Below are 288,358 nucleotides of genomic sequence, written 5' to 3'. Positions count from 1 at the left end.
GTCTGAGAAGATCTTCCATGTTCCCCTTGCAAGCTGCTTCACTAGAAACACAGTGCAAAAAAGTTCAGAAAAAATCCACACCCTCCTCCTCTCAGAATCATAACACAGATATCTAGAAATAGTCATCTGTTACATACACAAACAGTTCACAAGATTTCTTGTAAAGCCTTAACAGACCAACATATAGCCTAGGATGATTTTGCTGTGTGATTCACCTGACTACTTTGCAGACTGTGGATCTGCCATAGTTGACATTATTAAAATGCAGCAAGTGTCATTACAGGGAAATCTGAGTAAAGATGATAGAAAGGAGCTGAATCAGGATGAATTGCATTCCAACAGCAGGTTCCATGCTGTGGAAGCAGAAGGGTATCAGATAAGTTCAGTCTGTAGGGATATGGCAAATTACACTTTAGCTTGGTCAGGTTCCAGAAAGGTTGTATACATGTTTGCATCTGTCCTTTCTGATACACTTTTGTTAAGATGGTAATCTCAGAAGTGAAAGAAGCAATTTCCTGTAATGCTCTATTAATACTACTATAAATTGCTTCTTTTCATCTTACAAAATGATGTTTCTAAATATGTATGTTTGTGCTATGTAACACAATGGAGTCCCACCCTCCATAAATGTTAGTGCAGTATGAACACAAATACCAGTAAGTATATGGATGAAAAAAAAAAAAATCTTTCTTTAATACAGTCTACTTAGTCAACAATTATAGTAATTTATACCTACAGTTCTTAGCACTATTTTTTTCATGTCCTTCAAAAACCCAGAATAAAAAGAACATCCATCTGATAAGAACAGTGTCAGTCCCAGTAGAATGTACCAAAAACAATTCTAGACAAATGTTCTTATCATTCATCAAATTGAAAACGTTTCACTGAGAGTATTCAAATTCAATAAGCTCTAAGGAGTTGCTGACATAGATTTTTCAGTCTTCAAATTCCCTAGCCAATGTTTAGACTTTCATTTCAGAAGCTATATTGAAAGGAGAGTAATTCTTCCCCTTCCACTAGAATGAAGGTTTTTGAGAAACAAAAGTCCTCTTCTCCCTTCCTTTAAAATAAAAAGCTTCTGACTTGGTGAGTTTTGAAAACCCTATTTTGGGGAAAATGAAGAAGTAATACAGGTCAAAAGCCTCCTGTGGTATGTGAGAATCCTGTTTTTCATTTTTCATTCTAAGTTACCTGGCCACTTGTTCTTTTAAAGAAAAGCCTCAAACTTCGGGTAAGAATGCAGCATATTACTCAAGTAGCATGAAACAGTAGCTCTGAGAAACAATGTACACTGTGCCTGTTCTGGGGCGCTTCACCTTTCCAGGTTCTTTGTCCTGGATTAGGCAGTGCTTCATGAGACTAGATATCCCAGGGGTGGGCAGATAAGCCCAAGTGACTGGTTTATTTATTTAGTTTTCTAGTTTCTATAGTTACCTGTCATCCTGACAGCTGAGTGCTCTGATTATGGAAAATTAAAACACAAAATGAGAACCAAGCAAAGCCATTTAATCAAATGCTAAAGAAAATAAATGGGTCTTGCCTACTGCCCTGAATTCATTCAAATTAATCATTGATTAAAGCTATAACAAAGCATAAACTATTCTATTCCATTGCCACCTACTTGCCAGTTAATAAGGCAATCCTTAGTAATTTTAAATATTTAAGTTCCCATACCTAAGCACGAGTTGCTGTTGGCAACAAAAACCAATTTAGATAGCACCGTTATCTCTCTTAAAACAAATTTATTAAAGATAATTTTGAGTAGCTTCTTATTTTCCCTTTCTTTTTTATTCAGGCTTCCAAAGAGAGTGATGTTTATGTGACGAGGAGAAGCCAGCGTTTCAGGGGAAGAGGGGGGAAGTTGACGCAACTTTGAGTATGCCAACTATTGAACCTGACAGTATCCAAACAAACTCAACAGAAGCTTCATATTGGGAATTACACTGAGAAACATCTAGTGAAATAGGCAGCCATGCTCAGAAAACCCGTCTCCTCTGCTTGCTCTGAGGGAGATGTTACTGTGGAAATTCTCATGTTGTTGAACAGCTCAGTGAGTTCACACAGAGAGATCTTACAGATGGCCCAGCCATAAGAAAGTCCAAAAACCAAATGAAAAATTTGTAGGAATTTTAATTTAATTTTTTCTCACTTTCATAAGGGCACTTATGTGACATGTTGCTGCCCACCAGGCGCAGGGAGGAACAAGCAGGTCGTGTTGCTGACCTTGTTGCTGGTGTCCCAGACTGCTGACCAACATGGTCACCTCCAGAAAGAGAGCTTGCAGTAAGAAGACTGTAGCAACTCAGGCAGAGACCCTGTCCCAAACCGTGGCTGTTCAGGTCTCTGGATGCAGGGAGTGCCAGAGCCTGCTGCTGCCGGGGGAGGGAGGACAGCATTCCACCTGCGGGAGGTGTGAGCAGGTAGAAGATCTGCTTAGCCTGGTGGCAAGACTTAAGGAGGAGGTTGAGACGCTGAGGACCATCAGGGAGTGTGAAAGGGAGATCGACTGGTGGAGTAACTCCCTGGCGGGCCAGTCAGAACGTTTCCAGGGAGATACCCCCCAAAAGGGGAAGGACCCCCTGCCTTCTCACACAGAGGGGGATGGCCCGAGGTAGCCCCTGCCCTGTAGCTGTTGTGCAGAGGTAGGGGACCAAAAAGACGACGAGGGTTGGAAGCAAGTTCCAGTTTGGCATCGTGGGCAACCCTCCTCCCTTCCTGCCCTGCTTCCCCAGGTGTCCCTCCGTAATAGGTTCGAGGCCCTGGATCTTGAAGGAGAGGTAGGTGAGAATGTGGGGCAAGGCCAGCCTACAAGGCCACATAGGAAAAGGGGGTCGACTTTGCACCTCAAGACTGCCTCTGATAAGAAAGAAAGAAGGGTCATTGTAGTAGGCAATTCCCTTCTGAGAGGAACAGTGGGCCCGATATGCAGAGTTGACTCTCATCATAGGGACATGTGTAGTCTGCCTGGAGCCCGGATCAGGGATATCACCAGGGTGCTCCCCAGCCTGGTGCACCCGACAGACTACTACCTGCTGCTGATCTTCCAGACAGGTGATGGGGAAACTGCTTCCCACAGTCTGAGGGGAATGAAGAAAGACTACAGGGCCTTGGGGCGGATGGTGAAAGAGTCTGGGGCTCAAGTGATCTTCTCCTCACACCTTCCATCTTCCACTGATGATGTGGGAAGGAATGGAAAGATTCAGTTCATGAACAATTGGCTTCGAGACTGGTGCTGCAGGCAGGGCTTTGGATTCTTTGATAACAGCTGGTTTTATAGGGCACCAGTCTGGACAATGACAAGTGGGAAAGGTTTATCTCACAGAGGCAAAAGGATGCTGGGGCACGAATTAGCAGGGCTCATTTGGAGAGCTTTAAACTAGATTCGAAGGGGGATGGGGTTGTAGCTGGGCTTGCCCCAGTGGGGCAGCACTCCAGAATTGATGAAGACTGGGAGGCCTCCTATAATCCTAGGGTGAAATCGGTGTGCTCAGCTCGCTCCCTGGAATGTCTGTACACCAATGCGCACGGCATGGGAAATAAGCAGGAGGAGTTGGAAACCGGTGTTAAGTCAGGAGACTCTGATCTGGTGGCAATTACAGAGACGTGGTGGGACAGCTCAAATGACTGGAATATAGTCATGGAGGGCTATGTCCTTTTCAGGAAAGACAGGCCAGGCAGGCGGGGTGGTGGGGTTGCTCTTTATGTGCGAGAGCAGCTACAATGCACTGAGTTCTGTCCAGGGACAGATGACGGGGTAATGGGTACAAACTGGAACACAAGAGGTCCCACTTAAACTTGAGAAGAAAGTGAGGGTGACAGAACACTGGAGCGGGCTGCCCAGGGAGATTGTGGAGTCTCCTTCTCTGGAGACATTCAAAACTCGTCTGGATACATTCCTGTGTAACCTTATCTAGGTGTTCCTGCTCCGGCAGGGGGATTGGACTAGATGATCTTTTGAGGTCCCTTCCAATCTCTAGCATACTGTGATACTGTGATACTTACACATTAATGTTCTGGTATTTCAAAGGCTCAGTGAATGGTGCAGGACATCTGGAGGTCATCAAATCTCTCAACATGAGACAAAAGCTGCTGTCGGTGGATAACCTCCAGAGGAAACTGGACTGTGATACACTGGACTTTGTAGGAGTCTTATAAGCTAGTTTTGTAAAAGGTGCCATGGAGAAGGCAGGGGTCTGCTTTTGTAGTATTTAAAACTGACTCTATGGTGAAGAGCATGCTGAGGAATTTTGATAAATATAAAAGGAAGAAACCAAACTGGCATTGAAATTTAGTTGAAGTTTATTATGAAAACACCGTTCCATGCGTGACAAGCAGAAATGAGAAAGTTCAGGTTTAGCATGCTGCAATTTGTAAGTGACTGTTTCTACAGGAGTCTGAAAGACTTTTCAAGTATATTTGTGTGATTATTTATTATACTGATGAGGTAATCTGCATTGAACATAAATTCATTGCATGCTAACTACTCTAACCATCATTAAAACACCATTAAAATATAAAGTATCTGCAGTGCATTTTTGTCAATAGAACAAGCAGCAAAAAGTATGTCTTATGCAGTTTTGCAGTTGTGAAGTGCTAATGAGCAATACGTTATAAACTACTAAATTCAGAGATGGCAGTAAAAATACTTTTAACATAAGCAACTTCTGACCACTGGAACACTGGTCATATTAAATCTTTTTACTAGACAAAAAAATAATACATAAATATCAACAGATAAGGTAAATGCTAAATTTGGTTTTACTAACTTTTAAAGTGGAACTGTTTAAAGATGAACACAAATGTAGAAAATCTCCAACACTGCAATCCTATCTACTATTAAAACGATCTTTTGTACTGAGACATCACTGCTGACTGTATCTTCATCACCTGAACGCATTAACACGCCTGAGACTTTATAACTTTAGCCTACCGTGGTCAGAATTGTTTTTCCCTTAAAGTATAAAAGAACACTTTTTTTTTTTCCTTCCAATTGTTAGTATAACTTTAGTCTTCAGACTTTTTGTCTTTGGAGTTTATCATGTAATCTGGAAAAGATTTGGTTGGTAAATGAAATAAATTTAAGTGAGTGTAGTTAAGCAGAAAGAAATATCAACATTTCAGCCTGTAAATACTACATTAAGAACCCGCAGGCAATAAGGACTCTACAGATTATATTTGTCCTCAAATGCACTGAGATTTGTCCCCAAATACACTGAGATATTTTGTTTTCTACTCATACATTTAGACTCTGTAATAGAAAGTACGCCCATATGACCCTGTTTTATTTGATGTAGTTGCACAAGTGAGAATGAGAGAAGAATTTAAAGATAATGGGGCTCAACAGCTCATCTGTAACTTAGATTGAACCATGATCCTGTAATAATATTAGAGTTTATGACAGAGTTTTTATTTCTTTTTGTTTAAACCAACTAAGAACTAGGTCTTGAAAATAAACTTATTTAAAATACCACTTGTCTGTTTTATTTTTGTGGTTTTTCTTTCTTCACTTCATTGATTCCTCAGGTGTGCTGCTGTCTGAAAGTAAGACCCATCTGTGAAAACATGCCATTACACAATAGCCATATAGGAAAGTGTATTTTGCAACCCTGGAGATTTCTAGCACTCGCAGTTTCTTTATGCTGTTGCTCACACAAGAGCATGGTCCTCTCATGAGTATAATCTAATGTCATTTTTGATTGAAGTTTTAATGTTTTCAATAGCACTTTCACTCTTTCTCTCCTTCACTTCTCTTCCAGCTGATGTAAAAGGCTCAGGCAGGAAGGGGAACTTGAGACATTTTACAGTAGTTGGGAGTATGCTCTTTAAGGTTATTGTGGACTCTAATGCTTTCAAAATACTTATTATCTTTAAAAACCTACATTTTTCATTCTTAAAACAAACAAAAGGCCTAAAAAACACAGTCATTCAATGTGCATACTTAAGGGAAAGGGGGAGTAAGTTGTTGATGGTAGATTTTTCACTTTTTGCTTAGATAATCTTAACACAGTGACATCATATGATCTTTGGGCAGATATTCATGGTGTGTTATTCAAGAGCTAAAGCTGGAGTGCTTAAAAATTTCTGGACAGTCATAGCTGCTTATAGCACTGAAATTATCTGTCCAAATCCCACTGCTTGCACATGACATGGAGAAACTTGACTTGGTGAACTGATGAACAGGGTAGAGCTGCAGCTCTAAGAGCTGCAGTTCTAACCTTGGAAAGGGAACGTGGCACACGGGCAGATGAAATGGGATAGAAATCAGATAATTAAGTCTGCAAGTGGCTGTGCAAAAGTCCTGGTATGTCTTCACATCCAGAGACCAAAACTGGTGATTAAGATGAGATTTTCCACAGACACTGTCTAAACAGTTTAGCAAGTGTCTTACAACTAGCCTTAAGGACCACAGGAGCACAACAGATAAGTGCTGCTTGCTTGCAGTAATAAGAGGCATTTCTTGCATTGCAGTCTTCAGTATTTCTGTTGTATATGTGCTTGCCTGTACTTTAAGTTGGTTTGCATGTCATAGCTAATATGACTTACAAGAAAATAATTCATACTGGTAAGTCATTTTGCACTAGACAGTACACTTAGTCTGGGTGTTAAAAAAGAAAATGCCAATAAACACATTGCTATTGAAAAAAGTTAATCATAGCAACCTTAAATTATAAATCACTTCAGGAGGTGAATGCAAATAATTTCTAGCCAATCATATGCTACCTATATTTCAATACAGAGGGTGACACCCTCTCCTGTCTCCTGAGTCTGTGGCTCCTGAGGAGCCTGTATCCTTCAAAGTGCCTGCACAAAGTTTTAAAATCTTCATAAAGCTCAGAAAAGAGTTTGTGATTTTTTATTTAGTTAGGAACACAGGGCTGGGGTGTGCCATCCTAAGCCAGTGACTGTAGTATTCTGTGATCCCTGACCACAGGTTGCTAGGGTGAGTGCTTTGCACACCTTGGGCCAGGGAGCTCCTCTGCTCTTGTAGTAAACAAAAGTCCTACCACAAAAGAGCAGAAGGCAAAGCCAAAATGTGGCTTGAAAAAGAGAATAAGAGAGTCTGAAGATCATCTGCTTCACAGCCAGGTCCCCAGATCATTCTAGAAAATGTATCACTTAAAAAAAGTCAGGCTTCAAAAAAATAATCCCTGCAGGCTTTGTCAGTCTGATCTGAGAGAAACATCTGCTCTCTGCCTCACATCTGGAGAATGGATAAGCAACTGGCAAAGATTATCTTGAAGTGAGATAGTATTTAATCATGCTTAATTAATTCTTATCTATTTTTTTTTCAGTGAAGGACAAGGATAGATCTTAAAAGTTGAGAAAAGAAATGTCGTTTCACCAGCTGCCTCTTTTAGGTAGTGACACTTCATCAGTGTAACGGTATTCTAAATGGTGGTTGGAGACATGGCATTAGCATTCAAAGTCTGTGTCACATAGGGTTGGACTACTTCTTAACAATCTTATGTCTGGAAATCTTCTTATATTTAAAATCAGAGATTTCATGAATGCTTCAGGGGTAGTGGTCAGATTTCTAAAAGCAGACATCAGCTTTCCAATACTAAGTTCAAACTATTAAATAAGAGATTACTTTTAGCAGGCTGTTTCATGCTTCAAGTTGAAATGCAGTGATCTCAGCCTGCTTTCTAGTGGCCCAAATTTCCACATCAGAAAATGAATAAAACATAAAAGAAAATACTATAACAGTTTGCACTTGTTAACAACTTGGTTGGCTTTCTCAGTAGGAAAGGAAAAGACGACAGAATGGGACTGAAGAACAATTTGTTATCTCCCTTCACCTCATCATCTGAGCAAATCATGGCAGTAGGTCAGATTTCAGAATTTTATTTCCATTTATTACTTATAAGGTTTTATAATAAAAAACAAAAAAAAAGGAAGTCCATATGTTCCAATCTGGCTGCTTTCACAGGGAGTGTAATTTACTTTAAAAACATATAGTAAAAATAAGACTCCATGAGCAATTTAGATTTCCATAAAAATGGCACAGCAAGAGGTCTCAGAAAATTACCAAGGACAGTGGCAATGTTAAATTATCTGTGCCACAGAACTGCACGAGTTATTTCTACCCTTAAGCTCCTAGGGTTTCTACCCTTTAAGCTCAACATAAAGTTGCTGCTTAAAGAATTCTTGAATGAGACAGTCAAGCAGCTCGATGTGTTTTCTAACACGGAGATTTACACTGCTCTAAAACATAAATAATAAATCTATACTTTATTTTGTCATGCCAAACATGTAAGAGAGGCTAAGAGGAAGAAAACGTTTTTACATGAGTCTTTAGGGAAAGTTAATGAACTGCCAGAGTTTAAATCATGTTTTCTGTTTGCATACTTGTCCTGGGTTTAGCAGTAGCAGTCAATTTTTCTCCTTCTTGGTAGCTGGTGCAGCGCTATGTTTTGATTTTCAGCCTGGGAACACTGCTGATAACACTGATGTTTTTAGTTGTTGCTAAGTAATGTTTACCTTGACCAAGGACTTTGTGAGGCTCATGCTCTGCCAGGAAGGAGGGGAAGCTGGGAGGAAGCAGAGACAGGACACCTGACTCAAGCTAGCCAAAGAGGTATTCCATACCACATGCCCTGTGGGGGTAACTGGGAGTTACCCAGAAGGACACGGGGTCTTCTGGGTCTGACTCATTTTCCGACAGGTGGTATTGTATTCTCTTCCCCTGTTATTTTCTCTTATCATTGTTGTTGTTGGTAGTAGCGGTGGTGATTTGTGTTGTACTCTGGTTGCTGGACTGTTCTTATCTCAACAGTTACATTCTTTCGATTCCCCTCCCCATCCCTCCTTGAGCGGGGAAGGGGGGTGGGGGGGGGGGGAAGAAAAGAAAGAGGGAGGAAAAAGGTGGGGAGTGAGTGAACGAGCTGTCTGGCTGGGTTTAAACCACGACAGTACTGAATCAAACTAAACCCCAAACCATTTATTGACTTCTCTGACAGTTCCCTAAAAAAATCTTCTGTTACAGAACCCAAAGCAGAATGCCTCAAAGGAGGGGAATGAATCTTCATTTATCCATATGATAGGCACACAGGCACACACACATGTATAGCCACATACTTACATATGCTGTGAGCAGGGCAAGGTTTTGAATTTCCTAAGTATTTTCATCTTATCAGAAATTCTTCAGCCCATGCATCAGTGTTCTGTAAAGATTCAGTACAAAGATGCCTGAACCAGCATTTTTTTTCTCTTGACAGAGAAAAGTGAGAGAAGTTGTTGCTGGTTGTTCTGAGTACCAGCTTACAAGTTTTATGAATCATTGATTTCTCTTTATTGGACCTGGGAAACTTAATATAGTGTTGGTATATACAAGGAATACATGGAATCTTGAGGAATAATTCATGTATGTTTAATTTTTACCAGTCCTCAGGGGTGCCTTGCAACTGTGTTCCATTACTGTTCATAAAATTCAACTTTTCCTTTGCAAGATTAATATTAATGAAAGGTCATTGGAATATATTCTGATAGCTATAATGACAGTGCAAAGACAGTTTTACTGTAAAGATATAGCCAACTTGTTTCCAATCCAAAAGCTAATTTAACAGAATAAAAGTTATATAAGGCTATCTTTTAGGTCTTACCAGGCTAAACTTGCAAACCAAAACTCCTTTTGGAAGTCACAGACTCAGAATCTCTTTGCTCATAAAGCTTTCTGTGGCAGGCTAAACCTATAAAGCTGAAAATGTTGCGAAGCAAAGGGTATGTGCTAAATCCTAAATCAATCAACAATATAATTGTTATATTATAAAGAGATCTTTATTCTCTGCAACATATTGTAATATTATAATACTATCAACAATTTGCAATTTTATTTAAATTGCAATATCAGCTGTTTTATCTTACTGATATTTTTTGAGATGTAGTTTGTGAATTGTCATGAGACTAGGAAAAAATTCTCAATGCAAATCATAACACAGGAAGGGAAAAGTCAGGTAACATGGTAATTCAATAGGTTGCTTAAACAGCAAAGCAAAGCTGAGCATAGAGATATTGAATGTATTTCAATATTAACATATTGAATCTTTGTGTAATTCTGAAAGGACTTGAAACTGTGTTTTAACTTGGATTCTCGTAAGCACCAGAGATAATCAAATAACTAACACGGTGAAGTGGGCACTGCATATTACTGGGGTTAGAAGAGAGCTAGAAGTAGTGATCTCCAGGAACTGCTCTCAAGATTTGTTTGCATACAGTGACATCACAACAATGTTAAAGTGAGACAGAGCGGGAGAGCCCAAACACTTGCCCTACCTATCTTGAAAAGGAACACTGTAGTCATATGCTATCACTGAGCTGTCCTTGCTTGAAAGAAATGTCCCAGAGAAATTTTAGGTAAGAGTTGAGAGAGATTTGGTTCAGGTATGTTGCATGCCACTTAGGTGCTTGTTTTGTAACAGTCTTTCTAATCTTGCCATCAGGAAGTTAACTGTTTTCTTAGATTTGTTTCCATATTGAGCTTTCCTCATGTTTAAGATTTATGCAGAGATATTTAAGAGGATATGCATTACTTCTTATTTCTTTGCATAAGGAAATCTGTGTCAAGCCATGCTGATAGAAAGATCTTGCTACCGAGAGTTTCAAAGGTTAATATATTTCTTGGGCTCCCTAATTTCATAAAAGAACAATGACAAGTAACACTTTCAAGAGAACAGGTTGACTTCTATGAAAAAAAGTAAGCAATATTGGCAACACTCTTGCAGTTTTTCTTTTCTTGTTTGCTATTTAAAAAACTTTAACAAAGTTAATGAAAAATGGGTACAGTTAAGTAGCTGGTAAATTAGAAGCAGAACATTAAATGTTGGCAATGTAATTATATCTTCCTGATCTTACACCAGTGAACAAAAATAAAAACTTAAAGTAGCAAAGGAATTTTCATCTCAATTTAGCAGCAGCAGGCTGAATAATGTCAGACTTGAACTAAAATTGGTTATAAGAAGTTATGGGAAGCTAGAGGCAACTTTTTTAAAATATATAGATTATGGCAATAAAGATCTTTGACACCTATTTTCTTAGATCACTTGAGTGAAAAACTAGAACCTGTACCTTATGGGCAGCCAATATGAATTACTCTGAAGGACTTTTTTTTTTTTTCCTCCTAATGCATATGGAAGAGTAGCAAAGGTCCTGAGGTCTGCTGGCAGATGATAAAGCACATATTTCATTTGCTGGGTAGGATACACTTGGTAAGAGTTGCCAGTTTCTTACAGCTGACAGCCAAAAGGATGTAAACTAAATGGAACTGCTCCTGATGCTAGATGATTTTTTCAAGGGAGGAAGAGAGGGTAAAAATGCAGTTTTAACCTGTGGTGCAATATAATAACCATCAGCTAGCCACTGGCAGCAAGGAAGACTCTGAATTATAGCAACTTCTGAATGGTGCTACATTTTCAAATTACAACACTTCGAGCTTTAAATCTGTGTGTCTGGCTGTCAAAGAAAAAAAACCCTTTTATCTTTTTTGTTGTATTAATTGTATCACATTGAATTGTATTGTTGTATTGAAGAGTTTGATTTTGGATTCAACATCTAATGACAGGATTTGAGTGGATGACAAATGGAATAACTATTCTGTCTGTGGGAATGCAAGCAATCATTTGTCCAAAAATAACTACACCCGTATAGATGTAGTTTTCTCTGTTCTTATTATTTTATATTTTTAATTTTCTCAAAATATACTGTAATTATTACCCTTTTTCTTTAATAACATACTATGGCAGAAAGTCAGCTATGGGAATAAACAGCAATGTCTGGGTTTTATGATGCGTATTTTGTTTTGCAGGAAAGTAATCTAAGCCATAATAGTATTTTCTTCTGTTGAGTACATTAGCTATCAGATTTGGAGAGTGCCTGGCACTTAAGAAGGCAAAAGTATCTAATAATAGAAGGAGGGGGGTGGAGGCCAGCTGCCAAAATAAAGGTGGAATAGATGGCAGCTGTGATGGATGACCTAGTAACAAAGATGAAGAAGTCTTAGCAGGAGTGCACAGATAGAGAATAAAACATATGGTAAAAGAAGAAGAGACAAAAGGAAGAAAATGGATCTGAAGTGGCAAAAGACATTGTTTAAAGGAATAACTGAAAAAAAGTATCACTTTATTTGCCACAAATCAAAGGAAGGGAGAGAAAACTTGTCTTAGGAAAATTGTTTTATTATTATTTTTCATTGGAAAAGAAAATTAAGACAGTAATTACAGAATTTAAATTAACAACCCAACAAAATCCATTAATGAGAAATAAAATCAGTCTAGTTCACAAATCACAGACTGTGTCTGACAGGTACACTGTTCTTTTGAGAGTCTTAAAAGGACAGAAGGTGTGCACCAATTATATGCAATTTAGCAGAATACTGCATCTAACTCTGCTATGTGACTACACACACAAAAAAAAGGCTGGATTCTACCATTCTCATGGAAACAAAAATGAAGTAAAACCCAGGAAGCTGTGACTGATAACGAGCTGTACTTTCAAGGAGTAGGAAGTACTGTATTAAAACATTATCCTTAAGAATTTCTATAGATGAGAATTTTTCTTATCTTTACAAATAATAGAGGATGGATTAACTAGGAATGCTTTCAAACTAAGATAGTTTTATATATATAGGCATATACGTATACGTATACATATACGTATACATACACTCAGCCATTATGGGAAAAAAAAAGACTAGTTGAAGGAAACACCCCCACCCTCCAAAAAAAACCCTAACCAAACAGTTATTTATGCAATACAATGATGTTTAGTAATATCCAATGTAATACAAAAGAAGTGGTAAAGTTTTAATAAATGAGCATTTTGCCCCATGCTACTTCCACTCAGGAAGAGGCTTTCATATACAGTACTGAATGAAAGAAGCAAAAGAATTTCAGCCTCTGGCCTCCCACTGCTTCCCCACTGTTCAATGCATCACACAGATTTGTGGTGCAAATTTGTGATACAGATTTGTGTCACTGTACTGGTTTAAACCCAGTCAGGCAACTCGTTCACTCACTTCCCCCCTTCTTTCCCTCTCCCTACTCCTGGAGGGACGGAGAGGAGAATCAAAAAGAATGCAATTCCCACGGGTTGAGATAAGAACAGTTTAGTAACTAAGGTATAACACAAATCACTACTGCCACCACCAATAATAATAATGATAAAGGAAATAACAAGGGAAGAGAATACAACACCTCAGCACCAGCCGACCGATAACTTGCCTCCACCCCCAGCTCAACCAAGCACCGACCGATACCTCCTCCAACCCTGCAGTCTCACACCCTTCCGGGTAACTCCCAGTTACATCCTGGGCATGACGTGCTGTGGTATGGAATAGCTCTTTGGTCAGTTTGGGTCAGGTGTCCTGTCTCTGCTTCCTCCCGGCTTCCCCTCCTCCCTGGCAGAGCATGAGGCTCACGAAGTCCTTGGCCAAACCAAAACATCCTTGTTATCAGCTCTGTTCCCAGGCCGAAAGTCAAAACACTGCACTGCACCAGCTACCAAGAAGGAGAAAAATGACTGCTACTGCTGAACCCAGGAAAATCACATTGTCCTGCTTGGTCATGTGCCTGCTTATCCCTGCATATGAGGATGGAGTCCACTGCTGAGGCACCTTTATACAGTTTACTATCATGATCACTCATTTTCTTCTATAGGTTTGTGTAACATTAGTTTGTTCTCTCTTCCTTTCTGTTACTTTTGACAACCTAAAATATACGTTCTTCAGAATGATACCAACAAAAGTGCATAAAAGTCTATTAAGTGATGAGAATTCCCTCACATTAGTATCTGAAGCCTTCACAAACCCTAAATTGTCTTCCTACCTTGAGAAGTAGACTCAAATTACTCTCTCCACTATCTAGAGGAACCTAAAGGTAGTGACTTGACCAAGACCACGTAAAAAATTTGGTGTAAGAAGGCGCTGAAATCAAGGCCCATGAACCTTAGGCCACTGACTAATACTGCAGCATGTAATTTCCATCAGCAGATGAAAAATAAGCAACAGAAATAAATTTGTGAGTGGAGAGATGTGAGCTGGCTTTTTATACATATCATAATAACTGAGTCCTTGGGTTGTTTTACAAAATGCTTGTTTAGTCCAGGCAGATGGATGCTTATACTATGCAGTTACGATAGTGCTTGCTCTAGTGCTAAATCCTGATGCAGAGGGTAAACATACAGTAAACATACAGCAGGTATGTTTACTAAGGCTCAGCCATGCAGTAACGCATCCACACCACTTCCAGTCAACTCAGAGTTTAAGTAGGTAGGACTGGCTCCTATGCACCTGCAAAAGCCTGCCTAAAAACACAGAAAGATAAATGATGATCTTCTTGAGGCAGCTCACAGGAGTTGTATGAACCTTTTCCACAAGGGCTATTCTCAGCTCTTTTCTCAGTCCTGAAGAGATGCAATCAGCCATTTGGCCTGTAAACTCCAAAGGCCGAGAACAAAGATGCTAAAAAACCTACAGGCAACAGTTACCATATCTAAACATAATTATTTCTCTACTCCAGAAGTAAAATGATTGCCACATTTATCAAGAGGAAAATTGATGAATTGGAGCCAACAACAAACATTTGAATGTGCAGGCTATGAGATTTACTGAAGGGAGAACTAAAACAAGGGGTGTCCCAGTCCTGAGGACTGCAGTTGAGCAAGTGTGATGTAACCCTCAGACAGTGAATTTTGTTACAGCACAGCTGCCAAATACAAATTAAAAATTCAAGACATCTTCCACAGATTGATAGTGAGGTGTCTTTTTAAAATCCAGGTTTTGGGGTCATTTTGATGAAGGCTAAACTCTCTCTTTTAGATAAATGTTAAGATTCTCACAAGGCCGTTGGTCAAGGTTTAAGAAGCATGCCTGAGTTTGAAGAAATTCATAGCAAAATGTGAATAACTAACAGGACTGTAACAGATGGATGTTCTAAAGTCCTGGTGAGTTTTATAGTGTTAGGTGCCATCTTTTATTGGACTAGCTGATATGCCTAGAAGAATTGGCAAGCTTTTAAACTCTGTATCTTTCTATCAAGTGTCACAAAAAGCTAAATTTGAAACATACAATGTTACTCTTATTAAATTCCAGTTTTGCTTATACACATTTATTATATTCATTGATTGAGTTTATAAGCCTCAGTGAAACTGAAAAATTTATTAGGACTTTTGTCATGGGAAGGTATCATCAGGAAATTGTAATGGGCTGTAAGAAAATACATCTATTATGTATCTGATATTCATATTCATTAGAGTTATGTATTTTAGTTGATAGGCTCACCTTTAAGAATTATTGCAGGTACAAAAAATCTGAAGCAGAATGTTTTTTTCTAATGGTAAATGTTTCTGCATTTCATTGCATGAATTCATTCTTGTGCATACTGATTATTTTGTTCCAGTCAGCCTTCTTCTGTTTCAAAATCTTCATGAGAACATTTAAGAAAGGGAAAAACATACAGCTTCTTCCACAATTAATCCACCTCAGAATCCTTCTACAGGATGGTCACAATCAATAAGCAGAGAAACTTTGGCAGACCCATTGCATCTAAACCCGGAATCTTCCTCAATAGGTATCAGAATTGATGTGATGACAGGAACACCCTCAGAAGCCTCATTGCTTGCAGTATGTCTTCTTTTGAAACACAACAAACATTTCCTGGAAAAAACAGACACTGAACAACTTACCTTCTTACACTATGGGCATCACTGTGGGATTTACTAGCATATAGACCAGCATCTGATTCATTCCCTGGCACCTTTATTGGCACTCTTTGTTAACATGTAGCTGAATGCAGCATTGCTCAGGAACCTGTGGTTTCCTTCTTCCTGGCCCAGGAGAAATGAACCGGGTTACTTGCAGACCCAGAGGTCTTGCCCATGCCAGTTTGAAGTGTGCTGTTCCACTCCCCTTTGCAGGTCCCATCTGATGCTGAAGATGAACTCCAGGAGGTGGATACACACAGCATACAATACTCGGAGGACACTAATACAGCCAGCTACACAGACTAGCACAGGTGCCTTTCCTGACGCTGCACAAAACCCTACATCATTCCCAAAACCACAGAAAGCCCAGTCTTGGTCCTTCTCTCTGGCTGAGGTTCACCACTGACATATGCACATATCTGTATTCTCTAAGACTCACAGGTTCATGGGGCCCATACATATCAGTTCACTCTCCATGAGCTCACTCATGGAGATCCATCAGATCTCCATGCCTGGATCCTGGCCCCCTCTCCTAGTCACTGATTCTTACCTTTGCCATTCCTGATGAGGCCCTCACTGGTTAGTCCAGCCTGAAATTCACTACTGGGCTGGCACGAATGCCCACACCCAAAGGACTGGGTTTCAGGAGACCAGAGAGCCCTACCCCCCTGTTATTGGCACCCAGATCTACAGGCTGCTGCAATACTCTCTCAACACCAGGGCTGAAATCCTGGGCTTTCTCAAGGACTTATGCAGCCTGAGCATGATCAGGTATAAACCTTGTTCTGAGATTCCTCTGCTTTATCTCTGAAATAAAAATGGGCTTTTCCTCTGGCCAGTAATTTAACGAGAGACTCTCTTAGAACAAAAGGAAAAAACTCATGGCTATGTTTATGCGTGCTCTGCTGTGAACAGTAACTTTGTACAAGGAAGCAAGAAAAGAGTGACTGTATTACTAGCTGAAGTATTTTATGCATGCTTACATTTGTCTCCATCTGTTCTTAAAGTCAGATACCTTTGTCTTAATATAGCCTGGGATGAGACTATGCAATGAGACCTGTGGCGAGAACTGTTTCTCTCTGGGATCATATAGGCTCAGAGGAATTAATTATTTATCTCTTTGCAATGCAAGATTTATTTCTTTTTTTCTATGGGATATTTGCCCTAGTTTGCCAGGACTTCATTATCTGACTTTCCTTTTACTCCCTGCTATCCTTACCTTTCATATCATATTGCTTTTCTTATCCTTCTATGCACTGTATTTTTGCCTGGTGAGATCAAGCTTTCAGACAGTGCTCATTGTTTGGACAAAAGTGTGAAAGCTTTTGGCAAATAAGATTTATGGGGCTCTGTGGGAGACAAGTATGTGTTGAACATAACATATTATTTAGATGTCACATTCTTAGATACGTCATAAAATCACAGGATCTTGTCTCATCAGTTCTGTAACAGAAGACTGTACATATCTATCAGTTTTTGAAAAATAGGGTTAAATCTTCAGGGATTTAACCAAGGCATTTAAGTTAGAAACCAACTTCTCCAATCTGCCTAAGTAACAGAGAGTTAGTAACAGAGACTATAGAAACCTGTAAAAGGTGATTCATATTTCCTAAATTCTGTGCCTGAAAGTGGGTATCAACTTGATTACATCTGTGTTTTTCCATCTTGTTTTTAAGAAAACTAAGAAATGTTGTTTATCCATATAAAGTATAGCGAAGTATTTTTCAGCCCTCGCCCTCTTAAAATGTCAAGATATTACAATCTGTTAAAATATAAAAGAATTGAAGTATTCCTTACATGGTCTTCCTTGACATGATCTCATACAATTTTTCCATTTATTTTTCATTTTCCTTCATTGGATTCAAAGACTAGATCTCCTGTGATAAAAAGTCAGCATTATGTGGTAAAGAAGGCTGTTGATTGCAGATTCTTGCTTGTTGCTGAATTTAGAAAGCGTACTGGGTGACTAATGTGATTTCTAGCAATGAGAAAAGGTCTCATTAGTCGAAGCAAATGAATGATTCTATGGAAAATTCCTATGTCAAGTCAGTAATTCTGTCTCTTCACAGATGGCTACTATTATGCATTTCTTATTTTCTGAATGCTCAGCTTGATGACCTGATATCTAATTGATGGACATGCTACTCAGTCAGTTATAGACAGCAATGAGGGGAAACTGCTTTGGACATAAGAAGTGCCATTCAGTGCTAAGTGTTCTGCAAATAACAGATACTAGAACTGTCAAATTAGGAACCTGATCTTGCAGAACATTTTCACACTTATCGTACCTGGTTTTGTCTTCCAGTGGCAAAATGGAACATCTTTATTGACAGAAAAGTTACGGTAATGCACTAAAAAAGATTTTTATTCTCAAATCCAGTAGTGATGGATGGTGCAGGAAAATCCAGTAGAAAATTCTTATTAAGATTACCATAGAGTAAGGGATGGAAACATAGTTGAATATAGAGGATGGAAAATAAAGACATGCTGTTCTAAATATATCATATGATCATGTTAATACAACCTTTTCACAGTGCATGAGCATCCTTATATAGGCATTACCTGGCTTTTATTTTCTTATCTCAGTGGTTTTAAACAGTGGAATCTAAGCATGAGGGACAGATTTCAGCATACAACTCATTTTGTTCTAAAAGAGACAATTTTTAAAAATTTACTTTACATAAAATGCTTTACAAATACTTTACATAAAATGCTACTTAGATTCTTACATACTTGGTGTGAAGAGCCAGCATTTTTTACTACTTTGTGTGTAATGAACATTTCTTGAAAACTAAAGCTCGTTCTTAAGATCCTAAACATGAATTTTCTGTCCTAACTTCAAGATCTTGTTATATCAGATCTTAACTGTTGCAGATAAAGATGCAAACCACAAAATGCAGTTATACATACAAGCATATTAAAACTGTATAAAACCATTTGATTATTTTTAAAAAAGCATTTTTATGATGAATATGACACAAAACATTCCCACATGTGCTTTCAGAATGCACATCTACATTTGCATCTCATTTTCACAATAACTTTCTGCAAACATTTGAGTACAATTACATCTTATGTTCAAATACTCAAGTTCTTTCCTCAGAAGTGATATGTTTTTCCCTGAATCAGACAGCTAGAGTAAGGTAAAAGGGTCTTTAATTTTCCTTACCCTCACCTTCTCACAAAAGAATTCACTGAAGTAGACAGTGATCATAGATCGAATAACAATGGTTTGGGTTGGAAGGGATCTTAAATGTAACCTAGTTCCAACCTCGCTGTCATTGGCAGGGACACCTTCCACTGCTCAAAGCCCCTTCCAACCTAGTCTTTAACACACTTCTAGGGAACTTGTCTGGGCAACCTGTTCTAGTGCCTCACCACCCCACCTGGAATACTGCATTCAGTTCTGGGGTCCTTCGCACAAGAAAGTCATGGACCTGCTAATGCGAGTCCAGAGGAAAGCCAGAAAAATTATCAGGGGGCTGCAACACCTCTACTCTGAAGGAAGGCTGAGAAAGTTTGGGTTGTTTGTGTTGTCTGGGTTGAAGACAAAGCTCCAGGGGTGGCTTTCAAAAGGCAGATATAAGGAAGATACAGATTTTTTAAAAGGGCCTGTAGTGACAGGACAAGGGGCAACAGTTTTAAACTGAAAGAGGGTAGGTTTAGGTTGGATGCAAGAAAAAAGTTTTTTACAATGAGGGTGGTGAAACACTGGCACAGGCTGTCCAGAGAAGTCTTGGGTGCCCCATCCCTGGAAGTCTTCAAGGCCAGATTGGATGGGGCCTTTGAACAATCTGATCTATTGAAAGACGTTGCTGCGCATGTCATAGTAACTGGACTAGACGATCTTTGAAGGTCTCTTGAATCCAAACCATTCAATGATTCTATGATTTTGTGAAATAGACTTACTAAGATATTTTAAACAGCAGGACATCTAGGACACCATAAAGGACAGAGTTTAAAAGGGGTGCCAATTAATGTGATGTTGAAACACAGAGCAGCAATTGTACTGTGAAGCGTCTTCGCAAAATGTATAAAAAACTGCATCATTAGAATGGCTCCTGACAGGAAAAAAAAAAAAAAGAAAAAAAAAAAGAGTGAGACAGTTAACTATAGCCATTGTTACTGTTTATTCACAGAATCTTCCTAATAAGTGCTTTTATGCCTCTCAGCTTTGCTTATGAAAAGTTCACACAACAGGTTTAGAATTATGAGAATTATCCTCCCTGATTTAGTTCCCCATTAGGCATTTTAGGTCCAAAAAATTATGCATAGATCTATTTTAACTTGAGGGCTGACATCACCACGAATCTTTCATGAGGATGGTCAGCAGGACTTACCTACACCCATTAAGCAGTCTTCATTCTGGGTCTGCTGCCAACAGAGATCATTAACTGAACAATGTATCTAATCTCATAAACAATTTGCTAATGTTAACTTACTAGAAATTGTTATAATATCTCCTGGGTTAAGGAAGTCCTGTCCTATTACCTCTAATTGTGAAAGAATGTACAGATGAGCAATAGAAGTGTGAGACCACAAACAGGAACCTTTGAATTTCCCTTGACAGATAAATGCCTTAATTGTTAGTCTAGTCAATCTTGCACATGCTTTTAGTCTCTGACACATTCAACATTTTGGCTTTTTTGCAGAGTGGAATGCCTTCAAAGAAAGGGCATAGTATTAACAGCATCCCTTGACTCTGGCTCCAGCTTCTGATTTTTTGATATTATCCAGAGAAGGGAAAGCTGAGATCTGGGCAAAAGAGGGAATGTTTTTGAATGTTTTATTTGTTTTATTTGAATACATGTTTTTCCTGTATTCAAATCTAGTGCTTCAGACCTAGAGGTATTTAATAATAAAATGTAGGACATTTCTAGGCTTCAGCAGTCTCCAGTCTTCAAAGAAAGCTTTAGGAAATTCCAGGCTATAAACCATCAGTATAAAGAACCCTTTCTGAGGCTCAATAAAGTGCTGAGATGAAAGGGAGTATTATCCCACAGTATTTTCAGTTGGTTACCTTACCAGACTTTAGTTCATGTAACTGAGACTAATTTTTATGAGAGTTACTGAAGATGCCCAGGTCTCAAAGCTTTTTAACTTGGGGTTGGATCTGTCTTCACTGGGAGACATTCGCTTAAATGTGTTTACATGAGTTTGCGTTGCAGTTGTGATTTATGGATAAGTTTTTCAAATTTGTCACATTTGGTTTGGTGACTACTCAAAAGCATGCAGTTTAGGGGTTGAGGCTGCTTCAAAAAAATCTCATCTTACCTTAATACAGTTTACTTTCTGGAAATCTTGGTCACATTCCTGTCAAAAGGATGTTTGCCATTGACTTCACTGAAGCCACTTCTTCCATCCAGACAATTTTTCCTTTAAGGAAATAAACCATGACCACTGAGCAGAGGAGAGCTTTGGTGTATTCTCCTAATTATATTTCACATGTTTATTTTGCAAGACGCAAGACGCTGATATTTTAAAAAATAATACAATGAGGTTTTGAAGCTACAAAAGTCTTTTCTGTTTTAATACACCTAACAAATGCAAACTTTGTCTTATGAAGGTAAAAGTTCTATACAGACAACAGATGATGCATATTATGAAAAGATATATTTTAAAATGTATATGCACACAGAAGAAGCTATTTAGACTTAGAAATATTAAGGATATGTATAACAGAGATCTTTTTAATAAATTATGATTTAAAGTGTTTTAAGTAGATACCCATCTGGCCTTCTGACCCTAAAATTAGGATTGAAGTAAAATCCAATTTACCAGCCTAATTGGCAGCTAAGACCTAAGTAGCTTTAAATATTAGTTCTTATTTTAGCTCCCATTTTTAATGCACTCCAAATTTGCAGTTCAAAACAAAATTTTGTATGACTGTTTACTGAGTCTTTCCAATCAAAAGTTATTTCTCAACAAAACTACCTCACACTTAAATCTGAGCACATTTATAATCACATAGAATTTTATTAGCCCAGCTAGCGCTGTTTCAGTTTCAAGAACTTTGCTGCTTTCTCAGTATATTTTTCCAAGACTGTCCAGTTTTATTTAACTAAGTAGTACTTTGACCAGTTAAAGCAATGCATTCTGTCATTCAAGTCTTTTTCTGCAATGTATTCCTAACTCTATCCTGGTTTATTGGAGATTTTCAATGGCTGACTCATATAATTACTACAAGAAAAGAAAATAAAGTGAATTTTAAGTTACTTTATCCTCAAAAAATGTTGGTTGTAGTTCAGTTGTATCCAGGTCCCTATAAAAGGCGGGGTTTCAACAGGCCAAATTTATGTTTGACAGCTTAATTATGACCAGTTTTTTACCTTCATATGACTTTCAATCCCACAGCCTAATTCCAACAACAAACATCAAAACTTGTCTAATGAGGTTTTTCTTTGCTTGAACAAGGCTACCCATCTACACTTTCAAAATTAATCTACGTCATGCTTGTAGTGTGCAGTGAAGTATAAAACATCTGAGTTCGACTAGAGGTGTTCTGGAGCTGCATGTGGAACTCCTTTCTATTCAGAATCATAAGGACATAACCTCTTGATTAGGGGTAGGCTTGTTCTAACTTGAGCTTCTTCTCTTTGCAGAGTATGGGCATGTCAGAGGCCTCACTTTCAGGGTATTTTACTAGAGTGCTAGTAATTCGGTTTCACATGCATATGTGTATTTTCACTTTTCTCTTTCAACTGATAGTCTTATGTGTAGTCTTGGATTTTTTGACCTTTTAACTTAATTAAGTCTGTAAAATACTTTTTCTTCTGTAGGATGTAAAGCTCTTGCAGTAATTGAACAAGTTTTTTAATCAGGTTTCTTCCAGTTTTTAGACAGGCCTCTAAGTTATTGTTCAAGATGGCAAACAACATAAAATTGGCTTATAAATGTGCATAAAAAGTGATATATGTTAAATATTTTAAATACATCATTTTTTTATCTTCTTAAACATATTATTTTTTTTACCTTCTATAAAATGCTTGGTTCCCCTTCAATCTTATTTTTAGTAATTTTTGAATAGTCTTTTATTAAAATAAATTAAAATCATGAAAATGGAGGATAATTTTTAATTGTAATTTTTTGCAGGAATCTAATCTACTAACCATATCTAAATATACCTGGGCCAATTGGCCATGTACCTTCAAGTAATAAACTTCAGCACTGAGGTTCAGTGGTGAAAACTTAGAAAGTAACCAAGACTCTTGTCTGTTTGTGCTTCATTTATCAAACCCAGAATCTTTTATTTGGCAGCAAGATGCATTTTGTTTTGAGAAGAATACACATTTTCTCAGATTAAAGATAATTTGTGTCTCTTTTGGGCTAACTAGAATGGTTATCATGAAGGAGCAGAATAAGGAACAGCTAGAGGAACAGCATGACTGAAGTTAGCATAAGGAACTGTAAGCAGAAGTAACTCATACCATAACAGCAGTGTGGTTCAAACTGGGCTTTGCTACCCAGTATCCAGGAAGAACTGACAGTCCTAAACTTCATATGAAATGTTATAAATTCATAATTACATGAAGAATTAGGTATTGTGAGTTATCCTGTTTATCTTGTGCATTTTTCTCCCATTAAATAATATTTTGGCTTTAAAGCTAATTGAATAATTTCTAAAGAGGGCAGAAAGCTGCTCAGTGAATGTTGGAAAGTTGAGGTTAATTTTTTTGGATTTCTGCCCTGAGTTGTTAGTAGTAACACCTTCAGATCTGAACCTGGCTTTCATTGCTGCAAGTCATATCCTTGGGAAAAAATTTATTATCTTAGTAAAGCCTTTCTGGGATATATATCCTACTGTTATAACAGTAAATAATATTATTCCTACCTCTTTTGTAGACTGCCTCTGTCAGCCTGCTCCATATTTGGCAGTAATGTGTCTTCTAAAAGGAAATGTCAGCTTCAAAATTCTGATCCTCGGATAACTAATTGAAGCACCTATGCTTGAAACCCAGCCAAAGCTGGTTTCTCCTTGCAGCCGACAGTGATACTTGGGAATCTTCACAAAGAATTTCAGATCCTATGCACTTACAGTTCACTGTCTATACAACAGACCTAAAAATAAATGGTAAGGTGTGCTTTCCAAGCTGTGTATGATTGCAGCAACAGATTGCAGTGGTTTTCATCAGGTCCATGGAATTGAAATACACTGGTATTAAAAAGTACATAGACTATATGTGGCATGGATGAAAATCAGTGAGTATTGATCAAGTATTGGGAAAAAAAAAAAAATCATAGAATCATAGAATAGTTAGGGTTGAAAAGGACCTTAAGATCATCAAGTTCCAACCCCCCTGCCATGGGCAGGGACACCTCACACTAAACCATATCACCCAAGACCTGGGCAACCCATTCCAGTGCCTCACCACCCTAACAGGAAAGAATTTCCTCCTTATATCCAATCTAAACTTCCCCTGTTTAAGTTTTAACCCGTTACCCCTTGTCCTATCACTACAGTCCCTAATGAAGAGTCCATTCCCAGCCTCCCTATAGGCCCCCTTCAGATACTGGAAGGCTGCTATGAGGTCTCCAAGCAGCCTTCTCTTCTCCAGGCTGAACAGCCCCAACTTCCTCAGCCTGTCTCCATATGGGAGGTGCTCCAGACCCCTGATCATCCTCGTGGCCCTTCTCTGGACTTGTTCCAACAGTTCCACGTCCTTTTTATGTTGAGGACACCAGAACTGCACACAATACTCCAAGTGAGGTCTCACGAGAGCAGAGGAGAGGGGCAGGATCACCTCCTTCAACCTTCTGGTCACGCTCCTTTTGATGCAGCCCAGGATATGGTTGGCTTTCTGGGCTGCAAGCGCACACTGAAGCTGGCTCATGTTCATTTTCTCATCAACCAACACCCCCAAGTCCTTCTCTGCAGGGCTGCTCTGAATCTCTTCTCTGCCCAACCTGTAGCTGTGCCTGGGATAGCTCCGACCCAGCTGTAGGACCTTGCACTTGGCATGGTTAAACTTCATGAGGTTGGCATCAGCCCACCTCACAAGCGTGTCGAGGTCCCTCTGGATGACAGTCCTTCCCTCCATAGCATCAACCAAACCACACAGCTTGGTGTCATCAGCAAACTTGCTGAGGGCGCACTCAATCCCACTGTCCATGTCAGCGACAAAGATGTTAAAACAAGACCGGTCCCAACACCGATCCCTGAGGGACACCACTCGTTACTGGTCTCCAGCCGGACATTGAGCCATTGATGACAACTCTTTGCTTGCGGCCATCCAGCCAGTTCTTTATCCACTGAGCGGTCCATCCATCAAATTGATGTCTCTCCACTTTAGAGACAAGGATGTCGTGTGGGACAGTGTCAAACGCTTTGCACAAGTCCAGGTAGATGACATCAACTGCTCTACCCCTGTCCATCAGTTCTGTGGCCCCATCATAGAAGGCCACCAAAATGGTCAGGCAGGATTTCCCCTTAGTGAAGCCATGCTGGCTGTCACCAAGCACCTTGTTGTTTTTCATGTGCCTTAGCATGCCTTCCAGGAGAACCTGCTCCAAGATTTTGCCAGGCACAGAGGTGAGACTGACTGGTCTGTAATTCCCTGGGTCATCCATTTTCCCCTTCTTAAAAATGGGGGTTATATTTCCCTTTTTCCAGTCATTGGGAGCTTCACCTGACTGCCATGATTTTTCAAATATGATGGCCAGAGGCTTAGCAACTTCATTTCCCAGCTCCTTCAGGACCCGCAGATGGATTTCATCAGGTCCCATGGACTTGTGCACGTTCAGATTTTTAAGATGGCCTTGAACCAGATCCTCTCCTACAGTGGGCACAAGGTCTTCATTCTCAAAGTCCCTGCATCTGCCTTCCAAGACTTGGGTGGTGCAGTCAGAGCCTTTGCCAGTGAAGACTGAGGCAAAGAAGTCATTTAGAACCTCAGCCTTCTCCAAATCCTGTGTAGCCAGTTCTCCTGAGAGCTTCCTGAGGGGGCCTGTTCTCCCTTGTCTGTTTTTTATTTGCTATGTACCTGTAGAATCCCTTCCTGTTATCCTTAATATCCCTAGCCAAGTTTAATTCTAACTGGGCCTTAGCTTTCCTAACCTGGTCCCTAGTTTCCCAGACAACATCCCTGTACTCTTCCCATGACACCTGTCCTTGCTTCCACATTTTATAAGCCTCTTTTTTCATTTGAATTTTCCTCAGGAGCTCCTTACTCATCCAAGGAGGTCCCCTGGCCCTCCTGCTGCACTTCCTTCTAGTTGGGATGCAGGTGATCCTTGAATAGCAACCAACAGTCTTGGGCCCCCCTGCCCCCTAGGGCTGTATCCTATATAACCTCACTAAGCAGGTTCCTGAAGAGGCCAAAGTCTGTTCCTTTGAAGTCCAGGGCAGTGAGCTTGCTGCACGCTCTTCTCACTGTCCTGAGGATCTCAAATTTGACCATCTCATGATCGCTGCATCCAAGGCTGCCCTGGAGCGTCACATTTCCAACTAGCCCACAAATCACAAATTATTACTCTGTTCTTACACTTTTCCTTCAAAATCAGCTTTTGGCCACTGTTAAGGAGAGGATACCAGGCCAAAGGGACTGTTGGTCTGACCCAGCACACCTGCATTCTTTTATCTCAGGAAGGAGTATGGCATGGGACATTTGGGGTCTTTGGCAAAAGATCTGCACTGGAGACTTTTTGATACAGTACCACCACATATTATGATATTATGTGCAGATTCCTGTGTGAGAAATTTCTCTTCCAGGATCAAAGCCTAGTTTAATGGTTATGCTGATGAAGGTATGTTTCACCACACTCTAAATTACCTTCCTTTACTGCTTTTCCTTCCTTCAGGGTACTCAGAACTTAAATAGATCTTGTGCAGCTTACCATTTTTTTCCAGTGGCAGCCAAGGGCAGAAACATTTATAACAGCAGTGAAGCTCAAAAATGACATATCTTCCGTAAGCATTCACCAGTAATTGTGAAAAAAAGGCCTAAACGATGAAAAGAAATATTTTTGTTCTGAAAAAGAGTAGCTACTCTCCTCATCTGGGTTCATTGAGACAAGAATGATTGTGAATGCTCCATCCCTGGCAGTGTTCAAGGCCAGGTTGGACGAGGCCTTGGGTGATATGATTTAGCGTAAGGTGTCCCTGCCCATGGCAGGGGGGTTGGAACTAGATGATTTTAAGGTCCTTTCCAACCCTAATGATTCTATGATTCTATGATTCTAAGAATGGGAAACAATACCTAGATGCATTGAACAAATGAGATAGTGATAGGATCTTGGGAATCTTCAAGGCCACTCAATGCATGTTTTTATTTCTGTCTACATGTGTAAAAGGTTAATGTGAAATACTGCCTGGGAAACAATACGGGACTGACATTAAGAGGGACAAAAAAGCCACTGACCAAGGCAAGTTTATATAGAAAAGCAAGTAATGAGAAAACTGCAAGTTAAAAAATATATCTAGGATTTGGAATTTCCATCCTTAAGCAAGGTCTGAAATTCTACAGAAGAAATATATCTTCCACATATCCTTTTAAAATCAACCAATTTCAGTGGAGATTTACACAGACCCCCCCCCAAAAAAAAAAAAAGATTTTTGATGCTCTAGGAAGTTGTGAGTCCTGTAAACTGAAGCGGAACAAAGACAGACCGCCACAGTGTTTAGGAGTGGAAGCTCAGATGTTCCAGATTTTAATTTAAAGAATGCATTGAACTGCATTGTAATAATAAAGTACTGAAAATATTGCATGGAAAATCCTGGCCAAAAGTATTATTCCTGTTAAACTTAGGATTTTTTTTTTTTTTTTTTTGTCTATGCATCATGTTACCTCTCCTGTGGTTTCTCTGTCTTTTAACTAATAAGAATTATCTACTATTTCATTTTTGCATCCATAATAAGACATATTAAAAGAAAAAAAACAAAAAGCCAAAAAAAACCCAGCAAACAAAACAAACCTTGATAAACAAACAGACAAACAAACAAGCAAGCAGGCAAGAAAAATCCTTTTCTGGGCTTAAACCATGACACCTGGCAAGGATACCTGCCAAAAAATGGTAATCCTTTACTTTCCTTTGCAAAACAAGTAGGCATGTTTGCTTGTCTCATATCAATTGGCACTGGCATTCAGACAGAGAAAGACTTAGAGAATGTGTAGTTTTTACCATTGAGAAATAACTACAAAAATATTATGGCAAAAAGCGCCATCTCTCTAGAGAGATTTAACTTGAGCTGAAATCTCTTGCTGGATTCACCTTGTCCTATAAGTGAGAATTACATGTTTTCTGAAATTCTGGATGTTTTGGATAAATGTAGATTGTGGATAGCTGATGACTCAGTCAGAGTTTTGACATCAAAGCAATATATGTATATTTCCAAAAGCCCAAGAGGAAAGCTTGTTGTAGCTGTCTTCCTTTGGGAATCTGATAAGGTTAAGCATTAAGTTTTTATTTCAAGATTAGATAATGCATTATAAAATATGAAATCTCAAGAGCTCAAAAATTTACACAAAATGAAAGTGAATTAAAGGAGCAGTTATGTGCATTATTTAGCAGCTAACAGTGGTAAAACAAAAATGACTTTTTTTTTTCCAAATAAATCAATCTCCAGAAACCTAAATGATACAGAAAGCTTTCAGTAGCATTTTTTCTTCTTGCCTTTGTTTCAGTCAAAGTATAATTTTTACATAGCTTTTAAGAGTACTTCTTTTGATGGTGATTTTTTTTAGCTACATCTATAACAAATAATGCTGACCAATACTTGTCTATGATTAGCATGAAGTGTGATCTATAGCAATGTTGCTGGGACAGTCTTTTCACCTAAAGAAACAAACAAAAATTGGCCTTTCACTTTTCAAGACAGACTTTATGAAATGGTAGACAAAGCACAAGATTTTTTGAAAGCTTTAAGGCAGAGTCTGCTTCTCAAGGCTTGTATACATTTGTGATCAACTGAATAACTCTGAAGCTACGATTATCTATGATTAACTCCATGAGTCTGCTCTTGTTTAAGAGAAACTCTTAGCATGTCAATATCTATCCAGGGGGCTGTGTTTGTTTTTTCTTGCATGCAAATAGGGTTGATTTTTTGTAACCTGAAACCATTGGTCCCTACTCATTCAGAATGAGAAACTGGAACAAACCAAGGTATTTTATCTGAATCTCCTGTTTGGGGAGGACACTGTTCAGATTCTAAACTCCTAAATCCAAAATTACTACAGAGTAAAACATGATCCTTATTTTTCCTAAGATCTGTAAGATATTACACAGAACCATAGTTCTCTATTTTTGAGGATATTATTAACTTTTGATTGCTATTATTGAAAAATGAAATAAATGGGAAGTTTTTTTGCATAATGATTAAGAAGGAAATAGCTGAATGACAGGTAGATAGGCATACTCATCCATAAATAAACTAATAAACGTGTTTCTCAAGTACTATACAATAGACATAAAGTATAATGTGACCTCATTGTTCAAAATTATTACTCTCAAAAAATGAAAAAAGGGGTAGATATAAGAAAAATATATGGGTTATTATTTGATATTTCACATTAAGTTTCTGGATTCTCTGAGGTTTTTAGAGAAAATATGCACTTCTGATTTTTATGCAGTATATTGTTTTTGTATTGTAGAATGCAATTCATTACAAAAAAAAAATAACAATGAAGTCCACGTTATTATTTTGTTTAGTTGTCAGGTTACATTTTTTTTGCTAAACCAGAGTTGATGAGAACAACATTTAAGTTTAATAAGCAAACATTCAGTTACCTGGAAAAAAAAACAAATCTGCATTATACTTAACTATAAATATATAAAACATCATAATGTTACTAAAACATACTTTTTTTTCCCCCCTTAGAATTTAAGGCATTTAAAAGTTGCCTGCAATTGCATTACAGCAACATATAAGAATGAAGACCTGTCTCAAGGTCAAAAAACTCTTCAAAGATCTAAATTGTGCAAACTGTATATCTTGCGTGGGGATTTGAAAGCACTCAAATTATGAGAAAAAAACCAAGATTCCTAGGAAATCAAGTAGTTTAGATGTAAGGTCTCCATTTGATGTCAGAGTAAATATAGGGATTGTGAATAGATGCTTGGAATGGTAGCTAGTCACAGCAGGAAAAAAAAAAAACAAAACAAAACACAGCACAATGTTTTATTGTTTTCAAACTCAAACAGAAATGCTTATTTTGAGTGAAAATCAAAGTATAAGCTGCTACTATGGTAGGAACAGTGGAGGATCCTGTAACTTCAGCTATCTTTTGTCAGAATTTCTAAACATTTAAGATATTACCATAAATACTGTATACATGACGAAAAAACTTCAACAAGCAAACCTGGAAGTTCTATCAGAATGACACACAGTTCCAACAGCTGTATGCTCTTTGCTATGAACTGGTGAAAGTCCGCTACCATGCAGTATTTTTTCTGGGAATGCAATTACGTTTACCCTAGCAGTCAGAGAACATTTTGTAATACACAGGAAAAAAATACCTGTATTTTGACCTGCAGAACCAAATGGATGATTAGAGGCAAAAGCTTTTATGCAAATTTACTATTTTATTGGCCTCTCCCTTTTCCAGCCACTTGTCAATCATGTACGAAAGAATCCACACTAGACCTGAAATGAATGAAATTCAGAGGTGGTTCCCATAATAGGTTTGAAAACCAAATATCAAAGAGAAAAATTGGATTTATAGAGTTTGCCAGGTGCAAAATGACACCACAAAACTTTGTGCTTTAACCAGGAGATTTCCTTAATTTTTTTCTAAGCATATGAACCTGGATAACCACAAACACTACAGTTTGGTGCCAGTCTGGGCTATTTCAAGCTCAGTATACAGATTTATTATGGCTTTGTTGGAAGTAACTGTAATTAATTGAAGAAAGCTGCTTTGGACAGTCCCCTCTAACTGCATTTTCCTACATCCATATTGGCATGCTATGGGATAAACTGTGTCAAAGAAACCAGGGGGGCAGTTTACAGGACTGCTTAAACAAGGCCAGCATATAATTGCAACACGATTTCAAAAGCAGTACAGAAATGGACCAGCCAAAGCTCAGAATGTTCAGCTGCTCTTACCATACTGTTGAAAAGAATAAGGAGATTTTGGTCACTCATGCAAATCAATGAGTCTTTTCCAGGCAGCTAGAAGGCAGTATTTAGTATTGCTCATTTACTAATTTATATCCCCTACATATGAATATTGATGTGGTAAATATCTTCCTTCATTGCCTTCCAATTGAGGATAAGAAAAGCCATGTCATTACATGCAAATTTTTTTTATGTATGTTGTTTGAAGAATGCATTTTCATTTTAAGGCTTCATTTTTGTCGAAGGCAGAGCCAACATGACAGTGTATTTCAACAGCATTCCCAGCATAGTTTAGGTTAACTGGTACAATCTGATGGAGGTTTTTTTAAGATTTAGTTGTTATTTTTCTCTGCTACCATTTCTAACTCAGAGAAGTCCATAACATAAAAGGGCAGATCTAAAAGTTTAAACACATTAAAAAATCTATTGAAATCAAAAAGAAAAATGTAAATTCTGCTGAATCAGGCTGCTGGATAAGTCCAGAAATAAGATCTAGGGCTGAGAAAAGAACTGAAATCCAAGTCCAGATATTTTAGCTTTGTTGCTGATTGTGAGCATTGGTTCTTTATGGTATAGGAAAATTTGTTTCACCACAGTAAGATGACTGCATTCAGCCACAAAAAAAAAAAAAAAAGGAGTATCACAAAACTCCATTTAGGTGGAATTTAGAGACTTCATATTAACCATCTCAAGAAAATATCAGCTGGTTGCAGCATGTGAAGTTTCAGATAATATCTACAACTGTACTGCATGGCATGCTCATCAACCCCTCTGCTTGTGGCTGAGCTAAGTCAAGGGCCAAAACCTGTGTGACACAGAAAGGAGTTTTTCCTTTTTTATTTTTCCTATGCCTGCTAAATCACCCATTTTTTTAGGTTTACTTAGATATCCAACTTATTTAGAGTGCTTTGAACAGTCACTCTATATTTTTAATAATAAATTAAAAAAAAAAAAAAAGAGGTTTCCAGTGAGGTGCATCCTTGCTAGCTATGACATGAAGTGAGATGTTACATGAAATTGTCCCAAGTAGTCTCAGTTAATAGATTAGATTAAATCTAAGCAGTTTCACGCAAGGCCAGGTGGAGTATTTCTTCCCTTTGGACCAATGACTAATTGTGTAGACAAAGGAGTGTCTCAGGACAGGGTTATACAGATCCCAACATGGTGACGCAGTTCTGCCAAGAATGAACAAGAAAATAGATGGCGAATGATGGCAGGTGGTAGCAGTGGAAACAATGTTACAGTCAGATAGAAAGGGTGAAGAGGCAACAGAGAGACAAAAAACAAAAAAATGTCAGCAGAAGAGCTGAAGTGGAGGAGAGTGGATGCAAAAAGGATACGTGCAAGCCAGGTGATGGGAGAAAGGTCAAAAAGGCAGCAGCAGTAGATTGAGGGACTGTGCAAAGCAATTAGTGTAGAATTCTAAGTCCTGAAACCTGTCTCCAGGTATGCCCGAGTGAATAGCTCCTGAATATTCACATAAAATGTGTACAATATGTGATGGTTTTCCAGTACTATATACCTTGTTTCCTAAATATATTAGTAATGCTTTTTGATATGGCTTTTTTTTTTTATATTCTGCCTTCTTTGTAACTGATTTCATTATATTTAAAGCTATAGATGTTCTTAGAACAAAGCTATCCAGAGATAGAAATGACATGCAGCTTCCAGAATAACACTTCCTGCAGGATAACCATTCTTTTGATACAATCCTAGTCCATTATATTTTATCTCTTTTTAGGTTGGATCATTTTTGCATTTGTGTGAAAATGTAGCAGTACAATCTAGAGCTATCCTTTATTTTAAGCACAAAGCAGCAAACACAAAAGCCAATTGCCAGCTATTCCTGGAGCAGACTTTTATACTCCTTCCATCATGTTGTTTTTTCAACAAGATATGTTGTGTTTTGTCTAAGATGTGAAGCATCCTAAATTTAACATTGTCACTACTTAGAAGAAAATTTACCATTCAAGGTTCCCCAATAAAAACTACTTGAAAAGAGTTCTAGGTAATAACAACTGTGTACAACCTCACATTGAAACTTCTCATAGTCTTTCTGTTGAAACTAGTTTTTGTCAGTCAAGAGCTGGAGTTCATTTTATCCTCTTCCTTATATTCATCAGTCTGAAGTGTGAATGCTGGTTTGATAGGTTGATGTATACTAGCACTAAGACAAAGTGGCATCTGTATTTTCATTTTTTTTCAATTGTTACTCTCATGATGACTAACAGTATGCAATGATGCTTGGCTACTGCCACAAAGGAAAAAAGTCTGGTCTCCTCTACATTCCACTTCTCCCTTCTTGGAGGATTTTGTCATTGCTACATTAAGAGTAAGTCCATTAGCTTAGGCATTTACAAAATAGACCTCTACATGTCAGAAACACATCTAAATCATCAGATTAGATAGTCAGATGAGGTTAGGATGAAATTATCTGATCTTTTTTTTTTTTTATGTTCTGCATCACAGTGGAATGAATAAATCTTTGGAGGCCACAGATGTCATTGAGTAGGTCTCGACAAAATGTAATGAAGGTTTAGGTACTCTAGCTTAAATATTACACCTGTCCTTGAGTCATCTTAAGGTAAGTTAAGTGATACCACTCTGAATATCACAAACAAAATTTCAATGTAAAAAGATTTCAGCTCTTTGTAGATATGCTAGTTCAGTGGGTTAGCAGTTATTATCTTTATTCATTAGTTGTGTGTATTTAACTATTCATTCTGACATTTCTGTACAATAAGATTCCATAGTATTTAGTGAAACTAATCAATTTTTTAACATGTTTATTTTGAAATAAATTATTTATAATTTTGTTTTGTACTGGACTGAGAAGTATTTGTCAGGCATGTAATTTTAAACTATTCAAAGTTCTTAATTGTTACTGTGCCATGTTTTTAAAAATCTATTTTGAAGGTAATAAACTATTTTTCATTTATGGGTTGAAATTATGCCTTTTGTTAGTTTCTTGCATGATGCTGCAAGAAAGTATAGCATGCCCTATGAAGAAAGGGTGAAAGAGTTGAGCTTGTTCAGCCTTGAGAAGAGAAAGCTCCGGGGAGACCTTGTAAGTCTTATAGTACCTAAACAGGGCCTACAAGACATCTGGAGAGGAAATTTTTACAACGGAATGTAGTGATAGACAAGGGGGAATTGCTTTAAACTGAAACAGGGTAGATTTAGATGAGATTTCAGAGAGAGTCTTCACTGTGAGGGTGTTGAGACACTGGAACAACTTGCTCAGAGAAGCTGTGGCTGCCTCACCCCACAAAGTATTCAAGGCCAGGTTGGACAGGGCTTCAAGCAACCTGGTCTAGCAGAACATGTCCCTGCCTATGGTTCCAACTATGTACCAACTATGTTCCAACTAGTTCCACCTATGGCAGGGAGGCTGAAACGAATGATCTATAAGGTCTCTTCCAACCCAAGCCATTCTATGATCCTATGATTCTATGATCTTCACTTGTTAAATTGAAAGAGTTAACAGGAAGAGCAGACATAGTTTCAGTCCCTGAGAAAGAGAATTCTTGCCAAATCTTGTTTGATGTCATTCATACAAAATGTTTTATGTTAATAGGACTAAATTACATTTCCACTTACAGCATTTACAGTAGCACAAAAATTTACAAAATGCGTAATTCTAATTCTGCATTTTCTAATAACATTGCTCTTCATGGTACTGATGAAGAGTGTATGGAGCGTATGGTTAAAAGTTGACCTGATTTATTCATTCATACATATACAGAGCTGTAAAAGAATAACAATTAACGGTTTTGTAGAATAAAGAATTTGAACGATTTGGACTTAATTATGCATGTGTGTATGTGTGCATACAGAATTTTAAAGATTTACGGAAAAGCAAAATATTTTTTCTTTTTTATTGTATCACTTAGAACATGACTATCCACTGAGCTGATGAGAATTTTTTTTTTTTTAATATTTAAACATACAAAATGTCAACAACATAAATAACCAGTGTCTAACATATTTCTGTCCTACAAGGCTATGTGTTGTCTTATTTGTCCTGTTCATTCCACATTCTAAAGTATATAAATGCTACCCATGATTGCAGTTTATAGTCTAGGATTTCAGGGTTGACACTTGTGCTCTCAAGTTTGTCATGAAACGAACTAAGATGCTTATGTAATGTGTTCCATTTTTGCTGTTATAACCTTGACATAAGTGCATATTGTAAATTTTATAGCAAAGACTTCGTCAAATGGCAGCTCATTCTTTTTATTCATTTTCACATATCTTCCTGCATTGACCTTGCTTTGAAAAAGGAAACTTTTATGGAAAACAATAATTAGTTTTCAGACATATTTTTCAAGGACTTTGCTCCCTAACATCTACTTAATCAGAGCTGACTGTCAAGAATCAGGTTTCTGTTAATATCTTAAATTAAGTTCTTCTATTTTTCAGTCTAATGCAGAATTTTTTTTCCGGTTTATGTAAAAGCATGGAAATGTGTCTCTTCCTAGTTCTAAGTACCTTCTTAAAGACTTTCTACGCTAAAAATATTTCACTGTCATATAATTTTGAAATTTCATTGTCAGCCATGTGTTTTTGAGTTCCTTCAGTGAAAGCATGATGTTGTCACCTTCATGTGGTATTTTACTGAGTGTCACACTCTAATCTCAGTGAAAGAATCTACAGGGTCTGCATCATTTCCAATCCACTGAGAGGGCCATTGGAAAGGCAGAAGAGTCAGAACACATGGAAATTTGCTTTTTGTATCTTTTTCTATCCCCAGGCCATAAGGTTCTACTTAGTGAAAACAGGAGCAGATCTTACTGACAGAAGGGTCATTGTCCCTGAACTATTGCTGGATCAGCAACACCAGGGATGGCAGGTTTTGGAGCTTGTGTATTACTATGGGGGGGATACCACCCTGTCTTCTACACTGCAGGAGGGTAATCTTTTTCTTGCATTATCTCCCTTTCTATAGCAGTTTCACACATGCAATTCTATAAAAGGGTTGTCTGTCCTGCAGGTGTGATAGCAAGTAGTACCCAAATAAGTAAGTTCACCACAATGCCGTAGAGAAAGAAGGGGTTCCGAAAGCCCTTTTGTCAATGTAATCCCATCTTTCAGTGTGCCTTACCATGTTTCTAGTATGAGTTAGTCAACTTCCTGTGGACTTCTATTCATGCTGTTTTGATTACATGAAGTTGATAGGCTTTTTCTCTGTTTTATGGTATTTGGCTATAAACATTTCTGTATATTGCCTATATCGTCTATTTTTTCAGTTAGCAGATTTTTAAAACTTGTTCATACCATGAAATACAATTGATTAAATATAATCTACTGAGTCTCATAGTAGCATCATACTTTGAATTTGTAATTGCAACACACTGAAAACAGTTTTGTTGTGACTGCTTCCTAATCCCAGTGTCTGTTTCTCTGTCCTGATCAGAGCTGCAGAAGAATCCAGTCAGGGATATAGACCTTGGGAAACAAATTTTCTTGGTTGTTTTATAAATGAACTTCCAGATCATGTTGTAAATTTTTGCCATAAGGCAACAAACTTAACATATTCAGTTGGCTTTGGGTTTGGTTTCTTCTTCTTTGAAAATGAAGTCAGAAATTTTGTCAGTCATATGTCATGAGGCTCTCTGGTGTCTTTGGTTAATATTCCAGTGATGCCAAAAAGACTAAGGCATACTTTTTACTAACTTCTTTCCATAAGGTTTCATAACATATTTGTTTGGTTGCTTTGAGGTTTTCTTTTTTTAAGCAGGACATCTTAATCCTGTTACAGTTGATAACAAATCTGTTGATCTAACTGGCACAAGTGTTTCAACTATAATTTGATTTATGTTCCCCTTGTTGTCCTGGGTTCAGCAGTAGCAGTCATTTTTCTCCGTCTTTGTAGCTGGTGCAGTGCTGTAGTTTTGACTTTCAGCCTGGGAACAGTGCTGATAACACTAATGTTTTTAGTTGCTGCTCATTAATGTTTACTCCGACCAAGGACTTTCTGACTCTCATGCTCTGCCAGGGAGGAGGGGAAGCCAGGAGGAAGCAGAGACAGGGCACCTGACCCAAACTAACCAAAGAGGTATTCCATACCACAGCATGTCATGCCCAGTATATAAACTGGGAACAGTTACCCGGAAGGGTTAGATCACTGCCCATTCAGACTGGGTATCGTTTGGCAGGTGGTGAGAGATTGTATTCTCTTCCCTTGTTATTTCCCTTATCATTATTATTATTGGTGGTAGCAGTAGTGGTTTATGTTATACCTTAGTTACTAAACTGTTCTTATCTCAACCTGTGGGAGTTACATTCTTTTGATTCTCCTCCCCATCCCTCCAGGAGCAGGGGGAGGAAGGGGTAGGGGTGGGTGGGGGGAGTGAGTGAGCAGCTGTGTGATTTCTGAGTGACAGGCTGGGTTTAAACCACGACAGTCCTTTTGGGCACCCCACATGGGGCACGAAGGTTTAAGATAATGACAGACCTGACCAGAGTGTGTCTAATCATATTTGTGATAAGCATTCATTGTTTCGGATTAATAGTCACTCATCACAACGCTGATTTATTGGCTCTCAAAGTTGTTGCTCTAGATCTCACAGTTTCAGCATGTCGTACCTTACTTACAGCTGGTATTTGCTGTGTTAGTGTTTATCGGCTGGGGGTCTTGGGCTAATGTTTTTGTTTCATTGTAATTTATGGTAATGACTTGTAGTACAACAGATTCATTGATCATGAAACTGATGTGGCTTGCGTCCCCAGTGTGGTCACCACCTTTATTCTTTGGGCCACCACACTTACGTATCTACAGAAAACCTGCTTAATCTTGGTTACACATGCTTAATTCTCACTGGCTACTCCTTTGTATATGGGATAGCCTCATGTTTACAAGACAGCTAAATATTCACTGGGAATGGTGCTCAACACCAACAGTGTCTGTTTTACCCTTTTGCGGGATCATTTTTAAATGGCTGACCTTTTCATTTCTTTGCATGACAGAAGCTCAGTGTTTTCAAGTGAGGACTTGAGAGAACTTGTTTATTATTCAGCAGTGCTTTTATCTCGAAACCTATGGATGATGGCAATCTAATTCACAGATTTCTCCCAGCTTTACTTCTGTAGCAACAAATACTTATAGAAGAAATACAACTTTAACCTCTATGAGGTTAGCTGCAGGAAGTTACAAAAATGGTCAGAAGTGAGGATAAATACACTAAACTTCAGATTCTGTGGTTTTGCTTGAAACAATGTGATTTCATAAAAAATACCAATTTTTATTAAAAGGTAATTTTTCACTAATGTGCATAAATGCTCTCATTCATTTCTCTTCACTTACCTGTTATCATCTTCAAACTCAGAAGAAACTAAATTTTCTTCTTCTTTACCCCCAAAGAAGTTCACCAGGCCCAAGCTCAGTACTATTTCCTAAATAGGCAAATGTCTTCTCACACTTTGCCTCAGAGCAGGGAATCCCTTTTTGCAAGTTGAAATAACTCCTGGATAATTTCCACTGGAGTGGATGGCACATGTCTGTTTTCCGTTGTTATCCATTACTCTCACAGACTGTCTGCCAGTAGCAGCAAACACAAATTTTTTGGTAGCTTGCACGCTCTATCCCACGGAGAGCAGCAGCAGTCACCTGGGGATAACAGGAGCAGGAGTAATACATGACATTTAAGGCTGGGCCTGATACTTGTATCCAAGTCTGCCATTACTCACAGAGGTAGATTTTATGATGCTGCCATTTTATATTTTTCTGGTTTAAGAACTCGATATTGTAGATGTTGTTTCCTTTTTTAGTAGCCCCTGGAGTGTCTCAGATATTACTTTATGTTATTGATAGCAGACATGGCCATAGTCTCTGTGGTATATGGGACATTTCTGGTGAAACTGCAATCATTTACTGTTAAATCTAATTTGAGAAAAGAAACTGAATGCATTGCACAATGTGTACGTATTAGAAAAATAAAGGAACAAAATACCAACAACTCAAAGTAATGGAAGCAGTGGGTTTCCTTCTGTGAAATCACAAACTGCTCAATTGCAATCCCTCTAAATTGTGTCCAAGCTCTCCAGACACCAGGGGTCTTCAAGAGGTCCCACTGTGAATTTTTCTGCTGTGAAACACAATAATGTTCTAAAACCCAATGAAAACACTCTATTTTGAAATTTTTAATGTAGTAATAAAAATACATTTCATTTCCTTTATGTCTTAAGCATAGCTGTCACTGCAAAATAGAGACTCAGTTTGAAAGTCCATAGCCAGTCTTATGTTGTACTAGGGAAGTTTCTGCACCAAATCATATAAATTATTGACAGTAGGTGAGTACAAACTTTTTGACTTTGAATTCATTCCTTGTATCCCTTCAGTCTATGAAAAGGCATCACAAGTGTCTACTTCTTGTGTCACTTTTCCATGAAGATGATCCTGACAAAAAACAGCAAAGTTATTAATTATTGCCTTTACCCAAGAGAAATATTATCTTGATGATGAAAATTAGATATAAACCAGTCCAAATCTAAGTGTCCCACAACACCACTTGAGTTTCATCTGTGATTAGACCAGAAATTAGACCAAACCTTTAATGAAGTTCTGAAATATTCAGATAACATTTTATTTTTATGCATGCAAATTTTCCTTCTGGGTTCCAGATGGAATGGCAAATGATAAAACACCAACAGGGTTTGTTGCAGTATTTCAGAACCAAAATGAGAACGCCTCTAAATTTCCTAAGAAAATCCCTTCTCGTAGGATCTCCAGATTTGTTCTAAAACTGAAGCTATTCAGAGTTCAGCTGAACTCTGTCTACTCATCAAAATTTACTATATTTAGATGAACCTAAACAAAGAACATTTATAATTGTACCTGCTTTAATGAGGTAGCAATGTCAAATGTGTTTTCAGTGGCAACCAAGATGAAAAGGGGAAAAATGAGACATGGAAGACATGGAAAAGCGTGTGTGGAAAAGGGAGGATACTGAAACTTAGTTTTAATGATAATGTTCTGGCAGATATACGAACAAAAAATGCTCTGTGTTTTGTGGTGGTTTAAATCCATCTAAAAATTATTAAGACTTTTAGTGCTTTGATAGGTGCTGGACCATGTTTTCAGTGAATAGGAAGAAATAGAGATATGGAAAAGTACTGTTATCTGCCTTGGAATCAGCTATCACTGAACAAGAGTATTTAAGATCCAAAAATGCACCAATGCAAAAATTTGCCAAAACTAGCCAATCAGTTTGGCCCTTTAACCCTTTAACTTCTCATCCTAAGTGATGATTACTGAAAGTACTTAAACTTGAAAACCCCATTAATGGTGTGCTTTATTACATGATATGAGAATGAAGAACTTTATGAAAGTATGTGAAAAATTCCCCACTTCTTTTTTAGTCAAGGAACTGAAAATGCCAGGAAAAAATAAGTCTATCATCAGGGGTTGGTTGCTGTTGAATGGTACATCAACCGACTTACTCAGAGGCAAAGTATGTGTGAATATAAATAAAACAGAGTTAATTTGGTGCATGCAACCTTGTTAACCATTTAAAAAATGTGATAAAGCATTTCACCCTGCGAATGAATCACGAAATGTATGTACGCCTTTAAAAATATAGGAATAGTAAATTCCCACAAAAACTTTAATAGAGCATGAGTGTGTAATTTGCTCTTTCTAAGTCCTGATTCTCTTCCTGTTTTCTCTAAAAACCGGACTACCTTCCATTTGCTCTTTGTAACTTGGAGTAATTAAAAATCCATTATACTTCCCTCTCTCCAATGACAGTACATAAATTAAGTTTCAGCAGTGTTGAAACACATGCAAAAAGTGATGTGACCCTTTCAAAGTGTCTCTTATCTGCAATGCAAATTTCTCTGGGCGATGAGAAATTCAGCAAATATTTTTCACTTAGAACTCAATCTTTTACAGCTAAGTGGTGTTCATTTGTTGATTCACAGTTCAGAAGTTACTGGGGTGTTTATTTTTGTTAATCAAATATGCACTTCTCTAGTTATTTTTATACTCCAGAACTCATGGTAGTCAGCCTTTGGAATGCCTCAGTGCCTCTCAGCACTGAGACCTGCAGTAATATACAGGCAGGCTTTTGCTTTTTAACATGTCCATTTTCAGTAACTCAACAAGCCAATTCTGCTAAAGTGTATATAGCATTTATCTTTACATATCTCTATTTTAGGTGTGGGAAATTAAAATTAACCTAACCCAGTGCTTCTCAGACCTCTTTAACCCAAACCTAGTATCAGCTGATTGAATTAAACTTTGTGGAGTTTCATGAATCCTGGGTTCCCAAAAAGGAAGAAGTACTTCTAGTTAGCCCAGATCAGATGTACGTGTATAATTTTTTGCAGTCACCTTGTAATATCTCTTTTTCTTGATTGCTGCTTTTCATTTTCAGTTTTATCCTGTGAAAAAATTTGTCCTTCTAAGCTTTTCTGAAGATACTACATGAGATTTCCACTTCTCATTCTCAAACCTTGACAAGTGCTATAAGGTGTGTACTGAAAATAATCATAGAAATGTTGGCCAGAAGCAACCTCTAGAACTCATGTAGTCAAACCTCTTGTTCAAAATGCAACCAGGTCATACAGGCCTTTACCCTGGTGTCAGGAAAGGGAAGGCACGGCTGGTGCTGAACTGGGCAAGGGGCATGAAGGGGTTTTATAGGTGTGCCGGGCAGAAAATGAAGGTCAAAGGCAGTGTACTCCTCCTAACCAATGAGCACAACTAGCCAACTGGTAACAGCAGATGAGGAGAAAGCTGAGGTACTCAACAGCTTTCTTGCTTCAGTCTAGCAGCCTCACTTCCCAAGGGACTGGGGAAGCAAAGTCCCTCACACTGTAAGAGATCAGGTTCATGACCACCTGAGGAACCTGAACATACATAAACCTATGGGACATGAAAAAATGTATCTCATAGTCTTGAGGGAACTGGCTGATGTAGTTGCCAAGCCACTCTCTATGATATTTGAAAAGTCATGACAGTGAGGTGGAGTCCCTGGTGACTAGAAAAAGGGAAACATTACACCCATTTATAAAAAGCATAGAAAGGAGGACTCTGGGAACTATCAAACAGTGTGCCTGGGAATTTCCTGGAACAGGTCTTCCTAGAAGCTATGCTAAAGCATATTGAGGACAGGGAGGTGATATGAGACATCCAGCAGGGCATCACCAAGGGAATGTCTTGCCTGACCAACCTAGTGGCCTTCTGCGATAGAGTGACTGCATCTGTGGACAGGGGAAGAGCTGGGGGCTGCATGGCTGAGAGTAGCCCTGCAGAGAAGGACCTGGGGATACTGGCAGACAAGAAACTGGACAGGAGACGACAATGTATGCTTGAAGCCCAGAAAGTCAAACATACCCTGGGCTGCATCAAAAGAAGCCATGTCAGCAGATGAAGGGAGATGATTATTCTCCTCTATTCCGCTCTGGTGAGACCCCATCTGGAGTATTGTGTCCAGCTCTGGAGTTCTCCACACAGAAAAGACATGGACCTGTTTGAGAGGGTCCTGAGAAGGACCAAAAAAAATTATCAGAGGGATGTAACACCTCTCCTATGAGGAAAGGCTAAGAGAGTTGGTGTACTTCAGCCTGGAGAACAAAAGACTCCAGGAACATCTTATGGAGGCCTTTCAATACTTAAAGATGGGGACAAACAAGGCCTGTAGTGATAGGACAAGGGGATGTGCCATCTCTAGAAACTTTCAAGGTCACTTGGATGGTGCTCTGCACAGCCTGATGTAGTTGAAGATGCTCCTCCTCATGAAAGCACGGGTTGGACTAGATGACTTTTAAGGGTCGCTTCCAACTTAAACCATTCCATGATTCCATGATTCCATGAAGATCCCACAATTTCTTTATGTAACCTGTTCCCATGCCCTGCCCTCCAACTGTATTGGCAGTTACATGAATACTAGATTTTCTGAATTTTTTGCCTGCTTTCTACAAGGTTTTTTTTCATTTTATCTCTATCAGTTACTCACAGAGATTGCATTATCATATTAAAAGAGAGAAAATCAAGATGATGCCAGCCAGGATCTCTTGCAGCAATGTTGCCTACTCAGCTGGCTATGTTGAATCAGTGAAAAATTGGTGGTTTATGTGTCAGGGACCTGTTTGCACCATTCCCAAAACCCCAGGGCACACCTGGCTGCCCAGGCTCTGAACCAGACCTTCAGGCTGGCTCCTGACTGGCCCTCTGTCATTCCCATCACTCTGGTCTTGTCAGGAAGTTGTGGGCTTTGAACTGGCATCAGTCACTGTGCCAAACCCAACTCCCTCAGTGGGTGCTGTGGGATGAGGCTCATCTTAAGAGACCATGTCCTTGCTGCCCCAATGGTCACAGTTGTCTTCTCCCTTGGGGGCAACCAGCCCTCACAGAGTCCTGATGGTCAGGTCCAGTCCGTCTATAAGATCTTACTGCATTTTTGTGAACTAGAGAGCAGGTTGCATCTTTGAAGACCTCATTGGCTTTCAAAGAATGTAGTCCTTTTTCTGATTTCTGGTGCTTTACCAGAAAAGCATGAGCAAAATTCAAACATTCATTCCTTTATCTCTAACATCTACTTTTCTGTTCTTCTCATCTGGTTTAAAGTCTACTGATTTTTGTTTTCATGCATTGTCCAGCTCTCTATGAGATCATGAGACCTTTACCAGACTTCTTAGTATGGCAGCTGTCTTCTTCAGTGAATCATACTTTCAACAACTCAATTAAAAGGAAAATATTGAAAATTTACTAAATTTATGCTAAAAAGGAAAGACTTTGAATGCTTGAGTTCAAGACTGACAACTATTACTTTCTCTTAGCTTTGCTTCATGCTCTTGCAAAAATGTGAGCAAATTTATCTTAGCATGAAATGGCAACTTACAAGCAAGTTTTTTCCTTATTTATTTCAGTCATTAGCTTGAATCTTCCCCAAGGGGTGACTTGATTGAAGTCTTCATTATTTTCTGATGGCTTGAACTCCTTGTGGTACTGCTGCACAGTGAGATGAGTAGAGGTCAAGGGTAATTCAGAGGGGGTAGGCATTCACTTCAGAAGCACATACATCATTGCTGTGTCTCTGAAAACATTTATATCTGGAAAATTTCCTCCACATTTATTACAACAGCTAGAAGCCTTTTAGGTTAGTTTAGTTCAGTTTTTAATGAAACCCTAGGTTCTTTAAAAAGAGTTAATTATTGCATTTATTGTATGAGTCATAAATATTTTCATTCACCTTTTCACCTTTTAATACATCTACTCTCCTATCTCTCATAATACCTATTGTCTTGAGGTATTTGTAAAGAACCCTTGGGAAGCTTTAATTTATGCTCTTTTTTCTTTTTTCTCCTTTTCACTTCTTTTCTTTTTTTTTTCTTACTTGAACTAATTGTGAGATACCAGATTAATCTTTAGTGTTTGAACAGCTACTACTATGTTATTGGCTGATTCTGAGCACCATAGGTAAGACTAGAATTCAGAAGTATTTCACAAATAATTTATGTAATGCAAAACAATATACATATGTTTTCTTTTTTTTGTTCTTTGATGTTTTGATACTTCCCTTGGCTCATAAGCAAACCATATATCCTTATGCAATGAGATCTGAGCTGTACTCACAGATGAGCTCATGCACTGACCCTCTGGAGTAAGAGTAAAGTCATTTTACTCCCATCCATATTCCTATAAATGCCCTGTTTTTCCTTCCGGCAGTGTATGAGGAAATCTCATTGTTCAGTCTTAAGGAGGCCAAATGCTTGCACTTCTCTTTAGAGGGTGCTGCACAGCTTTCTATAACCTTTATCAGGGAGCTTTCACAGTGGCCAGCATTATGTCTTTTCTATGCTTGTCCCCATAATGATTACTGAGACACACCTTTTGTATAGTACCACCCAGGCAAAACAACCCCCATATGCAATTGAAAGTATTGTTTCATCTTCAGTTTCATTCTTTGCCATGGGCCATGAGAGGTTATTAGGAACAGGTGGCAGTAGCCAAAGTCCTAGATTTTGCTTTATTATTTGTGTGCATTTACAGCCTTCCTATGTGACAGTCTCATTTAGTCGGTGCTACAGGCAATCTCTCTCTGTACCTAAAAATATCCTTAACAGCTGCACATAGGGAACAATCACAAGGGGAAGGAAAAGAAGCATACAAAAGCAAAAGGTAACTTAGAAAGGAATTGGAGCCAAAGGAATTCAAGACTGGGGTTCTTATCTAAAAGGACACTTATTTTGAGGAGCATGCGGAGTTTGCTTTTACTGATTCTATTTTTCTTGATATTTTATTCGTTGCCATTGTTTGCTTAAAATAATTTCTCAGGAGATACCTGGTCGCTGCAGGCAGCAATTCTTAGCAAAGTAGCTCTGAAAGTGAAAAATAGGTTTATTCTTTACAGAAGACAACTACTTTATACAAGCACAAAGAAATATCTGTGAATCTTGGCATTATATATTGGGATGTGTGACAAGTTCCTATAAAATCACAGACACAACTGAGAAATAGTGTGAAGAAAATATTTTTCTCTTTCTTCAAACTTTCATCTGGAAAGACTGGAGGGGTAATATCTTTTATGTGTTTTTCTGGTACACACTGGAAAAATCACATTTAAAAGTTGTTTTCTGTCTTTTCTTTGCAAAGTCTTTGTAGCATTTATTATCTCACAAACTTGCCTTATCCCATTCCTGCCACCCTGTCATCACCTTAAATATTGTTAAGCTGTGGCTGAGAATAATCATTCTTTCTTTGTAATTCCAAAACGGAGACCTTAAAATGGCAAGCAGAAAAGAATTTATAAAGCCTTTATGAACTATCCCTCCTTTTCCTTCCTTTTCCTTAGCTTTTCTGCTTCCTTATAAGTGTTCTGGCTGTGTGATTAGACAGAACATAGAGTATAGGCCAGTTTGTCATTGGACAACCCATCAGGGCTGCTTGATGCACTGGGTCAGCCTGCCTGCTTCAGATACTAGTCTAAATCCTAATTCATTTCTTTCTTCTGCCCCACCCCCCACCCCACAGCCTTGAGATCATAATAGGAACAGGTTTCAGGATGTCCTAGTTTCCTGGGAGATAAATTAAGTATTTTCCTCATCCCAGAACAGTGTAAAATGATTCATGTTGTCTCCACTTACAAGATGTTTTTATATGCTCAACATCCTGGCTCCCTGAGGAACTTTAATTGGAAGTGTGTTAGAAAGAAAGACCTACTCATGGATGTGGAAGATGAAGTGGTGTTCCTCGTATGCAGTATAAGAAAAAATATTTCATAGTACCCAATGTACAAACAGATGACCACCATTTTCATCTTTTTAGTCTCATGTTACAAGGGAAGAGTAGCAGAGATCTGTACAGTGTGCCCCTGATACCAGTGCAGGAAACCTGACACATGCCCAAACATCTTTCTCATCTTTTCTTTATGTATCTTATCTGAATTATAGGGGTCTTTTGCTTTCTTTGTCCCTCAATTTATTCTGGACAAATGTTTGTCTACCCTGTCATAAAATCCTCCAGTGACTAGGATTCTGCAACACATCTATGTACTCTTTTCTGGTGCTCCACTAAATATCCTGAACTCAAATAATTTCCCCCTAATTCCAAACAGAATAAAAAAATAAAACACTCACCCAGGCTCCATTGCTTCCAAGTCATTTTTATTTAAATCATCTCTGGCAACATTCTCCTAACCTACATTTACATAATGTCACATTGTTGGTCAGCCCTTACAGGGCCCCTTTTTCTTACCAGCCAGTTGCTGCTCTGCCCCACTGGCCATTATCAGCTCTACCAGGAAATTTCAGCAGGTTTGCCCTTTTCAGGTAATACCACATGCAGATGGTTTTCCACTGTCCACCGAAGTTTGGTCCAGAGTTCACATCTACTTCTATCTCCTTAAGGGAACGCATTGGTTTGACCAGCTTATTATTGCCTTTCTCAGATAAATTTCTTTATCTGGGGGGCAGTTATGGGTGTTAATAAACCTCTACATAACACTGTGGTCAAACAGCACAAAATTGGATCTCCTTGGTCAGCAGTCCAGTATAAAGAATCAAAACTACAATTCCTCTTCAAACAACTAAGCAGTTCCTCATGGAGTATGCTATTCATTTCCCTTTGGTTGTCATCTTCCTACATGCATTTTCGAATGAGTCACTTATGTTATTTGTATGCTGAGTATGTGCAAAAGCAGCAGTAGCATTCTATTCAGTACAGATTAGGTATTTTTAATGACACATTTGAACATTTTCTTTCATAAAGCATTGTAAGAGTCTTGTGTAGAGCTTTGTTAGCCCGTAGACAAACTATAACAACTTGCTCATTAGACTGCTCTCCACCTATTTGATAGTCACATTTTCAAAATACTAAGCTGTCATATTTTTCAGACCTCAGCACTTTGGATTAGCACAGTTATTGAATGAGGGTAACAGCCCATTATTATTCAGAGACTGCCCTTTTCAGAAATGGCTGAATGAGGACTGCAGCAGTATCTGAAACATACTCATATGCCATGTTTCAGCTCTTACGTCTTGACATGCCCTAAGTTGAAATACTGTACACTGATACCAGAAAACTCTTGTTTCATTAAGCTTCCTCCCTGGCAAGACTTCAATTGAAAGAAGTATAGCTATGTCCAAAACTGCAAAGGTGAGCCTGAACACACCAGCAAGCTATGGGTTATCACAGATGAACAGCTGTCCAGCTCCAGATGTGTGTCTCCTGAGGGACAGCACATCTCTGTGTTAGAATTCCAGTGGGCAACAGCATGACCAAAGGTGTCTGAAACCTGTCCTTGTTACAACAGAGGCCTATCCTGTCAGGTGCCTTTCAGAGTGATGCTGAGCTCCTGCACTGTGGGAAAAAGGGTAAAGAAAGTACACTTCCTAAACCCATAAATTCATAGCACAAAAAAGAGCTGTCACTCATAGCTGATTGAGCACCTCTTAAGACTCTCTGTTTTCTGACATGCTTTGATGAACAATGAAATAGTTAACAGTCTTGACATTTATAGATTCTCAAGAACAAATACAGTTGTTAAAGCATTCTGCCTCATGGTGGACCAAGCTTTCACTGTCAGATTCTCTTTACAAGTTTATAATGTGTTGACATAGGAAGATTTTTATCAAATTAAAGAGAATATATGATAATTTTAAATGCTTCTGGCAGAAACATTTTATACTTGTAAATGTATAAGCAGAGGTTTTCTGTTATATAAAGACAGGTAATGTGGTTTTTGTTCTTTATATCTTTCCCAGATACGAATTCTCTTCCATCAGAACTCTTCTGTAATCACATGAAAATATAACACATTAAGATTCTGTGAACTCATCTGAAAAGAAGATCAAATTCCCATGGTTCATAACCTTAAGCATCTGCTGGGGCAAAAGCAAAACAAACAGCAATATGAAATAGAAATAATTGGTACCTAAATTGGGAATGTGTATATGTGTATGTGAGCAAAAGAGAGACAGAAATCTTTAACGAACACACATCTACTCATTCCTCACCCAACAGTTAATTCTGCCCCTAAATCTCAAAATCAATATTGTTCTTTCCAGCGTGAGCCTAGTAATTCTGTTCCTCCTTTAAATCTGTTTCTCAAGTAGTGTCTGGGATTCTTTAATATCATTCCTAAGGCTGGGATGTTATGCATCTCAGTCCTCTGCTTTTGCAGAGTCTCTGTATATGACCAGTTATTAGAGGCCTGGGTACATAACAATCTCTCCTGTTGCTTTCAGACAGTTAGATGATGGAGAAATGAGTGGCATAGCCCTGGCTTCTGCTTTAGTTTTTCCCTTTTCATGTAATGGAAGAAGGAAAGGGAGTTATAAAATTAAATCCTTTTTTTTTTTTTAATTATTTTTCACAATGTCTCAGATTGGTTGTTCTTTTCCAGAGGTGTGGTTTAAAAAAAAAAATTGATCTTGTCAGACCAGAGGGAAAGACGGTGGCTTCTTCAGATTACACTAAATGTATGCATAATCTCCAGAAAGAAGGAACACAATATAAGATTGAGTTCTTTTGTCCGTGGCTCATAAGCACTAAAAATAATCAGCGCATTCCTCTGCAGGTTCAGGTAGTTATCCACTAACTTAGACCTCTGTTTTCAGGGCTCTAATATCAGAGCTTTTGTAAAAGATACTAATTTTCAAGCAAGGTAATTCAAGCAAGCTATTGTGGGCTTGCTGATTTTTTAAAATAATCTGGGTTGATAATTTAATCCTCTGTAACAACAGGGTTTGTGGTGATACTGACTATTAATGTCTGGAAAAATGGACTTCTGATAACATAACCTACTTGTGGAAGAGAAATAAAGTGGGTCAACCATTGGAGTGAAATCAGTGTTCACCTAACCAGACACTGACACAGATTAGAGCTGATGGTTAAGTAGATATCCATTCTCCAGGCTCCTCCTAAAACCTTCATGAGAGCTCAGTAGTCTGTGTCCCTTTTTCCATACATAGTATTAGAATAAACCTAACATAATTTAGAAACATGGAAGAAATAAATCAGAGACTGTTAGGTTTGTCTTGTACACACTGTAAGAGATAGACAGGAAAACACTTGGAATATGCCAGCTGGGTATTAAATATACAGATCAGGTCAATAAGACTGTGTTTAATTTACATTAGAACATTCATGAGGCCATGTGAAACATTCAAACAGAAAACAGCTTACAATTTTTAACTATGTTTTCAGGGAAGATGTTGGAAGAAAACTGAAAATCTGAAGTGAGAATGACTGAGTCAAGTTTATCCATGTAATATGAGATGCATGAAAAAAAAATGTCCTCCCCCTAGCTATGTGTGTAGAAAAACTCACAAATTTCTAGCAAGCCAGAAGCTTTCTTGATACCCCTAGAGCTATCTTCTAAAACTGATGTTGTTTTCGACCAATTCCATCTGTAGACTGGACAAGACCATCAATGTCACTTAGCAGCTACGAGGGGCTCCCCAATCCAGTGCTCCTAGCTAGGAGTGCCTGTAACCCCAATGAGTGAGTCTCCTTTACAGGAGTAAAACTAGAGAAAGTTCTCTAAATTCAAGACCTTTTTGTCTTCATTTTTAACATTTTGTGCAATTAACAGTAAATTGCACACTTTTCTGAAACTATTTTTATGAGAATTTAGATGTTTACTCTGCAATGATTTACAGGCTGATTTGGCAGCTGGGAAGAGGGAGGAGGTGAGGACATGCCTGTTGTAAGGAAGGTAATCCAGCAGGAAAAAAGAGAAAACATCTGATAGGAAAAGTAAGTAGATGCAAATAATTAAGGGAGTAGAAAAAGTATATTAAAAAAAAAGTAGCACTATAGTATGATATAGTGCCTACTGAAAAGAAAAGCTTTTTTTAAAAAAAAATCCAACAAAGTTGGGAGCATGATTTGATTATTACTCATAACTATGAAACTCCAATTAATAACTTCATGTGTCTCAAGTGCTAGGTAAACTAGCTAATATTCTAGTTAGCTGTTCTAAGATGTGTTGCAATATAAATACAAAATTTTATTTAAATTACCATGTAACCGCATTGCAAGTAAATGTACAAATAAACCTTTAAACATTGCATAAAACCTCTTCTAATCAATCATTTTGATAAGCTCCCACTGAAGTCTGTGAAAGTTTAGGCCACAGTTAAAAAACTCCTTGCCCTTATTCATTAAATATTCCCAGTGATGTAGCACTGCAGGGGATAAACCATATGACACTAGTTTCGAATGCTTCAAAATTGTATTGCAAAATCTGTCCATTAACTGTTAGTCAGCATAGACTAATGTAGATAGCCTTTAGTCATAAACAAAAATGTCTAGTAGTTCATATTTATTTTGAAAAGTCGTGAGGATTTTCAGCTGAGCCTTAAAAGTGAAATATGAACTGCATTTTGAGTCTTGTGTTTTGAAAGCACCTTGTCTATTAATATTTAATTTTAATATAACAGTTTTAAAATCTGTATTTATATAAAGCAGTAAGTTCTTACAGTGTAATAGAGAACTTTGACATATTTGTAATATAGGCTATTTTTACACATGAAGTTGTGGGTACACTTAAGGAATCCCAATGCATAGAGATTTTCATGCCTTCAAAAGATGAACAGAGTTTTGTCTAAAAGGGACATAAAAGTATATATAGACCATTGCCTGCAATTCTGAAAATATATTCATACATTTCTGAACTTATATTTCACCACAACAATTTGCACAGGAAAGTACAGGAATTAATTCAGATTGTATTATCAGTGAAAAAGGAAAATAAACATACTAAAGGATAAGTGAGTGGGAAACTAAAATTGGTTTTGTGTTTAATTCAATTATTGCACCACAGAATCTTTCTATTGCATTAGACAGATTTTTTCCTTTGCATTCAATATTCCTTGTGGTTACAAATATTAAATACAGGGTATATCAATTACAGGTGCTAAGCTATATATGAAATGCCATTTATTACATAAACATTTGCTTGACTTTGTTGTCAGCAATGTTAATTTCATTAACTGAAATTTCCTTAACTGTTAACTCCATAATATTAAAGCATTTAAAGAATGAAAGGTGAATTTCAGTAATGTAGAAAATATTTTTTTCCTAAATTTCTTTTCTTAAGACTCCTACAGACCATTTCCCTTCAAATAAGATTTTTAAATAAAAAGCTCATGTATTTTCTGCAGCTGAAATCTGAATGAAGTCTATACACTAAAATCAGCATGTTCAGAAGGAAAGAATAGGTTTTGATATTTTTTTTCCAACTTTTAAAAAATGTTAGAGGAAATCTTCAGATAGTTTACAAGTAGGAGAAGGAGCTGATGATCTTCTGAGCTCATTTCTAGTTCTGTATTTATAAAGATCTAGAAAGTTGTGTTTTTTTTTTTTTAGCAGCTGCAACACAAAAAAAGTCATGATAAATTGAAGGGGCTGAACTACAGCCTATATGTGAGAAGATACCTAAAATCTGACCTGTCCCTTCTGTCTATAGCAAGAATAAGACAGTGGGTGATGACATTTTTTCTTTCTCCTCCAGAGAAGTGCACTGGAAGTGAGGAGATGAAATCTTGGCAGAGCAGCTGTGGATGAATTGTTGTACTTGAACGCAGATTATATGTTAAGACCATCTGGGTATTCTGCATCATCTTGGAGTATTTTCCTCCAAATTTCAGTGGGGGAAAGGTCAATACAGAAGGAAAAGTGATTAGTGCAGTAAGCCAGTAGTAAAATAATTAGGGATATAGTGTGTAGTGGATGTTTCACCTTCCAGCATCAAGAAATGTTTGACCTTACTAGCCTTTTTCATATCTGAGTGATCTTATCAGGAAACCTGTCTAAGCAAGGAGGAATCTCTTCACTAAGCACATATCCAAAGGACACCCTGAAACTGCACTGCAGTGAACCCCTGCTCTGCGTGACCACAGAGAACATCGGCTGATTTTCTTGTCAGCTGGAGTTTGTGCACTGTGATCTTGCTCACCCACAGAGAGAACCTTGCCCTTTTAGACCATCATCATGAATCTCAAATTAGGGTTGGAGCACTTGCCAAGAGTCAGCCTAAAGCCCTGAAAACAAGAAAAATAGACTGCCCACTGTACCAAGTAGTTAACACTACATTTTCTTAACAAATAAGTGTCTTTTCATAAGATGTAGTATTCTCTGTGTGTTTCTAAGATATATCATTTTACATCTACAAAGGATTCCTTGAAAATCAATTTTTCTATAAAAGCGTTTGAAATTGCAATGTATCATTTTATGTTGGCAGGGTAAGGTTTGTTGGGGTTTTGTTGGCTTTTCTGTCAGGGATTTTAGAAATGATTCAGAGATTATAAAGCAACATAAAACACCAGTTTTGAAAGATAGGATAAACTGCTCACTATGAGTTGTATGAACTAATCTCTACTGCTTCTTTGTGAAAAAACATCAACTGAAGGTTATAGTCCATTGCATAAATTAGCAATGATTACTTATTAATCTTATAACCTTTTCTAATTAACAGAGTAAATTCTAAAATGAATATAAATTGAATGGATCCAAGGGTAATATATATTCAGCTATGAAATGTGCCCTTACATTTGCTGAAATATATATGAAGTAAGTGGCGTGTCACAGAAATAATCTGTTTCATTTCTTTTTCATTCACTTATAGTCAACAAGAAGTGCCAGCAGCTGGCACTTTGCAAATAACACATCTGTGTCAATCGTATGTATTATTATAGGCATGGCTAGTAAAATTGCATTGCTGCTGCTGCTGTTGCCATTGCAGCTGTTGCTCTTTACTATGTACTACAGTTCTTTCTTCTAAATGCATGACCAATGAAAAACAGAAGAGAAATCTGAAGGGCAAATTTAGAACAAGCATCTTAAAGTCATAAAGTGCAATATATGAATGAATCCTTAGGATGAGTGATACTTATGAAAAAGATGTAAGTATAAACTCCATAATGTGTGAACAGTATGGAAATTTAGCTGCAAATATTTTAGCCAACAGTTTGTTCCATAAAAGCCAGTATGGACAAAAGCCCATGCAGGAACCATTACAACAGATACAAGCACCTATAGAGAGCCAAATATGGCAAGATGTGGAAAATACAGCTATGGTTATTTCCTAGCAGGAATCAAACTGTTATAGTTACATGAATGAGAAGCGAAACATACAGAGATTGGATCTAGTGGTAAACTAAATTTTACAGTTTTAGTATCTAAAGGAAGGGAAAGTATCTATGTGCAGTCTTTTAGAGGCACCTGACTCTCATTCCACTATCTATACAGAGAATACAGAAGCTGCATTAAACAGCTGAGCTTGAATTGTTCTTTCTTATCCAGGAACCAAACAGAAGTGCTAGAGTAGAAGTGATGCATTACTTCAGCTGACACCTATTTAGGCAAACTGAACTCTAGAATAGTAGTATATTTCTTTTTCATTTGAGGGAAAACAACTTAGACTCCAGGGCACATCTGCAGAACCAGATTAATATTATACAGCAAAAAATTTCTACAGGAAATGAGAAACATGAAGCATATAAGAATAAAATGGGAGCTGGTTTTCATTTTTGCTTGACATAACAAAACCTCTATCATAACCAGTTAAGACAATAACACTGACACACCAAATGTGAGAACAATAATTTTGGGTATGTATGAGTCTTTAAATGTGCATTTATGTGGGTAAGAATATATGTGTATAGGAGTGTAGGAGCTATGCTCATTTCAGTGGTGCCCAGTGACAGAACCTGGGGCAAAAGGCAGAGACTGATGCACAAGAGGCTCTGAGCGCCAGAAAACAGAAAACTCTGAGCATGACTGAGCACTGGCACAGGTTACGCAAAGAGGCTGTAGAGTCTCCCTCAGCAGAGACACTCAAAGTCCGTCTGGACACAGTCCTGGGCAACCAACTCTAAGTGGCTCCTTTTTGAGCAGGGGGTTGGACCAAATCATCTCTGGAGATTCCTTCCAACCTCATCCATTCTGTGATTCTGTAATAGCATTAATAAATCATATATGATCAAAATAAAAAACTATGACCTTATAAAGTTTTTTGTTTAATTAAGATAAGCAGCTTCCATAGTAATGCCATAAAGGAAAATTAGGACTCCTTTGTAGTAGAGTAAGTTTATTCCAGATAGATTTTATAGATGTTAATCTGTGTGGATGAATGTAGATATTAAATATGTTGAATCTCTTTGACCCACATACGCAAAGGCATTTAGACATTAAATTTCTAAGGGCTGAAATTGATGAAATTATGATTAAATTGAAATTAACTGAATTTCCAGTGCCTAAATCCCTCTGAAGTATTTTGTTGTCTCTCTTTAACAGGAAAACATGTCAAACAGTAAAAGCCTATCACTGTATAGTTGCCTTGGCACAGCTCTTGTTTCTTGAGTGGCATGACTGACTCTGTGTTCTGTAAAATTACCAGTACTAAAACTGATTTTTAATGGAATTTTCTCTTCTTGCTACCCCTCCAAAACGTATACCAATATTATGAAAATAATACTAACTCAAAATTAAAGTAATGCTGTTAATGTATACAGTTTTATATTCAGGTTTTTTTCAAATAAGACATTTCCTTATAATTTTCTGTCAATGCTGTAAAGACAAAACTAGCTGCTATACTAGAAAAAAATATGAGATATGAACAGAAAACAAGAAAGACTAGTGAAAAGTGAGAGCTAAAAATGTAGTGCAACAATTTTTCTTGAATTTTTGCTACGTCTGCCTCCCAAAGGCCACTTTGGATTCTGGACACATTTTTTGCCTTGTAAAAGACTAAATAATATGTGCTCTCATATTACCATATCAGATGAGCATATCCATACATACCAGCATTAATATATATTAAACAGTTCATAAGAAAGATATAATTGGTGTTTTAAAAATTTTTGCACATATTTGCCGTTCATATTCATTCATCAGAAGCATTCTTTGAGGTTTTCTTTTAAGTCAGCATACTACAGTCTACCACTTAGTTTGGGAATATTGGATGTATCCGACATAATTAAAGGCAGATTCTCACATCAAGGTTATGTGAGTTATGTACATCTATTAAAGAATTAAGTATTTGCTATGTGAGGTAAACAAGAAGACAACTTTGGATAGTATGGATAAGCTGTCAGACATGTCAAAATATAAGCTTTTTAATTTGCAATCCAAGCATGCAGACAAAAATTATATTCACTGCAGATGGGTGCTCCCTTGACTGAAAAACCAGCAACGGCAAATAAACATGCCCCCAGAAAAAAAAACACATTTTCCATACAGAATAGAAAATCTGCTGGAGGGAAATCAAAATATGTTATTGTTTTATTTTGAGCAATACTAAACTCATTTTTTTGTCATTTACTCTTTTTACTAATAAAGTGATAGGCAGACATGGAGCCATCAGGGCATTAATGCAGTCATTCTCCTGATGTCAGATCATCTTCTTTCCAGTGAGAACTATGACAGGCAAGACCACATGGTAATAGTGTTTTTTTTTTTCTTTTTCGTATCATTCAAATAGGTCTTTGATATTAGAAAGATCTGTTCTCATTTGGAGATACTTACAAGGATTTTTGTAAAAAAACGACTGATTTTGCAGTGAGAAGGAAATGCAGCAATGCAGAAAAGCCATGTCTCTGCAGGGACCTCTGGTTAGCTTCAGCTCCAAAGGCAGCAGGATCTGGTAGGCTGCAGTCCCTGACTGATATTCGTTTGCTTGCTAACTGGCAGTATCATTTCAGATGTATGTGAGTAAATACAGTTAATCATTCTCTGAATATAATCAAGCTCTAGCTCAGGCTCATCTTACATTTCATGAGTTTTGCATCCACTAGAAATCTGAACTGCAACATCACAGGCATCTCTTATTGTTCAGCAAACAGATGACACAGGTGTTTAAATAGGACAAAAGTATTGGAAACGCTAACAACATCCAAGCATTCTGTTTCAGCCTACTCTCCCATCTGCAGTCTGCCATCCATTTCTAGGCTGCCATTCAAGAGTCTGTTTTTTTAAACTCTTCTCACTTTGATCTGATTTTATATTCAAACTAGCACTTTGTGCATACAAATTCCTAGTAGCTCTTGTGCACTCATTTGTTTAGCTTGAGCACTTACAGTGAGAAACCATGTAACTGAAAGATAAAGCTCCATGCCTCCATTTATTTGAAACAAGATGCCTAAATATTCTGTATATTTTAAAACCTCTTTCTTGCTGCTTCCTCAATTTCTCATGCAAGTACATTGCTTCCACTGAGATTGAATTTACAATAAAATTTACATTCAATGGGTAACGGTCTCCCCTTAGATGGATGGAAAAGGATTCTTCTCTGGCATCCTTTATCGAAAAATTCAGTTTCTTCCCAGTGTTAATCTTACCACCAGCACAATGGACTGTCACAACACAGTTGTCCAGTGTAATAGGTTAAGTGTATACCACTGAAATAAGAAACAACTAGTAATTAAAGTTCTTATTCTCACAGGCTTCATTCTACACTGTCCTTTCAAGAAAAGGGGAGTTAAAAGATAACCCCTAGTTGCTGTATATGGCTCCTGATCCATCACAGGCTTGGGATTGTCTCCCTTACTCTCTGAATTCATTTTATTACTTTGAGAAGAAATTACAGCTGGTATTTTAAACTTTTATGTTTCAGGAAGCATTTGCTGGCTTCCTCAGCAAGTACTCTTTCTTTATTCCCTCTTGGTTATATTTAAATAACTTCCTACTTTCCTTGTCCTCATTTTCAGGTTTATTTCATACTTTGATTAATGTGGTTGATATTCCCTACAAACATAGGACCATAGTTTTATAAAGCAGCATAAATGCCATGTCTGCTTGGTACAGTATGGCACTTCAGAGTCATCAGTTCTTGGGATGAGACTACAAGGAATAATGCAATTTTGCTACCTTCTGCCAGCCTGCTTCTTGTGATAAGAAAGCTCCAACCTCCAATAATTTAAGACCCTGTCAGTAAAAAATACTTTCCTCTCCTTCCAGCCAATGAAAGATCTTTTCCCAAGTATTCCGCCTCTACTGAGGATGTGGCAGAGAGGCATGGGCATGGGACTGGGTCTGAGGCATCAACCAACACCTTTTGCAAACAGTTGGTAGGGCAAAACAGAAAAATCATGTTACCTTCAAAGCCACCTTCTCCTTCCCTTTTCTCCCTCCCATTCCTCTGCTCTGTCACGTGTGGTGCCATTTGAAACATGTGAAGGTGTCCTGGGTTCAGCAGTAGCAGTCATGTTTCTCCTTTGTGTTAGCTGATGCAGTGCTGTGTTTCGACTTCCAGCCTGGGAACAGTGCTGGTGAAGCTGATGTTTTCAGTTGTTGCTAAGTGATGTTTACCCTGACCACGGACTTTGTGAGCCTCATGCTCTGCCAGGGAGGAGGGGAAGCTGTGAGGAAGCAGAGACGGGGCACCTGACCCAGGCTAGCCAAGGAGGTATTCCATACCACAGCACGTCATGCCCAGGGTGGGGGTAACTGGGAGTTACCCGGAAGGACACGGGCTTCTGGGTCAGACTCGTTTCTTGGCTGGTGGTATTGTATTCTCTTCCCTTGTTATTTTCTCTTATCATTGTTGTTGTTGGTAGTAGCGGTGGTGATTTGTGTTGTACATTGGTTGCTGGACTGTTCTTGTCTCAACCCGTAGGAGTTGCACTCTTTCAATCCTCCTCCCCGTTCCTCTGGGAGCGGGGAAGGGGAGAGCCCTGGGGGGGGGGGGGGGGGGGGGGGGGGAGGTGGGCCCTCGATTGCTCTCAGCCCGGCACCACTGACTGGGTTTAAATCACGACAGAAGGGAAGCACAGATAAAGTCAAAAGCTTGGGAAGAGAATAGGCCAGAGATCCTTAGAGATGCCTGCTTCAGTACTGAGGCAGCAGGGAGACAGCAAAGCCCCCCCAGAAATGCAGCTCTGTTGGGAAATGTGTTCAAAACTGACCCAGTCGGGGGGAAAAAAAAAAACAACAAACAAACCCGAGGAAGAGCAGGGGAAGTTTGTGCTGGTTGAAAGGGCTGGAGCCACAGGATTGACTTAGGCTGAAATAAATGTCCCTACCTCAAACTGCTGATCACCCACAACAGAGGTGTCAGTTCCAGTCGTCCCAGATAGAACAGGCCTGGCAGGCTTTTTATTATAAAAGCAAAACAAAAAAACCAACCAAACAAAAAAAAAAAACATAGAGAGACCCCCCCCCCCCAAACCTACAGCTTTACCCTGTGTATTTTTTTAAGACTTTATAGCTGGATTGAGAGGGGAAATGCAGGCATTGTGGTTGGCAGTTCCAGAGTTCCCACTGCTTCACTTAGAAGATGATCCTGTGCATCACGTCTGAATTAATGAAAAAATTAAAGTGGTATGTCATGGTGGCTTAATTGATGGCAAAAAAGCAAGATTAATGCTATGTGTATCAGTATTGATGTGAGCACAAGATTACGCATAATAAACTGTTTAAAATAGCAATAATTAAAAGGAAAATAACAATGAAACAGATTCAAGAAACTCGCACTGACTGATAAATAACTAAATTTCAAAAGTTCTTTACAAGATCAGATGTATCATATTAACAAGAATAGTTACAGTTTAATTAGGAGCTTAATCATTGTTGCTTCAGTACTAGAGCCAAAAGTCTTGTATTCCAACACAGGAAAAAAATGTCAGAAAACCAAGAAAAAACTTCCACTACAGTCCCTTCTTTCTGATCATTAGGAATCAGTCTCTGATGAACTTCTCTGGGATGAAGAATATGGTTGTTTGTTATCCTGTATCTTTCATGTGAAAGGCCCTTGCACACCCTATAAATTCAAAGATATGGATGGGGTAAAAGTACTACATATGATAGAGAGTAATTTCTTAGCTGTATGTTTTTGCTCTGCTTCTGTAATCTCACTCAAGAATCTGTTATATAACACTAAGCTGATGGGACCTCTCTGTTCTCTGGCTTTAACAGAATGCCCTTCTGAAACACTGACTGAAATGATAACATCTCTTGATCACTGAAATAATATAAGCTTCAAAGACTTTTAAAAAAGATCAAGCTTCACAGGGCAGAGGGCAGGGAATACTCACAGAACAGTAATAAATATCACAAACCCCCCTCTCTGTCTACTTGAGACTTTGCATTCCTTGGAGAAGAAAAAATTTGTATTCTTTGGAGAAAAGAAATCTAAACTGGCTGAGAAATGCCCATTTAAGTAATGTTGCATCACAACAAAATGTTTTATCTGGTAGCAAAACATACAGTATCTAGCTGTCAGAGTTAAGTCACAGATAGCTGAGAACACTTAGTATTTGAAATGTGATCCCATTCTAATTCTGAGTTGATATATGGATTTATATCCTTGATTGTTGGCATCAGGCATACATCCTTCCTTTTAACTTGCAAAAATGCTTTCAGGGCATACACAAGAGCAGTGCCTTACAGAAAAGAGAGGAATGACAACACTGAATTGCCAGCAAAATTATTCTTATATTTTCCACTAACAGAAGATAACTTTTTGTCAAAAATTAAAGCTTTCAATAAAAATATGCTCATTTGTCTCAAAAAAAGGAAAGGGAATGGGAAAAAACTAAAAATTTGCATAATCTTAAAACAAGTATCTCAATAAAATACACTGAGGAGAAGGGAAAAGGGGAAAAAGGGGAAACGGATAGCTCAAGAAAGAAAAATAATGTGAAAAGACTTCACTTAAGACTAAAAAAAGAATAAATAAAAATATCCAACTAGTTTCATTTCATCCTGGTTTTCTCTACAATTACACAACCAAATGTTTCACAATAAAAACAAAATTCACCAAGTCAACATGACCCCCTAGTACCGAATATATCTTGCCCACCTTCAGATGAATATTCTTTTTTGCTACAGATAGTTCTTTGAAAACATTGCTGTAAAATGTTTGTCACTGTGACTACATATCTCACAGTTTGAATCTAAACTAGTATGGAAAACATTTGAAAAATAATTTAAGATGTATATTCTATAACGAGTAATCATGACTTTAGAAGTACCACATGACTTCACAAAGCTTTCAAGTACCACATGACATCACAAAGCTTTCAATCACCTCCTGCAGCTCCATCCTTTCATAGAAAAGTATTTTTCTGCTGCAATTTAAATTCTTTTTTTTTTTTTTTTTTTGGGAAGGAGAACTGTTTACGTTAACAATCCATTTATTTTCCTAGATTCCCAACACGTAACATGTATTTTTATTTCATGTTGTATGTTTTTGATATTTCAAAGAGCATTCAGTGTGAGAAAGGTCTACATTTTACCATTCTTAGCTCTTATGTGAAGATATGTTTTTAGGGGATTGTAATTATCGATGAGGACTTATTAGAATAATTTTTGCCTATCAATGCTATGGGTAAAATGAAGAGCATATTGTCAATGTCACCTGTTCTGGCACTTTGCAGGAAGCAACTTAACAGCAACTGTGGAAAATGAGATCATAAAGGTTAACAGAGTAAAGATCATAACAATCATTTTAATGGAGTTTTAGAAGTTCAAATTATATTATTTTCCTTTTTTTTTTCTCCTCCAAAGGGTATTCTGAAGGTTTATAAAGGAAACTTAATGATGTGCGTGCTTGCGCATGAAGAGTTTGTGTATCAATATTCTGGAACTGAAAACACAACCAAGGAGACCTCTTTGCAATATGCTATTTGTTGGTGTGCCTTTAGGGTAAAATAGTTGCATCATTTTGTCTGAGAGCCATGGCAACATAGGGGGTGCGAAATCAAGTCAAGATTGAGTTCAAAGGACCAGGTTGTCAAGCAACATTTTAAAAGAAGTCAGGTCTGGCATGGATCTCCAGATATATCTAAGCAAGTCAAACCAAGGCTTTTTAACTGTCAGCATTATTTAATCTTACTGATACAAGGACACTGAGAAAAAGATGAGACCAGACAATGTTGTTGAACGGGCAGCATCACACAATGGCTTCAGAACCTGTTTTCAAAGGGATCCTAATAATAAATTAGTTTAAGTAAATCAGACAATTCCTACTGTATTGAAAGCTCAAAAGCCTTTCCTCCAAAATGTTTAGTGTTTAGTGGCTCTCACTGAATGCAGTCATCATGAAGCACTATATATTTTCATCATATACACTTGAATGACAAGAAGCCTATTGTAGCCAGGGAAACCATGTAGGCCAAGTCTATTTACAAAAAGTGGCATTCAAAGGACTGATAGAAATGTTCACTTTACATTTTAGGGCTGAGTTTGCTTTCTGCTTTGGTGAAAAGAGTGTCTTTGTTGATACTACAGCTTAGTTTCTCTGGTGTATTTGTTATTTTGTTCTGGTGCTTTGATCATGCATCCATGTCTTTCTTCTTCTAGGTCTTCTCACTCAGCTTATGTGGAGAAAAGGAGAGGAGAGAATGAGAATTGTCCACCAGTCATAGGAACCTAGCTGCAGATTCACTTAATTGCACAGGTGTATCTTTTGAAGCAGTGATTGAAACTTACTCCTAAATCTCATTACCTCATTTCCTTAAATTTCCACCCTGTATATCTCCCACTAATCATTTCTTAAAGTTGGTAACACTGTTTATCACTTTTTCAGAAAATGCTGCTTCTTCTTGATGATGAAAGTGGGCAAAATCTCAATGGCATAAGAAGGACATAAACGTGATGGACAAAAATAGAAGAAAAATATAGACAGACTTCTATGAAACTGAAATCAATCTTTCTGACTTCTTAGCTATTTGATACACATTTGTTCCAATTAATTTCAATAACACAAACCCAAAAGTAAATAAACATTGAAACATGGATAAAGGAACCATACTTGTTGGTAATATCTAGGCATGATTTTCACCTAAGGTGAATAGTGGAACTTGTAGACAGTCCACTAAAATTGCAAATTATCTCTCTGAAGCAATCAGTTATATTGGGTAGGCTTCATAATATGATAGTCTTTAAATAAATTAAGATGATTTGTTTTTTCTAATGAATGTTGACACGTACATGTTACTTTTGTCAAGGCAGCTAATAATGCATAAGAATGGAGAGTCTGCTGGTTCAATTCTCAATATTTTTTTATGTTTTCACTATTTTGTGTTCCAGAAAGGTTCACACAATATAATATTTAGAAATATCTTGTCTTCTTGTTTTCTGCAGGATCGCTTTCTAGGTTCTGTATTGTGCTCTTCTGTGAACTAGGAATCGCTAAACACAGGAGCAAGCAATTTGGATCACAGTTCATTTAGACAGTTGCCTGTCTTTTCCATCAGAGGGAATATGCATCACCTTTTGGATACATTGTTTCTTTGATATATTGTATCTTGATCCGTTGTCTTTTCTCTATAGTAATGACAATGCTGACAATTCATAAAAATGTGTGGGGAAATGTATGCTTGTATACATGTAAAAATGAAGGAAAAGCATGCACTCTAGTGTATGCTGAGTCAAGTATTTTGCTAACTTCAAATCACATCAGGTTTGGTTATGTGACTGTACTTCAGATTTCCATGCAGCTAATGTAGATGGAATGAGCTTTTTCTTTTTTTTTTTTTTTTTTTCTGAGTTTACACAACTGCTGGTTTGCCCCAAAATTTATTTGGTTTATTATAACATTGACCAAAATAGTCTGGTGAAATCACACTTAAATCTTTTTTTCATTTTGTTCAGGGAGGAAGAAAAGACATACCGTAAGCACTGTTGATGATGCTGGAGAATATCCTCTGTCCCAGATTTCAGGTTCCAAGCCCACTACTTCTGGATTGCTTCTTCCTCTAAAATTAGCTTTGAGAACTTCTGTTTCAGCACATCTGGAGGAGGAACCTATGTGTGTTATTTCATTGCTTAGAATTAATTTGCATAAATTAGACTTTCCTCTAGAAACCTTCAAAGGCATCTACATTTCCGCTCTAAATATGTATGTATAAAAAGTAGGCTTTTAGAGGGACCTCCTCCATTGTGCAGCAATAATAGTGCTTCATAGATGTCTAAGTTAAACGGATCTTTTCCCATCCAAGACTATAGGATAAGCCAGGTGCCTGGTTTTCCCTACTCATCCCAGTGAGAAATGTTTATGTCTAACACACCACTCGCAACAAAAATTGTAAACATGTTTTCTTATTCTGGTCTAAATTTTTTAATTATTTCATGTTTTCGTCTCTCTTCTGCTTATGAAGGTCAGTGGAGCTGGTGTTTATTTTTTAATTTTTTTTTTTATATTTTTATCTGGTTACTTGACAAATTCATATACTCCATGCTTACATCAGTTTTTATATCTTTCAGTTTATTTCCTGTCCTGCCAACAGCTATTATTATTTCTATAAAGCCATAAGCCAATATGATAGTAGTTAATGCTGGGCTTAGCTTTTTCTAACACTGTGTGAAAAATGTTTCTTTCATCTCTCATTTAAATATTTTTTGTCCTCTGTTTTTAACAGTGGAATCTAACAGATTCAGTGTTGCTTCTTGTGACCCATGTGAAAAGGTACATTTTACAGCTGGATAGTAGTTGACCCCTCAGTGCCTTTTTATTTATCCCCTCTGAAAGCTTTTCATTGTTCTGTTAGGTTTTTACTATCTTTTTTAGCCAGTACATTTTACATTATGATCTTTACGGTAAACAGTATCCTAGTAACAGAAGCATTGAACTCAGAGAAAAATATTAGCTTGCATTGTATTTCCAACAAAAGGCAAGGGTGGAAGCAAGCTTACAAATATCTGATGGGCACAGCCTGAGCTTATGGAATGGGAAAGGATGAAAACACCCTTTAAAACTTACACAAGATTTTTGGTTTAGAATAAATTAAAGATATCGACAGTAAGAATAAAATATTATAAAATACTCAGTCTGCGTATCTTCTGTTGGTGAAGGGTCTCACTCCGCAAAGTTCCTGAATATAGCGGTATGGTGAAGACTGCTATCTTGCAAGCATGTGTTCAAATGCCTGGCTGGACTAGGATCTCTCTGCTCATATTCTTTCTTATTAGATATATACTTGGTCATGTAATAATACAGACTATTAAGAAAAAAATCCATTAAGGTACTACAACTAGTTTTATACCTAATATAATGCAAGCTAAACATTTTTATCATCAGAAAAATTCTACAAAAAATGCATAGCAGATGGAGCCCTAAAATAATGTTTCATGCATAATTCAGAGCAGTTTATTTGTTTGCTTGGCTAAGAAGTATTTCTGAAGAGATGAAGATACAAGAAGATAGAAAATGTACAGTATTCATATAACTATGTAAGCTTTTTAACACAGCAGGTAAATATTCTTTATAGTAGAGATTGACAGTTGAGATTTTTTTTCCAGAAGTTCAGCACTATTCTTCAAGTTAAGTTCTTTCAACACAATCATAATTGGTTGTAACAGAAAATGTAAATTGGAAAAGATCTTAATTTATTGTTGGCAGAATTCTATTCTAATTGAAATATCTTACCCTAGTAAAATAATTAAAATTTTGGCATACAAAATTATTATTATGACCTTAAAACCAAATTGCTTGGCTTGTATAATGATGATAACTTTTAAATATTTTCAATAGGATATTTCTTCACTGATTTGCAGGGCATGATAGAGACAAAAAGAACTGAAGATCAGTGTCAAAAAAACAAGTAAACAAAAAATTTTACTTTTAAAAAATTGCTTTAAGTGAAACTTAAGCATTTAGTTCTAAAATTCTGATTGTGAAAATCACCATTTAGGTTGAAAGCCTTTAAATTTCATATATGCCTCACTTTTTAAAAAAAGATTTTAAGAAGTCCAGGAGGCAGAAATGGGATTCAGCTCCCTAAACACAGATGTCTTGAGATTTATGCTGTTTATACTGGTTATTCTGTATCTTTTTTTTAATCTATGCAAAACCAAGAAAAGAATATTCGTAGGCATGACTGATTTAATCCTCACAAAGCTGTACAATCTAGGCTAGACATATCTTCTTTTTCTCTCCCCTAGAGAGAAATGGAGAAGACCTCAGCTCTAGATACCTTCACTGTAAGTGCATAAACTTATATAAGATAAATCTCAGACCTACATGTACACTTCTATCTACAGTGATTTCTACATCCTTCTGAAGCCAGGGAATACATCCTCCTTGTGACATCTAAGGACTCTGATCCTACTTTCTGAGCGCTCCTGGCAATGCAAGAATGAGGTTCTTCCTGCACAAGCACAGTTTTCTTTCAAAACCCCAAAGAAGACAGAAGATCTTTTTGAGCCTTTCCTCCTCATCTTGTTTCTAGATGGGTCATGTAGTTTAAACAAAGCATCCCTAGAGCAGCTTACTGGGTGTGAGAAAAGGGTGGGAAAGGAGAAACACAGTGCACTTTCTGCCCTTCCCACAAAAGCTTTGCGGCTTTGCAGGAAAGACTCCTAGATTCATGGGGTCAGGAAGCAAGTTAATGGTGACAGAAAGTGACTTCATAGACATAAGGTATGTCCCTCTATGCTCTAGAGGCAATCTATTCCTTATGTTATTAAAAATACTTAATCAATCTTGAAGTTTCATAGGAAAGCTGTCATTACAACCTATGTGAGTGCCTTTACTGCTAGGGAATATTACCCTCTTCCTGATTTCCTGGATTTAAAAGTGTTTACTACTGAGTGGCACAGTGTCAACCAGAAGATGAAGAGTGGTTGTTTTTTTTTTCATTCCCAGCCTGTACACTTCCCTAGATCTTACTTTCATCTCTCAACTCACTAGTACTACTACTACTGCTACTACTACCACTATGCCTAACACTTTTGTCCTCTAAACTGGCTTGTAGATGTGTGCTCTGATAAACTTCACAATCTTCTTTTAAAAAAAGAAAATTGAAAAAATTAGGCACCATGTGGTGTTGCCCATGTCCATTTGGTCCACAGACTCTGTACCTTCTCCCCTAGCAGAACAAGGCCAGCCAGTGCAGAATGAGATCATGGCTGGGGCCCATAGCTGGTGGGAAGAGATGAAAAGCATGCCCTAGGCTTCGGTCTGTAAACACAGAAAAGCTTCCTTATTCTACCCCTTTCCTGACTATGTATTTCTTTGTCAATCTAATATACTTCACAAGATTCTTTCAGGAAAGCTCAAGGTTCAGCACCCTGAGAATCAATTGGATAAAAGTTTGTGCCACAGCTTCTGTTAAAGGGCTGGTGCATTATGAGTCTCTAATTAGCAGGGATCTACTGGTAGCAACATTTCAGTGAAAAGAAAATATTCTTCTCCAGTTTGCATTGCCTTCAAGTCATAAAAGGAACTTTGGTTTAATCAGACACAATTCCTCAAGAAGCTCCTATGACATTGCTGCCTTTCTATGGCTTTCCCTAAGACAGCTTTACGGATGTAAAATGTTATGCTGTTAGATCAAGGTGATCATCCATTAAGATCTTGACCATGGTTTTAATCTGTGAAAGTCAGAGTCTGGATCTCAATAGATGATCACCTTGATTCATTTTATGGGGTAAAACCCTTTCATGCTGTCCTGATTTTGGCTGGGATAAAGTTTATTTTCTTCCTGGTAGCTGGTACAGTGCTGTGTTTTGGCTTTAGTATAAGAACAACATTGATAACAGACTGATGCTTTTAGTTGTTGCTCAGTAGCGCTTACCCCCATCAAGAACGTTTCAGTCTCATGCTCTGCCAGTGAGGAGGGGACAAGAAGCTGGAGGAAGAGAGGGGATAGCAGAGACAGGACACCTGAACCAAAGGGGTATTCCATACCACAGCACATCATGCTTTGTGTATAAACTGAAGGGAGTTATCCAGAAGCAGCTGATTACTGCTCAGGGACAGGCCTCTCGTGACTGAGTTTTTTTGAAAGATAATCAAAGAGGGTTGTGATTCAGTAGCATTAAGCTTAGTATCAGAGATCTTTTCCCTTTATTTTTTAGTCAGTATGATAGGGGGGAAAGATGGAGCATGAAGCAGCTCCTTTTGTGAATAATATGCTTTTTAAAAGCCTGGTGAATGATGACATGTCACTGATGACTGTGCTTTTCATGTGTATCAGACAGAGAGGTGTTAAGACCTAAAATTCCTGTTCTAACAGTCTTCCTGGAATTTAAGCAGTAATTCGGACAGCAGCATTCATCAGTTGCTTCCCAATGCATTAAATATGACAGTGTAAGGCTGACAGTTACAAACCAATTAGCAGATTTTCCTAAACCTGAATATTTTGTCAGTTTGGTAGGGAAATGGATAACATTAGAGATAAAAATGAAAGAAATGCCCACACATGATACAAACTTCTAGTAATATTTTTATCACTTTCAGCACTGGGAAACCACTTCTAAAGTTAGGGAGCGGATGTCTTCATAGCTTGGTTTTCCATTTGTGAGCAATGAAGACCATATTAAAACAACCTTATTCTCTTGCAGTCCAACTTTAGTCCATAAGGCTTTTAAGATGCTTTGTATCTAAACTTTTGCAATAAATATTCCTACCTAAAGCAACTTTATATCAAGTTCTCTTAAAATGTCACAATAAAGAGTTCTGCTGTGCAATTTCCACCATTTCACAATATTTTTCACATGAATCAGGTACAATAAAATATTATCTGCATAAAAAGGCTTTATATACTTTATAACTGTAGAATAAATAACATTGCAGGTATTTTTGTAAGAGAGCTGACCAAACACAAACCTGTTTCCTTCAAATAAATAGCTTTCTTTCTCAAGGAAAACATCTGTGGAAACATTCTGTCATAGGGAAGACTAGCATTAACCTACAAAGGGAATCTATCATGTTTATATTAAAGGAATGTTCTCTAAGTATTTAGGAGATGCTGTATAAGCATTGAAAATATATATATAATCCCCATTCTGAAAGGTCTGCAATGTTTCATAACATTGACAATACAATTAGAGATGTGAGGATAATCAAGCTGGTTTTATTCTTACTAGCCAGCATAATGCAAGGTACAGCAGAAGTCAGGAATTCATCATCCTTCCATATGCATAAGAAACCTTCCATTGCTGAACCTTTTGTTGGCACAAGCTCACTGCTTTCAGTACTCAACTAGTGGGTTAAAGCTGCTGTGGGCAGTCTTAAAAAAAAAAATTGCAACATCCTTTGTTTGCTGTACAGATGAAGTTTTAGGCAGAATCTTCTTGGTTTTGATGCAAATAAAACTAAAAACTTTTTGGCGTTTCCCAGAACACAAAAATATTCTGGAAAATCTGCATGTTCTATCAGGGTGTTTCCAGAACTCCAGGAGATATTTGCAGATTCAGCAGCCTGTAAAACTGGGAGTCCCTAGAGCCTGGCTCTGTTCTTCAGTCTTGCAGGGAACAAAATGTGTGACTGTTGCTGTCTTAGACCCAGAGCTTCAGAGCAAGATCTGTCACCTCCTGAATGGTGATTCGGGAGCAGCCACCTTGCTATGTTTACTCAGAGACAAGGGATCTATCACCCTGTGGTCGTCCAGCAAATTTTGAGCAGACAGTCTGAAACTGAAAGGTACTATTGCAGAACACACTGCAGTCTAGCTGCTGCAGAGGTGACCTCATTCCTCCTGGTCACCTGCAGTCCCTGCTAGACCCAGAGGAACCACAAATTCGTAAGTCTCTGTCCTCAGGTTGGAGATAAGTCCCTGAAACCATCTGCACTGTTTCCAGTGCAGAGCGTTGCTCTCTGGCAACCGTTCTCCCTGCTCACATGGACAGCCACACTGCTTTCACTGCACTCAGGCAGGGTGGACTCCTCTTGAAAGTGAGCTCCTTACAGCATATTTCAGATGCTGCACAGGCAACGCTAGAGGAAAGAGAAATGACAGAGAAGATAAAAAGTTCTGGCTTATGCACAGAACCATCATGTCCTAATGTAAGTAAGTCAAAACCCACTATGTTTTAAAATCAGAACTTAGGATTTTTGTAGCTATGCCTGTCCTATTTTTCTTTCTTTTTCCATTTTTTCCTATATCAGGTGACGTCTTATGTGAAATTTTCTATAAATTGCCCACACATTTGAACACCCAGATCTCACGTTACTACAATGTGAAATAAACTATGGCTGGCAAGTGATGATTCTCACTGAACTGTGAAGGATACTGACCATATTCACTTAATTCTCTGCAAACTTTCAGTTGGATTTCAGTGAGCTGACTCCCATTTCCAAAGGCTCAATATTTCCTTTTCATGTTTCTTTTTTTGGACACAGTAATTTGAGGCGAGTCAGGACATCTTTATTTTTAAGAGCCAGGAACCTGTGACATCCAGTCCCTGAGGGGGAAATATTATTTAAATAATTCCATGTAGTCTCCTCTGTCTGGTAAAAGAGAATAAATATAATTAGAAAAATGTGACTAATTTCTCTGAATCCTCAGCATGCATCTCTTTTAGCCATCTATTCTCTCTCCTCCAGGCCCCAATTCCATGTGCTAAACAGTAAGCACAGAACCTATCTATAAACCTGAAGCTAAGGGTATCTTATACCTCCTAATATAGGGGGATCTTCTAAACCTGAGTTTTCAAGCTCTTAAGCTGTGCATTCTGTAGAGAAGGTGCCTTACTGACTAGAAAATGCATCTTCACCAGCTTACCCCTTTCAGCATTTTTTGTTCTTTCAGTATCCCCAATAGTTAGAGAAGTACTATTATCTGTTGGGCACAGAGGAGGAACTGAGAAACAGTTAAATGACTTGCCCTGAGCCATAAAGGGATCCTGTGCAAACTAGGATGTGATGCTGTTAAATAATGCTGTAGAGAAAAACACTTCCCTCTGAAGTTTAACTCCCAGTTTAAACCGACATTTTCTACAAACAGGCACCATGTTACAATACCAATGCTAGTTAAATGGTGGATTGAAAATCAGTCTCAAAGTACCAGAGCAGTACATTCTCCTTGTGCCTTTCTTGTTCATAAATTGTAAATCACATATATCCCATCAATAGTGTGTTGTGGAAAACCAAGATTTTCCTTGTTAGATCAGGCAGTACCATTACAAAAATGATATATTGCGCTTCTCATTTTATTTTGCAGATAAACAAATACTACTTTAATTACCATGATCTAACATGCCATCTCCAGAACAGAACGTACGGTACTGAAAGGTATAATACATTTGCAATACAGGGAAGGTTTACTTTAGGCATTAAATGAAATGACATTGAGTATGAAAAATACTGCCCTATTCTTAATAGAATCTTTCTTGAAGGAACAGTTGTAAAAATGGATTTCATATTTTACTGCCTGTCAAAATATTAAATGTTGCACTAAATTATATTTTTGGAAATAGGAAGCTTTTACCACAAACAAGAAATAACTTCTATTTTATTCAGGGTGTCCTGTGTGTGTTTCAATTTCTTGGATTTCATAATGCAGAGTTAATCCTTACTAGACATCAAATAGGAGGTTAGCAGTGTCACGAAGCTCTAAAAGTCAAATCTTTTCATTAAAACCACTATTTTCTGATTCATTAGGGCAAAATATCCATCATCAGTATGATAAGCAAACAGGAGGACTGAGTGGCAAAGAAATATGTAGAAAAGCGAGGGTTGTGGGGCTTTTTAGGAAAGATTAGAGAGATGGCACCAAAAGACAAGAAGGATATGAAAGGAAGGCTATATTCAGGCAAGAAGAAATTACAGCAGTAGAAAAATTACGATTTTTGATACCTCACTCAGGCAGCACAGAACAGCTGTGGTGCCTAACGGAACAAACAGTTCCTGCACCTGCAGAAAGAAAGGAAATAATAGCAACATAGCTTCTTCCCAATGAAAAGAAGTAGATGTGAATGTGCTTGAGAACATAAATTGAGATCCCTGTCAAGGTCACAGCCCAACAACCGTGGGAACAATACAGATCCAATGGCACCAAACACCTTGTCTGGGTTACTGTTGTATACATAACACACAACATATTTTTTCACATATGCTTCAGCAGGAATATTTGTTCAAAATTTTGTATAACCTGTGTCAGAGGTGCAGGAGCTGGAGAGAGCATCCCACCATGCCGGGGTGCTAAGTACAGGAGCAGCCGGCACCCTGGCTGCCCACTGCAAGGATAAGCATGCAGGCATTGGTGCTGTGCCCCAAGGGGGTCTTGGACCACATGCTGAGCACCAATCCTGCCATGATGCTAAGAGGCAGTCACTATCACTGCAGTAGAATACTTCTATTCAAACTGCAGGCATCTTTCTTCCTAAGTTCATGTAGAATATTAAGTGGTTAATTAAAGCAAAGAGGGAATTATGCCACATGACTGGCCATCCGACAGATTTCCAGGTACAATATAAACTGTCCTGAATAGTTATCAGACAAATACCTGAACAGTCTAACTTTATCAGCATACACAGGACTTTGCTACCTACAGAGAGCTTGCAAAGCACATATTTAAGATATGAAGACAAGGCAAAACATCAAAACTAGGACTTCAAGGATAGAGTACAACATTTCCCAGGACAGACATCTGGATATTGTAGAGAAATTTTGAATGGAACTGCAGCAGAAAAATCAAATAAAGCCCAGGTTTTACAGACAGAGAAATATACCATATATCACAATATACTTTTACAAGACAGGCTTCAATAGCTCCCAAGAACTAGGTCACAACCTTAATGTTGGCTGACTGAAGCTACTGCATTATTATCAGCACTGAGCACTTTTGCATCAAACAGATTTTAATACATTATTCTATTGGAATTAACCAGTGTCTTGTGATAAGGAGCAAGCCACCTTTCATTGTCAGGCATCAAATCATTTTAGTATTTTGCTGATATGTTATCCTCTGCTACAATGTGCTAAAGAAAATAGTTTGCCTGCATGTAGAGTGGAAAAAAAAAATTGCCTGAATAAGATGTAGATAAAAATGGATACAAAAATTAGTCCTGAAGTACTGTATATTTCCCAAGGCTAAGAACTCAGAGACAGTTATATTTAGCTTTAAATGTTCAAGCCCAAGTTTCTTCTCAGAAAATGATAGATCCTATTCAGAGAGTTTAAACTATAGCAAAGATATTTAAAGGAAGATCACATTTTATTTGCGATCACACTACATTCATCAATAAAAGAATAGGTATGTCATAGACAATGAAAGACATCTGTGTAGTATCATGTGAATTTGGAACTCAGATATCAAGTATGGACCAAATCTGTCACTTTTTAGCAACTGGGCTATGACCATAAGGGTGTATCCGCATCAGGGATTGAAGGATTTGGGTGGTTTCAGGGGTTATGAATTTGGCTTGCAGATATATATACATATGGAGACTTATGGCACACACTCAGGCATACTTGAAATAGTTTCCTTTTGAAACAAAGGCTGTCGCCATACAGTAAGACACTAGCTAGGAAGCACTATTTTAATGTGGACACAAGATCTTTGCTACCTACATAGCTCTCTACATTATTATGGCACAAGCAATGTTAGATTTTTGGCAAGCTATTATAATTTCATATCCATAATACCTGATAGAGATGCTGTTGCAGGTGTCCTCTTTACCTATCAGTTACTAAATTATAGTAACAGGTGGACCTCTGCATTATTATCTCTGTATTTTTAACTGCTCTCTAATGTCCTACTAATACCGGGTAGCACTTAGCAAAAAGGACTGGAAAGTGTGTATTTAGTGATTGTAATTGACATAAACTATAGGCAAATTTCTTGCTGTGAAAGACGAAAGCTGAAGCTGAAGATATCTAGATAATTATCTCATCTAGCAAGTGTCTACAGCCTGCCTATTGGAAGATAAGGATGACAGCACGTGCTTCATATTGATTCTTGCATTATAAAGATAGAAAAGGTGTGTCTTGCCCTCCTTCTCTTGGAACATTTTCTTGACAGAAATCCTCTTCTGCAATGATGCATTTGCTGAGGTGAGTAGATTAAGAGAGGACGCCTGCAACACCGGAGTGGAGCGGGGAGAGATCAGCGTCCAAGAGCCTCAACTCAGAGCCACAAAAGCCTCAAGTCCAGGAGCCGGCAGCTCAGCTCTGGCGAGCAGCTGACTCACCGGGGGTGGAGCCAGCAGGCTCGGCGGCAGCTGTGAGCGGTTAAAAACCTGCGCAGGGAGAGCGGCGAGGCAGTTTGCGCGGGCAGGCGAGTGGGGTGACCGCCTGATCAAGAGGGCTCGACTGGAGCGCAGGAGGAGGAAGGACTGCTTGCTTGTGCAGAGAGACGTAGACGGACCGATCAACCAGAGAGATCATGGTCACCACTCGATCAAAACCTGTAGTGAGGAATAATAGTGGGTACCCGGACTGAGCCTTCCTGCAGACATGCGGCCCTGCAGGTCTCTGGTTGCAGTGAATGCCTGAGCCTGGCACTTGTATCGGAGAGAGCCAATGACACCGCTTGTGTGCTGTGTCAGTGAATAGATGACCTGCTCAGGCAGGTGGCTGAACTGAGGGAGGACGTTGAAAGGTTGAGAGCTATCAGAGAGTGTGAAAGTGAAATAGATTGGTGGAGCCACACCCTAAGGCAAGGGCAGAGGGAAGTGGTTGAACAAGTGATAGATGCCCTTCCCTCCTACCATCATATAGAAGGAGTAAACTTAAGGAAGTATGGAGGGAGGTCCCTGCTCGGAGAGGTAAGCGAAAACCCTCACAATCCCTTCCTTCCTCCCAGTTGTCCTTGAGTAACAGGTATGAGGTCTTGGAACTACAGGGCCAGGTAAATGGAGATGGAGGGGTTGATCCATCTAGTAAGTCACCTAGGGCTTGTCACTCACCCCCATGCCTTAGAACTTCCTCAACCAAGAAGAAGAGTAATTGTGGTGAGTGACTCCCTTCTGAGGGGAACAGAAGGGCCCATTTGTCAACCTGATCAATCCCACAGGGAAGTCTGCTGCCTGCCTAGGGCTCGGATTGGAGATGTTAAAAGGAAACTCTCTGATCTGGTACAGCCCTCTGACTACTATCTGCTGCTGGTTTTTCAAGTTGGCAGTGATAAAATTATTACAAGCAGGGCAAGGGCAATGAAGAGAGACTTCAGGGCCCTGGGACAGCTGGTTAGAGGGTCTGGAGCACAAGTGGTGTTTGCCTCCATACCTGTTACAAGCAAAGGTGAAGAGATAAATAGGAAGAGACTGCAGATCAATATATGGCTACAGGACTGGTGCCAAAGGCAGGGGTTTGGGTTTTTCAATCATGGGTTGCTATATGAGACACCTGGTTTGCTGGTGGCAGGTGGGATACATCAGTCCCAGAGGGGGAGAAGGGTTTCTGGGGCAGGAGTAAGCAGGGCTCATTGACAGGGCTTTAAACTAGGTAGGAAGGGGGAAGGGGAGATAACTGGGCCTGTTGGGGACAAGCCCAAGAGAAACATGCTAGGGCTTGAAGGATGGCTGACTAGGGAGGACTCTCAATCTATTGTTTCATTTGAGGGAAAGGATAGTTGTTTAGACCCTGTCCTGCAGGGGAAAAAGGGTACATGGGTGAGAGTTAGTAGAGTTCACTCACAGAGCTCTAGGTTAGATTCGAAGTGTAAGGGGGTTGTAGCTGGGTTTGAACTAGTGGGGCAATGTTCTAGTATGAATGAAGACGAGAAGGCCTCCCGCCTTCCAAGGGTGCCACTAGTGTGCTCTGCTCGCTCCCTGAAACGTCTGTACGCCAGTGCACGCAGCATGGGGAATAAACATGGGGAGTTAGAAATCTGTGTGTGGTCTAAAGGTTGTGATCTGGTGGCAATTACAGAGACATGGTGGGACAGCTCACATGACTGGAATGTGGTCATGGATGGCTATGTCCTTTTTAGGAAAGACAGATCAGCAAAGTGAGGTGGTGTAGTCGCTCTTTATGTGAAAGAGCGACTAGAATGTATTGAATTCTGTCCAGGAACAGATGAGGACCAAGTGGAAAGTCTGTGGGTGTGAATCAAGGGACAGGCTGGTACGGGTGGCACAGTTGTGGGGGTCTATTATAGATCTCCTGATCAGGACGAAGGAGTTGATGAGGCTTTCTACAGGCAATTGAAAGCAGCCTCACAACTACATGCCTTGGTCCTTATGGGGGATTTTAACTACCCCGACATTTGCTGGAAGACTTACACAGCCAATCATTCACAGTCTAGGAGGTTCCTCCAGTGCATTGATGATAACTTCTTAATGCAAATGGTGGACAAACCAACTAGGAGAGGAGTGCTGCTGGATCTGGTACTCACCAACAAGGAGGATCTGGTTGAAGCGGTGATGGTCAATGGCACCCTGGGCTGCAGTGACCATGAGATGGTGGAGTTTAGGATCTTGTGTGGGAGGAATAGAATAACTAGCAAGGCCATATTTCTGGACTTCCAAAGGGCAAACTTTGGCCTCTTCAATCAATTGCTAAGGGAAGTATCATGGCAAAGGGTACCAGGTGGTAAAGGGGCTCAAGATAGTTGGTCAGCATTCAAGAACCACTTCTTCCAAGCTCAGGATCAGAGTGTCCCAATGGGTAGGAAGTCAATTAAGGGAGCCAGGAGACCAGCATGGTTAAACAAGGAACTGCTGGGCGAACTCGTACGGAAAAAGAGAATCTATGGATTATGGAAGGAGGGGCTGGCCACTTGGGAGGAATATAGGACAGCTGTTAGAGGATGTAGGGAAGCAATTAGGACAGCTAAGGCCTCCTTGGAACTTAATCTGGCAAGTCAGGTCAAGGACAATAGAAAGGGCTTCTTCAAATACATAGCGGATAAAACTAACACAAGAAGCAATATAGGCCCACTGCTGAACGAGGTGGGTGTCCTGGAGACAGAGGATATAAAGACGGCAGAGGTGGTGAATGCCTTCTTTGCCTCTGTCTTTACTCCTGCAGACTCTCCCCGGGGGACCCAGATTCCTATAGCCCCGGAAGGAGTCGGGATAAAGGAGGAGTTTGCTTTGGTAGATGAGGATTGTGTTGGGGATCAGTTAAGTAATCTGGACGTCTATAAATCAATGGGTCTGGATAGAATACACCTGTGGGTGCTGAGGGAGCTGGCCGAGGTCATTGCTGAGCCACTCTCCATCATCTCTGGTAAGCTGTGGGAAACAGGAGAGGTGCCTGAGGATTGGAGGATGGCAAATGTCATGCCAGTCTATAAGAAGGGCAAGAAGGAGGACCCGGGTAATTATAGGCCGGTCAGCCTTACCTCCATCCCTGGAAAGGTGATGGAACAACTTATTCTTGACACCATCTCTAGGCATATCAAGGATGAGGGGGTCATTAAGAGCAGCCAACATGGCTTTACCAAGGGGAAGACATGTTTGACCAACCTTATAGCCTTCTATGAGCAAGTAACTAGGTGGATGGATGATGGTAGAGCGGTAGATGTGTTTTTTCTTGATTTCAGTACGGCATTTGATACTGTCTCCCACAGCATCCTCATAGATAAGCTAAGGAAGTGTGGGCTTGATGATCAGGTAGTGAGGTGGATCAAGAACTGGTTGGAAGGAAGAAGGCAGAGAGTTGTGGTCAATGGGGCAGAATCTAGCTGGAGGTCTGTGACTAGTGGAGTCCCTCAGGGGTCGGTGCTGGGACCAGTGAATGTACCCTCAGCAAGTTTGCTGATGATACTAAACTGGGAGGAGTGGCTGACACACCAGAGGGCTGTGTTGCCATTCAGTGAGACCTGGACAGGCTGGAGAGTTGGGCAGAGAGGAACTTGATGAAATTCAACAAGGGCAAGTGTAGAGTCTTGCATCTGGGGAAGAACAACCCCATGTACCAGTACAGGTTGGGGGCTGACCTGCTGGACAGTAGTGTAGGGGAAAGGGACCTGGGGGTCCTGGTGGATAGGAGGATGACCGTGAGCCAGCAATGTGCCCTTGTGGCCAAGAAGGCCAATGGCATTCTGGGGTGCATTAGAAAGGGTGTGGTTAGTAGGTCAAGAGAGGTTCCCCTCCCCTCTACTCTGCCTTGGTGAGGCCGCATCTGGAATATTGTGTCCAGTTCTGGGCCCCACAGTTCAAGAAGGACAGGGACCTGCTGGAGAGAGTCCAGCACAGAGCTACAAAGATGATTAAGGGAATGGAACATCTCTCTTATGAGGAGAGGCTGAGGGAGCTGTGACTCTTTAGCTTGGAGGAGACTGAGGGGTGACCTCATCAATGTTTACAAATATGTAAAGGGTGAGTGTCAGGATGATGGAGCTAGGTTTTTTTCAGTGATGTCCAGTGACAGGACAAGGGGCAATGGGTGTAAACTGGAGCATAGGAGGTTTCATGTGAACATCAGGAAAAATTTCTTTACTGTGAGAGTGACAGATCACTGGAACAGGTTGCCCAAGGGGGGTTGTGGAGTCTCCTACATTGGAGATATTCAAGGCCCGCCTGGACAAGTTCCTGTGTGATGTACTCTAGGTTACCCTGCTCTTGCAGGAGGGTTGGACTAGATGATCTTTTGAGGTCCCTTCCAACCCTTGGGATTCTGTGATTCTGTGATTTGAAGACAGGTGCTCCTACATAACAAAACATTCTGAAGTTTGGTACCACGGTGGTTCAAGTCAGTTACCCACACTCTCTTGTTCCAGCTTCTGAAAGGGAATTGCAACTTATTTATCCTGAATTGACTTCCAGCAGGCTCCTTTATGAGTCATGATCACAGTAGCAAGACTGAAGGAGAGAGGAGCAGCACAGCTGTAGCCATGGTTTCCAGAGAAGGTTGTCCCATGACAGCTGGTTAGGGACAGCATGCAAGGATCTGGTGTGGTTTTCTATTGCTAGGTGTATGACACTGAGGATTTCATAGAAACGTCTCTCTGTTTTTGGAGTCAGTGGGACTTTCTCTTCAGGGTCCGTGGAGAGATCAAAGAGCAGTGGGGGATCATGCCATGTGATGAATCTTCCATGGCAGAAGCAAACATGAGAATCATAGCAACCATTGGAGTCTTCTGGACTGAAGTTTGGAGTGAAGAAGAAGACTTTCCAGACAGATTCACCTGCAATTTACAGATACAAAACAGCTGGTGATAAAATGAAAAACTGAAAGTCCCCTAGTCTTATGAACCTCTAATTTACACCACAGGAAATCAGTCTTTTAGTACAACCTTCCTCTGTAGAGGAACTGCAGTATACTGAAAGAATAAAACAAAATTGAGCAAAACAAAAATAAGCAAAACACACTGATTTTCAGGCAACACACATTTATGAAATAATTATGATTATTTCATTCCCTTGGATGGATTCTGATTAACTAAACCATAGAATACTTAAAAGAACTTTGTATTTTTACATAAATAGTGCCAAGAAGATTTGGATAAATATTTACTAAGCCATTGTACTGTCTTCTTCAGGACTTATTAAAATGTACCTCTGCCCCTTGACCATATCCAGACATTTCTGGGTCATGTCTGCTTTTCATTTTACTAATGAAAACAAATTCCTTTTTACCTTTTTCTTTCTTCCTCTCTTTTGTGTATTAAACTATTGCCCCCTGCCACATGCTTTCATTGCAAGCACCTGGAGACATTTTCTTACATTATTAAATGTGATGACATGAATAGGTATAATGGATGCTAAATCGCTCTCCTGGGCCTCTAGATTATTTTTTTCCAAAAATAAGTAATTGTTACAGTGGTACAATTTTTAGGTGATGTTCTGCTTTGTAAAATGGGAAGCAAAGGTCTTCATTTGCAGTTTGGTCATTCTCTTTCGGCTTAATTTGCTGTGTACAGAAACTGAACTTGCGTAACTTCAGTTAGATTTTTCACTGTTTAAAAATACTAGTCATTTCCTGGATTAAGAATAAACAGATATCAATTGGCTCCTTCAAGAAGCGCTCTTGAACAGAAGGTATGCTGGAGAATCTGAAAATATTTAACAAGAAAGGAGTAAACAAACAAAAAAAAAAGGCTACTATTTTCCTCAAGTATCACAGAACGGACAGGAGAGGCAGGCAGGGACAGGTACTTCCAGGGAAACACAAAGTCCTCCCACAGCCAGGGAAGCATACTGTTCTCCAGAAATCGACCAGAGAATCACTAAATAGATAAAAACCCCTACTTCATTCTTAATAAAAGTAGGACACTAATCATCAGTAATTTACATTCCTCAGCACCCTACTGCAAAAAAACATTTATGTATCACCTCTTTTTTTTCAGTAATGAGGGAAAAACTCTTTTTGGTATTCTGGTGAATAGTTTGTCAATGTAGCAACAAATAGCCACAGATTTATGTGCACTACAGTGGTTAATATTCATTAATCAATTCATCAGTTCAACAGAATGGAAAACACTAGAATGTGTGGGAAGGGCAGAGATGAATTGGTATATGCCAAGATGCAGCTATATCATACTCAATTTTTAAATGTAAAACCAGGTTTAAAGAAATGTTTCAGTGGACTAAAGACGCACAGGCTTCAGTGTTAGTCTATAGGATGAATTTAAAGGACAGTATGTGACCTTCAGATTCTTTACAGCTTCCTCTATCCCACAGCATTTTTCACATTACAGGAGATTTTACCTTTTGGAACCAATTCAGTGACAGAGCCTGGAGACTTCCAGTTCACTTCATCTGCACTTAAATCAGGGTCGGAGGGGTGATGGTTATTACACACATTAGACTGGGAGAACACTCTGAATGTTGCCTGGAAGCCAGCAAAGGGGAAGGAGCTTTAAAGGCTGAGAGTGACTTGCAGGCACAGACAATAGGACGTGGCAAGCTTTAAAAGGCTCTGGTTGTGACAGCCGCAATGGCACAGTCTTAGTGGAAAAAACAGAAGAGAAAGGGAAGGGAAGGCAAGGCAAGGCAGCATTCCTTCATCTACTTTTTGAATAAGATTTTGAAAAGTTGGTTTGATACTTGAATTCTTTGCCGTTTTCTCAGAATTGAAATAAACAAACAAAACAACACTTCTCCTAAAATTTCTTTGAACTTATGCATGGAACACTTCCAGGAGCAGATATACGTCTCTTATTTACTGAGATTTAGAATTTACATTCTGGGAAGGTATGTAATTCCATTCTAAATATTCCTTCAGGCCCTTTAAAAGTGTTTAGTTGGCAAGATGGACAACGAATAACAGAAAAAGCCAAAGGGCTTTATTAATCAGTGCACCGTGCACCTTTGTAGAGTACACAACATTTGCCCTGCCTGAGACTTTGATTCAGGGCACTATAACACCTTGATAGAAAAGAAAAATTATATAGCTATTAAAATGTCAATTAATAGAATTCCAGTAAGGCCATGCACATGAGAACTTTGTGGTCAGGGTGTCTTACCACTCATCTATCTTTGGTGCTACAGTTGTGCTGAATGACATTGAAAGGAAATTTTCAACCAATGTTTTTGATGTTAGGCACTGTATCACCAGGCAATTTAAGGGCTTATAAACAGCAATATAAAGTTGGGGATTTTGAATTAATGAAAGTCAGTACAAACAGCTCATGTAGGTAAGACATAGGGAAAAGGAAGAAATAAGGCAGTTGTACCTTCCCCCCCCCCCCCCCCCCCCCCCCCAATAAAGAATTGTTCAGGTTTTGCTCTACACAGAGCAGACAGCATGTTGTAGAATCAGGTGTGGGGTTGAGGAGAGCATATGTGACATCACATCATGTCTGAATCAGACTGCTAGTGTTTTGAAGAGCTAGTGCTAATTTGTTAGCTATGCATCTATATAATGTCATGATCATACTGCACAAAACACTGAGCTCTGCAGAGCAAAGTCTGTTATTGTGTAATGTTCATCTGTTGCACTGCAGCGATGTTTCAGCAAGGATCTGGGACTTCATGTGGTGCTGGAGGAACAGCAGCACAGACTTTAACTGCCAATTTCCTAAGCATTATAAAACTAATGCATATCTATCAGTGTCTGTTGCTGTGAAGCAGCCAGTGTAATATACTAGGAGACATAAAGAGTTGTCAGACTTCTAATCTGTAAAGCTGATGAACTGTATAAGACTTGATACTAAAAAATAAGAGCTCTCTCCCAGTCTCTCTCAGCTGATATAAAATCTCATTTTGTCAGAAAGTTAACTACAAGGATCAAATTAATCTCTCAGTAATTAACGATACCTTTGTTCTGCAAAGCATCTGGATAGTAAACTCTTTATACAGAAAGATAACTATATGTCTCCTCCTCAGTGAAGTTAGTAGTAAAATTGTCAGGGCTCCCCTGCAGTCAAGTATATCAGGTCCCTTCCAAAACAGAAGGCAGCTCTAACTCTGTAGCACTCTTAAAGATACTATCCCAGTGCTTCACGGCTACTTTATTTAGCATCCATTTTTCCTACAACTCTCCAGCTCTCTGAATAGTCCAGCAATTTCAACTATTCAACTCTCAGAACACCTCTTCCCTTCACACATTAAGAAAAACAGAAACTACAGAAGCTGTACATCTAAATAGTCTCACATTAAAATCGGTTGTAATTAGTTCAAGCAAATCTGCTATGAACATAATTGTTCAGAGTTCTCCGTAACAGACTCCTGTTTTAGTATCCTTTACTCACCTATTTATTCTCTCATACTTGGACAGATAGCTCCAAAAGACAGTCAGCAGTCATGAGATCAAATAAAAGTCTCTCAGTAAGTTATAGTATATTTCCAAGATGAAGTAACACACTGGATAGGGATGTAATCTCTGTTATAATATCACTGTTCTTAATCACTGATGGCTAAATAGTGTTTTTTGATAAGCAGTTCTTGAAGTGAATAGAAGCTATTGATGTGTTATTGTCTGGACCTCATTTTTACTGAATTTAGTCTATGACTTATAAAGCTTAGTACCTTTATAAGTTAAATGCAACTTATCTCCTTTGTTCACATTTTGCTGTTTATTCTTTCTGTAGAAGAAAAAATGGGTCTGTTCTTCACTGTAAATTGCAGTGCTGGTCTCGACATCAGATGCCTTTGAGCATAACCCTGTGGGCATAGCTTATTAATGTAAATTGCCTACAGGCTTTTCCTGTATCTCAAGTGTGCTCAATAGCCATTGTCAGCTCCTACACTCCTAGATCAAGCTCTTCAACATTTCTACAGAGTAGCTTGAAAATTGCATTCTTAAGATAACTCCTGCTATTAGATTGAATCCTTTCTTCCCACTTCCTGTATCTTTAGAATCATTTACTGTTAGGTTCTCTGCTAATCTTATCTAAAGTAGATATCACATGTGCATATATTCAGATCTTCAACAATTTAGCAATTTAGAAAAGGCTTCAGTTGTGAAATCCTTGTAGAGCTATATGTAGCTCCTAGAGAACACTATCTGGTTGCTATAAAAAAAAATACAGGCATTATTTTAATGACTATGTGAATTCCTCAAACAGCTAATAAAAATCTGCTATTTGAGTTTAAAAATTTGTAACTTCATTATTCTTTCAGTGTTTTATTTTTTTTTTTTAGGTACTTAAGTATCTGGGTATCTTACAATGTTATATTGTCACATCAGTCAAAAGACAGTACATTATGTCCTGTAGTAGTAGGTGGAGAATGAGTGATATTCAAAACCATAATGCTATTTTATGAGAATCAGTTGTTGCTAGAAGAGGCTTGCATAAAGAATTCTGCAGAACATACAGTATTTGAGGTAAAACCATGAAAAATACCAGTAGTAGCAGTGATTTTGAAATCTTATAGATAGAAACTGCAGCGTTAAGTATCCTCTAAACTGGAAAGGATTGCACATTCATGAATATATAATAATCATACTAAACAACTGCTGGAGTAAAAGACAGTGAAATCATGCTCAGGCTGCTGAAGTCAAGACAAATTTCATGACTGAGCTCATTATCTAGATTAAGTGATGTAGTATGAAAAGCTTCTACTGAATTCTGCTGAATGGTAGCAGCTGACAAAGAAATATTTTCCTGAATTCTTAATCATCTTCAAAAATACTTGATTAATCATTTACAGTGTTTTCTTGTCGAAGAAACTCCCAAATGGGAAGAATCTGCGGGTACAGAAACTATGCTGCTATAATTCAATGATATGCCTCTTATTTGGAAGTCTTACTTAACAGCAACATGGAAGAACACATGTTGCCCTGGAAAATAAATAAATAAATAAATCTACCCATAATAATTTGTGCATGTAATCCAGACACTTGCTAAAGATTTTTTTGAAACATCTGTTTACTTGCTGAATGATGCATGTAATTTTCAGTTCATGCAAGCAACAGTTGACGGGATGCTGAAAATAGAATATAATGGTGGAACAAAATCAAAAAAAAACCAAAAAACCCAGACTGGTTATTTCTAACCTTTATTCAAAAGTCCTTGAAAAAAGAAAAGCCTTATTTTATTGCTTGTGGGAGAAATAATATCAATCTGCATGTACTGGTTTTCCACTGGAGTCACTAAGAGATACAGTTAAGAACTGAGACAACACTACACTGAAGAATATAACAAAGATAGCCGCTTTGACAAAGATGGCAAATACCAAAGAGAAAACTATCCAGAACTGTGTTTTGCCTTTTGTTCTTTCTGCCCTTTAAACACACATTTTATTACAAGAAAATAAATTGAGGACAATCATTACTCCCTTACATAATGTGGATGCAATTATTCTGAGTGAAATGAACAGATCTGCAAGATTCAGAGAGCAATTTTCCTGATACTGAGCAATCATACAAGACAAAGATGCAAGGAAAATCCTAAGCAAATTCTGCAGAAATTTTCAAACAAGCTTGAACCAGCCAAAACCAAAACTATTCCCATGAATTTGCATATAATTTATTTTATCCATTTTTTCAAAAATTGGATGACAAGAAAACCCTTGACACATAGAATGCTAATAAAAGTATCCCAAATTATTAATCTGAAAACTGATAGTGTGTTTAACCTTTAAGTAGTAAGAGGTACATCTCAGAACAAAGACATAATTATGCAAATGTAATTCAAAAATTAAAAGTATAAACTTTGTTATGCTGTTGCCTAGAATTTTGTGCACTGCCAAAGAACACTGAATATTCTTTTATTTTAAAAACTTGGGTACATTATGCTTCCTTATAGGTGTCTTAGTTTAATATTTAGTTGTTTCGTTTGTTGGTTGGTTTTTTTTTTTACTGCTAAAAAGCTACTAGGATAATTAGGAAATCTTCTGAAAAAATGGGTTTATCTTGAAAATTGAATCAGTTAAGCACAAATGACAACATAGCAAAGGGGTTCCTTTTGTCAGAGTGAAAAAAAAAAATGAATTAAGGAAACCGACCACTTCTATGCAATATGGTACAAAAATCTCAGTACCAGGCTGTCCTAAATATTAAAGAAGTAAATCTGAAAGACTGAATCTTCTTTTTACTGTAAAGATTATAGTATGTGTAGTTTAGCATCTGAAATAAATGAGAACAGTTTTTGTCTCAGTGTTAGAAAATGCATCTCTTTGCCAGAATCTGAAACTAGTAAAAGATTATAAATGGCTTTGGAGGAATAGCTGAAAGAAAATTGAAACCTGTTTGTATTTATTACAAAGAAAAGTTGAGAAGATTGTGCGGGTACCAAGTCAAGTAGAACTAGATAGCTTGGAATAGCACCTAATACCTTGGGGGTATACAAATATCGGAATTCCAGGTGGAAATTGAGCTTTGAAATGTGTAGGAAAGTTTATATCTAGTTCATTAGGGTTCCTATGAACCTATCATCTGTAACCAATACATTTCAAGAATTGGAAAGCAGAAGTTTACTGAAGGTCTGTGATACAGAATAATGTGATTAATAAGAGTATGTTCAAACAATGCAAAAATCCCTCAAAATCATGAATTAAAAATAAACATCAAAAGGAGATAACACAAGATGTTCTCGTAGAGATGATCAGGGACTCATATACATTTATTATATATAATATATATTATATATAATATTATGTATATATTATATATAAGGAAGAAATTCTTTCCTGTTAGGGTGGTGAGGCACTGGAATGTGTTCCCCAGGGAGGTTGTGAATGCTCCATCCCTGGTGGTGTTCAAGGCCAGGCTGGATGAAGCCTTGGGTGAGATGATTTAGTGTGAGGTGTCCCTGCCCATGGCAGGGGGGTTGGAACCAGATGATCTTAAGTTCCGTTCCAGCCCTAACTATTCTATGATTCTATGATTCTATTCCTAAGAAAATTTCTGGAAGTCTATTTTCTGTTTTCACCTGTTCAAGGTTCAGGTATTTGAGCAGTCTGCCAGTTTGGACCTCTATACAAAAAACAAGTTTAATTAATTTCACAGTTCTCCAGCCAACATGAATGTTTGAGTTTGAAGAGTTTTAGGAAAGCAATGGGAAAGAGTTTTAGCAAAGCAATTTTTTTTTCTTGGTGGTATACAAGATGGATACAGACATATTCAGCTATTCTCCAGATAACAGAAAGTGGTGGGAAAGGGAAAAAATCTTGACTCTCTCCTAATTTGCAGCTTAAGGAATGCATGTATGCAGCACAGTGAAAAACAGGCTTTACCTTTTGAAGAGCTAAAATCTCCTTCATATTAAAAACAAGAACAGAGAAGGGTCTCCTAGGGCTGCAGATGGGATGAATACATTTCAGCAGTTCTTTATACAGATTCCAATGCTGCAGCCATTCCTGCCCCTTAGTTTTCAATCTAAACCATGAGAAAGGGAAGTGCAAAGACAGGAAAACAAACAAACCAAACCAAACCAAAACATAAAAGAAACACTGAAAAGAAAAAACAAAACAAAACAAAACAAAAAAAACACAAAACAAAACAAGAACAAGAAAAGAAGAAGAAGGTCTCTATTTCACTTCAATCAACTGGATTAGGAAATTGGGTTTCTGTTCTTACAATGATTAGCAATAGAGTAAATATTTTTTTTTTAAAGAAGCAAGGATTTAATTTCTTTTTTTTCTAGAGCACTGCAAGTCCCAGTGTATAAATAGCTCTGCCTGAGCCTAACAATAACTCTGCTGCCACTGTCACAGAGCAGAGTAGAGGCAAGAAAATACTGTAACAGTATTTGTCATGCTTGTCAGGGGAAACACTTTCCTGCCTAAAACATCGTTAGAAATGTGTATCAGTTGATCAGGTCAATTTTCTTGAGCTGGATATAAACAGTTTTGTGGTGTCTGTTCAACCTAGAAGTACTCTTCTCTCCTTTAGCAGCTACATTATTTCACACTTACCAAATAATATGCCCATGCTGTGTCACCCAAATTTAGCTGCAGTTGCTCTGATATATGGATCAAGATAGCAAATTAAAATACTTAGTGAGATAGCTTAGTTAAATGACACTTAATGCTTGCTCTGCTTCCTCCAGCTGTTGCAGTTGAAATGCTGAACATTAATGAGGGATTTGGAAGATGATTTGGAACTTATGGAGGCTTTTCTTGATTGTGGTGCCCCCGCAAAATGGGCAAGATCAGGTAGAGAGAGGAAAAAAAACAACAAACGAGGGGGCAAACAAAGATCGAAGATGATACCCACAAAGCAAGTTAGGAATGATGAAACAAAATATCTTCAGTAATCAAGAAGATGAAAAGATTGTCATGGACCTCAGCACAAAATAGTAGTAAATGGTTCAGATGTTTCATGCAGGGCAAAAATGTATGTCTTCTTGATATCAACAACAATAGGAGCAAAGAGGGAAGCCAAAAAGGTCTTAAAAAACACACACGCACCCCCAAAAAAAACAACAAACCAAAGCAAACCCTACTTCTAAGATGGAAGACTTATCTAAAGAGAAAAGTGAAAGTGAAGGAGCCTGTGAGACAAAAAAAAAAAAAAACAAAAAAAACCAGAAAAGATAACTGACAGAAAAACCCTCATGAAGGTCAAAATTCATTACAGAAGGGAAGACACACACAGATTTGGTCAACTAGAAGAATCAAAAGGAGTTTCACTATCCATGAGACTAGAAGCTCAAAAATGGGGATGGAAAGGGGAATAAACAGGTGGGAAAAGGGTGAAAACAGGGTAGAAGGACACATTTCAGAGGGGAGAGACTGCTCTTTGTCCAGCAAAAATGTGGTCTGAAGACCACAAGTTATTACTGAAGAAAAAATGAATTTACTGCAATGACCTACATATTGTGAATTATACTATTTAAGTCTTTCATGGAATTGTGCAGCTGAACCAGTGGAGAGCAGACATAAATCCACACCACGCTGACACTTCAGCGTCCTCACACATGTAACCCTCAAAACCAGAAAAGTGGTCTGCTGTTCTTGCCTTCTACTGTTCAGGAAACCTCAAGAAAAAAATCTTTGCTACAGAGTATAACATGCAAATGTGTAAATATCAGTAAAAGATGAGTATGTATCTATAGAAACTTGTTACTTATTGTTACAGTTGCTACTATTTCTGAGATAGATTACTTAGTCACTGTGTTGCTGTTAAGACAAAGGCTGGTAAAAAGGTATGAGGTTTAATGAGACTTAACAAAGTTTATAAAGTCATTTTGGGGGAGGACACCTATGCCTCCACATTAAAAGCTGCCCCAATCACCAACATCACCTGTAAGAAAGAATAAAAACATTTTCAGAGAGCTGATAGTGAACAGAGAAGGCAAATGACCATTCTGGTTGTGTGTTAAAAGGAAAATTGAACAAGCAAAGCAAGTGGCACCTTCTCAATTAGATTTGAAAGGTCTTTATGCCACTGTAACTCAAATCAGGATCTGTATCTCATCCATGTTTTTCTTTTCTGACCATTCTTGTCAGTTCTTTCATGACACTGATTCATGGATGAAAATGTCACTCTGTACTACAAAACCAAATCAGTATGTATTGTACTACACAGTCTAACTGGTAATCTTATTGACTGCACATTTCTAGACAGGCCCTTATTTGAACTTTCACTGATTTAAAAGAAAAATAACACTAATTAAATTACATGATCTTAAAATTCCCAGTCAACTTCAAAAGACTCCCATAGTGTCATTCCTGACACTTACCAAATAATATTTTTCACATTGTGAAAAAGGTGACAAGGCATTTCTAATTTTAAATTCAAGGTACTGAGTAGGATTTATTGCTCATTGCTATGCTGCTACTTAGCATGCAATTTGAAAATCTGGTGACCTCTCCTAATTTTGGATCCCTGCAATGTGGAGGTCTTTATGTAAGCTAGCTACGAGCACATACTGATCTGCTACTTACCTTTGCTAGAAGTCTGCCTTAGGTTGAAAAGAATTCTGTTTGCTTCTCTTTCGATAAAACCAACTAGCTTAGGTTAACTGAGAGCTAGATGTTTACACTGCCGACTTCTACATGCTGTAATCACTATTCTGAGAATTTGCTAAAATCTGAGATGTCAAGAGCTTTGAGGGTACCAAAGAACCTCACTGGCCCTGCCCTAGGGTAGATGCTTATCCATGCGCCCTGCCAATGGACCAGGATTCCCATTTCAGCTCATCCCAATGTCATCAGTTCCTGCCCAAGTGGACAGTTCTGTCTGTGCTCTCATCTCCTGCTGCTGACTGGACTCCCTGGATGGACCTTGAACCTGAATCATCACTTTACCTAGTCAGGAACCACTGGTGAATCCTGTTAGCAACATCCAGCTCTGCTTGGGTGGTAGAAGACCTTTTTCCATCAGTAAAAGCACTGCCGGTGCTGGGGGCACTTGCAGTTCTGCCGAAGTGAAGCATCACCCCAAGTTAGAGAGTTGAAAATGTTGTCTCTCCAGCATTCCTAGTCCATCCTTAATTTTGCTTTCTGTGGTCAAATATCTATCTATATGGTGCTGCTACTTAAGAAAAATCCCACAGTGTTCTCAGATAGTGGGATAAACATCTTTCAAGTACAGGGAAAACCTACATATTTAATTGACATGGCCAGAAAACACAGGGGTTTGCCTTCCTTGTTCATATGTTAAACATATATTTTTTTATCAAAGTAATTCTATATACTTTTAAAATTAGTCTTATTCATCCTTAATGATCATTCAATGACCTTTGAAATATAGTCAAATATGCAGCAAATCTGCATTGACTGCTTATGTGATGCATGCAGCTTTCTCATATTAATGCATGCAGTTTCCTCTGTTCCTGTTGTAGCACATAAGAACAAAAGCTCATTTCAGATATTTCAAATGAATTTTCTTTTTGTCATCTAATTCATCCCCCTGCCACTGCACAATTGTTCCCTACAATGTATTTTTTAAGAGCTCTCTTGATGGATGTTGTCTTCTATTGTAACTTTTGTGCTACTATCATTCATTTCCTTTATTGCAGAAGACAAAGTCATTTCATTGGCACACTCTTTTCACGAGGTGTTTTATCTACTAACTTTTTTAATACAAATCCTTCACAAACTTTTGCTGAAGTTTAAACAAAGATTTTGGTGCAGGTGATTGCTCGGAGTTTGTTTGGGTTGTCCCATCCCTCGATAACCTGTGGCATTGTCTAGTCCAAATTTGATTTTTACGCCTTTTGTAGAGTTGTAGACTGAATTGAATGTTAAAATCCCTGTGAATTTACTGAGAGGTTGGTTTCATCTTGTTTGCCTTCTGTTCAGCAAAGTATTTGGCCTAACTTAGGAATACTAATAATAACCGCATGCTTAAATTTAGAAAACTACAATATAATCTGTGACTGAAGATGCTGAGGGCTAAACTAATCGTTCAGGCAAGGATCTACATATGCTCCTCATCTCCCATCAAATCTCCTACTTCAAACCATTTGGAAAAAAAGAAAAGTAAATTATTTTCTTGGCAATCTGTGCTGTTTCTTACTAAAAGAGTTAATAAAAATGTTTTATTAGTTATACTGACACTGATGGATATGCTCTGAGTGATTTATTTAACGTTTTCTTAAAATCTATAGGAAGAAGAAACCTTTCAATCAATTTTTACCAAGTTTAAGACAAGTGTCCCGTTCACTGGACAGCTCTACCTTGTACAGTAACCAGTGTTCAGCATTCAGATCTTACCTCCCTGAAGACTAAACTGATGTCTGCTTAGCAACAACTTCTAACACCAAACAAATTCTTCAGTTACTCAGCACCCCATTGGTAAAACCTTGTTGCATTTTCTTCTTCTGGCAGGTACATGGATATGTATACACGACATACTACTTAGTATATCCAGGTAAATCCCGGTGGTTTTGAACTATGTAGTGCGTGGACCTGAGTGCCCTTCCACACAAGGAACAAAGCCCTTCCCTTGGTCCTGCTGGAGAGATTTAGCTGTGTAAAATAGTCCTACACAATGCCCAGAGAGCTGAGATGTAATCAGCCACTGAATGAGTTCATCTCAAACTAGAAGAAAGCAACAAAGGAGCTGGGAAACTCCAGACATTGTCAGTCATTCTCTGGGTTAAATCTTACAGTTTTACATATAAAAAACCAAAATTGCTAGCCCTTAAGGTAGTGTTAGATTTTTCTCACAAAAAATGAGTATAATCCAGATTCTAACTTAAAACTTCTAATCAATCATTTTCATGGGACATGAAGGGTGGGTTTTGTCAATTTTTTTCCCCATGATACATGGGTGGAAGAATGAATTTAGTCTTTTTTTATCCCTCCAATTTCTGAATCACAGTTAAAGGATTGTAAGTAGACCACTGCTGCAAATCAGTTGTTTGCTCTCTTTGGCTTCCTGATCTCCTACTTTTAATTAATTCTATAATTCAATGTAATAATTCTAGCATTCCTCAAAGTATATTTGAAGAGGGCACTTATGACAAAAAACTTAATCCAACATTTGTTGCTATGTATTGTGGCACTACGAGGTCCAGGCTCTGTTACACAAGAGAGTTAAACAAAGAAAGCACATCCTTGAGCATGAAAGCCTACATCTTTTTTACTGGTCTAAGTGTATGTCCCCATAGACGTTTACTTTAATGGCTTTAACCCGTTATTTTAGGAAACAATATAAATAAATAGAATATAAACAAGCTTGCAGTCTAAAGTCATTCAGTTACACATTGTACTTCCTCAAAATTATTGAAAGTGCTTTTGGCATTACATGACAAGATATAAATTTTATATATATGTTCTGCTCCTCACTGAAGTTAAGAGTGATGACAGCACTCAATGGATACTGTGAAATACAAACATCTGCATAAGGGTAGCGTTTTTTTTTTTGGCTTTTGAAGCTTACATTCAATTTTTAATTTACAGTTCTGTAAACTCAGTCTCCATCTCTCAATTTTAGCTTGCTTCTTTGTCAAAATCCCAGGTGTTACTCAGCATCTGAGATAATAGTAACAGGAACAGGAAACACCAGGAAATGTTTTTCTATTGTATTCACTACCATGGCTCCTACTTCTATACATTTTTATGCTAATCTGTCCAAGACAAGTAACCAGGCACACATTCCCCCCTTCCTCATCTGTTGAAATGGAAAAGAAAATGGATTACATAAATTATTTTCAGCTGTAAAACAGGTTTGTTTCAGCACTGAGCAGTGATTTGCAGTGATCAATTCTGCTTCATACTATAGTGCATTGCATGCTGACATTTACCACAACCTCAGTCTAGTGATTAATTAAAACATGCTAATTCAGACAATGTTTACATGGTTGCTTAACTTTCTCTTACCCTTCTAAAGGTGGAAGTCTAGCTAGCTGGCTGTTTCTCTACTAATACTCTGTTTCTTTACTAGTACTGAATCAGTATTGCTAACTGAGATCCTGGCACTTAAACAGTGTAGACATAAAAAGGTACCTGAAAAGGGGTCTTCCATGCTACAGCGATAACATGGATTTATCAAGCCTGACAACATGAAAAAAATACTTAGTGGGGAATACTCAGGCCATTGTGTGTGTAGACACTGTCCTTGTTAGTTGTAATCATCTGCCAGCATCTTAAGTTTGAGGAGTACCCACTAATGGAATAATCTTTACAGCACTCAAATAATTTATACTTAATTTTCTCACTTGATTACAAGATAAAAATTTATGTACTTTTTCACATTTAAGCTGTGTTAAAAAGACACAGTAATATGTTGACCTTTACATAATTTTTCTGTCTTCAAAATATGAACACTCCTCATGGTTACTTATAATTGGATTAAATACTTTGAGAGATAGGCACTAAAAAATATTCTGTGAAATATGAATAATACATTTACTTTCTTTTGTTCAACCTGCTAATTGACGAACATTCAAATATGCTTCTCAGAACTTAGGGGTTTTTGTTTTGTTTGTTTTGTTGGTGGTTGTTTTGTTTTTTTTTATTTCCCCCCCAAATCAGTATGCTGTAACTGTTTAATAGCATTGGCTGAAAGTAAACCACTTCCTAAGTGAAGATGTGAAATATTTGGGCATATAAAAGGGAGAAGAAACGGGACTTTGATGATGCTCAGGAGCTACAGGCATCTATTTAGTATCAAGTTTCAAAATCCAGTTAAAGCATTTCTCAGCACCTTGATTATCACAGCCTCACTGTGAACACCAGCAGGGTTTTCTAAGCAAGCCTTTCATTGTTGCTACACGGTCCTGGTATTTGGACCTACTTGGTATTCTTGACATCAACAGAACTTCTAAATGACTTAGCAGCCCTGTTAGGATAGAGCTGAATGAACTGAAGCAGATAAACGAACAACCTCTATTCTTGTGCAATTTTTTGCAATTGCCAGTTGCTTTTCTATCCACTGAATAATTTGTTTACATTGACTATGAAACTATACCAAGACATTTGTTTTCAATACTTTTTTTTTTTTTTGTGCTAAAATAAGCCTATTATTGCACCTTACAAGATTTTTGGAGGGATAAAAGTGCAAACTGTCAATGTATGATATTCGATAGGATAATTTCAGTTGTAAAAAAAGCTGTAAATGTTGCTCATTTTGATAAACCCAAATGTCATAATCCAATCTACATACTGTAGGCAAGAACTGCATTTTTCCTTAATACAACTTAAACATGTCTAGGACAAAAAAAGTAACAGCTCACTAAAGGCAAAGAGCTTTGCTGGCTAAGTGGTTTTGTTATCAAGGGTATGAACTGATTCTAAGGTATCTATAATGCTTTCAGGACTGAGATTAAATTTCCACTTATCACTGAACAGGTCCATATGGATGGTTCAGAACTATGGACTGAAAACCTACCTGTACAACATCCTATCACATTGAAGAGAGACAAGATAATATAATTAATTTAATCTTGAACACTTTACTGAATCTTGAAGACTATTCTCACTGAGCAAGTGAGATGATTGAGAAGCTGACTTCTGTGATATAATACCATTTAAAATTAACGTACAATACACAGGTAACAGGGTGTAAACAAAAAATTAGGACCGTGGGGTAATAACAAATTTATCTTATGGTTGATTAACATTTTCTAACACTAAAAGGGTTAGCCTTCCTTTATTACACTAGAACTAATTCTGAGTACTAAACTATCAGGATCTTTATGGAGTTTTTACAGTCTTGTTGACTTTTAATGTGTGATTCCACCATGATTTCTAACTTTCTGCTCCTACTATGAACTGTAGGCAACCTGATTTTCTCTAAAATGCCAGTGTTGAAGAGGAGTGAGTGAGTGTGTCTCACAAATATTTCATTAGAGTTCCAGATCTGTGAGACCATAGGGTCTTTAAAAATAAATGCATTATATTTACTATTCCAATTATTATGATTGAACTGCAGCTGAAGTATGATTTTCAAAAAAAATTGGGGTAAATCTTTGAATAAATTTGAAAAATGTCACAACATTTTTTGTTTCATTGGAGGAGCTTGCTCTATACTACTTCATGGACTTCTCATTTCTACTAAGAGGTCGTTGAAAGAACTATGACAAGAAACTGCTAGTGAAATCCAGTCTTTTCCAGTTCCAAAAAAATTTTACATAAATCCCTCTACAAAACTGCCCTACTAACAACAACAAAACAAGAAACATTGGGAGGGGTTATCTTCTTTTTAGTTTCAGGAAACTCTGGATGTCTTAATAAAAGATACTTGAAAAAATGTAATGCATTTTGTGTCATCTAATAGTTTGAGACCACATAAAAAGCTCTGAGATGAACAGAAAGGTTACTGTTTGTACAGCAATGTGAGCTTTTCTGAGGCTGAAGACATTTACAGATTGTCGTGGTTTAAAACCAGTCAGGTAATTCGTTCGCTCACTTTCCACCCCTTTCTTGCCCTCCCCCTGCTCTCGGAGGGACGGAGAGGAGAATCGAAAAGAATGCAACTCCCACGGGTTGAGATAAGAACAGTTTAGTAACTAAGGTATAACAGAGATCACTACTGCTACCACCAATGATAATAATGATAAAGGAAATAACAAGGGAACAGAATACAACACCTCACCACCCGCTGACCGATAACTTGCCCCCCAAGCCCGACCAAGCTCCGACCGATACCTCCTCCAACCCTGCAGTCTCCCAGCCCTTCCGGCTAACTCCCAGTTACATCCTGGGCATGACGTGCTGTGGTATGGAATACCTCTTTGGTCAGTTTGGGTCAGGTGTCCTGTCTCTGCTTCCTCCTGGCTTCACCTCCTCCCTGGCAGAGCATGAGGCTCACAAAGTCCTTGGCCAAACCAAAACATCCTTGTTATCAGCTCTGTTCCCGAGCTGAAAATCAAAACACTGCACTGCACCAGCTCCCAAGGAGAAAAAATGACTGCTACTGCTGAACCCAGGACACAGATTATTGAATCTTTCTGGTTGTGTTGTCTTTCCAAAGTACTGTCCAGGATTTACATTCAGAAGCAACTACACAGTTCATAGTGTACATCATCCACAGACACAGACTGGTCTCCAGAGTAATATCATCCAAGTGCACCCATCATCTGAGCATCCACTGTTCTCTTTTATTATATTTTCTGCCTTTAATGGCATGGTCTTTTATGGCACACTGAGAAGCCACTTTGCTCTTGACAGTCAGGTTTCCAGGGAATTTCTCTAATACACAAATACTTTGCTTCATTTTCTAGGAGTAATAGGATGTAAGAGACTGTGGCACACAGAATACACTATGTGGGTTGTGCATGCTATAACTACTTTCCTTGAAGAACACTACCTAAGACAACATAATGTCATTTGAATGCGATTTTTAAATTAGGATGAATCAGCACTATGTTCTGAATGTAACATGCAGAATGCTGCAGGCTCAAATCCAACACTGAAGATATTTTTGGAAGTGTAATGCTCCAGAAATTCTTAAAGACCTACTTTTTATGTTACTTGGTAAGCTGAAATTAATTTTTGAAAGTTGCAGGGCATTTTTATCTCTCTATTTTGTAGTTGTTATTTATATTTGCTTTGATTACTGTTAACATTATAAATAGATAAAAAATTACCAGACAGTAGCTCTAACTCAGATTTTTTTTTTTCTATTTGTGTTAGCTGTGGAGTACATAGAAAAAAAAAAAATCCATAGAGATTTTTCTTTCGTCCTGTCACAAGTGCATGACACAATATCTGACAGCAAGCCACTCAAGCTGAAGTTTAAATAATAGTGAATTAGCTACTTTAAATGCCTTTGCCTTTATATGATCACTGAAATCTGTCAACCTTTCTCTGTTCACTCAGAACATTACTAATTTAGGTCAGGATATCTTGGATTCAATACAGCAGTATGTTATGGTTGCTATTTTTATATGAAGAAAAAGAACTATGATATGATCACTGAAAGTCTGTGTGTATAATGTCAGTGTCAAAGGACATTTACCATGGTCTTTCACTGGGGAAATGGCTCTGAGACAAAAGTGTTCCTACACTGATTTTACTATGACTAAAGAAGTCTTTACTTTCTAGCTAGAAAGCAGAAATTTTTGTGTTAATGGGAATATCTTACTCATTCAAATGTTTATTTTTAGTTTCTTATCCCTTCCCATCTGTTCTTTTCTGAGAAAATATATGAGGTTAGTACCATAAGACTTGATTAAAGAAAAGATATTTCCTTATAAGAAAACAAAATGTGTCTTTGACAGCAGTTATAGTCACATGGTAGTATTAGCTTTCTCTTTGAAGATGCTGTTCAAAAGAAGAAAGTTCTGGATGAAATGTCTTTTAAATTTACCTTCCTTTGTATTGTTAAGCAAAAAAAGGAACTATAACTGCTGGCATTCTCAGGGGCAATGTAAATCCTTACTAATGTGTAACAGCATCCTCTAAGACCTTTGTTCACCACAGAGAAGGCAAAGAAACAATAAATGGAAAAAATCTCCTCAGGGAAGCAAGCAAAAGAATAGGAAAAAGCTAGGCAAGGTTATGGGTTCTGCCAATGAGTCTACTGGGTATGACAAGCACATCCCACAGTTTACATACAAAGCTACCATTGGCATTTCTTGTTTGTATTAAGAAAGTAGAAGCAATATTAAGACATATCTTTAAAATACCAAATATTGACAGATAACTGATACTGTCTACTTCAGAGAAAACAGAACTGTTAATTTACTTTGTGGATGTCTGAAAGGTTATGGTTTTCAAATGCTCTACAAAAGCTGAATAAGAAAGGTCTGGCATTTTCAAATAGAAGTATATTACCATCGCTTCCAGTCCAAAATATCTCTCACATACAAATTAATGCATCTCCATTTGCTAGTGACAGCCACTAGCCTCACCTACCCTCACACTGAGAACTTGACTGTAGAAAAAACATTTTAAGGTGGTATTATAGAACTTCATAGATGCTTCCCAGTTTTTGCTACCTGTCTAGACTCCATCTGCTGCACTCAGGACAATACTGTGTTCACAAGTTAGCATTCTTTAAGCATATGAATCCAGTTTACACTTTTTAACTGTTAAGACATATTTTACTTCCATTTCACAAGAAAGGTTGCACCTGTCCAAATCAGAAGTTGTTACAAAACAGCCCTCCTGAGCAGACCTTTTCCTGCTTTGTCCTCTTTATGACTCCAATGTTTTTAGATGAACCAAACCTGGGACAATCTCTTTAAAAAATCCCACTATTCTGTAAATATATGCTAAGTACACAGTCTGAAAACTGTAAACCAGAAAATATTCCTCTCCATTCTCTTTTTATTTGTTTTTAATCTGTAACAGCTGAAACTGCAGAAAAGACTAAATGAATGACTGAGAAGAGCCCGTCATCCCTAGCCAAAGAACAAAATATGTCTCATGAAATACTGTAGACAACTGGATGCCGGAGGACACTGCAACAACTAGGAATGAAAATAGCAATGAACTCTGTGATAATACAGAAAGGATCCCTGGTTGGTGAATTTGACAACATACAAGAAACTCAAAATAAACAGTAATTGAAATATATCCTGTTTGTTAAGTGAGGCAAAGTAGAAAATGTCTATGTAAAGTTTTTCAATGAACTTCTGTCTTTAAAAATCATTATATTTGCATGATCAGCTAGTTTCATTCTATTGTCTAGCATACTTCAATTTAGATTGCCATAGCAAGTCTTTTTCTTTTGTTTACTGAATGACATTTTCCACTGAATAATGAAATCCATTTTGAAATAGAAAAGGTGAAGTGCTGTTAGTAAAGTCACTCCAGCACTTACCAGAAACATTAGTGTATTTTTATTAGTACCAGAATACGGCGAAGATTATTATTTCTTTATAATACAGACTGTATTGCATTACTTTTCTCAGTTTTTGTTACACAGGATTACAATATATTTCCTCCTTATTAAATGAATATTCTGCACGCAATCAGAGGAGTCTGAAAGAGGCAGTAGTTCCATTCAACTGTAGATTTGCTCTGTATCTGATGAATTCTCTCCTTATAATTAAGTTGTCATAGCAATGCATTTTTAATAGTACTGATTCATATGCCAATAATGTTGTGGAGACAGAGCTCTTGCTAGTTTTTTAGTACTCAGTTATGCTAAATTATAATTTTAGCAAATATACAAGTACTCGTCTACTTGCCCTAGCATAAGAGCATGTGCTCAGACTTAAAATAGGCCAAAGCATAATCTGATGTACATAACTGAAAGCTAACTACAAGTTTGGGTGGCTCAGCTCAAGAAAGTAAAAGCAGATCCTTCAGCTGCTTTGTTTTAAATGTAAATGTTTAATGAATAAAACTCCCTAAATTATTACACCTTACTAGGCAGAAAGAAGTTTGCGGTTTTTTCCAGAGGTGTTGCTTTTTTATATTGGTACGCAAATGGTACACGGAGCATATAAGCAGCCACGGAGAATAAGCACTGATAATGGGCGATCACAGTACTTTGCTGACACTGTTTTAGCATGTCTTGCTCTCTATTTTTAACAAAGCAATTAAATTAAATATGTTTATAGGGTTTCAAAATTACAGAAAATCATCCTCTAAGGCTTAGGACTGTGTGCCTTGGCTGTTTCTAAGGCACTGATACTGAGTGTCAGCAGGCACAAGTCTGAGAGCAAGACATGAATCACAAGCAAAGAAAACTGCCTGATAACTCATTCCTTCTTTAATTCAGAATGTGAAGAATAATGAGTATTATATTTTTTATATCATGCAAAAAATGTAAGGGAAGCAGAAAAAAAATGGTGTATCTTATTTTCTGTGGCTGATGAAGAAGTGGAAAGTAGAAGAAAAAAATTCTTCTCCTTATGTCTCTCTAGAAAAGATAAGGCTTAAATTTTGACAGGTTACTTGAAAAGAGCATTGCATAGCACATATCCTTTAAATGCTCCTTCCAATGGCTGATGAAAGGGAAAGTTTATTGTGAATGCAATAAGTGACCTAAATAATATGTCTAATGAAGATATGTGTTGATGTGATTATGAGAAATGCTTAGCCTCTAAATATATAAATTTAAAATGGTAATTGTTCACTATGAGATACCAACCTTCCCTGAATGAATCACCCCTCTTAAGTCAGACTCTAGAAGCTTGTAAGCAGGGGAAAGGTATGGAAGTACCATGAATTTAATGCATGCTATGCGTTCTTATATATGTAGCCTAAGAGTCAAAAAATTAAACCCAAAAAAGCCTTTTGGACTGAAACACGGTGGTAATCTAGCAATGGCAAAGACAAAGTTACTAAAAGAACTCTGAAGTGCTGGAGTCAACAAGGGACCAAATGGCTAAGCAGTACTTTTTCTTCCCTCTCACCCCCTGGTACATACATTTTTCCTTAGGGTCAAAATCCTGTCTAAGAAAAAAGTGGAATATGGAAACTGAAGCTGACACACAAACTAAGACTTCCCATAAAATAAATATAGCAAGAAATATGAGAATATATGCATTAATAAGTGCACTTATCCAATATATGCATCTTTACCCTTTATTTAGAACGGATTGTACTTTAGTTAAATAAGCACATAAACGCATATTTTTTTCCTTAACAATTGGAAGCCTTTTCTTCTATGAATTTCTGTTGATTGCTGCTTTTTTCTTCAAAAGGTGCAACTTTAAATTTATAAAATGTAGTCTCAGACTAGTTGGACAATTGGGTCCTTCTTGTAAGTGCCCATCACCAGAACTGTACAGAAGATGCTGTATATGGCTGGGATTTCACACTAGGGCAATTTCTTCTGCTAAGCCCCAGGTCTAGTGGGAGGCAGAGCTGGTCAGCTTTGGCCTGTACATCAGGTATAATCTGCAGGCAGTATGTGTTTACACAGTTCCAAAGTAGCCGTAGTCAACCTAGTTAACTATCTGGGGAACACAGATAAAGAACAACACAAGTCTTTTCTGGTTTGAAAGATCATTTACAGTACACAGGAAAAGACAATTGTTCCTTGATGAAATTTTTTGTCAAGAATTTCATTATTTTTCTTAGATAAGGAGTATCACCTTTTCAAGACTATGCTTAAGATAATTATCTGTTTGTCGAGGTGTTCTCTGAATTGTTATTTGCCTATTGATTTGCCTTGACTATTGGCAAGGTGCAACTAAAACATAAGAGATCTTACAATCATTTCTGGATACTGGAAAATGTGTGTGCTCATGGAGGAACGGGGTAAATATTTAGGCCATAAATTGTGTTAGACATGGAATACATGTACAGTTAGAAAAGATGATCAAACCCTGAAGACTTACAATCTTGTAACTGATAATAGTAGCATGCTGAGGTAAAGTTGCATAATTTTCCAGCTTTCTAGTCTGTCTTTAATGAACATGGCCTCATTAACTTTCTTGAATGTATTCCTAAGTATAGGGAATGAACTGTTGCTATAGGATCCTTCTAGTTTAGTTCTTTGCTGCTAGGCAAAAGCTCCGCAATATTTTGAATTAAATGTTTAAAATAATTGCTTTTCCAGGAAAAAAAAAAAAAAAGAAAAAAAGGGGCGGAGGGTGTGTAGAGAGCATTACATTATATTTATGCTTTACCTGTGTCCATTTTCACTTAGTATAATATCACTTAACAGTATAAGAAATAGTGACTGTGGATAGACTCTGAGATTATCTGTAAAGGGAGAGCTGTGATGGGAGGCTAGAAGACAAAAATACTCTAGGAATATATGGCACTTATTATCAGTTGCTTCATATAGAGCTGCTGAGATATCAGAAGAAAAAACAACCATACTCATTTTTCCACATGAGTACCCACAGCAATGCAGATAGCATCAGGTGCGTACAGCTGTAATGCAACCATATTTATCTCTATACAAGAATAACACATGGGAGAGAGATAAACGGGCAAACATTTAGCTGACTGCAACAAATATCTTTACAAATATGGTTGCATTGTCTACACGGAAAAGGAATTTTGAAGATCTGAGATCGAACAAGTAAGAAAGAAGATGTTGAGCACTCTCAGACCTGTACAAAAGAGAGTAGAGAGGAGTATTCAACTATTGCCTGCTCTCACACTACACTGTAGGCTGACAAGGTAGTATATCAAAACTGCTTTGTGCTGGTTTTGACTGGGATAGAGTTACTTTTCTTCAGAGAAGCTAGTGTGGAGCTGTGTATTGTATTTGTGCTGGAAACGCTGTTGATAACACAGGGCTGTTTTAGCTGTAACTGAGCAGTGCTTACACAGAGTCAAGACCTTTTCTGCTTCTCACACCACCCCCACAACAAGCAGGCTGGGGGTGCACAAGGAGCTGGGAAGGGACACGGCCACAAGAGCTGACCCCAGCTGACTCAGGGGATATTTCATACTTTATGGCATCATACTCAGCATTTAAAGCTGGGGGAAAAAGAATGAGAGTGGTTCGTTTGGAGTGATGGCATTTGTCTTCCCAAGTAACTGTCACATATGATGCTTTCCTGAAGATGGCCGTACACCTGCCTACCCATGGGAAGCAGAATAAATTTCTTGTTTTGCTTTGCTTGTATGAGTGGCTTTTGCTTTACCTGTTAAACTGTTGAAACCCACAAATTTTCTCACTTTTACCCTTCTGATTCTCTTCCCCGTTCCACTAGGAGTGAGTGAGCGAGCAGCTGTGTGGTGCTTAGTTGCTAGCTGGTGTTAGACCATGACAACCTTCCATATAAAAGTCACATCAGTGTTATGAAAATGTTATTGCCAGGTGCTGACTGGACTTTGCCTTTTGATTGCCTTGGGGAAAGGATAAAGGGAGAAACAGTCTACATTGTTGCCCCTCATGTAAGTACAACATACTAGTCCCCCATCATTGCTTCCCTTCATTGCCCATATCCTTCAACAATAACAAAGCTGAGCCTTTCCTCAGAAAAGGGGTACTTTATCTTGCAAAGGCGTGTGTTTGAGATAAAAAGCTTCTCTGCCTGACTGGGGGTCTGCCTACTTCTCATCATAAGGCAGAATAATTTCATCCAACCTTAGATACAAAATGATATTAGATAAACACATCTTCATTGCGTGGTTCTTTCTTATAACTGTTTCTTGAAATCAAGATATGTGGGCAAAGAAGCAGTAACAAAATTTTATAGGCAATATTTTCACTTTGCCTAGTTTAAAGTAAAAGAGTCAGCCTACAGATGACATAGAAGACAAAGTTTCCAACTTATTTTAAGTTTGTCCATTATTAAGCAAGTCCTTTCCCAAGGTACATAAAAAAAAAAAAAAATCACGGAATCACAGAATGGTTTGGGTTGGGAGGGACTTCAAAGATCATCTAGTTCCAACCCCCCTGCCATGGGCAGGGACACCTTGCACTAGACCAGGTTGCTCAAAGCCCTGTCCAACCTGGCCTTGAACACTGCCAGGGATGGGGCAGCTACAGTTTCACTGGGCAACCTGTTCCAGTGCCTCATCACTCTCACACTAAAGAACTTCTTCCCAATATCTGACCTACCTAAATCAACCCTCTTTCAGTTTAAAGACATTCCTCCTTGTCCTGTCACTACACTAAAATGTCCTATCACTGTCCTAAAATGTTACATCAAAGCTTGTCTTGGACCATCATTCTGAAGCTGTAACACAAGCTGTCATTTTGACTGTAAACTGGGATGAGCCAAATGTGTATTCGACTTTATTTGGCACAGAGATTTATAGAAAGGAAAATATTCACTTGTTAATATGGAATTTCATACCAGAAACAGCAAGTTGTCAGTTAAAAAGAAGAAAATCAATGGGAAATGCCTTTTCCTTGGCTTAGAAGTGGAATTATACTGTTCATAAAAAGCATGAAAAGAGACCCTATAATACTGTATTCATTTATTGGATAATTATGACTTTGACTCAATGATTCTCCTATACTTTGCAATTCCAGTAATAAAAATGGCCATTCTGTCATCATACTTGTGTTGTTATTTAGCAATAATATTTTTAGGAAGATATAACAGTTAACCGTGACTACTTAATTCTATAACACAGACTGTCTTTCAGGCAAAATTAGTTTCAGACACCATAGATCTCAGTATTGTATTGATATGTAACATTAATGCATAGCAAAAAACTAATGTTAAATGTTAAAATGGTGAATAGGTGTGTTCTAGCAAAAAGAAAAATGGAAAAGAACTTAAAAGGCTAGATATTTTAAATAAACTTTTGTTAATATAGCCCAAGGCTTTTTCCTGATGCTTTTCAAGCTGCAATAAAAATTAAATTAAATATTTAAAATGTGAACAAGCAAGTTTACTTACTGTTTCTTGGATGCCAGCGCACTGCATTTAAATATGCATTGCAGTAATGGAAGAGAAATTCATGGTTGGATTGGGTCACTTTTCCTTGAAGTAAGGGCATCAGATCATGTCCATCAATAATTCTGAGTAAGAAAGCATTTCAAAGTCAGAAGATTAACTCAAACCTCATTTTACGGAAAAGATTTCATATTTCTGCATTTCCATTACTTGAAAAAATAAATATGAATAGCCACCTCCAGTTGGTCAATTTGGAGAAAAACCTTCAGGTGCTCTTTCCCTTTGTTTCTTTATATTATTTAATGTAAATTTTACATTTTGCCATTAAGCAAGTTTGTTTCCTCAACAAATTTTTATCTTTTTTTCTTCACTTTTTTTTTTCTGAGAAAATGACCACACATTCATGAATAAATTGTGACAAAACAGCCATTCACGTATACCTGCTAAAACTGCTTGGGACTAATTTGGCCAAAGTAACCCTAAGACAAGAGAAAAACATGCTATATTGCGTTAGCATCCCCAGAAGTAATGGTAAGAACTCTGTCCAGCAAATTATGTATGCCAGGATTTGAAATAGAAGTAATTTTGAAGTTGGAAATGAACTATGTCTAAATACGTGTTTTTCAAACACAGAAAAGCCTTTGAATTGCCGAAAGCAGCTGGCAAGGAAGAAATCACAATCTGTACTTTAGACCTGTGTGAATTACAAATGTTACAAGAAGTTCTATAAGAAATTATTTTTACTGACATACAGTTCAGCAGTAAATTCTTTTAAGCATTTTGAGCAACTTCTCACAAAAACTTTTTTGAAACTTTTTTCAAAGTTCAATAATGTCTCTGTTAATTTTCATTACTGTGTAAAACCCTTTTCACATTAGTGTAACTACTACATCATGGGTACTAACTTCACTTTTTTAAGCCTATCATATGTATAAAATTCTTGGCATCAACTGTATGCAAAGGCACTTCTCAAAGGACGGTCAGGAAAACGTCCTGAACATTTTAAAGCTATGCTGTCCAATAACTGCTTTCTGGGTGCATCCCTGTCTGTGGGAGTCTGTTGAATTAGATTCTTTCTCATTTTCCATCTGTTGTGTTTTCTTGCCTGAGTAATGCACTTTTGTTTTGTCCCTTGGCTTGCTCCCTGTCGAGCTGGGAGCAGGACAGATGCATGCCAATTGTACACTTTCTGCTCTTCAGCATGTTGATAGGGAAAAGGATGTCTCCAGCAAGATGTCTCCAGTACTCTTGCATTCCCACAACTGCTGGTTTCAGAGGGTATGGGAGACTTTTCTTCCTGACCAACCAATGAGGCAGTAATTATGGCATCTAGTCTACACAGAAGAATCAGAATAGAGCAACTTGCAAGGGGAAGGTACACAAGTATATTGTGATTTCTGTCAGAGAACAAAATAAAACATCTATACTTGTTTTTCACTCAAGCAATATGAACACAAAGTGCATAAGATCTGCCCCCATTAAAAACAATCTGAAATGCTTAACAGAGTTACTTCTTGTAGGGCATCTCTGAAGACCAGCCTGACTAATTTTTCATGTCTTACACATGTCCTGCCCTGACATTTCCTTCAAGCATTAAATGAATCATCATTAGCAGAGTGTCTCTGCTCACCACTGGTTTTCCCCGCAGGGATTCTGGATGCCTTGTGCTCAGAAGCTGTTTGTATGTGGTAGATGTTTTCAAAGCATATGCATATCAGCAGGTTTCCCTATTTATTGGATTTGGATGGCAAGAGACTTTAGGTGGAGGCAGCTTGCTGCTGAGACTGGGTACCTTCTGAAAAAGACAAAACACAGGTATGCCGGAGTGCCAATAAAGCATCTTATGAATTTTAGAAGTCCAGTTTTCTTATCAGGCTTTAAAACTCTGTAAGGAATTATTTTCACTAATTTCAGTAGAGAACAAAAAAACCCCAAAACTGTGAAAAAAACCTAGCTGGCATTTTGATGCATTTTGTTATACTAAGCAGGCCAAGGTTGACCTCGTAAAGTTCAATTTACACTTGCAGTTCCTTTCCTACCACATTCACTCATGCAAAAGATAGAATTTTTTTATACATTCATTTTTGATTTTAGGAAATAATTCTAAGGCCTGATTTGACAGTATGCCGCTCTTGGTGCTTGTTCTGGTTTTGGCTGGGATGGAGTCAACTTCCTTTTAGTAGCTGGCACTGCTGTATTTTGGCTTTAGCCTGAGAACAATGCTGTTAACACAGCCATGTTTTAGTTGCTGCTAAGTAGCACTTACCCTGATAAAGGATTTTTCAGCCTCATTGTCTGCCAGTGAGAAGGGGCACAAGAAGACAGGAAGGATCAGAGACAGGACACCTGACCCAAACTAGCCAAAGGGGTATTCCATACCACAGCACATCATGCCCAGTATATAAACTTGGAGGGGTGGGAGGGGTGTGGAAAAATGGGGTAAATTAGACCACCTCACCCCACTCCCACAGTTACATTATAACCCTAAGGAAACCTTAGGTTAAAATGCAGCTGCTGCTTCCAGGATGGGATAGGGTTGGCATCTATGGAATCTACCTGATGATAGTTCCCAGGCAAACCTGGTTTCTTATCTCAGTGGCAGGGTTTACATTCTTTCAGTTCTCCTCCCCATCCCACCTGGGAAGAGGATAAGGCAGGGGGTGAAAGAACAGCTGCATGGCACTGAGTTACCAGCTGGGTTTAAACCACAACAACTGTATTCTCTTCTTTTTGCTTGATGCTTGTTATGCAAGTTAAGCTGTATTTACATATCATGTTTCTGCAAAATCTTTAAGTATATTGATCTTAAAAGAGACAGCATACTACTGTAAGTGATCACAAAGAAGTGCTTTTAAGCTCTATTTTTTCTTTTCCTTTCTACCTCTACCTTAATAGACATCACCAGAATGTATAAAACACTCATGAGACTTCCTCCAAAACAAAGATGACTACAGAGCATACCTGTCGGAGGGTAACTGTGCTTCAGCAAGTTTGACTACAGTAGGAAATATATCCATGTTACTTGTTGGTTCATCAAGATAGGCACCAGCCTGTATCATTCCAGGCCAACGAAGAAGCCCTGGTACACGAATACCTCCTTCCCAGTTCGTTGCTTTTCCACCTGAAAAACGTAAGTTTTGTTTGCTAAGAAATCAATTTCTTCTCAAAAAATAGCCACCCATAAGATTCAATTTCCAAATATTAAGCATTCTGTCTGTCTAGAATCTTTTCATCAAATGCTTTACCTCATTTTCAATTTGCTAGGTTTAGATTTTCCACATACAATCATTATTTTTCTCATAGTAAATCTACTAATATATATTAGAGCTTATAAAATGTGTTTAATTTACAAACAAAACTAAGTAACAGATGTAGGAGATAAAAAGGCACGTTGCAGGCATCTAAAGATAGAACTTTGCTTAGTGTGACGCATAGCTACATGAAGGTATAACCAAAAAACAGGAACTGAAAATAAATTGAGGTACGCCTATATGTCTGAGGTATGAACCCAGAGAAGATATAAGATATTTTAAAGATATAAGCTATAAAGATAAGATATATATAGACATAGATCTGTATCCTATATATAAATATACACACATATATATATACACATATATATAGACACACGGTCACACAATCTTGTGGCTGAAAAATCTTTAGCTCATGATTCTTTGTAATACAAATTTTTTGGTTACTTTTTTCATGGGCTTTATCAGAATTCATAATATTGAATAGTCACGGACATGTAATTACCTAGTCCAAAATCAGAAAACTTAGACTTTCTAATATCCAACATTACATCAAGCAACAATCTGTGCTTTAGTTGGTTTTGGAAAGCAGTGCCAAGTTCAGAGCTCAGCACAACTATCTGTCTTTTAGAGCAGCCTGAAAAATTTACTCTTGTTACTGCGTCAGATGCAATTCCATTCTCACGCTAAAGCATGTGGTTTCCTATCCTAAAGCTCAGGAAAGAGATACTTGCATTATTTTTGTTTACACTGTTGTAGAAAATTCCATTTTAAAAAAGAAAAATCTAAAGAAAATGTATATTTATGTTTATTAATGTGTTGCTTGGTGAGGTTTAAAACACCTGTCACCTAGGAGAAAGAAGTGTTCACCCAACAGTACGATGATTGGTTGTTAATTCAGCTGAGACCAGGGTAGATGTCAATGAATTGTAGAAAAGATGGCTCTACCCATGTACAACAGTCATTAGGTTTTTAAAACTCTGGTGAAGATTATGTGTGACTTAGCAGGAAAGTGTTAAGATTAATATCCTGACAAAACTATGGTTCACAGAAAATCCTACCGAGAAGGGGGGGCCCTCAGTTCAAGAAGGACAGGGAATTGCTTGAAAGAGTCCAGCGCAGGGCAATGAAGATGATTAAGGGAGTGGAACATCTCCCTTATGAGGAGAGGCTGAGGAAGCTGGGACTCTTTAGCTTGGAGAAGAGGAGACTGAGGGGTGACCTCATCAAAGTTTGCAAATATGTAAAGGGTGAGTGTCAGGATGATGGAGCTAGGTTTTTTTCAGTGATGTCCAGTGACAGGACAAGGGGCAATGGGTGTAAACTGGAGCATAGGAGGTTCCATGTGAACATCAGGAAAAATTTCTTTACTGTGAGAGTGACAGATCACTGGAACAGGTTGCCCAGGGGGGTTGTGGAGTCTCCTGCGTTGGAGATATTCAAGGCCCGCCTGGACAAGTTCCTGTGTGATGTACTCTAGGTTACGCTGCTCTTGCAGGGGGGGTGGACTAGATGATCTTTTGAGGGCCTTCCAACCCTTGGGATTCTGTGATTCTGTGAAAAGTAAAAGGACATAAAATTACAGGTATCCACAAATTAAGATATTTTCAGTGAATAGCTATGCTGGGGAGATGATTTAGTTCATGAGATGGATCCTAGTTCTGTGTACACATCACAGCAGCTTGTTGGATGGACAGTATGGACAGACAGAAAACTCAGCTGATCTATACCATAGGTAGCTTTTAGTGCAAGGTTTCCTTTATTTCTCTATACCTGTCTGAACCTAGTGACAGTGCTAGATAGACTGGATTGTTTAAATAAATTCTTGTTTTATTGTTGCATTCCGTGTAATCTGAAGAGAGAGTAATTTCAAGGTAAGTGGAATTCTATTCCCACACGTTGAAATTCTTAAAACCTAGATATTGGATCACTTTCACAGCTCCTAGGTTCACAGCCCAATTTTCTTGAGTCATTACAGAACAGGACAAAAACTTGCACATTACCCAAGCACAAAGGGTGCACTCAGCAAACTCAGCCTCCCTGCTGTGAGATACAAAAAGCAAAATGGACTCCACAGCAGGGCTATCTCCTCACTTATGTCCGTGAAGAAGTGACTGCTGTTTCCCTATCAAAAGACTAATTGGAGCATAATTTTTTTATATCTCTGGAGGTTAGGAATAGCAAGGAACCAGGGCAGGAATTACAGGTCCATTGCGGAAGACTGTCTTCTATTATCTGTGCCTACATGGTGTTCATCTTCATTAGAACTAGTTTTACTGACATCACTGGAGTTGCTTAATGATATGATATGATTACAAATCCCTTGATATACATTGTCTTTACAACTCTAGCTGTTAAATGTTGTTCAAGCTAGCTACATTCTTTTTTCTTTAAAAAAAACCAAACACCAAGGGTTCACTACTAATGCTTGAAACATAAATCAAACATCCAAATAGATAAAATATTAGAAGTAAAATAAAAAAAATCACAGTAGGTCATTATTTTAAAATAAAATATTTTGATATTTAAGGATCTGACTCATTAGTTTTACATTCTGCTTGAACTTGGCAACACTGAAACAGAGAAAAGACAGCAACCTAGTAGTCTTTATGCCCAGCAAACTCTAGGCAGCCTAGCTATATATTATTTTTCTTCTCTTAAATTCTTCAAAAAATATTTTTAAAACAGCATAAAACACCCCAGGCTGTATTTTCATGCTTAGCTATCTATGCTTTCTGAGTAGCTGCACCCTCCAGTGCTATATTGGACAATAGCCTACATTTACCTTTCCTGAAAAATCTGCAGGAGCAGACTAAGTACAGACATAACTCTTTGCAGTCATCCACAACACGATGCCAAATTTCCATTTTAACCTCATTTTAAATCTTAGCTATGAGAATATTTCTTTTTTTCTCCCTCTGGTTTAAACTGACTGCTATTACTGAACTCTGGGAACAGAGCTTTTACAAAAGATGATATATAAATGGGGAACTCTGTGGTATATCACTATTAATATTTTGAATAATGAATGATGAAAACTATTTAAAATAACTCGCTTAGATCATTTGGGTTATAACCATACTGCCCTTTCTGTCCTTCTTATATTCTTCTAAAAACAAAGCTTCCAAACCCAATTAATTCTCTTGAATTATAGAAAAATGCAAGGAAATTAATTATTCTACCCACCTGTAGTGGATTTCATGCTACTATTCGTTACTTTAGTAAATGATCAAACAGCAATTTCTTTTCAGTAGCAAGTTTACTATTTCACTGATTTTTAATCTGGTTTATATACCTTTGTTAATTTTCAACTTGAGCTGTTCTTGTACAGGTGAACGCAACAGATATAGCTTATTTGAATGAATCTGACCTGTCTTCCAATCAAATGAGAGGGTTTCTAAAGATATTTTCTCTTTCAGTTAAAATTACAAGACGGGTTGAATATATAAAAATCTGGATTGCTTCAGAGAAAATATAAAAGCTCAGTTCCAGCTCTCATTACAATCAAAGAGGAAACTCCAACTAATATCACTAAATACGCAATAGCAGAGTTCCTGAGGCCAGAGTAATGGTCAGCTTGATTATTCTGTGACTTACAGATAGGAAAAGGTTTACTACTAGCTTCAAGAAACACCGATGAATGAACTTATTACTGCAGTATATGAAATTATATAAAAATAATAAGCTTCAATAAAATATTGAATAGTTGATTCTTGCAGTCCTTGTTTAGCACTCACAGATCTGTAGTAGATGTAAAAATCAGAGTCTAAGTCCTTTAGACACATTCATTATTATTTTCCATGGATATTAACAAAGTATCTATGAATATACCTATTTTTAAGGCACAAAGCACTTTGAATGAATGTTGTACAAATGGTTTACCATTATCAGTGTTTGACTCCATTAGCAGATTCATGACCCACTCTAGCAGCATGACAGTAATCAAGTGCCTGTATTCATTGTGTTAAATGCTCCACAAGTACAAAGAAAGACAATTTTTCTAATATGCAGGTCCTAGGTACAGCAAATTATATTTAGATACACATCAAAAAGAAGCTAACAGAGTAATAAGAGATACAAGGAGACTCCATAGAAAATCCCACATGTAACAGAGTGGAATAAATGTCAATAACTGACAATGAGGGACGATTTCCACTGTTTGAATATGTACCAGTGGAATAGTATAATGATAAAAGGTATGGAGAAAAGATTTTAATGCCTTTTCTGTTTACTGCTATAAAGTACGGAATTGAAGAGACGCATTTTATAGCACAATTTTATAAAACTTATTCAAGGAATAAGTAATTAAGCAACTAAATAAAACTTACCACAATATAATTAGATTCAATATATCAGGACACCAAAAAGAATATAGTGGCATCCTTAAGACCATCTTAAACAGTGTGTTTATTCAATTGAGCAAGTATTCTATTCATCTTATCCTAAAACAGAGATCTAAAGTATTTTGGAAAACTAACCTTAGGTAGCTAGTTCCTGAGGGAAAGCTAAGATGACTAGCTCAAATGGACATGCTTAAATTGCAGATGTCAAAATAATGAGAAAGCAAGTGAAAAACACATAAGAAGAAGTCAGAGCAGGTATCCTGCATATCACTTTAAAAAAAAATACCCCAAAGTTCCATACCTTTCAACACAGAGATATCACAGAAAACAAACAAAAACAAACAAACAAACAAACAAATCTTGGAAAAATACCTTAGAAAGTTTTAAGAGACTTCAGTTAAAAACAACAGTTGCCATATTTTGATCTGAAAATGTTAATTTTAACAGGGTGAAAACTAATTTATATGTTATAAGTCATAACAACTTTTATAAACAACTTAGAGGTTATAAATTATACATGCAATGTGACTTACATGATAATATATTAAAAATCATTCAGTTACCTGATAAAGAGATAGACAGGAAAATAAATAGAAACAAAGATTTAAAGAGAAAAAGGAATCATAAACTTGAAGTTTCCAAAGAAAATAACTGGCCCAAAGGACTCAAAGGACCACTAAGTCCACAGGAACTACTAGGTTTCTTTCTCTGATCACTGACCAAAATATTGAGTAACCAGGCAAAATGCATTATCACATATGTACCCAGGAGTCCTTCAGGAGTTCAGATAAGAAAGTCTTGAGCTATTGGGAAAAAATTCTTACTGAAATAGCTACTATTTTTTTGTTTGGAGGCTGTATCCAGATTTCAAACTTTGAAAGATCTTTGAAAAGGACCTTCAGAAACAGTTTCAGGAACATAAATCATGGGTTAGGAGACAAAAGGTTGTCATGAATCAAAATCTGACTAACAGACAGGAAACAAAGAGATAAAACAACAGCCTGTGACACTATGCAAAAAAGTTAATATTAAGGTACCTTGATGCTACTCTGTGTTACATCCCTTGCTATTTTAATATATTTACTTCAATTTTGGAAGGGAAGTGAGCTGTGGAATTGAAAATTCCATGTATGACACATTGATCAAATTCAGAAGAAAAGACAATGGACTTCACCCCAAGCTGGATGGAACAGGAAACAAGATGCAGGTTCAAAATCTATAAAAGTATTTGCAGCACAAATGACCATCAGAATAAAAATTACTTATTCTAAGTAGTCTAACTAAGGCCATAGGCCTTAGTTATTCATACCATAACATTCACTACACACTTAAGAAAAAGGACCTATGCAAAGGCTAATGCTTAATGCACATCTGTAATTAGTAAGATACAAAGACAATAGGCAATCTATAGGATCTAATGGATAATATTAACAAGTAAGTATACAAACAGGTAGTGGCAAAATGTGAAAGGCAATACTTGCAAAACCATTTTAAAAGACTATATTTTGCAATTAGAAAGAGTTCAAAGAAGAAAATAATGAGAAATTAGGGACAAAAAAACCCTCATCAGTTAAGACTAAAGAGAGAGACTGGGGAGACAATTCTTTTCTGAATGAGGTATTAAAGAGAAAGAGGCATAATAAAAGGATATAAAAGAAAGGTAAAATGTGGAAGTTATAATAAGTTTTCCCTCCTTTATCCTATATCAATGAGGAAACAGTATTAAACTTCAAGATGTTCAATTAAATTTGCAACAGTCCCATTTCAAAACAGTAAATGAAAGCACTGTGCTTTCATTGCCAAACTATTTAGGCTATGCTAAGAATTTAGAAAGACTCAAAGTAGTATTTCATCTTCCTAGCATTTATATAACTAATGCTAAAGTTCTTTGTAGAATCTAAATTGACAGGTTTCACAACTTAAACCAAGGTTATACTACCTGGGACTAGGAAAATACCTTCTCAGGGACCTTCTTTATTTACTACACAGCTCCTGCACCTTCCTCCAAGGAAGTATCCTGACAATTGTCAGAAAAAGGCCATTGAAATCATAGGCCATGATTTTGATCCATCACTGCAATATTACTATATAATGTCTTCTGGAAAGGATATTGAAGAGAGAGACTGTAAATGTAAATGGCAGCAAGTAGTTAAACACTATGTTAGCTCTGGTCTCTAATTTCAAGGTCTATACAAATTTATGGTGACTGTTGCAGTCAGAACCCAAAGTAATAAAACCTTCAAAAGCAATTTCCCCATTCTGCATTCAGTCTTGCAGCACTAGCCTAACTCTCCAAACTCCTCTTAAAATTTATTATTGGTGCTCACTTGGCTGGATATCAAGACAAATTAGTGAGTTTGAATTGTGGAGATCTTTTGAGAGCTTTTGTTTTTAGGGCAGAATCAATTTTTGCTGAGCATACTGCTCCAGCTCAGACAAGAGGGTTAAGTGTCTTGATTCATATTCACATTCATGCAGTGCTCGTGCAAAAAGATAAGTAGTGCAGGTTGTATAGCAGAGACAATCTCTGGTAGAAGAAAAAAAGACGTGCATATCTCACAGCTTTATCAGATGATGCAAACACCTAGTGCTTGCACACATGAAGCACAAGCAGCATAAAGATAAATCTTCAGCTTTTTTTTTTTGGCATAATGCTATAACAGTGCGGAGACCTAGGGCTTCACAGGTCTGATATCCATTAAATCTTGCAGAGATGTACAGACCTACAGACCTCTAACACTATTTATTGTACATGACTTTTAATATGAATAAAGTCTTGCTAATTATGCAACTGATTGATCACTTCTACTTCATCCCTTTTGAAGATTTAGTGTGAGGTGTCCCTGCCCATGGCAGGTGGGTTGGAACTAGATGATCTTAAGGTCCTTTCCAACCCTAACTATTCTATGATTCTAAGAAAGATGATCCATAACATACTTGATAAATTGAGGACTGATATGGAGATGGAAAGAGTGGAAGATAAAGCAGAATTCATTGTATTTTTAAAAGACAGAAGTATATTCAAATGACTGCATTGATCTTTAATTTATTTCTATTTTATTAAGAATGTCTCTATGCAATATTCTTTTCTGTTTCTTATATAGTGATTATTTTCTATCCCATAGTATAGTACAACATTTGCCAGCATAGCATAGGTAGTAACTGCAAACAGCACAATTAATATTAAAAATCACTCCCCAAATAACTGTATCAGTCAGATTTTTTATTAATTCAGATTTATTTCAAATAGCTCTCCATTCTGCAAGCATGAATAAAAAATTTTGCAATGCTTGATAGAAAATGCTCAATTCAACCATGAAGTTCCTAAGGAAGACATATTCCCCAGTGCATTTGTCTTTTCTTCTGCCTCATCATTTATCCTGTATCTTATGTCTGGCATTCTAGAAGGCAAGTATCTTTTAGAGCTTCTAAAACCCCTCAGGCTGTGCCTACAGCTACGGATATGTAACCATATGGTTTCTTAATTACTTAAATCACTATGTAAAGCCTATGTGCTAACAGTCAAGATACATTTCACTCTGGTGTTAGCTGAAGGGGACCCATCTGATAGTTTGGAACCTGATGACTGGTGTTGCTCATTTTGCTTGTGTAGCATTTCCTTCACACACAGCTCTTTTAAAGCACAAGGGTCATTTCTCAGGCAGATACCTACTGACTAAAAACTGTAGAGTCTTCTCACTTGAAAACCTCACTGTATTGTTATTGTTTGTGTTTATTTTTCTTCCTTTTTTGCAGTTTTTCAGATGTTACATAACTAAGAGGAATGGCTGATCCATTGGTGGTTGTGCTGCTATCCAGAGGGACCTAGACAGGCTGGAGAAACGGGCCAAAAGGAACCTCATGAAGTTCAGCAAAGGGAAGAGAAGAAAAACCAGCTGAACATAGCCACTTCTTGGTGAAAGAATGAAAATAATTTTATCTCTGGTAAAACAAGAATATTCATCACATTTACTTAAAAATAATAAAAACAAGCATTCCTACCCTGATACAGTGAGATTATTAACAACATGTTGACATGCATTTTCCTAATGCTGTGTGTCTACTACTTGCACATTGAAAAACTGTTTTCTGTAGTTTGTCAGAAGGAATCATTTATTTACTATTTGATAATGTGGTCAATGAGCAGTCTGTGACTGACTAATCATAATCTTTGATTATGACCAGACTGACTGAATGTTATAGTCATGCTACCAAGCAGAACTTTTCCATCTCTACATCCTTCATTCGCTTATTCTCTTATCTCTTCTTGTCTGCTTTAAAAAAAGAAAAAAGAAAAAGAAAAAAAAATTCTGACAATAATTATTTTCATCCCCATGTTGGAACCATGCACTCAAACGTATCCAGTGATGTGGTACATTCCTACTGACTGAAGGGAATCACCATGCCAGAGATATAGGAATAGAAAAAATGAGGAAGGCTATTTGCTAAGCTGGAATTTTTCTTTTTTACAAATCACCATATTGCAACAAAAGCAATTCCTTTCACTACTGCTGTATGATGTCACCAGGAGAAAGTACACTACAATAAGGTAGACTTTAAATGCATTTTAAGTCTCCACAGAATAAACAGATTTTGTTGTACTAATCTCCTCAAGCCCTTCAGTAAAATACAACTAAACTCTGTCCTTTTAACTAAAGTCTCTCCCTTTCTAAATCAGCCCTCAATTCAGTGTGTTATGCACTATTTTCAAAACTCTCTCAGTATTTTCTGCTTGAAGTCTTGTCCTTTTCTGGCTATTGTTGCCCATCCCAAACTCAATCCAGCTCTGACTTTTTTCTTTCTTTAACCTAACTTTCCTTTTCTACTTTTTCTGTAGTGACTATAATGGACTCTGTTCTCCCATCTTCTCTGTATATTCTGTTTCTGTGATCCCACTCACTCCATGGTATTTAACTCCTAATTATGATTCCTGGTGCCTCACAAACCCCCTTTTTTCTGTTCTATTCTGCTATACGGCCATTATAGTAAGTACTATGAACTGACATCCTTCCAAAGCTATATCTCTGCCCAGTTCAGGAGTATATTTGCTAGTGTTAAAACTCCACAAAGCTCTGGCTGATTATGTACTCTGATTGAGCTGCTGTATTTGACAAGTAAATCTTTTATATTTACTACCTACTTTTGAAATTTGGAATGACAGTCATGAGAAGTTTACTATTAGGGAGTCAAGTTTTGACCTTGGCCATAGAGTAAGTTAAAGTTTTGGAGGGAAAACAAAGAGATTATAGTTTCTGACAGAGATTTTAAGAATCACCAGAGAAAGTTCACCTTTATATATGCCATTGTATCCTCCATGGACTTCTCCAGAACTGGAGATTTCTTCCACATGAGCCCCTTGGTCAGACGTAAAGTATACGAGAGTTTTATCACTCAGATTATATTTGTCCAGCACATCCAGAATCTGCCCTAGGAAAAAAAAAAATAAGAAAATGAGAAAACAGCTTTAATGTCTTTGACTGGCTTTTTCATTAGCCTTGGCACATACAAATATTTTTGTCCTTACACCTTTTTAAGATCACTTTCCACACAAATACTATTATACATAGCAATTGGCCTCTTGCAGCATACAGTAGGGGACAATTGCGCAAACCTTGTTGCAATCAGGACCATGGTTCGATTGCTGCAGGGTTGAAGCATAAAATAAGAGGATTTGTGCACATCAGAGAAAAAGGCTGATCCACAGGGAGCCAGTGACCTTTGGAAGCAGTTGCTCTCAATCAAGGAAACCCCTCAGCAAGAAGATTCAAACCGCTGAGGATATCTCAGAGTCTCAGCATGCAGAATAGAGCTAATAGTTTGGGGGTAAAGCTTTGCTGCTTAGCAACCTGTAGAGGCAGCATGGCAAAAATCTCAGTGCGAATGTTAGAATAAAACATTCTAAGAAAAAAAGGAAGTTAATGTATGGAGTACCTCTGAAGGCCCCATGTTTTGTTATCAAACCTACTAATTAGTCCCTAATTTCTCATGAGATAAGAATAAACATCAACTAAACTCAAAATGTGCAAATTAATACATACACATGCACATTTTAAAAGAGGAATCCACATGGATGTGTTCTGTAACTCTAAGCCATATGGGCTTATGCTCCTTTTTCACAAATGACTCCTCATACTGGCACTGTGGAGAGCCTTGCAGGACACGTAAATTACATTCAAACCTATTTAGATTGAATTCTTTAAAGATGGTTTCTCTATGAAGGAGAATGAAACCGCTCTTTGTAACTTGCTCCAGTGAATTTCATGTGGAATTTAAAATTATTGGTCCTGGAAAATGATCAAGGTTTAAGAATATACTTCACATCAGCCTGCAAATGAGCTTTAACCTCGTCCTTTAGGGATCTTAGAGCATATAAAGATAATTCTGTCTTCACAACCATTTTATCTTTACTCTTTTTACTTAAACATCCAAGGTCAGTCCAATTTCAGTGTTAATTTTGATTTGCTCGACTAAAAATTAGTTCATCAGCTGATGCCAAATTATTGTGTCAAGAAGGCTGAGATAAGAACTTTGAAATACGGAGTCTTCTTTAAAGATTTTCAGATCATATTTCTGTTGCTATACGCTTTTTTTTTTTTTTTGGATAAGGAGTAATTACCTTACCTTATTGCTACTATTTCTACATGTCTTTTAATGTTATAGCATTCTAAAACTGCCTTTTTAAAAAGGCTGACTGTTTTAATTTCTCATCAGCTCAATTGACTGGGTGATGAATAAAGGAACATCAGCAGTTAAGAAGGCAATACCTGTTGGTCTTGTTTGTAAACTAAGAGCAAAGAAGAAATGTAAGAGCAAGAGGGTTTGTTTATGTAAATTTTGAAACCTTGTGGGAGTAGAAATTTCTCAACAGAGCTGAGAAAAGTCTGTTACAAAGGCTGACGTTTTAAAGTTGGTGGGTTGAGGGAAAATCATGCAGATCCATCTGACAAGTCACTGGCTTGCTGCAGTGGGTGATTGCCAGAAAAGAAAAAAGGCAATTTCCAATTGGCCTCTGAGGTTGTCTGGAGAATGTACTTGCTAAGTAATTACCATATCCTTTGGAAAAGCTGCACTGATTGTAGAAAAGTAGGGTATGCAGATAAATTAGGGCATTATGTGTGGATATTCAACCACATGACCTCCTGAATTCTCTTTCAACAACTAACAATCTATGGTTTTGTGATTCTATGATTATAGTAATAAATGGGATTGCACAAGCAAATATATGTGCAATGGCAGGCGCAAATATATTTTTATTTACATGCAGTTTTTCATGATGAAAAGGGATTTTACAGTTCACCCTGTATATAAAACAAAATGAAAATAAAATGAGAATTCTGCTCAGTAAATCACATTAAATAATCTCAGAGACATCTGCTGTCATTCAATAATGGATATTTTGATTTCCTAATCATTTCAGGAAAAATGAAAAGCAATGAAAAATATCTCACTATCACAAATAATTAAATAGTCATCATTATAATTAATTTTTTTTTTTCCTCTGGAAGCAAGGTTGATTGGCTTGACTTGGCCTGAAAAAAAGATAAATTCTGGCACTCGAATGTTACCATTTCAGAAAAAAAACCCAAGAAAACAAACAAACAAACAAAAAGAATCCACCACCAAACCAGTCAAAAAACAACCAACCAACAAACAAAACCAAAAAAATGCACAGAAAGTCTCATAAAAGCTTGTCTAACTCAGTGGTAAAACTTCCATTTTCTTCATTTGGATTTTTAAACACAAAAAAGATTGGTTACATTAGCATCAATTAACAAATGCTAACATGACAGTTTATTTTAGCAACAACATTTTGCAGTACAGATGGACTAATAGTCACAATTCAAATGACACTATTGTCAGAGAATGGCAATCACAAATGCACTCACAGAAATGAAGCAGAACTTCCACTTCTATTTTCATCTTGAACACTGCCACCTTCTAGAATGAAAACTATAAATAAACAATATAGTGCGTGCTACTAAGTGATAAGCCCCATAAAAATGCATTTGAATGATGTGGCCACTCTTAACACAAGCAACACATTCACTTACTGGCATTTCTAAATGGTAACCAATACAGAAGAAAAAATGCAAAGAATGTATTATAGGCCTCTGTGAACAGATACCTTTCACATGCAATATTACATCAATTTTGGAAGCAAATACTACAAAGTAGGCAAAATACATCCTCTACTGTTTTCTTATAACAATTTAACTTCTTTAACTCTCCACTTTCATTATTTCTGTCGATTTCACAGAGACTTTAGGATTAAGTTAAAAACAATACTGTGTTTACAAATGTGTTAGTGATTTGGAAAACTGTCCAAAGGTTTAGACAAGCAAGTGCATGAGCAAATGCATTCAATTAATAAATTATTTTACTGCCATTTGAAGTCAATAGGACTGAAATGTTATTTGTGTTAATTTGAAATAATTCAGTCTTCTAAAATTATGAATTAAAAAGCCCAGAATACAGAAGACCTCTGTGTAGGACAAAATATTGAGGAAAGCTTTAAAGTAGTTTGCCAGATCTGCAGAAAGAATCGGATTCAGAAGGAGGCTTAAGGGTCTGTCTCAGAACAAGGCAGTTGATGATAAAGGGAATTCCTGTAAATACAATTTTTTTCCCCCACGCCAACAGACTTTTAAAGCGCTCTGTTTCATCCATAATCTTCCAGTAATCTTGAGACAGTTACTGGACAAAGAGTGATCTGGGAAGATCAGCCATCACATCTCTACCTAGAAGCAGTAGTTCGTTGTGGGTTTTGTTGCTGTTGTTTAGTTTTCTTGAATTATTTTTATTTGTGTTTTCAGAATTTCCTACCAATACTAATGTTTGGTTTTGAGTAGAATCATTAATCAGAATCACAACTAACGTAATCAGCTGAAGGGGGTCACCTCGGTGAGTGGCAATTCAGGAGTACTTTCAGTACATGCATAAACTCCTACAAATTAACCTTACGTGCAGAAGTATCTGGAAGCCCATATTTCCCCCCCAAAAGATACTGAAGCTGTTCAACTATATAACCACTATACAGTAAACCTTTTGGGACCCTCTTCCTGCTACAGGATTTAATGAAGGCAATTCCACAGCTCATCATCTCTTTAGGAATCAAAGGCTAAGATTTTCACCTTATAAATACTTAATGTTACAACTTCTGCACACCGTCATGCAGAAGCTAACAATCATTTTAATCTCTACACTGATTTTGCATGATGAAAAAAGATACTTAACTCTTTAACTCACTGATCTCATTACAAAATACACTGACTAAAACCTTCGTATAAAAACAAGCTTAGACTAAGACATTCCTATCTTAATTTTTGGGTTTTTTTACATTTCAGGTTATAAATATGCAAATGTTTCTGTGGTATGCTCAGAGCCATCCAGTTTCCCCTTGATAAATATGCAAATCAGTTTGTCTCTGCAGAGAGGAAGTAATTATCACTTTCAGACCTAGTCATTGAGCTTAGCACTTGAGGTAAAGATGGAAAGTAATAAAACCATTGACAGCAACACAAGAAGTGGCTGCACATATGGTGAATAGTACATAAACTCTGCATGCACTTGTTTAACATTCAGAGCTAGAACACAGCTACTGGAAAGTGGAAATTCTGGGGTGAAGCAATAGGTTGATGTTACAGCATGTTATCTGAAGATGAGTGATTCTGCATAGGGGAAGTATTAGTATATGAACATCAAAGGTGAGGTGAATACTAGTTATGATAACTGCTTGTACTAGAACAGAAAACAAATGCATAACTAATTAAAAAATGTACAATAATTCCTGCAGGAAGAAAGTGGAGTATAGATTCAGTGGAAAGTCTTGAATCAGTCTTATTGTGCTATTATTATTTTTAAAGTTATTCTATGGAATCAGCCCATACAAAGAAGTCTTCTCCAAAGTACAAAATTGGAGTTTCAAATGTGCTCAGTTCTTGCTATGTGGGGTCTTTGGTGTCAACAGGACATTATGCCAAACAAGTAATACCTGCTTCTGAAAAAAAGCACATCTATACTAGTGTTTTAATTCAGATCAGGAGTGCATATTTCCAGTAAATCCAGTCAGGGGCAGTTAATATATTTTTGTTTGCATAGCAAAGCCCTCTTGGATTTTGCGACCTGGATTCCTTTCAAATGAAACAAAACTTGAGGATGGACTCCAGGCATGCACCTAAGGCACTCACACTGCTGATGGGCATTTGGTCTACAAGACCACAGTAGAGCTGGTCTGAAGTGGATTTCCCATCTCTGCTAATGTGCTGACAGTCTCTCTCCAGCTTTGAATAGTTCAGACCTGCCCCTGTTGGAAGTTCAAAACACGGCAGGACTGATGAATCCTACACTGAAACTCTGGTGTTAGCACAATCAAGTGCCACTTATGCACATTGTAGATACATGGGGGTGGGATCTACAAACTGTGTACCCATCTCCATCTGATATAGTTACTATAAAGATTTTTTAAGATCAGTAAAGTAGAAGAAGCATTTTCATACACAGCTCACCTATCTTAAGATGAATGAATTTGGCCCCAAGAAATCTGAATTCTTTTCACAATAAAATAAGGTGAAACAATTGCCCTAGATTTACCTACCTACCATTGCCATGCAAATTATGCAATTGTTAGGTCCAGATAGGTCTGGAGAACATCAAACATTTTTCTATTGGATTCCCCTAGACTCAGGGTGAGGCAAGTAAAATCAGTGCTTGGAGAAGGGCAGTCTTTTTAAAAAAAGCAGAGCAACTTTTGTGTGAGGTTAGCTAAGCTATCCTTGTGAATTTACTTTCTGTTTGGCTTTGGATTGCCATCTAATTGTAAACTTGTAATTGACTTGTGACTGTTTCTACGGTCTTATAAGTATAATGTGTCTTTCAGACCTCAGGATAAATTTTCAGCATAGTGCACAGCAGATTAGGTATGCACTGCTTAGCAGTTATGAATAAATCAACCGAATTTTGACTTGTAATTATGCATAAGTTTTTCCTAGAGATAAGTACCACATATCTCATTTTTCTTATTCATATAGGGTTCAATTTAGCTTGTAAATGTTAAAGTTGAAATGATACTTTAGATATTTATAAATACAGGTGGATAATGAAGCACAGAGTTAAGATGTGATTAGGAAAGTTGTGAAGACTTGTAAGTATAGCTGCAATATAGACAATGCAGGATGGAAAAGTTTCTCATATTTACATCAATACTATAACACTAATGATAGATCATTAAAGGTCAAAAGTATAACTATTCGGTGGCTGTCTCCTTATTAGTATTTAAATTAGCTAATAAATGTATTGCTTGAAATTCACTTTTAGACCTTACATCTGTTGAACATAAGGCTATGTATTTCTAATGCAAACCTTAATTTTTAGTCTGCTTAAAATTCTAAAATATGAGAGATGGTCATGCATTTTAGAAGGGTCCATTGCATTTGCATTTTGCATGACAGCTGTGATAACCTTTTGAGGAAATTTGCATCTTCATTCTGCACACATCTGAGAATAAGATGCCATTTCACACATACAACTAAGATGCATAATGCAAATCACACTGTCTAGTTCCCCACTTTGAGGTATCCCATATTTTCTTTCAAATTTTGGAAGGTATTTCTCTAGGTAGGACCTAGACAAACTGTAAAGACAACTGAAGGATGCTGTTCATTTCTGAATTAGACTGTCAGGTGAAGTTAAGGTTTCAGTTATTTGACCATTCCAATATAAGCTGATGGTGATTGATTCAATAATTATGGAGTGATAAACCCTTCTCCATATCTTCAAAGGTTTAAACATCTGTCAATGTCAGACTCAGTTTTAAACTGAATATGCATATGCTCTTAGATCCAGATGCATAACGCCAAGTTTTTGCCAGATTAAAGTATGAAGAATTATGAAGAATTTAAAAAAGGGCAAGTAATTTAACCCCACTTTTTAATCCTCTGCACTTTTCTGAAAATTATAAAGTATTTGTCAGTGTGTTTGTTTCATTTTTATAATTTTTGTTAAATAAAATTGGAACTGTGATAAAATTGATTGACATTAGAGCCTAAGAATTTCTTGTCTGTCAGCAGCCAAGCCTTGTAACCTTTGGGAGTAAATTTTAAAAATTTGGTATAATCATATACCATAAAGTTAAGAGGCCTTTCATCAAGATCAAATTAATAGTCCTCAGGAAATCTTAATTACTTTAATTTCCTGGTTTTCTGGTTTGAATTGTATAAAGCTAATCTTACATAAAAGTAGCTGTGCATTAAGTCACCCCAAAACACAAGATGCCTCTTTCTTAGCCTGGACAGGACCACTACCATTCACACTTACTAATTCATCTACTTCTCTAATTGCATTGAGGCAACTCAGTGGCTTTTGTGCTTAAGACACTTGAAGGTTATTATGCAGTCACCATTTTCAAACCATGCTACCTGTGAATGAATCTCTGTACAGATACTGTTAATACCAATAAGAAAGCAAGCTTGACTGATAATTGTTCTCAAGGGAGTTTTCCGCTAATGAATACAAACTCCAATCTGCCTTGTCTAGATGACATTCTAAATTAAGTAAAAAAAATCCAAACAGATTGAAGGTCTCAGATCTTCCTTTATGATTCAGGCTTTGCTGTTTGTTTGGGTTTTGGGTTTTTTTTTCAATTCTCCTTCTTTCATTTTTTTTTTTTTTCTGTTCCCATTATGTGTATGTGTGAGTTCAATATGACAGTATCTATGTTTATTTAAATTCCAGAGGATCCTTTCAGAAGGGAAGGCAAATATTTTTTCAGGTCGTTCTCACTGATCATAGATGACTAGCTGAAAAGATTGTTCACTACCTTATGAAATGGGACTTTGATTCCTTAATTGATCTAAGGGCCCTTGTAAAAGTACAGCCTATTCAGGAAGAGCTTTTGTTGAAGTTTCAGAGTAGTATTCAGTAGCAGAACAATAAAAACAAAACAAAACAAAATAAAAAATAATAAAAAAAAAATCTGCCTTTTTCTGGTCAAAGGCCTGCAAAAAGAAACATGTCACTCACTTTAAATTAGTTTGAAAATACTTGTCTCTGCCTTAAGCCAAGATGTATTTGATGCCCCAAGACATAGTAGGGGCGTGAAATCATGGAGGGCCCTGAAATCATCAGCCATTTCTTTTTTTTTCTGTCTTTTCTCTACCTAATTCTTACTCATGAATAAAGAAATATGTGATGTGAAATTACTAATATTGTTATTAATCTATTTTTATAGAGGTTTAACAATACGAATTCTATGTCTCATTTGGTTTGTAAAATGGAGTTACAAAAATGGACCTATGCAACTTTCCCGTGTGAAGGCAAGACAGATTTCTGGAAAGGCTCTGCTTTGCATACAAGCATCACAGTAAGATGTGGGTTTTAAGATAAATCTGAAGGATAAATATGAGATGAGAAAGGATCATTCACATAGCAACACCACAGATCAGCCGAAATACTGACATAGATACACAAACAAATTAATCTAACTGTAAATATATAGCATTTGGTGAAGAGAGGAGTTATTGCTAAGGTAAACTTTCCTAAGCACAGATGGAAAATAACTACTAGAATGCTGCAGACGGCAAGTTTCTTACTTATAGGAATACATAGATAGATAGGCAGGGACATGGTTAGTTCTTTCTGAACTTATAACCATGGTACTTAAGTATCACATACAGAGATAAAGAAGTATACAGAGAAAAGTAAGTATAGAACAGCAAATAGATTTTTGCTCTCAAAGGCACTAGAAAAGCATGGCTAGCTATACTCAGCCACTGACTGTATCATTATTGAGATCAAATAAGTAGGACAACAGTAAGATAGAGCATTTGCATACATTTCCTCATTGTGTATATTATTACATAGTGTGTCCTATTTAAAACAATTATTTTCTACCATTTTCCTGTGTATTCCTAAAGGTACAAAGGAACTTACATCACTCTTTCCTGAAGCTGGGTTGGAAGGGATCTTCAAAGATCATCTAGTCCAAACCCCTGACATGGGAAGGTACATCTGTCACTATTACCTGGTCCAGAGTCTCACCACACTCACAGAAAATAATTTCTTCCTAGCGTCACACTGTAATTTTTTTTTTTTTCATTATGTCCTATCTAAACCTATCCTGCTGCTGTTTAAAAGTGTTGCGCCTTGTCCTGTCAATACAGGCCCTAGTAACAAGTATCACTCTGTCTTCCTTATAAGACCCCTTCATATATTGTAAGACAGAAATAAAGTGTCCCTGAAGCCTTCTCTTCCCCAAGGTAAACAACTCCATCTCTGTTAGCCTGCCTTTATACAGGAGGTGCTCCAGCCCTCTGATCATCTTCATGGTCCTACTCTGGAACTCATTCCAACAGTCCACATCCCTCTTATGTTGGGCCCCCCAGAGCTGGATGCAGTACCGCAGGTGGGGTCTCACCAGAGCAGAGTAGAGGGGCAGGATCATCTCCCTCAACCTATAGGACATACTCCTCTTGATGCAGCCCAGGGTACAGTGTTTTTTTCTGGGCTGCAAGTGCACATTGCCAGGTCATGTCCAGTTTTTCATACACTGAACTGAATAGATAAATTATATCTGTTCCAATCATAAATAAAGAAAAAAATTCATGTATTACTTGTTTAATGTGTGCTTTGCTGTTTTGCAGTACAATAATCAGCTGTACTCTAGACTAGAAGGACTTTGAAGCCTTTCACTTAGGCATATTCTATACACATGGCTATACTTTTCATACTGCCAAAAAACATTATCTTCCATGACTTTGGTAGAAATACTGAGACATCTTGAACTAGTCATTCATTTCAAGCATCTGGCATTAAGTTATCTTTGGGTTTGCAGTAATACAGAATTCATATTACTTTTCAGGAGCTGACCATTCTTTAAGTTTAAAGCACATTCACATTGTATTATTTCTTGTTTGCCTGCTTTGTTTTTAAATTCCAGTCTGATTCAGAAGTGCACATAGAATCTATCTCTAAGCCATGAATATCTCATCCACTGACATACAAAAGCCTGAAAAGCCTAAAATATTTATCCTCATAACAGAAATTGCAATAGTACTTTAAAAGCATGTAAACTGAAGCACACAAAGGGCGAAGTTAATCATACATAATTTTAGGCAAACTAAGTGTGACATGAGTCCATCTAGTAGTTTGCTAAAGGATACTTGCTGAAAAAGGAAGATGCTTCTCCATTTCTCCTCCTTTGTGCTTTACCTGGAAGCTGGCTAGGAAAAAGGAGGGAATGGAGGGAAAGGTACTCTGCCTCCCTTCTTGTGGTAGCAGCAAGCTGCAAGATAGACTGAAGCAGTGGAATTTAACTTCATGCTGGTCTAAGATAGGGCTTTTATTATCCTAGAGTCTCTCTTTCATCATCTCAGTCAAACAACTCAGCCCTGAGGGGTCATGTGCTCCTTTGGATATTGACCTTAGTACTGTAACCTAAAATCTGCTGGGTGTTCTCAGGGTTAGTACAATGTGCTCTTTCTGAGGAAATGTGACAATGAAACTTCCAGGGGTGGGAGAGGGAATGATTTTAAAAAGAGGTAAGCCAAGAGAAAACAAAAAAGAAAACATTCAAAATAGTAACAAATACCCTGAGTACACTAAATAATGTACGGGGAAAAAGGACAAAAAGACAGCAACATTAATAAAAATAACAGGTAGGAAAGCGTAATGAACATTCAGTATCAGTTTTTCTGAAACAGCACCCTAAACTGAAACAAAATTGCAATATTTTACAACCAAGTATTGAGGAATAAAGCTGGAGAAGTGCAAAGTTATCACTTTACCAGTCTGCCTTTCACTAACCACAGCATCTTTATTCCAACCTTAACCTTAAAAACTTCATTATTTATCTCATTATTATACTTCATTATTACATAGAAAATGATAAAATGTTTTCTGTAATGCAAAATACAGAACTGATTTCTAGAATAATACTGATCTTTGGTAATATTACAAGCCTGCCTATTATATAGTGAAGTTGTTTCAGCAGTCAGACACACCACTGAAAAAAACCCAGCCACAGTCAATAAAAAGGCAATTCTACCAACCTCATCAATAAGAGCTTATTACCACATGGAATTTGAGCCTTGTGATTCAGCAGAGTAAAATTTCTGCATGGCGATTCACTAATAGGAACCAGCCTGGCAATGAACAACAGTTTACAACATAATCGATATTGCCATAAACTTTATTGTATTATTACTGTTTTCACTGAGAATTAGTTCCCCTCTTTTAAATAGTATGGTCTCAAAAAAATTAACATACTTTTCAGAAGAAGCATGAAAAAGTTTCATATCTCTCTCCAAGAAACAGCAGGGATGATTTAAAAAGAACCCCTAGGATTCTCAGTATCATCATTGAAACTGAAATGCGCATGGTCAATTTTAGTTTTTTTTTCTACGGTTAAAATTGATGCAGGCAACTATGAATAAATGGCAAAAGGCTGGAAGACTTTCCTGAATCATCACAGAAACTGTTCATATCACTATGCTTCACGTGTTGGTGAAGACCAGAAGACAACTGGAGATCCTGAGCCCAGGTGCACATTCTAACCATTTCTAAACTCCAACATGGATCCAGACCTGGAAAGATAAATGGCTTGCTTTCCCCTCTTCTCCACCTCCATTCCAGCTGAATTAAAGTCCTAACACTTTAGTATAGGTCCAGAGATGGATTAGTGGGTTACTGGCAGCAAAGCGTTACCTCAGTAGGTAAATCTGAACACCACCTCCGTGTCTTAGTTTCTCATCTGGGAAACCAATTAATGGGATTCGCCTGCCTTACAGAAACTTTGTGAAAGCGCTTATTTGTGAATATGTTATACAGTCTAGTGAAGAAATGCCACAGAAAAGATGAGTGGAAAAGAAATGCCATGTACACATATACTTAAAAGCTGTACCATAAAACACAAACATAGGAAGACTGATTTTTCCTGTCTTAAGAGTACCTGACTTCATAGCCTTACAATTCTCACTGTGCCTTCTGTGTGTTTGTAAGAATTCACAGACTGCATCAGTTATACTAAGGTACTGGGTAATCCACTACAAAACAATCTGAAGGTACAAGGAAGGGGTGTGGGAGGGAAGGTTTATTTTTGTCTTTAGTTCATCTGCTCCTCTGTTCATGTTTCATCTTCTTCCATAGGGATGTAACTTCTACCAGTAACATCCCTCACCTATTAATTAGCTCAGTTGCATCCTTTATTAAAACCATTATTACAAGCTCTATAAATACCTAGACAGATACTGCTTTCAGTGTCCAAGTGTTGAAGAAAAAGGATGGCAAAATCATGTTCATAAGACAGTGCTGAAGGTTTCAGGTTCACAACAGGGACACTTTGGCCAAAGAGAGCAGTCTGTCATTCTGATCCCTTGTTCTAGGTGACTGGCTTACTAAATTCCTGGTGACTTTCGGACAGGGCAAATGTAACTCCTCTTAACAGAAAGACAGTATCTGTGTGAAAAAATTTGCTATGCAGAGGCACTTCACCAGCACAGTCATTAGTAGCTTCCTTTAAACTGCTTTCCTAGTCTGTATTTTGGAGATTAGCTATAATTTGGATACAGTTAGCCCAGTCAGTTTCCTCATTACAACCTCGGCCCAAGTATATGTAGAAATCACTTGCAGGTCAATTTCGGTTTAAATCTTTATTGTGTTCTTAATCCCATTTCAAACACACCATTTATTTGTGAAATTAAACTTTAGGGAAAATGTTGGCAGTACATTTCCTTACAAAACTTCCTATCCTCTTGCTTGGAGAGTCACTGGGATGCTGGAGAGGGACTCTTCATCAGGGACTGTAGTGACAGGACAAGGGGTAACAGGTTCAAACTTAAACCAGGGGAAGTTTAGATTGGATATAAAGAAGAAGTTCTTTACTGTGAGGGTGGTGAGGCACTGGAGCGGGTTGCCTAAAGAAGTGGTAAATGCTCCATCCTTGGCAGTGGTTAAGGCCAGGATGAACAGAGCCTTGGGTGACATGGTCTAGGGCAAGGTATCCCTGCCCATGGCAGGGGAGCTGGAACTGGATGATCTTAAGGTCCTTTCCAATCCTAACTATTCTATGATTCTTCTATCTTTACCAGATCTAAGACAAGCTTTGTGCTTTATCCTGGTAATGGAGATTAGCTTGTACCAAAAAAAAAAAAAAAAAAAAAAAAGGTAATTTTTTCAAAGATTGGAACATTTTTATCACAATGTCAGATGTCATTTCACAATTTTTGTATTAGACACAATTTTTTGAAGTCCATAACTAATAGCCTTTAAAACTTTGGAAGTATATGATTACATTTTTGTACAGTAAAATGCACAATGCACTAACACATCTTGCTCTGACAATTTAACTCCTGCAATATCAGATGCAAATGTAATCTGCTTAGCAGCTGGCAGAAAATTTTGAACAACGCAGTACTACTATCACAAACTGCATTACACTGAAGTTTTCCATCGTGGAGTGCACGTTACTAAGTCATTATTTAAACTTGATTGATTAAAAAAAATGCTATGAGAATGGATGCTTAAGATGTGCTTCGCAATATTATACCTAATGTTCTAAGAAGGAGCTTTGCTGTATACAAAGATGTAATAAAGAAAAAGGGAACTGTACTTAAGCAGGATTAGGTAGCTCAGGAGGCTTATCATCGTGGAAATGGGAGTCTTTCATCACTTAGTTACCTCTTAAATTCAGCCCTGTTCAGTAGTGACTGAAAGTCATTGCTGCTTAGTGACATATGAAATGAGTTTGGGTCTTAGTGGAAATGGTAGCTTGAAAGCATCCACATCATAAAAGGCAGAATCACAAATATCCTCAATATGCACCCTTACTGATGATTTTCTCAAATCTGACCTAAAAACTGAATGTGCTTCAAGAGCTTAACTACTGCCTTAGCTGAAGAAACAGCCTCTTAGAGTAAAAGCAGAAAAGTGTGGGAAAATTCCGTTCAAGTCAGAGAGTACCTGTATTGGATGAATACCTTCTTCCTCAGAGATGCTGACTGAATATTTTCCATGACAACACCTGGCTCAGCTAAGTTTATGTCACATTCAGAACAGCTGGGTAAAACAATCTGAGCCTGCTTATCTGCAATTTCTGATAACGTGGCATTATTCTGCTGTGTTTACATTTTGTATCAACTTTGCACTGTTACAAATGACTACATCAGGTGAAAAACCACGAGAAATTAGGCTTATCTCTGCATACAAGATTTTTTCTGAAAAAAGTAAAAACAAGAAAAAAAAAGGATAGCTTATTCATTTTTTCTCAAAGCAATAGGAATTTATTCTTTTATTTCTTTCATATTGTTGATGATTATTTTTAGCATAATTCAAAATTCTCAGAAGATTTGTGGTACATATTAGGTTGGTTCAAATAGTGTAGGATTCTAAATAGAGGTTAAAAGCAAAAAAAAAAAAAAAAAAGAAAAAACACAGTAAAGTGAAATAAAGACATGAGAATTCACAGTAACAGCCACTTGCAATTATTTGTAAAAGAAGAAATGCAGATTTCAGATGAAACTCACCAATACTGTGCTGTTTCACAGAAGGAGAATAGTTACTGCTCAGTATAGGAAAGAACATGAAACAAAAAACAAACAAACAAACAAAACCACCAACATCTAAGAATACAATTTCATGGGCAGGACAACTTGAAATAAATATTAAAAGTATATTTTAATTGTTTTGTACTTAAGACTAATAAGTCAAGTTTAAGAGCTTATAGACTTAGAAGGTTAAAATAATTATTTTAAGATGATAAAGAAAATACTTTTACTAAGAAATTGAAGACAGATCACAAGCTATTATGCAAGCTTACAAAACCTGAAAAATTGGGGGACTCTAATGTGCTTCAGAACCTCAACAATACCTTGGCTGTAAGATTTAGACCCTTCTTTTTGTTTTGTGAATACCTTAGACTATGATGCCTTCATCAGAGCAAGAACTTTACTGAGTCTTGTGGACATAGTGCAGTTTTATGTCTCCATTACGATTTTCCAAAAGTAGCTTTCGCTTAGTTCTAAACCCGTTCTTTCCATCTATTAAGAAAGCAGTGGTACATCTATTACTTAAACAGAAAAAAAGCTACAGGGGTCGATAAAAATGGTTTAAATTTAATTGGAATGGTTTCTACTTAGACCGTTGATTCACATCACTCCATAGTTGAATCAAAATTAAAAGCAGAGGACATGATCAATCCATAAACATCACACATACTCTATGCAGATGTGCACTCATCAGGTAATAGTCATATAAGCATTTGGCTTTTATCATCTTACAATCAGCCACTGTACAAATTAAGAGACACGGCATAATTCTGCACATTTATATTGATACAATCTCTTTTACAACCCTGGGTAATCTAATCACAGAACAAGTGAATTAGATGCTTCCACAAAGGTCTGGAGTTGACTTGGCAGAGTTTTTGCTCTTCCCCTCCTCCTTGAAAGCACTGTGTGAAAATAAGTTTATAGACAATTCCTAAGCATAATAAAAGCTGAATCAAAGAAAAACAGTGTGAAAAGTGGTCTGATTTTCAGTTAGTCCTACAAGATTTTATCCTAGCTGGCCTTTTTCAGTGAAGTATGCTTTAGCTCTGCCTTGCTGTATTTCATTATAGGACACACATCAACCCAGACAGTTCTATAGTAGACCATCACAAATGCTTTTAAAAGTCATAAATGTTCCTCAGGTAAGGTTAAATTTATTGAGACACCAAAGATCTTAATTATGTAAATATTTTCAGTTTAAAGAAGTAAGGTACTGCATTTCCTTGTAAGTAAAACCTTTTTAAGGTATCACTGGTATCCTCAAAATGTCACCACTGTAGTAACACAGAATCACAGCATGGTTTGGGTTGGAAGGGACCTTTAAAGATCATCTAGTCCAACTGCCCTGCCATGGGAAAGTACCTCTGTCAGTAGGCCAGGCTGCTCAAAGCCCCATCCAATCTGACTTTGGACACTTCCAGGGATGGGGCATCCACAACTTCTCTGGGCAATCTGTTCCAGGATCTCACCACTCTCATTGTAGATGAATTCTTCCTAATCCAAAACTATTCTCTTGCTGTTTAAAACTGTTGCCCCTTGTCCTGTCAACACAGACCTTGGTAACAACTCTGTAGATCTTTCTTATAAGACCCCTCCCTATACTTAAAGGCAGAAATAAGGTGTCCCTGGAGCAGAATTGTTTCATCCCTCTGACAGTTTTCGTGGCCCACCTCTGGACCTGCTCAAACAAGTGAATGTCTTTCTTCTGCTGGGGACCGCAGAGCAGGATGCAGTACTGCTTGTGGGGTCTCACCAGAGTGGAGTAGAGGACAAGAGTATCGTAAGAGTATCTTGATTCTGTTTGCTTCAGTGAAGATTTCCTTGGTTACTCTGGACTGACTTCTAATAGCTATGTCTGATTTTCTTTCAAAGCATGAATTCAGTGAATAGCTTTTTTCTTTTCTCTAGCATCTCACAGGATCACGGAATGGTTGAGGTTGGAAGGGACCTCTGGATAAGACTTTTTCCAACACAACCTGCTCAAGCAGGGCCACTTGGAGCTCAGGACCATGCCCAGATGGCTTCTGAATATCTCCAAGAAGGGAGACACCACCACCTCTCTGGGCAACCTGTGCTAGTGACTGGTCACTCTCAGAGTAAAAAAGGTTTTCCTGATGTTCAGGGAACCTCCTGTGTTTCAGTTTGGCACCAACGAGAAGAGCCTGGCCCCATATTTTTTGCATCCTCCCTTCAAGCATTCATACACATTAATAAGATCCTACCCCAGGTTTCTCTTCTCTGGGATGAACAGATCTCTAGTCCCAGCTGTCTCAGCTTTTCCTCATAGAAGAGATGCTTCAGTCCCTTAATCATCTTTGTGACCCTTTGCTGGACACTGTTCACGAGCTCCATATACATCTTCTATTGTGGAGATACGGAACTACTCTCTTTGTATAAAACCCTACCAAACTTTTCAAAATATTTCAAACACCAGTTACAATCAAGATGCATTGGGATTTATTTTTGCTCATTTTCTTCTAATTTATTAACATCAGATGACGGTAATATTTTCTTGGCATAACTTGATCTTAAGACAGGTCAGAAGATCATTGCAGAGAGACAGTTAAGATTTTGAAGGTTGTAAGGCATCTAGATAATAAAGATATCCAGACAAGGATATGCCAGACTACCATTTGTGAGACTTTTTTACACTTAAGCCATTCAGTTGTGATTGTTCTATGAAGGACTAAGAAGCGATATGTAGTTTTTCTATTGTTAGCAGAACAATAAACAACCATTTGCAAAAGTGATGTTGAGTGTGTCTTCACACAGCTTGTGTGTAAGTCTACAGGGGGCTCCAAAACTCTTTGCTGTGATATTTTTTATATTAGTGTAATGCTATCCACATCAAAAACTATTTCTGAACATATTCATTTCTCTTCCTATACTCAATTAGGAATGAAGGAATGAAGGAAGGAAAGAAGGAAAGGAAGGAAGAAAATTGTAATATTGAATTCATTCATACATTCATCATTTCTTTTCCCATTTTTGGACTGTAGGATTATTTTATCTGCTCTCATATGAATTATTATTAATAGAATTAATAAGGTGCTTAGCCTGCATTGAAAGAAAATTAATGTTATTAGCCAGAGAATAACTCTCTAAGGCATGTCACATGCAGTGACACTATAACTGTGAATGCTTTAAACATTAAATTCTGTTATACACACATTAGTATGCAAATGCAGTACACATATATGGACCCAAAGCTTACCCAGAGACTTTGTATTCCTCATTTTTGACATGGACTGTAATCATACCCTTCAGTATTGGTTCAATAAGTCACAAATATGAAATATTCAAAGCCGTATTTTATTCATGCATCTTATAGGTTTTTCCCTTCCTAGAATGGGGATTGTCTTATAATTGAATAATTGGTAACTGATTCCCAATAAATAAACAAATGAAAATAGAATTGGTTTTTATTTAGAATTCTCATTCATTGTGGACCTCTCTGTCTTAATAGAAAGACTGTTGCTTCTTCTCTTGCAAATGGCAACTAAAGTACTTTTTCTGAATCTAGAAGACCTCTCAAATCAGGAACAATGTTTCATTTGCATTTCATGGTCCAATCTTGATACAACTTTTTCATCACTGGTACCTGACAGTATTAACTTCTACTTGTAACTTCTATTCTACCTTTTTTTGGTTTAGTCATCCACAAGGGATTCTACATTTTTTAACCATTGGATAACATATTTTAAGCCTCTTTCAGAACTGAGTAAAAGCTTTTGTTTCTTTTCCTCCCAAACATTTATGATATTGTGCTATAACACAGTTTTCCATACACTTATTTTTATTTCTTATGCTTGCGTTGTCTTTTATTATAAGGTTTTGCATCACGTTGTTACATCTGGGCTGCTTTGTTCTTATTGCTTTTGCAAGTTACATTCATCTATGCATAAATAATAATTTCTGTCTAGTGGATAATAAAACCTCCCTTTGTGGAAAGCTTATAGTTTTATCTTTTTTAGCTTTTCCAGAAAATTTTGTTTAACTTTTCTACTGTTACATCTTCAGAGGCATTTCAAGAAAGTACTGGCTACTGACATCAGCAATACCGTGAATAAATCTACTTTGTCTGATAAAGCTGATGCACTGGAATTTTCAGTGGAGGTTAATGAAAATAAGCACTCCCTTCAAATGAAAAAAAAAAAAAAAAGAATTAAAAAAGAAAAGAAGTTATATTATTCCTTCAGACTCCTTTGGAAATGCCAGCCATAACTTTTTTCACCATTCTAATATTGGAGGAGAGAGTAAGAATGGAACTAAATACATTTTCTACCTCCTGGAGCAAGTATGCCATGTGTCAACAGAGGAATCTTACAAGACTTAAGCAAAACCAACTGACATAACCAGACCCCCAACTGAAACAAGACTTGATGCCTGTATACAGCTGAGGATCTGTTTCCTGATTAAGCTAGCTCTATTGCCCCTGATGCTCCTGTAATGAATTGTAAAGGACAGTACAAGAGGAAACTCATTTATCTCCTCTGAGTTTGTTTAAAATTCCTGTTAGCACCATTAAATTTGTATCTCTGATTTATCCCAAGCTTTTTTAATAATATGCTTCTGTCTTACAAAAACTGGTTTGTTTGACACATCTCCTAAGAGCCTGTGGTCATTCTGGAAGAGAGGAGTGTTTTAAAATCTGTTACCACCTCTGCATCATTAAATAGCCAAAACCAGCGGCATTTCAGCTGCCCTAGTTTCCAACTTGCTGTTTAAGCCCCGGAGCCACTCTCCTGGAGGAGGGAGAAAAACATAATGGCAGCAGCAAATGACCAATTAGGTTGGAATAAGCTAAATACCATAGAACAGAAAAACAAATAGTAAAATCAGTCACAGACTGTAAGACCAGCTAATGCTCAGTAGCTTACTACAATGCAGATGCAAACAAATGACAACACATGCATACTTTTACCTAATATGAGCATTTGATTGACCAAATGATGGTGGCCACTAAGAAAGTGATAATGATTCAAGTTGTGATACAACTGGAATGAACGCCACTCTCTCTTTACAAAACCTAATTCAGAAAAAGAGGGATTTTTTCTGTTATCTGCCACATGAAAACCCTTCCTCCTGTATCACAAGGGTTTTCCCCATTTTCCAAACAGTGCACTAAATACATTACAAATCAGTAAATGTGCTATACTGCCTTTTGTCCCTTAGCTTCTGCAACTAGAATTCTTGATGCAAAATGTGCAAAGAAATTTACATGATGTTTAAGTGCACATGCTTGCATAGTTTAAAAATATGTATGCACCAAAACTAAGTATCTGTTTATAGCAATTTAATAAGGAAGCAATATGTTCTTGGAGAAAGCCAATTTGCACTGAGTTGTACTGAGAACGAATTGACTTGAGGTATATGGGAAGGAGGAATGCAAGGTCATCTTTAGCTCCTAATGCTGCTATGCTCCAATCTATCTATTTTCAAATATGAACTGTTGTACAGAAAGCCTGTTGAAAGATGTAATGAACAACTGCTCTCCAGTCTCAAAGACAATGGAAGGCTCTGAAGGGCAAATTGTCTGGTGTTGACTGTTCTTCATGAACAGAAGTGGACCACACCTGAGTGATTTCACTAATTCACAAAAATCATTAAAATAATTAGCAAATTACTTTTAGCAACACTGCATGTTGTAGTCACTGTATTTGAAAATGTTTTAGTATCAATATAATGTGGTCACTTTTCAAATTAGTATATTGTTTTATGAAGACAACATGCAGAAGCCAAATAGCACCCAGAAGCTCATGGAGTTGGATTTGCAAACCTAACCATTCTATGATTCTATGATTTAACTATTCTGCTTCAAATGTCTGCATTTATGGCGTCCGTATCTCTGCTGAGACTATACTATACAGGCTACTACATTCATAGTCAAAGAACAGAGCAGACATTTGTAGGACACAATAAATTTTGCCATAAAGTAGATATTACAAGAGGTCAAATTATTGTGCCTTTTAAACAACTGTTTCTTTCCTCTAAGTATAAAAGACAAGCATCTCAGATATACTGTAGTCATCCAAACCATAGAAGCCTGTATTTGGTGAATATAAGTCTTCCACGAATTCCCTCCACTGCTATTAGAAGGACATGTAACATACCTACACTCCAGTCCATTTCTTCCACTGCATCCCCGTATAAACCATGCTTGCTCTTTCCTTTGAAATTTTTTGAAGCATATAGAGCAGTATGGACATGAAGATAAGACAAGACAAGAAGAAACCGTGCATCAGTGTTCCTGAAAAACAGAAAAAAAAAAGAAACAAAACAAAGCCCAAACACTTAGTATATTTTATAACAAAATTTCTACCACACCAACAAAACAATAACAACAAAAACAAAATAGAGGATGAAAAGTAATACTGTGACTGATTACAAGGTAACCCTGAACACACACATACACACACACACACACACACACACACACAGAGGCACACACGCTGAACACTGAAATGAAAGCAATAATAAATGACAAAACTGAACTAATTGCTGTTTGCTATATATATTGAAAGAGTTGTTTAAAGCCAGTTTCTGGCTGCAAGCACCTTTCTTCATTTCACAAGTACATACTTAAAAGCCCAAACATAATTGCTGTTCAAAAACATACCTTCCAAACTATATATGCATATATACAAGGAACACAATTACCTTCCTCACAAAGTCATAACTAGTTGGAAGTTGATAACTAGACTGTATGACGACCAGGGTCAAACATACCATAACATCATAACTATGTTAAACCAAGAATACTAGTACTTTTCCTCCTCCTTTATCCTGGACTAAGGTATATGACTAAATCTCTTGTCATTTAATGCTCTTTCTGTGTATTTTCAAATGAATAACAGTACGTAACACTGTAAGTATGTTGCACCAAAGAATATGTAATCTCAAAGTACATACTAATACAAATACAAAGAGTTTTCCTCTCACAGTCTCCATTGTCTTCAGTCTATATCCTGAACTGATACAAAAGAAAACAGTACAGTAAATAAACTCTGTAAATGTTGTTCTTCATGTGATCTGTCAACATGATATTTATGATCAATTCCAGCAGGCTGCGAAAGCACAGCTCAAGTAGGAACTTTTACTTATGCATTATTTATAGAACTTTGCTTAAAATTGTGCGGCACTAGCCAAATTTACTGCTATACGCTCTAACAGCATTTGTAGTGCATTATGCATATTGTAAATATCAGTTGAATCACAAAAGCACTTCCCAGAAAACTTTTCTGTATCTCACGTTAAAGCACATAGTAAATTACAGAGTACTTTTGGGTTTATTTACCATATTTTCTCTCGCCAGTCTGTGGTGGCTAATACCTGTGATTCACATCAACATTGAAGGGAGACTATATATTTCCACATGGAGTTGATTCATCCACCCTTTAAAGAGGGAAGGAACAATACAGACATGCACACACAAACTGTTTCTTTAAAAGGAAAGAAAAAAAATTCTAACCTTTAGAACCTGAAAACAAAGTCTTTTAATAAAAGGTATTAAGCTGATGTCAACAGTTTATTCTTCAGGAAAATAAGCAGATATAATCTAGTATATTTATGATCCATTTTTCCTCTTTCCCTGGTTTTATACAAGCTGCATGGTAAAAGCTTTCTTTTTTACTTACGTACACAGCAGTACATAAGCACAAAATCAGAAAATTTGATCCATACTACTCACTTGATGTTTCTGACTGGGACTTTTTTTTCATATAAATTTTCCCTTTTAAAAAAAAAAAAATATGTAAATGACAGAATAAAAAAATTTCATGTGGAAAATGGAAACAAAATTAATTCCCTTCAAATATTTGTGCACATATCCTGTATTGTCTCACTATTATACAGTACAGATTCAAAAAAGAAAAAAAGCAAAATGGCAATATTTTTCATAAAATATACACTTTCTATGAAGTTGTGTTACTATTTGAGAGGTCATACCTGTTACATTATTGTAACAATAAATGAGACTTCTGAATCAATTAAGAAGACTGGAAATATCAGCCCTTCAAGTAAAAAGAAATATAAGTAAGTTTAATATTTAATATGTACATTAATGTAACACTGACCTTTCACTAAAGAACATTTCTGCAAGGCAGCTGATTCTCAGTTTACAACTTTTTACTGCATGGGATTATCTTTGATTTTTTCCTTAAGCACAGTTCACTGAATTGAGAGTAATATACAAAGTTTGGAGTAAAACACCACAAAAATTTACTTTATACTTAAAATGGCATAGTCACAATTTACTTTCCATGCAACTGCCTTGTTCTGTGATCACAGAGATATCATATTACTGTAAATGTATACCTGCATTGCTACGAGTATCTAAAGCCTCCATTGTAAATGTTATTCTCAAGAGATAATAATTCAGGTTTGGTTTGTGGGGGTTTTGTGGGTTTTGTTGCTGTTGGTTTTCTTTTCTTTTTTAAAATGGAACTGACACAAAGATCTAACTTTCATGAAGAGCCATCTAATCAAGGATTGATATGGAAGGGCACTTCATCATTCTCTTCTTTGCAACTCAAATTGACAGGATCTGACTGACAGTTCGCTGTCAGGTGGAGAAGTGTCTTACCTATTAATATCTTATAAAAGATCACAGGCAGCTATTTATCTCCTGCCAAAACTCTTTGAGAAGAATCCTAGCTGTCTACCTTTACCGTGACCTTGAAAATGGAATAACAATCAGCTAGTAGGCAGGAGAGAAATTTGACAATAACAGCTTAACTCCTGAACCACTTCAGTAAACAGCACCTTCAAAAATGTATTGCCACTATCTTTTACACAGTTCTAACACAGGGAACTTCAGTTTCAAGAGATCAGAGATTCACTTACTCAAATATAGTAATTTTTTTTTACTATATTATGAATCACAGTCTTTTCAATTTACTCAGTACCCAGAGAGATTACATATATGTGACATAAGACATTCTTTCATGTGCATTTAACTGATCTCAAAAACACCTAAAAGCATCACATTGCTGGTGACTCCCCTGCATTGTAGAGTACTAGGTCCTTCTTTCTTAGCGTGTACTTTTACATTACTTAAGGATTCAGCTCAGGTTTGAGCTGTAAAGCACAGCTTTAAAAGGGGTGAGAGAGCAAGGTACAACCAATATGACGTTGTGCTTCACAAACGGGTCTTTTTTCCTGCAATTTTGCTCTAGATGCTTGCTGCACTGAAAACTCCTTAGGTAATTTTGTTTGCTTTTCTGTTCACTGCTGTTAATCTAATAATCAAAGACTACTGCAGCAGAGCAACAGGTGGGGCTCTGAATTTGTTTTCCTGCACTTGCAAATCAAATTGATATTTCAAGTATGATTCGGTACTTGAAACAAGATGTGGATATGCCATAATGGCAATTCTATTTACTTTTTCACAATAAATTCTAAATTAGCCTTTAATATGATGTACAAATATGATCCTTCTGAACATTTTTTTTTACTATCCTAACAGTATCCCAACATTCTAATTAATTATCCTAACATTCTGTCATAAAATAGATAATTTTAACTTTTTAGACCATTACACCCCCTATATCAGTGAAGCTACTACAATTCACAACAGCTGACTATAAAACAGATATATTTGGCTTTCCCTGAGTTGGGGAAATGCTGTGCTGTGTTAACACTGGGTTAACAATTGTTTCCATAATCCCCAAAGTCTTATGAATTCCAGCTAATTCACACGTATGACACACCTTAAAACACAGATCTCATATTTTCAAAATGTTCCTAATCTGAAAAGAGAAATCCAGATCACTCAGAGGTAAATTATCAAAACCAAAAAAGGTGTTGAAAATGGAATAAGGGAAAAAAATGTAGAAACTTGTAAAACCTGAGTCTTTCTAGAAGACATAAAAAAGTAGGATGATGCAAACAGACAAGTTACTTTTGACATCTCTAATTTCATGAATATTTCTTCCTTTAAATGCTTAAGAAACGTAATTCATATATGTTTTTATCTCCCTTCTATATAAGCTTTTTTTTCCTTTCAAAGAGTATATTCTCTTAAACATGTGGGGAAAAAAAAAAGAAAGAAATTTCTCATTTACTAAAAATTATACTCATTACTAAATCCCTTTCCCCTGCAAAGCCTTGGAGCCCGGTTTATGGATCTGCTACTTTTTAGAAGTGTTCCATTTCCAATGCAGTCTGTCACTCATCACAGAACAAGTTAGGTCCTTAATTCTTAAATTACTTAAATCTTTCATTTCCAGATGGCCCTAAAGTATACGAATTCACAGCTTCTTCCTGTTAGCTTTTTGCTCAAAAAGAACAAGCAGAAAACTGAGAAAAAGGGATGAAGATCCAGCAGAATTGTTATGGCTTATAAACTACTACCCTTTCCTAATATACATGCACATATGCATCATGTGTATACAAAGAAAAACAAATACTTCTCTACAATTTATATTAGCTGTAAACTATTAGGAATATTCTTGTAGGATTCATAAAAACACTTGATTTCAGAACTCTAACTCCAGTACAACATGCTAACTGCTGTATCTTAAGACCTAGTTATACATGGAAAAACTCTAAAACATAATCTGGTAGAGTAGATGAAAAAAAAAAATAGAATGCATGCTCTAACAGTGCTTCAATGACTGAAATAGAATGGATAAAAGGAAAATGAAAAAAAATATTGACTGTCATCACAGAATTTTGAATATCACAGCTATCCAATCTACAACTGAAAAAAAGGAGTCAAAATCATTCAACTTCATCTTCAACATAGATTTTGAACATATATAAATTTACATGCAAAGACTGCTTTCCAGAAGTGAGATTTCATTTGGAATTTTTTTTTTTAATATTATTATTTGTGATCACCTATATTATTTGTCAGAGAAGTATTCTGAATCATAGAGTGGTACTTTTGTGTTGTTAATTTCTGATATGTTAGAAATGGACCTCTGGAATTGTCCAAATTTGGATTGTCTGTGCAGCACGTCACTAAAAGATATGCTGAAGATGTCTGAGTGACAACCATATTGAATAATTAGTATCCATTTGACTTTCAAATATACTGTAATGTCTAGAGAGTGTTCTAATAGGTTTACAAGATGTACACACACTTGCTCTTGGGAAAAAGTAGTGAGAATTAAATACACTGAGCTGACGTGCCCACTTACAATTAGGGTGAGCAAGTAAATTAGTATCTGTTTTTTCACACTTTGATCTGACACTTTTAATTGTATATATACTTCTGTGCCATTTCTGAGCATTGAATGTTGTATTTACTCTCTTTCAGTTTACCTAGGAAAAATGATAATACACATACACAAGACTAAGGAAGAACAAATAAAATACCACTTCTCAAAAAAACCCAGACCAAATTAAGTATAACTGCACGTAGCTACATGCTATGAAGAAATTATAGAAGACTTTAAAAATACAAAATCTAACGATTATACAGACTCATAGAATCATTTAGGTTGGAAAAGACCTTCTAGATCAAGTTCCACCATAAACTTAACACTGTCAACTCAATCACTAAACCATGTCCCTAAGTACCACACTGACATCTCTTTTAATTACCTCCAGCAATGTGACAGGCTGCCCATTTCCCTGGGCAGCCTGTTATAATTCTTGACAACCCTTTTGGTGATTTTTTTCTTTATACCCAATGTAAACCCTTCCTGGTGCAAATTAAGGCCATTTCCTCTTGTGCTTACTGGGGAGAAGAGACCAACACCCATTTGCTACAACCTCCTTTCAGATAGTTGCACAGAGTGATAAGGTCCCCTTCTTTTCTCCATATTAATTTGATTACTCTTATCCCCAGGAACAAGTGCTGTGGTCATATACAATGTGAACAGGGCACAATTAAGATTGCTCAAGTGCCCTAATTGCTTCTCAACACCTTAATGTGCATGGATAATCTTTAATTTAACATTGACTCTGAATTGTTTGGGTTATAATTCTCATTATAATTGCCGCGCTCCTGTAACAAAGTTTATTGTAAATTATGAATATGTGATATTAACCTTGACTTCAATTTAACATCTCTTTTGTGTAGGAACTACACTGAGAACTGAAGCCAAGTGCCCCCCTGATGTAAAGTCACTTACCTTCAGCTGCGTCAACAAAGCTATGCTGACTTAGATGAGAAATTGTTTTGCCAGCTCTAAACACTAACCTATGCAATAACATTGTCCGCATTATGAAGAGTAATACATTCAAATGAGTTAGTAGTGTTCTAGCATTGATTTCCAATCTTAAACTCACCTGTTTTGGAGCTACCATTTTATTGTCATTGCATTGAAATCAATGCAACACTCAGACATATCAAAAACATTATGAATCACTACAGGCACACTGCACACTTGTAAATCATGAAAGAATCATTCCGCATATAGTTAATGTGCTCAAGAGTCTTTTGAAATCACCAAATGCTTGGTCACTGAGCAAATAACCTTTCAACAATTTTTGAAGGGGTGTGTGTTTATAGTAAACAAAGTACTTCACTGCTAAATTAGTTAGAACGTAGATGGGAAGGCATCTTTATATTTATCACCATTGCCAAGAGGAAACAAAGATGTTTTAGGTTATTTATAAATACTCATGAGAATGTTGCTGTTGGAAAGGCTTACTCACTTAAAGAAATTTGATATAAGAAACTTTTTATTTGGTATGATGACTACAGATGGCCACATCAAATATCTATATAGATAGAAATGATATACAATTGCAGTATGAGATCAAGATTTTAGATAAACTTTTTTTCTTCTTGCTAAAAGTCTTGAGGAACACCACACTAAGTCTAGAAAAGATAGGCGCCAATTCTTTGGTGTAAGTTTTCATTCAGCAATAACATTATGCAAATGTATTCACAGTAACAACCTGGTACATACTTCTCAGAATATATTTTAGAACATATTTTCACTTTTGATTAACTATTTCTAGAAATGGTGCAACCTGTTTAAAAAGTGACCAACATTCTAGAATATTTTTCAAGAATTTAAATGGATGAAATATTTTTTCTCCAAATATATCAATTTAATTCTTTCCTGTTAGGGTGGTGAGGCACTGGAATAGGTTGCCCAGGGAGGTTGTGAATGCTCTATCCCTGACAGTGTTCAAGACCAGGTTGGACGAAGCCTTGGGTGATATGGTTTGGTGTGAGGTGTCCCTGCACATGGCAGGGGGGTTGGAACTAGATGATCTTAAGGTCCTTTCCAACCCTAACTATTCTATGATTCTATGAATTTATATTTCACAATCTATAACTGTATACTTTTATGATTTGATCTTGTTAAGAGACCTGTGGTAATTACACCACAGTAGATAATATTTAAAAAATGAAGAATGACTTAGGATGATTTTGTACATCCAATGTTTAGGTAGCCCAACGTGATGGCTATTAGAAAAACCATTGCTGTCAAAACCCCATTTATTTCCTAACTTCTGTAAATCAAATCTTCTTAAAATGAATCTGCCATAAAAGTGAGGCACCTAAAAGACCGTATCTTAAAAACTTGGCCTTATGAATGCCATTTAATGGATGCATCAAATCAATAATGAACAGTTTCCCATTCCAGAAAAGTAATGGATTATGACTCTGCATTGTGCTTTCACATAATTAAGTCACATCAGGAAAGATTTTTCATATCTCAAGTTAGATGAAATTCTCAAGAATGAAAGTCCTAAAAAAGTTAAATGTTTTTTTTGGCAAAAAATTATGAAGCATGTAAACATAAAGTTTTTAATTTTTATAGATATATACCCAATAGAAAAAAAATCAGTCACTTTCACTAAAAAGATTAACTGCAGCCATCTTTGGAAGGAAAAAAGTGCTGATAATATGTAATGACATACTCCTTATGCCCTCCAGCTCACTTTTTCCTTTTCTACATCTTCAGAAGCACCATCGTTGTGAAATGCCACCATTAAATTATAACACAATTAGAAACCTACCTTTCTATAAACTGCACAGCTTCCTTTGTGAGTCTCTGAGTAAGGTTCTCATAGGAGAGTGGTTGCTGGATAATCTGATGGTCCCTCATTAAAAAGCAATTCAAGTGGCGAAAATGATAAAAGAAGAAAATCAAAACCACAAGTGAAATGGTGGCTATTAAAAAGCAGTAACCCAGTGCTCGGAAAGGTACTCTGAGGAGACCAATGTAATGCACTACTGCCAAAGAGACCAGGGTGATTCCAGTGATTTGGAGTGGGATGACAAGGGATTTCTGAACCCCTTTTAAAAATACGCTGCCTTGGCCAGGTTTGCAATCTCTCAAGTTGGTCACGGTAAGCCCATAAAAGTAATCAAACCCATGACTGAGGGGGTGGTGGCAGAAGTCATTGCTTATTTCACAGTTCATCCCAAGATGCCACTTTCCTACAAAAAGAGAAGGACAGGGAGCATTTTTGTAGTTAAATCATCAAACTTATAATGTTCCCTATTCCAAACATGAAACTCATTATGTGATATTTTCCCTGCCCTCAAGCATTTATCGTGAGGATCCCTATTTTCTATCTTCTATCTAATCTCTCTTCATGCCTTCATCAAAGACTTTGTTCCATGTCTACTTCTTCATTTTAGTGAGAAACAGTTTGGCACAGGTTCTGGTGGAAATCAAGAAATTCTGAGTGGGCTAGCAGGTCACTAAAGAGCAACATAGCCCTTTGAAATAATTAAGCCCTTGTATATATATAGTTAAACAGTCATAAAAAAACTGTGGCAGCTACTTCTTTTTTAAGAAAAGCCAATATGTAGTAATGAAATATATTTTCCAAAACTTTGCTGGCAAATCATTCACCTTTAACTAGGTTTAAAAAAAAAAACAACAAAAAATAAAACAGTGACAGACAAACAGGAGAAAAAACAAGAATAGTGAAAATGAAATTTATATTTAAATGATTGCAAGGTGTCAGAAATGGACAATATACATATATATAGTGAGGAAGATTATTTTATATATAAAATATATATTATATATATATTTATATCTATAGGTGTGTATATATATGAAAATAAAAGAAGAAACAATAGTAAAAAGGAAATTACTGCCAAATACTATGTTTCACAGCATTTTGTCTCACTAGGAAATCATTGTATTTCTGCAGTAATGTTAGACACTGACTGACACAAGAAAAGGGAGAGTCTGATTTGCATTACAGTAACATAATCTATTTCATGCTAATGACAAGTATCTAGGTAATTAAATCTATGACTCAGGTACGTCCCTCCATCACATACTTATGCGTCACTTAGTCCCACAGACCTAACTGTTTGGTAGCATTAAATCCAAATGCACAATTAAAAAAGAAAATCAAATTTAGTTAAGCCTATTGACATAAATGATGGCTACAGCTATATGCTTTTTGGTCTCAGCAAAGAATTATGTTCAATATTTGACAAACATATCAGCCTTGACAAAACAGATGACAGTATGTACTGCTGGGTCAAATTTTATTTATTTTTTCTGAATCAAATACCTACACATGACCAACATATTTTAGGGATCATGATCTTTAAAGAAATAAACAAAACTCCCCACAAACCCAGTAAGTCCTCATCCCCATAACCTAGCCCAAAGACATTTGAAATCTTTTGTTCTAGACTTCAGGATACAGGTGGTAGAAAGTACATAAAAGGAAAAAAGGACAAATAGATTTTTTCCCTCTCCTGCACCATCCCAGCTTTTACACATCTGTAAGAAAAAGTCCTGACGCAGGCAGTCCTGAGCATCTTGGGGATCTAGAGAGCAGCACATTGATCCTGCACTTCCTCTTTTGGCAAAGACAAATGCAGATACTGCAGTACCAAAGGGGGTGAAGATGGGGATCAGTCCTGATTTTTTGAGATAGTGCCTTGCAAATGGGATCAATGTCATTATTTCCCTTTCACAGCAAAGGTGAACTAAAACACAACAGAAATCTTGAACCTGAGTGTTTAATTGACTCCACTTCTCCTCGTGTATCTCTGGATGGTCTTAGGTTAGAAATGCCTTCAGCAGGTTACAGATGCAGCTATAAAAGCATTTTCAGGTCCTCCTATGTGCCAGTGAAATGCAGGTGTTCATAGCTTTCTCATCCCATCAGAAATTTTCCCTCTTAACTGTCAGAATACCTCCTCACCTGAGGAGGAAACCTGCTTTCTGTGGGCAGAATGGCTCTCATCACTACTTTTGATGTGGTCCAGTGAACATTTTTGTGACTGATTACAAAACCACAAATACAGGCCACTGTACCAAATTTTCAGATGTTAGAATGGTGCCATAAAGGGCTAGCCAAGGCTGCAACTCTGAATTTCATTCCCAGCAAGCAAAGATACCGATTTTAGAAAATAAATGATTCAGTCTTTTCTCTTAGGTTTACATGACTGTCTTTACAGAATAATTATAAAGTCAGATATGTAGCAAGGTTAGGATATAACAATTCTCATCAAGTTAGGTAATGGAAATAAAGTTAGAGATTTATAACCACAAATATAAATGATCTGAAAGTTTTTTTTTTTTTTTCACTGTTACTTCTTAATCTCAAATCACTTATAATTCAGTAAAAAATAAGAAAAAGAAACCATATCAACTTAAGCATACTTTCAAAGTCATTTATTAGGATACAAAGATGTTTGTTTAAACTAGATCTCAATAAAAGTAGACACTGCAAGCTAGGACAGAAGAATCTTGCAACAACAAATTAGGACAGGGGAAAATATAGGACCTGTTATTTCAAAAGGGTTTTAGCAAGCACAACAAATTGTTCAATGTCAAGATGAACTTGGGTCTCAAAAAAAGATTTGTTGAGAAGCAACTTAAGCCAAACAAAGCAGACGGCAGGTTAGCTGGGAAAAGCACAGAAGCACTGGCTCAAATTATGTCCGCAGCTGTGATGGAAAAACACAATTGCCATTCTCAAATGGCTGACAAGGTAGAGGGTTTTGATAGATGCTGTGCTACTCTGAAAAAGCAAGTGATGACTGGGCCCACAATACATGTTTTGTTTCATTCCTTGTGACAATAACTGCTGCCTTGAGCTAGTGTTTCAACAGATTATTGTAATGCGCTTTACAATCCGGGGCCCTTGTGAATCTGAGGGCAGTGCAAAACTATCTCACCTCCTTGTCAAGTGAAGCTTCATAGCATGGACACTTCAGACGAGCATCATACACATTTCAGCAGATTACAGCAAGGTTTTGAGTGAGATTTATGCTGTTAATTGTAAATTATTTGTACCTTAATAGTTTGAAATTTTTGTTTTTCTCCTTTGGCCCCAAATAAGGCTTCTGCAGAGCAAGAGCAATGCAATGAAAGGCACATGGAAAGGAGGGGCAAGTCCTATTCAGCCAAGAAACTTCATTTGGAACTCAGTTTTTCAGAACCCAGACTGCAGGAGAAGCTGCAAAAAATCAATGTTTCCCCTCTACTTTTTCTTCAGACAGTTGAATGGGGAGCATTATGAAATCTGAGTTGTATATAATGATATAGTTCTGCTCCTCAGATAAATGGTAAGATGCAAGATGCAGAGCAAGATCCAAAAAGAAATATTTTATGTGCTCAAAGTAATATATATACATGAAGTACACAGCAATAATAAGTATTAAGCATATATTGTTAATATAGTCAGTTTTTAAGCTGTTCTATTAATTGTGCTCCATAGACTCTGCCAATTTTTTATTGGACACATCACTACTGTGATGTGTCCAAATATTACAACACCTCATTCTGGAGGAAAGATATAAGTCTCAGCTTATACATTATTATTTTAAGCTTTGGAGACAAGCTACATAGGTGGATTTTAAAGTTCTCTGGATGCTGGACAACACACTGGATAACAGTAGTGAGGGAAAGCTAACTGTAACTGAGTATAGTAGTAGTTAAAATAATATCCATCTACTTTCAGTAGTATTTTTGCATTATAAATAGCCATTTCCTACAAAACATCAACAGTTCTTGCTAATCTCTGAGATCCTTAACTGGTGAAATATTACATATGCAGTGCATCTACCTTTTTTGAGAAAACTTGATTTTGCTACAGATCTTCTGACTGTGTCTCTTCCTGCCAGATCTATTGGATGTCACCTTCTTTGTGTCACAGGGGAAAAACAATGAGGTAAAAAAAAAGTATATATAAAATAGATTCATAGCTAAAATATATCTCAGGATGTACCAAGCAAGAGGAAGAATATACGCAGAGACATGGAGAAAATTAAAAAGAAGAAACGAAAATGCATTTAGGGAAGAAAAAAGTGCCCTTAGAGAGTAAAGGGGAGAGAAGAGAAACTTAATAAAAAAAAAAAAAAAAAAGGAACTGACAGTACAGGCTTGAGGAACTGAAAGGCTTCAAATTACCCTTAAGCCAGTCCTTCAGTGGTGCAGGATTTGACAATTAATTGTTTTGGAACTGCTGAGTTAGACTGAACCAAGCAAAGACTCCCTGACCTAGACCAAATATGATGTGATAAGAATGCCAGCAGAGACAGAAAATGGCCTGGCTGGGAATCAGAGTCTGCCTATCTAGTCTTCAAATCTACATAATTTTTCTTTTTGTCATTTACACATGCTTTATCCGTAATTTTAATGTACTTCTTGATTTTTAGAAGCCTTCATTATACTCTAAGGATATGTTAATATTACATCTTACGGTTTCACAGCTATCATTCAGGCCACTTGGAAGAATTGTTCATTAAGCATCATGGAGATAACTTCTGGAGATCTAAGTGGCAAGCTGTCATGTTGCAGTGAAAGTAGTTAAAAAAAGAACATTAACTAGGTCAGCCCCAGAAAATGAGTTGTATTACAGTGCTTTTTGCAAACAGAAAAATGATTCTTTGCAATCTTTAACTGAATATGGAGCAATAGGAATTAACTCCATGATGAACATGACAAATTATGAATGGCTTTTTTACACTATGATTCAAATACACCTGTACTAAATATACTTCTGCTAAGATTTTCTGGGTTTATCTTTTGACTCTGTCAGAACATCAAGGTAGTTTATACTTTCTCAGACTGTGGAATTGCAAAGTAGGATTTTTAGTTACAAACATCAATATTGGCTAGCTACATCATACAGATATTTTTAAACAGTGGTATGAATTGCTAGCCATACTAAATACACTGATTTTTTTAAACAAAAATTACTTCCAAAATTGCAAGCTTCTATTACAACTGAAAATCAAATTGGGTAAAATTAGGTACATCAATCATCTAAATTAACATAGTAATATTCCGGTATGATGTTCTCTAAACAACTATTTCCTGGCAATTCCTTGACAGAAATACATTATGTAATAAAAGTTGTATTTCACAAAAATATTCTAAAATGTAAGCAGTGTGGAATAAGTACATGGCAAAATTAGGAAAAAGCCTCCAGACATTATTTAAATGTTATACCTTTATGATATTAATTCCAATTCAATTTATTATTCATCTGGTATTCCTTTTACTCATCACTGGATATTTATGCTGCAGCTAGTTCTCTGAACTATTTTTATAATGAGAGAGAAGCACATTTTTATATTAGACATCTACCACAGGATGAGAGAGATTTCATAGAAATGCCCATTTTTGTCTGATTACTAAGAAGAGAATCCAGTCGGTTAGTACACATACTACATCATCTACTTTATGGATATTTGAAAACTGGCAAAATGAATCCTACCACCATGCTGACTTGTACCCTGCAACTGATCCCTTATTGTCCCTCTGTTGTAATCAAACTCCTATTTGCACTGAAAACTTTCCAAGAGCTTGACTAATTTTCAATTTGTTCATCATGTTTCTTCAGTACCTTGCACGATGAGACTATAACTACAGAAGTGAATTAGACATACTTACCTGATTAGTGCTTCACATATGCATGGGAATGTGATCAGCTCTGTGCCAGGAAAATAAATTCATTATGTTGTGGGGGAAAAAAGCTTAATGCAGATCCTTAACAGCCTATATGGAAAGCTAATGTTCTTTTGATTGGAATGAATGAAAAATAATTCTGTATATGTATGCAATTTTACCTATTAAAGCAGTTGCATAACCTCTCTCCTTCAGGAGTCTGGAAAAAGTTATTTCTTCAGAAGGAAGTCCCCCAGAAGAGGCAGAAAATAAGAAAACACCAACTCGTGAGAAGGCAGCCATTCCTAAGTACAATGAAAATGAATGAGACTTGGTTGATATAGTGAAACAATTTCCATTCATTCTTTCTGGATGCACTATTTTGCTTTAGATGGTATCATCACTTAGATTACATACTGCCACCAGACACTAAATGTTGCAAGTGGCAGATACAATCATCCATTGAGACAAGGGGGAGCACAAAATTACAAAATGAAGTATATAAACCTTTAGAATCAGTTTTAAGTAATGTTAAATTTGATGGCTTTGTAACAGTAGCAGTGGAAAATTACTGAGGTGCATGATACACAGAAAAAAAGTAGACTACAGCTAGAGAACATACTGAGAATTCTCGTACAAGATAAATTGTTATAGTTGACATAGTTTTAAGAAAAACAGTCTAGAAGAACAGGACACAGGGATAAGGAGTATCTGGGAATGGCAGGTGTCCAGGATGGGCTACAGTTAAACTAACTGATAAGTAGGAGGACAGGAGGATTATTACGTCTCTGGTGCTAACAAACCAATTAAGCTGGTATAAGCACCTACTGTGCGTGCTCCAAAGGCTGCCAGAAGTGATGAAGATTGTTGGAGGAAGTAAACGACCCTCAGAGACCACCACCACAATTCTGTACGCATGCGGGGAACTTTCTGGAAAATGATGTAATCCATATGTAGCCTCATGAATACGTATGTATGCCAAGGGACTATATAAGGATGGCTTGTGTAGCAATACAGGGACACACGTTAGGAGGAGCTATCCCCCGTGTCTCCTGGCGCCGCAATAAAGAATAACTGCTTGTCAGCTTGAAAACTTTGTTGCCAAGTTTGTTCCTGGAGTTTTCTCCGAATCACCATTTAGCTGAGCAAGGTCTTTCCTGCATCGACGCCAGAAACTGAGAAGTGGAGAAAAAAATTCTCTGCTTATAGTCGTGGAGCCAGCCATCACATAAAAAACTGCAGCCCCTTCTGTAGATGTTCTAAGGTATAACATATCTGAAAGAAGTTGAGCTTGCATAATTCAGTTTTTTTGTACATGAGGAAGGAATGGAGCTGGGAATGAAGCAAGATCACTCCCGAGTTCTACTCTCAGAACTTCGACAATCCTCATACGTTGTTTTCTACAAGCCTTTAAGGTTATTTGAAAGAAGGCGGTTGAAATAGGGCAGTCTTACAGTTAGGCATGTAAGTAACATGAGGTGAAAAAAAGAGCAAGACAGAGCCTGATTCTGGAAATAGAGTGGATAAGGCACTCAGCTTTGGTAGGACAGGACCAGTGCTGCAACAGTATGAAGGCCCATGATTCAAAGCACACAGAGTGCATTAAAGAAGCATAAGGTATCAGCTAACAAGACAACATCTAAATAAGGCACAGTAACTTCTACATTATATGCTGAGAGTCTGAGGAACATAAACTTGAGCTTATAAACTACTCTTAGGATGAGGAACTTGAGAGCTCAAATTCATGAAAATTAGATTACTAGGATTCCAGATGAGAGCTGGCTCCGAGTATAGACAGACAGAACACAGAATATCTATGCAAATCTGTGCAGATGTATCTCCAGGAAGTCTGAATTATGCAACTGTATGATTTCAGTGCCAAAGTTACATGACTGATGTAGACAAGCAGACTCTTCCCTCTGGTATCCCTTGTGGTTAGATAAGAAAAAGACTTGTTTGACTGGTTTATTAAAGAGAGCTCAACTTACCCGCCAAATACTGACTTCAGTTTTTCACTCCAGCTAGCTTTATTGATCAACAGTTTAGGTAGTTTTAGTCATCTGTACATATCTATATTTTACTTACAATATCTTTATTCATATTTATTTTTATGCACTTCAATGTCTGGTAACTGAAATCACTGTAATTCCCTGAAGTTACCAGAATGAGAGAACTATGATTTATTTTTTTTTCTCTTTTTTTTTTTTAATTGCTACCTTTCTCTGGGGGTGTCTCTCATCCAATACTGCATTTTGGAATATTCTTCTTCAGCTCTATTAGCAGGATTTTTAGATTTCTAACATTTTTTTTCACATCATGATTCTAGTATCTTCTAGATATAATAATCCTTTATCAGTATTCATTGACATTTAGAAATAGTCCACATTTAGCAATTTAGTCACTTAATTAAGACAAAGACCATTTTTGTACAAACATGGAAATAATCTGGTTTACCTGAGAGGCAATCGGTTAAGAAATAAATCAGTTCAAATGCTAATTTTTTGGAAATAAGAACACGGGTTGTAATGGAAAGTGACCTGTGGCTTTACCTGCAGTAAACAGCAATTTAGCTGTAACAGGTATATAATATTTTCCTTTGCAGCTGAATGTAATAGAAAATTTTGCAAGTTATATCAGCTAGCACTTTTGCAGAAGCTTGTTACTTGATTTGAATGAGCACGAACGTATCAAGTAGGCTCCAGAGTCTTGCTTTGCTTTCATTCTCAGAAGAAAGGACAGGATGTTTTATCACTAATGAACAAGTGATCTGATTAATGTATAATGATCCTTGCTAAAAATGATGTTAAGGGAATGTTAAAGTTGCATGGCTAAGCACTAAGGGGCTCAGTCCCAGCACACTAAAATAAACAGACTGGATCTTCACTTACTTAACTGGGCTTTGGATCAGGTAGTTTAAAAGTGAGAGAAGTTATTAAATGCATGCATTCATGGGGTACTTAACACTGTGTATGCATAGATATGGAGCAAAAATACTGAGAAAGAAGGGAGATTTTTTTTTTCTTTCTTCTTCCCAGTATTAAGGGCTGCTAGAACATCTTAATGAATAGCCATCATACACTCCACCACCCCCACCTCCTCCACTCCCTGCCACCCTGAAAAAAAATAACAACTTGTCTAAATCAAAAGATTTTGTAGAAACAGAAATGTCTGAGCAGAAGGATTTACACCAGGTTTTCCATTGTGTCTTTCTAGATGAATCTCTGTGATGCTCAACAGTCAGGCTGCCCTCAAATATCCTGGGGAGCAGCCTGAACGCGACTGGGGAGGCAGACAGAGAGGTCATTTGGAAGGTGGAGGAAATCGATGGAATTTGTCTGCTCCTTACATTAAAACACCACAATCAGATTTTTTCTTCACTATTTTAAAAATCTTTTTCTCAGTAAAAAGGGGCTTTATTTTTGTATTAACTTATCTGAAATGTGAGAATTTCCCATATATATGGAAGATTTGAAATGCTGACCATCTTCACTGAGGTTTATTGGTCACTGAAATAAGTACCTAATCAAGTAATGATAAAGATAGCAAGAAAAGCCAGTGAAGAAAATGCATACATTTACTACAAATAAAATATTATATTTACATATAAAGCAATGGAATTTTACCTGATCTGATAGGATATCGCCCAGTCAGGAAAGCAGCCCTACTTGGAGTACAAAGTGGGGATGCTGCTATGTGATGAGTAAGTGTCACTCCTTCCTCTGCCAGCCTGTCAATATTAGGGGTTCTAGAAAAACATAAGGAGGAAAGACAACAAAAGAATACACAAAGATAATTATTTGGAAATGGGCATGGCAAGATCAAGGCATCTGAAACAAAAAACTATCAGGAAAATCAAGTTAAGATTTATTGTATGCAAATTATCAAAACCATGGTAGGGTTGCAATTCTAAATACTGTTGTGTCAAAAATTTTTCCATTAGGTACATTAACACCTGTTTTAATGAATTTATTGAGTACAGCATGAAGATGAAGGAAAAAAAAATCAGCACTTTATTTATGATTGGCTAGTGACAAGCTTTGCTTAACTCACAGATGCTTCAAAATATGCTTAATTTATAGTACTTGTGTCATGTTTATTTTAAACTACAATTGTTGATTGTACTTTGCTTCTCTAGACCTACCCTTATTTTGTTGGTTGCTCAATTCTGTTTATGATACAACTTTTCAGCAGGATAAATAAAACAGATAAGTCTTATTGTTAAGAAAACAAAGATTAAATATGCTGTTCTCTAGAAAGGATATTAACTTTGCTTACCTATAAAGGCTAATGAAATCTCTGAACATTTTGGGGTTTTAACTTCACAAATCCATAGAAAAACTAAAATAAAGCTCTGACTCCCTCAACTGTATCATCATACCTTAATGTTCTGTTCCCATAACATCCTAGGTCTCCAATACCAAGATCATCAGCCATCAGTAAAATGACACTGGGACTTGAAGCACTGTATGCTTTGACACTGTTTATGGCACACTGGCAAATTAGTAGAAATAAAAGGAGTCTCATCTTCCTCCTGGTGCATAAGAACAAGTGGAAAACATAATAGTTAAGACTTCTTTTTAATTTTACTATTAATTGAATATAGTCCTATTATTTATTGCTCTGGATTGTATATTAGAAGAAAAAAGATAGACTGGAGATTTTTATTTGGCTTTTTCTTTTTCCTCAAGAGTTTTTTTAACATTATTTTCTCTGTTATATTTCTTAAAAATTAAAATGCATCTTTTAGTATATAGATAATTTTTCCTTTCACCCCCTTACACAGATGAATCCTTTAAATAAAGATGAACAGAGAATTAGTCACAACCTCAGTAACAATACTTTTGCATACACAGATGCACTGTACAGCAGTAAATATGACAGCAAATAATTTATTTTTTTTTTTTAGGTATAAATGTGATTTAGGGAACACAGAAACTGAAATCTTTTAGGACCAAAATTTCCAAGGTTCATTGCAGGAAAAACAAAAAACAACAACAAAAAAATGTTCAACAATTCTGCTACCAATGTAAATGACTGAATAACTTGTCAACAAGGGAAAAAAACCAAACAAACCAGCTCTAGTTTCTTGACAGGAATAAGTACTATCCAAAGGAAATGAAGACATAAATTACAAAATTATTGAAAGGAATGTTCAAGAAAAAGCTCTTTGCAGACATTTTAAATACCAGGGCCTGTAGCAAAATTATGTAAAAATATTTTATATCACAATGTTCAATAAACAATGCTCATGCTATATCCAACTTAAAACAGGAAGAATGCATTGTTCACAATACTACACACCATCTTTTATGATAAGAGCACAGTCTATTACTATTTTACCTAAGCAGGGACTTGTCATATCTCAGTTTTAAACTGCATCAAGTATGCTCCACCTGCAATTGAGTGCCTCTAGGCTGTGAAGGATTGTGTCAGGTATACACATCAAAAAAGAACAGAGACTCACTCTCCTTTGCCTCTAGTAATACTTCCATCATTTCTGGATGCAGGCAGCCTTTTTCAAATGCAGATGAGACATGAGTCACACCTGCACCCTGGATTATGCTGGGACAAGAAGGAAAGGGGAGGAAACCAGGACTGAGGTGGAAATTTGAAAGTAAAAGAGTAGAAAAGGGAACTAGAAACAAGAATTTTGACAGAGAATGGGGACAGCAGGTCAAGAAATGAAAAACTTGTAAACCAGTGAGTTACAGTAGATAGAAGTAACAGAGAGAAGAGAAAAGAAGAGAGAAGATAGAGAAGCCAGAACTAGAAGAGCTGGTGCAGAGACATCAAGAGAGACACATTTGTGTATCAGTGAGGTGTGGTGGTTAAAAGTATCTGTAGAAGATGAAGTAGTCAGAACTAGAAGAGCTTGCACTGACTTGAAGAGCAAGAAGGAAAGCCTGAGGCCCAGTTGGAATGAGAACTGCAGGCTGAAATTAGAAGAAATGGTAGAAGGTTTAAGAAACTGGAAGGGACAGGATGACAGTGGGTAGGAAAACAAATTCATGAAAACAGGTGACAGAAATGGGAGTATCTGGGATGAAATAGCTGAGGAGCTATGATTATGGAAGATGAAGAGAACTGACTGGAAAGGGCCTGGGCAGTCTGGGACTGATGCAAGTCAAAATAGTGGGGATCAACCAACAAACTGGGACTCTTAGTACTTGTTTGCATACAGATAAAACACTAATATTAGCTGATTTTTACTACTTAATAAATGCTTTCTAACCCATTGACTTTGCTTTGATGACAACAATTCTGGTTTAGATTTCAGTGAGCAACACCTAAAGATCCCAGCCTTATCACTGTGGCAACAGATCATTACCTGGCTTATTCCATGGGAAGCAATCTACTTTGTTTCAGATACGGAAAATACATACACAAACTTTAAGACTAAGCCACTAAATGCAGTTCTGCTTGGTGGAATGCATCTAACCAACCCTCCATCGAATTACCATATTAATGAAGCTGTGTAGCACCTGCCACACTGCAGACATAATCTGCACAGTAGGTTTAGCTTTCTTCCCTGAAAGGATAAAAAAGTGTGATTTTCTTCCCACGCACTGCAGAGAACAGCTAGCACCCTGACCCCACAGGACAGGAACAACCTGCTGCCAGACCTTTAGCTCCTACTCCACTATTCAGACTGCAAGGGTCTCAAGGCCCATGGTAATAGGGATGCTGAAAAGGGTGACATATATAGAATTGTGCTGATGTTTGCAGGGCATGCACATTTATTTCATAGAATTACTGAGTGTCCTCAGCTTTATTGCAGGCTTCACATCTGAATAAAAACTAGAAATGTGTGCTCCTGCCACTAATAAAACCATCATTTTAAAAGCACAAAGCTATCTGGTTTTGCAAGTTTTCCAAACAACAATTCCAAGGTTTAATTCAACTGGTACAAACAAAACATTCTGTGTTTCAATTAGGAGGTATGGAACTATGGAGAGCAGTCTTTTTGAATACGTGTGAGGTCTTTAGCCACTAGTGAACAGAACAAATTAATTTTCCTTTTACTGAGCAAAGTTACTGTTGAAAACCAAAGTAGCAGCTGTCTTTTATTTTCAAGAATAAAAGCAATCTAAAAAATGAGTGAAATATCTTCAAAATCAGCTGACTACAATTTATATGAATTTTAAAGAGATTTCAAGTTTGTATAGAGATATGAGCAGGAAAATACCTAAGAAACTTTGTCACCTTGGTCAAACTTTACAATCTTTAGCTATATATACACAGTGAAAAATAATATTTTAAATAAACATTCATATAATATTTTAAATAAATCTACACAGCAATGTTAACAATAGCTGTGCCCAGTATCAACTGGATCACTGTAACTTGCAAAGTGGCTGAAAATCTTATTTTCTGGATCTATTCCTGCAAAAGTTAGCCTCATTTAGTACCTCATTTCTCATTTTGCAAATCAACAACAAAAAATGTTATTGAAAGATGTCTCTGATGTAATATTGCTGTATAGTCCTCCACTCTGAAGGAGTATCTGCAGGCACTCTTACACGCTGGGCTATCTGCCTCCACCTGGTATCATGTCCCTGAAGTGAAATCAACACAGAAATGGGAAAAAAAAATTAATCCCAACAACCCTGATTTCTGTAGTGTACTCTCTACAATAGACTTTTATGAATCTTGAAGGGATGTGCTTGGAAAGCAAGAAATATTGAATGGATGAAATTAAGCAGAACAGGCAACAACAAAGAAATTCAGAAGAGTAAAAAAGGGAAGAACATGAGAATGAAGCTCTGAGGATACGGAGGCTCATCTGCGTCACACTACGGTTTTTAACGGTGAAAAGACAGGCACGTGCAGATCTAACATATAAATGATTACACCAAATCAGATGAAGCTTCCATTTAACCTAGTATTTGGTCTCCAGCAGCAAACAATCCAAATACTTAAGGTAAGAATGTAAGAAACTTGGCGAGTATATTCTTTTACTAGTGCACCCTTCTAGCTTTTGACAGTCAGCATTTAGGGCATTTTGAACAGAAGAGCACTGTATTGAATATTTCCCTGTAGATTCTTTTCCCTTCATGAATATGTTTTACTCTATTTGTCTATTTTGAACCAATCAACTTTTGTTTAATTTGGGTTTGTTTTTTTGTTTTTTTGTTTTTTTTTTTTTTGCATTGAACCAATTTGATATTATTTTACTTCCACAACATCCTTTAAATGTTCCTACAGTAATCTTAATCTTTGAAGGGTTATGTTTTAGATTCCAGTGGCAAAATTTTTCCTTAATTGCACGCAGGACACCTAAGTGCAATTTTCAATATCTGCTTCACTTTCTCTGTGATATAATAGAACTAATAGTACCTTTTTTCATCCCAACATGGCTGCTAAGTTGGATATATTTAAGAGGTGCTTAATTTCATATAAGAGCTATGTAAGAATTTAGATTTCATACATCCCATTTCAAACTACCATACTTTAATCATTACACATGTATGTGTATATATATATATATGCATATGTATATACATACATACATAGGTGTCACTATACATATCTGCACATGTATGTGGATGCATATATACATATATCCTACTTTTTCTACATATCTTCAAATAACATTATTGGGATTTGAATACATATTTTCTACTTGTATTAAAACAAAGTATAAATGTGCAAGAACAAATGGATAAAAACATATAATAAATATACTCAAAAATTTCCCTAAAAGTCATAAAAATCACACTGTAAACAAAATAGAAGGCAACGCTGTTCTCCATAAGATTCTGCAACATGAAAATTCTTCAGCTTCATGAGAAAAAAAGCTTTTAAATTGTAACAAATGGTAAAGTAATATTATATACTCTTAATAATTTTATAATATTAGCTTAAGATTTCTTAAAATCTCTCAATTTTTCTCTCACAAGTCAGTCATAACTGTGCATCTTTTATGTCATACTACTGAGAAAAGAGAAATAAACCCATGTTTTTGACCTGCTTTTAATAATAATTCATTCAGACAAACAAACATTACTTTGCATTTGCAACAAGCTAAGACCCTGCAAATATTTATTGTATCCTAACTGATCACTGGTAACTCAATCTCAGTAATATGCTTCTAATATTTTAATACCATAAACTCACTATTTCTTAATGCTGTTTTTTTTTTTTAGTATTTTATTTCTCCTCCTGCATGGTAAGATACCTTCTAAGAATCCTCTCCAGTCCTCAGAGCCAGATGTTCTCCTCCTGTTTCCTCAGGTCCAGGCAGCATATTTGATGTGCTTATTAGTCGTTGTTGGTTTTTTTTTTTTTTCCAGAGACATAGGCGTCTTCCATCCTACCTACTGGTTAGGCACGTCAGATTCAGTGCCAGATTAGGATGACTATTTCTTTCCCAGGTTGGAACTGATTTGCATTCAGCCCTCTCACGGTGTGGTCACAGAAGGCTGTGTCTCTCTGTATCTGTAAACTGATTGATATTTGTGTCTGTAAAAACACCATAACATTTTTCTGAAGAGTGCCATTAGATTTCAGTGTGCATCTTCAGGTAACTATGTACAAAAATGAAAATCAGTATTAAATTTATTAAAAGTTGTCTCATTGCACGACAGAAATTTTGCTTAACATGAGCTCGGAAGAACACCAGAGAAAATAATCATGTTTCTTGCTCAAGCAAGATTAATTATTGTGTCTGAATCAAATAGAGATGAAGCCACACAGCATCCACCAGATACAAGTTCAACTTAAGGTAAATAATTTATCTTTTTTAAATGTTTTCTCAAGAACTTGCTAGTGTTAGCTAAATTAAATTACAGATTTTAATGGCAGTATTAATAAATAGTAAACATTATTTTGGGTAGCAAATTATAATATGAAGAGAAGACAAGATTATCTTTTGTAATATAAACTGTATCTTAATATAATTGAGTGGTTACAGTCTCTTCACCTTCACCCAACTATAGCCAAACTGATCTCCTTTGAGTTTCTGTTCATCTTCAAAGTAATATTCCATAAAATGTTTAAAAAGGAAAAAAATCTAATTACATGCAATATCAGAATAAGATACTAGACTCCACCAATACACTTCCTTCACAGGGATACTGCACAGATCTGAAGGTTGGTACGTGAGTCCTGCTGTAAGTCTTTGGAGGGACAGTAAGCCAAATGATCAACCAATTAACACTGGATTTTAATTTCATCCAATTTGAAGTAATTTCTAACCCTTTTTCACTGAAACAGTAGTATTCAAATGCCTGTCACAGGAAATCATTAAACCTAACAGAAAAAAAAAACCAACAAAACAAACCCAAACAAAAAAACAACAAACAACCCCCCCTAAACCAAATAAATAAACACCCTTCAACACCCCCAAACCCATCACTCTCCCCTGAGTTACTCACTGGCATCCTCTGAAGTCTGTCAAGATCAAAGCTTTGGATTTTATAACATAATAGTCTTCTATCTATAACTACTTTTCTAGTCAAAATGGTTTACCAGAGAAATTGCAGTGAAATGGCCAGTTAATTTTTCTTTGCCTCATAAAGCTAGCAAGTAACACACCAGTAAAATAATCCAGTATGTTAAAAGTGTTTCCAAAAGGATGTTTCACGTAAAGAAAAGAGAACTTGCATTTGCATTAATTCATTCTCAAAGTGTAGGATTATGATTTTTAAAACAGCTCTATTGTTATTTATACTTGCATTTTGATAATACTCAAGGGCTCTCATTATAACTGACTGATTTAGATACAAAAATTGAGAAAAGGTTGCTATTCAGCCAATATTTATTTTAGCCACATAGAAGTTAAATGCCTACATGGCCCATATCAACTAGACACTCATGGTGCATCTGAATTTATTCATCTTAAAGTTATGCATTTAGAATGAGCTAATTATCTAGGCTTGCTTTCTAATTAATGGGAGGAGACAGGCACCTTAAGAGGATGATTCATCTCTCCTTAAGATTGGTATAATGAAATGTTGGAAGTGATGCTCACGATCTTTTTCCACAGACTACAAAGAGAGCCTAAATATCTAGTTTAGACTGGATATATACAAAAAGGAATAAAGTTACATAAAAAAAATCCCAATTTGATGGTGCATTGCCTGTTTGTGCTCAGCATAAAATAAGAAAAAAACTTTGTGCAATAAACGACCACTACATTACTTTTCAATTAGTATAATGTGCCCTAGCAAACTTACTGATGCAACAATTTCTTACTCTGTGAATAGTTCCACTGAAATCTGAGAACTGGGGACAAGTGTTCATGAGTTTTAGTTGGAAAATTTTCCTCTAAAGGATGTATAAGTATTCGTCCTTTCCAGACTGTACAGTAACCTGATTAATATTCTATCTAGAAATTACATTCAATACTGTTACTCAAGCCAGACAATATTTCAAGGAAGATGTTGTCAGAGATGACCAACCAACAGACTACGAGCTCAGCCTGACTGTTGCTCACTGCCCACTCCCTGCTGCCCTCTTGCCTAAGGGCTACGCACACATGGCAACTAAACCAGCCTGTGACTGGCCAGTTTTTGCTAGATCCTCTTACTTCCTTTCACAAGTTCCTTTTCACAGAAGAAAAAGCGCTTTAGCTCCTGACATATAACAAGAAAAAGTCTGTTCAACTGCATGGGCAGTATCAAGCAATTCATGTGGATGGCATACAATTTGATAGTGTCTCACTGGAATGAACCTATTCACATGCTCAAGTATTACACATGTTCTCCTGACGCCCATCACACCACGGGAGACACATTTATTCTCATCATGGGACAGTCCTGTCACACAAGGGGTGGGAAAAGAGAGAGTAACAGTGTACTCATTATATGATACAGATATACTCAAATCATTCAATGGATAAAATGGTACTGCAAGCAGCCCTCTCATTTGTCCACAAGGACCTGTTCAATTTGTCCCATTGCAGAGACTGAGAATGGCTGTATTAGAAGGGATGCGAACTAATTAAGAGGAAATGGTTGTATCTGGGCTATTACTTATGTCCAGCCTTTGCGCTCTTTCCCAGAAACACTATTATAAAGCATATGCATTAGAAAAAGCATAAGAAAAAAAAAAACAAACCAAAAACATCTCCCATGATTATCAAAACAAAATATCACAGTACATCACTTTTTCATGGTGATGTACTGAATGCGGGTGCCAATGTATTGGCAGAAGGGGGCTGCAGGGGAGGCCTCTGGAAAATAGACATGGGACTGTCCTGTGCCAAATAGTCAGTTTCAGCCGCCTCTGCAATGCACCCACTGCAGACATAGCTAAGCCCGTCAGACAAGCTGGCAACATCTTGGGAAAATATATTTAAGAAAGGGCAAAAACCACTCTGGGGAATGAACACAGAGGGAAGGGGGTGGAGTGGCAGAGACAGGACCAAGAGGAAGAGGAGGTGGGAACAACAAGGTCAGGGCAGTAGGAGCTGCTCCACATAGCTAAGCACTGACTTCATCCTCATAAGCCACCCATTGCCTCACTGAAGGGATTGAGCACAATATGCAGCAGTAGATGTCTGGAGTGAAGGTGTGGAGACTAGGAAGATGGAAGAAGGAAATCTGAAGTTGAGCCTGAGAAGTGGGAGGAAAGGTGTTTTTCCTGCATATTTAGATGTCTGTACTTGTTGTTTCCCAATATTCCAATAAAAAATTAAATATTTATGCTACCTGGCAATACATTAATTCCCCAAGTTGTTTTGCCCCTGACAGTACTTATTAAGGTGTGTTTCCCCGTCTTTAATTGAACTCTTGAGTCTTCTCACTTCTGATCCTCCTATTTTCCTGCTTTCTCCCTCATCTCACTCAGGAGCATGGGAAGGAAACTAGCAAGCAGCTGTGGGTGCTTGGCTGTTAGCCAGGGCCAACCTACCACATTTAAAATGAAAAGGGGATGAATGGATCCAACAGCAAATTGCTTTCATTGATTACCATTAACCAAAAGTTTCTTTGCTGTGATGCAATCCATCTAGACTCTAAAAGTGAACCTTTTACCAGGGAGAAAAATAGCAAAGCTTTTTAAGTAAAAAATAATTCAGTTGTGCTCAGCTGACTTATGGTGTTGCTGGTGTAAGCAGGAGGCTCACAAGAAATAAATGAACAGCTTCTCTTTCCTTTTAATTTGCACAAGTAAGAGACATTTAAAATAAACAAGTGTAGCTGCTTACTGAAGACTAAGTTTCTTCTTTGAAGTTTCTAAGCAAGAGAAAATCTGGTTATGTTACTTCTGTCATGGAACCAATATTCAGGGAATGGTACGTCCTTATCCTGGAAACAGTTGTGAACATGTCTCATGACAAATTGTTCCAAATTATTTTGACAAAAGTCTTTCTAGTGGGGCAAAATAAAAGGAATTTTAATATAGATTTTATAATCTATATTTTTTAATATAGATTAATATAGATTTTTGTTTAATGTCCAAAAATTAAATTCATGATCTTTACTCTTACATCTAGAAAAATAGTGTGTTTAGCATTTATATGACGCAACCAAATCACTTTTGTTGTTCTTTTGTGCTGGGAGATTTTTTTACCACGTTATTTTGAACATGGTTAAAAGATAACCCACATACCACCCATCTTTTTATGACCTAATTCAAAATTAGAGCAAATAGAATAGGATTATCCAGTCAAAATTTTTATTTTTTCCCCTATTACCATGCTGAAAAAAACCTTCAGAAATGGCAATAGGGAGGAATTAAGATGGTAAGTAATTTTCTAACCAGCTCTAATGCAGAGATACTCCACTAGCACTATTCATTGCAAGCATTACTAAATACAATTATTGGAAACAGATTTGAAAACACAACACAGCGATCACAAAATTAGGAGGTCCTACAAACCAGGAAAATATTTACTCTGGAAAGAACACTTGTACAATTAGGAAAAGAAGGATTATGAGCTGTATAATGGTTATATAGCTGCCTGATTGCAAACTACATAGATCACATTCTTCAAAAAAATGTGCAAGCTAAAGGGCAAAGACATTTACAAAATGAGGCATATACATTAGCCAACTTTATATCCCAATTCCAAAGATTTGATCATTTAATAACTTCAGTAAGAATACCAAGGAACATCTGAATTACTCCCTCAGAAAAACAAAATAAAAACAAATTAAAAAACTGTAAATATACTTAGCTTGGTGAAATATTTGAGGGATAGAATTTAAACAAGATAGGATTAGGCAACAATTAGAATTAAAAAGTCTTAAAATGAGAGATATCTGAAACAGCAAACAATTCTAAGACTAAAAATATCTGCCTAGAATACATGAACAGACTAAGTGGGTTCTTAGAGTCTGACAGAAAAAAAAAAAAAATTGAACAAATGAAATGTGTATATTGTATTACAGCAATACAGGAAAAACAGCAATTTAGGCCACAACATATCCAGTTTCCTTCTGCCTTGTGTGAGTACAAAATTCTTGCTCCTTCCCTCCTCCTTCCCTCTCTTCTTCCCTTTCTTTTCTCTAGTTCTTTCTCTCTTTCATAGGAGCTCTAGGAAACTGGTAAATACTTGCTGTTAGAACACAGCTCCTTTGCACATAGGAGCTAAAAGGCAAAATCACAACACAGCAAAATGAAAATTTTCATTATCTCAAAACTATAGTAATTCACTTCATTTTCACCTTATTTTATATGACATTTTAAGAACACAAATAAATATAGTAAGTATTAAAAAAAGACTTTTTTTTTTTTTTCATTTTCTTGTGGTAAACCAGTATTAACTTCCTTTTAACATTTGAAAGGTTACTTAATAATAGCTTCATGGGTCTCATTACCTTTTGGCCTGGACTAGAGCATGCTGCAAGTATATTTGAAGAGAATAACACGCTTTTTGAATTGCATCAGAATGTCATTAAAGAAGTTGATGAGAAAGAACACTTTCCTTTGCTATATGCCTTCAGGTACAACACAATCTCATGTTTTTAAAGGATGGATTCTGTTCATCAGTGAAAAAGAACATGTCGTTTCCTCTGTTCAACATGCATTTTTCAGGACTAATAGTTCACTGCTATTATTAGACAAGTGCTGTAATTGAAAACATACTCAGTTGTCTATTATAATAACTTACATGAACTCGAGATGTGATGCTTCTTATGTAGCTAAGAGTAACTTTTGTAAATGACTAATCCATGTCAACAGCTTCTAATTTTCTTCATCATAGTTGCCAGTTTTGTCAGCAGCGCAGAATAAAAACACTGGGAAGGGGGGGGGAAGAAGAGAATAAAGTAGCCTTCTAGCTTACTAACTTTTATTTCTAATTATTTAAAATTTGTATCACTAGGGGTTCCTTTAGAAAGCATGTTTGCATACAACATCATACAACCACCAACCTGGCTAGTTTAAGACAATGTCAGAGGAAAATAGGTCTGTCTGAGCTCTCTACTCTAAGATTTCCTTCTGAATAGGCTGATCTTTGGTACAATAGAAAAAAGAAGAGACCATTTTTACACCATTATCTTTTAATTTAAAATACTGTCCAGGATGTGAAAAATCCAAGATCACTATCACTGTGAACCTGAAGCAGTTCAAACTTCTGTGTTCACAGCCCAGAGTGCCATAGCCATAATTCTTGTTAAGCACTTCCTAACAATCCCAGGCTAATATCCTGTCTTCCTCCTAACCCTCTTCTAACACTAAGCTGATTTTAATTCATCACCCTCAAAATTCCTCTCATACAATCAAGAAGCCATCACACAAATTCTTCTGCAATCCTAATCTTTCTAAACCATCTCCCATCATATTCCAAATCCCTTTCTACTCAAGAATCCTGTATTTCTGTGTCATCAATATAAAGTCAAACTGAATACCTCTTGGATGCAGCTCCTCAACAACTCCATTTCTGCTTGCCTAGATATTGCTGTTATCACTCTACCATTACAACTCCTGATGCTGCTGCACATTGCTGCTTTCGTCCTACATGACTTCTTTCCTCACAGCACAGGCTTTTCCACTGGCCAGCAATATACAGCAATCCCTATTGCCAAACATCTGTGGTTCTCCAGATGTTAAAGCAGCCTCAGCTGCTGGTCTGACAGGGATTTAACACAGGTTTGCATTTACTAAAATACACCTAGAGAGCACCCTAAGGGCAGAAGCAGAAAAAAAAACATTTGTGATAAAACAGGATGTATGGAATCCATATCCTTAGCAAGTAATTACAAAATTGCATAGCAGGCAATATGCCTGGTCAGTTTCTGTTCTAACACTTGTTTTGGTTAGTCTTCTCTTTCATCTTCCTTCTTTCTCTCTCAGCATGGCTGCTAAATGTAGAGCTTCTGCTTAAGCCTGGCAGATACAACCTATTCAGAAGTGATTATTTTTTCCTTACCTTTTCTCTTTGCCTATTATTCCTTGCCATCCTCTCTCCCAGAGATTACCCTTATATATACTCTTCAGTAGCTATGTTTACCCTCAGCCAGCAGGTTGGATTTGTAAAAGATCACAAAGGAAGACATTAGATTTATTTAATATAACTTTGTAAGGTACAGTTAAGTCTTGCAGGCTTTGAATCAAGTGGATTTTGTCACATTACATACACTGCACACAAACCATAGTCACTTCAAAACCACAAGCTTATTTTAGATCCTAACCCCCCTCCAAGACTGTTTAACAATTCATTTCCATTTGATTCTTGAAAAAGAGTCCATAATCAAAATTACATACACTTTTAACATTACTTTTTAAACAACCAGAGCTTAAGTGGTAAGAGAAAAAACACTGTTTCACAGCTGGAAAATGTTCTTGTTCACAAACACCCTGCTTGCTTTTTTGTTCAAAATGCTTTCACTATTCAAGTAAAGCTTACATACTCCTTAACCTGTTGCAGGCAGGGAATGTTCTACCTCATTGCAATCCCTAATAACAAAGTCCATTTTGTTGCAAAATAACTTACCACCATAGTTGACAGTATCTTAAAAACAAGAGTAGACAGTATTAACTTACCTTTTTCCTTCCTTACCTAAAAACAGACTGCATTAAGTTAAAGAGGAAAAGACAATACAGTGTATGTTAATTACTTCTAATAATTGCTAATTCCCTGCCATGAAGATATTGTTTTGAGCTGTGAAAGAATATGAACTCCAACTATACATGAGCTCAATGTTTACAATTACATATAACTATATATAAATGACAGAGTTTGGGGCAGGAGGGGCATTTTACCTTGCAGCACGGAATTTGTTTCTGTTTCTGTCTCTGGTTTTCAAACAAGATGGCTCTACACTGATTGTGGATAAATGGATACAAAGTCCAGTCACGTGAATTGAAAACAGAAGGGCGGAGGGAAGGAAGGACAACACTGAAAAAGACAACTTACTATACAATGCTAACACAATTGCTACTTCACTAGTAAGAAATAATCTCAGTAAGTTTTCATAACACCTATACACACATGCCTAACCAAATAATAAACTAAAAGCAGCAACAAACTTGTTTCAGTTTATTACTCAAGATCTCCTGTTAGGCTTTTCAAATGCTAGTGGCTTTGCACCATATTTCTGGAAAACATGTGCAGTGCCAATTTCAGGTATATTCCCGCCTTCTGTACACATGGTAAACATTCCTGCTGAATGTAGCAACTTCTGAGAAACTGCATTAAAACCCCTTTTAAAGCATAACTTCAGTTTTTTCAAACTTTTCCATCAGAGGCATAGAATTACAGAGATTCACTGCCTATAAACACACCCAGTAGTAGCCCATCCTGGTTTGTTCACTGTACATTGTCTTAGAAACTTCTGTACTCCCGGAAAATGACTGCTCCCAGGGAGTCCGAGGACCCTAATACAAAAAAAAAAAAAAAAATCATTCATAAAACTTTGAAAAGTGCTACCTAGTTTACATATTATCCTCTTCCCTCCACCCCAATTTATGTATTTTCCACCAGGAAACTTGGTCAGAAATGCATGTCCTTAGATGTCTTTTCCCCCACATGGATATGAATGCAGGGTTCAACTTCATTTTTTCTTTCATAATTTGTTAGAAACGTCGGTTTTTAGATACTTTGGTCTTCTGGTCACCAAGTGGGAGACAGTATCTACACATTTATATTTGAACATTCATATGTATAACAAAGTTCAACTCACTGAATTGGTAAAGGAATTTTTTTTTTTTTAATTGTGTTTGGAACGAAAAGGAGATGAAAAGATGCATGACTGGATTTATTTTAATCTAGCGGAGAGGCAGAGCTACCATGAGATAGACCTTTTGTCTCAGTTCATTAAAATATCTCTGCCAAAGCTTTGGAAGTTTAGGATCAAATTCAATTGCACCACAAAGTGTTCATCTACCAGCTACAGTACAGGTATATCTTTGTAAAAATGAAACATGATGCACTGCTTTCTTAGACTGACTGAATATTGGCACACACCTAAATGCTTATGCTTCCACATAAACCTGCTAATACAAACTTGTATTTAATGTGATAAACCAATAACAGAGCTAAAAATGGAATGAAGGATACTTGCTTCTCAGTACAGTAAAACCCAAGGAACCTAGCTAATTTCAGAAAATGCTTTTGAAAGTCACACTTGTCCAGAATTAAAAAATGCAGCTCTGCTGTTCCTAGGGTCTTTATAAAAATTGGATTATTGTATATTAGACAATATTTATGCTGTAACAAATCTTCAGCAAAAAAAAAAAAAAGACGTTTAATCTTTATTCTTTGGCTTTGACCAAAACCACTAATGCCAAGTTTCAGTCTAAAAATTCTGTATCTATGTAGTTACCCTGAGGGATGCAGGGGAATCATTACACAAACTTGTGAAATCTGTGCAGAGGGCTTTGTACAGTTCTGAGGAAGTCATAATGGCTTTTATTATGGAAGTCAGTGACATGTTCTAATGATTTTGTTATTTTTTATCATGGTTGTGTTAAACTTTAGTTAAGAGTTTAGCTAGGAGTTTAGCTGGAGGAACATACTGACTATACCACGCAAGAATAAAGATCCAGGTTTAGTAGTCACTATAGCCATAGTTTCTAACTCTCAGGTACTTGACTAAGCCACCTCTACTCACAAACAGAACAGGATCTTTAAGGAAAGGTGGTCTTGCGCAAACAGGAAAAGTATATTCCATTGAATCTACATGAATAATGTATGTGATGAAGTCAGAAAAAGCAGATAGGTATGTACATTCCAACCCTTTGTCAGGTCTTTCAAGAAGCAACAATCACCCAGCTAAATATATTAAAAAATTGAAAATGGGAAAAGGTTTACTATATTCCCACCAACTTTAAACAGCTTTAGTGCCAGCACTACCCCAGAAGATACTTGTGACAAATGTCAGTGACAAGAATGCCACCTACTGAGCGGAGCTTTGCGCTTCATGAAACACAGATGCTTTCGTCAGAGCTCTGTAGCTCAAGAGCACAGCCTAACCCTACCTCATTTCATGACCACGGAACAAGATGGCTAGATGGCTAGTCTCTGGATGGCACATCTTACTTAATGAGGACATATAACCATCTTTAATATTAAAAGTCTTGTTAATAATTTCTTTAAAATTGCATTAGTCTAATTTTTCCAGATAAGGGCATAATTGTTGGCCTAAAAATGAAAAGCCAGTGAAAAACAGATTACACAGTCAGGCTGTCAAATGTGTTCATTACTGTAACACTCATTCCCTATTAGTTGCAGCAGCCACCAGGCTAAGTGACACATGCAACATTTTTGAAATAGTGATACAAGGATTCATTTTGTAACACAGCTTTTTTGGAAATAGTTGCCTTACCAGGCTTGCAAGATAGAAATGTTTCATACTTAAAAACGCAGAAAAATATTTTAAACTGTATGAAGAGGTAGTAAGCTCTTCATGGGCTAGATCTGTTGCCAGTGATCTCTTAACAGTGAAGTATAATACTGACTATTCTTAATTAATGAGGATACAGCTAGAAGTGATCCATAAAGAAAATTTTAAAATTAGCAAATGGCAGCAAAAGCTTTTGGCTTACTACAAAATGGGAACAACCTAAGCAGGAGTAGTAAAAAATATTCGTAAGAATTACAAATCATTCATTACTGAACGAAATAAAACTATGGCAAAAGAGCTAATTCAATTCTTATGTTAATTCAAAGTTATGCTGTACCTAAGAAGGCAGCCTATTAGTAAAACATGGCCTTTCTATTTGTCACTTATGAACCCCACAGCTATAAAAACATATCTGAGTGGTGGACTTCTCTAAGGATACAGAAAAACTGGAATCCTGAAGAGCAAATGAAATGCTGAAAGCTTCAGAAAGCATTAACTTATGAGGAAAGGTTAAAGGAATGAAATTTGTTAAAAAAAAAAAAAAAATTGAAAAAATATAGAGGAAGAACAAAGATATCCTAGAAGAGCAAAGACTTGGAAAATTTTAGGCAGAATGTCTGGACAGACATTTTAAACATACACAATTCTGTCTCAAATAATTCATCTATGTCTTGAACATCTGTTCTGGCCTTACCAGCATGTAAACATACATGAAAAGAAAATCTAGGAATCTTTCAATCCTGCAGTATCACTGTGAGAATCATTCATCCAGGTGAAATGGTTCAGATGCGCTTAGTAGGTGCAGCTAGTTGTCTTAGGAAATAAAAAAATGAAAAAAAATCAGGATCTCACTGGCTTCACAGTACTGAGACTATATGCTTCCTTCTAGGTAGCCCTAATATCTGACTGTATCAGTATTTACAAGTGGTGTTTCCATTTTACAAATGTTTTATGAAAACAAGTATCTGCTCTTTACCTTCTGCTAAGAAAATTCTAGTTCAAAGCATAAAATAGGAAATAAGACTACATTATTTTCTCATATATTTTGTTACAACACACTGAACCTTATTCCTCAAGGTATGTCTCCCTGCACTACCTAGGCAGGTAGGATGACTACCCTGATCATGTAGACAAACATTCTAGGCTGAGTGTTGGCAAGCTCATTTGTTTATCTCTGCTTGACTCTTCTGGGTAGGTACAAAATTGTAAGGCCATGCACGCACAAAGTAAGCAGAATGTCTGAGCTCTGGAAATTCAGTTCTACAGCTTGTTGCATGCTGAGTGGGGAACACACATATAAAACCTGACTCTGAAGCATTACAGATCAGTAGCTTAGAGACCTTGTGACCCAGAGAATCACAATCCTTCTATCTCTCTTCCATCTGAAGCTGTAATTGTTGCAGCCTTTGAAGAGGTTGAGCTGAACAAGACTGAAAGGGACCACTGGAAGGGTCAGTGCATTCAGTTCCACCCTTATTGCCAGCAACCAAGTGACAGATGTCTTGTTCAGGAAGGTTGACAGAATGTGTATTCCACATGGCACTACAAATTTTTTCTTGTAATCTGTAACAATCAAACTGTAGTAAAATGAAAAAAAATATAGCTATAAAATTCACATGCAGACAAGAAAGAGAACGAACAGCATGACCAAACTTTTAGGCTCCTGCAACACTGGAAAGTTAGATAAATAAAGCTGCAAATGAAGGAAATGCAATCCCTTCTGCCCTAATCTTTCTGGTAGTTTAAGGCTAAGGGACCACTAAGCACTTCAGGATTTCAATTACAATGACACTGCTAATTACCTTAAAACTTTGCCTGTGTGCAGCCAATGTTTTACTAGAAGACAAAAAATTATGTCGAAAAAGCTAATTCACAAACCATAGAAGAGAGAAAATTATTCTCACTGACTTGAGTGGAAACAAAAAAAGGCCCCTGAAGCATGGCATTAAAGCTTCATTTCTCAGCTTCAGAAACCAATTGTTCTGTTGTACCATCCCATCAATAAATGCAGCAATGGACATCTAAAAATATCTTAAGAGTTCTTCTTGTCTCTTGTGTGCTTGGCTGGCTTTTCCAGAATTTCACTCCTCATTGCTGTTTAAAAGCCTTTTTACAGTTCCTCATCTAAATTTATGGATGACCAACACGTATCTTCTTCACTTTATTCTCTTGAAGCATAACACATCATCTTTCTTGCCTTTGTAACTAACCCATGTGGCAAATAGCAAAATCCAGAAAACAGATGGCTCTCCTCCCCCCCTCCCTGCTTGGCTGTAAGAAGCCAAGCGATTGGCTAAAGAGGATAGACTCCCTTTTGACTCATGTAATGAATAAAAGATTATCCAGATCAGCAGGTGTATTGTATTATTTAATTGCCTTAATATACATGCTCATTTTCACTTTTGCAACCATAAAAACATATACTAAAACAATAATAGGGTAAAAAGCTCTTGTCTGGTGACATCCAGCACTGGGAGGGGTTTAATTTTCTGAGGGCTTATAGGCTCAACTATAGCAACTGTTGTGAATTTCAGCTGATGGTTTAATTAAATTACTTTTAAGTCTAATTCATTACAAGTAAATTGTTACTAATAGCAGGTTTAACAGTTGTTCATGTACATCATTGCAAAAGCTTTTAAATTACTGGATTTACACAAGTCTTTAGATTCTTTTTTAAGATTCAAATCAAAATGGATTATAATCTCTTTATCCTCTTTGCCAAGGCGCCTGCAGAACAAGAAAAATAAAGTCAGTCATTTCTGTATGAAACACATAGTGCATGACATTCCTGTAAATGGTACAAAAATATGTAAGTGAATCCACGTTTCGAGCACAATATAAAGTTGTGAAATAGGAAACTGCAATTTTTGAGTCAAGTGCATTACCTAAGAAAACACGCATATTCTGAAACTTTTACTTTCCAGAAAAAAAAAATAGGTAAGTTTAGTAATGTGGCAAACATTTTAGCTCCAAGGTAAACAAATCCCAAACAAACATACAAAGGTTAAAAAAGGTTATGAGAACTGTATATGCAAAACATTGTGTTGTGTACTTAATAACCCCATGGATACAGGCCTGAGTGTTTACACCTTATCTCACACCAAGAACAAAGTGATTGTAATGCATTATTACAAAACCATAGAAAAAAGCCTGGTTTGGAGTAGGAAGAGTAAGCTATAGGCAGCTAATTTACATTTGTTAAAAAACCTGGACATCCACATATGTATGTATCATGTAACACCACAAAATATAAAACTTGGCAGAGATTTACTTATCTGCTTCTGTATATGCCTAGATAGAAAGTTAAATTAATTTAAAAAAATGTACAAGAAGTTAACTGTGTTCCTCAGACGTTGAGGGATTCAAGTCTACTTGCATCTCAGTAGCCAAAGTTCACCCTTCCCAGTAACCACACATCAGGTCCTCAGGCATATAATTAACTATCCATGCTCACAGTTACTGTACCTCCACCACAGTATGCCTCCTACAACTCAGTTATTAAAATAAAGTCTTCAGCACTTGAAATAGGCTTAAAATAAGTGATAAAAGGCAAACAAAAAAAATCAACTGCATAATTCCCAATCTCAACTTCTTCACTCATTCAAGAAAAAAAACAAAACCCAAATACTACTGTTGAAATGAGACAAATATTTAAGACAGCTCAAATAAAATTTAAATCAGCATTCTCACTATGCATCTAGAAAACTATGCTCCACCATGAATTAAAAGTTCTCCTTGGTCTTTCATTGAGTTTTATTATGTTAGTAAAAAGACACAGTCATGCTGAATAAACCTAAATGGTTTGTCTATTTTGAGAAGATTTTCTTGTGTTTGAATGCAGCTTTGAAGAATCAAGTAAGCTAATATTTCACTGATTATCACTGATGAGCCGGAGTAAAGCAAAGCAAATTGAGGTCATCAGTCTGTCAGGTAGCCTGACAGTCTTGAAATGCACACACTAAGATATGTAGCACAAACCACTTAACCCTAAAACGTTCATCTTGTAGATTACACTTCAATTTTATAAGCTTTTTTCCAAAGGTTGCCTTTAGGATTTATTTCCACTTTAAATAATCACAAGTTTTGTATAAGCCTTATGTTTTCTGAGATGAACTCAACACTAAAAACAGTCTCTTTCTTTTGAGAAGAATGGAAGAGCCAGAGTTGTGATCAAAATATGCTTTTCTCTAATTAGAACAATAAATCAAGATATCTGACTGATGCTGTTCGTTGCTTTTTATTTTTAATTTTTAACAAGTACAGGTGTTTGTATGCCAGCAAATACGACTAAAGACAGGGTTTTTTTTTCTTTTTTTTAAGACTATCTCCTAATTAGAAAGCGGATGAATGCACTTCAAGTATCACTGCCACACAACCTCATTACTCACCATCTTGAAAATTTTGCTTTTACAGCAGAAACACATTCTTTCTTAAAATAGGAGAATGCCTACCATTGTAAGTAGTGATATTACTATAACGATTTTTTTATTCCTTTTAACAGAGTAACACTTTTTTGGACACATCGTATGTAGGACTTTCTATTGATTCTATCTATGTTCTCATCTAAGTGAACCACTAAGGAGACAAACACATTTGGTGTCTGAAACAAAGCTGGAATATTGACTTGGTGCACAGTATTTATTGCTGAAAGAAAATGGCTGTGGGCATTCTTAACGTTTACACAAAGTTACAAAAAAAAAAAAAAAATCTGGAAGCACAGGACCCATTTTCCTAAATCTATGCAAGACCTAACAGGTGTGCATCAGGACTACGGATGACATTTTTAAAAGACATTTAAGGCAATGTGCAGTCTTTTTCCTAGACTACACAGGCAGAACCTAAGCAGCATTATCAAATATAATCATTACAAAATAAGTTAAAAACAAACAAACCAAGCAGAAAAGCAACCCAAAACTCAAATAATTTAGGTTGAAAGTCAAGTTTTATTATTAAAAAGGTACAAGTAAAGGCCAACAGTGTTTTATTTGTTTTCCTATTTCCAAGATAAAAAGAGGTATAAGGACTTTGTAACTACGCTATTTCTCACAACTCTAGGGCAAGGGTTCTTTTAAGGGATAGGTTTTGGAGGCAGGTAAGATGCATAAGGAGGATAACTTACAATTCAAATGTGATTGTATGACACCTAAAGACCACCTCTAACTTGCTAAAAAGGTGAAGTATTGCAAATTCAAATGAGGGAACTGTCAGGAAAAAAAAAAATAATTGCCAAGAGGCCTACCTACTGACAAGACAGACAGGACTTGCAGTATATGAAGCTGCGACTAACCATTGCCTTCCTATGGAACTGTGAAGCAGTACAAATCTTCAAGTCAGTATGTCACCTTGTAAGCTTGACAGAGCTCTTTCCATAGCTGCTTCTGCAACTAGTATTTCAGCAATCTTGATGCCCAAAGGTGAGTTACCTGCATTAAAAAAAAAATAGAAGTGAAAGCTGATGAGCAAAGTTTTACCTCTTCCCCTTGCAACCGCGCAGACAGAACTGGATGATGTGTCCATGCAGGGAGATTTTGCCTTTTCTCAAGAGCACTGGGTTTGTTTTTGAACTTCAGATCTTCTTGAATGCTTAACCATCCCACCCTCACCCCCCCGGCCCCCACCCCAAAAAAACAACAAACAAACCACCATGCAAAACCCAGAATTAACTATTTCTCTACCCAGCAGCCCTTTTAAGAGATGGGTTTACTCTTTCCTCATGGTTTCACATAGATTAGTGCCTGTTTATGGCTCCAGTTACCAGCGATAATACTATCCTTGCAATTTTCCACACATTCACACAAAAGCTTTGCGAAGGAACACTGTCTGAAAATGTCAAAACTTGAGCAACTCCTCAGTATGACCCGTAAGCTGCAGCAAACGGAATCTGAAATGAGAAGTCCCCCTCCAGGAGAGACCCCATGCAGAGAAATAGGCTTTGTTTTTAAAAAAGAACCACAAAACAACCAACCAGAGAAGGCCACGCTCCCAGCGCCGCTCCCGGCACACACACCGGCCCCACAACACCCCTGCTCCCCTCCGCTCCCGCCACCGCGGCGAAGCGCGCTTGCGCGGTCAACTGCCACTTAGGACCGCGGCTGCTCTGGCCTAGGCATGTCCTCTTCTTCTTCCTCCTCCGCAGCCGGGCTGCGGCCAGTCACTCACCTGATCTTTGACATGGACGGCCTTCTTCTGGGTGTGTAGCTTTTCCCCTCTCCCCCGCCACGGCCTGGCCGCTCGCTGCCCAGGCACACTGCGCAGCCGGGCCAGGCCCGGCCCGTTCGCTCGGGCGGTGAGGGGCTGCAGCGGGCAGCCCCCTTCTCTCCCTGCCGTGACGCGCCGCCTCTCCACCGAGGCGCCTCCCGAGGCCCGACCGTGCTGTCCGGCTGCTCCTTGACGGTGTTGGAGCTGCAGACGAGCAGCTAGGGCACCCGGGGTGGTGTTGCTTAAACGCGTCTTACTTCCTTGTCCCGCTGCTTCCTCCAAACGTGGGCAAACTTCTGAATTAGAAGGTCCAGGGCTGAGGCTGAAAAGGGAGCTTACACTGAATCACCGGTGGAGGACTGAGTGAGGTTAGGGTGGCTGTGAGGAGATAGGTGAGGAGCACATTGGGGTTAAAAGCCGTGGGGAGTGGGGTCTAGGGAGCGAATGGGTTTCCAGTTTGCCGTGACACGAAGAGTTCACTACCCGGGGGTGGCTTTTGCTGGATGGGGTTGCCCAGGAGAGCACTTTTAAGTGTTTAGAGGTGCAGTCTGCAGCTGAAAAGCTTAGAAACTGCTGTGATAGTCAACTCCTCGGTTGTTATTTTGGTTTCAGCTTTGCAAGGTTATTCTGAAATCTATTGCCTCTTGTGCTACAGCTGGATTGCACTTTGAGGTTTGAAGTCAATATGAGTAGAGCAGCTTTTAAGTCTGTTCTTAACTATTTTCTGAATCGGGGCCTTCTGCTGTGTGTCTCCTGTGGAATAACGGAGTATTTTTGTATGTGCTTTGTTTTTTTTAAATAGTCCATGTGGAATATTACACAGGAGCCAGCTTTGGATGTGGGTGAATTCTTCAAGAGTGTGAACTTGAGGTGCCTGCCTTCTTTCTGCAAAACCCATGTTATTGCAGTTTCTGGAAAGACCTCTGTGAAGTCTAATGAATTATTCTGCAGAAGTGTGCTTTTCCCTTCTTCAGGCCTATAAGAGGTGAAGGCTATTCAGTTATCATGGTTTAAAACAAAAATGGTTTTACTTCTATTGCCATGTTAGATAGTTTCAGTAACTTTAGAGCCTTTGGCTTCAATTTGTCTCATTTGCACTCTCAATACGCTATGTGAAACAACGATTAAGTAAGTTATTATTTTCAGTTTCACCACTGAGGTCTCAGATAGCCTGTGGGGTTATGTTTGCTGGGATTTTTTTGTTTGTTTGAGTTTTTTATTAGCAATTTCATTTTTGTTTAGAAGTTTCAGGGAAGTTTTCTTTTTTACTTACATATGACTGCTTTTAAGTATAATCTGAAAATCTGTTTCATAGAGAATACTCACCTGAACAGGACAGTCTAGGTAAGCAATATGAATGTGTAGGCATTGATGTGGATGCAGAAGATTTCTGTATCAGTTTTAAGTGAATCTGTTATTGGTCAGGTATTGGGAGTATAGGTGCTCTAGCTTTTGGACAATCGTAGCTAAAGGAATTTTTCTCAGATGCTATCCTGTCAACTTTCAGAAATTGCCTTGCTGTAACATTCCAAACGAGCAAAACAATTTGAAGTTCTGAGTCATATTTAGTTCTCCAGACTCCTGGGGTTCATACAGTGAAGAAACATTAAAAGTACTGTAGAGTACTAACTGTACCTCTTACTGGGCAAGTAATTATAAGGGATCCATAACTCTTGGACCTATGTTTATCAAGATTGAGACACTAGAGGTATAAACCTACTCCTTCCTGTTATTAAATTTATCTGTTATAAAGTACAGCTCCAGAGAAATACTTTGTCACTTTCTGTATTCAAAATAAAATAGCAGATATAAATTTAGCCATGTTGTGTGCCTATATATAAAATATACTTACGTTAAGTGTTTATGCACCCTAGTATAATTTATTTTTCTCCCTATGTATGAGACAAGGCCTCATTTGCCTGATAAGTATTTGTTGTGTTGTCTTATGCTACAGTGTGGTTTTGATTTCTTTTATTTTAAAAAGTTGCATAGAAAGAGTACGCTGTCTTTCAGTAACCTTTCAGCTGTGATGAAGGCTATACTTATGTATAAAATTAATCTGAAAATAGTCTTAAGTGTGTTACAGTACAGAGGCATAAAGGGGACACCACCTTGATGATTTCTGTAACATACACTTCCTTTCAGTGGACTTACAGTATGTTTCAGCCTCTAAATACTTTGAGTTTTTTCACAACTTTAACAATTTTTTTATAAACCTGTTTGTTTCATGACAAATTGTGGCCCTTAGGAGGCAGAAAAGCAGTTGGGAGACTGGTTGGACTTCCGCAGGATTCATAGATGTTTGAAGAAATTTGGAAGAATTCTGGGGAAGGACTGAAATAAGGCACACACAGACACTTTCTGCCCAGCCTGTTTGTTACAAATCTTCTCAATGAGACAAATGGTTATATTGATGTAAAGCTATGCGAGACATAATATCCTATTAATTTTTGCACTGAAATTCTTCATGTGTCAAATGGTGTTAATCGAAGATGGTAAAATGAGTTTTTTTTTATTTTGAGAAATACTGTTTCTCAAAGCTATAGAAATCTGCTTAAATAACTTGTTTTGAAAGAGCACAAACAAAGTTGTTGGTATTGGGTATCTAAAACTACACTTTTTTTAAAGTACCTCCATAGCTGGTTGCATTTTTCAGAATCTGAACCTTTAGGTTTTGCAGTAATTTTCAGAGCAAAATAGTGTGTGAAAAAGAATGTGACTGTTTTTGGAAATAGTCAACTAAGTCTCGCCGATTTTGTAGAATGAATATGAATTGATCTATAAGCAATGAAAAATCAAGCATTAAATTGATCTAGTGTAATGTGCCATGAGCTTGCTTCCTATAGCTGACATACTTGCTTCTGATTAAGAAAAGTATGATATCTTCTGATAGGAAGATTTCCAAAATACTCATGAATAATTCATAACTGTGAGTGTAAAATCCTTAAATGAGGTCTGAGGTGCTTACAAGGTTTTTGACCTTGGAAACAATCCAAGTGTTACCCTATAGAATCTGCCTCTATATACTTAAGTGGCTAACGCTGGGCTATGTGAAAGTGTTGCTGAGTCTGATCTTCTGTGACTTCATCTCCCCCATCTCTTTAACATAATTGAGACTGATTAAGTTGTCCTTGAGTCCCACCTTGATACATCAGCTTATCTTCAATAGGAAAGTTCTTGCCAGTGGAAGTACTTCATCCCTTTTATTCAGAGTCCTTCTGTATCCTTATTTGAAGTGTTATCTAACACCATTTTTTCAGCATTTATAATCAATGCAGTTCACCCTTCTGGGTTTTTTACCCTTCTGGATTACCTTCTCTTTCCCTCTGAGATGTTGGATGGAATCTTACTTATTTTGTCTGTTGTTCTAATTGCAAGGAAATTAGCACACTAGAGAGTAATGCTGTCATTTAGTAAGTGAAATTTGTGAACAGCACCTCTAGACAGCTTGTTATTTAATACGTAAAATTAATCGAAGGACTTGTTTTTGTGGTAAAATCCATCTGTAATAGAAAAAACAGCCTTTGTGATAGTGTACTGCAGTTACAGTTTTCATTATACATGTGTAGCACGATTTAGTTGGTAGAGTTTGTAAGTGGTGCTTAGTTTACTGTGTAGTATAAACCAGAGGAAAAGATATCACTAAATTTTAATTTTTGGTGTACTGCGGTACTTTTTTTTTTCCTTAACACTTTTGTAGTGTTAAATTTTTCCTTTTCTACAGCAAATTCTAACAATAAATGCTCAGAACTTGTACAGTAAATTGCTTTTTCTTTAAATGCTTTAGTCTGTTCCAACAGAAGACTACTCTTCAATGTAGTATAATTTAAACTATTAAACCTGCTTATGTGTGCACTTATTCAAGCACATACAATACAGGATTAGCTGGCTAAAATAAAAAGTCAGAAGCTAGAGACCTTTGATACCTGAATACTTTTGTTATAGTTTAACTGTTTAATATCTGATTCTGGCATTTTAGCGTATTTTAAAAACATACAAAACCAACACTGAAGACAGAGAAGAAAAAAATCTATACTAAATTTACATTACACAAAATACACAACTGGAGTAATGCCCCCAAGGATCTATCCTCTCAACTACTCCATAGGTTGTATTTTTAGCTATGACAAGTGTTAGGTTTGTTATGTCATTGTAGCCAATAGCTACCCCACCACCAGAACACAGATAGGATTGAATATTGCCTTTTTTTGTCTATGACTTTTATATATAAACTTATAACTATTACTTATACTATTTTATATATAAACTTATAAACTATATAAGTTTATAGCCCCCCCCTATAAACTTATAGGGGGCTGAAAATGTCCTATATTAGAAATTATATTCTCTACAAGCTGCATGCATAGTATTAATCTTTCCTAACTGACAAATGAATTTGTGAAAACTGCAGCAACAATACAGTATTTCTTAGCATTGTACTTAAGGCTGAACTAAAGCTAAATTAACATGCAGAGAACATCACACTTCAGTGTAGAAAGTTTAGTCATGTACTTTATTAGGAGTAGTGACCATTTTATGTAAATTATCCTTGCCAGCCGCTTAGTGTTGTAAAACAGCATCTTTATGTAAGGTAAGTCAACGCATTCAAGCAGATATAAAAGATGGTTTCTAAAGTAGCTTAGTTTTGCAAGATACCTTTTCCATAACTCAGTCATGTTGGCCTGTACAGGCACAGGTATACCAGCTTGTTCTGACCATTCACGAGGGGTGGGGCAAGAAGTAGTTCAGGCAACTGGGATCAGAAGTTGCTGCGTTTGCAGCTGCTGTTTCCTTTGCCTGGACGAGACTGTTGAATTCTTGTGTGCCACTTCTAAGCAACTCCTGCATGGCTAGTCATACAGGTAATCTCTGGTCTATAATATAGAAGAAATTAACTTGCAGTTAAATTCATTCCAGTGTTGAGATTCACACAAGTTTTGGCATATTTTTTTTTCTCCCCAGTGTTACCTACCAATTGTCACAGAGGTCAGAACTCAAAAATGTACTCCTACTTTCATTTCATTGCACAAGTTGCCTAGGAGATTGCTGGTACAAGAAAACTGGTAAGAGTTCCATGGTAAAGTTTGCTGATGTGCATGCTGTCTTTTATTTTTTAGTGTGAAAGGGAGGTTAAAACAGTTTCTTGTTTCTTCTGCATCTGAGCATATAGCACCAGGTCAACTAAACATCAGTCCTCTCTAGATTGTCCTCCATTATAGTTTAAGTGCAGGAATATTTAGGCTATAAACTGGCAATCTTAAGCCTATTTTCTGCCTCTAGGTAGTGGAGACTTACTTGCCATTCTCCATTTCCATCTGATTTTGGGGAACAAAGGATGAAACAAAAATAATGTCTTGTCTGTGTTCTATACTTGTATTTTGTTGCAAAAACAAAGAGATTAAGGATATTATTAGATTAAAATACTGCATAGATGCTTCATGAGCAAATTTTGGACATAAGTAAACCACCTCCTCATTGAGAATTAATTAACCATAAGTAGAGTAGATAAGATTTGTCATATACTTGAAAATTAGCATTTTAATTTAACAGCAAGGAAAAATTTGGCAAGGACATAACAAACATTCTAACCTAGAGTCTAACTTCTATTATTCCCATGATTGATTTGCAGATTGTCCATCCACATGGTTGCCTGTTGTTTGTGGTTAGAATAATCCAGAATTGGATCTTAGTTCATCCTCTGTAGAACAGTTATTTTTTTTTCATTTCTGTAACGTTTACCACATTTCAAAATGCCATGGGCAGCATTAGCAGTGATTAGCAGTGATCCCTTTTTCTCCCGGGGGGGGGGTGGGGGGGGTGGGTAACAGAGGAATGTTCTCAAGCTGAAGGATCCCTGATTTGATTTTAATATTGTACATAATTTACGCTCAAATGCAGTGTGGGTTTTATGCTTTTTATTAGTTGAACGACACCCAAAGCATTTGGTTTTAAAAGAAATAAAGCTGCTAAATAAATTAGTCCCACTGTTAATAATGTGGCTTTTATTTTCTGACTGTTAGACACATTGAATTGTATAGAGGGCCTTTAGCAAGTGGAAAGGTTTGTTTTGAAGGTGCTAGGAGTCTAAAGGTTCCCTTCAGTGATTTTAAAGATACACAAAGCAGTGTGACCATTTGTAAAAATTAGTCTCTTTCTGTGCCTAAATGCAGAACCTGTTTGTAGATGATAAGGTTTTATATTTGTTGGCTGTGTACACTGTTTTTTGTATAAAGTTCCAATTATTTTGCTTTGAATGTAAATAATAAGGTGCCATAAATGGAACAGATTTTCATATAAAGAAAAGGTGCATGGAATTTTACCTTATAATAACACTATTTCCAGCTGTTGCATTATAGTTTTCTTTTTTCTTAAGAAGAAAAACAACATTAACAACCTTGCATTTTTTATGCTGCATACCAATAGTAGTTACGCTGTATGCCACCTTGGGCCCAGCTCTGCAGCTCTTGTTCTTAGTAGTTGTTATTCATTCATGTAGCCTTTCTGTGAGTTGGCTAATTGAACTCTTTGAGACTGGAATTTTTAAGGACACCTTAATTTGTCTGGATAGTACAGTTTACTATCAAAATTCTGCTCTATGAATTCTGTTGTATTTTCTCCAAGAGACAATCTTAATCTTGATAGTGCCATTTATACTTCTAATTTTGAGGAGGAGGCATGTTGGGCTTTTTAATTGTTTTTAACAATTTTGTTTTATTTTTAACTATTTCTTCATTTATGTAAAATTAATTGGCAGCAGACCTTCATGGTGATGATAACTTTCCCAATATGATCATTGCGGTTTTAAAGACCAGGAACTGCATTAAGTAACACAAAAGACATTAAGCTAAATATCTTCTCCCTTCCAATATGGTATCTACTGCTTTCATTATGGGCAAATGATTTTCTTTTGCATGATGTAGAGGCTGCTAGTGATGGTTGCTGCTTCTGTTATATGTTTCTGTAACTCTCTCTATTGATTCTCGTAGTCACAAGACTACTGAGAAGTATTTAACCAGGATAATTTTTGTATCTTTCAATGGTTCTGACAGAGACTCCTTGATTTGTACTTTTCCTCCCCCTTAATAATAATAATAATGTTAAAATAATAATAAATAATGTCAGTGTTCTGACCCAAAGTTCATTGAGGTGCTGCCAACCTGTATCAGTTTTTTTCTTGGTACTTAGGAGAAAACCATCCTGTTTTATTTATCTCACTTTCTGCTTCCTGTCCTTCAATAACTAGTGAGGAGTGCTTGTCTCTGTTTATTGTGGCTCTTTTTTTGGTATCTGACAATTTTTTTTTTTTTATATTTTGCTTCTTGAAGGGTTGTACACCTGTTGACTTGCTGCCTCTATGCTTTCTGTTCTTGTGCAGTTTTTACTAATTTTTAATTCCTATTATAATAAATACCATTTTCCATATTAGTTTGGCAATAAATCTTAATGCTGTAATTTGAAAGAACTTGTATATGTGTGGATACTGCTTCTTGCCAAGTATGGTTTTGCTAGTGTTCTCTGTACTAGTTGTTTGGGGTTTTTAAAATGTATTCTTTTCTTCCTCCTTTCCCTTTTGGGGTATATGAAGTATTTTTTTTAACAGTCCTCAAATAAGTCTTATTTCTAGTAAACTGCATGTCTCTCGTATAACAGGTTTATTCCTAATTCTTGAAAGCTTTTCTTGGAACACCAGTTATGTATCCGCACTCCATACATTATTTTTTTCCCCCTGAGCTTTTGCCTCTGCTGTGCCTGTGTCTGGTTATTTTGGGCAAGTTTTGGGCACGTGCAGTTTGTAAGGATAACACAAGACAACTGCAAGGAAAGCCCAGTTTATTATTTGTCAGCCCAGTCATTCTACCTAACATACGTAGGAATTTACTTATGATCTTTGTCATTATATAGTATGTAAGACATTATACAGTGTCTCGTTCTCCCAGCTCATTAATACACGTGCTCTGAGCTGGTGTAATAGGTCCAGCAGCCCTTTCCTCTCCAAAGGATAGGTGAATACATGTCAGTCCTTTGCAGCATCTCAGTGCTTGTGGGTGCTGAACTGAATGCGTTTGCTTTCAAGCAGCTCAGCCCTCTTGTTCACTCCTGGGCATTGTCTGTTGTGTGTAAGTATTAGTTCACTCAGGTTCTCTTCCACAATGTCACTATATGCGTACTGCAATTGCCCACTCATGTTAGGAAATATTTTTGAACATGATATCTTTAAAATTATGTTCTGCTTCAATCAGTACATTTGGGTGTAATGTAAACTGCCACAAAGTGCATATTCAAACTAATAGACCCTTATTTGATTACTTATTTGACCAGTCATGAGAGGGAGTGTCTTTGTTGGATTGGGAAGTTTTGTGAGTTGACACTGGTACTGTTAAGAACATCTCTGTAAGAAAGTAAGTTACGCTAATACTTGAATAAGAATGGAATGAAAGATAATGTGTGTTTAATGAAATAAATGGGATTATAGAGTATCAGAATATCTAAAGTGGGTTTTAAGGTGGAGCGTGAGTACATGGAGAGATAATTTCATCTGAATAAAATGTTTTATGTTAAGGAATTTTTGGTTTGTTTTGTAATATATGTACAGAAAGCTACTTTGAGCTGTCTCTTAAGGGCAAAAGAGTAGAATAAGGCATGCCCATAAAGTGACATGACTTTGGATAATGTCATCATTATGCTACAAGACCATTACTGCAAAAAATTACACCATGTGAAATAGCTGATCTTTTTATGCTGGGACTCAGTCCTCTCTACAGCATTATAATATTGGACTAGCAAAGTGTTCTTTGCTTTGTGGCTCAGGGGACATGGCGCCACGAAGAGCATACCACAATGCAATAAATTTCTAGTCTTTAAAAATTAAAACCAGTGTTTCATGGGGAACGTATCTCAGGAAAATGAATATATTTTGGCCACTAAGGTATTGTAGTGTATCTAATTGCTACTCCACTGCCTAATAACTTGCATTGTTATTATTGGTTTAGATCATATTTTTATGGTATTTTATCCTTCTCCCATTTTTAGTTACAATGTCTTAATTTTCCATGAATGAGGACATCTAAGAACAAAGAGCAAGAAGTAGTGTTCCTAATCTGGTTTTCTGTCTTCCAGAACTTTAAACTTCTTATTTGACACTTGTTTGCAAATTGTACAGTATTGTAAAATGTAGGTTCTTAAAATGCTTGACTCACCACTGACTTTGCATAGTTTACAGTTTATCATGGTTTTGCCTTTTTCAAAAAGGAAGTGAACTATTCCTCTTCCCTCTTCTGGAAATTGCCACAGAGAGCAGGTAATTAGCATGTGTAGTTGGAAACACTGTAGAATAACAAGATAAAATTGAAGCTCTGGGCTCTAAGGGTTAGATTTAAAAAAAAAACAAAAAAAAAAACCAAAAAAAAACAACCCACCCCAGATTTGCTTCTTCCCCAGGCAATAATACAAGATGATTGGATAGTTTGCTAGCATGTTTTTTCTTTCTTCATTACCCTGGTTAATTGAGAAATGACTGTATGTTCTTAGAAATTCCTACTGAGGGGAAAAAGAAAAGCTATATTCTAAAATTTATAGTGAAAGCATGGAAGTTATCCCCCTCTTCACCTCTTCCTTTTTCTAATACTGTAGTTCAACATAGAATAGATTCATGTTTTCATTTTCTTCCTTTTACAATTGCAGCTTTCAAGGGAACTAAAGCAAGTATTCTTGTTTGACCTAAAAGTTTCTGTATTTATATATAAAGAAAAAGAAGGTGGAATACTACATTTCCTCTGTGTGCTCTTCAGTAGATATTTAGTTTACATTTCTCTTCATAGTATCTTGCATATTGAAATCGTGAGCTTCTGTTCTCTGCTTTATATTCTAATTGTATGTACTAGAAATTACATTAAATTGATGTTCTAACATTATTGCTAAGTAGATTTCAAACGAGCTACAATAAGAAAAATTTTGTTTGTACCCATTCATTCTTTCTAGGTTACATCCTACCTACATAATTACATTTACCTTTCTTCTCCCTTGCTATTTCTTAAAAGTAGTCTTCTTTTTAAAATTAAAAATAGGCTTGCTTTTGAAAACAAACAAACAACTCTCTAAGTTTAGGCCCAGCTGAGATTTGGTCCTATTGTAGAAATTGTTCTCACGGAAGTCCTGAAATCCTCATCTTACCTGAGTCTTCTAGACTTGAAAACAGATTTGATAGTGCTTATCACTACATCTTCTCCAAAACTTTGTTCTGTCATGCCATTATTTCTTTAAAGGTGAGCACAGCATGGAAATACATCTTTCAGAAAGATTATATTTGTATTCATGAGTGTTTACAAGGTGCCCAGTACATAAGTGTTGTACAATATCAGAAGTATAATAAGGTGTACCTTACAGATATCACTCTTTCCTTTGGTAGGAGTTGACAGAGGTGTTCTACTGTGACTACAGTTCTGTTTAAATAACATTACCTACTCCTTTCCTCCAAGCTCTGAATTGTTTTATTGATAATAGAGGCCCAGAAGAATAAATTAAATATTCAGTGAAACAGTTTACGAAGACCAGTGATTACAGGTATAGTATAACTAATCAGTGGTAGTCTTAAGTTTGAAAAATGTGTATTGCCCACTTGAATTGTTTATAATGGAGCCTTTGAGACAATTAATGGCTTCAGTACTAATATTGTAGATACTTCCCATTTCCAGTTCAACACCTACTTGAGCTCCTCTAACATTACATGGGAGGGAGTTAAAATTCTGAAGCCTATAATTAGGGCAGTGGGTACTGTCAGAAGAAATCCCTTTCTTGAAGAAAATAGCTCTAATTCTTGTATAATTTCATTTTGTTCATTTGATTACCAGTAAAGTATTAAAGCTGTAGAAAATACAAGTTCATAACAGAAATGATGACAGCAAACGGCCTTTTAGCAGTACCACCATGAACTGTGTCAATCCAACACAAGGAAAAAGCCTCCATCCTTTTTGCTTGTGACAAGCTCAGTGGCTAAAGCTGCCCTTTACATTTTAGAGCGTAGGCTGTAACCATGTTCAACAGTGTTCAGCTCTGTTTTCTTTGATTGCAGTGTTTCATGCAATTGGATTCTTACATTAATAGTTAGATTTGCTCTTCAGACAACAGAAAAAAGAAAGGTATTTCAGCTTGTTGATGGAATACCATATTTGCATTTTTAGTTTTCAGTGTCTTTGAAAACTACTCTCCAGAGGCTATTAGGAAGATGTAGCCTGTGGTGCGTTTGCTTCTTTTTAGAAGAGAAAGGCCTTTGGTGACCAGCTGTTTTATTATTATTGCAACTTGTAACCTTTTAATTATTTTTTCCTTACATTTAGGAAACACTTAAGTTACCCTGTTTAACTGGATATGCAGCTTTAACTATACACCTAGGATATGCTAGTTCTAACAATTTCAAAACATAATAGGCCAAAAGTTATAGCTGTAGGACTTCATCTGTTTGTCTAAACGTCATTCAAGTTCCAGTGGCGCAGTTTAGTATATTTAGCAAACGAAGCAGATGCTTTTTATTTTGCTGATTGTAAGCTTGAGTTCAGATCAAGCAAAAGGAAATTACCAGAATGGGGTCAGGGATGATAGTTGAAGATAGTATTGAACAGTCTCTCTTACAAATGCAATTTTTTCAGTAATTTCATATTCAGGTGTAACTTCTGCTTTATTCTGCTTCATTCTACATTTTATGCATCAGATCTGTTTGAATAATGCTAAATACAGCTGTTCATAATTGTTTTCAGAGTTACCATATATAGTTGCATAAGTGATGCTTACATTGTTTCTAGCTGTTATTTTTTGCCACACCTTGTTACGTGTTAATCAGACTGATTTTTTCCTAATTTCCTTAAACTTCTCACCCCTTTCTAATTGTGAAGCCACCTGTAATGCACTTACAAAAACAATTTTCACATTTACAAGCAGAGCGTTAGCAAGTTGCTGCTATGAAGCAAATAAATTACTTTTTTTAATCTGATTTCGGGTTAGTAACTGTGGAATTGGAAATGTGTACCTTATCTAATGCATGTATTCAGAAACTGTGAGCTTCATTGTTTCTTGCTTGTACCGTTATGACTTAATTGATTTCAGTAGATTTGTACCTAATTCTGAGTAGAGACAGAAAGGCTACTAGATTTTTATTGTTTTCTTTTCTTTAGTTTTTGGATGGAGGGAAGGAATTATAGAATCAACAAGGTTGGAAAGGATCTTTAAATTCATTAATTCCAACTTTTATCCCAGGACTGGCAAGTCTACCACTAAACCGTGTCACTAAGGGCCTCATCGATATGTTTCCTGAGCGCTTCCAGGGGTGGTGATTGCACCACTTCCCTGGGCAGACTGTTCCAATGTCTGCCCACCCTTTCAGTGAAGAAATTTTTCCTAATATCCAGTCTAAACCTTGCCTGGCACAGCTTGAGGCTGTTACCTCTTGTCCTATCACTGCCTACTAGGGAAAAGAGACCTGCCACCTCTTCTCTCCATCCTCCTTTCAGGTAGAGAGGGATAAGGTTCCCACAGCACCTTCTCTTCTTCAGACTAAACAACCCCAGTTCCCTCAATCCTTCCTCTTAAGATGTGCTCCAGGCCCTTCACCAGCTTCACTGCCCTTCTCTGAATCTGCTCCAGCAACTCAGTATCTCTCTTGTAGTGAAGGCCCAGACAGTATTTGAGGTGTGGCCTCACCAGTGCCAAATACAGCAGGATTATTACTTCCCTAGTCTTGTTGGCCACACTATTTTTAATACAGAAATAAAGCAAAAAGTCTCCTTATATGATTATTGAGCATATGTTTTACCAGCCTGTCTTTTGCAAACACTGTTGCAGTAGGACTAGGGACACTCCAGCGGGAGAGTGAAGCTGCTTGTGTCTCAAGACGTAAACTTTGACCTTGGCTTGCAGAACTGAGGTAGAAGGAAGAAAGATTGAGTGAAACTGGAATGACTCCTAGTTTGGTTCCCAATATGTGTTTTTAGCACATTAATCATATGGAAGAATGAAATGATGGTCTAAATTTTCTTGCAGTCCTTGAGTCTCTGAGCACATATTTTTTTTTTTTTTATTTCATTTAGTAGGGTACACAGTGGTATTTCATGTAACTCTTAAGCTGTCACACTCAAAACAGAGTCACAACGTAACATTTCCATTATGCCCAGAAGCACTCTCTAGAAAAATAAGATTCAGCCTCTCTCCTTTGAGATAGTTCAAAGTATGACGTTACTAGATGCTGTTGGAGAGTCTTCTTCTAGCGTTCTATTTCTCTTCATGTGAATTGGGTTCACTGACATGTTAGTGAGATTCTCTGTCTGAATCTGTTTGTAATCACTGTATTCTTCCAGAATTGTAGTGTGGGTAAGTTTCATATGTTTTTATAAAACATTCTTGATACTGTTTTGTGATTTTTTTTTTTTTTTTATTCCATTTTAAACAAGAGCTAGTTATAGTTTAGATTAAGTGGATTTTGATGTTTGAAGACCTTATGCTAGTTTAGAATTGTTATAATGTGCTAAAGTACTACTAGGTGAGTTTGATCCAAGCACATGACATGAGGTGAATCAGTGCTCAGTCACCTGCTCCCTGCCAGAAAATGCCACTCTAAGAAAAGCTTTCAAAGCTAAAATATTTTACTTGAAAGTTGGGACTGGGTCCAGTACATCGACGTCTAGGTACCTGATGTGTGCCAAATTTTCAAGTGTACTCTGTAGCACTTACAATTTTTGTGTGCAGCAGAGAGATTGATGTGGGGTTTTTTTCTACATGGAGGTCCCTAGGGTGGTTTCAAACCACGTGATTTGAAACCACGTATTTTACGTCAAATGTTTAATTTTGAAGTGTCTCCTCTCCACATCTTACAGGAACTGTAGTTGATGTTTCATGTTTGCATTTGGTTTTCCGGCTTCCTAATCAGTCTGCATCTTCTGCATTAAGTAGAGACTTTGTATGATGGGAGTTAGAGATCTTGAGATCACACAGGTCACACAACTTTATACAACAATTTTTACAACAGAAACCTAACTCAAAATATGCTGTGATAAGATTTACCAGTTAATAAAAGCTACCATAATCTATTTGTAGTGTGATTGTATATACTGTTAATACTACGTAGATCACATATGCTGAGAGGCTAAAAATTTTCAGCAAAAATTCACATATGTACTTGGAGGAAAAGTGTTCAGCAGCAGGACAGAAAATTACTGTGTAAATACTTGCTAATTAAATAAAAGGAATTATGTTAAGCAACTATTATAGCATACTGAACTCTCTAAGTCACAGTTTATTAGAGAACCTTAATAAAAAGGTCTCATACTGATACAGTCTGACCGTAGCCGAGTAGCAGACTGGCTTAATTTCCTGGGAATAGGAAAAGTTTCTTTTCCCATATGAGGTGTCTTCAGTGCAAAGCATCTGCTGTTGAGGTGCTGGCATGCAATTGGTGTTTTAGCTCAGAACCAGAAAAGTATTGTACATTGGTGGTGCTCTAAGCAACCTGGTCTAGTGATAGATTTCCCTGCTTCTGGCAGTGGGGTTGGACTAGGTGATGGTCCTTTCCAACCTAAACCATTCTGTTATTTAGGTAACTATCCCTCAGTGGATTCAGTGGTGCTAAGTTAAAAGCTTCTGTAGCCAAGTATAAGGTTTTATTTCATTGTGCCAATTACAGGCAAGGTGATTACAGTCTAAACTACAGTCTTCCAGTAGTTCTGTGCTTCGCCCATGGTGTTAGGAAACAAAAGGAGCTCATGTACACTCAGTTGTGACTGTCCACTAACTTCGAGTAGTCTTGCTCCTCTGAGCTGTGAGCTGTTTGACCTATGAATTCGTTAGGACCTGCTTCCAGCCTAAGTCTGGAGGAAGGACAGCTCTCACTGTCACCGTGTGAGCTTTTTCAGTGCTCTGTGTGAGCAGCCCTGACTGTACTCTGATCCTCAGCCCGATGTGGGAGGTGAGGGCTGAGGTCATGTAACTTCAGAGAAGCCTGTGGCTTGCCTGCATAGAAGTCCACACTTATGTGATGTTGGAAGTCCCTTAAATTGATATCTGTAGCATGGTTTTGGGGTTTCATCTACAGTTTTCAAACAGTGATTGCAGCTCATAAACCATGATTTTTTGCTCTATCACACTTGCCTCATGAATCTCAAAAGTCTGATTCTTTTTTTGTATTTTAGGTTCTACTTAGGATTAGGTGTTCTTGGCATAGAGCTGTTAAAGAGACACTGTGATTAAGTCTTGGAATATTTCTGACATTTTCATCTCGATGTAGATGGCCAACCATGATGAAATGTCCTCTTGGAAAATCAAGTGCATCAACGATGTTAGGTTTTCTCCTCTTAGTGTTAGCACCACAGAGAAATTACTCCATCAGCAGATTCATTTCAAAAATTTTAGGCACTCTTGAGTGGGAGGAAGAGGTTAGCTTTATTAATCTGTAGTTCTTTACTCTTCCTCTGTGGTAGCATGTTTGACTTATTGCTGCAATTAAGTTTAGAACATAGTCTAAGGCCACACTTGAAAAATAATGTTTTTCTTTTCTATTAAAGTCACTCTATCTTCTGTAATGTTTCCACTGTTGAGGAAGCTGACTTTTTGGGCAGTATTACAGAAAGTGATTTAGAAACATGTAACACTGAAAGTCAAACAACTTGAATTTGCCACTCACCTAAGTATTTGCATATATATATATATATATAGACAGACAGTCTCCTGGGCAAGCAAAAACTTTCTGAGAATAAGGAAATTGGTATTAGAAGAGAACTGTGGTGTATTGAAGAGTATTTTATCTTTGGTCTTACATTGTTGGAGGTTTTTTTGAGGGAGGAGTAAAGTTTCTGACTTTTTTTTTCCTCTCTCTTGACTGTTCTTTTTGCTACTGTTGCTGCTTTAGGTTGTGGGTTAAAAAGAGCAGCTCTGGCAAGTCTATTCAAGGAAGGTCATCTTAAGAGCTCTTCTTGGAGAAAGCCTATCTTTGTATTGGGTTCACATAGCTAGGTTTGGGGGGCGGGGGGGAGGGCACTGCAGATGTGGCTTCTGTGAGAAGCTACTGGGAGCTTCCACTGTGTCCAACAGAGCCAAGACCAGCCCCCTCAAAGACAGACCCATTGGCCAAGGCTGAGCCCATCAGGAATGGTGGTAATGCCTTGGTCATAAGATATTTAAGAAGGGCAGAAAAACCGTATGTGCAGTATCAACTACCAGACAGAGAGGGGAGTGAGAATATGTGAAAACAACAGCCCTGCAGACGCCCAAATCAGTGCAGAAGGAGGAGAGGTGCTCCAGTCTCCAGAAGAGATTACCCTACAGCCCGTGGTGCAGACCATGGTGAGGCAGGCTGTGCCCCTGGAGCCCACGGAGGTCCACAGTGGAGCAGATCTCCACCTGCAGCCCATGGAGGACCTCATGCCAGAGCAGGGGATGCCCGATGGAGGCTCTGACCCCATGGGAAACACATGCTGGAGCAGGCTCCTGGCAGGACATGTGGCCCCATGGAGAGAGGAGCCCTCGCTGGGGCAGGTTTGCTGCAGAACTTGTGAGCTGTGGGTGACCCACGCTGGAGCAATCTGTTCCTGAAAGGTTGCACCCATGAAAGGGACCCACGCTGGAGCAGTCTGTTCCTGAAGGACTGCACCCCATGGGAGGGACCCATGTTGCAGCAGTTCATGAAGCACTGTGTGAAGGACTCATGCTGGAGAAGTTCATGGAGGACTGTCTGCTATGGGAGGGACCCTACACTGGAGCAGGGAAAGAATATGAGGAGTCCTCCCTGTGAGGAGGAAAGGGTAGCAGAGACAATGTGGAATAAACTGACCAGAACCCCCATCACACTGTACTGTTGGTGGCGTGAAGTAGAGAATTTGGGAGTAGATTTAAGCCTGGGAAGAAGGGAGGGGTGGGAAGGAAGTGTTTTAAGATTTAGTATTTATTTCTCATTATGCTACGCTGATTTAATTGGTGATAAATGGATTTCCACAAGTTGAGTCTTTTTTGCCCATGACGGTAATTTGTGAGTGATCTTTCCCTGCTCTTATTTTGACCCAGGAGCTTTTAGTTACGTATTTTCTCCCCACCCAGCTGAAGAGGGGTGTGGTAGAGCAGCTTTAGTGGGCATCTGGTGTTCAGCTGGGGTCAACCTACCACAAACTTACTAAGAATATGTATTTGGTTATTCTTTAGCTGACTTGGATAACATAGTGACCCTTTTGGTTTCATCTGCCTTGTGTAGTTCTTTCCAAGTGCCTTGAAACATCTCATTTCAAAACAACATTTCAATCATTGTTTTGCATTCCTCAGGTCAGTGAACTGCTGGTAAGAGTTGTCAGCAATGTATCAAAAAAAAAGATATCCCCTTGGTGAAGGACTAACTTGTGAATGTGCTATTAATTGTTCCTCTGGATGAGAACATTCCTTGTATAATGCTGTTGCCTTTTTACAGTAGCTTGTATGCTAATGACAGTGTAACTGTTACCTGACTTGGGCCTTATGGTACACATACTAAGAAGCTGTGTCTGTTATCCTTATGTTTGTAATATAAGCCCAAAAAGCAGGATTGTGTAGGCACCATATTTGCATAGGTCTGTTTTTAATGGTTAAGGGCCTACATGAATGTCTAACAAAGTGTGTTGGGCAGTTTCTGTGAATAAACAGCTTTTCTATTTTTAAACTAGTGAGATGCTGTTGCAAAGTTGAGGTTTAATAAGTACAGTTTTAGAATATTTTAAATTAAGTCATATATAGTAGAAAGATGGATTCCCTCATGCTCTGAAATTGAAATATGAGTTTCTCTTTACTTTTTCATGTGCTATTTTGTATTGGTGGTGGAGTATTTGTTTACAGCTCCACATCAGAAAAGTGTTTGCATGGTTTATTTGTGAACTGTTTCTTCCCTGACACATTAAAAAGAAGGATAAGGTGCCTATGTGAATACAAGATAGCATTAAGATATGCCTGCTGTATTAACGTAAACTAAAATCCTTTTGAATTTGTTGAGAAGCTTCTTCCCTTCCCCATAGAAGTAAAATGTTTCTGTGCATATAAAATGAGAAATTGGCTTCCTCTAGCTGCCATTGAAGAATTCTCACAGTAATATAAGCCCAGAGGGGAAAATAGGTGATACTCATTTGGGAACAGTTCTATGCAGCTATTACTTTTGGAGCACCAAATTTACTTTCTTTTTAAGCCTGTTAGCAATAACTGGAATTCATGGCAGGAAGTCTCATATCAGAGAAGGGCAAACAGATTGACAGCACTTCGAACAAGTTAGCCAGTGGCAGTGTGCTTCTCTGGACTTAGTGAAGTAATCATCATGTAGCATACTCCTATATCTTGGGAATGTACTTACGTTAATATTCTAGTACAACAGAAAAAATGAAATAGATTAGCAAAAATTAAAGCTCCATAACAGATTTCTACCTGCTCCCTACTAAAATGAATAATGGATCATTTCAGTGAATTTTTCTGCTAATCAAAAATATAATGATTTGCAAATCATTACTCAAATTTGAAGCAGTAGTTGTAATTTTTAGCAATTATATAGTAGGTGGGTTTGTTTTTTTTTTTTTTTTCCTTTATCTTTGGAATTTGTGGTTTATCAATCACATAAAATGGTTTACTGAATAACCTGCTCTTTATAACTAGCTTATGATTTGGTGCTTGCTATGTATTTTAATAGAGGCTTTACCTTTATTTAACTTCTAGGTAACAACAGGGTGAGTTTAAGTGGTCCTGTTCATGAGAGTAGATCAGTTGAAAGGTACAAGACATGAATACTGATGCAGCATTTCTTTTGGTTTGCTGGGGCAGACTTCATTTAGGTTCAGTCTGCCTGGTTGGGTACATCGGCACTGCATGCCTTGAAATTTAGGCATCTCTCAAATATTTTGGTTGAGCATGCATAAAAGCAGTGCTTTTTTTTCCTTCTGTGGCAGTGACTGAAGTGGCTGTCTTTGTAGGGTGATAACTTTGTATTTAGTTTTCTGTTGTTTGTTTTTTTTTTTTTTATAAGCAAGTTCATTTGGAAGAAATGGGGTGAATACTACAGCAAAGAATAGGACATTCCTGTTCTTTATCTCCTCAGGGCGCCTTCTTTGATAAGGGGTTTGAGCCAACCTCCGTTTAATGAGCCTTTAGCTTAACAGGCTTCAGGTTAATTTGTATTCATGGGCTAGCATTCATCTGAGTTTTATTCTTTTTATTCTTTAAAGACATCCTTTTGCCTTTAAAACACAATACTATATACACAGTATATATATCTATATACATATAAATACATATTTATATGCTTTATATATGTATATACAAGCATATAAATTATATGTATGTGTGTGCATGTATATATTTATATAACTAGCATATTAAAAATTGCATGGAATGTTAGAGAAGTGGGCTCAGGCCTTTATAGTGTAGATTGAAAGGCTAAGTCTCATTTTCTGGACTAGTGCTGTAACACTTAGGCTGTTGTGCAGAAAGTGATTTTTGCTGCCTACCTTCCTCATCCCCACTCTTGCTAAGCTGCTGTGATTTTTGAGGTCAGCTGTTAAACTGATTTTTTTTTTTTTTTTTTTCCTCCTCCTAGCCATAATAGGTAACTGTACTCATGCATTTTTAAACTGGTTTTCACAGTGTGAAGGTGTGAATGGAAGGGTGTTGGAAGAGAACTAGAAGATTGACCTTTTGCCACAGATTCGTAGTTGTCTACTAAAGAATGTTTATTAAAAAAAAAATTTTCAAATTCTCCTTTCCTTTTTTCTGGTCGTTTTGTTAACTCAGGAGCCTTCAGCTGTAATTATTCAGTGCTTCTGGGTGATTTAAACTATTTTTTGCCATCTCAGACCTGTTCCAATGACAGTCATATAGTTGGTAGTCTTTTGCATTGCTTATACTGGTTTTGTCTGTCTTGCTTGGCTGCTGATATCACAAGGGGAAAGTCTCTGAAAGAAACGATAAGGATAGAAAAAGAACGCACCATGCTTTATTCAGTGGTATAGTCTATTGTTCCCTCAGTAACTGTTTTTTATAACACTGTTGTATTTTTATGTTTCAGTAGTTTGTCATAATGTATTTTCTTAATTTTTTTTTTTTTTTAGAGAGAGCTGTAATTGATAAACAGTGGATTGTAATGCCTTAATTTATTCTTCGGGTTGAGAGGATGTTCCATGTTCTATTCTAAGTTTGCTCTTTGGAAGCCATTGGTTTCCCACTCTTCTCAGCTTACCAAAATCACTAGCAGATCTTAAAAATTTCTGAATAGTTACGTAAGTTTTATTTTGGCAATGCTGTTTCCTAAACTTCGTGATAGTCCACATGTGGAAATGTGGTGAATGTGTCACTGTTTGATACTCATATCCTCAGTTGTATGGATATTTCAAGAATTGGTTCATTTGTGTAACTGAACAAGCAAAGAGCATGTACTGCCTGTGGGAACAGGGGTGGTAGAGTGGCAGGCTTGGTAACATCTCTAGAACAGAGAGACTTACTGTGACATCCATTCCCTGGCTTGCATGCAGTGCTTCAGCATTTGTTATACTCCTCAGTCTCACAGACGACACAAGTGGTCAGTGAGCTGATCAGCCATGGCTTTTGTACACTGGAGAGAGTGGGACGAGAACTGTGAGTTCATGATTTTGCCAATGCTGAAGTAGGTGGGCATGAGGACCACTGACGGAGTTCTATATGTGATACACAAGAGTTGACAAAGTTAGTCTTTCTGATGGGAAATCACTGTCACTGTGGTTTTTGTCATTACTGTGTTTAAATCCTTTGTTCTTTAACATTAGTTGATATAATGGACGAATAAACACACAAAGGCATGTATTACATTTAAATCCGGAAATGAGAAAAATTGAAAATGTGATTATGTTTACTATAATTCCATGAGTAGAGGAAGCGTCCAGTACTTTGCGGAATGATGATTGCCCTCACCTTTTCAACATTTGTGTAGATTTGTTTGCAAGTTAAAACGTTATACTGTGCTAAATGCCACTATTGAGTAGCAAAAACAAAAGCAAAATTTCCATTTCCAATTATAAACCAAATTCTGGTTTTATAATTATAAACCAAATTCTAGTTTATAATTATATTTATCTCCTGTACCCCAAATAAGCATTTCAGTAATTTGTATGGCATCTTACATTACTGCATATCCTAAAGAGATTAAGGAATGTTATGAAAGACTGATAGGAAAGCCAAATCATAGTCATCTGTGTGTTCAGTCAGTATTGATGGTGACAAACTCTATTAAGATTTTCTCAAATCTTGGGCTAAAATCTTGGTGAAAATGACTAATTGTGTCTGAATTTGGCTAAATTGATTACTGAAGATGGTTCTGTTTTATACATGGACAGAAATCTGCCTTACAGGTATGGACACAAGAAAGCTATTGCTTGAAGTAAAACTCTTCCCTTTAACCATTTCTGTCCTTATCAAAATAAAGATCTTAGGTGTCCAGGATCTGAGTTTGACTTACTGGATTATATTGAATGTACACAATTACAGTTCTGTTTAGATTCCTAGCATAAGGATAAATCAGAGGTATATTTCATCTGGCACGCTTGATGCAAAGATGAGATGGGTTATTCAAAGAAGAACTCAGAACTAATGATTCAGATGAGCTATAGCTAAAATGAGCTTTCATGCCTACTAATCCCATCTTCTTGTTTAACTATTTTAGAATTGCAATAACATAATTTTAATAAATTCAGGACTTTAATAAATTCATAATTTTAATAAATTTAGATCTCAAAAAATCAACTTCCATATTCATGAATCGTAATCTTCTGTTTTAAGATGTTTTCATATGTAAGTAAGTGATTGTTAAAGCTGAAGTTTAGATGCTACCTTGATGCTTGCTGTACCCCTAACCTAGGTAGATCTGCACATTAATTCTGACTTCGAAGTGACTTAAGCAGATCATACACTCCAGTTATGCATTGTGGTCTGATGCCAAGTGACCTGTAGGTTTTTCTGAATATACGTCAGCATATTTTTTTGCCAGATCACAAATTGAGTAATCCAGCGCCTCTGTCATTCTTGTCACTTTATTTGTATTTACTGTGTCTGGCTTTTGCGCACTGTAAACAGCACTAGTGGAGTTGACTGTGCTTTTTATATAGAAGAAGGGTTGCTATAAAAATGACTAGAAGATGATATGTGGCTAGGGAATAAATATTACTCATTCCCAGTGAAATGTAGTGAGTGGATGGACAGTATGTCGTGCTGATTATATCCATGTGAAAGATACATCAAGGGCCTGGAGCTAGAAAGATGAAGAATACTTTAAAAGGCAGAAGAGAATAAAGCTGAGGTTATACATTTACTGCAAATTTCGGGAGCTAAGAAGTCTTGCTCTTCCTTCCTTGTTAGAGCAGGCCACTGCCAGGTATGTGTCGTGTTGTGTTCTCAGCTTGTATTCCTGATGGGGGCTGGCAGCTCTAGCTGGATTCACTTGCTGAAATGTATGTGTTTATTACCACTTGGGATGCTGTAGGGCATCCGGCTGCTTGTACAGTAAGGTGTAATTCTTGCCCCTATTACTGTTTTTAATACCAGCTGTATGTGGGTATTTTGGACATACTAGGGTGTCTAAGATACCAGTAGGTGCCTATAATTATGTGCTTGAATTGAACTTCTAATTCCTCTTGCTTGTTTCCTTTCATTGGTGTTATGTTAGATTTAATTTCTTTTTATATTGCAGGTTTCTAGTAGTTTGAAATTACAATTTGTTGCTCCAGTTAAATTCTGATCAATCAAGCGTGTTTTATTTCTTGTTACAATGGCAAAAAGCTAGCCTATCTTGTATTTGTTAAGCACTTTTTTTTTAGATTTCTCTATTTCAATAGGAATAATAAGTCTTGAATTTGTATCATCATTTAGTATTTATTTATTGCTGTCTTACCGTAAGGGGGACATACACATTTTCCTTTTTCTTCAGTCAAAAGGAACATACGTCCTTATCAAGTATGTAGGAAATGCAGCTTTTTCAGCAGGAGTAGTCCCAGATTCCAATTGGAGATTTTGAGATCTGTGTGTGTTTGTGTATTATTTGAATATTTTAATTATCCCCCACCCCCAGTTTTCAGTTTTTATCCATGCACTGTGGTGAAACATGTCTATTTGAGAAAGTAAAACATCCATATCTATGCTTTTGTCATCCAATCATGAGAATTAATTTATTTTTTTTCCTCAAGAATTACAAATATGTAGAATCTTACCAGAGGTCATGAATCTTGAGATAATCGTAATTTTCATTGCAGTCATGTTGGTGTCCAGAGTCCACATGATATGACTTCAGGCAGAGTGAAAGTGCTTGCTTTGAAAGAAAAGTTGGAGGTTTTGTAAGCCAGTTCCTTTAATGGATAATTAATAAGGAGAGGGAAGGAAAGAAGGCTTTCTGACATCCTGCTTGTTTAAGTATTTATGTTGCTTTAAATACTTGAGTAGTTCTGTGAGACTAACATACATTTGAATTAAATGTAGGCAGTGATCAGTTATGGTGTGTTGACCAGTTTAGTTGGGCTTTGTTTGTTTTACCTGTTGTTTGTTTGTTGTTTGTTTCTTTTCTCAGCACTGAGAAAAGTAAGTTCTAACTCAGTATGAATATGATAGAGTTATAGGATCATAGAACAGTTTATCATCCAACCTGGCCTTGAACACTGCCAGGTATGGAGCGCTCACAGTTTCCCTGGGCAACCCATTCCAGTGCCTCACCACCCTTACAGTAAAGAACTTCTTCCTTATATCCGATCCAAACTTCCCCTGTTTAAGTTTTAACCCATTACCCCTTGTCCTGTCACTACAGTCCCTAATGAAGAGTCCCTCCTCAGCATCCTTATAGGCCCCCCTTCAGATACTGAAAGGCTGCTATGAGGTCTCCATGCAGCCTTCTCTTCTCCAGGCTGAGCAGCTCCAGCTTTCTTAGGGTATCTTCATACAGGAGGTGCTCCAGTCCCTTCATCATCCTCGTGGCCCTCCTCTGGACTTGTTCCAACACTTCTATGTCCTTTTTATGTTGAGGACACGAGAACTGCACACAATAGTGCTCTTCAGTTGGCTAACTGCAGGTTATTCTTAGGTCCACAATCTGGACATGGTTCAACATTTCTTTAAGAATGAATGAAAAGTTTGTTCACAAGTCTGGTATGTGTTATTTAAAATGCAGGAGGCTGTTAAATTGAGTATCTTTAGCTATATAGATGAGTCTTTCAAACAGATTAACATGGAATTATCATAGACACCTATAGGAAAATTTTAGTGCTCTACAATTACACTCTTTGATTCTGTGTTTTGTTTCTGCGTAGCTTCTATATATTACTCAATAAAATGAGGATTAATTTTCAGTTTCAATTTTAAACTTTGAGTAAGAATCTTATGTCCTTTACCTAGTGAGCCTGAGATGCAGAAAAAAAAATAGTGTATCAGGAAAAAAAAACAAGAGAACTGTGAAATTTTAAACACTATTCTTAATTTGCCTTTTCAGCTCACAGAGACTACCACCTGGCAGTATCAAGGAAACTGGAGTATTTGTTTGCTTGTTTATTTTTTTCCTTCCTGGTGTTAGCCAGCTTAACACCTTTCATAGCTCAGTTGCTTGTGTTTCTGCTGTTGTATCTTTGCTGTGTGTTTAGGGGTCTCCAAGATGACTCAGCTTTTTTCAGTAAGTGTTGTTTTAGAAGCGTTTGCAAGGAATAATAGAGATGCTATTACTTTTCATTTTTAAGCTGAGAGGGTTTTGAAAAACATATGCTACCCTGTTAAGCCATCCAGACAAGTACATTGGGTCCTTAGCTGATCATTTGGCTCAGTGTCCTTTGTAGTTACTGAAGGGGAACATGGAAAAGAGCACTCTGGCAGGCAGCAGAGTGTGTCTTCTGCACTGCTGTGCTTACGTGATGGTTGGTACGATGATTGAAAACAGCCCCTATGTTTCCCATTTGATTTCACATCAGAATCATCTGCTGATCGCAGGACAAGCAGATTACTGTGGTTAAGCAGTAAGCATTTGTCAGACTGCAGGGAAGATATTTGCATATATTGTAGTCATGGAATCTGCTCTTCTTTTTTCAGTTGTCTTCATAGTATGTATGTTGAAGTTTAAACTCTGTTGTATACCTTTTATGTATTCAGAAAGTGAGGCAGTGTCTGCATTATTATCCCTATGAAAAATATTTTTACATGGCAAAGGACGTGTTGATAAGTGAAGTCCCTAATTGCTGTAAATAAATCTCATAAGAGCAACTACTTTCTTTCCATGATTGTGCCTTTCATTGATAAAATGATAATAATAAACATAACTTTAGAGATACAGACACAAAGACATGCATGAGAAATAAAGCATGGTTAACAGCAGTAGCTAGAGTTTCAGAGGAAACTACTTGAAAGGATAAACAGGTAGAAAAGCCACTGTTCAAGATCTTTGATGAAATGAAGCCAAGAGTTGAAAGGAATTTTATTCGCTTTTTAGTGTTAAATAAACCTTATTGACCTTCTTTTTTAAAGACAGGAAAGATTGTGTAAAAAAAAAAATAGTTTGAAAACTGAAATCACCTTTGACATAAAAGATGATAGCTTCACAGGCAAAATTCAACCTGAATTTTTCTCTTGTGAGAAACTCCCTGGAAATACAAGTGGGTGTGTTCTGCTTGGGTAATCACATGTAAATGCAGAGGTGCCAGCAGTACTATAAAAATGACTGTAGTGTCTTTGAAGGCACTCTGAAGCTTCCAGTCAAATATACTCTTGAATAATTAAATCTTTTTTTGGTTTTAATTTACATGAAAAACGTAATGACATCCTCCCAAGTACCAGATTTCCTTCCCTTCTATTATTTCTCATGCAAAGAACAGAGTATTTTGAGATATTGCTGATAACCTGTACAGTGAAGAAAGGTGCTGAAAGAGCAGGTCCAGATAGTTCTTTGTTCTGACCCTTTGTAACCTGTTCTTAATGCAGAAGTGTCAGCTTGATAATCCTAGGTGCATCTGAGGTGATCTTAGAAGTCTGACCTCCCCTCTGCAAATAAAGGGAGGCAGTTCTGTCCGCTTTGTTAGGCTCTCTGACTCCTGGCTCTTCATTGTGACCATTTATGTGAACCTCCTTGTAAGATTGGCTGCTCAGCTGGCTGTACATGGTTTTAATCTTTTGGGGTTTGCTTTTGTTTGGTTTTTTTGGCAGATACTGAGCGTCTCTATTCAGTAGTGTTCGAAGAGATCTGTGAGAGTTTTGGAAAGTCCTATACCTGGGATGTGAAATCCTTGGTCATGGGGAAAAAAGGCGCAGAAGCGGCGGAGATTATTCGAGATGTTCTAGATCTTCCACTAACCAAAGAGGAGTTACTACATGAAAGTAAAATTAAGCAGGAGAAGATATTCCATACTGCTGAATTGATGCCAGGTATGTTTCATTTCAATGTTTTTATGTTGTTTATGGAATTACATAAGAGCTAACCAAGGTAGAAATTTTTAATCTGCCTTCCAAAAACCAGTTTCACTTATGGATTATGTTACGTCACTCTTGTTTCAGCAAATTTTACTCAAATCTACCTGTTAAGGAGATATTTTATGTGTTAAAGGGTACTGAATATTTTTTCTTGTGTACTTGGAAAGCAGCATTTTTTTGTATGTTTTAAAAGAAGAAAAATGAATTCTGCATTAATTCTGTTTTCTAAACCAGTCATTCTTTATACTTGTTGTTGGTATACAACAACATTAATTAAACTTGTTGTTTAATTCAGAAAGTTATTTTTCTCTGGCTATGAGAGAAGTACAAATACACTTTTAAACGTTCAGGCAAATGTATGAGCCCGTGAGTTCTTTCAGCTGGGATTAATCTTGCCTAACCTGAACACTGAAATTTAAGCGTGGTGTCTGAGCCTGCTGTGTGTCAACGGAGAGGGAAGGTTTCTCAGGTTATCCTAAGGCAGGTAAATTTCATCACCTCTGAAGATATATGCCATTAACCAGTGTAGGAAGCCCAAATGAGTCAGTTAACAGGGTACCTCAAGACAAGCAAAAGGATGAATCTTATCTGTGGTGTGAACTCATACTTTTATATTGCGTTACATTTACATCTGAAATACTTAGAGAAAAATCTTCAGCCATCCAAGACAAGCGATACCTAAAGGTGTGATTGCTGTTAACTTTTTGTACAGTGTTAAGCTTCCTGGAGCAAATGTCAATATTTTTTGAAGGAAAAGAATAAAAAAGAGGAGTTAGGAGAGGGGGAGGAATAAAAAAAAGTATTAGAAGTGAAATAGCTACATGTCATTATAACAAGTCTAGCTTACAACTTTCTATTTGTGTGCCTGTTTGTTCTGACAATCTCTACATCACCTTAATGATTTGATTTTTAGATTTTTTTTTTTTTGCCTAGTTTCATAATGCATTAAGGGGATGAAAGTTAAAAATACATGATGTGTTAGGAATTAATAAGTAGCAGCAAAAATAAAATATGTAAAATTTTTTACGCAGTTTAAAAACTTGAGTATTTTGAGCCAACTTAATTATCTCTCTTATATGCAAGTTTTTTCAAATTGCATCTTTCTCACTTATAGATCCACTTAAAATTGTAAACCTGAGAAAACAAGAAAGATGTGAGGGATGTGTCTTCCTTGTTTTGTGTCAAACTTCTGGGACTAACTTTGCAGCTATATCTTTTGCAAAACAAACAAAACCTAGTCTGGGTTTAGAAAATGCCAGATGGACAGACTGGGTGAAATGTAAGGAGGCATAGAGAAGAGTCACTGTAAAGTGACAGCATACGTAATAGATGCCATTAAGTGGATATTCTGTGCCTGCTAGGGATTGTGATAATGTGGCTGAGCTGGCTTGAACAGAGTTGCAGAGACGTGATGGAACGGATTAGCCAAAGGAACATGAAGTTTTGTGCTCTTCCTGCCTTCAAAAAGTGAATTCTGGGCTTGCTGAAGCTGGGCTATTACAGATGAAACAAGCAAAATACTTACTGGGACAAGGAAGTAAACTTTTTTATCATCGCCAGAATTGTTGAACTGATTGTCTTTTCAGTTCAACTAAATACATGTGATAACTTTCTTCAGGCTATTTTCTAAAGCAGAATTTATGTGAACTTAAATACTTTATGCTGACTGGCTGTTCTGGGGAGCAAAGGCAGCCTTCGTTACTGAAGTAATGAGTTCTATGCTTTATTTGGTAGCAGCATACAAGACACAAGCTGAATTGCCATGAATTTTGAGAAAACCAGGTTGATACAAGCTAATAATCTAAAAAGAAGTGGCTCCAGCTACTTACTATTTAGTTAAGGACCGACCTGTTCTGATAGCCAGATTTTTTAATCTGATACTTCTGTTCTTTTGTGTCTTCTGAGGATTTATGAACATAATCTTGTTTGTTTTCATTGTGTTCTTTAATTAAGAATGGACTTTATGCATGTGTTGTGGAAGATGTAAGATGGTGGTAACGTTCAGAGTTCACAGTATTCTCTGACTAAATTGGTCTTTCATATAGTTACAGGTAAATATATAGGAAAGAAAGGATTTATTTTCATACTTACAGCGTAGAGATGATTTGTGCTGAGTCTCCGGCCATCTTTTGAGAGTTAAGACGCAAGTGAGGTTCTGTTTTTTTCAGTTAATTTGTACAGTTTTTCCAAAAAATAATATTTGAATTTGGTTTGGTGGAGAGCAGTGCTGAAGACCAACTATGTTTGAAGAAGTGAGTCAAACAAAGCAGTGCTTGTTTCTGGGGACAGAATGAGTTGTGCATGTATTTTTGCCAGTGATGATAACTGTTAATTCCCAAGTCAAGTAGTTGACATGTATGCCAGTGATGGTTAAGGATGGTGTGGAAGTTGTATGAATACTGGCAGCACACAATTCAATTGGCAAAGCAGTTCTTTGCCTGACAGGTTATATCACAGCCATGCCACTTAATGTACAAGAGTTCTGAGGCATTACGAGTTGGAAATGGAATTTTGACTATTTCAGTATGGCTGAACTGACTGACAAACTTCAATATATCATGTCAAAATCTGTGGTCAAAATACAGATTTAATCTATGAAGAGGATATATCTGTTTCTAATATGGAATTTTCAGTAACTGTTGGAGAGTTTTTCACAGTTGGATTTATTTTTAGTTCTGAAAGAACCTTAGGGAAGGCTAGTTTTGATTCAGTGGAGAAGAGAATTAATCCAAGGCAACACTGACAAAATGACAGGGCTGCCACTTGTGCTGCTTTTCTAAGTATTTCTGTCAGAGTATAGACATTGTTTGTTGTGAGAGTAACATAGCAGGCTTACAGTTTCTGCAAATGCAGTACTACATTGCAGGGAAGTGGTTCATCGGAAGAGTAACGAATGACAAGTGGAGCAGAAGAAAACCGTGCATATATATGTTTACCTATACATGTATCGAAGTGCTCTTGCTTAGCTTAAACCCAAAACCCCCAGAAAAATGTAACTCCAAGTTACACAGCTGCCAACAGTTACTATAATATGTCAGAATTACAAAATTAATACCATAATTTCATAGCAGTTTCTGGGTTTTGGCTTATCATTACCACAAAGTACAGATCCACAGCTACAATGTGGTTATGTATACCTTTCAGACATTTTCCATTCCTGGGTTATTTTCATGATAGCTGAGATTTCTCTGTGGCAGCTCCTGTTTAGCCACTGCAGAATGTGATGTGCAAGCTATTTTCCAGTTCAAGTACAGTTGGCTGTCTCTTGCAGACATGAGGAGCTAGTTTCATAGCTCAGTTTTAGTACCAAATGAAGCCAGTCAGAAATGTCAAAACAAGAGGAAAAAAAAAAACCCAGTTCAGTTCCAATGGCAACTCACACTGAAGTTATATATATATTTCTTGAACAGTTTCATTCAACTAGCAGTCTAGCTTACTTAGCTATTCCTTCATTGATTCATGTTGTGTCCTTAACTGTTAAACAGAGTTCCTACTATGTTATCTTTTATTTTCCTTGTTGTTACTGTTTTAATGGTAGGAAATTACTGAGTCCATCCATGCAGGGCTGCGTGAGCCTGTAACCCCTAGAGATTAGTCAGCTGCAAACTGGGAATGATGCTGTCTGTTTGGCTCATTTCAAACATTTAGCCTTTGCATTAAGTCCTAAAGCTTTGCAACCCAAAAATGCTTTTATCAGAAAGTCAGCAAAACAAGTGTAAGAGGTTCTGAACTGTGTAAAATTTAGTACTTACATTTTAGTACTGTCACTTTTCCGTGGCCATGTACATTGCAGTATGTCTAGACTAAAATGAAATGGTCGATTTGGTGAATGAGTTGTGTATGATACCAGAAGGATCTCAGGTACTTTTTCGAGAGTAGTAAGTTGAGAAGGTAGAATTCTTTATTAATAGCCAATCAGGTGGAGAGTAGGTTAATAGTTTCCAAGTCCGCTTTTGTAGCTCAGTAAAAGGATAGTGTACTATTTCAGATAGCATTTTTAAACAGTGTCCTAGCAGCAGTTTTAAACAGTGTCCTAGGACGAAAAAGTAATGTGTGAATCTGCAAGTTATGTTTTCATAGTCTCATGAGATTCAGAAATAGGATTAGAATAGACTAGACCAAACTAGGGCTGGACTATTTCACTTGGGGGGGACCTACAACGGTAGTGTAGTCCAATTGCCGGAACAGTTCAGGACTAACCAAGTTAAAGCATTCATGGCAATTACACCAAGTGGTGGATAGCCCCACCTCTGTAACTCTGTCACTTGCACAGCAGCAATGTTGACTTCAGTATTCAGAGCAAGTGTAGATAATGAATAGCTCTGTGCTGATAGGCTTGCAACTGTTGTAGCACACCAGACTACATAAAAATTACTTTTAATCAGCTTTTTGACTTAAGTGAACAGACAGCTGCTTCTGTTCTGATTTTTTATCTTCTTTGTTCAGTGCTTTTAATGTTCAGAGGCTGCTGAAGTTTTTCCCATAGAATTGCTTTTATGAACTTAAAGGATTGTCATTGAATTTGCTAGAAATCAAATCAACTTGACAAAGCTCTGAGTGGTAATCTTAGCTTTTCTTTGATTAAAGACAGATGAAATCTTGAATAGCTTTAAGTGTGATGTAGTATCACATTCAATGTAGGAACTGTACATGATTTTGAAAAAGAGGAGCAGTCTAGCTGCGTCTACAGACGCTATATCCTTAAGATTTTTATTTGTGCACAACTGGATATAAATTATCAAGACATGAATAATTCATGTACGCAGTTAATTTAAACAGTGCTTGGAGCATTCTGGTTTCCTTTTGTCTTTCTCTCAGCAGTAAATCTTTTCTTCCAAATGCACCCTGAACACTCTTGGACAGCTTGTTTTCTGCAACATTACAGGAAAAAGAAGTGGACTAGTTCTAAAGACCCTTGATTTTAGTGATCCAGAGATGAGGTGTACTCTGTTCTCATGCAGTTGGTGTGAGTAGAAAGCTAGCTGTATCTACGCAGTGGTGAATGAAGAGCAATGCTGTGACAGATATATGTGAAGATCATCTTAGAGGTAGTGCTAAAATTCTGCAAAAAGGATGTGAAGCTGTATGTAGGATAATAATTTGTGTGCAAGGTATGGGAAGAAAGAACATGGTGATGAGTATCATTCTGCCAGCAAAAAATTCAATGCACAGGACAAGCCTGTTGATCAAGACAGTGTTCATTAGAAAAGTCTGTGGCCATGTTGTTTCTTCTGCAGAATATGTAGCATCTCAGCTACAAGGCATAACAAGTATAGTTATGTTCTCACAGGCTACCTAGTGTAGATGAGCTCTAAAACTATAGCAGAGAATGAGAAACAAAACATGCTTGTACGCCAGTGAAGGAAAAAGGAAACAAGATAAAAAAAGCTAGTAGATTAACAAACTGTCAAACTTGATGCAAAAAGGAAAACAAAAAATAATATTATTTGGATAAAAGTAAGCTCAGATTAAATAAATAAATAAATAGATTGCCAAGAAAACTCAAGCATATATAGATACAACAAAATATACGTAGGGAAAGATTTGGTTGCTCATGAAATACTGAGGGTTTTTTCTCTGTTAAAAAGAACTTTGTGGCATGTTTCAGTACCCCACCCCATTTTTGAAAGAAGCACATTTCTTACTAAAATATTTACGGAGAGAATCATTCCTTTGCTTATAATTACAGTTGATGGTAAAATATATGTGACTTATAATACTCGAGATAAAATTGCCAAATGAGAGTTGCCTGTATGGCTTATTAAGGAGAATGAGTATCTTTTCAACAATTAAAATGAACTGGAGAGCAAATCACATGTTGCAATTACAATATCCAGAAAAAATAGGAATAGCGCAGGAATTTGATTGGATAAATGATCAAATAACAAGTAACTAGCTGGGGAGGGGGATAAGGCAATTTAATAAATAAAATATCCTAAATAAGTCAGTTTTTTCTAAAATATTTCTGTAGTCCCCAAAACTTTGTCAAAGGATATGCAGCAGTTGTCAGGAGCAGTAATATTGTCTCTATAATAATAATGATTTGAGGCCTGAGTGAGAGAAGGTTTTAAATAAGAAGTAACGTATTTCATTAAATCAGCTGAATTGTGGAGAAGCTTTTGGGCATTGAAAGTCAATCAGTTTTGAAATACCCATTTACTGTTTTGGGTTTTTTTAAGAGTTTGCGTGGGTTTGCTTTCTAAAACAACTAGTAAGAGGAAGACACAAAATAATAATTTTTAGTCTAACCAAAGCTTCTGTCATTTTCATACATTCTGCCCTTAGTTTTCTGTAATATCTCAGTTTGAACTTGAATCTGAAAATGAATCTATGGAAAACCCACAACAGAACCTGATTTCATTTGCTACATGATGCTTGCATTTAGTTAATGTAAAGAATATGCTGTATTTATGGTGTTTGGTTTAGGTGTTGGTTTTGGGTTTTTTTGATTTTTTTTTTTGGTTTTTTTTGGTCTGTGGTTGTGTGGGGTTTTTTGTTGGTTTTTTGTTTGTTTTTATTTTTTACTATCTTGAACTAAATCCAACATTATACTATTATGTGACCTTGTTCATGCAGTCTGTGGTGGCAGTACACAAACCAGCTGTATTTCTGAAGACATAAGTCTGTAGGACTTCATCTGTGCTTATAAGACCATCAGGCAGTTGATTTTCAGGTTAAGGTGCTGGTAGAGGTTAGAGTGTGGTTGTGTGGATGATGATGTAGTTATGCCTTAAAAATACTTGACTGCAAGCAGAAATAGGAACACCAGAAATAATTCAACTGGTAAACAGAGGAAACTGAAATTGTGTTTCAGTGCTGAATTGGCATGAATAATCCTCTTCTCTGTCTTGCCCAGTTTATGATGGAGATCACTTTTTTTTCTGTCTTGAAAATAATTCTTATACTGTACTATGACCTGTTCATAGAAACTTCATTTTAGGTAAAGAGAAAAATAAAAAAAAATACTTTGTAAGGCAAAAGTTTGATTGGAGACTTACATTACAAAAACCAGCAGAGCTTTATATTATCTCCTTAATTGTCTTGGAGGCATTTCACAAAAAATAGGTTCGAATCTGGAGTTCCAGAAGTGGTATAAGTTAAGGGCAGTGATCTGTTCAGTAGCAGAAAAACACAAGAAAAGAGATTCTACAAAGACTTGAAAGACTATCAAGTAAAGTGTAGCAAAAATTTATGTGTTCACTGTTCTGAAGTATTCTGTATGACAAAGAGTTCATGTTGTATAAAGCTAATAGGAAAAATAAAAATTTCCTTTGTTTTTCATCACTTTGAGTTAGCTATCAGGAGTTATGTCTTGTTAATTTTCACTTCATAATGAATAATGATATTTCACTATAAAATTTGATAACTGAAAAAAAAAAATGAGCTGTAATAGCACATAAATAATTAGATAGAGACTATAGTTAGATTGTTCTAGCGTAGCATTATTTGATTTCCTGAACTCTTTCTGTACATTTTTGTATTAATCAATGCAAAGGAAAATGCATCAGTTAGCCCAGGGGCTTTGTTGTTTTGTATGTCTCAATTTTAGTTTCTGAGTTGATCCAATCTATTAGTCACTGTGGTTTTAGCTGAATCTAAAAAGAACAAACACAATATTAGGAGTCTAATAGAGGAATAATACTTTTTTTTTTAAATAAAATTATATATACATGCGATTTTCAGCAACTGTTAGAACAAATGTGCTGATCTCTTCCTTTAAAATCCATCTATGATCTCAGAAGAAATAACTCCTTTCTGCTGGCTTAAGCTGTTTTCTTCTTTTCCTGAAGTTGTTAGCTTGCATGAGAGCAGCTGACGAGGTGGGTGCAGGGCCAGGAGTAATGTCAGCCACCCCCACTTAGATAGAGGGCAGGCCTGAAGCACAGAGAGTTCCACCTCGGGATGGATGAGGGGTCAGTATCGGGACCGGTGCTGTTCAGAATCTGTGTTGACAACATGGATAGTGGCCTCAGCAAGTCTGCCAACAATGCCATCCATGTTCTGTGGTGTTGTCAAAACACTGGAGTGAGGGGATACCATCCAGAGGGACCTTGACAGGCTTTAGAGGTAGACCTGTGCAAACCTCATGAAATTCAGTAAGACCAAGTGCAAGGTCCTGTACCTGGGTCAGGGCAATCCCAGGCACAAATACAGGCTGGGTAGAGAATGGATTAAGAGCAGCCCGGAGAAGAAGGACTTGGGGATGTTTGTTCTCATCAGCATAAGCTGGCAATGTGCACTCGCAGCCCAGAAAGTTGACTTTATCATGGACTGCAACAAAAGATGTGCTAGCAGGTCAAGGGAGGTGATTCTCCCGCTCTACCCTGGTGAGACCCCATCTGGAGTACTGTGTTCAGGTCTGGGGCCCCAAACACCAGAGGGATGTGGATGAAGATGGTGAGAGGGCTGAAGCATCTCTTCTGTGAACACAGGCTGAGAGATTTAAGCTTGTTCAGCCTGGAGAAGAGAAGGCTCTGGGGAAACTGTATAGCAGCCTTCCAGTACCTAATGGGGGCCTACAAGAAAGCTGGAGAGGGGGTTTATAAGGGCATGTCATGATAGAACAGTGGGGAATGGCTTTAAGATGAGAGAGGGTAGATTTTGATCAGATAATGGGAAGAAATTCTTTACAATGAGGATGATGAAATGCTCGAACAGATTGCCCAGTAAGATGACATGACAGTAAGCTGCTGTGTCTGTTCCAAAACTTAATGTTTAAAGAGATGAAGAAATAGTTTTTACCTTTTTGATTACTTGAAATGAAAGAGTACATTTGGAAATAAAGCACAGTGATGTGGGATATTTATTCCTTTTTTTATGATTACTTGAAGAATTTATGTTGTACTGGCTATGACTGTTGCCGCGTATGTAGCAGATGAGGATGGTACCCTTGAGCTGGAAAACAGAGATCCTTATTTCTTTTGGTCTTTCTTTATCTACTGCTTTTAATCAAAGATGCAGAAGGAAAAAATAAAATTAAATAAAATTGCTGCATGTGGCTAAGCTTTCAGGGGGAAGGGTGGATGACAGTCCCAGAAAGCCTAGCAGATGGGTCCCTCTCTGATACATGGGCCTCAATCCCTGACATGGTAGCTATAGGTAAGTTAGAAGTTAGTGAGTTTACAGGAATTTTCACCATACTTCTTCATAGCCACTAATTTTTGATGTGTGTTTTTGTTTGTTTTTTTTTTTTGTTATGTAACTGAAATCTTCTTTTGATAGAAAAACTATGTGGCTGTAGGGGATATGACAAAGTTTATTAAAAGGAGCAGTTTCTTAAAGAGGTTTAAAACAGTTCCCCACTTCCTCTTCTATTGTAGTTTTCTGTAAAAAACAAAAACAAAACACCAAAAAGCAAACCACCCCACACAAGAAAGATACTAAGAAAGGTACTATCTTCCTAATGAAGAATTTTATGCTAAATTAATATAATATTTGTGCCAGTAATTTGATGTGGTGGCAGTGTCTACAGCTATACTGGTGGTAATTGATGCAAACGAAGACATTATTTTGTTGATCTGTACCTTTTACAAAGAAGTAACAAACCTGGAATGAAAATGTTTTTCAATTGCTACTGTGTTGAGCTGGTTAAGTTACGCTACCTGTTCTTCCATATGCAATTTAATTTTTTTTTCCATGAAGCTGATTTTCCGCTTGTATTTTTTAATCTGTCTTGCTATGTTTGCATATGCAAATAATAATAATTTTAAAATGGCATCTTTTTATAAAATTGCATTTTCTGAATAATGTATATCTTTGCTATATGGAGCTATTAGGGACAGCTGCATTTCAGCTCACTTGTAGTGAGGGAAACCAAAAAGACAAAGCACACACACATGCATTTACAGAAATCATGACATGCGCTGGGGGAATATAAGAGAGAACCTTGGAGAAATAACCTTTCTGCTACAGTGCTTTTCTGTGTCTGGCTACCTCCAACAGAAATATAGAGTAAACATACCCTGTGACAGATGAACTGAAGCTGTGATGTAATGGGACTGAAGAAAATTATCTGCCTGTAAAGATCCCAACTTCAGAGAAAACTTAACTGTCATACTAAGGGTGTCAGAGATACAAGTCTTCTTTCTTGTGGAATCTTTGCACTCCTGTGTTATTACCACACGCACAATATGCTAGCCTTGATAAATGTTGTAGATTACTTAGAACAAATTCCTTTGAATGAATGCATTTTATCTTTAAAAAAAGAGATGCTAGCTACAGGTTTACATTAAGATATCTTAATACTTCCATTAATTTAATATGAATTTACTTCCCATGTTTCAGAATGAAAACATGATCTCTATATGGAATAAAAAGTAAACTGGTATTTAGCATCATATTTCAGTGAGAGGACAGAATAGCATCATTTGGAAAAAAAAAGTGCAGTTGCTTATTATTAATATAACCATTTAAGGGGCCATAGAAAGGCTTTTAAATGGATGATGCATTGGCATTGGAGGAGGAATAGCACTTGTTATTTCTGTCCAACTGGCCGTCTAGTATCACAGAAGTGCATGTATTTTATATTTTAAAGGCTGTCCTCAAATACAAACATGGAGCTGGAAATGCCAGTTATTACTTGGTTGATCAAATTCTGGAGAATAGAGAAGAAAACTGCACAGGGCCACATCTGCAGGTCATACTTCCAAGTAGATGTGTTAGTTAATGTGCCTATTTGCTAATCTACACACATTATTGTCAGTAGTAAGTTCTTAAAGTTGGGCATATGACTATTGCCCAATTATTGGGAAACCTAGATCAGAGATGCTGGAGTAGCAAAGGAAAGAATTAAATAGGCATGAGGAGTAGGAGTTTTGAGGGAGCAGGGACCAGACATAAGTATGACTGAATCAGGAGGAAGGCAATGCGATTAGTTTAGTCTAATCAGGCATGAAAAGTAGGATAAGAATTCGTGCAGTTGGAAAATGAAAAACAGAGAATCATTGTCACGTTGATTGAAAGAGTCAAAAGTCAACTGAAGGCTTATCTATCTGAAATTTATAATCTGGTGTCCAACACACTTTGGATTCATGCCAAGAGGCAGAACTGAAATGATTTACAGATATGGAGGGATTTTCTCTTGTGAATTAGTAAAGAGCAGATATCTACTGCTGTTCTCCATTAGACACTGCTAATTGTTTTGTATGGGGGAGATATCCAGCATATAAAATGCTCCAGTGAAGAAGCATTGAAGCCTCTGCATCAGAAACTCAAAACTTGCACCAAATAATGAAGTATGTTTCCCTCTTACATAGGCTGCTGTGTTTTCACTATTCACTGCATTAACCTTCCAGAGAAGACAAGATTGGATTGAAGTGTCTGCCCATTAGGCTTGAGGTGTTCATTACTCTGGGTTCACAGCATTAATAGATAAAGATCTGGTATAACAGCTGTGACTGACAGCTCTCCTCTGCCCAGTGTTGCTTGCTTTAGTAATTGCAAAAGGGAAAAACCAAGCTGTCTTAGGGGCTGGTTTACACCAGTTTGATACCTGATTCAGAAATTAAAACTGTACCACTGAGTGAGAAGAGTATATTTCTTTGATTTTGATTTTTTTTTTTTTTTTTTCAGGAGCAGAACTGCGTAGAAAATAAAATCCCCTGTGTGATTTTCTCTCACAGAGAGTTTGAAATAATAAACATACATAACGTTGGGGATGTTGCTTAATGAGCTTCTAGTGGGTGCAATGATGCTGTACCCATTTTTGGCATGTTTTGAGAAAAGCATCATTTGATGACAGAACAAATACATACCTTGAGGAATGTTCTGTGACTCTTGGGTGGAGAAAGGAATGTTTTGGATATAGCAAGAATTTTCTTTTACACTTAAGTGTTTGAAATAGGTTGTTATATTCAGTAAGACAACATTGTTGAAATACTGTTAAATATATTGTAAGTAGTTGTAATATTAATAGAGGTATCTACATATATGTATATCATATAAAAAACAAAATGTATATTTGTCTTGCAGGGGTTGATAAGATGATTCGGCATTTATACAAACACAACATACCCATGGCTGTTGCCACCAGCTCATCTGAAGAGTCATTTCAGATGAAAACAGTCAGACACAAAGAGTTCTTTGGTCTTTTTCATCATATCGTGCTGGGAGATGACCCTGAGGTGAAGCGTGGCAAACCACAGCCTGATGCATTTCTAGTTTGTGCAAAGAGATTTCACCCTCCTGCACCTCCAGAGAAGGTAAGAAGGGAAGAAATTAACTGAAAAGAATACTCTCTTTGGACTGTATTTCGATTTGTTTTTTACTTTTGTTTTGGTTTTTAATGTGATAAATACTTAGATTAGCATTTAATATAAGCATTAAAAAGTCAGCAACCGCTGTTTTTAAAGGTGTTTATGCTGTTGAAGCAAGAGATTGTTATAAAAGTATAATTTCCCCCCACTACATACGATGTTTGTGATGCAGATTGCTCTGATTTACTACTAGGTAGTGTGCTGTAATAGGAAAGGGTAATGATTTTCCATTCTATGCATAAATCTGAAAGTTTAACTTCACTTCTCAAAGTTTGGAAACAGTTATTTAAACATAGATTAGTTTAGTTATCATACATTCATGGTTGATTTACCTCTTAAGTGTCTTAGACATTAAAGATACTTCTTTGCAAAGAGGGCATATATTTTTTTTTTATGCCATCTCTTTCCTCCTGCATTCTGCATCTCTGAGATCATAGTTCTTGTTTCTTGATTTAAAATCGATCAGTTTGAGCAGACTTTCTCAAGTAGTAGAGGTGTTTAGTTTCTTTCTCTTGTGTATAATTTTCTAAACTTGATTCTGAAATAGAAAACTCTAGGGAGAATTATTTGAAAGATAAATTGAGGGTCAGTTAAAATAATGTCTTTGCTTTAATTTTAAGTTAAGTTGCTTTTCTCGCTTTGTGTCTGTCCTGAGTAGAACATAAGTTCTGAAGGTCTGGAGTTTCATAACTGCAGAAAAATGCATTACATACCAATTACTAAGGAACAACTTTAGGTGGATTAGGCTGTGATTACTATTTTCCCAGTAGGATTGTTCAGTAAAAAATGGTTACACAAATACATACAGAATGATTAGTTAAGATTCTTCAGCTCTTCATGCTTCAAGTCCTTACACAGGGTCTAAATGGTATTTGTGTTGCTTGGGAATACAAAGTGAATTGTTTGATACAGTGTGACCAGTATTAAGCAAACCGGGTTTGGTTTCAGTTTGGTTTGTTGGTTGTTGGTTTTTGTTTGTTGTTCTTTTTTTCCACTTGCAAGTTCTGTTGAGGTTGTGTGTGTATATACATCAACTTAATTTGGAAACTCAGATGTTCGGAAAAGGTATATCAAATGTACATGATCATGTTCATGCAGATAACAGTTGTATGGACATGATAGGTACTTTTGTGAGCAGTCCTTGTATGTATGGTACATTCCAAATGTTGAAGAATCTGAGCAACAAGGCTGTAAATCTCACCATAGAGTCAAGTAGTTATGAAATTTTAAACATGTTAATGCTCAGTGGAGAGCAAATACTGAGAAGCAGCACAGGGTTTTGGATGGAGTAACAGAGGAGTTGAAAGCTTAAATCACAGCTTAATACTGCTTTCATATAAAGTTATTCTATCTTGCTTAAGTGTATGTCAAAGGAACAAAAATCAGGGTGTGTTCCTGCCATATTATATGGTGTGTTTTTTGTGAAACAGGATGAGAGGTGTGTAATGCATGCTTTCAATTGGATGAGATGTGGCTGTAAGCTGTTCTGTAATTCTGAATGTAAAAGAGCAGAAAGTATTGAGATTTTATAGAAGGCTGGGTCATAACTGGTATTGTATCTGAAGGAGAGGTAAGGAAATTGAATATCAGCTGTGTTAATGACTTATTAACTTGTTATTTCATGTGAGGAGCCTCATAGTAGTGTCTAGAGGAACAGCTTTCCCAAAACTCTTACTTGGCTCTATTTCAAAAACGTCAAAAGGTGGAAGTAATTAAAAAAACAAACAACAAAACCAGTTACACTTTTGTAGGTATTTTTATTCATTTGTCAGTAAGTAGCCTTAGCCATGTTAACAATGAAAAAAATTTTGAAGATAATAGTAGCATCTGTATTACCTCTAAAGTTTAAAATCATGAAGTGTATGTTAGACAAACAAAATTTCAGAGTGTTCACTGTAGTTTTGTATAGTTATTTTCTTTACCAAATAATTCAGCTGAACTATTTTTTTGTTGCATCTACAAAAGTCACAAATGTCAAAGTGTGGGAATTTAGCACAAGCGCAGAAATTCCAAGAAGATCAATACAGTACGTATGAAACTACCTGAAACATTAATAACCAATTGAGGTGTAGTGGTAGCATCTGCAATGTTTATTCCTAAGCAGTGAACTAATAGAGCTGCAGGTTTGGATTTCATGCTGAAGGTCAGTAACATGCAAGGTTGCAGCAAGATATCAGGAGGTATGAATAATGTCTGCATAAGCAGGTAATTGGACTCAAAGGGAACAGATTATTAGAGCAGTGTATTTGGTGCTTAGACCCATGTATCTATGCTGTATGTGGTTTTAAAGTTTTCTGTTGGGTGAGATTTTCTCTGATCCCTGGCTGAAAGCTGTATAAGTTTTATTTGAGCTTTATGTCTTCCTAAGCAGAGATAATTAGAGATTGCTTGATATGCACCTGGAGAGGATTCCACTTGTAACTCCCTGCTAGTACACACCAAAACTACTTAGTGAAACCAACTATCAGCTAGCAAAGGAGAACTAAGATTTGCGTCAAAACTTCTCTGCTGCTCCAAGCAAAAAGTACATCGTAGCCAGAGAAGGCCAAATCCAGAATTTAGCATTAGTGGTATACCAGCCTGTGACTTGCTGTGCAGGCACACTCCTCCAGGTAAGCAGCTCTAAAATGAGATAAAAATGGATATGATGTCTGTTTTACTATGACTGAAGGCTGTCATTATTGTCACCTGGGAATTTGTTAAATGTTGACCTTTTGGTTTGCAGTCTTTGGTTAACTAGGAACTTAATAAGCATGGTAATGAAACCACAGCACAGGAATTTCAAACAAGACACACCCTGCAAATTCAGCCTAGGTCTTAATATATTGTGATGAATGAAATTTCATGTGAACTTCCTACACTAGGAACAATGCACTGTTATATGAGTGAGTAATTAAGTCAGGTAATCAAAATGTCATCTGCAGATTAAATACTAGAAATTTTGTCTTCTACTAAAATTAAAATTTATTTCAAAATATATATATGACAAATTATGCTCTCAAATGCACAGATGCAAATTGCATGAAAACTGGCTGGAGCTGTACATATGTAGAAATAACGTGCTTATATATGTTAATGTTTAAAACACTGCATTTTTTCATGCATTTTGATTAGACAAGTTTAAAAAATATTTTAAACTATTACTTTGGGTTTTAATTATGATTTTCCTACCTTTATATTATAATAACTTGGAAAATAAGTAGTTTCTTTTTTTTCTAGAGTTAGTTACTAAGTATTCTAATGTATTTCAAATTTTTACAATATGAATTCATTTTAAGGGAACCTTTAAAATGTGCAGAGACAAAAATGAAGTATCATTGATGATAACAGTGTGAAATTTGGTAATTCAGCTACATGTGCCATGGGATGTCAAAGATAGTAAGAAGGGCTTTTATGAGTACATAGGAGACAAAAGGAACACTAGGGAAAATACAGGCCCATTGCTGAATGAAGTGTGGGACTTGATTACACAGAGCATGAAAAAGGCTGAAGTGCTAAATATAGCAAGTCAGGAATGCCGGGCCGCAGACACCAGAGGGAAAGGATGGAGCGAGGAAGATGTACTGCTTTTTGGGAGAGGATCAGGTTAGGGAATACTTAAGCAAACTGTTCATGAATAAATCCATGGGCACTGAAGGCATGCACCATCAGTTGCTGAGGGACCTGTCAGATGTCATTGCGAGACTGCCCTGATAATCTTTGATCTATCATGGTGACTGGAAGAAGTGCTCGAAGACTGGAGGAAAGCAAATGTCACTCCTATCTTCAGGAAGGACAAGAATGAGGACCCAGGGAACTACAGGCTGCTTAGCCTCACCTTGACGCCTGGAAAGGTGATTGAGCAACTGATGCTGAAAACCATTTCTAGGTATAGTAAGAAAGAGCAAATCAGTAGTAGTAGCCTGGCTTCAACAAGGGGAAGTCATGTTTGACCAGCTTGATAAATTTCTATGATGAAATAACAGGCCTGGCACATGAGGAGTTGATGTTGTCTACCTGAGCTACAGTAAGGCCCTTGATGTTCTTTCCCATAAGACCCTCATAGAAGAAACTGTTGATGTATGAGCCGAGTGAGCACTGAGGTGGGTTGAAACCTGTCAGAACAGCTGAGCCCAGAGGGTGGCGTTCAACAGCACTTAGTCTAGTTGGATGCCAGTGACTAGCACTGTTCCCCAGGGGTCAGTACTTGGTCCAGTCGTGTTTAACATCTTCATTAATGACCTGTTTGATGGGACAGTTTGCTGATGTAGATAAGAGAATGCTCAGGGGCACATGAATACCTGAAGACAGAGTGCAAAGACGACAGAACCAGGCTCTTTTCAGTGGTGCTCAGTGACAGAACCAGAGGCAGTCATCACAAACAAACATAAGAGGCTCTGTCTGAGCATAAGAAAGCACTGATTTTACTGTGAGGGTGACCAGGCACTGGCAGAGATTGCCCAGAGAGGTAGTGGAGTCTCCCTTCTTGGAAATACTCAAAAGCCATCTGAGCATGATATTGGTCAACAGGCGCTATGTGTCCCTGCTTGAGCAAAGGGGTTGGACCAGATGAGCTCAAGAGGTCTCTTCTAACCTCAGTCATCCTGTGATTTGGTGATATACTTCACGGGGGGTGGAGGGGGAGGAAACAAAAGTGCTTTCACTGAACAATTTTTTTTTTTCTGTTCCATTTTGATTTTAAAAGCTCAAATTATTTAGAATCATGCTTTGGAATTTATACATACTAGAATATTAGTTTTTGCTTTAAAAGAGCTCATAATATCCTTGCTGTTTGAGTGTTTCTGTGTGTATTTGTATATAATATGTATAACAACACTGGAACAGGCTGCCCAGGGAGGTTGTGGAGTCTCCTTCCCTGGAGACATTCAAAACCCGCCTGGACACATTCCTGGGTAACATTATCTAGGTGTTCCTGCTCCGGCAGGGGGATTGGACTAGATGATCTTTCGAGGTCCCTTCCAATCTCTAGCATACTGTGATACTGTGATACTGTAACTATAACTTTTCAGTGTTATCTTGAAGCAATTTTGTTTCATAGTAACAAAAACGTTATGCTCCTAAGTTTATTTCAAATACAAGACTAACTCAGAGGGTTTCAGATATTTCCATTCAAAAATTTATACATACTTCCAGTATACTCATTAAAAAAACGTGAATTTAATTATTTACCTACTTGAAGATGTGGCAGGTCAATGCTTTTCTTTCCAGTATTTTGGTTGTTTTGCCTATAGCTTTTTGGTAAAATAAAGGACCCTACTGCTACTGTAATTTAAAACCAAGCAAATACCATTTATAGCCATTGTTTAGAAAGAGGAAAAGACTGGAGTAATACAAATGGTCATCACTCTTATGGAGAATCAATCTCTCTATTAAAAAGTTCCAAGTGATGTAAATCATCACCTTAATTTAAAACACTATTTCTTTGCAGTTTCTTCCATTTCTAATTAATTAATTGATCCCATAGTTACGAATAATCTCTGTACCAAATCTAGTGAGAGCTCATTAAAATTTTTCAGACTGATTAAATGGTGTTAGGATTTATGAGTCTTGGTGGAGTTTTTATGTCATAGAAAAGAGAAGTTCAAAGAAAAATTTTCTGAAACTTTTTTGCTACTGGAAGAGTAATAGGAACTCAGAACATTATGACCATTTTGTAGTTTTAGTTTATATTGTATAAGAAATCGAGAGTGAAGAAGTCTGATTTTGCACTTAGACTTAATGTAACCGTCATTAATGTGAGCTTCTGTAAAAAGGATGCCAAAGCCTATTTTTTGGTTTTTATTCCCTCCTTTTTTTTTTTCCCCAATTTTCTACTTCCCCTGTCCCCCCCCAAATACACCACTTTTTAATGTATGCATGCAATGTATATGGTTTGTTTAGTATGGTTTTCAGATAAACAGTTATTTTATTAATGATGCTTCTGTTATTCCTCATGTATGCCTGAAGGTTGAATTTATTAGGAGTTCTTTAAGCAAGGTATAGAAATTACAAAGGCGTGAACAGCCATTCCGTGTAGCGTACTAAGCTGTAAATTGGAAGCCCTGCTGTTGAAATCATATCTTTTACTCAACATAAATCTGCCCCTTTTCTGTTTTATAAATGAATTGACTTGCATTCTTTTCTGAATATTTACCATTCACAAATCGTAGAATTATAGAATAGTTAGGTTTGGAAAGGACTTTAAAATCATCTAGTTCCAACCCCCCTGCCATGGGGAGGGACACCTCCCAGTAAACCATGCCACCCAAGGCTCCATCCAACCTGGCCTTGAACACCTCCAGGGGTGGAGCATTCACAACTTCCCTGGGCGACCCATTCCAGTGCCTCAGACATCTTATTTTAGAAATAACAAAAGTATTAAATGTAAAAATACATCGACATTTTTTAGCTTAATTTCAACCTACGTCAATGGCTGTCTCTTCAACCTTGGCTCTAGTGTGCCCTTTGAGTAGGCCTATGTTACCAATCATTCCTCAGTAGAAACACTCTTATAAACAACTGTTCATGTTATAAACCCTTCTGATTTGCACAAGTTTGCTGTCTTTGGGCTCACAATTTTTACCACTTATGTTAGCATATTGCTAGATGCTTGATTTTTCCAGTGGTACAGCCTGCGGTCATAATGGTCATAGTACACCTGACTTTTAAAGTGTTAGGCTGTATTCAGTTGGACTGTTGTTCACATATACTGCTGCTTACTTCATGAAGAGGGAGCAGGATTACTCTGCAGCCCTTTCTAGCTGCTAGTACATTTTGAGGTAGAAAGTAGAATTTGGATTTTTTGAAAGCCATTGACTTTGTAGTCTGTATTGGTGTAATTACAGTTGATGGGTAAGAGCCATAAAAGAGTTTCCTTTGTAATCTGATTTGTTTGTGCCAACTCCTGTATAGCCAGGCAGTTAGTACACTGACTGAAGGTCTGGGATTTTTGAGTGTTTCTTGTGTTTGTGTTTTCTTGTCAGGCTCTTTCTGGAGGTAATTTCCTCACTGCTTGCACAGGATGCCCCTTTGGAGTCCCTTGTCTGCAAGGTTATGCTCCGTGTTCCTCACATAGCCTCAGACCCTGTGCTGTGCAGTGGCCAGCTTCCAAACAGAGCAGACTTCTTGGTAGTGTGTTATGCCATGGGGATGGTGCTCCTTGGGGGTGGTGGGGCTGCTGAGCAACTGGTTCAGTGCCACAAGATCTTGAAACTGCTGCTCCTGCATTCACACAGCATGCAAAAAGCAGAGTTCATTTTTGTGATGAATTTAGGTTACATATGGCAGATTGTATTGCTGCTGCACATGGGGTGATTGGGAGGTGAATGAAATATGTCTCATCTTTTGAATGTACCCAGATTAGTTTAGTTGTTTCATGCAGATGTAACTTTAAGTGCTGAGTGAAATCTGAAAGGGTACATCTCTTGGCTGAGAACAGGACATCTCTGTGTGTCTGGCTTCTTACCAAAATGAGGTGGCAAGTTCAGTAGGAACCTCGCTTTCTGACTATAGCTTTTTGAGAAATTAGGTTTTTGCTTCCATCTGTCCATGCAGAATTGCCCAGTCTCAAGAGCTTCTTCCTGTTTCTCAGGAACGTGATCTCTTGAAGTTAATCTTTTGCAAAGCATAATTGAAAAAGTAGTCCCAGTTCCTAAAATGTCAAGAAAAATTGGCTCTGTAGAGATCATAACAGCAATCTGGGTCTTAAAAATCTTAAAATCTGGGACTTTTGAAAGCAGTTGAAGAGAGGATTGTCACAAGAGAAGATTGTCCTTATCTTGTCCACTGTGTGGAATACTTCCTCAAAAAAAAAATGGGCAAAACAGCTTTTTGAGCACTCTTCAACTTGAGGAGTTCAGTCTTCCGATTTGTGGGTTTTGTTGAGGACTGTCCTAGTTACCATATTGTACGCCAGCTGCTTGCTAAGGAAGGTTCCCAACCAGAACTTTTTGCTGAATTCATAAAGCCTTTATTTTTCTTGTTCTGCACTGTGACTGAAGAGTTAGTTCTAGATGTCAAGACGGCAAGTTGTGTTTTGAGTATTTAGCATGTGTTGCTGGCCTAGCTCCTGGATTCTTGCTACTGTGGGACACCACAAAATAATATACAGTGTAACTTTTTCATTCCCTTTCCCCTCTTGACGCCTGCCCTGAAGAAGCTGTTGATTTCAGGTGCACCCTGGAGAAATTAAAAGGAATAAATTATTAATAAATTATACCTTTAAATTGTCTATTAGGCAATTTTAAGTAGGTACTGAACAGTGCAGTGGTTTATGTATTAAGTCCATCTTGAAATAGCGCTTGAAGCTTATAGCTTGGGATGCAAAGATCACAGCGCTATAGTGGAATGTGCTTTTTACGTGATATGCTGCTGGACAGTCTGTTGGCTGAATACTACAAGTTCCTCAGCTTCTTAGTAGTCTTAAGCATGTAGCCCTTATTTTTGGCTTCCAGACTGGATGAGGAAGGCTGTGATTGTGAAGCTCAGCTTCCAGCTTTCTAACTGTAATGGGCATTGCTCTAGAGGGAAGAATGTGAACTTCTTCACTACATGTAACAATCCAGGACTTCTGAATATCTGCTATATACATGCACCTTTTTCCCAAGTCTGTAATAGGCCACTATTTTCTATTACAAGGCAATTGAAGGAAGGAAAAAGTTATAAAGGTGTTGTTTTGTTTTCAGTTATCATGCTCTCAGTTCATGTGGTGGTTTTTCTTCCTTCCTCTTCTCTGAGGCACACTCCCTCACACCCCCACATGCTGGCAGTCTTTATTGTATATTTGTGGAAGAAAAATGAGATGTTGTATGGCTTGAAAGTAATTTAGCTCTTAAGTGTTCTAGACATTGCCCTTGTTACTGCAGTGCATGTTTATTTATGAATGTATTTGTCTTACAGAGTTGAAAAAAGTCATTGAAATTCCATGCAAAAAATAACCTGGTCAAGGTTTGCTTTCACTTAATATATTTGATTGGAAGAGGAAAGGAAGATTATAATTGGTTCTTAGTCTTTGGAGTACCCTACTTGGGGGTGGGGAGGCAGGAATAATTTTTTTCCCTTGCATTTGTCTTGATAATGTATCAAGTAGCTGCTAAGGGACTTGATGAAATGTGATGCAGAATAATAAATTATGTTCTGCAGCCTTCTTTGCTTCTACGTGAGGTGAGTGTGTAAACACAAAGAGACTGGTACACCTCAAATTCTAAAAGCATTATATTCAGATTAGCAGGTCACTGGAGATGCGTTGCTAATTGTTTTAGGGAACTCATTATGGGTATTATCACACATTAATTATGCACGGTAAGTAGTAAAAAAGAAGGGGAAAAAATCATTCTTTTATGATAAATTGCTCACTGAGTTATCTTTTTTCTTTCAAGACCTTGAGCATTTTTTTGAAATGCCAAACAGCAGTCATTGACTAATTAGATTTTAATTAACAAGAATTTTCACACACACACACACACACACAAATGTTTTTAATGTCTTTTGGATGAAAGCAAGCATAAATAAATCATTTTTCAAAAAAATCTAGTGCACTGATCCTCTCTGTATCTCAAGATACCTTTGTAATCACCCCAGAGCTGCTTTTAGCAATGCTTTTCAACCATTTCAGGACAAAGAATGAAGACTGAAACAAGTAACTTGCTCTGTGTATTTTTTTCTTCGTTCTTTGTGAATTATTCTCCAGAACCCTTTGAAAGACTAAGGTCAACTGTTTGTTGCTTTAATGCACTAAGGCTGGGGGAGGGAAGGTTCAGTTGTTTACTTTTTGTTGCTGTTGTGTAAGTTACTTCCTCTTTGTGGAGGTGTGGTTGTAGGTAATCTTCAGAGAGCTGGTATTTGTGGTAGGGTTCCGTTTATTCTTTCGTGTAGCAAAGAATTTCTGAGATGGGTTTTGGCACAGTTGCAGAAAACCTACACATAGGACCATCAATTAACACTGACAAATTATTTGTAGTCTAAGAGGGCAAAGCATTTTGCTCAGGCTGACTGCTGTATCACAAAATAAGTGCACTTACAAGATGATTACAGAGTGTACTCCATAAAGCAATGTTTGAGAATTTTTTTTTATTATTATTGTGATAGACTGGTGGTATAAAGATAAAAGACCTTGTAACACGCACAAGAGCTGAAGAGGCAACAGCTTTATCTACTAAAAAAGGATGCTTAACATTTCCATTCCAGCATCTCTTTATCTTAGAATAATAGCATGCTTCAAAGCCAAGAAGGAAATCATTCAAGTTAAGCTTTAGTAAGACTGAAGTGATTCTGATTTGAAGTAGAAGACAATTACAAGCAGTGGCGGAAATGCTGTTGTCCTATTCCATCAAAGAAAGCCTTTCATTTTTGTCTAAATATTACTGAATGTAGGAGTTGTTGTTCATGCTCAGTGTCCATTTTATTTGGTACCATTTATGATGACAGCTAATACCAGAAGCTTTTAATAATAGTCACCTTTTAGCTAGAGGTGGTTAATTTATCCACTGAAATTCTGTTTCCCCCATATCAAGTAATTGAAGGTTCTTTTTAACCACAAGAACAACAAAAAACAAACAAAAAAAAAGAGGGGTGAAGGGCTGTAGTAACCCTTTCACAGTATTTGTTTTTTTGTGATGATGATGATTATCTGGGACAACAAATTCTGTAAATCTTTTGTATATGTTCTGACTTTCTCTTCTTTAACTGCTTTGAATAACAACTTTTTTTTTTTTTTTCCTATGAGAAAGAAAGATAAGAAGTAATTGTTCTGCCACTCAGTGTTTTAAGTACTACTTCTCACATCCCTTTTAATTTCTTGCTCCATAAATAAAACACTTTACAGTCTGTTCAGACTCTCACCATCTGAAAGGGTTGTGTTTGGGATTTTTTTGAGGGGCGGGAGGATGGTGGTGGTGGTGACTTTTTTTTTATTTTTTTTCCTTATAAGCATTTTGATTTCATTTCTTCAGACCCTTCCTATCAAAAGCCTTTTAACATAGAATAATGCCTTTGTCATTGTCGTGGTTTAAACCCAGTCAGGTAACTTGTTCACTCACTCCCAGTGAGTGGGGCCGAGCTGACAACAATCAAGGTCCGTGTCCGTCTCCCCCTCCCCCCCCCGCACCGGGGCTCTCCCCTTCCCCACTCCTGGAGGAACGGGGAGGAGGATCGAGAGAGTGCAACTCCTACGGGTTGAGACAAGAACAGTCCAGCAACAAATCCCCACCGCTACTATCAGCTAAAACAATGATAAGGGAAAATAACAAGGGAAGAGAATACGATACCACCGGCCAAGAAAGCGAGTTCCACCCGGAAGCCCCTGTCCTTCCGGGTAACTCCCAGTTACCCCCCACCCCGGGCATGACGTGCTGTGGTATGGAATACCTCCCCGGCTAGCCCGGGTCAGGTGCCCCGTCTCTGCTTCCTCACAGCTTCCCCTCCTCCCTGGCAGAGCATGAGCCTCACAGAGTCCTTGGTCAGGGTAAACATCACTTGGCAACAACCGACAACATCGGCTTCACCAACACTGTTCTCAAGCTAGAAGTCAAAACACAGCACTGCACCAGGAAAAACATGACTGCTACTGCTGAACCCAGGACATTATCCACCCCTTATTCCATACCATTCACGTCGTGCTCAGATCCCACATTTTCAATACACCATCGCTCTCCCACATATATACATCCATATACATACAGACCAAGAGGAAAAGATCATTTTCTTAGTGCATGGACCAATCCCTATAATGCTGCCGAGTCCATTCAGTCCATGATGTCCAAAGTTCATTCTCTATTGGGATGATGGCTGGAGGGAAGTCAGGGCCAGTCGCTGGTGACCTGGAGACATCTAGTTGATGGGCTATAAAAGCATTACACAGCAGGCAACAGCATACAATTGAGTTCACTGGCTGTTTTCCCCTAAAATCAAATCCCCTTGAGGTATACATCGGACTTCCCCATCTTCCCGCATTACCCACCAAGTATATCCAGGTCCCTGAGCAAAAGCAATCCCACGAGTGGGTTTGCCTTTAGCTGAAGCAGGAATAACCCAGACTGTCTTCCCCAGCAAATTCTTCATATGCACCACGGGAACTTTGTCCCCCTCTACAATATGTAAAAGTTCTGACTGGGCTGGGCCAGCCCTGTTGGCAGATCCTCTGGTGTTGACCAACCAGGTGGCCTTTGGTAAATGTGTATCCCAATGCTTGAAAGTTCCCCCACCCATTGCTCTCAGTGTAGTTTTTGACAGCCCATTGTACCGTTCGATTTTCCCAGAGGCTGGTGCGTGGTAGGGGATGTGATATACCCACTCAATGCCATGCTCTTTGGCCCAAATATCTATAAGGTTATTCCGGAAATGAGTCCCATTGTCTGACTCAATTCTCTCTGGGGTGCCGTGTCGCCACAAAATCTGTTTCTCAAGGCCCAGGATAGTGTTCCGGGCAGTGGCATGGGGCACAGCGTATGTTTCCAGCCACCCGGTGGTTGCTTCCACCATGGTAAGCACATGGCGCTTGCCTTGGCGGGTTGGTGGCAGTGTGATATAGTCAATCTGCCAGGCCTCCCCATATTTATACTTCAACCATCGTCCTCCATACCAAAGAGGCTTTAACCGCTTGGCTTGTTTAATTGCAGCACATGTTTCACACTCATGAATAACCTGGGCAATAGTGTCCATTGTTAAGTCCACCCCTCGGTCACGGGCCCATCTATATGTTACATCTCTGCCCTGATGGCCTGAAGTGTCATGGGCCCACCGGGCCAAAAATAATTCACCTTTATGTTGCCAATCTAAGTCCATCTGAGCCACTTCAATCTTAGCCGCTTTATCCACTTGTTGGTTGTTCTGGTGTTCCTCAGTGGCCCGACTCTTGGGTACATGGGCATCTACATGACGTACCTTCACCACCAGGTTCTGCACCCTGGCAGCAATATCTTTCCACAGTGCAGCAGCCCAGATGGGTTTACCTCTGTGTTGCCAGTTGCTCTGCTTCCATTGCTTCAACCACCCCCACAGGGCATTTGCCACCATCCATGAGTCAGTATAGAGATAAAGTACTGGCCACTTTTCTTGTTCAGCAATGTCCAGGGCCAGCTGGATGGCTTTCACCTCGGCAAATTGACTCGATTCACCCTCTCCTTCAGCAGTTTCTGCAACTTGTCGTCCAGGACTCCATACAGCTGCCTTCCATCTCCGATGCTTTCCCACAATACGGCAAGAGCCATCAGTAAACAAGGCATACTGCTTTTCACTTTCTGACAGTTTATTATATGGTGGGGCCTCTTCAGCGCGCATCACCTCCTCCTCTGGTGACATTCCGAAATCTTTGCCCTCTGGCCAGTCCATGATGACTTCTAGAATGCCTGGACGACTGGGATTTCCTATTCGAGTTCGTTGTGTAATTAGTGCAGCCCATTTACTCCATGTAGCATCAGTTGCATGATGTGTAGAGGAGACCCTGCCTTTGAACATCCAGCCCAACACGGGCAGCCGGGGTGCCAGGAGGAGCTGTGCTTCAGTGCCAATCACTTCCGAAGCAGCTCGAACCCCTTCATAGGCTGCCAGTATCTCTTTCTGAGTTGGGGTATAGCTGGCCTCAGATCCTTTATATCCCCGACTCCAAAAGCCGAGGGGTCGACCTCGAGTCTCCCCTGGAGCTTTCTGCCAGAGGCTCCAGGTAGGACCGTTCTCCCCAGCTGCAGTGTACAGCACATTTTTTACATCTGGCCCAGTCTGGACTGGTCCAAGGGCTACTGCATGAACTATCTCGCGTTTAATTTGCTCAAAGGCTTGTTGCTGCTCAGGGCCCCATTTAAAATCATTCTTCTTCCGGGTCACATGATAGAGAGGGCTTACAATCGAACTGTAATTTGGGATGTGCATTCTCCAGAACCCCACTGCACCCAAGAAAGCTTGCGTTTCTTTCTTATTAGTTGGTGGAGACATTGCTGTTATCTTGTTGATCACATCTGTGGGGATCTGTCTACGTCCATCTTGCCATTTTATTCCCAAAAATTGAATCTCCTGTGCGGGTCCCTTGACCTTACTCCGTTTTATGGCAAAACCGGCTTTCAGCAGGATTTGGATTATTTTCCTCCCTTTCTCAAAGACTTCTTCCGCTGTATCGCCCCACACAATAATGTCATCAATGTATTGCAGGTGTTCTGGAGCTTGCCCCTGTTCCAGTGCAGTCTGGATCAGTCCATGGCAAATGGTAGGGCTGTGTTTCCACCCCTGGGGCAGTCGGTTCCAAGTGAACTGGACACCCCTCCAAGTAAAAGCAAACTGTGGCCTGCACTCTGCTGCCAAAGGAATTGAGAAAAATGCATTGGCAATATCAATCGTGGCATACCACTTGGCTGCCTTTGACTCTAGTTCATACTGAAGTTCTAGCATGTCCGGTACGGCAGCACTCAATGGTGATGTGACTTCATTCAGGCCACGATAGTCTACTGTTAGTCTCCATTCTCCATTAGACTTTCGCACTGGCCATATGGGGCTATTGAAGGGTGAGCGGGTCCTGCTGATCACCCCCTGACTCTCCAGTCTACGGATCAACTGATGGATGGGAATCAGGGAGTCTCGGTTGGTGCGATATTGCCGCCGGTGCACTGTTGCGGTCGCAATTGGCACTTGTTGTTCTTCAACTTTCAGCAACCCCACAGCAGAGGGATCTTCTGAGAGACCAGGCAAGGTGGACAGCTGCTCAATTTCCTCAGTCTCCAAAGCAGCAATACCAAAAGCCCACCGGTACCCTTTTGGGTCTTTGAAGTACCCTCTCTTGAGGTAGTCTATGCCGAGAATGCATGGAGCCTCTGGACCAGTCACAATAGGGTGCTTTTGCCATTCCCTCCCAGTCAGGCTGATTTCAGCCTCCAGCACAGTCAACTCTTGGGATCCTCCTGTTACTCCAGAAATATAGATGGGTTCCACCCCTTGACAGCTTGATGGCATCAGGGTACACTGTGCACCGGTATCTACTAGAGCCTTATACTTCTGTGGGACTGATGTGCCAGGCCATCTGATCCACACAGTCCAGTAAATCCGATTGTCCCCTACCTCCACCTGGCTGGAGGCAGGGCCCCTCTAATGGTCGTCACAGCTTTGGACACTTAAGTCGTGTTGAAAGGGATTATTCTTCATTATCACGGGAGCTGGAGTAAAATCAGCTCTTCCACTCCATCTGGGAAACTGCTCACCAGAGACTGAAGCCGTAGCTCTCAAGGGACGATCAGTCTTGGCCCTTGCTCCCCTCTTCAGTTCGCTCACCCGTTCCTCCAAAGCTGAAGTAGGTTTTCCATCCCACTTTGTCATGTCCTCTCCGTGATCCAGCAGGTAAAACCATAGGGTAGCCTGTGGCGTATACCTTCTGTATCTCCTCTCTTGAACAACAGGACGTCTTTTGTTAATAGCTGCGACGTGTGTTGGTACACGTGAGGAGCTGGATAAATCAGAGACATCGTCCCTGAATTTTTCGAGGTCCTGGGACAGTTTTTTCACAGCTGAGATGATGGAAGGGGTGAGATTGTCTTCGAACTCTCGGAGTTTATGAACCATTTCATCCACTGTTAGTGGTACTATGTCATTCCAGGTCACTGTTGCCAATGAATGGGCATATGATGACGGTGCATTCCGTGTAAGTTTTCGCCACATGGGTCGTGTACATTCAACTTCATCTGGATCTATAGGTGTATCCCCGTTATTCGGCTTGATGTGATAGATCATCTCTACGATGGCTGATTCCCTCAGAGACTGGGTGCCTTTGTCTATAGTAGTCCACTTAGCCGAACGACTCATAACATCATCCTTGTATGGAAACCTTTCTTTCACAGCTGCCAAGAGCCTCCTCCAAAGGCTGAGGGACTTTTTCTCTCTTGCAATTGCTTTGTCAATTCCCCCTTCTCTAGCAAGTGATCCCAGCTGCTTGGCTTCTGTACCTTCTAGTTCGTGACCATCGGCCCCATTGTCCCAGCATCGGAGTAACCAGGTGATGATGTGCTCCCCTGGTTGACGGGTAAAATCTTTTCGCATATTCCGCAGCTCGGTTGAGGTCCGAGGTCGAGAAGTTACCTCTTCTTCTTAAACTTCGTCATGTGATGATGACTCCTGATCAGATTCTGGACCGGGTGGTGAATTCATTGGTTCTTCATCTCGCTTCACCCTTTTTGCCTCCTTTTTGCTTGTTCTCTTGCGTACAGGGGCAACCGATATTGGTACGAATTGGTCCTCTGGTTTGGCTGCAGTGATTATCACTGTGGTTTGAGTAGCGACTGTACTTGTTGCTGGGGGTGGTGTAGCTACTGTGCTTGGAGCTGGGGTAACCGCGCTGTCTGTTGCAGTTGAAGTTTGAGCAGCTGCTGTACTTGCCACTGGGGTAGCTGCGCAGTTCATTGCAGCCAAAGTTTGAGTAGCGACTGTCACTTTGCCCTCAAATCCGCCGACATTCTTTTCCTTTTGAAGGTGCTGGATAGTGTTGAACAAGGCCCTGTAAGCATAGGCCAAGCCCCAGCACGTTGCCGTGATTTGTCCATCTCTGGTATGGCCAGAATGACCACACACCTCATTTAAGTGTTTTACTAATTCTTCTGGATTTTGCAGTTGTTCGGTAGTGAAATTCCAAAGTACTGGAGGGGCCCACTGACCTAGATACTTGCCCATACTATCCCACACACCCTGCCACTCATGGCTGTCCAGCCTCAGGGAAAATCTCTCGGTCCTCCTACATCGTCGTTTGACCCCAGACAAGACCCAAACCTGACTCTGCTTAACTCTTGAAATCAGTAGTGGGCAAAACACACTCCGTATGCGTGTTAGCATGGTGATTCCCATCACCATCAGCAAACAAGTCTCAACAGCATTAAAAGGCCATTCAAAAAATTCAAAACTCTCAAATGTAAATGGTCTGGGGGGATGACTAGGAGGGTAAAAGGATGTCTCCTTCACAGGTTGAGCACCTGAGGAGGAGAAAAAAGATGTGTAATTGCTAAGCACCTCCATCATATACCTCCCAAAGTATAAAGGTGGTGACCACACTGGGAACATAAGCCAGATCAGTTTCATGATCAATGATTCTATTGTATTACAAGTCATTACCATAAAGTACAATGGGATAAAAACCTTAGCCCAAGCCCCACACTTGAAAAACACTAATACAGCAAATACCGGATGGACGTAAGATATGATATACTGAAACTGTGAGATCAAGAGGAAAAACCTTGAGAGCCAATAAATCAGCATTGTGACGAGTGACTATCAATCCAGTCAGATCTGTTCTTATCTCAACCCCTCGTGCCCCACGTTGGGCGCCAAAAAGAACTGTCGTGGTTTAAACCCAGTCAGGTAACTTGTTCACTCACTCCCAGTGAGTGGGGCCGAGCTGACAACAATCGAGGTCCGTGTCCGTCTCCCCCCCCCGCCCCGCACCGGGGCTCTCCCCTTCCCCGCTCCCGGAGGAACGGGGAGGAGGATCGAGAGAGTGCAACTCCTACGGGTTGAGACAAGAACAGTCCAGCAACAAATCCCCACCGCTACTATCAGCTAAAACAATGATAAGGGAAAATAACAAGGGAAGAGAATACGATACCACCGGCCAAGAAAGCGAGTTCCACCCGGAAGCCCCTGTCCTTCCGGGTAACTCCCAGTTACCCCCCCCACCCCGGGCATGACGTGCTGTGGTATGGAATACCTCCCCGGCTAGCCCGGGTCAGGTGCCCTGTCTCTGCTTCCTCACAGCTTCCCCTCCTCCCTGGCAGAGCATGAGCCTCACAGAGTCCTTGGTCAGGGTAAACATCACTTGGCAACAACCGACAACATCGGCTTCACCAACACTGTTCTCAAGCTAGAAGTCAAAACACAGCACTGCACCAGTTAACACAAAGGAAAAACATGACTGCTACTGCTGAACCCAGGACAGTCATAAAGTACAGAGAGTATTCCAGATGAGACAGCATTATATATTGTCTGTGAATATATACAATATCACCCAAGCTCTGAGTTTTCACTGAGCTGTCTACAGTGATGTCCAGTACATGTAATTTATTTATTTTTCAGCTAATGTGTATTGCTTAGATTTCTTGACCATTTTATTTCATTTTATGCTTGATTGCCAGTAGACTATCTTGTCACTCCAGGTTTCCTACAGATGTTTCTTATCTCAACTAACCTGCGTAACAACTAAATGTGCAGGTAAGGATTACTAGTCAATAATTCCCTTTCTTTTAAAATACATCTACAGCTACTTTCTAAAATAGTAGCATGGTAATGAGAAATGGTTTTTAATGTTAGTAACTCTTTCACTTTTTTGTCCCAAATCTGAATTCTTTCACCCAGCATGCAAGAATCCAGTAAACACACAGGGTTGAGGTATTGATTTATTTCTTGTCTGCAGAGATGGGTACTAGGTGGTAATTCCACAAAGCTAGCGCACCAGTGCTTCTCAAATCACAATTATTTATGCACTTAACATATTAATTAACATATCTTCTAATACATATGTATTGTTATTTTCTTACGTGATTCACTAAAACTTACTTGCCTAACATGTAGATTAATATGCATGCTCACTACAATTTTTCAGATTTTCACTTCCTTAATCTTTTGGGGAGGTGATATACGTGGTGTAGATGGTCTATGAGTTACTGGTCGCAATCTCCCCCTCCATAATTACCTTCCCCTAGTTTCAACTGTTTTTGGTAATTCTAAACAACACTTCATGGACTGTTGCCCTAACAAACTATTATTTGCTTCTGTGGTTACCATCTGAGACAGAGATAAATTGCTATCCATTGTTAAAATTCAAACAAGTCCACCAAGCGGTTTTGCTAAGTTAACGTTAACCCTTAAGTTCTTAACTTTGTAGTTTAACTGCTTCAAAGGCTCAGGGTCTTACTGACTAGTAAAGACTAGCTGAGGAGATTTCATCCATTATTGAAAATAATTTCAGTTCTTCTTACGGAACATGTTTTCCTCCATTAGATAATCGTCCTCTTTCTCCTGAGCAGATAACTGGTCACAGTGGTCCATTCAGTTGCAGTCTCCAGGATGCATTATTGCATCCTGCAGCTTCAGAATAAAGAGTGGAAACATTAGAGGTTGCAGCCTATTGTCCCAAGCTCGAAAGCTATTACAGACTCAAAATATTGATTCAAAAAAAGTGCCATGGGCAAAAAGCATAATAGTATGTAACTTATCTTGCTGCTTTCCTCTCTCAGTAATGCAGTTATCGCAAGAGAATGTCAACAGAACCTTTTATTCTACAAAGAATGATCATGTATCTTAGGATATATTTGAAGTTTTGCTTTCAGTTGTGAGGTTTTAACTTCTCAGAGCAAAAGTTTTGAGAAGATTTTTTTTTTTCTTAAGCGAAATTTTTTGCAATTATTTTAATGTTTCCCTCTGAAGATAATATTTCTAGTTATAGGGATAAGTGGTGCAGTGGTCATATGATTACTACGATGAAGAGTTATATTGTGTAGACCAGGTCTTTGAAGTTTGGGAATCGGGAGTTCTGCAGTCAGGTGTTCTGGGAGTCGGGGATAGTGCTATGACTCTACCATGCTATGACTATTACTAGACCTGGGAATGCTGAGTTTCCTGATGTTTGTGTCCTATGGCTATTCTGTCTGTCATATTTATGTTTAAGTATGCATTAAACCCTGAGAGGAACAAAAGCATCACATCCATGTCACGGAATGTGCCCTGAATAACTCTCAGAGCACTATGAAATGTATATAAATACCTAAACTATAAGTACAGTCATAGCTGTTAGAAACTAATTACTCTGCATATATGCGCACATGGATTGGCATTTATTTAAGGAATGTTGTGGCTTTTTTAGTCAATAAGGTTCTAAGTTCCTATTTTAGATGACAAGCAAGTATTGTCCTTCAATTTTCCTCAGAGTTAGTTAACAGAGGTCATTCCTGATAGAATTAAGAAGTGAATCTGCATTTGCTTTCAGCTCTGCATTTGCTTTCAGCTGTATTCTCTGCTGCCCTGGTCCAGAAAGGAGCAGAAGTGGTTTAAGCAAGACAAATTTCAGTTAATAGCTCAGCAATAAGAGGGGGAGGAAGAAGGGAATGTAGTAATGATTCCTGAAAAAGTGCATTTTTAAAGATACTGCTGAAGAAGGATGAAGAGTGTAGGCATGGAGATTGTACAAGGCACAGAGGTCAGCATGATATAAGACATACAGCTGAAAGTGGGAGAAGGAGATAAAGAACACAATTAAGTGAAAGGATAGAAGATGTCTAGGGAGTAGAAGGGAAATAAAAGCAAGACATACAGTATTTCTGAGTAAGATAATGTAGGGCCTTGAAGGTGAAAATGGAAACTTGAATTTGTGGCTGCATTAAGTAATATATATAGCTTCATTATAAATTATGAAGAGTTAATAGTGTGCAGTAGCCCATTCGTCCTTAGCACTATCCCAAACATTTTTAGGGAGTGTAGATGAAGAGTGAGGAAACAGTAGATAAGTTAATGATGTATATACTGAAATAGTAAAAGCATTTACTTTTTTGAGACTAAGCGTTCTGTCTCAAGAGAATTGGTAGATGATGTGACAGGGCTAACATTACAGCAAAAACTCTTCAAACATTTAGGATGTTGCATGTCTAAATTTAAAATCTCATGAAGACAGTGGAAAAGAAGGGTCAGCTGCAAATGTGTGCTTTGGCATGTCTCAAAGAGGTTTCCTTTAGAAACACTAATGTTACAATTTCATCTTCTATTCTGTCTTGCATTAACTAGCAATTTGAAGGCATTTGGACAATATATTACTGTCTCTTTCTCCTGTCAACTGATTTTGGGTTTGGGTTTTTTTTTAATCATCTGAACAGTCGGTTGAAGAGCAAGTACACTTGAAAGATGATGGCTGACTTTGAGTAGGCTGGTGGAAGACTGTTTTACTGATATCTTATTATTTACAGCTCTTCTTCACAGTTGTGGTGTTAGTACATGACAGCCTTAAATTTCTTTAAAATTATTAATATTCAGTGATATAACTTTGTTTCTCAGATATTTTGGGGAACTGCTTTTGTTTTAATTATACAATGCTAATGAAGGATGAATAAAACTTTCCATAAGTCAATTATTCAGGAAAGGCCACCAGTGTAGTCTGTCTCAGAAATTTTGAAATTTATCCATTCTTTGCAGGAACAATTCAGTCTCACCAGGTTTCACACCATTTTTAAAAATCTGTAAATTGAATCCTTAGCTTCTCTGTTTGAGTTGAGTATGTGATCTGGCTTTGTGTAAAGTGATTACTAGTAAGAGCTTCAGGCTCAATATCAGTCCAAGGATGAAAAAATCCATCACAGAATACTCTATTTTAATAGAAGGATTTCAGTTACTCAGCAGTGTGAAGACATAATAGTACTTGTGACATGCTGTGCTGTATTGCTTTAGGATCAGACTGAACATTGCAATAATAGCAGTGTTGAGAAGAAAGAAAAAATAGGATGTCTGATTTGAGCATCTCTTTTTCTCCTGTTGGTTTCTATGTTTAGCATAGTGTATGGCATGTCAGGCCCTACTTATAAAGACCTGTGAAAGAAACTACATGGATTCCCGGTCTTGCATGTTAGGAATCAAGCAGCATGTGATGCATAAACTTGCACAGAATTGGATTGATCCAGAGGCAGATCCACCACAGGATACAGCTGTTGGGTTGTATGATAAAAGCTCATCTGCAGTCCTGCAAAAGACCTCAGAGAGGCAACAGCAGTTGGGGGATCCTAAATCCTGCCCGGCTGTTCCCAGGCCCACCACAGGAGCCATCAGCCCCTCAGAAGCCTGTCTCGGGGAGCAGAGTCACAAAGGCAGACCAGAACCCATATTAAGGAATCGGAGTGAGGGACAGCTTCTCTGGGCCCTCCCAGGGCTGTCCCAAGAGTGTCATCACAGTGAATCATCCAGCCTTAAGACCCATCAAGGTGAATCAATGCTGGATCCCTTTTTGGACTGAGGGGAGATGGTACCTGGGACATGGTACATAGTATGGAGTGCAGGGGAAGAACATTTTGGGATTGCTCAGGATCTTTACAGGGCAATAGAGGTATAAGGGGATAAAAAGGTCTGGAGGTGTGTAAATACGTGACTCACTTGTCTGGCAATGCCCTGCTCTTGACCAGGGCATTCTGTCCAGTTGTCAAATTCAACTTCTAACTCTTCCTGGCTGAAGGTTACCTCTTGTGTTTCCCGCCCTTTCCACCCCCCTTCTCTTTTTGTATCTAGTTGGACAGAATCTCTCCTATTTCTATTTAGGACCATCATCTCATGTTCTTACTATGCAGCTTGTTTAAGAGGGTGCTTCCATCTTCTGTAATGTCCTCAGAGATAGTGGGCAGCAGCTATTTGGCCCTCCAGAAGTCCTTGGGCTGAACAAGCCAAGATGTCCTTCATCATTTCTTCTCAGAGCAAGTTGCTACAACTGAAGCCATCCTGGTGGTTCTCTGCTGGACTTCTTGAAGTTCATCATCATCCTTATGTTTTTTTTCTTTCCTAATTTTAATGACTAATAAATTTTTCAAATGTAATCCTTGTGCATTTGAGACTTATAATACTAAATCGTAAAAGGATTTCATAGCTAAGCTTCTGCTCAACAGGTACTCTTAAATTATGAGCCAAGTAGCCTTCCACAATTATTTAGATTTCCTTGGAGTTGTTGTTTTTTTCTGTCTTTAAATATTTGAAGAGCATACAGAAGCCTGACACCTTTCAGTTCTGGCTTATGGCTAGGTAGTTGCGTAGCACAAAGTACACAAATATGGAACTCTGCCCCTGCTTGCTTTCCCCTTCCCTTCTCATTCATATTGCCCAAATGTGAGGGATGTTCCACATCATCTGCTGGGCAAAGGCCAGCCTCCTTTCAGTATCATGACCACCTTTAATTTAAACTGTTTCTCATTTCTGTGACCATATTTGATTTTATTTGATATAAGTTACTGGCACCAAAGATTGTTTTTTTTTTGTTGGTTGTTTTTTTTTTTTCCCGAAAGAGGTAGTCACTGTAAAGGTCTGTTTTAATAGCTGAATTTATGGGTTTTATGCACAGTATCTTTGTGTACACAATGCACAATACCTTTGTGTAAGTAAGTTCATAAATACTTCTTTCTGTTTCACTTAGAATTTCCTTCTCTACCATACCTTCCTTCTTGCTTCAAGAAGAAGAAAAGGGACAGATTGTTTAAGGAGAATCTGGATTTTCTGTTTACAGAGCAGTGAATGTTCTGAAATAAACTATAGTTGTATATGTTGTAAAATTCGGGTTTTTTTGACAGGTTAATAAATCTCAGCCAAAGGGTCTGAAAGACTAGAGATGTTAAAAGCTTGTGTTGCCTGACAAAAACAAACCAGCAAAGGATTTAGGATTATTCCAATTGACCATGGCTCCCATTGTATTTACAGATGCATTCATTTATGGGTCTTTTTCACAGGTTTTTTTTTTATGTTTTGGTTTTGTGGTGAGCATAAACGAGAATCACCTGAAGTGGCAAAAAGTTAAAAATGCCATGGTTCTTCAACAGGTAAACGTGTTCATGGTGCAGACAGTGCAAGCCTTCTGTTGACTTTATAAGCTTTTGAATATCAATAAGCTTACGCAGTTTAGAGAACTTAAATCTGTGTTTTCAAACCTACACCTCCGTTCATCAGTTTTGACACTTTTCATGCATAGACATGTGAGACAAATTACCCTATATTCCAATGGCAGTAACAGCTGACTAGGATATCTTTTGATACAAGGCTTGGAAAGTAGTATCATAAAAGTATTTAGAGCTTGGCTATTGATGTAATATTAACTGAAAAAGTGGAAAATTATTTGTTAGTTGTTTAGAAACTGATTTCTAGTAGAATTCAGAAGGACCCTGGGATGAATAAAAACAAAAATCTGTCATAAGTTTTCCTGTGTGCCTTCTTCAGATTCAGCAACTGTTTCTGGGAATGGAAGCCTCTGGAGAAAACAGTAGGAAACTGGGTACAAATATTAGTGGTACAGTATACTGTGCCTGATACATAAATTCAGTCATGTTGGAGATACTTTAGTATGTATCGGCAATGTCACATGGAAGTGTGGGATATGAATTACTGCTTATTTTATTAAGTCTGTTAGGAAGTTTAGCAAGGACCTCACCCACTGCGTTTTCCCATTAAGTATCATTCAGACAAGGAAAGCATCATTGCAAATGTTTGAATTAGATTGAACATGAAATGACAATGAAACATCAGATAATGTATAATTTAAGACTACAAACTTCGGTTTATCTGTACATTCCCAAAACAATGCTTATGCTTTGCTGGGGGTACTTTCACATTGAATTGAAGCACAGTTTTAGTTCTTGCCAAATCCTCATTATCCAGGAGATTTGATTCAGTCCTGACAAAATATCATGGAAGCTGATTTATTCTCCCCAGCCGTTTCTGAGTTACTGTTCTTGATGTTTTTTAATGCATTTGATGTTAGCTTTATAAATACATGCAGTTTTATATCTGTACATATAGAGATATATATCTGTATATACTCAGATACATATTTTAAACTGTATATACTGCATATATGCACCTGTATATATATATATATTTGTGTTAAATCCAGGAGCCCGACAGGAGCAAGGGTGCTGCAACTCCACAATCCCAAACACAGCCAGCAATGAGGCTGAAAACATGTTCAGTAGTCATGTGGGCACACATGGCATATACAACATGCATGTACACATGCCAGCCCCACAGAACAGCACAGTAGAAATGCTCATCACTCACACAGGTTGAGCACAGAGAGCACCAGTGGTCTGATCCTGTTCCCCTCTCTGGCTGATCAGGGTGAAGGTCTATTAGTGCAAATTATATATGTGTATATGTGCAGCTGGATTTAGGCAGTCAGCTGTCCCTGGATCTCAGTCTCCCCAGTCACTGGCACCTGGAGGCATGAGTCCCCAATAACATAGCCCCATTCTAGCATACAGTGCAGATCCTCTTCCTTCCTCTTCTCTCACTGACACCCATGCAGTGGGTGACTTAGACACAGCCTATCCAAATGGTCCTGAATTCTTTTGCACCCATCATGTCCCACAGAGAGTCTCTTGTGCACACACAGGTAGGTCTCTCAGACTGCCCCAGACACCACTGTCTCTACAGCAGCTGGCCAGAGCTAACGTTTGCCTACCCTGTCCCTGCAAGAGGCAGTGCTGTCTGTGCTATCACTGGTAGAGACAGGCCTGGCTCCCAGGCCACTTCACCTACTTTCCAGCAAGTACAGCATGCTCTTCATTAGCACTCATGCTCACTTGCACATCCACATCCAGCCTCATTGCAGGTGCTGCACTGTGGGCATGTGGGACCCCTGGTCCCATATCAGGGCTGGCACTTAGACCTCCATGCAGGTGTGCATGCACAATAGTAAGCCCTTGCCCAGGAAAGCCATCAGAAATTAGGTTTAATTAGAGATGACAGGACAGGCTGGTGCAGGCACAGCTGGGCAAGTGGACTGATGGCCCCTGCTCACATCCCACCAGCCCCTTCTGTCCTCCTTCGCATGAGTGCGCTGATGTGTGGAGCCTTCCCTGCTGGCACATCTGAATGGGTCTGGCCCAGCTTCAGGGCTCTGTGGGGGCTCCTGTGGCATCAGGAGTGGCTGGGTTATGAGCTTTCATTGCCTCTCAGGCTTGCTGGATTCCCCTGCACCTCCTGGACCATCCAGCATCATAGGGATCAGTTTGTAATAGCTGATGGCTGCTGTGCTGGGCCTGGAAGCAGCCAGGCAGGGTGTGATTCAGGCACCCCCACCTACCCTTGTTGCTCCTGCTATGCTTCCTGTGTGCAAAGACCAGCACATCTATTACATAAACTAGCATGTGTGTATATTTGTATGTATATAAATATGTCTTTCTATGTATGAGGATGTATAGATCCCTCCTGTAGAAACAGAGTTGGCAATTTTAACTGCTAATGCTTCATGGATGCTCTTTGGACGTACTAAAGTCAAAGCCCACCTGGACACATTCCTGTGTAATCTGCTGTAGGCGTCTCTGCCTTGGTTTGGACTAGATGATCCCCAGAGGTCTCTTGCAACCCTAACAATTCTGTGATTAGTAATGTGATGCTTCATAATCACAGAAGATTTGGAAGGGAAGATTCTTGTTAATTAAAAACTGTAGACAGTTTTTAAGCTGTGTTCCTTTTCTCCAAAGAGGGTAGTTAGGAAGGCACCCAAAGTAGAGAGAAAGACTTTTTTAGTTGATAGGAAAGTAGAAGAACATGTGGGAGTGAAGAACCTCAGCTGGCAGGACTGCCACTGCCAAGCAGAGGAAAACCTGGTTGCGAAAAGCATTCAAAGTGTCATTGTCCTGGGTTCAGCAGTAGCAGTCATGTTTCTCCTTCTTGGTAGCTGGTGCAGTGCAGTGTTTTGACTTTCAGCTCGGGAACAGAGCTGATAACAAGGATGTTTTGGTTTGGCCAAGGACTTTGTGAGCCTCATGCTCTGCCAGGGAGGAGGGGAAGCCGGGAGGAAGCAGAGACAGGACACCTGACCCAAACTGACCAAAGAGGTATTCCATACTACAGCACGTCATGCCCAGGATGTAACTGGGAGTTAGCCGGAAGAACTGGGAGACTGCAGGGTTGGAGGAGGTATCGGTCGGTGCTTGGTCGGGCTGAGGGGGGCAAGTTATCGGTTGGCTGGTGGTGAGGTGTTGTATTCTCTTCCCTTGTTATTTCCTTTATCATTGTTATCATTGGTGGTAGCAGTAGTGATTTGTGTTATACCTTAGTTACTAAACTGTTCTTATCTCAACCCGTGGGAGTTGCATTCTTTTTGATTCTCCTCTCCATCCCTCTGGGAGTAGGGGGAGGGAAAGAAGGGGATAAGCGAGTGAATGAGTTACCTGACTGGGTTTAAACCACAACAGTCATGAGCAACATCTTTGCTCTCCATTTAGATGCAAGATGCTGGTAATCTGAAAAAGCTCAAAATAACAATTGTCACTTGATTTTGTAAGATTTTCTTCCTTTTAACAGCAAAGTTAAAAGTTGACCTGGTTGAGATTATGACAGCAGCAGTTCTAGATTCATTAATTGTTTCTTTCTGTTTTTAACCATCATCTCGTGATATTCCATAGAGCTACTTGTTAAATTTCTGTTTTACTTCTCAGTGAGGAAACTGTAGTCTATGGCTTTGAAAGTCTTGGAGTGTTTTATCTGCAGATGGAGGGTCATTGGAGAAAGAAGTTTCTGTGTCTTTTCTGTCATTATTTTCCTTGCTAAGAATAAAACGTTAAAACTGTTGAGGAAGATGTGTTTAGCTACACTTTCAAGACCTGCCAATGCAGAACATACATCCCCAAGACAATCTTTATCTATGGATGAGAAATATCAGTCCTCCTCCTTCAGACATATTTGCCGTCTGATTTATAAATTTTCTCTGATCAGTAATGAATCTTACCTGTATCTCAGTAGAAGTAGTTGAAATCAATTACCGAAGTGTTTAAATATAATAGGAAAAACTACAACTTCTAATCAAAGGAAAAAAAAAAAAGGAAATTACTTGATATATTTCCTATATACTGAATCACAGTGTCTGAGAATCTCTTTTGCTTTTTTGCTTCTTTGCTTCTTGCCTGACAGCCTGTCCTCCTTTTTACTAGTCACATCATATTTTACCTGGTAGCCAGAACATATCTTTCAGTGGATTGTGTGGCAGCGATACTTTGTCACCTTGACATACCTGCTGCAGTCTGGTTTCCCCAGGGAATCGTTATATACAGTCTGGGAGCTGAAACTTCCAAGTTACCAGCAAAATGCTGCTCGTAGCACTCAGCTGCCTGTCAGTTTATCCAGATTCTTGGTAATTCCTGTGGCAGTGTCTATTTCTCAACTGATCATGTTGCTGTAGTAGAGGTGTTTTCTTTCAGGTCATGTGTTATGATGGTTAGAGCCCTGCAAAATCACTGTTTGCACTATGCCATGGTAGTCTTACTAATAGATAAAGGCATATAATTTGATTTTAAAAAGAAGAAAATAGAGGTGTCCTGTGCTTAAGCTAAGATGACTTAGTCTTTTCCTCAAATAAGTATGTGTTATAAACACATTAATTCAGCTGCTTTTTTGTAGGTTAACTGAAAGAATATGTAGAGAAGGCAATTTGCCTTTGGCTTAACTGTGAAGAAATGTGTTTGTATCAGTATTGCGGTGACAGAGACACTTTTTAATAGAACAATTGTCATCATGGGTTCTCTATTGGTCACTTAGCAATATGTTTTGCTGTATATTCTGCACGTTTGTCATTCAAACCTTTAAATTTAGAAGTTCCATTATAGTGCCATCTGCCTGTGCACCAGTGAGTGAGGCTGTACACTTTTGAACAGGAAAGAAAAACAAATTGATTTCATTTTCAGGAGAGAAAAAAAAAAGTAAAAAAAACAATACACGAAACGTGGCTAGTGGACACCAAGTTCATAGAATCATATGGTTTGGGTTGGAAGGGACCTTAAACATTGTCTAGTTACAACCCCTCTGCCATGGCCAGGGGCACTTTCCATTAGACCAGGTTGCTCACAGCCCTATCCAGCCTGGCCTTGAACACTGCCAGAGATGTGGCAGCTACAGTTCTCTGGACAACTTGTGCCAGTGTCTCACCATCCTCACAATAAAGAATTCTTTCTTAATATCTAATCTAAATCAACCCTCTGTCAGTTTAAAGCCATTACCCTTTGTCTTATCCCTATGAAGATCCCTCTCCAGATTTCTTGTAGTCCCCTTTAGGTACTGGAAGGCTGCTTGAAGGTCTCTCTTGAGCCTTCTTTTCTCCACACTGAACTCTTTCAGTCTTCATAGGAGAGGTACTCCAGACTTCTGATCATCTTTGTGACCACGATGACCATGTCAAGTTGACCTTGAGCCAATGATGTGCCATTGCAGCAAAGGCAGCTGATTATGGCGAAGTGTTGCTAGCAGGTTGAGGAAGGTCCTTCTACTCAGCACTGGTGAGGTTATACCTGGGGTACTGTGTCTAGTTCTGGGCTCCGCAGTATGAGAAACAAATGGAGGTACTGGGGGGAGTCCAGCAAAGGGCCACAGAGCTGGTGAAGGGACTGGAGCATCTCTCCTGTGAGGAAAGGCTGAGTGAGCTGGAATTCATTATCTTGGAGAACAGAAGGCTTAGGGCAGAATATTCTTATTAATGTAAGTAAATAGTTGAAGGGAAGATGCAAAGAAGGGAGGAGCCAGGCTCTTGGCAGTGGTGCCAAGTGGCAGAATCAGAGGCAGTGGACACAGATTGAAACACAGGAATATCTCTCTCTGAGCATCAAGAAACACTTTTTTGCCATGAGGGTGTCTAAGCACTAGCACAGGTTGTCCAAGGAGGAGGTAGAGCTTCCCTCATTGGAGATACTAAAGCACTGTCTAGACATAGTACTGGGCAACCGGCTGTAGGTGGCCCCGCTTGAGCAGGGGGGTGGACGAGGTGACCTCTAGAGGTTCCTTCCAACATCAGTCATCCTGGGATCCCATGATTCTCTGAGTCCATATGAGATTTATGTAGTATTTGCTCATTTTCTTTGTGTGTATGTATATTATGTATGGGCATCTGTAATTCATAATGCAACAGCACAGTAACATGATATCGAGTTCAGAGTAAAAATTCTAGATAGTCATGGAGGAACGGACACATTTAGTTTAAATTGGAAAGCAGCTCTCATCTCTTCCATAGACTCAAGCAAACTGTTGAAGGTCAGCAAATATAGTATAATTCAGATCTGTGGATTCATTGTGTGAGTGGAGATTCTTACTTTTAATATGAAATCATTATTGCATTGAATGAGCAAGTAGTTGTCACTTAAGCATATGGCCTGTTGCAGTGTTTTAAGGACTTTGCCCATGAAAGATCAATTTACAGGCAGATAGGTGGTAGTTTTCCTTTTACATTAGTTTGCCATCTGTCAGCTTTATACCCTGTTGACATCTGGACATTATTTCAGATTGAAATATACAGATGAGAGGTTTTTTAAATAAAAAATGATACTAAGAAAAAGCTGATGAGAACTCAGATAATGATAAACTTGTTTCTTTGAAGAACTGAGTACCTAAAAGAAGTTACTCATGTCAGAAGTTGTGTGACAGGTGCAGTTAGTAGTTGCTGATACCATGGCTGGTATTCCCAAACTAGTGTTAATGTTAAACCAGCATCATAGAAAATTCTGCTTCTCTTGGTAGCCTGTTAAAGTGTCTCGCCTCCCTCATACTGAAGACTTTTTTTCCTGCTGTCAAATCTAAAACTCTTCTCTTTCAGCTTAAAGCCATTCCGCCTTGTCACTACAAGATCTTGTAAAAAGTCCCTTTCCAGATTTATTGTAAGCCCCTGCTTAGGTAGTGGAAGAGTGTTACAAGGTTTTGTGGGAGCCTCGTCCAGACTGAAAAAGCCCAGCTCTCTCAGCCTGTCTCCATAGTAGAGGTGCTCCAGCCCTCTGATCATCTTAATGGCCCTCTTCTGGACTTGCTCGAGCAGGTCCGTGTTTCTTTTGTGTTGGGGGCCCCAGAGCTGGACACAGTACTGCAGGTGGGGTCTCCTGAGAGTGGAGTAGAGGGAGAGAATCACCTCCCTCGACCTGCTGGTCATGCACCTTTTGATGTAGCCCAATATACGGTTGGCTTTCTGGGCTGCAGGTGCATACTGCAGGCTCATGTTTTGCTTCTTCCACTTGGCCTTGTTGAACTTCATGAGGTTTGCGCTGGCCCACCTGTCTAGCCTGTCAAGGTCCCTCTTGATGACATCCCTTCTCTCCAGCATGTTGACCACACCACACAGCTTGGTGGTGTTGGCAAACTTGCTAAGGATGCCCTTAATCCCATGTGCTGTGTTAGTTACTAATCCAGTGCTCAATCATAGCTGTGTTAGTTCCTATTTCAATATATATTAAACTGGATAAGGCTTAAACTACAGGAAAGGAGACTATTTGCATAGATACCATATGTATACCATCTGTTTATATACATGCATACATATACAGAGTTAAATGAAATCAGAATAGTTTGGGTTGGAAGGACCCTTCAAAGGTCATCTTGTCTGACCCCTCTGCAGTAAGCAGCGACATCTTTGTCTTTGGTCAGGTTGCCCAGAACAGCATCCAACTTGGCTTTGAATGTTTTTCTATTTTTGTCCATTATTTACTTTGAAATAGTCACGTCTCACACCCCTTATTCCTTTCACTCAAAATGACCTTTTATTCTGCCTGTAAACATGCTTGAGTCGAAATAAGAACTGAGCCTTTCAGTGAGGTGACTAGTAGCCTTCTCTTTTCTTGTAGAGCTGGTCTAATAGAAAAATAGGCACAGCTTGGTAACTGTGGGTCATCAGTGCATTTTAAAAAAGGAAAAAAAGTGTTTCCATGCAGTATTTTAACAGGTAAATGTTATTTCAGATTCTAGTGCTTTTTCTAGTGCTGATTATCTTAAGTTTATTCTTCTTCTTTGGCTCTTACAGCACTCTAATAAGGTGACCCCAAGATACTACAGTTTTTAAGGATTTTAGGAGTAGTTCTTGGGTTTGGTCCGTAGTGCAGTAAAACTGCCTTTTAAATTGCTGCTTTCATTCTCTTGGGGTTTTTTTTGTGAAGCCGGTGCTATTAAATTATTTTTCCAAACAATATTATAAAAATGGTTTGGGTTTTTTGTTGTTTTTTTTTTCTTTTAAAAATTACAAAAGCCAGTTTCTAAGAGGTATTTAAGATTCAGTTCAGGATTTTACCCAAATTCACCAAATCAGAAGCTAATACTTTTTCCAATTTACTTGTGTACTTTGTTGCCTAAACAACTTCTTAGAAAATCTATATTGAAAACAGAGAATTGACTTTTTTGATATTCATATTTCTTTCCTATAGTAAAAATGTATAGAAGATCATAATCTTCTCAAAGTGTTTTTATTTACTTAAAGGTGCTAGTTTGTGGCTTTGTGTTTGGGCTTTCATGCTATTAATCTTAAATATTCTCTAAAAGAGAACTTTCAACTGTTTGAAGAAAAACCGCTTTTCTTTCAGATCATGAAAAGTTAAAAGTTTAACACAGCTATATATCACCCAGTCACTCCAGACTGGTGACACTGTGTCATGTATGGTTCAATGAGAAATTTGTTCTGAATAGAAAAAAAAAGACCTTTTCTGTTACTTTTTTTTCACTCCTGATGAAAACCTGTTTAAAGGTGAATGCCTCTTCTCACCCTTTCATTCTTCACTAAGGAAATTAGGAAATGACTTCATGTCTGAAGCATATGTGGTTTGTTATTAACACTTCTGGCAAGGATTATACAATAATTAAGATGTTGGTTAGATCAGATTAAGGTACATTTCAGTATGCAGGCTGGCCTTTCAGTGTGGTAAGATAACACTGGTCAAGAAGATATTATGGGACAAAAAGACGCTGTTTTGAAAATGTTATGCTGCTTGAAAAAAATTTATTGTTCCATGAGAATCAGCCACCTTTTGCAGCACTTACTGAGTTGGTGATGCACTTGCCTAAACACATGCTTAGGCAAGTGGTGATGTCCAGCTACACAAAATAGGCAGGGTACCTGCCTTTATCAGCCTGCCATGCTGCAGCTGCAACTGTAGACATTCCCCGTGGCAAAAAGGTCATTGCATTTACTCAGAAAGTACTTCTGATACCTATTTCCAGTTTCAGTTTGAGACTTAAGAGTATGCATTCACCAGAAGAGCTCCTCCTCTGGATGTACCTAGTTTGCATCTCTGATGTGTTTGCTCATGAGGTGGGGCCAGCTTTCCTCCAAGGTGCAGAGTAATAATTCAGTACGGAACAGGCACAAGCTGGAACACAGGAAACTCCTTGGAAAACTATTTTCACCATAAGGGTGGTGAAATATGGGAGCAGGTTGCCTAGGAGCTATGTGGAATCTACATCCTTGAAGATACTCAAAACTCACCTGGTCAAGGCCCTGAGCAGCCTGCTCTGGCTGGATGTGCATTGGATAGGGATGTTTCTAAATGGCCTCCAGGGATCCTTCCAGTTTAAATTATCCTACCATACTGAGCTCTGCATGCAAGCTGCAGTTACTTAAATGTGTTGTATATTACATGTCAAGAAAGTCAGTGGCTTTAGTAAAGATACTTCTGTGTGGAAGATAAGGCAGCACAAATTAACTGTTTCATTGCACAGAATTCATTTTTAGGCCACTTTTAGAGATAAGTGGCATAAAACCCTAGCGTGTTCACACAGTATGAGTAACCTCAGTAGAGAGCAACTTGAGTGTTTGCCTTGTGTTCTCCTTAAAAGAACAATACTCTTCTATGGCTAATCCACGCTCCAGTTGATTGAGTTAGATTTCTGCTGCCAGGATAATTGAACACTGTTTCAGAAACTCCTGGGAATTCCTTGAAGCCTGTAACACGAGTTGCCATACAAAGTTCCCAGTGTGCTGTCCTCTAAACACACAGTCCTCTGTGAAAAGAGTGCTCCAGCCATCCGGAATGATCAGAGTAACCCCGCATGTAAATGTGACCTTCTCCCTGCCTCACAGAGCCGCTGTGTCTGGGCCTGACTGTCACTCACAGAAACACTTTCTTTCACTTGATAGGGTCTTGAAAACAAGCAAGAAATTTGAAATTTATGCTCCTTCTTCCCCATCCAAACTGTTTTACACCTTCTGGCCCACCTTAAGATAACACCCTGTGAACCGGTCTATGGGAGAGTAGCTGCTGGTATGGGCTGAAATGTAAAGTGGCATTTATGTAAGAGCTGGAAATGCAGAGTGATCTAATTATGTGCAGATGTAACGCACTTCTTTTTTCTTTCTTTTTTTTTTTTTCTTTTTATTACTCTAATGATTTTTATCTTATAAGACTCCTGGTAAATAATTTGATTCATGTACTGTTCTGCAATGTATTCATAGCAAGTTAACAAAAATCTGAATTAAAATGTATATACGTGTATAATTTCCAAATGGTTCATAATATGAATCATTGAATCATAAAGAATGGTGACTGGTAGTTAGTATTCTGGATACTCTGATGCTTAATTCAATTTATTATAAGTTTCCAGCTTGTTTGTTTATTTCTTATGACACTTAAAAACATCTTGATTTACTCCTTATTTTCTTTAATGGAATTAAGATGTGGGCCTCTAAGCTGCATAACTTTCTTAAACATATTTAATATGATTTTGTTATCCCTGGCTAGTCAAACTGGCATACATCCTTAAAATAAAATGAAGTGTAGTTCATTATTGCTGCTGAGACTTTTCTCAACTATTTTTGGAAAGAGTGTATGTCCAGAGAGAGGTTAATCAACTTACTTCATTATTGTTTCTTTGTTAATTCCTCAGAGAGTTAACACAGTGGGAGGCCAAAATTGCAAATACTGTAGCTGCTTAAAATGCATTTATTCAATAATGTTTAAGTAACTCTGGTGGTAAATGGGTCACTCAGAAATACATTTCCTCCTATTACTCGATACTTTCTATATCAAAGCATTGGAAAAAAGAAGGCACAAGTTGCCTAAAAAGTAGCCCAGCATCTGTTATGACATGTTGGTTTCCTCTGTCTTCTTGAGAATTTCCACCTCCTCCCATGAGTGATAAGCAGCATCTTTTCAGCATCTCAGTATTTTGTAAGAGATATAGACGGGTTTGTGTTGTATTCTGAATTATCTTATAGTTCTTGAAAGCTCCTGAGTCACTTACACTAGTAAGACGGTTAGTAATGGAATTATTTTAAAAATCTGAAAAAAAAAAAATTGAGTCAGTGAGAAAAAAGAGATGAAAGGTTTTGAACAAAACAAAACCCATAGTGGCAATATCTTCCAGACTGATAATGTGTTTCTTGGATACTACTTAGTTTGAAATCATGAGCACAGAGTATAAGCTAGGTTTTCACAATGAGGAGAGTAAAAATATTTTTGGAAGTGAACAGTCAACAAGTTCCCTGTAGTCTGACTGCCTTCTGGTTGGCAGAGATGAACAATGTCTGTCTGAAATCAACATGAGTTGCCTGTACTTGGTAGATTTCTTCCTGCAGCCTGTTTTGTGGCTCACTATCCACTGATTAAAATCAGTGGGGATTTTTTTAGTGATATGATGGAATTTGAGTTAGGCTCTAAATGCTTATGGGAGACTGCACTGTGCATGTATACATAAATTAATGTATAAGGTTACCAAATATTTCCAGAGTGCAAATTTTACAAATAACATCTCACTTTTGACCAGTTATTTTGATCATGAAGGAGAAAAAACAATAATAAATAAAAATGTTACAGAAGTGTAATATGCAATGCATAAGAAGGCTCAAACATAATATGTCACTTTCTGACACCAAATGCTTCTGTGTCATTAGAGGATAAGAGACACAATAATCCTCTACTGTCTCTTCTCACCAAGCACAAACAGAGGCTGATCCTGTTCAGAGGAGAAAGAACATAAGGATAACCTTGCTGAGTCTTACCAGCCCTTTTTGAAACTGTGATTTGAAACCTTAAAATTCCACTGTATTCCCTTTGTGCTTTCATTGATCAGGAGGGAAGAATAAAATTTATTATTATTATTTGTTTTTTAACCACTTGTGTGCCCAGAATGCTGTTTGATTTTTTGGGGGAGAGGGGGAGTTGTTAGTTCTTTGTAAGACTCAATAGGATTGAAGGGGTTTTTAAGTATATTTTGCCCAGTGAAAGACTTAACCAATTTGACTTGAGTTTAAACAGACCACAATGTAAATGTCACAGTAATAACAGTAAAAAAATGAAAACTGTAATATTTTCTCATTAAATACATAGCTGTTTCCAATGAAGCATATGGGGAATACAGTGTAAAAATAATAATATATTAAAAGAAGAAAAGAAGTTAACAAATAATCAGTTCCTTCTCACTCTTTTTATCAAAGGGAATGAAATACTCAATACTTTTACTAGTAATGCGCTGGTTCAGAGACAGAGTGCTAAAATGAGTAGTTTAGTCCCCATGTCTGCAAATGTCTTCACTGAGATTAAGGGCCTAATCAGACCAGACCAGAACCAGCAAACAGAAGATTTTTGTAATACAATGTGAAATAATTTGAGGCTATGTTTACCCATTTTAAAGATGATGGAAATTTTAATTCTTTTTTTTTTTTTTTTTTTTTAATAGAACAATAGATGGTAGTGTTTAATGTGAAGCCAAGTTCTACATGTGTAAATTATGCCTTTTTTTTCATTCTTCATTCTGTTTTAAAGCTGATAGTGTCATGTATGGTAAAGGATATTTATTCAGTAAGCACTCCCATGCTTGTATGTTCACAGGTTTTTCAAAATCTTAATTTCAAAACTGATTTTAACCTTTTAAGCTTCCAGACTTTTTGGTTATCACTAATTGCAGTAACACATGTATATCCCTATTAGTTACATAAATACTCCATCAGGTCTTTTACAGTGTATAGGTTGGAGAGGGCCTGCTGTACATACAAGGGCCTAACTAACTCTTCTTTCTTACATTCTTAAATTTCATGTAAGGAGATGTGGTACTGAGGTGCTGCAGTAATTTTATTATTTCTTCCTTTGGTTAAGTGATTAATTTTTTTAGGTTCATACAGTGGAAAACAAATTAGTATGCTTTGCTACTTTACTTTTTTAAGCATCTAGTTCATTCCAAAGTGAAAACTGTCCTATATTGGTATGACCTTTTGAAAGATCTCATAGCAGTAGTACTGAGCAGTGACACAAGTTTCACAAATAATGGAGATAAGCAGCCAGCATCTCAGCTGAAGTCTGTATAAATCTCATCTGTCTCTCTCAGTTGGAGTGATGCTGGTGTTGCAATACTTATGCACAATGAGGAAGAACTTGGCTGCTTTCATGTCTCTAAATTTAGTATGTGGGTGGACCAGGACAGTGAACAGTTTATAACATCTCTGTGCAACGAAGTTAATAAATCCATTTTGTATGTGAATCTCTGTAAACCTTTTATCATCCATTAAAAATGTTGCTGTTGACAATAAGTGCCAGTACCAAGAAATACTGGAGGAAGACCTACTACACTTATTACCTGTAACATTAAAGCTACTGTAATTATGAGTCTTTTGCCTGGCTTCTTTGTTAATTAAGAGTTTTAATTGCTTCTAGTTCCAGGGAGTTAGTTAAGCTTTTCATTACGCATATTGCCTTCCATAATCATTGGCTCCTCTTGTACAGTAAGCTTACTGACATCATGGAAGTCAATTAGGTCTTTCAAGGCAGAGCAGTGAAGTACATTTCTTTGTATGGGTTGGATTAAAAAAGGTTTCTGAAAGGTCCTGATAATGCTGTTCTGTGCCACATTTAAGCTTATTCTTCAAAAGGCAAAACCTGTCAGGTTTTCATTTACTGTCTGTAGAATGTTTAGAGTCACAAACTAAAATATTCGTAAGACCAAAACCTATAAGCAGAACCGTGCTTCCATTCTAATAGCAAGTGTTCCAAGCTTTGCAGGATCAGCTGGTTACATATTTGTAGTTAGTAATAGTGATAATGATCAATATTTGAAGATATCACATTGTTCAAATTGGGATTCAGTGACTGTATAAAGGAAATGAGCACAAAAGATTGCTGTGATTCTGTTGGATCACTATAAGTCATTAATTAAGTTTTACTTATTATGTGTGCGATAGAAAGCACCCCTTACTTTCTTTGGCAGACTCCAAGTGGTTGCTGACACGCTGATGTGCAAGAATCAATATATTAAAAAGAAAAGAAAGCAGAAAGAAAGGCTTCATTCCCTTTTACTCTTCCAGTCTCTGATAGATTGATATACATAGTGCAGACTTTCAATACATCTTGCAAAAACGTTTTCTTTGAACATAATAAAGATTTTGCAGGTTGCAGCTTGGTTCTCTTAGAGCACAGCCAGAACAAATGTTGTGCATCCCTAATACTCCCTGCTGTGTTAGAGAGCCTGAAAGATGCAGTATGCTGTTGTATGGTCTCCCAGTATGTCGTATCTGGATTCAGTCAGAAGTTATAACTTAAGTTTAGCAAATCACTAGTATTACCCATTCAGTATTAGTTGCCAAGTCTATTGTGTTGTGAAGAAAAGCATAAAATCCATCCTGTGTATCTGGTAGATCAGTGAAGACTGTGAAGGGCTTAATGCACAAGAGAAAAAATTGTGATAAGCAGAGTTGTACTGTCTGAAGAATGTGGAGAAAATCACACTGACCATCCCAACATCTTTGTTAAAATTACTTGTGGCTATAATTTTGGTATTAGTAGTAATAGCAGTGCTAATATTGATAATAAATGCAGTCTGAACTGCAGAAGTGTCAGTGTAGGTCAGAATTTTTCAAATGGTTGAATGCCAAAGATTGCTTTGGATTGTCCATGACCAAAAATTCAAACTCAGGAGTGGGTAATGTCAGGAAGAGATGCTTCATTATATAGATCCTGGAATGAACTCCAGAAGCATTATCTTTTAATATAGAAAAGTTCAGACTAGGTGATATTTTATATATTCATTATTCAATATTCTGATGTTAAATTGCAAAATTTTCATAAATAATGTAGTGATTAAACAACCTTGCTTCCAAACTGTGATCTTGAATTATTGTTACTATTGTAAGACATGAAACTTTTACGTGACTAAACTGCCTCTCCTCTAGAAGTAGCCTTCCAATGTAATTGCTAATTTTCTTTCTCAACATTGGTTTGGAAGAATTGAGCAAATAGAGCACGAATTCAGTAGCTGTCTTCGGACAACTGACTGTCTTACCCTCCAGTCACTCAAAGTCCTAATACTGACCTACGTAGTGTAGTCTCCCTCATCTTGTGTATGTAAGAAATGCCATGCCTAATAAGTGAAAGCACTGGTTCTTTGTCATATTGCAGATTGTAAAGTTGGTCTTGAAGAGCTGAATTGCTTATGAAGGTATTAAAGCACTTGCTTAAATTTACGCTTGTGCTTAAACCCATCCCTGTGAAATAAATCACTTAGGAACATCTGTATAATCAGTTGCTGGGATTGAAGTATGCATGTTGATGTTTTTTTAATTGAAATGAATTTAAGGTTACTTACCATGCAGATGTTCAGATTGAGAGGTTTGCCCTTGCTCTAATTAGGGGTGTCTAAGCCAGGAATTGAATTTAGCTTTCCTACTAAATTTTATTTGGTCTCTCATTTAAAACAAAAAATTAAAAGTTCATAGTAACATTATTTTATATTTTTTTTCCCCTCATCTTGTTTCTCAGTGTCTTGTGTTTGAAGATTCACCACTTGGAGTCAAAGGAGCCCTGACAGGAGGAATGCAAGTGGTTATGATTCCAGATGAAAAATTAAATCCAGATCTTAAAAAAGAGGCAACACTACTGCTGAACTCCATGGAGGATTTCAAGCCAGAACTGTTTGGTTTACCAGCCTATGATTAGTGCCTAATCTCTATGCGCATGCACTTAACTGGACACTGGGAAAGTGGAATGAAATTTTACTATGATTTTATGATTGTTTTGCATCTTTTCCTTTCTTCCTCAAAACTAAAATACAAAAGTCCTGCTAACGAGTCTTCCACACAGTACCTTTAAAAGTTGCCTGGGATGTTTATGATTTGTCCTCATGATAAATTCTAAATTAAAGCAGCGTTTTCTCTTGTGAAGTGAATCCAGCCTTGTTCTCTGTACATCACAATGTTTTCTGGGAATATTATGAAACTATTTAGACAATTTATTGTAATTGCATTGGAAGCTTCTTGTTCTGTTTCCACTTGAATGACTTACTGTTTAGATATTAACCAGAAATCTGTTCTGGATTAGCTTTTATTCCATTACATTAGTTTTGATACAGTTATTGCTATCAACATGTTTATCCATTTCCTCATCCTGCACTTGTCCCTCTATTCCCCTTTGTATCATGTTGTCTTTTTTTTTTATTTTCCCCAATTATTTGCAGGGATTTTGTTGTATTTTCTGTGTTTTCTTAGTTTGTTTTCTTCTTTGGAGTTGAATGAGATGACCTCCAGAGGTCCTTTACAACTTCCATTATTCTGTAATTCTATTAGTACCTTTTCTGGCATGGTAATCACCTGCTTTGAGCTATATGAGATCATGTGATCCTATGTTTTAACCAATCAAAATGCTTTGCATCTTCCTTCTTTCATTACATTCTTGAAATTTTTCATGTTGCCATGGAGCCTTTCCTTTCATTCTTGTGAAATGAATCCATCTTGTCTCCCTGCATCAATTCTGATAAAGTTATGGCCTTAATCCATTGTATCCAAATAGCTTTCTGTAGGGCATCCTTACTTTCACATTCTGACCTCTTTCTTGAGCCTTTTCTTTTTTCCAAGTTCCCTGCAGAGTTTTGCTTTCTACTTTAAAAATACAGAAATTGTAGTTTTGGTTTGTTTAAATACTTACAATTTATTTTCCTGGCTACCATAATTTCCACAAAATGTTTATGTTGTCATATATCTCTCTTCTGTCTGTTTCTGGCATCTCATCAGGACAAGGGTAAGTGCCTCTTTAGAAAATACTAGACATGTAGACAGGTTTTGGTGAAACCCACAAATACATGTATGAAATTATGGAAGCAATGTCTTTTACTTTGTCTAAAGTAAGCTATATTACACGGGGTTCATGATTGTTTTATAAAATGAATGATTGTATTCGGCATTTAAAAAACTAAATTTCTAATTGAGTGTCCATAAACCAGCCCAAAATCTTGGTACAATATCAAACTCCATAAAGACAAGGAGCACGAAGTAAATTAGAGGATTTCTATGCATTATGGGAAGACTACTTTGGCCTTATTTTTTTTAAATATCATCTGTTTATTTATGATCTTTCTCACAAAAAATCTTCTGTAGGTGTTTAACTGTGTTAGGTTTAAGGTTTTTAATCAAGAGCAAAGATTAATGAATTGTAGACCCTTCAGTATTTAGGGTGAGCTTCTTTACTTTTTTTTTCCTTCCTGGATTTAAAAGTGTCGTGGTTTAAACCCAGTCAGGTAATTCGTTCGCTCACTTCCCCCCCCCCCTTTCTTGCCCTCCCCCTGCTCTCGGAGGGATGGAGAGGAGAATCGAAAAGAATGCAACTCCCACGGGTTGAGATAAGAACAGTTTAGTAACTAAGGTATAACACAAATCACTACTGCTACCACCAATGATAATAATGATACAGGAAATAACAAGGGAAGAGAATACAACACCTCAGCACCAGCTGACCGATAACTCGCCCCCCAAGCCCGACCAAGCACCGACCGATACCTCCTCCAACCCTGCAGTCTCCCAGCCCTTCTGGCTAACTCCCAGTTACATCCTGGGCATGACGTGCTGTGGTATGGAATACCTCTTTGGTCAGTTTGGGTCAGGTGTCCTGTCTCTGCTTCCTCCTGGCTTCCACTCCCCCCTGGCAGAGCATGAGGCTCACAAAGTCCTTGGCCAAACCAAAACATCTCTATCAGCTCTGTTCCCGAGCCGAAAGTCAAAACACTGCACTGCACCAGCTATCAAGGAGGAGAAACATGACTGCTACTGCTGAACCCAGGACAAAAAGAAACCCAAAATTTTCATCTTTTGTGTAGACTGTTGGGATTTTCTGTTACTGTAGTCTGTTCATACCTCAGAAAATTAAGAAAGTGTTATTCAGCATGATCAGTCAAATATGACCTAGATGACACCAGAAGATTTTTAGTACACCTAGTGTAATGGTTTGCAGTTAAAGGCTTCTCATCTAGGGATCTTAAAGCATTTTTTAAAAGGGTGATATTGTTTCAGTGTAGGTATTGTGCATATTATGCTTTTTCTTGGATATTGCAGTCATTAGTGTTTGTACAGTGACAGCAGCACTTCCTATCCAATATGAATTCCATTTCTCGTCTTTCCAGACAAGATAACAGAAATATTGCTGGATAATTCCTCCTTTGACTTATGTTACATAAAACAAAGTGTTACTGTAGAGCAGTAATTCTGAGCTTTTAAGTGTAAAATAGGTGCCTGTTGGGATCCCCTTCGTTCATAATTACTGAATTCCAACAGGGATGTTACTAGGTAGAGCAAGCTTTAATAAGCTGTAATTAGTAACTTAGAAAAAGTTTTGCACATATTTAATATAACTAGGGAGTTTTACAAAAAAAAACATGTCGCAGAGTTTATTTTGAAGGAACTATCATCAAAGTCTTGAATTTTATTTTTAAAGATGTAGAGACATTAATGAATGTCACTGACAAAATCAGAATTACTTCATCATGACCACCATGATGAATCAGCATATCCTACAATTCTAATTAAGTAGCCTTCTCTTTTGCAGAGAATTAATAGTCAGAAAACTACCACTTCTGTACTCAACAGCTAATCTACCCTATACAATTATTCTTCCATGCATTTAGTATCCCACCTGACAGTTGCCAGAGAGATTATTGCCCCAAACTGAAATCTGTTAACCTGAGCCATATGGTATAACCTTTAAGTAAAACTCCCATCCATGTACTTTACTGCTTGCCATTAGCCAACTTTCTGGAACAACCTGTGCTGAACCCTTTGACAGTTATGAAAGTAAGTGTCAGTGTTGTGTTTAGCTTTTCTCTTGACTGAATGAAGAATCAAAAGAGTATGCTAATTCTTCATCTATAGTAATCTTTAAAATTCTGTCATCTCCATTATATGTGAGGTGGATATTCATGTCAGCAGTAGGTGACTGTAGCCTGCCTGATTAACCATATACCAAATACCAACATATGTTTGTATATATTTCTTTACTGACTTTTTGGTTAGATTTCTGGCTCTGTAGCTCAATCATCTCAACAACGTCTGTTCAGAAAAGAAAAAAAAAAATAAAGGATTAAAAACTTGGATCCCTTCCCTTACTTCTGTCTGCTGCTTTCCAGATGAAGTCCTGTTTTGACTGAAGTAAAAAAATCCTTACCAGATCCTGCAACAGGTCATGAGGACATGTGACCAATCAGGACATTTATATGCTCTGTGTTTGTATGAAAAGGACTGTTAAAAACTAATCCAAAAACTCCATCATCTTAACTCAGCAAACAGACTTCAGTCCCAACAAGTGCTTAAGTGCATGATTAATTCATTTCTATTAAACATAGAAAGTAAGCAGCAGCTTAATTTTAGTTATATATATAGTTTTATTTGTCTTAATACAGAGCATGTGTTTCACACATATCCGGAGAAGTTCAGCCTCCACAAATAAAGGCAGAAATTCATGACCAAGTTTTTACAATTGGAAAATAGGATAAGTGCAGCAAAATGGAGCTAAATTCAGCCATGAATAGAGATAGATAGATAGATAGATAGATAGATAGATAGATAGATAGATAGATAGATAGATAGATAGAAAAAAGGCAAACTAATGATGTCTAAAGTGTTGCACTGGAACTTGAACTCTTTTCTGCCTCACAGGTGAACTGTGTTACACATTTTACTGGACTTCCAATGAAATTAATCTTGGTAGAACATCCAGGTTGCAGAGATACACATAAACAAGAGTTTCATCGAATATAGTCGGGTCAAAATTCATTAGAACTGGATTAATTTAAAAATGCAGTCTGACTTCTTTGAAGCTTGTCATTTGCCTTCTACAAATAAAGATCAAAAAAAGCTGAGATGTTCATTCTTTGTTTGGATTAGATTTCTTTCTAAAGAATGATATAGTTAAACTGTAGAAACCTCTATCCAGAATCAAACTCATGTTCCATATATTCTAAAAAATCTCTTCAGCAGAAACCAAACTAGATAAATTAGAAAAATTTGCAAGAAACTTCACATTAAGAAAAAATGAAATTATTTTCCACAGCATTAAACTTAATCCATATCTTAAACAATTAGATAATGAAGCTTGAACTTTTCTGCTTTATTACTAGGTCCAGATACGAAAATCCCCCCTTTTTTAATCGTGTTAAATGTAGACAGCAAAACCACTAAATTCAATGGACCATATTAAAACCTTCATTTCTAATATTTTAATATTAGAATATGAAAACAACCACAACACCCCTTTTTTTCCTGATTACTTTCCATGTATTTCGTTCTAATTTACCTCTTTGTTACTTCACGGAAACTCATGTTCTGAGACTAAAAGGGTAGAATTATTTTTTTTGCAAATTACAGGAAATAAGTGGAAAGACTGGAGTGGAGGGAAAGGAGGTCTCAGAACACTTCTCTGTCCCAAGGGGAACATGACTGTCGTCAACATTTTATGTTAACCTTCACTTTAGCTGACACCTCACAAATTTTGAGTCTAATCACCTTATTAAAGTGGAGAACAGGAGGATGAAAACTTAGACTAAAGTCCATACCAGAACTTCCAAGGGCTGATGAGCCTACCCTGGCAGCAGGGTTCACTGTGTGTGCCGGTGGCTGTGTCCACAGCAGGTAGCTCAGTGTAACAAAAACATATTTTAGAGGTCAGAGGGTAGTGTGAGAAAGGCTGTTGGTCTCTTCTGTTCTTCAGCCCTTTGACCTTCACCTAAGCCAGTATATTCAAAATGTTAGCACTTGGCTCGCTGTCATGATTAAAACAAGCTTCAGAAGGGAAAATCATTTCAGCTTTCACCACTCTCTTCACAGCTCTTTCCCCAGGATATCTGCAATATGAAGCTGGAACATGAAATATTCCAGGATCAATACAATACATTGATTCCTGGAACAATGCGATTGTATTGCGTTGTACAATACATGAAATATTAACAGCATCGTCAATATCCAAGGTTCCTTTGATTCAAAACATAGCAGAGAGGGTATTATTTAATGGAGAAAAACAAAACTGTAGAAGGAGGGAGCTTGAGACAGCAAAATAAACTATGGTATAAATGGAGAACCAAACACTCCAATGAAATGAAGGAAAAGGAAACAGAAGAGTCAAGTCCACTTGACCTTAGCAAAAATGTAAAAGCAGTAATTATCATAGAATAATAGAATGATTTGGGTTGGAAGAGCCCTTAAAGATCATTTAGTTCCAACCTAACCTGTTTCAGTGCCTCACCACTCTCTTAAATTAAGAATTTCTTCCTTATATCTAATCCAAATCTCCCCTCTTTCAATTGAAAGCCATTCCCCCTTGTCCTATCTCTATGTGCCCTCATGAAAAGTCCCTCTCCAGTTTTCCTGTAGGCCCCATTTAGGTACTGGAAGGCTGCTTTAAAGTCTCCCTGGAGCCTTCTCATCTTCAGGCTGAACAACCCCAACTCTCCCAGCCTGTCTTCATTAAGAGAGGTGCTCCTGGCCTGTAAGCTCCTGGTTGTCTCTGGATTCATCCCCAGGCAGAGCTCCATGCACTCCATCTGGTCACTGACATAGAGGGCAGCACCCTCTCCTCATGCCCCCTGCTTGTCCTTCCTGAAGGACCTGTATTCTTCCATTTCAACACTCCAGCTGTAAGAGCCACCCCACCACATTTCTGTGATGCCTCCCCAAGCTTTGGGGATCTCTCACTGGCACTGGCATCAAACTGGTAAGAGTTGGATGGATTAAGGTTCCCTCCTCTAGCAACTAGTTTAAATCCCTCTTCACCAGGTTGGTAATTATGGATAAATCTTTGCATTAACACAAGCAAAACCCAGGTCAAAAACATATTCAAAGATGATGTGTTATGATACACTGAGATTTGTAAAGGTAAGAGTCAACCTCCTGAATCACATTTTTTAAAACCAATATGCAAAGGTAATGAAGCAGTTGGAATCCAGAATCAAAGATGTGTAAATCACATTTGATGTGTATCAAAGCAGAAATAAATGTAGAAAATACATCAGTAGGTACTTTAGTTTAGATGCTGGTAAGATTGTGGAATCATTTCAGTTTTGACTGTGAAGTTTTGCAATTGTTGAACAACTTCAACTGGAAGAGTGTGTCATCAGCTTGAAAACAGCTGAAAAACCAACTTACATACCATTGTTCTCCATCATCTTTAGCTCAAACTGCAGATTGATGTAGTGAATTCTTCATTTCATTGAAGCCAACAACACGCCTATGGCAACTAGAGCGATTTGCTCATAGAGGGGATGTTGGAAATGGACTTTTAATTGTCTTTCATCCATGATAGCATGGCTACTTTAAAAAAGTGGATTGTGGTGCTGTCATTTACTCCTTACCTCACTAAGAGAAATAACACTGTATTGTCAGCAACTCCTCCTCATTTAGAGAACTAGATAGTTGGAGAGCAAAAGTTCTAAGCTTCTGTAGATTTGACAAATGAGTTTCCATTGTGTCATCTGGATGTCTCACTAGATTACTACTAACTACATACCTAGGATATGGGCAATGTGTCCAATAGCAACAGTGTCCAAGCCAAGTCATTGTATGACTGCAGATAAAACTGCTAACTACACTCAAATGTGATAAAGCATTAGGAACTTCAGACTAATGGTTCAGTGTCCAGATCACCTTCCTACTTTCTGTGTAAAGTAAGCATTTAGTAGGGGATCATGTAGATCTACAACTGATAGAACACACTAACCACAGGCTCGTCACACAAAGATGCAGCTTGGTTTGGGGGAAATGTAAATATGATAGTTCCACAGCTTTATTCCTAATCACTTTTTCCAAAGGCAGGGTAGAAACGTGCAGGGGCAAGAGGAAGGCACACGCAGATCAATCATTCTGAGCCTCCTGTGATTTTCCCAGAGAAGCTGCCCAAGACCAAGAAAAGGAGTTGTACCTGTTAAGTAATGCTTTGGTGTTACAAATTCAGATACATAAATTTTATCTCTGTTCTCACAGTTTTCTTTATTGCATTATGAACTTTAGTGGTAAACACAAATATCTGAATTGCAGTTAGGCTTCAGTTGCAGAAAATTATCTGTATACATTGCCAGAAATGCAGACAAGTGTCTCAGAGACACACCAGTACAACTGCTGTTGCCCCAGCTGCAGTTTTTCATGCTCTTTAGTTAGTCAGCTGAGACACAGCCAAGCATTGGACCATGGCAGTTAAGCTCAAGAAAGAGAATGTAAGTGCTACACTGGGGAGGGGAGGGAGCAAAAAAGGAATGTTTTCCCTTTTCAAAAAATGCTGAAAGTCATTCAATAGCGTTGTACCTTGTGAAATGTCTTTGCTGTAGCAGAATGTAATATCAGTGAACAGTAGTTTTATCACATAGGAATATTTCACACATTTATCTGCTACAGAACATCCACAGAGACACGGATATCAAGAGCCAGATTTAGGTAGGGAGAGCACAGTTTTCATTACAGTGTCAAAAAAAGGGGGAGAAATGGGGTACACAAGATGGGGGAAACGAAGCATTAAGCTTTGCTAATGCCATCGATTTAAAAATCACGAAGACCATGCAAACTGTATTGAATCATTCTATTATTGTGTCTTCATTGCTTGGATATGATCCAAAAATGCTATATTTTACCTGAAAAATTGGAAAACTGATTAAGTCAAAATTAACTTCATGGTGGCTCGTAAGTGCAGCCTTGTAAACTTACCCATTATGGCCCTCACCATTGTTCTTGCTGATGGCTGGATCTGAAACATTGTAAAACCCATAGCATTCACTTTATTCACACCAAACACATTAGGAACATGACTTCATGTTTTTCAGTACAGCATGAGGCAGGAAAATATTGTGGAATTTTTCCCATCTCAAAAGCAAGTATTACTGTAAGGAAATTTATTAATCACATAATTCCATCCTGTTGTGTTTCTTTATCCTTTGTTAGGTAACTGTGGTTAGTAATGATTTTATCAATGTTACAGCACACACATGTAACTGAAATTTGTGGCTGGAAATTAATTTATTTGTCTGGAGTGTGCTAAACACATTCCATGGCTTATCTTGCCATGTTATCGTTAAATTTTTGTGGGTATGGTTGACAGAAGGCTGTGAAATTGTATAGGGGCATACATGATTATGAGATCTGTTTGCCTTTTCTCCTTCCAAGCTGAGACTCCACAGGCTTAAAAAATACACAGTGTTTCTCAATGACATTTACTTGGATTACTAACCTTCCCCAGGAAATGGAAGTAAACCCTTATCACCGTAAATTCTGCTTTAAGGAGAGAAACTGCTTAAAGGACTAAACCAGTTAGTACGAACACCCTGCTGGGAGGCTTACATCCCTTTTCCAGTGACACTGGACCAGTTGTAGGCTACCTCATCTGATGTTTAGCAAATAACAGCACCTAACATGAAGCAGCCTTTTTTTCAAAGCAAGATAACTACTTTAATATTTGCCTCACTTGTGGTCTAAGATTTACAGCTACGTCTACCTGTATGCCTCTGTGGTAGTATCAGCATCCAATCTACCTATTCTACAGATAATCTGGGCATCTGTTATATCTGCTTCTAATTGCTGTAATGACCACACCAGGGACTGCACATTTAGGACAGTGTATCTGTGAGTGATTACATTCTGTGTACCTGAGTGTCTTCTCGCAAAGGTAACCAGTTCTGACCATCCATCAGAAACTATCATATTTATTTGTTCTAGTCTACCTATGACTTTTACACAACTCCCTGCATTCTTAGTTCAATAATTTACAAATCTTTCTGCTTACACCCTTCTTTCCATTAACCTGTCTGAAGTTACTACCGCAGTATTGGCCTTGACAGTTGCTATTAAGATGTCTTTTTCACAAAGTTACATGGGTTTTGGTTTGGTTTTGATTGGTTGTTTGATTTAGGGTTTCTTTTGTTGTGTTTTGGGGTTGTTTCTGGGTTGGTTTTGGTTTTGGGGGGTTTTTTAGTAAGAGATAAGTGACTGCAGAACAAAGTAGTAGCTTCAGAGACGCAGGGTTGCACTTTACTAGAAGGCTTCCAACACTTTTTTGCACTTTGCACTGAATTTGTTCTATAGCTAAGATGTCCAATCCACTTTGTGCCATGATGCTAGGCAAACTCATCAACACTTAATCAATGTACATTAACATGTACTGTAAAATTGCTCATACAATTTGATAGAAAATTTAAAAACAATAGTGCAGACTATGATGATTTATGGCAAGTCATCATATCATCTTCCTACCTCATTCAGTGGTGGTGGTAAGACTAAAAGGGTGCCACACACATTTCTTGTTTGACTGAAAGAAAAATATCTCTCATGAAAGGCACAGGTAATTGAAACTCATAAAATCCTCTGTTAAATGAGCTATATATCATACAAGTCTATGCAGACAATTTCCTTTTAGCCCATCTCCCTCTCTTCTTCCCCTCCCCCTGCCATATATAAGCATTTGGGTTTAGCATGTACTAAAAGTTAAATGCAAGGATTAAAATACATTCTGAATTCCTAATAGAATATCAGTGTTTTTGACACGATTGAACACTATGGCTTGGCTCCACAGCTGAGGTGTTGTTCTTGGTACAGTATTTTTTAGTTCTGCTAGGTTTACATGAAAAATATTAAGAGAAATATGCTTTGAATGAATGTATGGATGGTCATCTGGATAAATATCCTATCTGTCTTGATAATTAAAAAAATCTTCAGCTACTCTTGCCAATTTATTATTATTTTTTAAAATTTGAAGTTTGTAGCTGTTTAAAAAGTAAAGATTTATTTTTCTTATCTGTATAATTCAGTAACTCATCTCTTTGTAAGTAAAATGTCCAAAAACGTGTCTGATGAAATTTTAGACAATCCATTCAAAACAGAAGATTCTAAGAATTCCAGTTAACTTTGGTTGGTTGCACTTATGCATTAGACAAAGACTTTGTCTTTGATATCAGATTCTGACCTAAAAAGTACCCAGGGAAAAGACAAGCCATTTCAAATGTGAAAAGGGAAAAAGTGCATTCTACTAATTAAATTAAAAACAACCTGAGATTTATTTGTTAAAAGATAAAATTTATCACCTCATTAAGGGGTCTTTTGGGGAAATACCACCCAGATCTTTGTTTTAAAATGAATCTCATCCTCAGCTTTCTTGGTTTACTATCCAGAATGCTGGCACAGTTACCCCTAGTGATCTGAACACCAATCACTTTTGATGTTGAAGATTGAAACTAATACACTGGGACTTCTGGAAATACAAAACCAATCCATTGCATGGGCCACATTTGCCATGTGCAGTCATCAGGGTGAATAACTAGACTATTGTATGCCAAAAGAGCTTCTACATGATAAAATAGCTGCCATTAGTCATGTTATCTGAAGGGAAAGACTGGAAAAAGGTATCAATGACTATGAGTAAAATGTGCATATAATCAGTGGTCATCTGGTCACTTCAGAGTGGTCAGATGGCAATTCAGACCTCGCTGAATCCCCTTTAGTACCAGTAGCCACCTTAAGTACACAGAACATCTTGCGCCAGGAAGGGAGAGTTGTCTGTGTATCCAAAATGCTTGAAGTAGGAATCCTCACCATTACAGAGTCATATGTCTTTCTAAAGCCCAAAGTATAATCATGAAGTCTTTAATTATAGTTCACTAATGATAGCACAATACTTTTCCCCTCTTGTACTTACAGGGCTTTTTTTGGAAGTGTAATCTAGTTGAGTTATTCAACTCCTTTGGTTGTCCGATTGCACAGGTGATTACAGATTTAAACAATCATCAGACATGAGCTTTACAGATGCAGTTAACCACAAAACACACACAAAAATATCATTCTGTGTCATAAAAGTTAAAAACTTGTAAGCCAGAATGCAAACAGAGATGTGAAATATTGGGAAAAGATTAGTGGTTCATTTGGATTATTTAACAGGAAATTTTCTTTAATGTTATTATATAATATTTTAAATAAACAGTTTGTAATTAGGTTTTTTATAAGTCTATTGCCATCAGGTATATTGTAATTATAACTGCACAACATAATGACCATTGAAAGGAAAATGTCAAATTTACCCAAATGCCGTTTTTTACCCATATTCCAAATAATTTCTCTTTTTAATTGTAGCTGTACATTTTACAAAGCCAAACTTGTGATTAAGATTAAAAACTAATATAAAATAAAATAAAACCTGTAATAGCAAACAAAAAATGTCTCTTAAATCTAGAATACAAGTAAATCCCTAGCTGTCCATTCTCTGTACAAAGAGAAGAGACAGCTCTTTTATCCTGTTTTTCTTTATCCTTCTTTCTCTTTTATCCCTTCAAACATGGAGCTTAATCACCCAGGATTATGATACGTACTCCCTCTGATCAACACCATTTAAAGTTAGCATCTCAGAATAATAAAAAGTACTGGAGACTGATAAATAATAAAGAAATCACTTTGCCTGTGTAAAGCCAGGTTAACTGAAAGCAATGCAGTTGAGCTGTCTTTCCATATGGGATACGAATGTCTAGGTGGTCAGGGTGGATCAGAAGTGAGTGAACTTTGTTTAGATTGTTGATTCAGCTTATTTTTTCCCGTGCAAATATGACCAACCACAATGTAAAAGTAAAGAAATAGTGAAGTGAGCTCAATGCAATTGCAACCCTTCAGCTGCTTAGTGAAATACGTTCCTGTGCCTTTCTCTGCTATGTGTTGGCTGTGGTCTAATGTGACTGTGGAGCTTCAGGAAACCTCCTGGGAATGCTCATATCCATGCCCGTTGCAGCAAAACCACACTGTCCTAAGTCATGGACGGAAAGCTTCCAGGGTAGCAAATTGGCAAAGAAAATATGTGACTAATTTTCTGTTTGGGGCAGGCCTTCTTCGTGTTTGAACATGGAGTAAAATAAAGTATAATGAATCCACAATGATTATCATTGGACAAAGTAAAAGGTTTCCTTTGGTATTTCTGATCTCTTTGGGAAAACATCCAGATAATATAGTCTCATCATAGTCGATGATAAAATTTCCATTACAAAAGTTACTCTGAAGGATGTTAAGCTATTTCTCCCTCTTACTTGGGTGTCTATGTAATTTGCATCAAGGAATTATAACAGAAGTGTCAGAGGATTTCTCTACACTGTCAAGGTTGATTTTCAAAAGTATTGAAACATGGACGACATTCAGGAAACATCTGGAAGAAAAATGAATGTTCTAATATTTTAAGAAGTCTGCGTAGAATAACCTATTTAGTTATAAGCTTGTCATCAGAAAATCAGTCTGAGGAAAAAAGACGAAACATCTGATATGGGACTCAGTTTATAAAGACTTGAAAGAGAGTAATTTAATGCAAATCAACACAGGTTTCTGGAAAACAGGTCTTGTTAATTAACTTGGGGGCTTTTCTGACATATACAAATTTGACTTGTGTAGGTACTGTTGCTGTAATATTCTTGGGTTTCTACTCTGACCTGATATGGCACAGTATCCTGATAAATAATGTGAAAAAATAAAGAAGTCTGTACACTGTACATAAAAGCTATTAAAAGTTACCTAAAAAATAGCTCACTGTAATTATAAGAAGGACTCATTAAGTGGCGATGGAGGTTGATTCACAGAGATCAATTTTTGGCTCTAAGCTATTTAACAAGATTGTTAATGTCTTGGGGGAAAATAATTGTTGCAACAGACTTTAAATGGTGCAAAAATTACAGAGAGAACAAGCATGTGGAGGCAGAAGAATGACTGGATACCGGTCAAGCAAAATCTTCACGGGTTACTAACTGCATCTCATAAATAGCAAAGTGTTTTATGAATGCAGTTCCATTCCCACAGAATGGGTTCCATTCCACTCTGTCCTAGTAACACTTGGGATCACACTGGATGTGTCCACTGAAAATGAATCTCCAGTGCAGAAACAGAGACATCAGTTAGGAGGTGCCAAATCTTGCAGTGGGGAGTCATCTGCAGCTTCATGCCCCAGGTCCAACCAGCTGTGAGGCTGAGCATGTGTTCCCAGCAGGCATTTTTCAGTACAGTATAGTTCAGTAAATTGCCAGCCGCACAGATAACACAGGCGGACATAAAGAGCACTCATACAAACAGAGGCAGCACCCAGGGACTCATCTTGTTCCCTCTTCTGCCCAAGCAGGGTGAAGGTTGAGTATACATAGTACCAAGAGTATATATGTACACATGTGCAATGTGGCTCCCTCCAGCAGCTGGGCCCTGATAGCCAGTGTGTCTAGAAGAGCTTTTATCACACAACCAAACAATATCTGCACTCTGGGACCTGCCAACACATCAATTTTCAAGTAAGAAGTGGGAACACACCATTCACCCCTATATACGCCCCTGTTTCAAGCAGAGGCATCCTGAGCCCTCAGGCTGAAAGGCACTTGCCATGCTGGCTCCCCATGTCTGGAAGGGCAAGAGGAGCTTGAGGGGCTTGCTGGTGCACCCCTGCCTCACGCAAGAGACCAAGGTGCTGTGAGAAGAAAGGCTGAAGCCAGCCTTGTGCATATACCTGGAGACATACCAGGCAGGAGCAGAGAGTAGCCTCTGAGTTCAGAACTGGTGCCATCGCTAAGAGAAAGACAGCTTTGAGACGCTCTTCAGTTTAGCAGGTTTTTTGTAAACTAGAAGTCTTAAATTTGAAGCTAGATAAATCAATATTACAAAGTAGGCATATTTGGGACAGGATGTTGTTGCTAGGACAACTTCTCAGTCTTGTGTTAAATTCACTATTTCTCAAAATGTTGAAAACAGAAAAAGATGAGATACTAAATGCCTTCTTTGCCTCTGTCTTTAACAGTAAGACCGGTTATTCTCTTGGTACCCAGATCCATGAGCTGGAAGACAGGGGCAGGGAGTAGAGTGAATCCCCCATCATCCAAGTGGAAATGCTCAGTGTCCTGCTATACCACTTACATACAAGTCTACGGAGCTGGATAGGGTCCACACAAGGATACTGAGGAAGATGGTGGAAGCAGTTGCCAAGCCACTTTCCATCATTTATCAGCAGTCCTGGCTAATGGGAGAGGTCCCAGCAGAGTGGAAATTAGCAAATGGGATGCCCACCTACAAGAAAGGCCAGAAAAAGGGCCCAGGGAAACACAGTTGGCAGCCAGTCACAATTGGTGTTCTCCAGGGCTCAGTATAAGGGCCAGTTCTGTTTAACATCTTTATCAGTGATATGCACAAGGGGATCGAGTACACCCTCAAGAAGTCTGCAGATGACACCAAGTTGGGCAGGAGAGTTGATTTGATTGAAGGTAGGAAGGCTCTGCAGAGGGATCTGGACAGGCTGGATTGATGTGCTAAGGCCAGTGGTATGAGGTTCAACAAGGCTCAGTGCCAGGGCCTCATTTGGGCAACAACCACCCCATGAAACGCTACAGGCCTGGGGAAAAGTTGCTGGAAAGCTGCTCTGTGGACAAGGACCTGGGAGTCCTGATTGCTGGCCAGCTGAACGTGAGCCAGAGTCTGCCCAGGTAGCCAAGAAGGCCAATGGCATCCTAGCCTGTATCAGAAATAGCATAGCCAGGAGGGCCAGGGCAGTGATCATTATCGCCCTGTACTGGACACTGATGAGGCTATGCCTAGAATACTGTGTTTAGTTCTGGGCCCCTCACTGCAGGAGGAACATTGATGCATCCAAAGAAAGACAACAAAGCTGGTGAAGGCTCTGAAGCACAACTCTGACAAGAAACAGCTGAGGAAACTGGGGTTGTTACACCTGGAGAAAAGGAGGTTCAGGGAGGACCTTATCAATCTCTACAACTATCTGAAAGGAGGCTGCAGTAAGGTGGAGGTCGGTCCCTTCTCACAAGTAACAAGCAATAGGACAAGAGGTAACAGCATCAATCTGCACCAGAAATTTAGATTGGATATTAGGAAAAATAGGGTTGTCAAGCACTGGAACAGTCTGATCAGGGAAGTGGTTGAGTCAGCATTCCTGGAGGTATTTAAAAGAAGTGTCAATGTGGTGCTTACAGACAGGGTTTGGTGGTGGAGTTGGCAATGTTAGGTTTACGGTTGCACTCTATGGTCTTAAATTATCTGCTATCCAACCTATATTGTTCTATGATTCTATGATATATGTGTACATTATGTACATGTATGTGTTCTTAATATACCCATTTTTTCATATGGCTTTTTTATGTAAGAATGAAAAAAACAATTATTTAAGATTCCAAAGTAAACGTTTTCTTCCACCTGGCTTTGAGTACTAAAGACATTGACTTGAAAGAGAAAAGACTCCAAAATATCCTGCTAAAAGATTTTTCTCTTATTTTTGATAAAATAAAAAATAATTTCCACCATTATCAATAGAAAAATGTAACCTTTTCTAGTGAATCTTCAAAATTTTACAGTTTTTCAGATGCTGGAATTTGCAGTTTGAATATTCATACACCCAAACTGTTACTGTTTCTTCACTGTTGGCAGATCCCTAAGTTGAGAGATGTGGAGCTCTGTGTTGGGAATTATATAAGTTACTCTGCATAGGCATGAGAATCCAGGCTGTACGTTTGCTTGGTAGGAACCTTATCAACATGCTGCTCTGGGTTTATTTCATTCTCCATGCTATACAGAAAATGACCACGGACTACTGTCAAATACCTCTCTTTAAGATCTTTATCACAGTGTTACTCTGGCAGCAAATCTTACCTTTGCCTCTTGTTCATTATTCCGTTTCCCTACAAACATTGTATTCCTTATGCTCTTAGAGCATTCTAGCGACACCACCACTAGATTCACTCTTGCTGCTGCTAATAGATATAGAGAACCTGATACCTCTTATTCAACTAAACCTTCAGTTAAATCACTATTTAGACAGTGCTTCAGTGATTAAAATGAATTTATCAGACTCTTATGTTGTATTTCCTATGTAAACATGCACCCCTTTAGTGGAATACTGTTAATTTTTTTAAAAGTGGAAAAAAAAACAGTAAAGAAGATCAGTGTTATCATCTGAAGATATAGCAGCTGGTATAGCTATCGTAATTTTGTACTCTTTAAGATGTATGAAAGTTAGCATCCTAAATTTTGATTTTATCTAGACAATTATACAGATACTTTATGAAAGAAAAAAATTCAGATATCAATCAAATATACTTTAGTGTAATTATATCCTGCCCATTAAGCATTTAATTCTTCAATGTTTCCTTAGAAAAGAGACTATATGGCCAAATTTGGTTGAAGGCATACATATTGCAAAAGGAAAAAAAAACAACCAAAACTTTTTTAGTAATGTAAACAAGATAAAAGTTTTCTTTTTTTTTTTATTTGAGGTTTTCTTAAGATAAAAATTTCCTTTCAGAATTTACAGCAAAAACTTAACCGAAGCATGAAAACTTTAAAAAGTTTTTTGACTAGAAAACACAAAGAAATCCTTTTTTCAATACACCCAAGCTTAGGGGAGTAAAAAGCCATAAATCTAAACTAAATTGCAAGAGTATATTAGAGTTGGAAAAGATCAGGAAAAATATATTCTTCAGTGCATAAAAGGGGTGACTTTTGTTGGTAGTTCTTGCTGGCAGAATGTCTTGTTAGTGAGACAAATCCGGATACATGCTTTTATATACATGTCACTTACCTTTAATGATAGTCTTTCAATTTTCATGGTCTTTTTCCATTTCACCACATGTCTGGAGCTCCTTAGACTTGTCCATAATATTTTCTATCCAGACTTTGTACATTTTATGCATTTGTGAAGACGGATCAACTAACCATTGCTTGAGAAGACAAAAACACTTCTCAACACCCAGTTAATTATTTCTGACCTGAAAATTACTGCATCCAATTCATCTTATGTGTGCTAAGGGTTCTTTACCTATAGATTTCCAGGCACTCCTTGGGTTTGGTTTTTTCTTCTGCTGGGGTAATCTGTGGATGAGGAGGTATGGCTTTCTCTGAGGTTGGAACACTCCATTCGTAGGGGAGGTATTTTTATGGTACACCTTTGGAAGTTTCACTCTTCCATAAAGACAGATGTTCTCCCTATCACTGTTTAGAGAAAGCAACTTCTCTCCATCCTTCTCTTTACTTTGAAGGAACAATAACTAAAAAGGGCAGTGGAAGCTGAAATTATAATACACCCACTCATGCATCCACTTGCAACTGAGCTGCTCTGTCTTGGCCTACATTATCTGTGCATAAGATCTGCAACTTTTTTCATTAAGTAATTAATAGTCATATTGTAACTAAGCTGACAAAAAAAAAGTATCATGTGTATTCAATTTTTAAGCAATGAAAATAATTGAAAGAAATGATCCAACACACTTTGGAAGTTCATAGCAATATTGTCATTGTGCTTCTTAGCATTGGGGTTCATTTTACTCTGCAAAATGTGTACAAGAAGCTCATTACATTGTTGGGAATGAGACAAAACACTCTGAAGTGTTGATATAATCTGAGTATGCCATACAGGATGTACAGACTTTGAATTTAAACAATGTATATTGGGGGAGTCAGGACACACTTATAAATAAGGCTTATAAGGTATTCATCAGATCACTTTTGTGCACTGAACTGATTCATATGCATTACACATTTGCTCTCCCTTCTACATCTCTCTTGATCCTTCCATATGCAAGTCATGTAGGCTTAGTCTCTCGAGTTCAGTTAAAATCAGTGGACAAATGTGGAGATGATAAGAGGGCTGCAAAATATGTTTTCTTGTTTGCCTGTGATTTCAGTACAAGCCTGGGAATCTGAAAGTTCAAAAATATAATTGTTTACAAACTGCATACATCCCCTCTGGCACTGCAGTGATCTACACTAGATGAGAATAATGTTTTTGTGAGTCTACCTCACAAAGAGCAGTGCAGACAAACTGAAAGGACTAAAAGAGTACAAATTACACCTATTTTAAGTATAGTATTTGTTTTATGACCATGAAGTTAAAAAAAATCCAAACAGAAGTATATGTATTTTTTCTGACATGTTGTTTCCCTGCTCATCTCCTCCTCTTATTTTCACATCTTCTCTGGAAAACGATTTGCAGATTTCACAACAAATAAGAGATAAACCTGAGGATGGTTCCTTCCACTCTTTTTCAGAAACCTTCTTTCTTTGACAGAGAATTTAAGGAATCACGGTAATTGCCTCCACTCAAGAGATTCTAATCCAATTTAAGAAGAAAAAATGAGTGAAGCATGGGAGTTAAAAGTGGAACAAAAGGGTTATCTTACCTATTGTGACCAGGACTGAAATAAAAAAAAAAATAGTAAGTTATGCTTACTATGGTTTTGCTGATTTAATTATCAAAAAAACCCCATTCTCTAATTATAGTCTGTAGCTACAGTTTTAATGTGAGGTTTTATACATAATTATATCTCTCAAAAGAAAAGCAAAAATGCTCATTAAGGTAGATAAACCAAGATGTATATCCAATATATTGTCTTTAGCAATTTACACTTTTGTGTCCATTACATGTATGCATCACATCCATATGCATGTATCAAGGAAGCAAAACTATCACTGTCCTAAGTGCAAGAGGTATTACAGTTGTGACAACTGATAGCAATCATGCATACATTTCAGTTCAAGGGAAATACAGAGAGATGCAACTAAATGAAATATTACTTGCATGCAAAGCAAATGCACGAAAGTACTAAAAACTTCACTGTTATTACAAAAATCATGAAAGATAAAATTCTCAGTGGAAACATAACACATTGTCTAAACAGCAATATATAGTCATGCACTGAATATTAACATCTCTGTCTGAGAAGCAGGGAAGACTTATGTAAGAATAGATAAGTACATATTTTACTAAAGTGTAAGAAATCCAACAGCTTTTGCATTAACCCACAGGTCATAAAATAAGTGTGAGTCTAGTAACAGTTATCCTCACTGGGATTGAGAAGAAAACAAAGCAAAACCAAACCCACCTGTAAATGAGTCAAAAGTAGCTCTTGTTCACTGTACACCTGTTATAAGAGCTCTATTAGACGAAATAGATTACATGTTACCAAGAGTATATCTTCCTTATCTGAAGACATAAGGGACGTTTCAGTTCTGCTTGTGGGCTTGTATGGATGAGAAAAAGAGCATGGGCATGACTCATTCTGACAAAGAGAGCCTATTCCCAGAATAAATGTGCAGACCCTAAAATTATCAAGACAAACAAACAAAGCGTGTAAAAGAGAAAAAGGAGAAAACATCTTACATAAATGAAGGAGGTGAAAGAACAGATACTCATCTGAGATATCAGTTAAATATCAAATAATGTATTGGTATGCAAGCAAGGAAAAGTAATCATTCAGCGCTTAATGTCTTATGCCATTAATATCATGTATGCATAAGTTGTCTCTTATAATACTGCTTCTAAAAATATCATTTCCATCTTCTACAATTTACAAAAAGAAGTGCACTTCACAGCCATTAGCCACATCTCATTTTTGTAATAGATTCTCATTGATATAAACCACTGTGACTTCATCTGTGCCAATGGAGCTTTTTCAAATCAATTTAAGCTCTTCATCTTTTCCTTAGCTGTTCTGCGCAATGTGGAATTTTGTGTGATTAACAAAGTAATTGAACATAAAATGGTTTTAGTATTCATTAAAGTCCAAATAATACTCAAAACAAATAAGCTTCCATAATCACATCTAAACATGTCTGTTGTACAGTTGTATAATCACCCGTGTAAAAGGTCCTCCCTCATTTCTTTTTCTAGCATAACTCCCTTCAGGCAATGTATTACAATATCTATTTTTCATCCAACAACATTCCTCAGTTCTCAGACTGGCCAGAGGATCACTAGTGGGCAGCAAAATTCATCTATCAAAGACATAATATAGTATTTATGTCTCATAAATCCTTGATTAGTTTAGAAGAACCAAAATTCTGTAGGGACTGCAATAAATTCAAAAGCTGTTCCTAAATGATAGAATAGGTGTTTGAGTTTCTGACCTGCTTTGCTGCTAGGTAATATAAAAAAATACAGGCAGACAGTAGCTTGCTATGAGGAACATATATTGGCCTACTCAGTGTGAGGGCTAGCATGCACCCAAACTTTAGAACTCTAGTTTGCAAAATGTAATGCACTAGATGTCAGTGCAAAGTGGCATAATACTGCCAAATCAGCACCTATAGAATCTAGTTGGCTGCTGTCACAGGTTTGTTTTTGAGAACTAAGGTCTTAAAAATCACTGAAAAAATAGTGATTTTTCTTTAAAATTACAGGAGATTTTCTTCTTTTTTCCTTTGGCAGTGTTTAAGAACATGTTAAAATGGCTCTGACAGTAAGAAAGTATGGAAAATGTAGATAGGTAGAGACAACATTCTCACTGATCACAGCTTACACTTTTTGTTTCTTCTTTTTCTGCATTGATAACAATGCTGATTTCTACTTTTTGGAGGCAACTAGCATTTAGCAGCTCATTAGAAGAAGGCCAACGAATATTTCAGCTTAATTTATTGTTTCTGATTTGGCTCTCACATTAGGAGAGCAGTGCTAAGTGAAAATGTTAATTAGGCTCCTAATGCCCACTTAGCATAGCAGCCCTCAGTTTCAAAGAACAGTTCCTGACGTGCCACAGGGAGCTGCACTACCTCACAGCGGTACCATTCCCCTGAGATTTCCGGCAGCAAAACTGTGTTAGAAAATGGCTTAAAATATGTTACTCACCTGATATTAGTTTTCCATGTAAGCAGTTGCTATAGTTGCCATAGAAATGTTACGTAATAGGGGGTGGCTTATGTGAGGAAGTCAACATTATGAAGTATTCAGAGGACCTTTGGCAGACTTAAAGTAGTTTTTCAAGCATGGTATGGAACTGCTTGGAACAGAATAGAAATAGCTAGGTTTCAAATTTTAGCTACTGCTACGTATACGTAATTCACAATCTCCTTATCATAATGCATAATCCTCTTCTGAAAAAGAAACAAGCACCTCCCTATACTTACACCCTGTTGTCACAGGCAACCTTGGGAATGCTGTTATGTTCATATTATGGTGACTACACTGTACCTTTTTTGTCATGTAATTCATGCAGTCAAGCTGCCCTGGGGTATTTTTGTGAAAAGCTGTGAATGTGTAAATACGGCAGATTTAACAGATTCCAGAGTGCACTATTTGTGCATATTTGGTGCATATTTGGGATATGAATGCATTTTTAACAAAATGCCATGAAGACAGGGTCAAACAGTAAATGCTTGCTGGATAGCATAGAGAAGAGTCCCAAGATTCAGTTACTGGAATAGAATTCCACAAATATGGACCCAGCCTCAGATCCTGCTGTGAGCCACCTTTCATCTAGTCTGAGTACTGAAAATCTGTGATTGTTGAATTCTATGATACTGGAAATACGCATTTACAGATGGACAAGGATATATCTCTGCTTCTGCAACAGGAAGTATGGAAATCTGTGCCAAAAGAAAGGGTCAATTCCAGACCACCAAAGATGAGAAAAGTTGTTAGATTTGTGTCTCATTTTCCTAGTGACTACAACGATACATGTATAAAAACCCAAACTGGCTTCTGTGGCCCTGGCACAGTACAGTTTGTATCTATGTGACAAAAATCTCATCTTCCCACAGGTTCTGCTGTTTGCACATTGGGAAGCATCTCTGGTTTGTGTTATCTCTTGAACAGGATTCAGGCAGGGTTATTTGGCACAAGCCACAGCCATGCCCCAAAGCTGGCTAACCTCTGGATAGCAAAGATACTCTCACTCTATTTCAGATTCTTCCTCAGCCAGATTTAATTTACCAGTACAGATGTAACTAACAATGAATTCTAATGAGAGTGTCCCTAATACAGTGAGGGACTGGACTTCTCAAGAAAGCAAAATGTAAGAACAGCAGGATTTTTTGTGTGTGAGTGATTAGACTTCTATGTCTCAGCTCTTCCTATTGGAGCAGATGCTGACATGCTGGGTTGACTGCAGCTCAGTATTGCCAACATCAGCTCCACCTGTTGAATCCTCTCAGTGGATCCTGCATTTGGGCCTGGGAACAGGCTAGATGACACCCAAATATAGAGTCATAGAATAGTTAGGGTTAGAAAGGACCTTTAAGATAGAATCATAGAATCATAGAATAGTTAGAGTTGGAAAGGACCTTAAGATCATCAAGTTCCAACCCCCCTGCCATGGGCAGGGACACCTCACACTAAACCATATCACCCAAGGCTCTGTCCAACCTGGCCTTGAACACAGCCAGGGATGGAGCATTCACAACTTCCCTGGGCAACCCATTCCAGTGCCTCACCACCCTTGCAGTAAAGAAATTCCTCTTTACATCCAATCTAAACTTCCCCTGTTTAAGTTTTAACCCGTTACCCCTTGTCCTCTCACTACAGTCCCTAATGAAGAGTCCCTCCTCTTTATTTACATGTTTTCTACAAATCTAAATAAACTATTGTTCCTGCCTAGGACAGCTTGAGTGAATCCTGAGCAATACTTTAGTTCCCAGTATAATTGCATATGGGGTAACAGGACACAGAAACACAATAGCAACATGAAAAGTCTTGCTGCCAGGGTCTTGGCCCCATCTCTTCCCCACCACGGGCGTTTTTTAGTTACATCAGCACACTGGACCTGTCCAAGTTAAAAGCAAAAGATAAGACTTAGCTGAGTGAAAGCTTGGGTTTCAGGTTCAACAGCTCATTCACTGGTTGTACACTGAAAAGTCCCCTTACTCCCTCAGATTTCATGAGGAAGTTTGGAAGGAATGTTACTGGGAGATGATCAGTATGCTGCCGCTTTCTCAGCTTGGCCTTTATGATTGGGACAACAAATTTTGATTGCAAACAGAATTGCAGTGCCAGAGTTAGCATTGCCTGTGTCACCAGCTTAATAAATAGAGCAAAGAAACCCTGTCACAACAAACAGCATAGAATTGGAGCAAAGTCACTGGCTCAAGTAATGAAAAATACACTCATGAGTTCTGGGTCTGTGTTTTTTTCCAGTGGTTTTATTCCAGATGCTGGAACCCCAGGATGATGCACACAAGATCTTAATGACTTTGTGATAAAAAATATGTGGATTTTATGATATTAGTTTCCAGTAGTCATCCTGTATGACAAATTGATGCTTGTTTTAGATGGCATCTGTTGTGTGTTTATCCATGCCTTGAATGTCTTTTAAACTGTACTGCTTTGCAGAATCATCCACATAGAAAAAATGCTGTAGTCCAAGAAAGTGAATGTGGAAACAATGAAAGTAAAATCACCGTCAAAAGATAAACATGACTAGTTTTAATACTTTGAGCAGTAAAATTGATTGTTACCTGAGGTCCTAAATGTGTGTCTTGAGTCTTCTTAAAACAGTATCTATACTATCTCAGTGTATATATTTTTAAATAAACCACTCTGAAGATGCCAGAGAATAAAATACGTTATTTCATTATTTCATTGCTTTGAAATAATGTTCATAAAGTACCAAAAGAGTGAAAAAAAACCCAACAAAACAAACTAATCCCGCAACATCTAAACAAGAGTTAGATTGTACTGTTCTCTTATTTGAACATGCAAGCAATTAAGACATCTTCAGTGTTTCATCTGACACATTTTACTGTCTACTTTCAGTTGAGAAAATTATTTGGAGCTTGGTCATACTAGCAGCATTGATAAGATATAAATGACTACGGGACATATAAGGTAAATGAAGATCATTATGTCCTCTATTTCTATTTATTTGTTTCTTTTGCTCTCATCTATGCTCTAAAGTTTACTATTGGCAGAGTGACTGAAATGGAAATAAATAATTTCACTTGTATACAAAATACAACTCTTCTATAGTAGTAGAACTCAATGCAGTATGCCAGTACATTTTGCACGCAGAAAACTAAAATTAATTAATTCCAAACCTGAGATTTTAGAAGGTTATGATTAGTTTTTAATCCCTCAAAATAAAACATATTTAAAAATCATACAAAAATGCAATTACTTATATGGAAAAAAATACTTGCAAAGTGACATAGTTTTTGCTTTTTCTTTTTTCTTTTTTGTTTGTTTGGTTTTTTTGTTTTGTTTTTTTTTGTTATTGAGGTTTTTCTTCTGTGTTCAAATATAATTGAATATCTGCTACCTGCAAGTCAAAAAGTATTCCTATTGGAACTTTTTTTTTTTTGTTTAAATTAGAAAGGTTTGTGTGATGATTTAAACTTAAATCCTCAATATTAAATTCCAAATTCATTGTATTGTTCTGCTATGCAATCTGATATTTCTCTACAATGGAGATTAACTTTGGTTCTCAGAAAAGGTTCTTGCCAGAAAAAAAAAAAAAAATCCTAAAAAAAATGACCATAGTTATCTCCACATCCTTTTGCAGAACAAAGAGACCCTAATCCTAAATTCAGTTAGTTGAAATGCATAGAGATATTGATCAACACCATTTATTACTGATAGCTGCTTTTCATTAATAGTTTATCTAAGATATGTATTGAGACTTTAGGGAAAACTAACCATACTTGCTACCTCTTTAGTTTTCCAAAATATTTGTGATGTTAGGACAGCCTACAAAAGATGGATTATGAAGTACTTATGGAAAAAAAACAACATATCAGAGCAATTGGCAGCAAATAACCCTTTTGTTAACAAAACATGAAGGAGACTGAAACTGACACTTTAATAAAAAAGAAAAAAAAAAGAAAAAGAGATAGTAGTTTCTTTGCTAGGGAAAAAAAAACGTTCTGACAAATCAGTAAGGAGGATTGTGGATAACTAATACCTACAGTATTAGTCCATTAAATCAGTTTTCAATGTTCAGACATGCCCTCGCATCTGGGGGTGAATAAACATGAAATTATTACTCAATTTTGTTAAATCCTCATCTATGTTTTTTAATCACATGTGGTAATAAGGTTTTCCACATGACTGCATTCTTCTCTTAATCAGCTCTGACTTTTGCTAGGATTTTCTGTCTTCCTTCGTGTGCCTAAAAACTTCAGAAGCCAGATGTGAATTACATTTTTAAGTAGTATATCATATCATAAGGATTTCAAACCTCAAAGAAGGTCGTGGGAGAAAAGCCACTTCCTACCAGACTAAGCATTCATGTTATTGAAAAATTTAATGACATCTTCCATGTGTGGCTTTGAAGGACGTAAGACTGACACACAGGAATTGGTATTTTTATTTAATGCTTGTTTTGAGGCAAACTATTTGGTAGCAGTTAGACTGTTATCTTTGAACAGCTGTAATTTCTTGGGTTTGTTTATTTCAAAGTATTTAAATGCAATGGATAGAATTTTAAACAATATATCTTTAGCTTTAAATGCATATAAATACATAGATTTCCCACCCTTCTGCCAGAAGACAGTTCAGTTTTCTTCTCTTGTTAGCTAGTAGGGGAATGAGAAAATAACAGGTAAAAGATTTTCTCAATGGAAATAAGCAGATGTTATTCTTAAAAGTACTATGAAGCTTTGCATTTTTTATTGAAAAAAAATCAGTGGGAAAATTGATTAAAATACAAATGTTGCCACAGACTTCTAAAATAAAACAAAGTAGTGGAAAATCACATTAAAATTCCAGTTGAAGACTGCTTAGGGGAAGAGAGAAATTCCAAGAAATTTTTGAGAGAGCATAGTTTTCACCCTTCACAACATCTGGGAAAGACACAGTGCTCAACTTGTGTAATTTACAAGATCACTGTGGGGAGCAAAAGGGCTTATAATGGAAGATGACTTACTAATAATATTTAATTGATGTATAGTCAACAGACTGTTACTCTTTTCTGTGAATACAGGCAATGACATGAATGAGAACAAATGGAAATTCATCAGTAAAAAAAACTTTCCCCTTCACTATGACAATTAAAAAACCCCAAATCATGGAGTCAGGTATTTTCTTCAGATTTGCTTATTTTATTTGGCTTTTACACCATGTTACTTTCAAGTGCTTTGGAACAGCATTTTCCCTTCCTGCTGCTTTTGCATTCCTGGAATATTTCCAGTAAAAGTTTCCTCTCCTACTCTTATGCTAATTAATACATGGTAGAGTACTATGTTGTGCAGTGTATATGCACATTAGCACTCCTAACATTTTGCTACTTCTTTCGGTAATTAGCAAGAGAGGATGAAAGGAGATGATTTTTGCTAATGAATGCTCATACAGCCCTTTGAACATGTAAGGACCTATAGAAGGCTGAAGTGCAATGTTTTCAATTCTTTCCCTCAAGCTTTAAATCCATGTTTGTCTGGCTTCATCTTTTCTCCTGTGTCTAAAACCTTTCATTTACATATTGATGTTCCATGATCTTCAATGATAACATTAAAAGATTGAGCATAGGGAGAGATTACAATTCATATTCACTGATACACCTATATGAAAAAAGCAAGAATGGGACTGATGTGATATTACACAATTTCAGTTTATATTAAAATAGCTTGTGAGGGGAGCAACAGTGGTGACCTAATCTTACTCTGAGGTAGAATAAAGAAAAACCTTTTAAGTATAACAAATGAAATCACAAGTAAAAACCCAAGATTACTTTTTTTAAATTATTATGGTTTAAATTATTACCTAGACCTGAGTTGATGTATTTGATGATACTCTTCTGATATCAAGCTGAGTTAATGAACTCAGCTTGGATAGATGAAATGCTGTGCTCCTTTGCAGATGGCCATGTGCATTTTTATAAAACTCGTTTAAATGTGATATGGAAAAGTGCAGGGGTTTCTGCAGAGTTTTTTATTTTTTTTTTCAGAATTCAAAAGCAATTAGGATTTCCTGCTGCTGAGAAATTTCATGTTCCAGAGAGTGCTGAACACTTTCCTAGAGTAAAAATTAACTCTTTTTCCTTCTGGATTTGGACACCCAAAAGTAGCTGTACAATTTTTTCTTACTTTCCTTCTCTCCTGCAGTTTACAGTAGTTGTCTCAGAGGATTTTGTTTGTTTTTAAAGTTTGTCCTGTTTTCTTTCAGCAAAACTGAAAATTTAGACTCTGCATATAGTTTCTTTAGCAAAACAATAAAAGAATCATGGATGTTAAAACATAGGCACAGTTCCTTAAGATGTAATAGCTGTGGTACAATAAAAGGAAAGTTGGATCTATGACAGGAATAAACCTAAACAAGTGGTTTTCTGGGACTGTTTTTCAAGAAAATGCAGTTAAGCAAATCAGTCTAGTTTCTTTTGTTTTCATACATTTTTATTACAAAATATGAAATTTGAGCATTTCAGAAGTATGCATCTGTGAAAAACAACCAAAACAGATTAAAAAAAAAAAATCTTATTCCATGTTCCAATACTGCAATTTAATATTTATTTTATATTCAGAAGTGGATTTTGGTACGGGACTAGCTGTTTGCTTATAGCTATTCTTGCCAAAGTGATAGGGTAAAATATTTAAAGTATTCATAAATTTTCATAGCAATAATAATAACTGTCAGTATACATTGTCTAGGTCCAGAGTTCTCTTGAGCTCAAAACGCTTGTACATGTCTATTTCAAGTATTGTTTCACTAACTTCTCTGAACGCCAGTGTTCTCATGGGTGTTCCACATGATGTAAGCAGTCTGACAAATCTATCAACATCCTGACTTTTTAAATACAGTTTTCTGTTCATGACATAATGAAAAAAAACCCACTTTTTACCCTGTAGCACATTTAGGTAATTTCTCAGTCTCACAGAATTCCCCTCTACAGCTCCGCTGAACACTCAGCATGAGTAAGATCTGAGAATATCCAGATCAATTGGGATGCTTTAACTGCAGGATATCCCTGTCATTTTTTAATGCAAGGAAATGAAATATATTATTCCATATGCGATTTTAGCAGTCCTTTGTAAGATGAGAAAGGGGAATCTACACTGATTTCAGTTTATGCGATGTATAGCTGAATAGTTACTTTTTTTTTTCCTTTGGCTTGGGTAGTTTGGGGGAAATATAATAGTTCACATATCCATGGAAGTCACTGACATTCCTACATTTGTGGTATTCTGTTTGTTCATGTTTGAGATAATAGGGATTTTCTTTTCTTTTTTTTTTTTTTACCTTGTACTTCTTGTAATGCTAACTTCCATAAGCCTCATAGTTAACAATATCACCTGAATATTGTCTGTTTCATTATGTTCGCTAGACTTCCTTTCCTGAGTTGCTATTCCTATCTGAAGGAACCGAGCTAGAAATATGAGATGATTCTAACCTCACCACTGTGGCATTCTTCTGAAAGACACTTTCTGCTCAGATTTTATATTTTTTAATTGTTTTCACTGATTTAATGATTATTTATTTCACCTTTTACCTTCTGACCATTGTTTCACCTATCTTTGCATTCAGCAGCCTAGTTTTGTGCAATTGGTATAACCAGCATAAGTTGGAGTATGCATCTTCTGGAATGTCAGGCTTTTATATATATATATATATATGTATATATATATATGCATATGTAAATAACAGAAGAGTAGACTGCAAACATTTTCATCACTCTTGTATTATATTGGAATCTGACTAAAATAACATTGTGATCTCAATAGGAAATATTTTATTACATGACTAAGCTGATACAGAGAAGTTTTATTCCTCAACTCCTATTCATCTCAGTCTAAGCAAGGCATTAATAACCTGTTTCCAGGATTTTCAGGTGGATATGACATGCTTTTTTTCTGTGACCATAGACCTCTGTCCTTCTGCTTTATCTATGGAGATATTTCTAAGTCACTGTCTTCTGCTAGACCCTTGCTTTTGTAAGAACCTCTGATTTCTTGCTGAAGCTGGATTGTTTTGGTCCTGTCATTACAGAAGCTATCTGCATTTTCCTCCTGTGTCTCTGATAGCTTCAGCATGACCCACAGTTTAAGTAAGAATTGCATACAGTTCTAAAAAGTCTTTGTTTTCTTCTTGGATATGTGCTCAGTTTCTGTTGATGCCCTTCTGGCTACATGACATTCTGGCTACCTAATTCCTCCTCAGGTAATGTTTTGAAGGCTGATATCCTTTGTTCTGTAGTTTTCATAGGGTTCTAAAATAGTTTTCTAAAGCTTTTTCCCTTGATTCTACATTATCTTTACATTAAGATTTACAGAACCACAGAATGGCTTGGGTTGGAAGGGACCTTAAAGATCATCCAGTTCCAACCCCCTGACATGGGCAGGGACACGTTCCATTAGACCAGGTTGCTCAAAGCCCTATCCAGCTTGGCCTTGAACACTTTCAGGGATGGGGCAGCCACAACTTCTCTGGGCAACCTTTGCCAGTGCCTCATCACCCCCATACTGAAGGATACTGATTTTTTTTTCCAAGTATCTAACCTAAGCTTCCTCTCTTTCGAATTAAAGCAATTCCACCTCATTCTATTTGTGCATGTCCTTGTAAAAAGTCCCTCTGCATCTTTCTTATAAGCTCCCTTTAGGTAATGGAAGGCTGCTAGAAGGTGTTCTGGAGCCTTCTCTTCTCCTGGCTGAATAAGCCTAACTCTCTGATCCTGTCTCTGTAGTAGAGGTGCTTCAGCCCTCTGATCATCTTCATGGCCATCCTTTGGACTTCCTCAAGCAGGTCCACATTCCTGCTGTGTTGGGGCCCCAGAGCTGAACAGTACTCCAGGTGGAGTCTCATGAGAGCAGAGTAGATGGGCAGGATCACCTCCTTCGACCTGCTGGTCACGCTTCTTTTGATGCAGCCCAGGATATGTTTGGATTTCTGGGCTGCGAGTGCACACTGAAGCCGGCTCATGTTCAGTTTCTCATCAACCAACACCCCCAAGTCCTTTTCCGCAGGGCTGTTCTCAATCCATTCTCCTCCTCACCTGTAGTTTGTGCTTGGGATTGCCCCAAGCCAGGTGTAGGACCTTGCACTTGCCTTTGTTGAATTTCATGTAGAAATTCAACATGAAGTATTCATTTGAATACATGAAACATGAAGGAATTTCATGAAGATTCACTTTGATGCTTCTAATATATTAGTAACTAGTAATTTTTGCCTCCATTTCTACAATTTATCATCTGTATGCTTTATTTTAATATATGTTTTTAGAATCTTTCTAAGTATTAGTGATTACCAGTAGCTGATCTAGCAGAAACCTGGTTTAACGTCTTGGCTTCATAATTACTACTGCACCAAGAACAGCTAAGCAAGGCATGGGGAATTTTTGATAAGCCTAATAGCTCCCACATTGCATGACAAACTGGATATGATGTTTTGAACCCCAAAAATTATCATGGCTTTGCGGGAAAAACATTATGCAGAAAAGTAAATTTTATCTGTTAAGTACAAACCTTGCTAAACAGGAAAAACATAAAAATGGAAAAAACGTCCAACCCAACCCTCACCTCAAAAGATCACTTACCTCCTTCTTTTGAGACAACTCAGGTACAGCCAGACTGTCCCTGAAAGAAGCTTGTATGACTTCTTTTAGAGATTTATATTCTACAGTTTCTGCAGCCTATTAAATAGCCTGTTCAGACTTTTAACTAGCCTGTTTTCCGGATCTATCCAAAATTTTCTTTGCTGTAAATTAAGCTGAATATTTAACGTACTGCATTCATAGGACATAAAGAACAATTTATCATTCTCATTAACAGCAGCCTTTTATACTGGAATATTCAGTCACAGTCTTTTCTAATCAGAGGCAATTTCCTTCAACCTGCTTTCACATTCAAATTTTCTAAATTTTTTAGTGATTTTGATGGTATCATTTCAATTCTAAATTTTTCCTAAATGCCATTGTGAAATCAATGTATAATACCCAGCAGAAGCCCTCCCACTGCCAACAGTGCTCATTAGCTACCTCTTGGTGCAATCTTGTTCTCCTACCTAGGAATTGCTGTGAGTTTGCTATTATCATTAGTATCAAGACTTTAATGCTGATGATTGTGGCAGACTGCAGTGATCATTTTGAACTCTGAGGCTGTCTTCCAAAGCACATGAGTTCCCTTCCTGACCAACATAATTTTAAAACTTCGTCATCACTTCATTCCACTAACCTGGTTATTAATGAAAATACTGAGCAATACCAGACCTAGTAGAAATGCCCTGCAGTAGCTATATTCTGTTCTGCCACTTGACTGTTACTATTAACCACTTTTAGTAGATGCTGTACCTGTTTTAAGCTAATTTCATCTACTTCCCTCCTTGCTTTCCTCTTTGCTTATGAGAACATTATAATTGTAACAAAAGAAAAGAAAAAAGAAAAGAATAAAAACGAAAAGAATAAGAAAAGGAAAAGAAAAAAGAAAAGAAAAGAAAAGAAAGACAAGACAAGACAAGACAAGAAAAGAAGAAAAGAAAAGAAAAGAAAAGAAAAAAGAAAAGAAAAGAAAAGAAAAGAAAAGAAAAGAAAAGAAAAGAAAAGAAAAGAAAAAAGAAAAGAAAAGAAAAGAAAGAAAAGAAAAGAAAAGAAAAGAAAAGAAAAAAGAAAAGAAAAGAAAAGAAAAGAAAAGAAAAGAAAAGAAAAGAAAAGAAAAGAAAAGAAAAGAAAAAAGAAAAGAGAAAAGGAAAAGAGAAAAAAAAAAAAAGATTCAAGGTACCCTAGGGCACCCTCCTGATTAGAGTTTTGGGCTTGTTTTTAAAAGTTTTATCTCATCATCATGCTCTTTTTAAATGAAATGCTGATTTAGGGGGGCTATATGGATTCTAGGGGGGCTGTAGGGATGCTGGGGATAGACTCTTCATTAGGGACTGTAGTAACAGGACAAGGGGTAATGGGTTCAAACTTAAACAGGGGAAGTTTAGATTGGGTATAAGGAAGAAGTTGTTTACTGTTAGGGTGGTGAGGCACTGAAATTGGTTGCCCAGGGAAGCTGTGAATGCTCCATCCCTGGCAGTGTTCAAGGCCAGGCTGGACAGAGCCTTGGGTGACATGGTTTAGTGTGAGGTGTCCCTGCCCATGGCAGGGGGGTTGGAACTTGATGATCTTAAGGTCCTTTCCAACCCTAACTATTCTATGATTATATGATCTTTTTGGCAGGTAGCTTCAACCTAAGCAGTGTCTTTCATCAGTTTCTGACATATCAAACAACCCTATGAAAGTAAAACAGAAACTGGCTTTGAAGTGATAGTACATAAAATGTATTTTAATATCAGATCATGGCTAGAGGTAGCATTTAAAGATATTCCTTTTGTCAGGTCAACTCCAGGCAGTTTTTGAGTACATTCTAAGAGATATATTGTTCTGGATAAACATTTTTTTATGTCTGCATTTAAATTAGTCACCTGTGTCAACCGTTTTACAATAATAAATATAGTTGCTGACTGTACAGGTAAGAAGTGATTTACATGTGTTGGGGATACACTGGTTTAGAAGTTACTTAGCAAACCTAAAGAAAGGTGGAAAGTAAAACAATGTAGACCATAAAAACATATAAACCAAATGTCTAGAGATCCATTCCCTGGATCTGAAAAAAGGGATGCAAAATATGATCAGATTAGAGAACAGTGTTTTGCAGACACAGTGTGGAGGCATAAATAACCATGTGAAAATGCAGAGTAATGCTGGTTAACTACCAAACATGGAAGAAAGTCGAGGATATGATGGGCTTTGTTACATTATTCAGATTATATTCAAATCTGTTTGCTTGTCACAACTTATGAAAGCTCCTGACTGGTCTGGTGGCTTGCTGAACTCAGCACATAGCTGACGACGAGTTAATTGAAACTAAACCCAAGCAAGAAAGAGGTTATGCCTGCAGGCAGAAGAAAACCTCTAGGGAGCTGTCCATCATATTTGCTTCTTCATCTGAAGACATGCCGCACAAATCATCTAAACAGCCTTTGGTTTCTAGATGCCCTTCTGAACCTGGACTTATAAATAGCAACCTATACAAGAACACCAGGACTAAGAGATGACTTCTCACTTTTTATTTGGTGGTGAAATGACTTTAATCATGTATACCTTCCTTATCTCATGAATTAATTATCATGATGAAGCTTACTGAAGCCTGAATACAATAAGTACCTACATCCACTGTTGTGCTCTTGGCAGTAGCTTCTTATAGAAAGAACACTGAGTCACATTTAAAGTTTCATTTAGTGTTTTCCAGTATTTGACTCAGCAGGAACATGGTTACTCTGACCTTCAGAATTTAACTACCTAACTAACTCCATGAGTCATCATATTTTTGGAGATGAGAAAGAAAAAATGGAATTCACTGCTTTAAGAAACTGAGAAAGAGCATAACATCTACCACTTTTTACTCCAAATGCAAAGTGTATTTTCCTACAATAAAGCAATTTGAAGCTGTATAAATATTTAAGTGAAATTGGCCTAAAACGATCAGATTTTATGCATCTTAATTTTATAGAGTAAAATATATGGCATTTTTTTCCCTCTCGAAAATGAGAATTATGATTACTGGTGATATAAGTTAGGTTTGTGGTAAAAATGTTAAGGAAGACCTAAGAAGAATGAAAAATAAAAATAAAAAAAAGCCCAGTTCAGGTTCACTCCAAATATTGTATCTTGACTATCAACTCATTAAAAAAGCTAATGGCTTATGGCACTTTCCCCCCTCACCCTCACCCCAGGTGTTTCTAGCAAAAAGAAAAGTTTAGTCCATAAGGTTAAGTTTTAATGCTATAGAGCTCCTGCCCCATCAGAATTATGGAGCTGATCTCCCTTTCTGCTTCCAGCCAAGTGCTGATCCTAGTACAATGGGATACTGGTGACCCAGTACAAAGCCGACATTTCTATCTCATATCTGAAACCTTTTTTGTTACAGCAGATACCAACTGGGTTGTAAGAAAGAGATAGCTGATGTTGAAACTGATTTACTTCATATTAAATTGTTTATAGAGTAATGTTAAAGTAAATCGTTGAGACAGTGAGAAAAAATGTCCAAAGGGTCTCATTTGAATTAGGTAACTGGAGAAGATGAGAGTAGATTTCTTAATTACGTTTCCTAGGGATACTTCTTTTCATCGAGGTAATTTTACGTCAACGTGAACGTAAAAACTTTTTTGGAACTACCCGAATTAACTATTTCAAAATTTCATTTTTACCCTTTTATCTTTTAGTCATCCAAAACTATTGCTTGAATTCCTTGTAACCAGCAGTGTTGTGTTTTGTTTTATTACGTTTGTTTGTTTGTTTGTTTTAATCAGTTTTCCAGTATAAGCTCTGACAGCAAATACTTTGCTGATGACTACACTCAAGGAGCTTCTGAGTCTCAGTGCCAGTGGTTCTTCAGAGAGAGTTGGGGCTGTTCAGCCTGGAGAAGAGAAGGCTGTGTGGAGACCTCATAGCAGCCTGCCAGTATCTGAAGGGGGCCTATAGGGATGCTGGGGTTGGACTCTTCATTAGAGACTGTAGTAACAGGACAAGGGGTAACGGGTTCAAACTTAAACAGGGGAAGTTTAGATTAGATATAAGGAGGAAATTCTTTCCTGTTAGGGTGGTGAGGCACTGGAATAGGTTGCCCAGGGAGGCTGTGAATGCTCCATCCCTGGCAGTGTTCAAGGCCAGGTTGGACGAGGCCTTGGGTGATATGGTTTAGTGTGAGGTGTCCCTGCCCATGGCAGGCGGTTGGAACTGGATGACCTTAAGGTCCTTTCCAACCCTAACTAGTCTATGATTCTATGAGTCTATCTT

General features: G+C 37.6%; 2 protein-coding genes and 1 long non-coding RNA gene across 12 annotated transcripts; 1 reads left to right on the top strand and 2 right to left on the bottom strand.

Moving 5' to 3' along the window:
* Nucleotides 1–77,446: 77,446 nt before the first annotated feature.
* On the bottom strand, nt 77,447–175,994 carry STS (steroid sulfatase). 9 transcript variants are annotated; one of them, XM_061459852.1, is made up of 12 exons: nt 175,563–175,991; nt 174,746–174,826; nt 164,729–165,742; nt 154,049–154,201; nt 153,294–153,415; nt 149,853–149,975; nt 143,810–144,233; nt 135,994–136,130; nt 115,632–115,769; nt 105,710–105,869; nt 102,752–102,873; nt 77,447–77,938 (listed from the first exon to the last, which is right to left on the bottom strand). In XM_061459852.1, coding segments are annotated over exons 3-12 (1,734 nt in total). In that variant the 5' UTR covers nt 164,731–165,742; nt 174,746–174,826; nt 175,563–175,991; the 3' UTR covers nt 77,447–77,585. The 9 variants fall into 9 exon arrangements, with proteins under 9 accessions (XP_061315836.1, XP_061315842.1, XP_061315841.1 ...); XM_061459858.1 differs by lacking the exon at nt 164,729–165,742 and having other exon boundaries at nt 175,563–175,992; XM_061459857.1 differs by lacking the exons at nt 174,746–174,826; nt 175,563–175,991 and adding an exon at nt 158,788–159,132 and having other exon boundaries at nt 164,729–167,397.
* On the bottom strand, nt 171,751–173,616 carry LOC133272579 (uncharacterized). The gene is made up of 2 exons (XR_009744470.1): nt 173,094–173,616; nt 171,751–172,130 (listed from the first exon to the last, which is right to left on the bottom strand). It is a non-coding gene; the product is annotated as an uncharacterized LOC133272579 (long non-coding RNA).
* On the top strand, nt 175,439–254,953 carry PUDP (pseudouridine 5'-phosphatase). Of its 2 annotated transcripts, XM_061459860.1 has the most exons (5): nt 176,346–176,586; nt 180,564–180,664; nt 201,765–201,983; nt 213,999–214,228; nt 253,423–254,953. In XM_061459860.1, the coding sequence occupies exons 1-5, from the start codon at nt 176,537–176,539 to the stop codon at nt 253,597–253,599; spliced, it is 777 nt and encodes a 258-aa protein (XP_061315844.1). In that variant the 5' UTR covers nt 176,346–176,536; the 3' UTR covers nt 253,600–254,953. The 2 variants fall into 2 exon arrangements, with proteins under 2 accessions (XP_061315845.1, XP_061315844.1); XM_061459861.1 differs by lacking the exons at nt 176,346–176,586; nt 180,564–180,664 and adding an exon at nt 175,439–175,593.
* Nucleotides 254,954–288,358: the final 33,405 nt, after the last annotated feature.

This window comes from Pezoporus flaviventris, unplaced genomic scaffold (assembly GCF_033815535.1).
Source record: "Pezoporus flaviventris isolate CSIRO_AGI_PZ_B2104156 unplaced genomic scaffold, CSIRO_AGI_Pfla_v1 ptg000030l, whole genome shotgun sequence".
Lineage (NCBI taxonomy): Eukaryota > Metazoa > Chordata > Aves > Psittaciformes > Psittacidae > Pezoporus > Pezoporus flaviventris.
This window is presented reverse-complemented; position numbering and strand designations above follow the sequence as displayed.

Coding starts and splice junctions, on each gene's coding strand:
- STS (XM_061459850.1), bottom strand. Junction 136,131..143,809: donor GCTGTGCAGTTTATAGAAAG/GTAGGTTTCTAA, acceptor TCTGTTTTTCAG/GAACACTGATGCACGGTTTC. Junction 102,874..105,709: donor GCACAGTTACCCTCCGACAG/GTATGCTCTGTA, acceptor TTTCTTACTCAG/AATTATTGATGGACATGATC.
- PUDP (XM_061459860.1), top strand. CDS start 176,537: ATGAATTATTCTGCAGAAGTGTGCTTTTCCCTTCTTCAGGCCTATAAG. Junction 201,984..213,998: donor TACTGCTGAATTGATGCCAG/GTATGTTTCATT, acceptor TTTGTCTTGCAG/GGGTTGATAAGATGATTCGG. Junction 214,229..253,422: donor CTCCTGCACCTCCAGAGAAG/GTAAGAAGGGAA, acceptor CTTGTTTCTCAG/TGTCTTGTGTTTGAAGATTC.